Source organism: Podarcis erhardii (assembly GCF_964252035.2).
Source record: "Podarcis erhardii genome assembly, chromosome: 2".
In the NCBI taxonomy this organism is placed as follows: Eukaryota; Metazoa; Chordata; class Lepidosauria; order Squamata; family Lacertidae; genus Podarcis; species Podarcis erhardii.
This window is the reverse complement of record NC_138498.1, coordinates 52674946-52963303: the sequence shown is the minus strand read 5'-3', so window position 1 is coordinate 52963303 and position 288358 is coordinate 52674946. Positions and strand designations below refer to the sequence as shown.

General features: G+C 43.6%; 7 protein-coding genes and 4 long non-coding RNA genes across 15 annotated transcripts in view; 3 read left to right on the top strand and 8 right to left on the bottom strand.

The window, feature by feature from the left end:
* The window catches only part of LOC309336471, a 54936-nt gene extending 33726 nt beyond the window's left edge, over window positions 1–21210 (bottom strand). The window contains exons 1-2 of the long non-coding RNA XR_014154041.1: window positions 20933–21210; window positions 15497–15557 (exon numbers count right to left, since the gene is read on the bottom strand). This is a non-coding gene — a long non-coding RNA (uncharacterized lncRNA). The remainder of the gene's footprint in view (window positions 1–15496; window positions 15558–20932) is intronic.
* Window positions 21211–27405: 6195 nt separating this feature from the next.
* On the top strand, window positions 27406–44179 carry STC2 (stanniocalcin 2). The gene is made up of 4 exons (XM_081852178.1): window positions 27406–28671; window positions 31069–31211; window positions 34553–34764; window positions 39368–44179. Exons 1-4 carry the CDS (start codon window positions 28515–28517, stop codon window positions 39759–39761), a joined length of 906 nt encoding a protein of 301 aa, XP_081708304.1. The 5' UTR covers window positions 27406–28514; the 3' UTR covers window positions 39762–44179.
* On the bottom strand, window positions 30361–98683 carry LOC309336458. The gene is made up of 3 exons (XR_014154020.1): window positions 98280–98683; window positions 33609–33689; window positions 30361–31224 (listed from the first exon to the last, which is right to left on the bottom strand). It is a non-coding gene; the product is annotated as an uncharacterized lncRNA (long non-coding RNA).
* LOC309336457 lies at window positions 46110–59976 on the bottom strand. 4 transcript variants are annotated; one of them, XR_014154016.1, is made up of 7 exons: window positions 59884–59976; window positions 54482–54933; window positions 52431–52493; window positions 52266–52330; window positions 50470–50758; window positions 47626–47804; window positions 46110–46223 (listed from the first exon to the last, which is right to left on the bottom strand). It is a non-coding gene; the product is annotated as an uncharacterized lncRNA (long non-coding RNA). The 4 variants fall into 4 exon arrangements; XR_014154017.1 differs by having other exon boundaries at window positions 47626–47736; XR_014154018.1 differs by having other exon boundaries at window positions 54809–54933.
* LOC309336477 lies at window positions 46438–48735 on the top strand. Its single transcript, XR_014154047.1, has 2 exons — window positions 46438–46804; window positions 47965–48735. It is a non-coding gene; the product is annotated as an uncharacterized lncRNA (long non-coding RNA).
* A 1183-nt stretch (window positions 98684–99866) lies between the features above and the next one.
* NKX2-5 (NK2 homeobox 5) lies at window positions 99867–106918 on the top strand. The gene is made up of 2 exons (XM_081852179.1): window positions 99867–100237; window positions 105245–106918. Exons 1-2 carry the CDS (start codon window positions 99946–99948, stop codon window positions 105850–105852), a joined length of 900 nt encoding a protein of 299 aa, XP_081708305.1. The 5' UTR covers window positions 99867–99945; the 3' UTR covers window positions 105853–106918.
* A 25525-nt stretch (window positions 106919–132443) lies between these two features.
* On the bottom strand, window positions 132444–139891 carry BNIP1 (BCL2 interacting protein 1). The gene is made up of 6 exons (XM_081850530.1): window positions 139684–139891; window positions 138134–138226; window positions 137523–137614; window positions 136587–136688; window positions 135806–135924; window positions 132444–133029 (listed from the first exon to the last, which is right to left on the bottom strand). Exons 1-6 carry the CDS (start codon window positions 139765–139767, stop codon window positions 132833–132835), a joined length of 687 nt encoding a protein of 228 aa, XP_081706656.1. The 5' UTR covers window positions 139768–139891; the 3' UTR covers window positions 132444–132832.
* A 7498-nt stretch (window positions 139892–147389) lies between these two features.
* Window positions 147390–175637, bottom strand: CREBRF (CREB3 regulatory factor). The gene is made up of 9 exons (XM_081852116.1): window positions 175135–175637; window positions 157937–158126; window positions 156866–156991; window positions 153890–154964; window positions 153255–153449; window positions 152825–153014; window positions 151764–151837; window positions 150612–150734; window positions 147390–148097 (listed from the first exon to the last, which is right to left on the bottom strand). Exons 2-9 carry the CDS (start codon window positions 158048–158050, stop codon window positions 147982–147984), a joined length of 2013 nt encoding a protein of 670 aa, XP_081708242.1. The 5' UTR covers window positions 158051–158126; window positions 175135–175637; the 3' UTR covers window positions 147390–147981.
* Window positions 175638–177299: 1662 nt separating this feature from the next.
* Window positions 177300–191155, bottom strand: ATP6V0E1 (ATPase H+ transporting V0 subunit e1). 2 transcript variants are annotated; one of them, XM_081852203.1, is made up of 4 exons: window positions 190871–191155; window positions 188272–188319; window positions 179717–179844; window positions 177300–177709 (listed from the first exon to the last, which is right to left on the bottom strand). In XM_081852203.1, the coding sequence occupies exons 1-3, from the start codon at window positions 190972–190974 to the stop codon at window positions 179751–179753; spliced, it is 246 nt and encodes an 81-aa protein (XP_081708329.1). In that variant the 5' UTR covers window positions 190975–191155; the 3' UTR covers window positions 177300–177709; window positions 179717–179750. The 2 variants fall into 2 exon arrangements, with proteins under 2 accessions (XP_081708329.1, XP_081708330.1); XM_081852204.1 differs by having other exon boundaries at window positions 179767–179844; window positions 190871–191154.
* Window positions 191156–193164: 2009 nt separating this feature from the next.
* On the bottom strand, window positions 193165–200734 carry RPL26L1 (ribosomal protein L26 like 1). Its single transcript, XM_081852200.1, has 4 exons — window positions 200610–200734; window positions 199183–199355; window positions 197829–197969; window positions 193165–193338 (listed from the first exon to the last, which is right to left on the bottom strand). Exons 2-4 carry the CDS (start codon window positions 199348–199350, stop codon window positions 193210–193212), a joined length of 438 nt encoding a protein of 145 aa, XP_081708326.1. The 5' UTR covers window positions 199351–199355; window positions 200610–200734; the 3' UTR covers window positions 193165–193209.
* Window positions 200735–204380: 3646 nt separating this feature from the next.
* Window positions 204381–279016, bottom strand: ERGIC1 (endoplasmic reticulum-golgi intermediate compartment 1). Its single transcript, XM_081852182.1, has 10 exons — window positions 278741–279016; window positions 254263–254324; window positions 240147–240219; window positions 227953–228047; window positions 226725–226849; window positions 220454–220558; window positions 214554–214614; window positions 211282–211382; window positions 209456–209578; window positions 204381–204547 (listed from the first exon to the last, which is right to left on the bottom strand). Exons 1-10 carry the CDS (start codon window positions 278758–278760, stop codon window positions 204440–204442), a joined length of 873 nt encoding a protein of 290 aa, XP_081708308.1. The 5' UTR covers window positions 278761–279016; the 3' UTR covers window positions 204381–204439.
* Window positions 279017–288358: the final 9342 nt, after the last annotated feature.

Sequence of the window (288358 nt, the reverse complement as noted above, 5' to 3'; positions counted from 1 at the left end):
GAAGGACAGAGTCAAGTCAAAAAGTAATTCTTTGTGTTCATTAGCTTGCACATTGTTTCCTGTTACCAATACTAAAGGAGCAATCAAGGCATTTCACTTTGGGCCTCCTCTCCTTTCCTGCTGGTCAGCTGTTTGGGCTTCTTTTCGCACTGCTTGCCACAGCCTGCCAGGCGTCTTTTACTGGCACTGCCTTCATTTATGACACCCTGGAATCAATCAAAGGAACAGGCATGGGAGCAGACCCAACCATCCACCTTGTTCTCATATTCTGTCTCCAGCAGTGCCCAAGAAAGGATACCTTAAAGTGAGGTATTTGTTTCAAGTCTGATACATGCAGGAAGAATTGGGCAATCTTCACAATCATGCACCTGGCCAGTTGAGCAATGCCATACCGCAGTAATGTAGAAATTGTGCAACCATATAAGGGGAAAAAATGAGAATTAAATCTCTCTATATCGCATGAGCCACTGACGGGTTTCTGCCCTGAAGCACTGTGATTGGATAGGGCAACCCAAAATAAAATGTTTTCTTAGGAATCACCTGCTGCTTTTGGCAACTACCCCAGCTTCGTTAGGTGATTATTAGGTCTCGTTTGCCTTTAGTGCCTCTTGCCAAGCCAGTTAAAACACAGCTAGCCATAACCATCTCGCAAGCATGTCCAAACAACACCCACACTGTCTAGTGGAGTGAGGAAAAACTGCTACTACCAGAATGGCTGCTAAGGCATAGCCTCCAACATTTCTCAATGAAAATAGGGACATCCCATTCCATTATAATAATTTTACTATTTATGCCCCACACGTCTTACTAGGTTGCCCCAGCCACTCTGAGCACCTTCCAACATATATGAAAACATAATAAAATCTAAGAGATGGACATGGGCACTACAAATACCCATTTCACAGAAGAAAAAACTGATGTGCTCAGAATCACCACCCCAAACAACAGGCAAAATACCAGTATACACCCCAATACAAATAAAGGAAAGACCAAAAAAAGAAGAACACACACAAATCCCCCCCAAAAGACTACAGCCAACCCCCTCTAAACTCAACAACCCCCAAAAAGGCAAAAATAAGTTTAAAAGGCATTGTGGGCACTAAGGTGGTTATGTTGGGCACTTTGCTACCCATGGGTTTCACACTGGGGACCCCAGTCCTAAGTCAACCATGAAGCAAAACACTTGTTCAAGCCTAGAAGGAGGTGGCAAAAAAAAAATTAGTCTCTAGATTACAAGAGCAAAAATGCAGCCATTCTTTCCCTTTCAATAAAAACCTTTCGTTTTATTCTTTTTGGATCTGCTGTATACAAATCCGTTTCTAAGAAGCACTTAGCTGCTCACAGAATCCTATTTCTTCATTTTCTCATCGGGCAAACAGGTTTTTGTGCCTGTGAGGAAATAGCAATGTACCGTTCCAGATGCATGTGTTCCTTTGCAAAGACTGGGAAGGTGGGCTCAGCGTTTATGGGCAGTAGCCAGTTTTAGCCTGTTTGCTGGACATTTTTATCCTGCCTTTCCACCACTAGGGGCTTTATAGCACAGGTATCGATAGAGTGCCTGACTTACCAACACCAAACACAAATATGTTATATGCGTAAAGTGGACACAACCTGCAGAAGGATCTGGCCCCATTAAAAAGGCCACAAAAATAGGAAAAAGAATAAGTGTGTGTGCAGAACCACAGCTAACATATTGCCCCTTTCGCACAAAGATGAAAATCAGTTATAAGAAGGATTTGCTATGCTTTGTGCTCCGTTCAGACTTTTGCTCTAAGATGGCCGAAACCTGCATCCAGAAAAGTTGAATTCTGTGGTCCATATGCCTATACGATACAGCCTGCATTTGTACTGGAATTGCTTTAACATATTTTCAAGATGCTTTAATATTTGTTGTTTTCTGCCCTGGGCTGCTTTGGGAGGAAGGAGAGGATATAAATTTATATCTCACCTTTCCTCCAAGAAGCTCAAGGTTGCACACATGGCTCCCCTCCCCTCAATTTTATCCTCATAACAAATCTGTAATGTAAGTTGGGCTGACTTTTGAACCGCTACGCCACGGTGTCCCTTGAACATTTGCTTATTTCTGCCCCTGATAATAATGGGGAGCGGCAAAATAACTTTGGGGTCACAGCTACTCCACTGTATGACCACTGGAAATTCTGCTGCCTTTTTCTTGCGCTTCCACCTGGTATTGTGCACATACTTAAAATTCTAACGTCATCCTATGGGGATTATGGGGTAGTGAATACTGTGCCCAGTATCAATTTCTGTGCTTCATCGATGCAACTGAAGAATAGCTGGACCTCATTTATAGGGGTGGGCTGGGCTGGGGGGGAGCTGAATGCTGTATGTAGCCCACAGGGGAACTATCGCACCCATCCATTTGTGGTACAGAAATATGAAATGAGGAAAGATGCTCCAACAGTCTTTACCCTGCTTTGCCTCACCAGAACTGAAGTACAGTGGTACCTCGGGTTACATACGCTTCAGGTTACAGATGCTTCAGGTTACAGACGCTTCAGGTTACAGACTCCGCTAACCCAGAAATAGTGCTTCAGGTTAAGAACTTTGCTTCAGGATGAGAACAGAAATCATGTTCCAGCGGCACGGCAGCAGCAGGAGGCCCCATTAGCTAAAGTGGTGCTTCAGGTTAAGAACAGTTTCAGGTTAAGCACGGACCTCCGGAACGAATTAAGTACTTAACCCGAGGTACCACTGTACAAACGCTGCCCTATGGGCAGATGGCACTGGGGAGAGCCATGTTACGGTGTTAGTACCAACACACCGTAAGGAATCAGGGCAGACAAACTCTCTTGCTCACAGCTTGGTTGTGCTGCCAGACATTTTCAGTTGTATAACTCTGGACACAAAAAGAGAGAGAGCGAATGAATGGTGCGAAAGGAAAAATAGCTCTTTCATGGGTCCACAACCAAGTGCAAAACCCCTTGGCTCAGTTTCTCATCCTTCCTATGCCCTTTTGGGCCCTCTGCAGAAAGCAGTCTGTGTGCCCAAGAGGTGATGAAATCCCACATGGCACACAGAGAATTTGGAGGATTGCAAAACAGGATGTCTCCTGGAGGAAGCACGGTCCCGATGAGGAAGAGGCTCAAGTACAGTTCATCTCCCAGTGATGTAAGGGCTTGATTATGCATCTCATTGAAAAGCCTGGCTTCGGGTGTTCAGTTCGAGTAGAACTAATGGGCAACACCTGCTGCGATGAAAACAATTTCCGCCCCTCAAGTCCAACAGAAGTGTTTATCTTTTGAATTAGAAAATGTTCCACTGGATGTCTGAACAAGACTCCAGGGACACGAACATATGCCCAGAACTGACGTTTCCACGCATTAGATAGCTTATAAAAACGAGAACTGAGAGGGGTGGGGGGAATCTGGAATGGTCAAACAGATCCTCCGGTAAAAAGCCATTAAATACAGATTATAGCGATGTCCCACTAAAGCTCTCACTTCCCGTTCCTTATTGCCTATGGCTCATCTTCTTGGTCTTCCACCTTGTGAAGGAAGTCATTGTATGCCTTACTGGGCTGAGATTCCTAAAAACAAAAGAATGTAAGCCTCTGGGTCCCTGTTATCCTCTCCCCACACAGGCAAGAAAGCACTTACGATGACACCAGCTGAAACCTCGTCTGAGGAAAAAGGAAGAGCCTGAGGATGGTTGGAGCTTTCAATTTTACTCCCTAATATGTTTTGTCAAAAGATGAAATTGAGCTGTTGAACAAGCAGGCCATTTTCCTGTGCAAGCAGCAAAATGGAACGTGTTCCATATTCCAGATAAATTAATATTGCAATGTCACATAAAAATAGGGATTGCCATACTCAGCAGAATGAGCAGGAGACCCCACAACTGCAGCTGTAAGAGACAGCACATTGCGATGCTAGGCCGGTTAATCTCTCGCTCACCTCAGTTTACCTCACGGGATTAGAGCATCGGACTAGGACATGGGAGACAAGGGTTCAAATCCCCACTCAGCCGTGAACCTTACTGTGTGGCTGTAGGCCAGTCACTGTCTCTCAACCTATCCTACCTTACAGGGTTGTGGCAAGAGGAGATCCATGTACATCACCCTAAGCTCCTTGAGGGAAAGGTTGGATATAAATGCCACAATGAATACATGGATGATTAATGAGGAAACTAGCTTTCCGTTATAGTATAGTCAAGAGTGACTAACCATAGGCATATGCCTAGGGTGTGTTTTAATTGACATGAACAACTACCAAAGCTAATATAAAGAGTTAACTATTGATTTCTGCTGAGAGGTATACTTGGAGCTTTGCTAGGGGCACTCTCTGGTGACTCAAATATTTATTCTGGGTGTGGTAAAGTGAACACTCTGTGACTACACCACCTCATTTTCATATGGGACAATGTGAATCTGAAACACTCCCTTCTTGAAAATGTTCTCATAAAATAAAAATAAAAACTGCTGCTATTTTCTTTTGTTATAACTTTGAAGATATACATTTGGAACCTAACATAGGTCTAAAATCTCAGTCTATTTGAGTGTGGACTTTTCCACCTCAAGAATGAGCATGTGAATAGGTCCGTAAAATATATTTAAACCAATCAGTGCATTGTTCTTCCTTGCGAAATTCGTGCTTCTGTCTACTCAAGGATTTGGCAGTACTCCAAGGTACACAGATACTCTCCATTTTCTCCCTGAAAAATGCTTTCTAAGAATCCACAGTTCACCTGATTTATTCTTCCAGTGATGGCTCAGATATTTTAGCAATGAAATCATTTTTTCTCCAACGGTTGCAAAACTGATGCTTTTGTAACAGGGACTGGGAACATGTCCCTAAAGGCACTGGTGGAGGAAGGGGGCGCGGTGTGCCCCGGGTGTCATCCCTGAGGGGGGTGACACCACTGTCCCGCCCCGCTGGGATGCTTGCCGCTGCACCCCCGTGGGACGCTCGCCCCACCCCAGGGTGCACAGCATGTGCTCCGCTCCGGGTGCCGGAGCAGCTAGTTCCGCCTCTGCCTAAAGGTGTTGTTTGACCACAACTTCCACCATCCCTGACCATCGGCCATGCTGGCTGGGGCTGACGGGAGGTGGATGCCAACAAGTCTTAGGTTCCCCCTCCTTGCTTTATAAAAATGTGATTTTCAGCATTAGCTGCATTGTCTGTTATCTGTAAAGAAACAAAAAATCCAGTTCACTTAACTTTCGAGCTACTAGAGAACAAGCCTCCCTTGCTAAAATTTGTTCATTCGCCTCCTGCTGTAAAGGCACTGGACTGTTATTTCAGGCTGGACTCTTATAATTCTCTTCTTTCTTATGTGCCTATTTTTCATTCTCTCTCTCCCCTCCAGTCTCAATTCTGTGGCTCATTTCACTTTTTTCTCATTCTACCCACATTGCTTTCTAATACTCCCTTCGTTAGCTTCCATTTCTTTACTGAATTGAATAATAAAGTCACTGCTCCACTCTTTGGCATCCTCTTTTCTAAGTATTCTTTTTTTCTTTATTTGACCTCTCATCATCTTCACTCTTGTTCTTGTCTTAGCTTGCCCTTTGGATTACTCCTCCTGTTTCAGGTCTTTTCTCTTATTGGCAGCCCTTGCCCATTTTTGTGGCACTCACCATCTCTGAAAACTCACTTTTCTTCCTTCTTGCAGTGGTTAAAAACATGCATCTTCTTCTGGACTCTCCATCTCCTTCCTTTCCTTATGGTCTAGTCTTTTTTAGAAAGAGTTTCTCCTTCTTAACATAGATAATTTACAGTGCCTAGCTTTTGAGGTGCATTCGTCACTATTAGCATCATTGCAAATTCTTAAACCACATCAAAACTGGAAATTAACTAACTCCACTGATAGTAGCTCACAACAATCAGTTCACATTATTATTATTATTATTATTATTATTATTATTATTATTATTAATATACCACATTTGCTTCAAGGAGCTAAAGGTGGTATACATGGTTCTTATCCTGACAAGAGCTCTGTGAGGTACATGAAGCTGAAAGACAGCGAGTGCCCTTCATGACAAGAGTGGGGATTTTAACTGTGGTCTCCCAGGTCCTTGTCTGATGCTCTAGCCACAACACCACAGAACCACCAGCATATTAGTCTGGGTTCATACCAATTCTCTGCCTGCCTGCAGCTGGGTTGTTTCCTAAGTGGACTTTCCAGAGAGGGTCTTTGGAAAGGCAGCCGTGCTGACTAAAGGGCGGCCCTCAAGGTTCATTTCAAAGACTTGCAACGACAACAACAGAAAGCATTAAAGCATTTGTTGCCGGGAGAATTCCTGATCCGTATTCCTGGGGGGCTAATCATCACGTATCGTCTAAAATAAAACGCAATGGGGAGGCAGGCGTCCTCCCCGCACCCCGATGCACATCATCGTAGGCTCTGGAAATGGGTTAACTCTGCCCGCCTTATTTATCGCGGAGTTTGGGGTGGGGAGATGAATACTCCTTGCGCGGCCGATGAGCTATTATTGTCTGGCATTTGGCTAGCGTCGCCTGCCTTTGACTGCGATAGAGTCCCTCCCTGCAACCTTATTAAGCGAACGGCTACAGACACAGCGGCGAGCTGTGCGCATGGTCTTAAAAGAATCTGATGGTGGCCAAGTGAGTTCGACTTCCCCCAAGAAAAGTCTCTCTCTCTCGGCCGCTCGCGGAGAAGCGCGCAGGCAAAGCCTCCTCCCGCTGGGCCGCGCCTCCTCCGCAGCGCACGTGGCCGGTCCGGTCCGGCGCAGGACTCGCCCGTTCCCCAGCTCAGCCTCGGATGCTGCCCGAAGCGGCGTTGCGGCACTAAAGCGCGGGGAGGAGGCGGGGGAGGCGGGTGGGCGGAGAAGAGGCATCGTGCGGCCGGGCAGCGGCACGTCTCCGCCTCGCGATTGGCTAGAAGCGAGGGGTGTGTCGGCACAGGGGGCGGGGCCAGCAAAGAGAAAGGGGAAATGGGGAGGGAGGGAAGCCCCAGAGCGGGGCGCGCACGTGCTTGCGCCATTGTACGAGGTGCCTTTGACAGGCAAGAGAGAGGGAGAGAGACCCCGCCGGTTCCTGGCCCCCTTCCGCCTTGGCAGGCGCACGTGCGGTACGTGCTCTGCCAAGCCGGTCGGCTCCCATTTGCGCCTGGTAGGGGGGAAGGGATGGCTGGGTTGCAGACAGTCTCCTTTTACAGGGGAGGAGCTGCTGCCCCCCCCCCTCTCTACACTACACTACACACACACACACACGTACGTCGCTCTGTTGGGTGAACGAATGGCCTCCTTAAAAGAGGGGCGGGGCTGCAGTGTATGTCTGTGATGAAGGGTCTTACGATGAAAGGGGTGGGGGTTGGGAGCAACAGACGCCGCTGGGTGTGCAACTGCTGAAGCCTCAACGGCAAAGATTGCGGCATTTAAGGGGCGGGTTTTCTCCCCCAGGAACGGCTTTTTCTGCACATTAAAAGTCAAGACTACCAACCTCCAGATTCGGTACTGAAAATCACTACTAGCACTGATTCGCAGTCCACCAATAAGTATGCACTGAAAACGTGGAAAGGCGCAGTCTGCAACCTTCAAAGAGGCAGTAAATGTGTTAAAATCTGTACTGCGTGAAGGGAGCGTGAGCATCTGCCCTCCAATGCACAACATGATTCCCCATCCCCTACCCCACAATGTATATCATTTAGCCAGAGAGGGATCGTTATCCACCTTTCTGATGCGAGTACAAAGGTGTGGTGAAAACGTTAAAAAGAATGAATTGATCCCGGAAGTGAGCAAGTTATGTCTGTGTCAGTGTCAGCGTCTGTTAAGATGCTGTGCTGCTTCCTCCCTGCCTCCGCATCTGTCTTTTACAATTGTTCATTGTAAAGGGGAAAGAGTCCCTATTTGGGAGGTTCTTTTAATCTGCAGGGTAAAAAGATTAGATGGCTAATCAAATGAGGCAGAAGCATCTCAATTGAGAGGGGCTTATGTTCCAACAGCTATAAATAATAAACTCTACTGAAAACTGGTTGGCAATCATCAAAAAGTATACTAATACAAACACTGCATGCAAGAAATCAGCAAATGCAAACTAGCAGCACTGCAAAACCTTATTGCTTTTCATTCCAGGTGCTTCCCTGCTGGTTAAAATTACCCTGGTCCAGGTGCTGGATACAGTCAATAAATTTTTGAGACCCTCCTCCCAAGAATAAGAATAATTTCAAGAGATTGTTACTCTTTAGCATATTCACTGCTAACACAGATGCATACATCATGCCAGTTTCAAAGTTGTTTTAATGTTTGAATTGTAAAAGGTAAAGGTAAAGGGACCCCTGACTCTAGGGTTGCGGCGCTCATCTCATTTTATTGGCCAAGGGATCCGGCATACAGCCGGCATACAGCTTCCGGGTCCTGTGGCCAGCATGACTAAGCTGCTTCTGGCGAACCAGAGCAGCGCACGGAAACGCCATTTACCTTCCCGCTGGAGCAGTACCTATTTATCTACTTGCACTTTGACGTGCTTTCAAACTGCTAGGTTGGCAGGAGCAGGGACCAAGCAACGGGAGCTCACCCCGTCGCGGGGATTCAAACTGCCTACCTTCTGATCAGCAAGTCCTAGGCTCTGTGGTTTAACCCATAGCACCACCCGCGTCCCATGTTTGAATTGTACCTGCCTACAAAAGCCAGAAAGAGAACCTGGAGATGGTTAGGAAATCTTTGCAGCCAGCCACACACTGAAACACTGGTGATTGCAGACTGAGAACTGTGGTACTGGCTGCACTGGTCAAAGTGGGCAGGGGTGTGACAGATGCTCAATATTTATTAATTAGCATATTCCCCACCCCCTGCTTATCCTCAGTGATTTATGTGCACCTGCGAAAGGTGATCCTTACTTTTTTCTCCTCTCCTTTTTTCCAACATGGATGGATGTACACTCCAGGGAAGGAAATGGGTGAGAAAACATGGTCTGAAAATAGGAAGGGGGAAAGGTAGTTTATAGAATGAGTCTGGTATGGTGCACTTGTGTGGTTCCTCGCTGTGTGTGCATCACAAGGAATTTCCAGCAGGTGCCGCCATGACACATAACCGCATTCTACACAGCACTCTCTAGAGCAGGAGTTGTCAACCCGGTCCCTACTACCCACTAGTGGGCGTTTCAGGATTCTAGGTGGGCGGTAGGGGGTTCTAGGGCACAAGCGGAATCCTCCTTCCATCGAGCACTGGTGGGCAGTAAGGAAAAAATTCACATCAAGAAAAATGCATTAGTGGGTGGTAGGTATAAAAAGGTTGGCTACCCCTGCTCTAGAGGACCACAGCTCAGGGGTACAGCCCATGCTTTGCAGGTTTCCAGGTTCAATCCCGGCATCTTCAGATAGGGCATCGAAAGACTGCTGTCTAAAACCCTGAAAAGCTACTGCTCCTCATTGTAGACAGTACTGAACTGGATGGACCAAATGGTGTGACTCAGAAGTATATGGCAGCTTCCTTTGTTCTTAACAGGAGTTCCATGTTTTCCCAATGTCAAGATGCTGAGTCTGTATGCTGAGAAAATGTGGTGGCCCTACCACAGATGCACTACCTTCAGGAACGACGTCTGGAGTAAATAAGTGATCCTTACATGTTCATTGTGCTACATTTCATCTGGAAAAAGAGATGTCACATACCAAATATTTTAACTATTGCTCTGTCTTGCTTTTCCATTGATAAACTGTTAACAACTTGTCTGCAACTGATAAATCCGTCACTACTGGGTCATATGAATTTTTAATCTTTATCTGATTTCTGTAGCAAATGAAAGGGAAAAGTGTCCTGTAGAATTCCCATACCTACCCAGGGACCCATACAACCCAAGCACCACTGATTTCACTGGAAGAAGTTAAGCATGTACAGTACATATGTTTAAAGCTCCCACTAATATTACTTACATTTAAAAGGCTGGATTGTGATGTCTATTCTTTTCTATATAAAAATAATAAATGCAGAGTCCAACCGGATATATCTGACTCTGCTGCCTCCTAAAAATTACTATTACAACTTCCATACATTTTTGCTAATTTGAGTAGAAATCATTTTAAAATACCCTGTAAATCAATACAATTTTCCAGAGGTGTTCCAAGATTTAATCTCTCTCCTAGTGAGCTAGCATTTTATCCCAGAGAATCAAGTTGTGCTCTTTCAGCTACTATTGGATCAGATAATAATATAATAATATTCCTGTAGCCCACTGCAGGAATCCATGACAGCTGTGGAAGTTAGACTCCCTCCCTCCCTCCCTAAAGAGATGTTTGGCTCAAATGGAGGGGCCAACATTCTGCTCACTGTGAATAGGGTCAAATGCATGGGCGTAGCCAGGATTTTTGTTGGGGGGGCAGGACTTTTGTTAGGGGGGGCAGAACCAGTGTGATTAGTCAGTTACGTTAAATATTTCTATTGTTTTACTTGACCTGGGGGGGAAGCTGCTCCCTGCCGCCGCCCCCATGGTCAAATGGGAACTTTGGTAGGCAAAGCAATGGAAATGCTGAGCTTATCCACTCTTACCTTCTGCCCCACTCTTTCCAGGCACAGGTCCATAATTTAAAGCTCCATGTCTGAGCATTGCCCTGAGCTTACCCTGTGAAAACCCACTCTTTAGCACTCAGTCGGAGCAAAGGTCAAGTCAGGGTTTCCACAGATAGCTGTTTGCTCAGACTGAGCTTTAAACAGAGGGATTCCATGGAGCAAAAAAAGAAAAGGTGCTCAGACACAGAGCGTTAATGCATGGACTGTGTCTGGTAACAGCGGAGGAAAGGGGAATGTGGATAAGCTTCACTGATCTGCAAACCAGGCTGCAGGCTGGATGCTTGAGAAATATCCCCCTTTGCAGCCATCCTTTTGGTATATAGTAGGAGAGATCCAAGTAAGGAAAGAAAATTCTGCATGAAGGTCACCCATCCTTTCTCCTGGGGCTTTTTCCCTTGCGCGTAATGGATGCTGCATGCTGGTGATAAAAAATGATTGGGTCCGAGTCAAAAGCGGGCATTCTGGAAAAACCAAAAGAATGTTAACGGGGCATGATCTTTTCTCTCTCTCGCTGCCACCCTCTTTTCACTTTCTATCTTTGGGCTCATCCACATTCCCATTTGTACCATGATTTCTAGGCACAGATCCCAGAGGTTTATTTTTTGTCCCACCACTTTCCCCAGGAAAACCTGCTATTTACTGCTGAATTGGAACAAATGTCAGCTGGGTTTTCTGCAGATTGATGTTTGTTCCAATTCAGCAGTAAATGGTGGGTTTTCCTGGAGAAAGCTGTGGAACAAAAGAAAAACTTCTCAGACCTGTGCCTAGAAATCATGGAAATGGAAATAGAAATCTGGGAGACCAGGGTTCGAATCCCCACTTAGCCATGAAGTTCACTGGGTGACCCTGGGCCAGTCACCATCTCTTAGCCTGACCTACCTCACAGGGTTGTTGTGAGAATGAAATGGGAAGGAGGAGAACCATCTACACCACTCTGAGCTCCTTGTATATAAATGTAATAAATAAATAAATTATGGGACAAAGGGAAGTGTAAACTTCATGAGACTTTCTGGATCTGCACTTCAAAACTTTTTAAAGTCTTAGCTTATACAATGTGGCTGAACTGTGTCTGCTTGCAGACAATAATGCAGCTTTCTTTGTTCCCTTTTTCTCCTTGTATCATTGAACACTGTATTTAAACATTCACACACATGGATATAGTGTGTGAGTTATGTATGTGTGTATGTGTGTGTGTGTGTGTGTGTGTGTGTGCACACGCACACACACACACACTTATACAAGTATGTGACTCTATTTTAAAAGCACAAGGCCAATTGAAGTTATTTTCTCATTGACAGCAAAGGCATAAAACATATTTTTACAGGAAAATAAATAATGCCATAACTGTTCTTAGTTGTTGTCAAGGCCCACTGTAATTCAAGCCTCTGGTTTCAGCTGTCACCGACCAACTGAACTCTTGGGGTTTGTTGTTTCAGTGGTACCCTCAACAGAATTATAGCTTATTTGTCAGCCCTGAAGCATGTATGATATTCAACGCCAAACCAGTTCAAATGGTCCTTCGGTTCTGCCACAACATTCCACACACTGTCCAAGGATTACCTATCTGTACGCAGAATGTGTTTTCATTGACATTAAATCCTTCCAAAAGCTAGCGGGCAAATTTCTTCCCTCGTAGTGCTCTTGTCATACCAGGATGTTAGCCGTAACCCAGCACACCTTTTCAGAAACACTCGACAAGAAGAAATTGCAGAAAATAAGTAAACAGAACTGTGCAGCAAGGGAGACCCACATTTTGATATGAACATCTAATTCCCTTGCCTGTTGAGAGAGAGTGAGCATGAAGATAAACACAAGAAGAGCTCTGCTGGATCAGGCCAAATACTTGTCAAGTCCAGCCTCCTGTTCTCTAGCCAGTTGCCTGTGGAAAGTCGGCAAGCAAGCTGCGAGTGCAACAGCGCCCTACCCACTTGTGATTCCCAGCAACTGGCGTTTGGAGGCAAACAGCACCCAAAAAGTGGAGGTAGAGCATAGCCATTGTGGCAAGTAGCCATTAATAGCTTTATCCCCCATGGATTCGCCTCATCTTTTACAGCCATTCAAGTGGGAGCAAATCCTATACTATGTACTATGTGAAGGAGGGTTTTCTTTTGTTTTCTTCCAACATGCAGCATCGGTGGATGACCCCACATTCTGTTATTATGAGAGGAGGAAAACTCCCAATCCACTTTCTTTTTCTGCTGACTTTCCTGCCTTCGCCCCTCCCTATCACCTGCCATGATTTGGAAGAATAAGTAGAGAGTTATTTTGCAAGATATTTTAATAGAAGGATTCTAAAAACATATAGAGACCCTAAGCAAATAAAAAAGGCTTTCCATTGCAGAATTTCACACCTGAAATTCTGGAGGGCTCTGGGGAGGAAGTGTTCGTACCCAGAGTTACATCTTTGTATGCTGTTTACAAGGCAACAAAGTTATTTTGGTTGACATATAAGTATTCCCCCCCCCCCCGATAATCATTGATGACTAACATATCTGCTTTGGGCTTGGTCTTGGGTGCTTATCTGGGTTGGTAAGAAAATCCAGTAGAATTACTGGAGAATGGGCCCGATAGCAGCAAACTGCAATTAGGTTTCAAAGGGAAACTTTGATGAAGGGACATAATTTTGCAGGTTCCCCGTTTTTGTGCATATAATTGTTTTTCTCTGATTCCCCAGACTCACTTAGGTCTTGGGGATCTGCCAAGCGCAAGTAGAAACGAACCAACAGCAAAAAAAAGAAGAAGTTCCAATTAAAATAAGCCAACCATTAAAATGTTACGGCCTAGAGTGCTCCTGTTCACTGTTCCTTCCATCCAGGCACTTTTCAGGGATATTCCATTCTGTTCCATTCCTTCCACAAGTTTTCCATTTCTCTCTCCCCCTTCCAACAGGCAACAAGCATACTCTATTCTCATTGAACTGGTTTCAAAGTTAGGGGTGGGAACTTAGAAGAGGTTTTTCCTGAAGATTTTTTTTTGTAATCCTGTACAAATCTTCAGGTTCTCTCCCCTCCCCCAAGCCTGCTGACATCTCCCTCCTATGTGTGGGTAATACCATTTGGGCTGCATAAATAAGCCTTAGTAGTCATAGCCTGAACAGAGATTGGAAATAGAGAGAATGATGACGGGAAAACAGCCTAACAAAGGGAATGAAGTGATTTCTGGCTAGACTGGGAAAAGCCCATGGGAATGTTGTAGAGGGAGCATTATGCAACTAGTAAAGAGAAGGACCAGATGGGGCTTAGGAGTTCTTTACCATCTATGACCTCAATAATGTTTTAACTGGCTGTTTGCTAAGGATCGGTTCCAACAACCAGCATGGCTCCTGCCTAAGTCTCACCAAAATAAAGAAGGCCGCATTAAAATAAAATAGTTTGTGCCTGATGTCAGCAGTATAATGGTTTACATTGTTAGCAGCGCAGTGCACTGAGCAAACTGCATATCTTACAGGCCGATCCTATGAGCCACTGACACACAGTATGATCCGTTCCCATATTAACACTGGAACAAGTCTTTGGACAGAAGCAGAAACTACTACAGTACTTCGTGTCAATAGTGTCAGTTTATTTGTGGAAACTATGCTTTAATCTCTAACCACACAAAAGAAAAAGGTTTTACAAAATATATGGAAACCAATGGCAGAGGAACAGGGGTGCAGAGGAAGCGGACTGCCCCTGTCACCATTATTCCGGTAGGGTGTCATTGCGGCATGCACCCCCGGGCGCCCCGCCCCCACAGGCGGCGTGTCACACCCCCAGAACGCGCACCATACCCCTGTGGGCGGCACGCCACACCCTCGCGGGCAGCGTGCCATGCCCTAGGGATGCGCGCCACGCCCCCCGGCTCACATCATCCCCCTGGGGGGCACCAGCCATGCCCCCGCCTGCTCTCCGCCCCCCGCCACTGATGGAAACCATGTATTCAAATATATTGTTGTGAGTTTGGGAGTGGTATGTCTAAGTCCCATCTAATTCCTGGATCCAACAAGTATCCAATTGCTGGAACAGCCAGACAAGTTTCTTGATAATGGCTTTAGTGTGGCTCGTTAAAGTAACAAAGGAAGTGGCTCTGTGCCAGAGCGCAAATGGGTGGGCCCCCTTCCATCAACTGGCTGGTAGTTACAAAGACAGAGGCCAGAGTCGAGGGATGTGAGCTGGAAGCTGGAAGCAGACTGGGCAGCTGGGAGACAGCTGTGCCTGATTTCTGTTGGAATCCAAGGCTGTGGCTATGGGAGAAGCAAGACCGTCTTGGGGTGTTAATGCTGTGAGCCCCTCCACTAAAGGCTCAGGTTGTATATATGGTATGTGTAAATAAGCCATATATCCTAAAGACACCACAGTCTCTGCTGTTCTTCATTCTGAGGAAACCAAACTCTGAGTAAGCATCTTGAACCCCTGGAATCTTGCACTGCTCAGAGATTGGAGAGGTGTGAAACAATATTGATGCAGTGGCATATGCTATTTGCTAAACTGAGATCCCATTTCAGTGAGCAAAATTACAATTATATTTTGTGGGAGGCTTTGTGGGCAGGTGGTAAGGAATATACATAGAATAGCAACCAGAACTACAGTACAGTACAATTCAGTTTAGATGAATGGCCTTAGATAAGCAGAAATGGCATCATTCCGGTTCAAACAACCTGGAAAATATCTAGATAATCATACATTTGAATTTGCTGCGATGCTATTTGAATGCAAGCAGTTGCACAGATGTACAGGTAGATAGCTAGAATTTCTATTTTAAAACGGTCAGACAGTAAGACTCTCTTGTGTTAGCGAGTTCTATAACGTTAAATATAATTATGACACCCTGCGTGGAAATAGATAACCACTAACAAAATGGCATCTGCTTAAATACATATAGTATTGTGGATAGAACTGTATGGAGAGGCAATTAGCTGTAGCTTCTTGCTATACAATAAACTAAGCAGTGCCACACTCTGCAACTACTTGGAAACCCAGAAATGGGAAATGGGTGGGGAGATTAATGGAATATCAGAACAGATCTTACCATGAATTGTTCAGCAATAGTGCAAGCTCAGCTTCCTCCCAATTTCCTCTGTGCTTTGCAACTGAAATGACAGACATGCATAACAGCAATTTGACACTGAGCCATCAGTCTTGTCCTCCCCACATGCTTCAAGCATTCTGTCCAGCTCTGATATTTTTTTAAGCACTACACTACACCAACATTTAAGCACATCATTCTGCATTTTAGTAATGGGCTGCATATAATTCAGTCATAATTTAAAAACCTCTGCATCTACTAAAAAAAGATAATCTTTTTTTTTAAAAAAAAAGACAACCTTGAGTATCAGGTGTCATGTTAGAAAAAGCATTCTCTCTCATCCAGGGGGAATGTCTTTTCTAAGCCAATGCCGACTGTAACACATGTAGTCACTATTTACAGTGGTACCTTGGTTTAAGAACAGCCCTGTTTATGAACTACAGAATGAACTTAATTCATTCTGGAGGTCCGTTCTTAACCTGAAACTGTTCTTAACCTGAAGCACCACTTTAGCTAATGGGGCCTCCCACTGCCGCCACACCGCCAAAACAATTTCTGTTCTCATCCTGAAGCAAAGTTCTTAACCCGAGGTATTATTTCTGGGTTAGTGGAATCTGTAACCTGAAGCGTCTGTGACCTGAAGTGTCTGTAACCCGAGGTAACACTGTATTCGGTTTACGAACTCCACAAAACCAGAAGTAGTGTCCTGGTTTGTGAAGTTTACCTCAGTCCAAGACCGGAAGCCGAACGATGGAAAGGCACCAGCGGCAGGAGGCCTCATTAGGGAAAGCGTGCCTCAGTTTAAGAACAATTTCGGTTTGAGAACGGACTTCTAGAACGGATTAAGTTCATAAACCGAGGTACCACTGTATATAAAAGGAAGCAATTTCTTTCAATTCATTGTTTCTCATATCCAAACCATCGAGATTTAATCAAGCAATGAACAAGTTCATTATTTAAAACTCATGTAACTAGTAAACAAGTATTCATTTTATTTTTTTAAGTGTAAAACTGCTCCAGGAATTGGGAGGGGGAGATCATCACAAGAGCCTCATGCACAGCCGGCTTCTGCTTCGGAGCTTGACCTTGGAGAGAAAATATATGCTTGGACTGAATAAAACTGGGGTCCTCACTGCTCTAAAAATGCCACATTTGTCTTCATCCTTGATTTCTCATGTGACAGATTCTATAGGCCTCTCCAGATGGGTACGGCTGCCATGCAGCAGATGTTTCCATGGCTATCATCTTCATATGGTCAGCAGTCATCTGTTTCCCTACTCCGTTGTTCCAAGGTGAATTTTTGTTTCTCAGCATATGCCAGACTCAACAGCTCATAATTTGCTAAAATGGTACCTTACATAATAGGATTCCCATGAGCAACTTCTTCTTCTTTTTTGTCTATTGTGGATCTATTAGGGGTCTGTTTATGGTGTTGTCTTCCAGATGTTGTTGGACTCCAACTCCCATCAGATCCAGACAATATGGTCAATGGCCTGTGGTGATGGAAAGTGTAGTCTAGCAACATCTGTGGGACCACAGGTTCCACACCACTGATCAATTCATGCAAATACATTCTCCCCATGTCGTTACATCTAAGTCACCCTTCTCCAACCTGGTGCCCTTCAGATATTGTTAGACCACAACTCCTATCATGCCAGACCATTGGCCATGCTGGTTGGGCCTGATGGGAGCTGAGAGTTCAACAAAACCTGGAGGGCACTAACGTTGGGGAAGGCAGATCTAATTGCTATAGCCTGACCTCTAAAGGGCCAGCCTTTGTTGTCACTAAAAACTGGGACAAAAGTCTGCTGAATCTCCACATTGCTTCTGCATAGTTATGAATAATGAAATTGTTGGAAATGTCTTCATTTGGGCAGCCACATTTTGAAGACTCTTTTATGATAGACTATCCCCAGTTAGCAAAGAAAGCTGCAATTTTCCCCCAGCTAGGACAGCAGTTAGTGAAATCATGCCTGTTTATCATTATCTGTCTCATATTAGCTGTAATCGCATCACAGTTTTGTTTATATATACAAGTAATGCAAACCATGCATAGCCTAACTTTGACTCAAAAGATTAAAGTAGATACATAATTCTGGCAAATTGCTTGGAATTATGGTTTAACAGCATCTGGTTCAGATATTCTGCAGTAAATTGCTGGAACCAGTGCTGCCTGTGTCCGTACTTTTTCCCCTCCTCTCCTTTTATTTGAACCAAAAACACGTGTCTTCCATCCATTTTCCATGTAATCAGTTGTATAAAACTCACAAGCCTTTGAGAGAAGTAGGTGAAATCAAGATGCTATGGTGGAGCACCTTTAAAGCCTTCACAAAAACTAGGGTGTTCACAGCTAAGATTATCAAGAGATGGCTAATGATGCAGCAACTGGCATCATTTGGAAGACAACAAAATGTCATCTGCATCTATCCCCCATCATCCTACACAACTTTGGAAGCTGTCAACTACAAAGTTGGATCGCTGGCCTGCCTTGCTCAGATCAGCTCTGCACTGAGAGGTAGCACATCTCTGGCAATTTAGAAAGGGGTCTTTTCCAGCCCTGCCTGCAGAAGGCAGTGATTCAACCTCTGCATTCAAAATAGATGTTTTGCCACTGACCTGTGGCCCTTCCCTGCAAATGTGCCAACATCAGAGGTCAAGTATTATTTATTCATTTAATACCCACCAGAGGTGCCAACTTCCACCTCAGATTGAGGGGCCCTGGTGTGTGGTGCACATGTGTGATGTCATGTGCACAACACATGATGCGCATGCGTCATTACATCATTGGGAGGAGGCTGAGGGCAGAGCCCGAAGCAGTGAGGCTCAAAGGGCCAGCGGCTCCTCCTTCCTTGTACTCAGGAGGAGCCAGCCACTGAAGCTGTGCCATGCTCAGCTCCACGCTCAGCCTCCCCTGCCCCCTCAACATTGAGGGGGCTCAGTCCCCTCCCAACAGATATTGAGGGGGGTGAAAACACCTTGGTCCCATAGAGTTGGCATGCCTGCTATAACCCGCTCTGCATTCCAGGGTGGGTTATAGCATTAAAACAATATATTAAAAACAATTTAATATAGCTTACAACTGTAAAAATAAGGGGGCTCCTAAAAACATTCACTTCAAGTGTCAAAAGCCAGAACAACAAGATGCATCTTCCAAAAGCTGTATAATGAAGGTGAGAGGCACACCACTGTAAGGATGGAGTTCCATAGCTTAGGAGCCACCACAGAGAATGCCCTCTCCTGTGCCGCTACGCATCAAGCCTCTGAATGCAGAGGAACTACCAGGAGGGCTCCCTATGCCCAACTCAGCAAAAAGGTATAAATACTGTAACTGCAGAAAGTTCAAGCATGTGAACAAACTCAAGGCAAGGTATGGCATGTGCTATGGAGAGAGGCAGAAAACCCCCCAGCATAATAACTAGTCAGTTTGACCAGGAAAGTAGGAAAAGTAGTCCCAAAAAAGAAAAGCCAACTCTTGCCAAAGGAGAAAGCTCTGACACAGCTAGAATGGCTTCAAAATATTACAGAGATGGGGGGGGGGGAGGTAACTCCTTATGGTTTCTAGGCAAAGCCAAAACTCACAGATCATGCGCTGCCCCAGCAATATGCAGGATCTATACCTGCAGAAATTATGCATCATCGCAGGGTAGATGCGCAAGTTCCCACTTTAGACAATACACAGGAAGCGTACGAAGAGGAAGTGCTTCCTCCCATCTGCTTTCTGGGTAAGATCTAAAGTTTCCCTCACAAGTTCCCAGTTGACCAGCCTGGCAATAGCCTACTTCTCCTTCCTTTTCCAAGAGCAGCTGAGCAGTTGGCACAAGTCATAGCAGGAAACAGCTGGGGATAGTTGTGTGTGTGTGTGTGTGTGTGTGTGTGTGTGGTAAAAGAAGTAGCAGCAGCGCAATTCCATTGGAGCAGAGACGACAAAGCTGGAGGTAAATATATTTAAATTAGATACATGGATATTCAGGTCTTTGCACAGGGGCTACTTCTCTTTGACTTGCAGTTTTTGCGTTCACAGAGTGATGGTACCTGTGTGGAATTGATGGACACGAGATATGCTCCATTGCTACATGCAAAAAGCAAACCCTTTGTTGAGTTGACATCTTAGTGGAGCCACAGGATGAGAAAATTAGTCATCTGCCACAGAATCAGTACTTCCACAAGGTAAAGCCATAACAAGATCTCATCCTGTCAAAGTGACCAATGAGGGTTTAGGACCAATATTCTGTGTTTTCATTGCTTAGATCAGCAGCCCATCAGAATCTTCAAATCCAGGATATGATTCATCTGCAAAACACACTAGGGGCGTCTCTAGATGATCTATTTATTGAGCATTCCTCCTGATTTATTTGCGCAAAGCTAATGTGGTGGCAAGACTATGTGCGGTCTTTAATGAGTATTTGTTCTCATTTGTTTGTGGGGCGGTTATATGACAAGGAGCATTCATTCTTAAGTTTCTTTCTGGGTGTTTACATGTCTTCCTGATAATCACACTTTTCAACACATGTCTCCATCACTTTCAAAACTGTGAAAAGTCTATTTAAAAAAAAGTAGATGTCTTGCACTAGGGCAACTAGCAAAAGTTTTGAACTTTTATCTGTTTTCTGCCTTTAATGGCAAAGAGTTTGCAACTTCAACAACCTAAGCAGAAAATGGGCTAACTCATAACTATTACGCAGGCTATTGTCTAAGGTATAAAGGGGGTATCCTGTAAACACAGGTGATGGTTGCTTTGCTGTTGTCCTACAGGACTGCTGTTTTAAAAATGGTGCAATTTGAGCATTTTGTTCTGCCCATACCTCTCTTTGTATCAAGCGCAGTAGTCACATGCCCAGTTCATGTCCCACATAAAAAGCAAATGATTACATGAGTAAATACCAGTTTTTAAAATATCACAGTGCGGCTGTTCTAAATATAAAAAGTTAGGCAGGATTTCTGACACCTATAAATCTTTCAAACAGTTCATATTTTATCAACCAAATAGGCCTTTCTTATAAAATCAGAAAATAACTCCTCACCAAGACGATTTTTCAAATACTTGACCTTTTCATAAAACAACCAGAGGGGAAAAAAGGTGTTTGAGCCATTTAAAATATCATTCCTACTGCTATTTCTTCCATAGCATTAGTTTTATTTTCTTCATTTTATAGTCACCTAAAAATAAAGTTTTCCTCCCATTTATTGTAATGGTTTTGAATTTCAAATACTTAAAAAAAAAAATTAGGTCAAAGAGGGTTGCTGATTCAGTTTTTGTCCACCTGATTCAGTTTGTTGAAGTAACACACATTACCATCTAAAGACAAGCACCCTCCTCCCATTTTAATGGTCTAAAATTAACTGAGAGCACCACTGCTTGTATCATCCCCAGGGAGCCATTTATTCTACAAAGCTTCAAAGGGGAGTTTTGGAAATCTGCTATGCCTCACAGGTACTTACTGTCCTTCTTTTCCAAGTAGTGTCAAAATGTTCACAGTTCTATATGCATATTCCTGAAGATCTGCCCAAAATGACCCAGATTTAAACTATAAGGAGCTGAAATTCTGTAGGAGACCAATTTCACATAAGAAGAGCCCTGCTAGATCAGACCAAAGGCTTATTTATGCCCTTAATATAATTGTAGGCCTCCTTTCCTCCAAGGAGCTCAAGGCAACATACAAGAACCCTATGAGGTAGGTTAGGCTGAGAGATTGTGACAGGCCTAAGTTTGCCTGGTAAATTTTAGATCCTAGTCCAACGCTCTAACCAATATGCTACACTGGATCCAGCATCCCACAGTGGCCAATCGGATACCTCCAGGAAACTCAGAGGCAGATCAAAGGAGCAGTAGGCCTTGGCTTCTGTTGCTCCCCAGTGACTGGTATTCAGAAGCATAGTACCTGTGATCCTAGGTGAAATCTAGACGCATATAAAAAACGCTGCAAAAATGATTTTTAAAAAAAGTTTTGAAAAAGATATTGCATTTGCCATAACTCACTATTGCCATCTAGTGTTGCATTTGTATAATGCACTTTACAACACACTTAAAACGTTTTATTTGAGGCTGTATAGCTGAGTCCCTAGTAGTATGCAGCCATCATGACTGCAAACCATTGGTAGGTTTGTTCTCCATGAATTTGTCAAAGCTTCTTTAAAGTGATCTAAACTGGTGGCTGCCATCACATTTTGCAGTTTTTGTTGTGAAAGCTGTGGAAAAAGTAAACTATGGGGAAATCAGCATCTATAGCTGGGTTAGAATTCAGAAGTACTTGAGGCCTATCACAAGAGATGGAAGTTAAAGGGCCGGATTCAACAAACCCAGTGGGCTAGCAGAAGCTAGTGCAGTGGGGCTCCCCCCCCCCCGCGCGCGCCCGTTTTCCTTATGTACTCCTGTGCCTTCCCCCAAATCTGCTCTGGGGAGGGTAATGAGAACCCCGCAAAACGGGGCATGGGTAGGGTTGTCATATGTCTGGAATTTCCTGGACATACCTGGAATAGTGCAGTTGGAAGAAGTGTCTGGGAGGAAACCAGGAAAATCCAGATCATATTGCAAGTCATGCCGGCAGTATCATCTTTGCCGATTCCCCTTAAAAAAATAGCTGAAAAACAGCAATTTTTTTCCTCAGTAACTTTGCCTAAAAAAGCTCAACAACTACTCTTGGGGTGGGTCAGAACAGCGGTGCTGAATTCCTCCCAAAGAATTCTCTGAGGAATCAGAGCCCATGATGTGGTAGATTCACCACAGGAAGGCCCTAAGAACATATGAAGAGTCCAGCATCCTGTTCTCTCAGTGGCCAGCCAGATGCCTGTGGGAAGCATGCCAGCAAGCCATAGCATTCTTCTCACTTGAGATTCCCAGGTATTCATGAGTATACTGCCTCCAATACTGGAAGCAGATGGACAGCCTTATCCTCCGTGGAGTTTTCTAATCCCCTTCTGAAGCTACCCGAGGGGGTGTCTAAACCTGCAAAGCTTAAAAGAGAAAGCATTCCTACTTCCCTTTTAAAACAGGACTTACTCATGCTAAATTCATTTCTGGAGCTGACTGCCTTGGTTGCCATGGTGAATGCTGAGGAATGGACAGGGGAGGATGACCTTGCTGATTCTCCTGGATCTCTTTGTGCTGTTTTCGTGGTGCCTCTAGGCCTTCCTGAAAAGTATGTTCCCAAAGGTGGTGCTGGGGAATTTCCGTTCTACTCAGTGGCCTTTGGCTTGCAGGATGCTACAGGAGTCCGTCACCAGCATGTCCCCTGCTCTCTTTAACATCTCCATGAATCTGCTGGGGAAGGAAGGGTTTCTGGAGCTTGGAAGCACAGTGGCATCAATATGCAGGTGACGCCCAGTCATGCTCACAAAGATCAGAAGACCCAGCCTTGCATAAAATGGTAATAATGCTGCGGTTATTTTTTTAATACTTCCTGATAGCTCTAGCAATGCTATCAGCAGAGGTCAGACTGCCGCTTTTTCGGGTCATTTGTTTGGTTTGACCCACTCAAGCACAACTGCTAAATCCATTTCCTTGCCAGAGAAACACTCTTGACAAGCAATCACAGGCAGTCTGAAGTGAGACGGAAGAGGCGTCAGACACGCACCCTTCTAAATTAGACTTCGTCAACCTGCTGCCCTCCAGATGTTTCAGGTGGCGACACCTATCAGCCTCAGCCAGCATACCAGTGATGTGAGCTGCAGTCCCAAAACATCTGGAGGGCGGCAGGTTAGTGAAGGCTGCTCTAAATGGTATCCCTCACTAACCTCCAGGCTTGTGCATTTATGCATTAGTTCCGCGCACAATAATTCCTCAAGTAGCAATTAAACCTGGCTCCCTCCTGCTTCTTTCCAACAGCTCTGAACACTGGGAAACTAACCCAGATCCCCTAAAAGGCAAAAGACAGTCCAGACAAAAGGAAGGGGGCATAAAGTATGCTTTGGCTTTGATATCTGAACTATCTGGTCCCTACGGCTGGAACATCTACACTGGTGTCCAAGCACAAAAGCACCCTGGGGAACACAAACTAGCTAGAACATCATGCTCTACTGTGGAATATTTTCAGCACTTGTTTAGCACCAGACATGTAAAGTCTCTGAGACTAAAGGCATTTTGGGGGCTAAATACATCACTAAAAGCAGGTCAGAAGTGTGAGTCTGGAGTACTCTGATGGGTGCAAAGCATGTCTCCACCACAGATTTTCATGCTTCCCTTCTACTTTAGGCTGTATTCATTGGTTCACATATCTAGAAATACTTGCCTATTGCTTCCAGTGCCTCCAGAATAAGAAGTGCATCATGTCCTGGCCCCTGGAGAATTCTGTGGGAAGAGATTCTGAGCAGTTTTGGGCTCTCTTGAGATCCAATTCAAACATGCAAAAATAGCACATGGAGGAAGATATCCCTCCGGAAAGGCACTGCTTTAGAATGCAAAGGGGATTGTGTGTTTTAATGCACCAGTTATGTAAAACAAAAAATTCACTACATGTAGACAGGGAAAAACGCTAAACTTAAATTATTCTCTCTGCCATGTTAGCTTTCCACAAGCAGAGATGTTTGGTGGTGTTGTTTTTTTAACAGGGCTGGACCTTTAGAGGCCCTAAGCACTTGAAAGATTTGGGTGCCCCTATATATATATATATATATATATATACAATAATAAACTGTAAAATATAATTTTATTTTTCAAAAGGAAACAAAATCTACAGTAAGATGAAAAATAATGTTTATTTTCGTATACTTCCACTTTATTTATACTTGAAAATAATTCCCCTACTTTTTGTAATGCAAAGTCTTTAATCAAATCCTGAAAACTAACCTTACGTAACACATCTGCTTCTATGCTTAGTAGAGATACAGCATCCAGCCTGCCTTGTTGCATAGTTGTTCTCTTGGGATTTTAATATACTTCAGCTCAGAAAAGTAACGCTCAGCTAAGCAATTTCTGACCATGAATGTTAAGAATCTGGCAATGGAAAATTTCAGTGGTGCCCCCCTTCCCTTGATGCCCTAAGCACATGCTTATTTTGCTTAATGGTTCAGCCAACCCTGGGGTTTTTTAACATGGGGAAACCTGCAGCCTGTAGTGATTCAATCGTACGGGGATACCATCAATATGCTTGTTCTGCACATTTAAAATAGCCCAAAATCATCCACAGCTTCTTGACAGAAACTGTCAGTCAAGGCCTGTTTTACTAACAGAAAGCAAAGGAAGGTGGAATCTACTGTTCACTGGTCTAGACTAATACTATTTCTAATTTATTAAATGACAAAAAATGCAACCTGTACTTCACATTGTATGCACAGTAGTCCCAAATGACAAAGAAGCACCATGGGCTTCCCTAGCTCTAACCAGGTCTGCTACAGAGTGAGAATTTTGATTTTGTATGTTTTGTCCACTTTTTGCTTTCAGTGGCAGGAATCTGCCATAGCAGGCATTTCTGCTTGGCCCCCAGAACAATCTCCCCTCTCCTCCCTTGTGTGCTGTTGCGGCGCTCTTCCTGAGACACACACCTGAGCCATTTTGATGACAGAGATGGGGGGAGCCCTGTTGTGATAGCTGCTCTTCCTCCAGTGGGACCACTCAGTTGAATTTGGCCCTATAAGTTGTATCCTGAGCCTAGCGCTGGTCACTAAAAAATGCATCGCAGCACTTCTCCCGTCATTTCTGAAACCTTGCAGCCCTTCCAGAATCCTCAGGAGTGCTCAAAACTGCAACTGCAGTTGTAAAAGTGCCCTCAGCTGCTTCTCCCTCACTGTAGCAGCTCTTGCTTTGCCCCTTGCCTAACCTTCCCTGATGAGGGGCAAGGGAAGCTGGTGCCATTGGCACTCAACACCTCATGGTACCTGGAGTACCCTGAAGTACGAGAATATAGGTGGGTATATGTATGGGGGACGCAGGTGGTGCTGTGGGTTAAACCACAGAGCCTAGGGCTTGCCAATCAGAAGGTCGGCGGTTCGAATCCCCATGACAGGGTGAGCTCCTGTTCCTCGGTCCCTGCTCCTGCCAACCTAGCAGTTTGAAAGCACGTCAAAGTGCAAGTAGATAAATAGGTACCACTCCGGCGGGAAGATAAACGGCATTTCCGTGCGCTGCTCTGGTTCGCCAGAAGTGGCTTAGTCATGCCGGCTCCCTCAGCTAATAAAGCAAGATGAGCGCCACAACCCCAGAGTTGTCCGCAACTGGACCTAATGGTCAGGGGTCCCTTTACCTTTATGTATGTACATGTCTTCACCCTAAAGGAAAGCAATGCCCAGCCTGGTGATGACAAAATAAATGATGTAAGGAGGGAGCTGCTGCCCAATATAAGAAAGGAGGTGATAAGGGAACACCTAACTACTTTAAATGAATTCAGATCTCCAGGGCCTGATGAGGTGCACCCAAGGGTAAGAGTACCAAAGGAACTTGCAGGTGTGATCTCAGAGCCTAATCTTTGAGAATTCTTGGAGAAGGGAGGTCCCTAGAGACTGCAGGTGAGCAAATGTTGTCCCCATCTTCCAAAAGGGGGGGTGGAGAAGAACTAGGTAACGACTAATACCAGGAAAGGTCCTAGAACAGGTAATTCAATAGTGGGTCTGTGAGCACTTAGAAAAGGACGCTGTCCTGCTGGATGACCTTGGGCCAGTTGCCATCTCTCACAAGGTTGTTGTGAGGTTAAATGGGGGGAGTGTGTCTTGCCACCTTGAGCTCCTTGGAGAAAAGGTGGGGCATCCTAAGTCTTGACAAACAAATAAAGATCTACATTTGGAGAATTCGTTCGCTATAAGGTTTTTAATAAATACATTCCCTACACCTCCTTCGTGAATGTCCTTGGATTTTCCCCTACCCTTCTTATTCCTCCACCACTGTTTGGCCTCCAGAAACCTTAACAAAGACACTTCGACGACACCACCCGATGCTTTGTACGGAAAGGCAGCGAGGTTTGTGGAAGAGGAGCTGAAAGGCGCGCGCCGGGGCTGGGGGGGGGGCGGTGTGTGCGCCGGAGCGGAGATGAGGGAAGGGTCCTCCATGGCTGTGCTGTGGAGTGTCACGTCTTCCTCCCAGGGGCTCCCCTCCACTTCAGGAGGTGAGAGTGGATTTTCTCAAGTGCATTTTGACAGCTGGGAGCAAGGGGATCGCAGCAGCAGCAGCAACAGCTGGAGACATTCCTCGCCGCGCCCCTCCTCCGGCAAGCCGGCTGTCCCTGGCGAAGAGAGTCCGAAGGGCCCGCCCGCCCGCCCGCCCGCCCCCTCGGCTGCTGCTGCTGCTGCTGCCTGCATTACAGCAGCCAGGCAGGACCCGGGCACTCCGCGCCGCTCTCCTCCACTGGAAGACCGGAGGGCAGAAGTTGCAGGAGGTTGGCGGCGTCTGCCTGATGAAACCTCTGAAAGCGATTGCTGCAGCGGGGCGTGGGGGGGTGGGAAGGAGGAAGGAAGGAAGAGGAGCCACCCCGATCCCTGGCACACACACCCCATCGTCACCTGCTGAAGGCTTCCATCGCCTTCCTTAAGGAAAGCAGCTGCTGCCGGAAGGCTTTAGGTGGGAATCCCGAACGCGCCACCGGGGAGGGCGGGCCGCCTTGCCCCAGAATCCGCGCCTCTCAATGCGGATGGGAAGGAATGCGGGAGGATCGGGCTGTGGATGAGGGTTGAGGCACAGCAACCAGATGATGCAACGACTGCGGTGGGGTTACACAAGAAAAGGATCGCCGGTTCTCCCCCACCCCCCATAATATCCCCAAAAATCTGGGCGAAAGGGGAGGCGTGCGCTAAGGTTGAGGATGGAGACGGTTCCATGGGGGGCACAATAAAACCGAGCTTTCCATTTGAATCCCCCCTCCACTTTGCATTAGGGTCCAAATCTATGTATCAGGTGTTATTTTTTAATGGGGAGAGGGCAGTGCGGGTTCCCCACCCCAACATTATAAACTGCTCGCTGTGTGTGACATGTATGAAGAAAACGAGCCAAGATTAATAAAAGTACTGCTCTAAAATGCAAATATTAACCGCAGCGTGCAAAGGGGTTCTTCTATCCAAAAGGCGAAAGTGTCCTTTTGTTCGGGTTCAGGTGCTACACCGGATATCAGATAAGCTCCCTGCCGTGCCCGTCGCCCCCCACCCGCTTCCGAAGGAACACGTGTAGATTGGCGACGCCCTGGGCTCCCCTGGCTGCAAAAGCACATGGCTCCGTCTAGATCGCCTGCTCGAAATCCGATCTTCGCAGGCCACTCGCTGGCTTCGCTCGGTTGCCGCGTGTGCCATACATACCGTAGACGCGCTTGCATGGTGCCCGGCAGGCAGGCAGGCAGCGAGTCTTGCTGGTGCTTAGCAAAAGGTATCGCTAAATTCATCACGGAAACGACCTGGCCCCGTTTCCAAACTACTCATGCAACCACTCCCCACCCCCCAGTTAGCAGCGCGAGTCTTGCAAGCACCACCGTCCGCATCGCCTGCAAGACCTTCCCTTTTCCCGCCGCCGCCGCTGCTTGCAAGCGACCGCCCTTGCAGAGCCACGCTTTTGTTTCTTAGCGTCGCCTCCCCCCCTCCCCTTTAATCGACTTCCTAACGACCGAGCATATAAGCGCTCCGCATTGGGAATGTGAGGACGCTGCAAGGCGCAGGAAGGCGGAAGCGCGATCCACTCGCTGGACCACGCTCGCCGGTGCATGCTTTTGCAACCTGCTGCACTTTGCAGCGACTTTCCCGTCCCGAGATCTCCGGAGTTGCTCGCTGGAGTGTGTAGTAGTTGAGCGCAGGCCACGCCCCCCGAGCGTGGTGTCAGAGTGAAAGAGAGGCTCCGGTTGGTCGGCTGGGCGGACAACATCTGCTCGACTCCTTCATTCAAGTGACACCGGAGCTTTGAGGGATATTTGAGGCACCATCCGTTCCCTTTCCTGGCCACTTCTCGCACTTGTACCAGCGCCGATCGCACGCTCCGAGCGAGGCTTGGGAAAGATCCGGGATCTCTCGTCTTGATCACCCCACGCTGCGCGCACACTTTTTTCCTTGCAAAGAAGTGTGTGTGTGAGAGAGGGCGAGCTCTCCTCCGGTCAGTGCTGTTGGCGTAGAGATCGGGGCCATGCATGCTGCAGAGTGGTTAGGGAAATTCGTGACCCTGGCTTTGGTCTTTGCAAGCTTGGATCCGGTGGTGGGCACGGAAGCCACCAACCCTCCAGATGGTGCCCAAGATAACAGAGCGCCTCAGCAAAAAGGGCGCCTGTCTTTGCAAAACACAGGTATGTTGGGCTTCCTTTCCAATATCATCAAACCGTATCGGCATGTGAGTCTAAACTCGGAAGGGGAGCAAACCGGCATTTTAAGTTCGGGGAATTGGCTCTCTGCGTTCCTGTGCAGCGTGGAAGGCTCAAAAGAGGCACGGCATCGCAGGGAGGGAGCAGAAATCGGTTTTTTTAGAAAATAAAAATGCTTCCTGTAGTTTGGAAGCGCACGTGCTTGTTCCCCTGTTGGAACTGCAGACCGCCGAGCTGTGTTGCCATCTAAGTAAGGCAAAAGGAGCTCATCGCAGACAGAAGACGGGGAGGACCAGAGTGAAAGTTAGACCAGGTAATAATTATAAGCCGAGGAGAATACGTGCTTGCTCGCTCCCTCACTCTCGCTTGCTCACTCCTTTTTTTCCCCTTTTGCTATAAAAAGATTTTAATGACTAGTCCTTTGCGTGTCTTTGCACGTTCCATACTGGTCAGCTCTCTCCCATCCTTTAATTTTCAGCAAGATTCCGGAGGCAAAAGTCTTAAAGGGGAGGCGGGTAGGAAACACAGTAGAAAAAACCGCCTTGCTGGTACAAAGGATGCTTCCTGAGCGCAGGTTTAGGAGCCGATTGAGAAAGAAAAAGAGCACTTGGAACGTGCAGACCTAAGTAGAACTGCTGAGTCTTTCTCTCTATTTTTTTTTCTGCCAGGAGAGGCGTGCAGTGATGCAATTCACCACAGGGGGTTTCCTCTCCTTTTCCGTCTTCCCTCTTTTGTCGGGGGGGGGGGTTGCGCGTGATCTTTTTAATGCATACTGGTCGCATAAGTCACAATGCAGTGCAGTTTCCTTGGAGGAAACCTGCCAGGCCTGAATTGAAAGAAACAGGGAAGCAGCACACACACCCTCCAGTTCTCCCCAGGTTTAACTGTAGTGGAATTTGCTGCTGCAAAGCTTTGATTAAAACACACACACATGCAGGAGTGCCCAAGTGCCACATGTGAATCTTATAGTTCTGTGCAATTCTCTGCACACTGACTGAGGCCAGGACGTGTGATTGGAACCGCATTTGCACCCTACCCAACACAAGCACTACAGCTGGCCTCCTGGAACACCTACACAGAGAGAGAGACACACACACACCCAAGCTGCATACTTACACAATGTTGGACAAAGAGCCCCTTTTCCCCATCTGCTATGCACAGCTTCTCCTGTGTCTATAGAATTCAATACAGTGAGGCTTCCTTGAGAAGGGAATATAGGAGATGTAGCTGCAAAATCCTGCTCTGGGTCTTCTGGCCCTTTGTCCAATCAGTGTTTTAAAAAAGGAGGAATTCCTACCTGCTTGTTATTTATTTTGCTTAACTAGGATCCCTCTCTCTTAGCTTGGCTTCTGTGTGCCCTTTTAAGGAACGCCCATTTTCTTTCATGTATGTATTTTAATTATATTTTTTATAAACTGCTTCATCATTGGAGAAAACCTAGAAGTGGTGTATGCAATATAAAACGAAAATCAAAGGATCCGTGCCTTGAGCTGCCAGGGTTAGATGAGAAAGGCTGGAAATAGCTTGCAGAGAGTGATACATATATGTGTACTAGGGCAATGGCTATCTATCTGGCACTCAAAATGTTTCCCTTTTACTTAAAATGTCACAGTGCTATTTGACTTGAATTTTTTAGACTTCTCAGCAGCTGCATCAGTACACATTAACACACTATCAGTATTTGAAGTTTACTGGCAATGTTTAAAAAATCTGCACAAATCATGGAAGGAAAAGCTGGCTGGTTTTACTGTTGCATGCATGCGTGTGAACATTGTCCTGTGGTAGCTGAATTGGGTTTCAATGGAACATATACTTGCTCCATTTAACACTACAGTAGTACAGTATTTACTTCCAAGTAAACGTGTGCACAACTGAATTGCAAATGTGTAATGAATATCGGGGGATGGTAAATGGCAGTGCAGCAAAAGCTTGTAGCAAAAAGACTCTTTCTTCCTGTAGCTATACAGTATTAGGAGTTTTGTAATTGACTTCAATAATCTGGGGGAGATGGGCCCAACCGTAAACCAATCATCAAGGCACTTGTTCAGATTAGAAAATCTTGACAATTCACTTTCTCAGTATCTTCAGGTAGAAGAATCTTGGAAACCTTGTTGCGAATATTGCTTTAAGAGCTCTTTGGATCAGATTTGCCACATGAGACAATGGCTCTGAGTGGCATGGGAACACCAAACACTGACTTTGCATTTCTGTAACTAAATGCTTGTCTCTTAATTTCTGTGGAAGGCAAGGACAGTTAATGTGTGTCTCATGCACTTTCTCCCCTTTTTCTTGAAATGATGATGCTGTTAGCAAAGCAAAACCTCCACCTTCTAGTATATTTTCCAGTTTTAAACATGCATTGTGATGGATGTTCATTTTCAGCTGAAATCCAGCACTGTCTGGTCAATGCTGGTGATGTGGGGTGCAGTGTATTTGAGTGCTTTGAAAACAACTCCTGTGAGATCCGAGGCTTACATGAGATCTGCATGACGTTTCTCCACAATGCTGGAAAATTTGATGCTCAGGTAAGCATAAATGCTGCAGAAATAAACAGTGCAGAGTTTTGTTAGATTTTGTTTTGTTCTGTTTTCTCATCACATTTTCTGCTTTCAGCAAAAATGAACAAGTCTGTAACACCTTTGGAATAGGGGATGTTCATAACACAGAAGGTTCATTCATAAAGTCTCTTATTATACTTACATCTTGCCTTCACACACACACTTGTCACTCCTTCTTAGTAGCCCAATATATGTACTGCATGTCCACTTCAAGTCCCACCACCCAAAGAAAAACACCATATGGAGATTCCACAGCATGCTAGGTGAAAGAGTATGGGGGCACTTGTTTGAAAAGACAGCTTGTATTACAGACTGTGCAGTGGTTCAGAAGTCATCTTCATTTAATGAAATGGGTGTGTATCCCCAAACCCACTTGCTTAGGAGTAGACCTCATTGAACTCGGTGGCACTTCACTCAGACGTTAACTCGCTCTGTAATGTTCTTGACTTGAAGTTCTAGGACCTAGCATCCTTCAACATACTTCCATTACCAATTGCTTGCTGAGCCCAGGAACCAAAGACTGCACTGATACGCCCATATAGAATAACATTTCCCATTGACAAAAAGTTAAGCCACAGTGTGGTGTAGTGGTTAAAAGCGGTAGATTCGTAATCTGGTGAACCGGGTTCGCTTCCCTGCTCCTCCACATGCAGCTGCTGGGTGACCTTGGGCTAGTCACACTTCTCTGAAGTCTCTCAGTCCCACTCACCTCACAGAGTGTTTGTTGTGGGGGAAAAAATTCCTTCCAGTAGCACCTTAAAGACCAACTAAGTCAGTTCTTGGTATGAGCTTTCGTGTGCATGCACACTTCTTCAGATAGGTATCTGAAGAAGTGTGCATGCACACGAAAGCTCATACCAAGAACTGACTTAGTTGGTCTTTAAGGTGCTACTGGAAGGAATTTGTTTTGTTTTGACTATGGCAGACCAACACGGCTACCTATCTGTAACTGTTGTGGGGGAGGAAGGGAAAGGAGAATGTTAGCCGCTTTGAGACTCCTTAGGGTAGTGATAAAGCAGGATATCAAATCCAAACTCCTCTTCTTTTTAAAGGGGTTGTCCCTCAAATAGTGGGGATTGTTATGACACAGCATCTAAATATCCTTCTAGCTCCATGCATGGCTCTTCCTTACACACAGAATTTATTTTAATCGCAACCTGGATCTGCAGACCTCGCATTTCTAAGGATGGCTAGTGAACAGCCCTAGTTCAAAATAGTTTGGCACTTGAGGCAAGCAGAACCTCCTGCAGAGTCAATAATTAAGTAACTCCATTTGTCATTCTTTTAGTGTCTGGGTTCCCAACATGGCAACCATGGGCACCTTGTTTTTTAAACTGAGTGGGGAGTTGGCTTGTTCCATTGCCTTTTTTTTTTTCAGGGGGTGCCTGCTTTTTTGTCTTACGGTTTATTTGTTTGGGGATGTCTGCAGCTGCTTTGCCTGGGTTTGGGACCTTTTCTCTCCAAACCATTTGTACTTCGTTGAAGCATCCTGTTATTATGTCTTGTACAGCTGCTCTCCAATTTCAGTGAAAGAGGGAAGGAGCACATTACGATGGGTCAGTGGCATTTGGCTTGACTAGGCAGTTTACAGAACATACACACATATATTTATGTGTAAAGATTTCAACCCCTAGCTAGCGGCTCTTAGCGTGGATAGGGAGGAGAGCTGTCTTGCAGACAAAGGTGTTCTGTGCAGCTCAGCTACAAGGCTACTCCTCACTTTGGACTTGAAAACAAATCTTTCTAGAAATGTTTAAGCTGCTTCTTCAGACATGTAAGGATGACTGCTTCCTTTTAAATGAATAGGAATCTATCACCTATTTTCTAATATTGAGACACCTTTGAAAACCTTTCCCTTAGTTTTTTTTTTAAAAAAAAAAAGAACGGAAAACAAAATGCTCATTTTATATTACAATACTTCACACATTTTGTACCATAGGATTCCCATTATGGTCCATTGCCATAATTCTCCACATAATTCTCCACATTCTCCAGCCCCCTTGATGCCCATGCAGGTTGAATTAGATTCTGTTTAAGTATTGAAACTTCTTCTAGGTATAGCTTTAGCAATTACAAAATGAAAATAATATACGGAATATTGGTGCATTACTCAGCAAAGAGCATCCCCCCCCCCAATGCCCTCTCATCGTTTTAATGGGGGAGGATTGTTCTGTGATGAAAAAAATGCTAAACCAAAGGAACTTGCGTTCTCACGCTCAACTGCTATGATTGGTACTGTAAATTTTGAGTCAAATTTTTAAAAGAATGTTTGCCCTATATGGTGTACAGAACATGAAATGCTCATCAGCTCGGATGACCTGAAACGTTAAGGAATGGGAAGAATGTAGGAGGATTGCCAGCTGCCTGTCATTCACCAAGGAGAAGAATTGCTGACCAATTATCCAAAGAATTGTAACACCATTGAAGCATGACTGGACTTCAAACCTAATGGCAGAAAAAGAGGGCAGAATAAGGATAAGGGATCATATAATATGAGGCATTTTTTATCTCCGAAATCTAACCCTGCTTACTAGGCCTTTTTGGAAGTTTCAGAGTGGAAGGTGTGCCCTCCAACTTCTACTAATGCCATAATGCTATTGTGACATGCTGAATGCTGCATTTTTTCACGCTAACAGAAGGTCTCTTTTGACTGACACGGATAGGCAGGGTGAAGGATGAAGGGCCTTTTGTTAAAGTATATAATAGATAATGACAGGTAGTGACTGCAGTCCTACAGATACTTAACTGTGAATAAATCCCACTGGTTTCAAGGGACTTAGTTCTGAGTAGACATGCATAGGTGGCATTAATGGTGTGATTAATGATCTGTGATGGGACGCGGGTGGCGCTGTGGGTTAAACCACAGACCCTAGGACTCGCCGAAGAGAAGGTCGGCGGTTCAAATCCCCGTGACGGGTTGAGCTCCCGTTGCTCGGTCCCTGCTACTGCCAACCTAGCAGTTCGAAAGCACGCCAGTGTAAGTAGATAAATAGGTACCGCTCCGGCGGGAAGGTAAACGGCATTTCCGTGCGCTGCTCTGGTTCGCCAGAAGCGGCTTAGTCATGCTGGCCACATGACCCGGAAGCTGTACGCCGGCTCCCATGGCCAATAAAGCAAGATGAGCATCGCAACCCCAAAGTGGCCACGACTGGACCTAATGGTCAGGGGTCCCTTTACCTTTACTTTACTAATGATCTGTGACGTGTAACTCTCTGAAGGCTTCCCGGAGAAGAGGTGGCAACTCAGCTTCTAAGTCATGCTTCATGGAGATGAAGACTTGGTGTGCTTTTTTGTGTGTCTTTCTTCAGGGAAAATCCTTCATTAAAGATGCTCTGCGGTGCAAGGCTCACGCCTTACGGCACAAGTTCAGCTGCATTAGCCGCAAGTGCCCTGCCATCAAGGAAATGGTGTTACAGCTGCAGCGAGAATGCTACCAGAAGCACGACCTCTGCTCGGCAGCCAAGGAGAACGTCCAGGTCATTGTGGAGATGATTCACTTCAAAGACCTGCTGCAGCACGAGTAAGTCAGAGCTTGGATACTGCAGTGGGAGGTGGCAGGGGAGCTCAGATGGGGAGCCCGCTCTGTGTTATCACCAGTTGCTCCAGGGACGCTCCAGTCGTGATAAGCCTGCTATTGTGCGTCCTCACGGAATTGCACATACCCTAATTTTACTGATCTGGGAGTGTAGGGACAGCCAGCGGGAAATGAAATGCTGCTGAGCCTTGAGAAGAGAGGGCAATGAACAGGTACATTAGGATAGCACACTACTGGGTGCCTGAGGGCTTATCCACACTTAATTCCTCCACTGTTTCAACGCACAGACTGCTCTTTAAAGCTCTGTGTCTGAGCTTTTCCTGCAGAGTTTTCCCCATAAAAACCCGCTCTTTAAAGCTCAAACACAGCAAACAGCAATCCATGGGAAACCCGAATGGACGTTTGCTCCAGTTGAATGCTAAAGAGCAGGTTTTTGCTTGGGGGAAAGCCTGGGGCAGAAACGAAACAGTGCTCAGTCATGGAGCGTTAAAGGTTAATGTGGATAAGCCCCCAGTCAACAGAAAGAAATCAATGGCATTGCAAAAGGATTTCCTACTGTCTTGCTAGGCTGCCACTCCCAGATTTATCCCTTGTATCTTCTTGGATGTACTTGGGGACTGATTTATACATTGCATTTGAACTAGGTACACTAAATTTAGTGTGTTCTGGTTTTTTTCTTCAGCTGCCCTCCTGATAACAACTGTCATCAGCTCCAGCTGGCACAGCCAATGGTTGGGGATGATGGAAGTTGTCCCAAGCATCTGGAGGGGTTGGGTGTGGCTGTTCTGTTGTAATATATGGGCTGTGGTTCCATAACCATCTACAGAATGTCTGTGCAACCTCAGATGTATTTATTATTTCATAAAATGTATACACCACCTGATTTGGGGGAGGAGGAATCAAAGCAGTTTACAAAGGGAAGCTTCTTGACTCTGTTCAGTTGCTCTTAGGGGTTTTCCCTTAAGTGCCCAAGATCAGAAACATACCTCTTGAGAACTATCCCAAAATACATCCTGTGAATGCTTCTGTCACAGAATTTATTCTGCGGTATAGCATCTGTAGTGTAATTGTTGTTGTTTGTTTCTTTGTTTTTTGTAAACATGACACTGATTACTCTGGATCTCTCTACCGTATTTCTAAACACCTTCACACAGGTATAAAAGTGTGGAAAGATGGCTGGTGGTCCAATTACCTCACATGTACTGTGTGGACCACAGCCTGGAAAACCAGTTTGGAACAGGGAAGGAATGTGTGTATATTATTAATGGCATGCTTAGTCTTTTAATTGAAATCAAGGCTTGTATCTTCAAAAAATTATATACGGTGCTTCTTAAATTAAAAGATGAAAGGGAGTGGTGGTGCTGGCATGCAAAAAGAACCCTAATTAGATTTCTCCCAATACTTCTTGTTGGTGCATTGTATCCTCACATAACTGGCTTATATATTATAAGGGGAAATGTCAGGCTTCACAAACACACAAATCCCCAGAACATACTCTAACTTTACACACGCAGAATCCTAGTGAGGCCAATTTTTGTTGAATGGTTGGCAAAGACTGTACTGTTAATATCTAACTTGCCAAAATATAGATACAAACGCTCCACTTACTTCTCGTTTCTCTTAAAAGCTCATTTCCCCCGCTTCAAGAATGGCAACAAAGGGACTCTCCTAAAACCTGTCTTAGGTTGAATATATCAGTGTTAGTTCAACTTCTTATTCGGATCAGGATATGCTTTTAAAAAGAATGCAGCTTTGACAGCTGTTTGTCTCTAAAATGTGGAAGCATTTGTTACTCAGTGTAACAATCAACAGTTACTGTTTACAGCAGTTCACTATGAAGGAACAGCTCTCCCCAAAATCCTGCTTTTAATCCTTCTGGGATTCTGTACAGGATTGAGACCGTTGTAGTATTCAGGAATGGAGCTGTTGTGGAAGTAGTATAGTCCAGTGAAAATAAACTTGAACTTTTAGAAGTAAAGAGAAAAGAAATGAGTGTTTTTCAAACTATATTCTTTCTTTTTTTAAGAGAACCACCAGCGTAGTGGTTACGAGCGGTAGACTCATAATCTGGTGAACCGGGTTCGTGTCTCTGCTGCTCCACATGCAGCTACTGGGTGACCTTGGGCCACTCACGCTTCTCTGAAGTCTCTCAGCCCCACTCACCTCACAGAGTGTTAGTTGTGGGGGAGGAAGGGAAAGGAGAATGTTAGCCGCATTGAGACTCCTTCGGGTAGTGATAAAGCGGGATATCAAATCCAAACTCTTCTTCTTCAGCCTAGCATAAGACACAATATACTGAACACTGTGATGTACAGCTTGATGCAAAATGGGGGCCTTTTTCTCCCCAATTGTTATTGGAAATGGCTGAAAAGTATCAACTCCCTTAATATCTTCACTCCCGTGGAATCAAATGCCAACCTCCTCAAATTTTTTATTTTTGTGAATAAAAATTTCAAATGTTGAATAGTCAAGCATTTCATAGGTTCTTTTGTGTCAATTGTCAGCACCACAATCATGAGAAACACCTTTGATATTTCTAAACTAATCTTGTAAATTTTCTTTGCTGTGTAATCATTAGCACACCTTGATGATGTTAACAGTCACAATATTGTGGTCTACAGCCAGGTTGTTTGGGCACCAGATGAGATCATGCATGACACCCCATGCCAGTAATAGCCAAAGGTGGTACAAATGGATAAAGAATTGGGTGGCTGCACCCTGTGGCAAGGTTTGTAAGGAGGTAGCTAGTCAGTAAAAACTAGAACAACGTGACTGGTTGCCACAACTTAAAACAAAAACGAAAATTCCTTGTGATCCTCAAATTGAATATTACGGCTTGTCTGTATGACAGATGTGGAATGCAGCTAAGCTCATTAGAAACTAAAAGTCTTCTGCTATGAATAAATCAGTATGATATTATGTTACAGCAGTTAAAAAAATACTCTTGACAAAAATGCCAGTGGTGTTTAGATGATCAAGTAATACAGTATATCCAGTTTTGGTGGTGGTTATAATACTATTGGAGACAAGGGAGCAACCACAAACCTACATACACATTCTCATAACACAAATGGTAAAGGAAAAGCACTATTTGTTTGCCAACTGGGTTTAATACCAGCTGTCATACTTGAAAATAACAGCTAAGGGGAAACACTCTTACTTCTCTGCCCCGAAGGTATTTTGTCAAGACTATAGGCTTGCCTCTCAGAACTGATCTAAGCATATCCATAGGAAACATCTGCTGTGGTTTCTAACAACTTAACAGTCATTAGCTTTAATAGTCAAAGCACTATGTTCCACATTGAATTATTCCACTCCATAATGCATAGTACAGTTTATCCCAGCTTTAGCCACTCCTCTGATTGCCATTGGCAACTAAGAATTTTACCCAGACTAGTGAGGAGGCTGACGAAGAAGAGATTTAGTGTTCTGTCCATCCTTCAGTGGTCTCTTATGAGTAAAAAGTAGGTGTGTTCATTGAAAGGGGAGACAGTAGTCATGTTCATTAATTTCAGTGGGATAAACATTTCCCACAATCCCATATTCTGATATTGCAGTGGATATTTCCCTCTTCTACCAGAATCAGCCAATTATGTAGAATGGGAGTAGGCTGTGTTCCATCATTGTAATGACTCAGAGGAGATGGGTGTTGTCCCTCATCAATCTGTTTGAAGGAGTTTGAACCAGGCACCGGCCATTTTGTGGAAAAGTCACTTCACAAGAAGTCTCCAACTTCTCAGAGATGAAGTAATGTGTAACAGACACTGCAGCTGCCTGGCAGCAATACGATAAACGGATATGGTTCTCCTAACACAGGAGCCCTTTCTGAAGCCACACGTGCATGCCCCACTATTACACTATTACACCACCACTGCCTCAAGGGTAGGCCTGGATGCATGAAGCCTGTTGAATTTGTACCTCTATGGATTCCAGTTCATGGTGGCTGCCTACTCATATTTAGGTAGACTTACCACCACACATTCACACTTAACACCATCCCTCAACACATTGATGGTATTGGGACAGGGGCTGGCACAGGGTGAGCATCTCTCCCCACTCTGTCTCTCCATGTGATCTCAATTTCAGGGAGAGAAGCCTCTGAAGAGGGCTAATATGGCTCCAATAACTGGTGCAATTCTCATAATATTGGGGGGACTGGTTCCTGTATCATTTTCAACATCCAGAACCCACCCAAATTCCACTGGGAGCACTGCTCTGGCAATAGAAGATTTCCCTCCAGGAAGGCTCGCCTAATATTTTCCGAACCACTATCTTATCACCTCTCTGCGCCAAGGTGAATGCCTTTTGATCTGCCCAAGTCTTTTTCTTTGTGATTTACACTGAGGGTTTGTTGTTGCTGTACTTTTGTTTGTTTTAAACCTGACTTCTATTGTTAATGTTATTTTAAAAAACTTTTTAGAAACTGTTCTGAAAGTCCTAGAACTGAAGAACAGGGTTGCAGGAAACCGCAATTCAGTGTGGGGCTGCTGAGCTGCCTTTGGGGTCAGGCCTGAAGTATATTGAACTACTCAAGCTGCCGTTTCACCGTAACCTTCCGTTCTTCTGATTTATTTTTTTTCTCTCCTAGGCCGTATGTTGATTTAGTGAACACCTTGCTCACTTGTGGAGAGGAGGTTAGAGACGCCATCACTCGGAGCGTCCAGGCCCAGTGTGAACAGAGCTGGGGCAGCCTGTGTTCTATCCTGAGTTTCTGCACCTCCGTCCCACATGGAGATTTCACCCTTGAACCAGAGAAGAAGCCAAATGAAGTCCCCAGATCCTCTATTAGTCAAGGGGACATTATAGTCCACCCTGAACCTGACGCCAGAGAGAGCTCCCGAAACCCCAGAGGGGAGAGAGGTAGCCGGCTTCCTGGGAATGCCCAAACCCGCACTAAAGCTGGGAGCCACAGTCCCAAAGCGGCTCATGGGATTGTCGAACAGGCAGAGGAACTGTCTGACTTCTCTGACATCCGGAGGTGAAAGGAGGATGTATCTCTTCTTTCCCCCTGCACCAGAACCTCCCTCCATTGAGTTCATCTTCTTATCTAGGGGCATTCCAAAATATGTACAATATAGAGGGGTGGTGTCAGGCATAGGGCATTGTGGGATATGTGGCAGTGACAGTGTATGTATTATAAGTAACAGAGGAAAAGCAACAGCTATTGGTTATTGATTGTATCCAGCAAATTCAATGTGTAGGTGCAACAAAATGTATTCATGTAAATCCTTTCATCTCTTCAAGAAAAAGAGGGGAAACGGGAGATTTTAGATGCAGGTTTGGGGTGGTGGTTAAGGGATTTGCCCACATTTTAATTGGTCAACATGTAGACCAGGTTCAACATTGAGTCTCAAGGCAGAAAATAATCTATAGTCTCCACTCCGTTAGAGGCAATGAGGGCTCCAGATCAGCTGCAGAGAAACTCAGATACAGAGCTCTGCATAGGGGACCTTGGAATTGCAAACTAAATTGTCTGAGCCATTGATCCTGTCTAAGTGACACCACCTGCCTTAAGTATCCCTTGCATTGGTTTGGGTGGCTCTTAGCTGACCTCTTCTGCTTTTTGTTCCAGTTTCCTTAGGAAATAGGCTGATGAGGGAATCAGTTTCTGGACAAGGACATTTTTAACCAACTCAAAATCATGCCAATTTCTTTTTTCTTCCCCCCCCCCCAAAAAAAAAACATCATAAAAGAATCCACCTGGCTTCTGACTGCAGTGGGTTTCCCAAATACCGGTAACTCGCATCTTATGATTATTTCACTTGCACGATCCTGGCTGAGGGAAAATAAATAAAGAAATGGAGAGCAGGGGAAGCCTGTTCTCCTTTTATTTGTTTGTTTACGCACAAACACACTGAGCAAAGCTGAGATCACAGACTTGCCTGCCTTTGGGAAGCATCCCAGAGCCCTCGCTGCGCCTGCAAACTTCCTGAAGCTGGGTAGGGGAGGCAAGCAGGCACCTGGCTTTGGGAAGGAGGTGTGAGGCATAAGGGCTCTGGCAGGGTCCTAGAGCCCTCCATCTCACGTAAAGCTGGGCAAGTGCTTACTAGGCTTCGGGAAGGAGGAGTGAGGACTCTGTCAGAGCCCTCATGCCACCTTCGCAAAGGCAGGCAAGCCTTCAGAGAGCCTGAAGGAGGTGTGCTTTGAGAAGGTGGTGGAAGAGCTTTGGGACACTGCCAGAGTCCTCACACCTCCTCCCCAAAGCAGATATGTAACCCTCCACCCTGGGGGGGGGCTTCCAGGGGTTCACCCTACAACCACTGGAACCCAGCCCTTGTGTGAGATGCGAGTTTCCTGTACAGCGTATATATGGTGGGCTACAACTTGCTTAGACACGAAGCTCTTTTTTTCGGAGGCTGGATGAAAAGTTCTTCTCTCCCTGAAAGCAGGACCACAGTGTTTGCTGAGCTATAGAAATCCTGTGCTCTAAGGTTGACTGTATGTGTGTGTGTGTGTGTGTTGCCAAAGAAATGGTGATGTAGAATAAGCGCAACCCAGCACTGTGCAATGATTTAATCAGGTTAACTACAGGAAGCTTAACTCGTCTTGACACCTCAGCCCCAGCCACATTTTCTTGGAAGTAACTTCCCATATATTTCAGTGGAACTTGCTTCTCCTAAGTGCATTTTGGGCTACAATCTCTGTTATTATCCAGAGTTAATATGCTTTATTCCATCTTTACTTCTAAATAAATCTCTTTCTATCGTTAACTAAGATCACTCAGGACACTACATTGCATGGGAGGGGCTGCAGTAGTCCTTAAATCAATGAAGCAGGTTTTGGTCAGAGACAGTAATACTACATTAATAGCTCCTGTGGCTTCAGAACGCTTTGGCGACAGTTCCCTCAGCGGGAATGCAGTATCAGAACGAAATCCCAGTGTAGTGGCTTCTTCTGCACACCGACCTCCTAGGTGCAGGGACTTCCCCAGTCATGGCCATGTGCATTCATGCACATTGCATAAGCAAAGCTAGCCCTGGCTGTGGGACCTAGCCTCACCCGGACCAGGAACAACATAGTATAAGCCTTTCCTCCCTTGAGGAACAATAGAATTGTTCATGCAGCCAGGGAATTTTATTTACACTATTTCAAACAAGGGCAACTTTTGTGATTGTGTCAAGCAGTGAATCCAGGTCCCACTGAAGCAACGATATAGATGAGGTCCCCTTGTTGATGTAAAATTGTTTGAAATGATCACCATACCATCAGCTTACATAGGTACAACCAAAAAAAAATATCAAGCCCCTATATTTTCATGTCATTAATTGGATCTTATGGAAGTCAGATTTACTTATGGGAACCAAAACACAGAGACACCACTGAATGTCTGTCAACCGATCACCTCAGCATGCATATAATTTATCTTCATTCAGTAAATATATGTTCCCCTTATAGCTTACACAAAGGAAATTCAGGTGTTTTTTGAGGAGGTGGATATAATACCATTTTCCCCCTCTGTGTATGAAAATTGGATGTATGTGTTCACCTACTGATTCCACATTTTCTTTTATTGTAAATATTTAACGTTTCTATTTATTATAGTTTCTCCATTTAAAAATAATAATAAATCTGAGCACTGCTGGCTAAGGTAATTTAAATATATTTCAGGACCTGTGTTGTATATATTAATGCCACTAGTAGATTTTTGTTATTGTTTAAAGCAAGGGAAATATAATTTTATACACTCCATAATGTTATTGACAGCATAAATCACTTATTTATTGTTAACTTTCATTTCTAACAGATAACAAGTGCATTTAACCTGATAGTTTTGTCAAGACATCTGTATAGCCTTACTTCTTGAAAATAAACAAATTATCAGCTGTCCGCTCAAGGAGCCAATAATATTTTAACCCACATAACTTGTGACAACAAAAGAAAGTTCTTTTAAAATTATGGACACAGCGCAATTAATGTTAAGCAGTTCTGCTGTATACTTCTGTGCCTGTTTACTCAGAAGTAAACCACAGGGATTGGCCACACTTCTGCTTGTCCTAACACTTTCCCCCAGAAAAACCCACTTTTTGCTGAATTAGAGCAAATGTCAATGGGTTTTTTTTGTGGGTTGACATTTGCTCAGATTCAGCAGGAGCAGGTTTTCCCGGGGAAAGCAGCGGGGCAAATGTAAAAGCAGAAGGGTGGGTGAGTCCTCTGTGCATTCAACAAGACTTGCATCCAGGAAAATGGACATTGGATTGCAGCCTTTATAATCTTGCTGGGTTGTATCCAATGTTGGTCATATACAGCGAGGACTCATTGAAACTAATGGGCTTAACTAACTTGAATTCATTAATTTCAGTGTGTCTACTCTGAGTTGGGCTTAGTTGGCTACAACTCATGGAGCTCAGTCATTTCAGCCTTTGAAAGCAGAACTGAAAAGTGCTTAACTGGCTGAATCATGCCAGGCTGGTGGAAAACGTCCATTACTGCTGCTTTACAGTTTCCATTCATTTCAGTACAGAGCTACTATCCCTTCAAACAGGTTTCACGAATCCACTTAGCACAACACGGGGATCCCTCCCGCAAATCTGGAGAGCAGAATCAATGCGACCCTCCCATTAACTCCAGAGTAGATGCAAGGCTGCCTCATATGCTGGGCTCTGGAGCAAGCCAAAGCAATTTACACTTCTGTCTGCCTAAAGCTCCTGTATGATGAGAAACTGTTAAAAAGATGCATATCTGAACCCACATATGTGTCCACCACATGTATCGATCCATCACACACTTTTGAGAGGAATGGAACTTTTTGCGTGGAGTCAGGACATGCATCCATTTAAAATGTGTGTAAACCTTTAAACCTTATGCCTAATAAAGAACTTGCCACACCAGGACGTAGAAGATTGGTTTATTGCACAGAAAATAAAAGCAGAGCATATGTGTGCTGCTCTTAAGACAGCCAAGTTACAAATATGCAAGGAGCAAATAAACATTCAGTACAGACACCTTAGTCTGGAAGTGTGAAAGAACTAACCAAAAGTCTAGAGAAAATGAGCAGTGATGGGGTATACCTGAACTTGAAGCATGCAGAGTGCAAAGTTAGATTTGAGATCTGTATGCAAAAGTTAAGCTCATCCCTTTGAAATCCCATGTCAGCAAGGCAACAAATCTTTCAGTTCTTTTGGTCCAGTTCCAGTGAATATAGGGTTGATCATTGAGATTATTTAAGAAGAAAACAGGTGTCCCCATTAGAGCCTTGGCTAACTCTTTGAAACCTGGGGTTTATGAATATTTTAACTCTTGGCTAACTTCTATGGAAGCAAGCTAGCAATCCCAAAAGGCGCTGAGTCCAGCAAGCAAGCAAGCAATCCCAAAAGGGGCGGACTCCGTCAAAGAATCCTGATTAAATGGGGCCATGTGGAATGGTATTTTTGATGAGGACAATGTCATGTGGCTGCTGTGGGGGGGAAAATCCATTGAGTAGCACCAACTCCACAATAAAATTTTCTGCAAGCCTAGATCTAGCTAAAATGGAAAGAAAAAGGAATAATTCAATCCACAGAAGAGGAAGAGGAAGCTCCCTAAAAATTGCAGACATTTATAAAGTTGTACTTTCCCCATAAAAACAGGTGGGTGGATAGGGTGGGTATTCAAATGTGGACACATTTTGCCAGGAATGCGCATATCAAATCTTGAGGCTCTTGTCTTGATATTGCAATTGCAAAGGAGATACTGCATAACAAACCCAAGGTATTAAATGTAAGAGTTAAACTAGAGCCCCTACTTAACTTGGCCAGAAATTGCAGAGTCGTGGAGGGGCTCAAAGCTAACAATGGCAGCAGTGGTTTCCAGATCAGAACGTAACAAGAAAGGGAAGGAAGGAAGGAAGGAAGGAAGGAAGGAAGGAAGGAAGGAAGGAAAGGATAGGATAGGATAGGATTTAGGTGGTTTTATAACCTGGTGATTCTTAGGTGACTGAGTTGCATGCTACCTTCAACTTTTTAGAGTATTCATTCCAGTAACGATCTCTTTAAGGAGTTATGGGTAGGACTGAGGGTTGTTGGTTTCATATACATATATATATATATATATATATATATATATATATATATATATATATCCTGCTGAATTCTGGTAGAACAGCAGATCCTGGATTGTGAAACAAAACAAACCCCCACCCACAAGTGAAATCTGAATTCTCTAAAGCCAACAATCAGCAAAGGCAAGTAGAGTGCCTTGCTGTGCCTTGGCATATTATTTTCTGTCTCATCACTTGGGGTTATTTAAAGGGATAGGGAGAGGAATTATGAGCAGAGCAGCCCATGCCCTACGGCAGGAATTGCTTATGGCTGCTGGAAAAGCACATTTTAATGCCCCTTCTGTGAGGTTTAAAAATAACTAATCCAATTTAAACCCTCGGATGAGATGGGACTTTGCAAGCTTAAGTTTGATTTGCAGGAAACTATGACCTGTCATATTCATGCTTAAGGTGCATTGCCATCCGCAGTTTATATGAATAATCCTCCATGGATTAGTTTTAGCCATTGGATAAAGAGGAAAGGGAATGTTTCCTGCCAGATATATGGTGACAGACCTTAGTAGGAAATGGTCCCTAGCCAAGCTACAGGATTTCTGAAACAAGATGAGAAGCTGACTTACTTGCCACGTGTTGTTTGCTTCTGTGAGTGCTTTTTGCAAGCCTTGGTTTGGGGTTCTGAATGTAAGAGCCCTTGATCAGACCACAGGGTGATATATTTCAGCATCCTGTTCTCATAGCTGCTAATAATCAGGTCCTCCCCTCCAAGCAGGACATGAGTGCTATAGCATTCTCCCTGCTCATGTTCCCCAGCAATTCAGACATCCTTCCTCTGATACTGGACCCATTGAAGCCTTATCCTTCATGATTTAATCTAACCCCTTTTAAAGCCATCCAAGCTGATGGCAATCACTAAATCTTGTGGGAGCAAATGCCATCGTTTGACTGTGTGGTGGTTGAAGAAGCAGTTTCTTCTCCGGGGCCAACTGTATGTTGGCCATTGCACTGTGTGTCCCATTGTCTCTACCTGACATCAGCAGCTGGTAGGCTAGGGGAGACACACTGTGTGATGACAGCATAAGGTGCATTGCTTGCAGTAGATACCACAGAGAATAGCAGGAAAAGAGACCCAGATCTGCAGCTGTTCTTATATCACCCGTTCTGATTCTTGGCCCAAAACCAGTTTGTAGGTCAGATTCAGCCAACTCATTTTTTTAAAAAAATAATTATTATTTATTAGCCGTTTAAAGATTACAAAAGAAAAGAAAAAGAATTAAACAAGACAATACAATACAATACAATACAAAAACAAAACAAAAACACCACACAACCCAAACCATAAAATATTGAATCAACCAGATTCAGCCAACTCCAACTGTCCCTGGAAGACTGAAGGGAATTATTTCTGTACACGCTCTACCTTAGGAGTGGCTGAATTTTGGTGCCTTTCCTTTCCTTCAAGGGGACGAGTCTGTGAATTAATATAAAAATACATAAATAATGCAAAAATATCTGTGTTAGTAGTTATGCACAAAGAAGTCAAATGCACTGGCTTCCATTTAGTTTCTGAAAACATTTCAGTAATTTGTTTGGTTTTATATTTGTGCATTTAAAGCCTAAATAATGCAGGAACATGAAAAATATAGGAAAGTGAACACCCAAACCATAGCTATGTACAGTACTACCTAGGAGAGGTCCACAGCTACCTGTGTAGAGGCCACTTTGACATGTAAGCAGCATAATAAATAACAATAAAACATTGGATATGATTCTAAAGGAGTAAGGGCCCGGCTACATATCTCCATGACATTTGAACTGTTCGTTCCCACATGGCACCTCTGCCATAGCTGCTACCCAAGTTAGACATCTTCTTAACCATTATTACCCTTTGTTCCATATATAGTCAGCCACTTTGACAATGCCAGAGAGGAAAGAGATGGCTACAGTTGCTTAGCAACCATAAAAAACAGTCCCCAGACTTCCCCACTGAAGCCTTCACTAAGCAACTGAAGACAGAGGGAAAGAGTGGGTTGCCCCCAAACTAAAAAAAAGGTAGCGTTCTGGTTTTTGTCATATTTGTTTCACTAGTGTAAAAACTCCTATGTTAGCATAAGACATGATGTGTAAATCCAAACCTCACAACCAAGGATTGAAAACCATGACTCAGGAATTTGAAGATGAGGCATTATGCAGAAGCCACAAGGGACTTGAATCCCTACCTCCGTCAAAGCCTTACGGCTGTAGCCCTAAATTATGAGATTTTCTACAAATACCATGGTCTCTTACTAAAGAAGTTGTGGTTTGGAACTGAGCTGGAAATTCAATTAAAAACAGAGTCTGCCTTCCTTGCAAATAAAAAAAAAAAAATCTGTTTCATGGGTTTCCAGTGCAAAAACGGACCATGCCTTAGAACAGCAAAGACTAGGAAACCACAATGTTCTTGTACAATGAGGGAAAGTAGTATTTTAATCCACCTCAATGAGGAGGAGTCTGATGTTAATGTGTGATGGAAATGTGTGGAAGTATACAGTATTTTGATTATGAAGAGATAAGTGGTATCCAAAAATTATATCCCTGGTGCCTTATTGATGGCTTCCATAAGAGCCTGAATTTGCATAATAGACAATATTTTGGCTTGTTCGGTTGTGTTTATGTGGTAGGTGTTATATAATGGAAGATGAGCTTATTTTTTGACTATAGAGATAAGGCAGTGAGGTAACCTTACCTTACCAGGCCATGAGGTCACTTTGGGCTAATTGCCAGGATTGATGATTGATTCATGGGTTTACAGGATCAAAGCCATGAGAATGACAGGGACTAGTGCTTCTCGTGCTAATAATAGAAGAGGACAGCTTGCCAACTTTTTGACATACCTTAGAGTGGTACGTGATGATGCCATTGGTACTTCTCCTGGCTGACCACAGAGACAAGGGTGCCTGTCATATTCCAATGCTCAGATAGTATAAATTTGGGAGACTGGAGCACTATAGAGACCAAGGGGATCTGAGACCAGAATGTAAATCTCAACGCAGTCAGAGGTTCCAACCCAGACCTTGTGAACAGAGAGAGACAGAGAGAATCCTGCTCCAAGAGTGACCTTTCATAAGAATGGAATGCTCTGGCAAGGGTTATGCTATTATAGTGCTTAAATGCATAATATTTTGCCTTATTGATTGTGTATATCTATTTTATGTCTAATATTTGTTGTGTAGCTAATACAGTTGGTAAAACGTCACCCATATCGGAAGTGTTGGTTTTTGCAAATCAACAACAACTCAACAACTTTTGTGTCCGGATTTTCACTTTGTGAAATACGGCAACCCTATACCAAATGCAACCTATTATTGCATGGGGGCTGGAAAGGACCGTCATTTCCTAAGACAAGTACTTGATGAAGATATGGAACAGAGTCCTTGGGTGTGTTTTTAGCCTCCTATTTCCACTAATCCTTGGAATCCTACAAAAGATACACAGTTTCATTAACAGGGCCCCACATTGTTACCATCAGCTTTTGCTTGTTATATTTCTCCACTTGGCAGAACAACATTTTGAGGGCCTACCAATGACAATGAGCCCCCTATCCCAATGTAAGGGCCAAGTCCTCTATTACTATGTCCACATGTTGAATCTAACTGCATGGCAAATCTAACTCTAACTCAAAAGAAAGCCAAGAAGTCCTTCTGGGTGTAAGAAAACCTTTTAACCAAAAGGGAAATATACTTCAGGAAGTTGATTTTTTTTGCTCAACACCATCGTTTTGACCCTATTTCAAGTTCTATGCACATTGTTTTGCACCATGCTCTGCACTTGAAACATGTACATCTCACCCCTGCAAGTCTGTATGGCAATTATTTCAACTCTTCACCCTCCTGTTGACAAATCATTCATTTAAAGGCTTCGGTAATCTGAACTCACTAATTTGTTTAGTGATGTCACCAAAGTTCACGCTTATCAGGCTCATAATACAGTTTTGTTCCGTTAAATATGCTTGGCTGCATTGTTAAGTGAGCATCATGTCCCTGACAGTTCTTCAGATGAAAAATGAGCCAGAGAGTTTGTACCTTCTCCTTTTCCAGCATTCAACAATGGCACTATCCCAGGTGTTAGGTATTTTGGGAAATATAATTTTTCCAGGATGTTTGAGTCATGTAGCTGTGGGGGTAGAATAGAGGTCTCCTAACAATTCTCATCATCCTTAACAGTCCCTAGGATTCTTTGTGGGAAGCCATGACTATTTAAAGTGGTATGATACTGTTTTAAATGTATAGTGCAGATGGGCCACAGTCCAAAATTCTTTCAAACATGGGTTCTTTTTGGGTTGCAGCCACAGTTAATCCTACTCAGAGTAGATCTGTTAAAATTAGTGAATATGAGTAACTTAAGCACATTAATTTCAGTAGATCTACTTTATGCGGGTGATGCTGTGGTCTAAACCACAGAGCCTAGGGCTTGCCGATCAGAAGGTTGGCGGTTCAAATCCCCGCGACGGGGTGAGCGCCCATTGCTCGGTCCCTGCTCCTGCCAACCTAGCAGTTCTAAAGCATGTCAAAGTGCAAGTAGATAAGTAGGTACCACTCCGGCGGGAGGGTAAACGGCGTTTCCGTGTGCTGCTCTGGTTCACCAGAAGCAGCTTAGTCATGCTGGCCACATGACTCAGAAGCTGTATGCCAGCTCCCTCAGCCAGTAAAGCGAGATGAGCATCGCAACCCCAGAGTCGTCCGCGACTGGACCTAACAGTCAGGGATCCCTTTACCTTTACTTTAAGTAGGACTAAGTTGAACAGTACATCCCTTCATAAGAATGGAGGTATTCTGAGCTATAGGAGAACTGCACCTTTAGTAAAACTTTGAGCACTGGAAGAATTCATCCTTACTTAAGTGTGCAGGAGAGATTTAAGCAGACAGTTAATTTTCTATGAAGGGAATTAGGTTTCTTGGCTGTGTGTGGATGGGGCGGGGTGATACAAACATAGCCAAAGAGGTATGTGTTGATAGGATTAGGCACTCATGAGGTGGGCAGGCCCAGGTTCAGGCAATGTGCATCCTTGATTTCTAAAGGAAATGAGGGTATTTTTAGCTGTTCTCTGCTGACAGATCCAGTTCCTGGGGACAGGAAAGAGGTTGAATATAACACCATCCCTCAGGCTGCAGGGGCCTGGGAGATGTAGCCCAACTACTACAGCTGAGCTAGCATTAAGCATGAAGAAACATTAGAAAGGATTGAGTGAAGGAGGAGGGTGAGCTTGAAAGGCATATCTTACAAGTCGGTCAGTTAAAAGAGAGGGACTGCCCTTCCTTAGGCCCAGTTCCAGAAAGCAGACTCCTCTTTAGTAAAAATATTCATCTAACTTACTTTCCTCTCAGCAAAGAATTAGGTAAAAATAGCCTGCCCTACCCCCATCGACCCTCTCTCACACATACACAGTCCAGAGCTCTAATATGGCCCTTCTCTGTAGAGACTGAGCAAGTTTTCCTCACTTAGAAAGGTTTTTTGCTGCTTCACTTCTCTCAGGAGTGTCGGAGTCACACAGCACAAAGAAAGGGCAATGAATTATCATCCACCTCTTATATTAACGACTCTCTTAACAAAATTCCAGCTGCATTTCTTAATGGGTGTACACTTCCTTCAAGGAGTAAAACTGCAATGGCCTCTAGGTTTTTCAAACAGCACACTACACATTTATTTTATTAATTTTTAATTCCATGAATTACACTCACAATATTGTTTGCATTATTCTGCACAGCTCATGATAAGGAGAGGTTTACAGTGTCGTAGTCACTGCCTTCCAATAGTTTCACGTGCATGGAAGTCCTGTGGGTATTCATAAATATGGGAGAGGCAGAAGAATCACAGGGATTGAGTTCATAGGAGAGTGTGGAATTTAATTACAGTCTTTTATGGACGAAAATAGTGACCTTGACCAAGTGAATATGGTATCCTCCCTAACCTGCTTGGCATATATTATGGCTGTGTCCTACTTTATTTGAAGAGCTGTCTGATCCAAGCCTGATTTAAAGATAAATAACCATAAGAAGAGAAAGCAAGGTAGAGGTGGGAAAGAAATTACATTCACATTTTAAAGTGCACCTACTTAATTCACACTTCCCAAACCACTGTGCAAACTAACATGCATCTGTCCTTCAAAATCCTCACTTCTGTAGTGCAGTTTTCCAACAAACAAAAGATGCATACAAAAATGTGTATATTAGAGAAGAGTGCACACACTAATGCATATATTGGTGGAAAATAATTCAGGAAAATTCAGTACACTAGGGGGAATTGCTTGCAAACTATGTATATTAGGCAAAATTGCGTACAAAATGTATATTCAAAATGGGTCTGCTTTTTCATGCTGAGTTTTGGATTTTGTTTTTGTTTTTCTTAAAGCAAACTGTACAGAAATGGAGAGGGCTGAATTTAAGGTTTTAAAAAAATGAGAATCTGAGAAAAACTAGAATTCACAGATTTGTCCATCTCTAGAGAAGGGGTCTGAAAGTTGCACATCAACCTCCTTGGCAGTAGACTGAGCAGGTACACAGGTCACTTGGTCGCTGTCTTCCACACTATGATGAGATGCTTTTCTTTCTCAGTTACAGTAATTATTTCTAACTTTGCATCTATATGCATATAAATTAGCATATAGTATCTTATGCAAATGTGTTTTCTTTTGTCCTCTTTTTATTTTTATTTTTGAGTGACTGTCCAACGTTCCCCGGTATCAGCCCCCCATACCTCCCCACCCCACCCCCTGGAAACCAAAAGCAGCCGACATCACATCTGATAGCAGCACTGATGAAAATGAAAGAAATGAAATTTATAAAGCATGGGAGGCAGCAAATAAAGAATTTGACCAGTTGAATGCCAAAACCTTTGATATACTGTAAGACTGGTATTATCTTCATTTCCCAAGAACACCTAATGATAAGGTCCTCCATTCAGATGAAAGATAACAGTGGGGCTGCTAACTAGTTGGTCTTTAAGGTGCTACTGGAAGGAATTTTTTTATTTTGTTTTGACTATCGCTGAAGAGGCAGGCTCTTGTGGGAACCTAGTTATCTTCTTGGATTCCAGTTCCTAGAAGCTGTTATCAGTGCTCTGAGAATTTATCCTGTTCCAGGTGATACAAACATACTAACACTGCCTGGATAGCTCAGTTGGTTAGAGCATGGTGCTGATAACACCAAGGTTGCAGGTTCAATCCTTGTATGGGTCAGCTGCATATTCCTGCATTGCAGGGGGTTGGACTAGATGGTCCATTGGGTCCCTTCCAACTTTATGATTCTATTATATCTACCACCACCACAGGATTGTATTATTAGTACTATAGGCCTCCTAGCCTTGAGCCATGCAATATCTGGTTCTCAAGTAACTAATGGAGAACAGCAATTCATCCTTTAAAATATCAGGGTGTATGCATTCCAGCTTCGCTTTTAAAATAATATAAATAGAGCTAAACACTTTCAAAGCAAATGTTTGTGAGCCATTGCTACAGAAACACCTTGCATTCACTTGCCTTAAAAAACGGGTGGGGGGATAGGTTCGTTTTCATGCCAGGGTGGTAATTCATAAACAGTCAGTCTGTAAAAAATAAAATAAAATAAATTAACAGCTTTTAGAAACTTTTCATATGAATATGGTGTAGTGCAGGTTTTATTTTTAGGTGGGCTGCAATACTCACAATTGTTTATTTTCAAGGCAGTGTCCAGTAGGTGCTTGAAACACGCACATTGCCACATAGTGCCTGAAACAGCAATGGACATACAGTAGTTGTTGGGGCAAGAATCACAAACTGCCCCCACTTGCCCCAGGTACAAAATGTGCTTGTGGTGAACTGGGCGTGTGGGTGGCTCATCATGAATTTCAGATCCCAGTTTTTCAGTTATGCTCCTGCTGTGAGGGTTTAAGTGATATGGGAACTTTTAGTCTCAAAACAGAAGACAAGCCCAATTGGATCAGACACCCAGGATCCATCTGTTTTAGAACCTTGCTTCCAGAAGCCATCACTCAAATGCTTCTTGGAAGCCCATAAGTGGGGCGTGAAGGCATCAGTCTTCCCCATTGTTTGTCCTCTGGCACCTGGCCCTCAGCGGATTCCATTGGACGATCATAGCTAATAGTCTGTTGTTATTATTAAGAGCCATTCACAGAACTGGTTTATCATAAGCACTCTTTGCCCTCAGAATGAAAATGGGCAGGTTTGCCACAAGCCCAAGGGGCTGTGTAAACTGGTTCTAATTTCAAAAAGGCGCCTGCTATTAACCTTTTAAAAAAAAAACTGCAGGAGGTTGAGTGATCACATATCATATGTCATTTGACCCTTAGACTTGTGTAGTGCAGTAATTTCATTTGAGGCTCCCTGGGCAAGAGGCTTTGTTATAGGGCAGCTATAGCTCAGGCCCTTCTTTTTCCGACATGTATCCTCTGTTTCCTTATTCTCCATCGCCATCTTGCTGCCATTTAGAGATCAGCACCTATTGAACTAGAGTGCCAACCGGAAAGTGACATTATTGTAACATGCGCTTTATTTTTAAAGTCAAAGGCAAATACAAAGCAGTTTAACAAGACAACAGGGTGGCCGTGTGTCCTTCTTTGCAGAGGACACTCCTCTCTCTGAAGGGCCATCAGACATCAGCCCTGTTTGAGAATGCCCCCTGTCTGAAGCAGTCCAACTCTGATTGAAAGATGGAGAAGCCATGAAATTTACTATCAACAGTTTGTACCTGGACAGCAGACTGAGCAGGTGCACAGGTCACCTGACTACTATCTTCCCCACAATGCTGAGATGTATTGTATTTCTATTTAAATTACAGTAACTATTTCTACATTTGCATCTATGTATATAAATTAGCACATCCTAATTTTATGCAAATTTGTGTCCTCTTTCGTCCTCTTTTGTTTATGTGATTCTTCTTTTTTGGTGATGTGCAGGTAGCCACCCTGCCTGATGCTGAAGCTATCGTATACCCTTGATCGAAGAACGGTACACTCCTTCTATCTGGGATGGTCGTCCTCTTCCACCGAGCACGCAGCTTCAGGAGGGACGCACATGGAGCAGTGAGGGAGGAAGGGGACACCCGCCTAGCCAGCCAGATCAGCCGAATCAACCCTGGTGATCAATGGGGTGACAGATGTCGCAGCCAGTTCGCCCTCACATCCAACCTGATGCTGAAGCATCCGTATGACCAGATCACTGCAAGCACTTGGGCGCAAGTAGCCTGTTCTATCTGAACATGTCCATCCACAATTTAAATCTCACCGAGTTCAGCTGATTACTTCCTTAAGATTATGCTTAAGATGAAAACTTAAGGCTGACCTTCTTTTCAATATTTTAAACTTAGCTCTAGAAAGAAGAGGAATGGGGGAAGAGTCTGCATGCATTTGTTACAAATCTGTTAATCACCTTTGTATCCCACAATAGTAGCAAGGCCCAGTAAACAGGTGATGTGTATTGGGATCGCAGAAATGCAGCATAGAGCAGACAATCTCCATCTGGAAGCAACCAAGGAAGATAATTTATTAAGTTATTTAGGCATTTCACAAAATTTCCATATAGCTTGATGGTAAAAAAGACAGCCATCAAAGTGAGATTTCAAGGACTTTAACAACCCTTGTTTGAAGAAACTATTTGAAGGGGCTCTTTTCTCCAGATCTCAACACATGTGGAAATTACTTGGAGACTTTAATAAAAGTACATAAATATGGCCTCCCTCCACCCCCTGCACTCAATACCAATGTCTTGGCAAGACCTCTGTGACAGACTCCCTCACGGAAGATGGGAGCTGGATTTTCTGGGTGTTCAAAAGTTTCAACTCTCCTTGTTAGAAACTGTTTGTGGTATCATTTCTTTATTATACTGCAACCACTGTTTTACTTGTGTGAAGGATGCCCTGTGTCCACTTATTCCTCACACCAAGTGGTTTGAAATATGAGGAGGCACTTCTGAAAGAAACGTAGACTTTTTATTTAATTGCACTCAGTGAGGTTATGCATGAGAGGCACAATTCTTAGCTTCAGACAAACACACTTTACAGAAAACTATAAAACCTTATTCAGTACTCTTATTTAAAACTTGTCTCAGGATGGACTATTTCCACACTAGCTATAAATATTACTACACCGGCAATGCTCTCTGAGGCCCTTCTAGAATTCTTACTTTCTCTCGGGGAATTAAACCAGGTTGCCTTGTGTTATGTACTGAGTTGAATAGGATCCAAACTGCAGCAGTCTGATTGGTCCTAGAACAATAGGCTCCAAAAGGCAGCAGTCTGATTGGTCCTAGAACAATAGGATTCAGAATGCAGCAGTCTGATTGGTCCTAGAACAATGCAGCAGTATGATTGGTTAGCAGGAACCACCCAATCATGCTCCAGATAGAAGTGAATCCACAACCTGATTGGCCTACAGTAGAATCCTGGAATTAGCCAATCATGTGCAGCCCATTGTGTAAATAATGTATATAAAGCAGATACTTTGAGGGGACATTCATTCATTCCTCCTCACCACTATGAGCTGAATAAAGAGCATGAAATCACTTTGCGACTCTGAGCATATTTCACTGGCGACGAGGATGGGATCCCGCTGAGCTGACTGCCACACACAGCACCGCAGCACCGCCACCTGCCGCACCGCTGCCTCGCACCGTGTATCCAGGCTTCAGCTCCGGGACACAAGGAACTCAGAATGGCAACTGACAGCAGCTTCTCGCCATTCAACCCAGCATCTGGAGACTGGGAAGCGTACGCCTCCCGTTTCACCTTCCTCCTAGAAGCCAAAGGGGTCACCGATGAAGAAGACGCCAAGAAGAGGGCAATATTCTTCAGCGTCTGCGGAGAGGAGACATTTGAAATCGCCCGGGCTCTCCTTGCGCCTGAAGACGTCGCTACTGTTCCATACAAAACAATAATGGAACAGCTGAAGGGGCACTTTTCGCCACAGCCCTCAGTGGTGGCTTGTCGAAATGCCTTCTACGCAAAGCGGCAAGCCCCTGGGGAAACCATAACTGGGTTTGTGACCTCTCTCCGCCAAGCTGCCCGGTTCTGCAACTTCTCAGAGCTGGAGAACATGCTTCGTGACCGCCTCGTCGGTGGCCTGAAGGATGAGAAGCTGCAACGACGCCTCTACGCTAAGAAGAACCTAACGTTCCAGGTCGCTCTGGAGGAGGCCCTGGCAACGGAAGCTGCTGAGAGGTCGACGCAAGAGGCACGGCTGAGCCAGCCGTCCCAACCGAGGGTCCACCACGAAGACCTCACCAACGACTCGGGATCCGACAGGGAGGAGGTGCACCGAGTACAGCAGCGCACTCAAGCAGCCCACATACCACAGCTGCCTCGACGAGAAGGAGGGAACTGCGCAAGCTGTGGAGAAAGTCACGAGAGGAGGACCTGCCGTTTCCGCAACGCAGAGTGCAGGCAGTGCAGAAAATTGGGACACATCGCCCGGGTGTGTCGGGCTCGGCCCACCCGAAGCCAGGCATCAGATGACCAATCCAAGAGCCCCAGGTCCCGGGGCCCAACGCACCAAGGCAACTCGACGGAGCTCACAGACTTCCAGGTATACCAGTTGCCCCACCCCAACGTAGAGAAAATTTATGTAGAGGTACAGATAGAGGGGGCCCCATGCCGCATGGAGCTTGACACGGGTTCAACTCTATCCATAATCTCGGCAAGGACCTTAAGGAAACTGTGTCCTACTGGGGGTCCCAAACTCAGGCCGGCCCCATTCACCCTCCGGGACTTCCAGAAACGTAAGGTCCCCACAATGGGGGTAGGGACCTTCAGGGTGCAATACCGAGGGCGGACGCGGCAACTGGACTTGCTTGTGGTCAAGGGCCCCTACATTAGCTTACTGGGGTTGGCATGGTTTGGACCACTGGGACTAGCCATCACCGGGGTGAACCACATGAGCTTACAAGTGGACGTGGACGCCATATGCAAGGAGTTTCCGGGGGTTTTCGATGGGAAATTGGGACAGTATACGGGCCCCCCCCCATTGCTCTACAGCTTGACCCCGCAGTACGACCAGTCAGGCTCAAGGCCCGCCGGGTCCCATTCGCCCTGAAACCCCGTATAGACGAGGAATTGGACCGACTCGTGGAGCAAGGAGTGCTGGAGCCGGTGCCTAATGCCCCCTGGGAAACCCCAATCGTCACACCCGTCAAGCCTAATGGTTCGGTCCGCATCTGCGCAGACTACAAATGTACCATAAACAAGGCCCTCATGGCCCATGCATACCCAGTGCCAGTGGTCAGCCATGTCCTTGCCACCCTGGCTGGGTCGAAAATTTTTGGCAAGCTGGACTTGGCCCAAGCATATCAACAGCTGCCAGTAGATGAGGCCACAGCAGAGGCACAGACGATTGTGACGCACAGAGGAGTGTTCAGGGTAAAGCGGCTGCAATTCGGGGTCAGCGTGGCACCAGGCATATTCCAGAATCTAATGGACTCTCTCCTTAAAGGGATTCCTGGTGTCACCCCCTTCTTTGATGATGTGTTGATTGCCGGGCCCACACCAGAGGAGTTTGAGGACCGCCTCCGCACTGTTCTGCACCGTTTCCAGATGGCGGGTCTCAAGGTGAAGTGGGAAAAATGTCTACTAGGAGTGCCTCAAGTGGACTTTCTGGGATTTATGGTGGATGCAGAAGGGGTTCACCCGACTGGGGACAAGGTACGGGCCATTTGTGATGCCCCAGCGCCCAAGAACAAGACTGAACTTCAGGCCTTCTTGGGATTATTGAACTTTTACCATTCCTTCCTTCCCCACAAGGCGGCGGTAGCGGAGCCCCTACACAGACTCCTGGACAAGCGGGCCCCTTGGGTGTGGGGCCAGCGCCAGGAGGCCGCATTCCAGGCAGTCAAGGACTTGCTTGTCTCAAACTCGGTCTTGGCACACTTCGACGAGAGGCTGCCGGTGGTGCTAGCATGCGACGCCTCGCCCTATGGCATCGGCGCTGTCCTGGGACACCAACTCCCGGATGGAAGAGAGGTACCGGTAGCATACTTTTCCCAGACACTCAACGAAACCGAGCGGAACTACTCGCAAATTGACAAGGAGGGTCTGGCAATCGTGAAGGGAGTAAAAAAATTCCATGATTTCTTGTACGGGCGGCCCTTCACCGTGGTGACTGACCACAAGCCGTTGCTTGGCTTGTTTGCCCCCGAAAAGCAGAGCCCCCAAGTGCTGTCTCCTCGCGTCCTCAGGTGGTCAATTTTCCTTGCCAGCTACCAGTATGCACTGATTCACCGCCCTGGAAAGGCGATGGGCCATGCAGACGCCCTCAGCAGGCTACCACTACCGGAAACAGGCCCCGACCCAGCACCTGCACAAGAGGTTATGAGCCTGGAGCTGCTTCCTGACCGCCCCATTCAGGCACAAGAAGTTGCACACCATTCCAAGAAAGATAGGGTCATCTCCCGGGTCCTGGACTGGGTGTGGAGGGGATGGCCCAGCCGCAGCCCCGGGCCAGAATTCGCCGGCTACACAACCCGCAAACATGAACTGTCAGCCCACAAGGGGTGCCTGTTATGGGGAAGCAGGGTCGTTGTTCCCCAGCCCCTCCGCAAAAGGGTCCTCACAGCCCTACACGAGACACACCCAGGGGTAGTAAGAATGAAGGCCCTTGCCAGGAGTTATGTGTGGTGGCCGGGGATCGACGGAGAGATAGAGGCCTGGGTCAAACACTGCCAGGCCTGCCAGGAATCCCGCCCAGATCCCCCAAGGGCCCCAGTCCAGTCCTGGGAGTCCGCCCGAGCACCATGGTCACGCCTGCATGTGGACTTCGCTGGCCCCTTTCAGGGGAAAACATTCTTCATAGTGGTGGACTCCTACACCAAATGGCTGGAAGTCGCACTGGTACCGTCCACTTCTACGTCCACAGCCATCCGGGTACTACGCAGGCTGTTTGCAACCCACGGGCTCCCTGACACTCTCGTCTCAGACAACGGGACTGCATTTACATCAGGAGAATTTCAAACCTTCACAGTGCAGAACGCCATCCGCCACATCCGTTCGGCGCCATTCCACCCTGCCACCAATGGCCAAGCAGAACGCATGGTGCGGACCACCAAGGACACCCTTCGCCGCATGACGCAAGGGGATTGGGAGTACCGCCTTGCCACATTCCTTCTAGCACAGCACAGCACCCCCAGCTCAACGACTGGCCGGAGCCCCGCTGAACTACTAATGGGTCGGCGCCTGGCAATCAGATTGGACCGCCTTCACCCCGATAGAGCTCAGGATGAGGTAGTGGTGGGGGAAGGCAGGAACCCCCGGACCTTCGAGGCCCAGGACCCAGTGTACGCAAAGAATTTTGGGGCAGGCCCTGCATGGGTACCTGCCACAGTCACCAGGGTCACGGGCCCCGTGTCGTACGAGGTGCTAACAGATGGGGGGCAATGCTGGCGCCGCCACTGCGACCAGATACGGCGACGATTCCCGGGAGAAAACCAGGAGGAGGAGGACAGGTCAGAGGAGTCCCAAGGGAACAGTGGGGCAGTGAGGCCCATAGAGCAGCAGGGGCAAGCAGGAGAGGCAGAATCAGTAAATACAGAGAGGACCCGCGAGGCCGAAAGGACACCGGAACCAGAACCACGACTGAGCGAGCCGGTTGCGCCAGACCAAACAGCCCCATCCTTGGAACACGAGCCAGAACCTGAACCCCGGACCAGGGAACACCCCAGGCCGCAACGCACACGTAGGCCACCGGCGTACCTTGAGGACTATGAATGCGACCTTCCGGGCAGGACTGGAACTTAGAGGGGAGGGGTGTTATGTACTGAGTTGAATAGGATCCAAACTGCAGCAGTCTGATTGGTCCTAGAACAATAGGCTCCAAAAGGCAGCAGTCTGATTGGTCCTAGAACAATAGGATTCAGAATGCAGCAGTCTGATTGGTCCTAGAACAATGCAGCAGTATGATTGGTTAGCAGGAACCACCCAATCATGCTCCAGATAGAAGTGAATCCACAACCTGATTGGCCTACAGTAGAATCCTGGAATTAGCCAATCATGTGCAGCCCATTGTGTAAATAATGTATATAAAGCAGATACTTTGAGGGGACATTCATTCATTCCTCCTCACCACTATGAGCTGAATAAAGAGCATGAAATCACTTTGCGACTCTGAGCATATTTCACCTTGCATAGCCAACCCCAATCCCTATCTCTCCCAGGTCCCTAACTAGGCACTTTTCCAACCCCAATTGATTCCTGTCTGACAGTTTAACTGTAAAGTTCCAAATTTTTGACTCACCAGCCCCTTCTGATTGGCTGCATTCTAACCGGCTCTGCTTGGTTGCTGGGTCACTAGGAGGCTGACCCAGGGTGTGTCCATCACAACCTTTTTTTAATCAGAACTCCAGTGTTGTTAAATAAGAGTCTTGCATAATATATGTGTTCTGTTAGTACTATTAGTATTATTATTCAATTTAAAATGGATGTTGACTTCTCCCTGCAGACACACGCACCCAAAGCACAAGCCTCCATTGTGTTCATTGTAGAACATGATAACAAAAGGCTGGTAGCTTTTGCTCTTATGCTCTCTTCCTGTATGGAGTGGATTTAAAGGAGTGCACTCAGAGGAACAGAAATACCTGAATGCATGCCCACAACAGGAAAAGGTGGTGAAAGGCAGAGGAGTAGTTAATGAGGGAAGGGGCTAAAATACACCGCATGGACCACCCCTGGTGTGCATGGGAAACAGTGGAATACCTGTGAAAAGCATAAGACATACGCCTCACATGCCTATTTCACACACTGACAAATCAGATATGAATGAACCAATATGAATGAACCAATGAACCCATTCTGGAAACAGCCTTCATTTTCAAAAGTCACATTTTAGTCTGCAATTGTGATTCAAAATGGCAGCTGGCATCCAAATGTTGAAGAAGAGTGCTTTCCCCCACCTCAGGAACCCTCATGCCAAGCTTTCTGATGATATCTCAAGAGGCTTCCAAACACAGAGAGAACAAACCAACCAACAGACAAACCGCTTCCCACACTAAGTGGCAGATAACAAGCACATGATCCAGAAGTCAAGGTTCCATGACCAAAGCAAGAAATGCATAAGTGAATGGAAGCCTTAAAGATGTCCCAACAGTTGACATACCCCTCCTGCTAAGCTTTTAAATGTGAGGCAGGGAGAGCTCACTTGTGGGACTCTCTCACCCTATAAATCTGCTGCAGGCACTCATGTCTGCTACATCTGGGCAGTTGTGTTTGATCTCACACCCATCAAGGAAGTGCCTGACTTTCAGTGACAACACTGTCCTGCCCTTCTGCCTCCAGCTCCTCCACCACTACCATGAGCCCCTCTCTCTGGCTTGCTGAAGTCTTCTCTGCTCCCTGATGAGGCTCTGTACTCCACTGGAGGGGTAGAAGAGAAAGCCAGGAAATCTGCTTCTCTCTCTCTCTCTCTCTCTCTCTCTCCCTGTCATACAGAGTCACAAGCAGAGGACCTCTTTCCTACACCCTTGGGTGCCAGCCTTTCAGGCCTCCATCTGCTCCTTTGTCTTCCTCCTCTTGGTCCATCTGAAGCTGCCAAACCTGCCAGGTCCTGATGGAGCCAAGGCGTCCATCACAAGACCTCCTGACATGTGATATATAGGAACTTAATATACAATTCTCCTGATAACTAACTCCTTTGGAGTACATCTGACCCCCAATGGCAACAACCTTTGGTTGAGCGATGTGTGCCAGCAGGGCCTCAGGGACTGGTGGGTGGCAGGGTGTAGTCCTTCTCTGAAGGAGAGGATGTTCAGCTGTAGGTATCTTGGCGGTGAGACCCCAGTTGGGGTCTCAGGTAGCGGTTTTAGACCTTGGTTGGTAGTCTATACAGTTGGTTTAAGAACAGCTTAGTTTATGAACAACTTGGATTAAGAATGCTGCAAACCTGGAAGTAGGTGTTTTGGTTTGCGAACTTTGCCTTGGAATCAGAACATGTTTCGGTTCCTGTTGAGTATGTTCCGTTTGTAAATTGAGTCCCCCGCTGCTATGGGACAGCATGCCTTGGTTTAAGAATGCTTTGGTTTAAGAACGGACTTCCAGAACAGATTAAGTTCGTAAACCAAGGTACTACTGTAGTCTATCTGTGAGTCAGGGGCAGCATATTGATGCACCCCCATTCAGCAGCATTTGCAGGACCCATTAAAGGGTTGATTGTGGGAGTCACTGGCCCTATAGCGGTGGCATATAGGTCAGACTCCTGGCTTTGGTGAACTGGGAGGGCACGCTGTGTACGTTCATGCTTTACAGTCCCCTCCCAGAACACCTGACTGACCTGCGCATCCTCAGCCCCTGTTGAGTATGAGAGGGATACCTTCCAAGGCCTAAGCCAAGGTTCCTACACCTGAATTTAATAAAGTGGTGGCCTAATTTTAAACCCATACATTATTTCCATTTTATCATTTCTGGGTGGTGGGTGCCAGGGACAGGGTTTAGTGTGTGGGCTCGCAATTTCCAGCATGCTGAATGATATAATCCCAGATATGTTGTTGCCAAGGTGAATTAGTTATGGAGCTCGTATCTCATGAGAAAATTGCACATTATATATTTTTAAAGTTCTGTGCCTCTGCCTTAGTTCTTTCCCGCAGATTCTTTTATTGCATATCCCTCCAGTTTCCACATGAAGGCACCACCACACCACATAATACTCTACTGGAAGCAAACAAAAACTAGCAAGGCAAAGCTCTCTTATATTGGTTTTTTTCCCCAGCACATTGTCTGCGTTCGACCAATCAGCTGAGAAAGCTGCTAATCCCCATGTAATATCTCAAACTGAAGAGCTTGTGTGATCGTTTTTTATAAAAGTCTATCCATGAGTTCCAAGCATTATGCTGGAAACAGCCCTCACAGTTTCCCACAGAGGGGGAAAGCCAAAGGATTCTTAAAGGAAGCACACACCACCTCGCTGTGAGTATGCAAGCCCCCAATTCAGTGCCAGTGCTGAGAGCTGCTGGAAGACAAGCTTGTCTTCTACTGCTCTGGAGGGTAGGGCTCAAACCAATGGCTTCGAGTTACAAGAAAGGAGATTCTGGCTAAACATCAGGAAGAACCTTCTGACAGTAAGAGCTGTTCAACAGTGGAATGATCTCAGGAGGTTGTGGTTTCTCCTTCCTTTGAGGTTTTTAAGCAGAAGTTGGATGGCCATTTGACATGGATGCTTTAACTGATATTCCTGCAATTCAGGGGGTTGGACTAAATGATGCTTGGGGTACCTTTCAACTCTACGATTCTGTGATTCTAAGACTCCTATTCCCCTCACAGAGCTACAGTTTCCAGAGTGGTTTATTGGTCAAACCTTCTTCCCAGGGAACTCTGGAACTGGAGCTCTTTGTGGGGAATGAGGCCCTTTTCAACTGAAGAGGTGTACCAAAAATGTTATATGGTTCATATGGCTTTAAATACCTTTGGCGCAAGTTTATCATTTTCTCCTTTGTATTCTCACAATCTTTTAACCTCTTCATACATTACCTCCTGGCATCTTATCTAATTCTGCCATATCATCTTTTCACTCAAGAAGACCTGTGTAAACATTTTTAAAAACATTATTCTGATCTGTTCCAAATCACAATGGATACTTTTAAGACCAGGGCCAGCCTAAGCATGAAGCTGTCACTTTAGCTGCTATACCTCTGAGAGGGGGTTGTTTACTTCCTCCAACATCCATTTCTATCTGCTAATAAAAATTACAGAAGGTGGAGCAGGTACAAAAAGATCTAAGCTGGCATATGTACAAATTGTTTGTGAGAATTATACAAAAAGTATACAGAATACAGAAACAAATCCAAATGCAGAAGAACTAGTTTTTTGCCTGGCTTTAAGTCTGCAATGGGGCTGTGAAGGTATTGTTTATATAGTGCCCTAGCCCCCTTGTACCTAGTGTTGCTTGGGAATTCTAAGAAACCAAAATATTGCTGCAGTTTTGAAATCACTGGTTCAGGTCAGTGCAGTTTTTAAATGTTCAGTCTGTGATCTTGATTCAAAATGGCATCCAAACAAAACTACTCCTTGAACTCGGGAACCATCATGCAAAGTTTGGTTATTATATCTCGAGTGCTATCCAAATGCATAACAAGAAAATAAACAACTTTCCAAAATATATAGTAGATAACAGTGTACACACACAAGATTATTTTAGGCTGCAATCCTAACTATATCCAGGGAGTAAGCCCCATTGAATTCAATAGGACTTACTTCTGAGTAGGCATGGTTAGGATTGTGCTGTAAGCATTTGTGCCAAGGGTGGGGAAGCATTTGTGTCAGGGGTGGGGAAGATGTGGCTCTCCAGATGTTGCAGGACTTTAACTCCCATCAGTCCCAGTCAGCACAGCCAAAGGTCAGCAATGATGGGAGCTGTAGTTCAACAACATACAGAGGCCCAAAGGTTCCTCATTTCTGGTTTACACAGTGCTAAACTTACAAAAACCATGATGCAATGCAACTGTAAGTGAAAACTCCTGAATTACAGCATCTTGTTGCTACATTCAATCAGAGCTTTAGGAAAGGAGTGAGTCATGGGAACACACAAAGAACCTTGCAAATGAATCAGCCAGTGGAGTTCCTGTAGAAATTCATTCCTTGGTGCTGGGGCAAAGAACTGGCTGTGATTCCTTTTCAGCCATTGCTGCTCCTCTGTAATGTTAAGGGAACAGTGTGTTTCTTCTGATTGCTGTAGACCACCCTGAGATCCTAAAAGGATGAAGTGTGATTTAGATATACTATCAGCAACAATCTTTGGGGGCCTGAGGGTACATTTGGAAATCTAATAAACTGTCATAAGCACCACAAAATATCTATTCGGGGGGGGGGAGGGGCGGGACCTGGTAATGCTCAGAACCCCCGTCGCCCAAAACAGGCAACCTCCCAACCAGCTAACAACAAAATACAGTCCCAAACCCTTCAGTTTAAATAAATAAACAAAACTTAGGTGGAATAAGAGTCATTGGTGAGCATCAATAAGGAGTGATTTGATGCCCAAGGATGCCACATTAGGGATCCCAGTACGGTTATGTCAAAATTGGGATAAGAGCCAGATGAAATATAGCTCAGTTGGTTAGAGCATAGTGCTGATAACACCAAGGTTGCAGGTTCAGTCCCCAAACACGACAGCTGCATATTCCTGAATTGCAGGGGTTGGACTAGACAATCCTCAGGGTCCCTTCCAACTCTACAGTTCTATGATTCTATGAATAGAATAAGGCTCCAGCCTGCAAAGAAGCCACATAATTTCACCATAGGAAAGGCTACATTTGCCACCAGCCATGTTCTATCATGTAGTTAGCAAAATCTCTGATTCTTCTGCCTGCACCATGCGATTGTCCTGTTGCTCAGCTCATCAAAGGTCTTGCATCAGAAGCATGTGATTATAGTTGAGAAAGTATATCAAACCAATTGTCCCTGATGCGTAAAATCTGAACCTTTAAGCAGCCATTTTTCAATGCAGTCAACATGTCGCTTGATGCCACATGAGAGCAACAAGTGTTTCTCAAAACGATGCTGCAAACTGACCCCAAGCTATGGTGGCTTTTGCCAAAATACCTAGTGAGAATTTTTATAGCCAGCATTTCAATCTGACCTGCCCATAGTGCAAAGAAAATACAGAAGCAGCCTGCCTCACATGTACAGAAATGTGGGCTGACAGATGGAAGAGCCATGGATTCTAGACTGTTGAGCTGCAGAGGAGTAGAAAAAGCACAGGCATTGTATCTCCTGGCAAAGTCGCTTTTTTAGAAGCACTTCAGCGCTAAGTTTTGTGCCCCCAAGGTAAGTTTTGAGCTATTTTAAGTTATCGTTTTTTGCCACCCAGTTACAATACAGACTGTTTGCCCAACTCATGCCACTGTAGCATACTCAACCACCATTACCAGCTAAAAGCACAGCTGAGTCATTCTTTTTCTCAATTCAGATTGAAGTTGATTTGGGGAGGGGGGGATGCATCAAATGAAATGACAGGACATATACAAGATAGATATGGATTGTGGCCAATATCCGTTCCCAAACCAGCACTGGAGACACAATGGTTGCAGAGTTAGAGGGAGTGATTACACAGCCCTGGTCTTTTGAAGCTACTGACACTGATCTATGGGCTCCGAGAAGTAAGAAGATCGGTTAATGATCCAGGAAACAGAACCCTTAAAACAGTTTTGAGATCTGCACACAAAGAGCAGCAAAAGAGAGAAAGTTGGTGGGGGAAAGCAAATAAAATCAAAACAAACAACTGAAACAATGTAAAGTCTTGCAAAAACTAAATCATTTTAAAATTCTGCTACCAGGTGAAACCAGCAACCAAGTCTGCTAAGCCCAGAGGGGTCTCTAGGAGTGGGGCCATGGCAACAGGTGGCTGATCATCTGTTGCCTGTTTTTGTTTTTAAAGAATGATTTGTAATCAGACCGACTGAAATCAATGAAACTTCAGTTAGTTATTATTTCAGTTGGCATTATCTAACCATGAGCAAATCTGGATCCAACCCATTTTTTATTGTTTGGTATTTGAGTTTCTCTTACATCCTGGGAATCAGGGAGCAGCAGACCAGCAGCAGCAGATTATTATTACTATTAATTCATTTCATTTCTATACCACTTTATATTTTTAAAGGGGGGATCTCAAAGCGGATTACAACACATTAAAACATTAACTCAAACAATCGGAATGAAACATTACTTAAGAAATGTGGTGGTGGTGTTGCTCATTTGACAGTGAAAAACCAAGGCTGCATCAGTAGCTAGGAATTTTGATGGCGCCTCCATTTTGAGAAGCAGTCTACCTCTGATTACCAGATGATCAGTGTTGGATTTATGTATAAGGTCAACGCACTATAGCTTAGGGCCCTTGGGGGGACCCCAAAAAAATTAAAGGAAAAAAGTGTTTGCATTATTAAGTTTGTTATGAATAAAAGAATCATTTTAAGTTAGAGCTTAATAATTATTTCACTATTAATATACTTCTTCTTAATTGTATTTCCCTATTAATATCCTTCTTCGTAATTGTATTTCAATTCAACAATTACTTTGATAAAATACATATTTCGTTATGTGCAAATGACTTCAGATACCTATTAGGTCCATAAATTACCATATAGCATATATTCAACGCGAAAAACAGCGACAATTTGCTGTTGACAAAGGACAGCTGACATATAAAGGGCCCCATTACCTTCAGTAGCTTAGGGCCTCATCAAACCTAAATCTGGCCCTGCAGATGATGGGTACAAATGATGGGCGAGGGCTCATCCCATAGGAAGCAAGGAAGTTGCCTTATCCAGAATCAGACCAATGGTCCATCTAGTTCAGTGGTGTCTACACTGACTGGCAGAGGCTTTCCAGAGTTTCAGACAGGAAACTCTCCCAGCCCCACCTAGAGATGCTGGGGACAACATTTGGGACCTTATGCATGCATGGTTAGGTTTTTGAGTCACCCCTGTGCTGGAAAGCAATTCCTCTGCATCAGAAAGGAAGTTCAAGGCAAACAGCAATCCTTAGTCAACTGGTAGCTGAGATCAGTGGCAGGAAGCAGCAGATTAGTCATCACTCAAGGGCAGGTTGATTTGTTCCATTTCTTTTTCAGTGCGATTAAGGAAGAGCACTCTCCAGTCTGCGCAATGCATAGTGTTTGTGTGGATTTGTCAGAGGAGAGAGGGAGAGTATCTTCTACATACACATAGCCCAGGGTTGCCATATTTCCAAAAGTGGAAATCCAAACAAAAGTGTTGAGCTTCTTCTGTATCAGAAGAAGAAATTTGTAGAGTTTGTCTGCTTTTAAGCAACTTTTCAATACAACTAATCGATGTTACAGTATCTATGTATTTTAACCTCCCCCCCTTTCAGTAACAAAAAAAAAACAACCAGTTTTCCTGTGCGTTTTTGTGTGCACTGTTTGCGTGTGAATATTTGTGTACCCATACTGTGAATATTTTCTCTCTTTTTCTCTCCTTCTGAGCTCATAAGGGAAGATTAGTTCAGTCAGTAGAGCATGAGACTCTTAATCTCAGAGTTGTGTGTTTGAACCCCATGTTGGACAAGATTTCTGCATTGCAGAGGGCTGGACTAGATGATCCTTGTGGTACCTTCCTACTCTATGATTCTATGATCAGGGCTAGAAAATACCCAACTAAAAACAAACACTGAGTAATTTATAACTTTAGATGTTGGGGCTTTAAGAGAGAAAAGATAGATATTCTAAGACTTGGGATGAAATCATAAGTACACGCACACAAATTACCGTATTTTTCGCTCTATAACACGCACCAGACCATAACACGCACGTAGTTTTTAGAGGAGGAAAACAAGAAAAAAAAATATTCTAAACAAAATAGTGGATATATGATTTTTGTGGTTCATGCTGTGGACATGTGATCTGACAGTGAGTTTGGAGTAGCCCAATGCAAAAATCCTGAGGATCCATGTGGATCCGTGCTTTGTAACCACGGAGGAGGGAAGGAAGGGGAACCATGGATCCTCTGCTCACGACTGCAGCAGATCCCCCCCGCCACCCGCAGGCATTCGCTCCATAACACGCACAGACATTTCCCCTTACTTTCTAGGAGGAAAAAAGTGAGTGTTATGGTGCAAAAAATACGGTAACTTCTACTCAGACAGCAGGCACATTGCTGTAAGCTTTCTGACTCCTTCTGGAATGTTCAATGCTGCAGATTTCATTTCATTTTTATGTGACCATTAAAGAACTCATAAACTACGAAACAATATCAACATTAACCAAAAAACAAACTAAGCCCTGTTGAATTCACCCACACACTCTCCCCATCCCTGTAACTCATAATCTTCCAGTGCTGTTGTGGAGTATATAAATGCAGCTCCTGCCTCTGAATTTAACAGCAGCATGGTGGGGACTTTTTTTTGTTTTGTTTTGCCTTTGGCCTTCATCTCTGCCAGGCAGCTGTAATCTAATCGCACTGCTTTAGCAGCCATCACTTTTCCTCCCACACTGTCACATATGCCATCACATTGCATCACAGATTCCGAAAGTATGCCCAATAGGTGTAATATGCTAGGATCTTTCTCTGTGACACATCCACAGATTTCCAATGCTTGCCTTTGTTCTACGCATTCAGAGAGACCAAAATAACAAAAGCAGACAGACGGCAGGTTCCACAGGGGCAGCAGATCCCGGTGTCGATATTTACTCCCCCCGCCCTTGTTCTTGATGTAGATCTTCACTCACCCCTTCTTTCATGGCAGGGAGTGGGGTGCCATTTTGTGGTTCTCCTCAGGTGCCAAAATGTCTTGGGCCAGCCCCGGCTGTGTGGAATGAATTCATGCAGCTCCTCTTCCTCTGATGTTTACTGCCTGCTAACTAGCAAGTCAGACTGTGTGCCTCTCAGAGGTTGCCAGCCTTTGAGGTCCTGTGGCCACATTTGCAAATCTGGGGAATTGTTGTGGATGCACACACACAACCCACAACCAAGCACACAGCACAACCTATCGTACTGGCTACAGCAGCATGCTTCTTCCAAGCCAAACTTCAGTCGGAGGAGGGAGACCTCTGTGGGCACATGTGTACCTGCTGGCACCATGTTGGTGATCCCTGGCCTGGTAGAATGTGGTTTGCTCTGGAACAGTATCTTACATATTGCTGCTGCCATGTGCTTGCAGTTGCCATGACTCACTCTGGTACTGCATGTTTTTGTCATCTCTGTTGGCAGCTAAAATTGGCACAAACATGTCTCCATTGCTTTCAACATCTCTGTCTTGCCTAGTCCCTGAAGAATCACAAAAAAATCCTTTCAATGCTGGCTTGATTTTTTAATATATATTTTTAGTATTGTCTCTCTGTCACTTAAGTATGTTAGCATATTTATACATACAATTACTAAATCAAAGCAGATAAAAAGACATCCCCTTAACCCGGAGACTTTGAGAAGCACAAGAATAGCTCAAGAATATATTGCTGCCTCCATAAAATCAGCACAGTACAACAAACTGATCAGCTGATGTTTGTGCCCTGCCCAATAACCGATTTGTGTCCAGGTACAGACAACCAAGATGTTTGTTAAAAGATAGGAAGAGCAGTCGGATGGGATAAGGGAAAGTCTCAGCGAAAAGCAAAATATAAGCATGCTAGTTCTTCTAGTCTAGAGAAGGAGACATCTCAGCATGATGAACCTGTTTGACCAGTATATTGTGATAATGAATCTCCTAGATAGTCTTTATCCCAGGTCAGTGACCATGAGCTTATATATAGCTCTTCGTTTTATCCCTGAAATTCATAACCCCTCCCAAATGAGTCGACCAGGATAAATCCATGATCAAAACAGAACTAGTCAATGTGGAGACCCAAGGCTTGCAGTGAGATGATCCAAGGAGGGGGAGAAACCCATCTTTATCTATTCTGTGTTGCAGCCTTTTTGACCCAGACTAGTTAATGTATATGGTACAGAGCAAGACCAGATTGCCATAGAAAATAAACTTGCTAGCCAAGGCATCTCCTGAAGGCTGGTGTAGTGAGGACAAGGTAGAAACTGGGTGTTCCTGCTGCCATGAGTGCCAGCTTTTCACTGTGTGAATTTTAATAGGATTCATTTGTCAGCTGAGAAATGCAAGTGAATCCAAAGTCCCACATCCCCTCTTAAAAAAAAAAAAAAATAGCCACAAGCATCACTGTCAACCTTTAGCTGAACAGCTTCCAGAGTAGTCTGAGAGATGACAGATTCCCATCAGTCCCAGGCAGCAATGAATTATAAATACACCACCAGCTCTCTGCCACCTGACAGGGTAGTCCTTGAGTCCTACGACTTGTGAGGGAAGGAGCTGTCAACTCTAAATTTGTGCAGAGGCACATGTTATATAAAATGCATTAATCTTTGACCCCTTAATCGATCGCCACAAGTGTAGCGTGGCCAAGCCAAATCAACCTGAAGGAACTACATCAATGTGTGCTCAAAATGCTTATAGTGCAATCCAACCCCTTTATAATTAACTGGAGTTTTGCCATGGAATGCCATGAAGAGTGGGCTGTGAGTTAACCAACATTAGACTAGCTGCAGGAATCCCTCTCAAACAGGCTTACAGCTGAGACATCGGCACAGGGGCAGCCAGATAGCATAAATGGACAGGGAGGAAGTTGTGTTTCTTTCCGTGTGTGTGTGTGTGTGTGTGTGTGTGTGTGTGTGTGTGTTTCAAAGCAGCACGTGTTAGAAGATTCTTTTAAATATTTAAAATTCAAGTGACTTTTCAATATCACAGGCAAATTACCATATCTATAACCAAGTGTAATACCCGACACTAAATTAAACACAGATTTAAAAATGATGGGGGGGGACAACTTGGGGTGGGGGGTGTTGAAGACCTTTAAAAACATAATTTGCTACAGATGTGAAGGAAACACTGCTTCCCCATCTACATACTCCCTCTTACCTACAGCACAATTTTTAAAAATTGTTTTAGAATGTTTTTTTGTAAACCACCTTAAGGATTTTGGCTGAAAGGAAGTTATACATAAAGCAAAATAAGTGTATATAAATATGTGGTAAATACATACAGCCATGGCCACATTCACACCATATTTTTAAAGAGCTATGATACCACTTAAAACAGTCATTGCTTCCCCCAAAGAATTCTGGGAGCTGTAATTCGTTAAGGGTGCTGAGAGTTGTTAAGAGGCCCCTATTCCCCTCACAGTGCTGTGATAATGTGTTTCCCAAAGTTCCTGTGAAGAGGGATTGGTTGTTAAACCACTTTGGGAACTGTAGTTCTGGGAAGGGAATAGGGGTCTCAGCACCCTTAAGAAACTACAGTTCAAAGAATTCTTTTGAGGAAGCCATTACTTTTTAAAGCAGCATCATAGCACTTTACATCTGTGGTGTGAATGTGGCCACAGAATGAAAGGGGGGTTGGCTAGGATGTGAACAGGATAAGCTCCAAAGTTAGAAACTGAATGTAAATCCTATAATGAGGCATGCGGGCATAACCATACTCCCTCCCTTGCTTGCATTGTTGCTGACAGCAGTATGCTCAATGAATGGGCTGAGGGTGCAGGATGCTGCTCGTTGTTAAAGCTAAAGAGGTCTCATTCTGGTCAGTGCCAGGATGGTATACTCATATAGGCCACTCTTGAAGGAAGAGTAGGATATAAATGTATGAAGACAGAGTCTGACAAGATGAGAGCTCCCCCATTAATTCAAAAGACAGCTCTTCAATTAAATTTCCCTCATAATGAGAGAAGCTTCCAAACTGCTTATTTGTGGGCTTTTGTAACAATATGTATCTATCAAGGCACAAAATGCTTAACCCTTCTCAGATCTGACAGTCCCATATCTTCAGGATATGAGAGTCCTAGGTCTGCTAGTACCATGCTGAGAACTTAGTTCATGTTTTATTTTGGGATTTTGCAGCTCTACTGTTCTTTCTGGTGCAGCAAACTAGATTTGTCAGCATGGTCCGGTCTTTCTTTTTTTCCATAAATAGCCTCCTCAAGTAGAGAACGTTGGAATATTAGGCAATGGTAACTATCCACCCATAACCAAGGCTCTTTCTTATCACTGGTTGGATAACACTTTTGGTAGGGTTGCCAGATGCCTGAGACAGGCCAGAACAGCACAAGAAATTGCTACCTTATACAGTGTCCAGGCCAACTATAATGTTCCAGAATAAACTGGTACACATATTTTGAAACCATTTTGGAGCTGTCAGTCACAGGCTCTCCTGGCCTTCATCTGTGACTGCTCTGATTCTCTTCCCTGACTGCAAGGCTGAGGTTAGTTTCTCTTACTTTCCAGTGGTGCCAAAGCCTAAAATAAAGTACAGATATTTGCACACCTCTGATCCCCTCAAAAATATTTGGATCATGTCCAAATTATGTCTCCTTCAAGATATCCTAGTATTGTGTCCAGAGCAAACCATTTTCACAGTGTCCCAATTCCAATTATATTCCTTCACTTACTTATTATAAAACATTCTGCACCAGTCCCAGTGAGGTTTGCAACCTTGAAATAAAGATATTAATAAGAACATAATCTTTCTAACAGAAAGTTGAATAGTAATCCATAGGTGACTGTCCACTAGTTTTTCTACCAGCAACCTAACTTTCTACTGTGTTTGCTTCTGGCTGGGCCAACTGGCATTGGGCCCAGGAGGAACAAAACTAGCCGATTTTGCTAGGCTGCCCCAAAACATTTTGCTTTCCCAAATATTTTGATGTGTGCATCAGGATCTTTTGCAGAGACAGAGAAGGGATGCTAAAGTACAACTCTCTTGTTCCTTGCAATGCTGCAATGAATCCTGAGCCACACCTCACCATTTTGGCATTTCTAAATACGTTCCTGCCCCCCAAAGTAAATGTGCAGGATGGTCCTCCATTTCAGCTCTCTATTTTGCATCCCAGATCTCTTCCACAATACTGCAGCAGGTTGTGGATAATGCCATTATATTGTTTACTCAATAGGTGGTGCTGGACTTTGTTGTATTTGGGTGGCCTGAAATGTTCTCTAAGCCTCCTGCATTAGCACTGCACAGCCACAGAGCTGCCCTCCCAACACCAGTGTTGCTACATCTTACTTAGATGGTACTGGGGTGAGGTAAGGCAGCAGCAAGGTCAGAGATGTTTCAATGTGCTGGCACAAGCACTGCATTCTCTCCACCAGTGAATGCACACAGCCACTGCTCTGCCACACCTTAGTACTGTCCAGGTAAACTGTAACAATGCCAGTGTTTGGGAGGATGGCTCCGAAGCAGAGGCTGGTATGGACATCTGTCAGAGATGCTCTGGTTGTGATTCCTGCATTGCAGGGTGTTGAACTAAGTGATCCTCAGGGTTCATTCCAACTTTACAATTCTATGATTCAATGATTCTGCCCCACTATACAGACCACTAGTGGCCTTCTCTGGCACAGCTGATCTTACCAAATCTCACAACTGTTAAGTTTTTCCAGCAAATGAAATGTTATTTAAACTAGATATGCATTAAAAACATGGATGGGTGTACAACCGTAATATTAGAAATCCCCACTCGATCATGAATTTTTTTACTGGGTTACTGCCTCTCAGCCTAACCCAGCTCACAGGAGTTTTGTGGAGATTAAATGAGGATCAGGAGAACATTGTACTGTACTCCACCTTGAGCTCCCAGAGGAAAAAGGTGGGTGGGGTATTAATGCAACAAATGAAAATAAAGAAAGAAAGATGGGTTGTGGATGGGTAGATAGACAGATAGAGGAAATTCTGATTGTCTTAAGGTCAACAGCATGTGGTTGTATATAAAACTCCTAAATCTAGCTCACCTAATGAGATGCGGGAAATGACTATAAGGTGAGCCGATTTTAATATCTGTTTTTATTAGCAGCATACTTAGGAACTGTGCTAGTGGCCTCAATCCAGGTTCTAGCAGGCAGCTGTCTCCATCACAATAATGCATCACCCCAATTGACACCACTAAGTAGCCCTTGAGTGGCATTCCTGCAAACTACTTACATAGCTAATGCTGAACCAGCAGCTACATTAGGGTGTGTGTGTGTGTGTGTGTGTGTGTGTGTCCCCAGACATGGCAAGCCTCACTACCACCTGTGAAATATTTCGCTCTACTATCTAAGGCTACTTTGATGCAGGTCAGTTTTACAATATGAAAGCTGGTCGTCTCAAAAATAAATCAGAGCTGTTTGAATGCAAAATTTTCTCAGACTATCCAGAAGTTGTACTTGATCCAATTTTTTAAAGGGGCCGGGAAGAAAATATGCATCCTCTCATTATTACTTATTACGTTGTGAAAGCCAAGGGCTAGTGTGTAGCAAAAGAAAAAAATCAACTAAAAACCCAAATGAAGTATGATACGCCTCTTAGTAGTTTGCATGTCATTGATATAAGCCAGAGAATCCACCTTTTATAGCAAATGTATCGCTTATCCATTATTTTCTATGACCTTTATTTTGTTTTGTTTTTTGCTAATGAAATCAAACAACAAAGGAAGCTACTGCAAAAGTATAGTTCTTCCCACCTAACCTTCTAGCAAGTATCTTTCTGTGAGATGTGGTAAAGTATTCATGAGTTTCCAAAAAAAGGAAGCAGACTGGGCTTCCTAAAATAGAGAATAACAGATTATGTTATAGAGATGATTCCCTGTTGCATCCAACACCACTGTACTCTCCATACAGAGACACAGAGAGATTATATCTTCCCAGACATGTTATATTTAGAAACCTTTAAAAAACATAGGATGTAGTATGTCTTCCCTATTCTTTATTTTGAAGGAATTGTATCCGTGGAGAAAAATGAGATGCACTTATCGCTCTTAGCTCAGGCTAGGATTCAGTTCCCAGCCTTTTATTTTAAAAGACAGCAGCAGTGGGGCCTGGCTATAAAAATTCAGAAATGGCAAGTCTCCTAAGGCTGAAAATTCTATTTACGTTTGTCCTTCAGAGGATCCTCTTTATGGCAGAAATAATTAGTATACTCACTTCACATCTCCAAGCAGTGAAAAATTCTAGGGGCACAGGTTTGGTTTTCTTTGGAAAGAAGTCACTAGAGGCTTATTAACATTGTATAATATTTGCAGATATACACGTTGAGCATAGGTGAATGCACACAATTTAAGCACTTCTGCAGACAGACACAGCCCACTGCTCCCACTTCAGATCTGTAAGCAGAGGCGTATTTAGGGCAGTGCAACCAGTTCCGCTGCACTGATCCTAAGGGGCGCCACAGAGCATCAAAACTATGGTGTAGCAGTGAATTGAGCAGAACAGAAAGCAAGAAGCCGGGGGGGGGGCGAATTTTGGGCTCACACAGGGAGCCAGTGAAATTTGAAAGACCAAAGTCTTCCCCTGCTCTAGAGCCTCAGATGCTTACTAAACCCAAAATCAAATTTCTCTTTCTCCCTCCCCGCCTCCTGAAACTTCAATCTGCTCTTATTTTCCTTCGCAGACACCTATGGATGATGTCATCCTTAGCTAAAGTGGGGTGAAGTAGAATAAGCTTGCTCATTTACCAAAAAGACTCTCCACTTCCAGAGGAGTCTCCAACTGTTTCGCACTCATTGTAGGCAATTTACCTGTAATGGCCCTAACAAAGAATATATTTTCCTAACTTCCAAATGCCATGAAGACAGTCTTCCACACCAATGGGAAGAACATAAGAAGAGCCTGCTGGATCAGACCAATGGCCCATCTGGTCCAGCATCCTGTTTTCACCATGGCCAACCAGACGCCTATGGCAAACCCTCAAGCAAGACCTAAGCACAAGAGCCCTCTCCTCTGCCTCCCAGCAGCTGGTATTCAGTACTTCTGACTCCATCAACCCGCTTCCTGTCCAAACTCCTGAATGTTACAACATACAGCATAACCCAGAGAGGAATGTTCAGCAAAGAATTCAAGGCTGTGCATGGTGCCTATAAGTGAGTGCTAACCCACCTCCATCCATAACAGGGCTATAACGATGCCTGATAGAATATTAAGTGTGGTCTAATATTGGATGTGGAATTTTTGGCTCCTGGAACATCCTCAAGATGGTTTTAGTTAGCTGCAGCAGAGACACGGGGCACTAGCAATTAGAAATGTAGGAGTCTCTGGCCCTGCCAGGCAGCAGCTGTGCCAGCCCTACATGTGTTCCAAGCATGTCTTGGGCACAATCTAGCCACAATTAAGCACTTTTTAAGACCCAAGGATTCCAATGGGACAGTTACTCATGTGCAAAAGAAAATTTAAAAAAAAACTCCTATTACAAGCAATAGCAGTGGAAAGTGCTCAGCCTTAGCTGGATTATGTTCCAACAATGCAGTCCATCTACTTCATTATACTAACCAGAGCATCTGAATTTTCCCACCCTCCATAAAAAATAAAGAAGAGAATGGTTTAGAAATGTGGTCAGACACATTTCTCTCTCTCTCTCTCTCTCTCTCTCTCTCTCTCGGCACATAGTTTATTTGCCATTTACTTTGTTTATATCATGCGAACTAAAAATCTCGTTTTTAAAACTTGGCCTCTTCCCCATCTCCTAGCCTCACTACTCAAAAGAATCTTTTTAAAATATGGAAAAATCAATGATATTGAGAGACAAATGCAGCTGGAGCTACTCCAGTAGCAGCAGCTGAGCAGACTGCAAGAAAGGGCAGTGAAGTTTGGCCAACTCTTAGGAACATTCCACTTTATATTATATTTTCTGCTTTTAACTTCCACATCTGCAAATACAGTTGTGGTGAAAAGAAATGGTAAAAATGAGAGTTCGAATCTGGGCACCATATGCACTGAAATGCATGTTTAACCAAGTGAATACTATACTTAGTTGAGGTCGGCAACTGTTTGATCATGTGGGAGTGGTCCAGCCATAAAAACCAAGGAGACTACAACTCTATGCACACTTACCCGGAGTAATTCCCATTGAACTCTACAGACCTTACATCTGGGTAGACAAGTACAGAATTATGCTGTAACAGGTTAAACTTTGATTAATTGACTGAGACACGAGAGCCAGTGTGGTGTAGTGGTTAAGAGCGGTAGTCTCATAATCTGGTGAACTGGGTTCGCGTCTCCGCTCCTCCACATGCAGCTGCTGGGTGACCTTGGGCCAGTCACACTTCTCTGAAGTCTCTCAGCCCCACTCACCTCACAGAGTGTTTGTTGTGGGGGAGGAAGGGAAAGGAGAATGTTAGCCGCTTTGAGACTCCTTAAAGGGAGTGAAAGGCGGGATATCAAATCCAAACTCTTCTTCTTCTTCTTCTTCTTCAATGGAAGCTTCCCAATGTTGGGAACTCACACCACGGGGAAATATGTACAAAGACCACAGCCACATGGCCGGGGCCAATTGCAAAGGTCTTGCCAGCTCAGTCAGCACTCTCCTTCCCAGCAAGGAATAATGCAGCTGACCCTGTCCCTAACATAGTCTCAGAATGCTAGCTATATACCATGTCAGACCTTTGGTCTACCTGCTTCAGTATTGTCAGGACTGACTGGCAGAAACTCTCCAGGCTCTCAGGCTGGGTCTCTCCAGCCCTACCTAGAGACACCAGGGATTGAACCTGGGACCTTTTCCATGCAGAGCATGTCCTCTACCACTGAGCCATGGCCCTTCCCTGAAAGCAGCTCCCATGCAGGTGTGTGTATGGGCATGTTGAAGCTTCTGGTTTTTGTGTGGCTGTATTTGTGACCACCTGCATATATATAAGAATCACTTCCATCTCTCCACCCACTTTTGACTGTGACTCCGCCTACTGCTTGCATGTGGACCCTAGAACCCTGCCACACAAGGGAATGTGGCCCTTGGACTACAATAGGTTTCCCACCCCTTCTGTAAACAACACCGTAGCCATTCTACAAACTGCACAGTGGTTTGTAAACATATCATCTTTCAGAACGTTCTAGTTCTGCTTCAGAGATGCCTCAAGCTCATTAAAGCCTTTTGGAATAAATGCTTTCGAACTCCCAGATCGTTCAAAGATTGTCCAGCCTGTCTGCCTGTCGTCAAACACAGAAGCCGTGGCAAAATAAAGGAACAGTTTAAAAGCCTCTCCATATTTGAGGCAATTCATCCGTGCAATAGTGGCCCCAGTGTCCATCCTCGTGGGGCAGGCCTGACCCTTGGGAGGCTATTGCTGACAATGAAAGGAGAAATCAAATCTTCTCTGTCTTTTGGGAGTAACTGGGACAGAGGAGGTGGGGGAGGGAGACGACACAGAGAGATGGTGGGAGCAGGAGTCACAGCAGCAGAGCGAAGGGGAGTCTATGAAGCATGACATCTAAAGATTACTACAGATGTTTTCATCATTATGAGGGGGAGATTGTGGTGCCTCTTTGCCCAGAGAAGCAGTGGGAGAGGAAATATCCTCTTCAGTTCTAATTACAGCTGGACATTGACCATGAAAGACGATGACAATACTAAGGGCATTTGTACGAGAAGGCTAGCAAGCTGTTGTTCCCCTTTTCCAAATTAACTCCTGGCGTCCTTGCGACTCTTAGATTCCTGTCGGCAACGGCCACGCCGCACAGCAATATTTAGGGAAACATTCTCAAGGTCTTCATTCGCATTCGTTACCCGTTTCCATCCTTTAATCGCACACTTGTTTCCACTAATCAGTTAAAGGGTTGCATTTCCCCACTCTTTCAGAATGTGTTGCATGGATGGAATGGGAATTCCAGTCCCATGAAGAGCCTGTTATGCAGAGTGAGGCGGTCAAATATCTACTGCTAGGTGGACAGGCAGGGGTGTTGCTGGGTACTTCACAGGGCACAAGAGCCTGTGCATGACATTTGCATATGCTGATTTATATATACATACATATGCAGAATTAGGTCTCTGAGGAAATTAAGATGATGGGTGGGTGGATTTTCCAGGCCAGGGAATGTTTAATTGTGTGAAGCTTTTAAAAAGAGGGGGAAGGCAGATGAGTCAGCACCTGACACAGAAATCTGAGGGCTCCATCTCCCCAAACCACCCCTGGAAAGACGGGGCTATAATTTAGACTGCTTAAATTAGAAAAGACCTGGCACCAGGAGCAAAAAGGGTTAGATTAATGACTAGTTTAGCACACATGTAGAACTTTTTGCACTCACACACACACACACCATGAGAGTAGTCTAAAGTGGTACAGTCCATAATTCTGCCATCTCAGTCTACTAGCTAATTCTGAATAATCAGTATAGGTGTTACTTATATTAATTCATGCTGAATAGAGTGATATGAGGAGGCAGGGGCATAGCTCAGGGGTGAAGCACACACCTTGCATGCAGAAGGTCACAGGTTCAATCCATGGGGAAGTCTCCTTCCTAAAACCCTGGAGAACCACTGCCTGTCAGAGTAGATAATACTGCACTAGATGGACCAAATGTCTACCTTGGTATAAGGCCATTTCTTCTGTTCCTTATATGACACAACACTACAAAGCTGTGTTTCCTGTGCTAGGTTCACTCAGACTCACCCCATCCAAGGGGAGGGTGAGCAAAGGCAGCCAAATCAAGGAACACATTGATATTTTTCTTAACCCCCTCCCCCCCAAAAAAGGCTTTCAATCAACCTTTGCAAAATGAAAGATGGTTGATCTGGATTCCCTCAAACCTACAAAAGCCCTTGCCGGAGTAAAACCCAACATGACTGAAACCACCTCTGTACACAAGGCTTGCCGAGCTTGGCTTCCCTCTCCCACAGTGGAGGGCTGACCACCCTTCAGCATCCACAGAGGAGAGAGCCGGCTCTGATTGTTTCTGTTCCAAAAGCAGAGCTGCTGCCAGCCAGGGGCCATTGGATCCCCCTTATCGACCACCTCTAACCCCTAATTACCACAGGCCTGATAAGACAGGCAGACTGTGGATAGCCCTGACAGTCCCCAGGCCTAGACATCAGGGAGACTGGAAACCAAATTGGGCCAAGCAAAGAAGCCCTTTGCAACGCCACCTTAGAATGGATGTTTTCAAAATGATTGACCTTCAAGGAACTCTTTCCTAGTCAACTTGCTGAGGGACATCTGAACGTGGCAGCAGAGGATTTGTGGGGAATTTCTTTCTCAGTTCATGGAGAACTCTGAGTTGGTAATCTGAAGGAACCCAAAGACAACTCCTTCAAAATTGTAAGGCAAGATCCATAGCAGTGGCTGGCCCAACTGTTTTTTGTCTTCCTCCGATGAGGATGTTTTCACCGAAGAACACCCAGAAAACTTGAGGAAAGTGAAGGCCCCCTTGGAACACAAGTTGTGAATGTGTTTAGACAATAGGGAAGGGAACATAGGTGCCAACTCCCTGGGGCCCGGGGTGCCTGATCACCCACAAAATTCCCCATGAGAGGGCTGAGCACCCACAAATTTCAGTGCCGGGGCCATGCACACTGCATGGCACCCACGGCCCTGGGGCTAAGTTGGCATTCCTGACGGAGAATTGAAAGAGAGACAGAGCTTATACACATTTATTTGGAAAGAAGCCCCACGGAGTCAATTGGACTTCCCCTGTGCATATTTACTTAGGAGTAACTACCATGATAGGATCTCCTTGCCCTCTTCCTCTCCTTCCTCCTGTATTTTCTCTAAGCACATGTTCTTTTCAGCAAGCACTCATGGGTCTTTCGCCACCAAAACAGAAACCCCAAACTGTTGGAAGCTTGTAATGAAGACCTTTCACAATCTATTCCCAACCCCATTTCTCTTTTAAACTGTTTGTTTCTGTGAGAGCTTCTGTGCCTTTTACAGCAGGCAGAAATTCAGCAGGTGGAGATGCCCAGCTCTGCATCTCCATGCTAGGCAATGCTTTTGCTGTTAAATTTCTGCCTGCCATGCAACTGTTAGAAACATGCTAACATGTCAAGCTGGGGGAAGGGGTGGCTTAAGAAAATTTAAGAAGTACTTCTCCTGGAATTGCCTTCAGCACAGAGTTACTAAGATGTGAATCCCATGGAGGTTCCAGATTCAAGTGCAGCCTGCTCTTATGCAGGTGGTGTCAGAAGTAAATCATACTGAGTTCCATGAGACTTTCTCCAAAGCAAGGATGCATAGAAGCCTTTCACTCACAGCTATGCATGTTATGAATAGGGCCAACTGAATTTAGGAAGATGCTTGCTTAGGATGGATGGACAGACATAGGAAGCTACCTGTCTATGTAGCTGACTAGCAGCTGCTCAGCAGACTTTCTGACAAAGGATCTCTTCCAGACCCCCCTAGGGATGACATGGATTGGACTGGACCTTATTTTTTTCTGCTCTGAAGCTGCTCCTGTGCCTTCTTTAATTTGACACACAGAAAGTAATCGGGAGACTTTGGGGTTCTATTAAAGCCTGCTGCAAGATTTTGGACAGGAATGTGAGAATGAGCAAGGACCCCTTCCCCCCCCCCCACACACACTTTGTAGGTCATAGGTTTCTCTCCATGCATCCTTTCTGGAAAACTATGCTCACCCTTGGGCTGGGTGGAGGGGCTGGAAAACAGATACTGTGCTTCATTAATGCAAACATGGGCACAATTTTAAATTTTTCTCCAACAAGATTCAGGCTCCTATCTTTAAGACACAGAAGTGCAAATCCCAAATTTATCTCATGAGGAAATTCAGAAGTGAGGGCCTAATAACGCAAAATATTACTTAGAGGCATTATAATTGATTAAATGTGATGACGGTGGTGGTGGAAAGGAAGAGGCAGAGGTATGGACCAATAGATCTCAGCCAAAATTAGGCACTTTAAGGTCCTGTTGATTTCAGTAGCATTTCTGCTCCGAAGTCTCGCTGAATTCTCCCTGGGAAGTGTGCACAATGGTGGTCTTAGCTTTGTTCAGTTTGCCCCTTTATTTTGTAAATCTGCTACCATCTAGTTTAATTATCAAACATTTTTAGATTTATTTTTTTTAAAAGCACGACCTTCTTCTTTTAGGTCGCTGGCCTCCTCTCAACCTCCTCTACCTGCTCTATTATTTAGACCTCAAGGGATGGTTCGTTCAAAGAGATATATAAAGAAACGTGGAAGAGAAAGGGAAGAGAAGCCAGAAGTTTGGAGGCGTCTCTTCAGGCATTTCCTGAATGTCCATTGCAGTTTCCTTGAAATTATGAAAATCTCTTGCGAGATTTCTCAAAACAGATTCACCAAAATTATTATTATTATTATTATTATTCTGAAACATATAGCCGTGCACACGCACTTTCCTGCAGCAGCAAACAACGAGGATCATCACCATCAGGTTTCAGCAACCGGAACGCGGATCACGAGTGTGGTTATATAACATTCTACGACTGGAAGCGCTTTACAAATATGCCCCATTTCACTTCGCTCGCCGCAACTCCTTTTTCAGGCGATTTAGCAGAGTAAGTTTTGGTTCTCCCGCGTGGGGAGTTAGCGCCCTTATTCTCCCAACCCGTCAACCCCATATCGTCAAAGGGTGCTAATCACGTCAGTGCGAAATAATTTATTTTAACGGGTTTCCCATTTCCAGATGGGGAGCCGGTGTCAGCTGCCGCAAAAACAACAGCTATAACGAATTTGTTGGGGCATCAGTTTCTGCAGATTCCTGCCTGCCTGCATAAAGGAGCTGGTGTCATAATGCTGTTCTTAGTCCTCAGAGTGCTACACAAGACCCTCGGTGATTTTTCCTTTGACAGAGCTACTCTCCAGGAAACTACGCAAGTCCTGCTTTAGGTCAAGGGCAAAGGGGTGAGCTAAAACTCTTGTTAAAGGGTAGGTGATGGGCCAATCAATGGACAACTGGTGTGATCCTGGAGATCCATTCAAAGGGTGCTTTCGCATCGCACCCGAAACACCCGGTTCCGACGGATCCCGAATCTCCATTTGGTTCCTTGTGGCGCAAAGACACCGTGCTTTTGCCTGCGCCCGATTCACCTTCCTGACAACCATCAGTCTGATACGGCAGGATAGCCATTTCTCCCCTCCGAAAATAGTGTGTTGTCCATTTCTGGCACGAGTTCGGAAGGAAAGGCCCAAATCCAGAGCTTCGATGAAAGTGGGGAGAACAAGGCTTTTTACGCGGTCGCTTCCAAGGACTGGGCAGCGCTCTCCGGATCAGAGGTGTTTGCCTCCACGACAAACGTGTGTATTTCCAAACACGTTTCTCCCTCTGCGCGCGCGTCTGTCTCTGTCCCTCCCTCTGCCGTGCCTCGAGGTCAGCTCGCAGCCCTCGCTGTCATGGGGCTGTCACCCATCTTCTTCAGAAGAGGTTCTTCCTTCTGCGTCTCCTTTACCCGCCCCCCAGTAATCGCCCAGACCCTTGCAAGCCTACAGCACTTGAGCTCCAAAAATTCCGTCATGGGCAGGGGTAGGCAACCTAAGGCCCGTGGGCCGGATGCAGCCCAATCGCCTTCTCAATCTGGCCGGCGGACAGTCCGAGAATCAGCGTGGTTTTTACATGAATAGAATGTCTGCTTTTATTTAAAATGCATCTCTGGGTTATTTGTGGGGCATAGGAATTGGTTCATTCTCCCCCGCAAAAAAAAAAAAAAAAAAATGTAGTCCGGCCCACAACATGGTCTGAGCGACGGTAGACAAGCCCATGGCTGACAAAGGTTGCTGACCCCTGGTCTAGGTAAATCATAAAAGGTGGATGAAATGAGGCATACGCTGCAGCAACGGATGCCGAGCTCGGGGTGAACAGCGAATGGAAACGTCCGCAAGGCTTTCAAAAGTCACTCTCGGTTTTAAAAATAAAATAACGACAATCGCGATGTCAACCAACCTTTATAATGAAGCCTCTTAACCAGGACGGCACGCCGTCATTTTTTTTATATAAAATGGCTGGGAGAAATGATAAATTAAACTTTGCAATGCGAGTTCACCATTTCCTTGTCCCATTCCACGGCTAGCAAAAGCAGCCCTTCCTGGTGGCCACGCTCCCCCCCTCCCGGCTTATGCCTGCTTTGATCCGAATTCAGGGATGAGACGGATCAAAAAAACATTTATTTCTCACGGAGTTGCTAGCAGATAATTTTCTTTTAAGTCCTTTAAAGAGGATTGCAGGGCTGCTACGCGATTCTTTAATTAAGCGGGGCTATTTTTGATTCGAATTGGCTTCGCTTGCGGAGAAACCCGAACATACTTTATTTGTGTGCGGTGGTGGTCCACCTAACGTGTTCTCTGAGCAAAATGGTCCTCTGGTTAGTTTCAAACAGCCGATCATCCTACGAACTAAATCTTAACATCGTATGTTATACATACATGCAAGGCTTGGAAGTTGAGTCTCACGGAACTCGGTGAGTCTTACTTCCGAGTAAACACGCGTAAGGATGGGTGCCAGAAGGACCGTAGAAACGGAACTCACTGGAGGACATCACCCTTCCCTCCGGATGACGATCCACTCTCCCAAAATCTACGGGGCTACTTTATATCCACAAAACCGCAATCTGTGGACTCCAGTCAGCTTGGCTGACTTGACAAACAGATTTCTCCTGTCCCTCACACCTTCCTTGCGATCAGGGGTGCCAACTTGAATAAAATATTTGTGGGGAGGGGGAGTAGGTAAGCCCCGCCCCGTATCATCGATCACATGATATGGTGCACATACACTCTCTATTTGAATGGCAATGCCCATCAATTTGGGGGGGAGGCCCCCTCAAATATTTCAGGGGGGGGGCGAAAGGACCTCGGCCCCTAGGAGTTGGCTCCTATGCTTGCGATTCAGGATCTTATAAAGGCTGGGCAGGCTTTTCAAACTGCAATGTGCTCATTTTAAACAAGCCGCGGGATAGAATATTATGACCTAACTCCGCATCCCTTCCTGCCCCCCAAAGAGCGGAACATGCTGGAAACTGAATTTTTCATCCCGATCATTTGCATTCCATTCCTGTTTCTTTGATCCCAAGAGATTAAATCAGGATCAGATTATATTTCTGGTGCTGAAAGCATTTGTCGGTAGTATGTATCAGCAGACGCAATTATTTCACAAATCGAAGGCAGCCTTTAATTTTGTCACACACAAGCTATGGATGCGTTTTACCCGACCTTAGGCGAGCAGGGTGGGGAGATTTCACTGCTTTATATAAACGAATTAAATCAGAACTAGCGAAATTTAAATCCTGTCCTGTTCTACACGTTTCAAATCGCGTTCAGATCTGGTTGGCAGTATTTTTGGTATGGTTTTCCGCGGGAGGACGATTCATCAATAACCCGTTGTTAAATCTGTTTTCTTGGGAATTTAGTCCCATTGACTTTGATGGAAATGTCTTCAAAGTGACTGATCATGTGCTAAGAACCTTGTCGTTTTCGGTGTTTCTCTCACCTTCCGTAATAAATCTCTTTCCACAAGTTATGAAGATCCTAACCTCATCAGACGCTTTAAAAAGAATTAAGAGCCCCAAGCTACTCTGTCGACATTTAAAAATAAAAACAAAGGAATTAGGCATGACTAGTTGCACTGGAATGAAAATTAATATTGGTATTAGATGTGCACCTAATGCACATGGATTGCATTGCTGAAGACAACAGAAAGGGAGTAGATATAATACGAAATGCTTTCTACACTTCCAAAATTCCTATTCCAGCAAACGATACATTGGCAGAAGCCTCCTCTCTCCCTATATCTCTTTTTCGCCGGACTGAATATAGTGGCTCTCGATTTCAAAATCTTACTAGTGTCTTAATGGTTGCATCAAGGAGATTTCTCAATTTCTACTGAAGATCGAAGTAGTCAAAATCCAATGAATAATTAAGCCTACTGATATCAAGCACCTTATTCTGCGTCCTAGAATTCTCCGCTTTTTATTTTACATTTTAAGAATATCATGTAATTGTATACAGTCTGTAAATTTTATTCATGATATCCTCGGTACTGGAATACTTTTTAACATAAAGGTTTCCGAATGGCGAGTTGATAGTTTTAATAGGATGAAGCACCAAGCTTAGACACGCCACTTACACCTTGGGGAGAAGTTCTGTAGAAGAAAGTGGGATTATACATCCTGGTGTTGAAACATTTATTCAACCGTCATAGATTTCAGTTGATTTATTCCTCAACTACTGTTAAAGAAAAACTGGGGGACCCTATTGCAGCAACAACCACAAAGCAGAACACACAAAAAAATTCTCAGAGGTAAGTCCCGTTGCTTTATACAGTCTGCTGCCTTACTTCCATGTAAATATGCTTAAGACTGCAGCTTTGTATGTGTGTGTTTTAAATAAATAATTGTACTGGAATATACAAGGGATACCCACGCTAAATAACGTGCCTGTGGAACTGTAAGGAAGCCACCCTCGAAGCGTGTCCTCCGCTTGACTTTCTCCAAAGACCTGCACGAGTTTGGCTGAGGACAGACTGATCCCAGTTGACATTCCCACCTCCCACCGCTCCTATGGTCTCCTCCAAAGCTTGCTTTCCTAACTGGATCCAAACGAAGAGAGGTTAGAGAACGACGGTAGCACCAGAGATCAAGTCACCCACCATCTCCCCATCGCTCCTCTCTTCATCCCCTTTCAGCTCTGAGCTGGAGCCTGCCTAATACTCCTGGGAAAGAGGAGGTCTTGTCTTGGGAGCGGGGGCTGGTGAGTGACCGAGGACGGAAGGAGTCCAGTCTGGGTCCTAATGCGGGTGGCGTCTCCCCTGACAAGGCAGCGTTTGGGGACGGCAGCCAAGACCACAGATAGCATGACCTGGCCCTGCCCAGCGGCACTATCTCCCCCTGATAACGCCAGGAAAGGGGGAGAGGGGCGGCTATTTAAGAAACTCTATCGCCGTCTTTATCTTCCCCGGTGGGAAGTCATTTTTAGGTGGGGGGAGGGGAGAGAGAGAGAAGGAGAGAGGGGGCGGATCTAAACTAATGGCTCTTAGTCGCTGCCTGGCATTTTAGATAGAGAGATACCGCAGATTCCCCCCCACCCCGAGAGAGAGAGAGAGAGAGAGAGAGAGAGAGAGAGAGAGAGAGAGAGAGAGATCTCCTCTCCACTTGGACAATTTCACCCTCCTCCTCAATCTGTTCTGTACAGATCGAGTTTCTCCCGGGCATGTCAATTTCATTCCTTCCAGTTTTTACCGGTTTGGAAGTTCTCATGGGGTAAACAAAGCAAAACATTAAAAAAAAAAATGAACTGGTGTTTCTAAGAAGAGGTGGAAGGGGAGAGGGATGTTGGCCAAAGAGATTCGGTTTCTCAACGCCCATTACCAGAAAGCTTGCAAGACCAAAACCACCAGGCCCCCCTCGCAAAGCATCGTGTGCGGCAGACAGACCGCAGAGTCTCCATCGCTTTGCAGCTGAAACCTCGACGACTCTGTATTCTATATGTACCGCGTGGACGGCCTGTTTGGCAGAGAGAGAAGCATCTCGTAATACACCCACAGGAGAGCTGCCCTAATAGGGCTACACTTGTGGTAGATTCTTTCCTTCCCTTTTGCAACAAATGCCGCAGAAACAGCTGCCTCCCAGCAGTGGGTACTACAGTTTAAATAAATGCAACAATGCAAAGGGTCTCATTAAACGACGGCCCCATCACACTTGCTTCGAAGAATCTTATTTCCAAATTAATTGAGTGTGCTCAAGATAGGGACGCCGGACAGCTTACTTTTGCGCGTGCGTCTCTTTCTATGGTTCCAGAAGGAAACCGGGTGTTTCCCCCGCAACTTTGATAATAACTGTCGGTGTCCAGCCTCTGAACAGTTACCTAAGCACCAGTGAATGACAAATAGATATCCTTTGAAAGCCACTCTCACGCTGACCAGTTAATCAGAAGTACTTTCCTTTAAGTACATTCTCCCCGACCTCCCAAACAGGCCGCTGACTAACATACACGTCTATGAAGCTATTGACTTGGAAATAAGCCTCCTTTCATTCAGCGCATCTCCTTCCTGTTAGGAGGACGGCGTACAAAGTGCTTTCCCTACAAATACTTCGCAACTCTAATGTCTAGCTTTATGCGTGCTGGTTGCTGCTGGCGCTTTATAATGTCAGCTGTTAGTTTGAAGAATGGCGTTTCCGGCAATGCAAAATGGCTGATAAACCACTTGGTGTTTACTTGCTCGTTGGCCCTCCACCGTTTTTGAAATGCATTTTCTCTTGCTTTGTTATACCAATTTAATGTAAGCTGTCTTCTGCACTTTTTGTAAAAAAAAAATAAGTGAGGTATAAATCAATGTAGAATGACAACCATATCGAAAACCAGGATCAAATATCCAAGCCTCGGCCAAATTACTATTTTCAAATATTGCCAGACTCTGACCTTGAAACTGTGGGATCCCACCTTAGCAGGGTCTTTAGGGATGAGAGATTTGGGCTGTGATCCTGTAGCTGCTTACCTGTGCCTAAGTCCCACTGAAGTGGATGGGGCTTACTTCTGAGGAGACATGTATAGGATTGCAGTGTTAGCCATTTGTTTCTGACTTTGCAAGACCTTTAGGTTAGTGTTGATCTTCTTTTCAGTGCTTTCCAAGCACAGCAAAGTTCACCCAATGCACTGTTGGCTTTCTTACTTGACATTTGCCAGAGACCACCTGAGGATTGCCAATTTTCTTTTCCTAGTGGGGCTCCCAGTCTTTCTCAGCTATGACAAACATAAATTCAGCAAGAGGAGCTGTCCCCCATCACTGCCTCTCTGGGTGAATTTCTGCTTGCTGTGTAGAACTGGGTGGCTGCAGAAACCACACCTGAGGGGGAATAGCCGCCTCAAACTTTTGGTATTATGTATTATTTTTCATTGCGACCTGTAGATTAATGGTATTTGTACAAGCCCTGTTCTTCCCATTTTCTTATCAATAGGTGTATTGCCTATCTTGAAGGCAGATTCCCATTTAGCTGCATCTGTCTGATTTTCTGATGTTTAACAAAAGCTGTGAATAAAATTGGATTTATCTGAGGCAAGCTCTCCTACTGCTGTTTTTAGTTCTCCTTAGTCTTTATTTTCAATGGGAAACCTCCCTTAACATTTCTAAAATACTTCAGAGTTAAAAGACCATGTTAAGATAGATCCCCAGGATGAATGAGGGTATTGCCTTTTAGATTATTTTCCCAGCGGCAGAGAATTTGTTACGAGCTCACCTTTGTCCAGTATATGTAGAAGTTGTACATCATCCAAAATGTTTGTCAATGAATTTTGACAAGCATGTCAGAGCTATAAAGCTGTGTTTATAAAAAGGGAGCATGTACACTACAAGTGGAACACAGTGTATTTGAACTGGCGCCTAATGTCCCCATAAGTGTTAAGAAGCCAGAAGCAATGTCAACAAGACCATTTTCTCCAGTAGCTTCTGCAGTCAAGAAAATGGGGGAGGTGGAAAGCAGGAAGAAATCTACAAAGATTTACTCAAGGAACTGCTAATAGCCTGCTGCTGGAATCCTAGCTCTTAATACACCCACAACACACAGAAGTGCTGGCTCTCAATTAGGGCTAAGGAATCAGAAACTCAGAGTTTACAAACAGAGACCTCCAGCAGACTGCACACAGTTCAGAACCAGAGCCAGCAACAAACCACCCCCACAACCTTCTCTAGAAAATTAAATTGCCTAAAAACAAGGTGTGACTTTAAAGGTTTCTGGTGGTTTTTTTTAAAGAGAATACGCTTGAAATAAAATTTAAGTACTGTAACTAAAATTGCAACCCTGTGCAGACACTTTCATAAGCTCTGTTGAACTCAGTGGAACTTGCTTCTTAATAAACATGCCTAAGAATAGACTGTGGAAGTTGTCAACCTTTGTTGATAATTGAGCTGAAACTTACAAATTAATAATGAAAGTGTTTACATTTGTATGAGGGTAAAAACAATATTTCTGAAAGAAGAATTTCTGAAGGAAGCAGCACACTGTGTTTTCAGATAATGTATGAGTGTCCTAGCAACCATAATCTTAGAAGCGGCATTATCCCCTATGTGAAAGAAAAGGCAGAATATCTCTTTTAAGATAGTGCTTACCATAGTTAGACAGCTTGTATAAGTACTTGCATTTTTGTTTGTTTGAAAAATGCTGTTTGGTCAATGAATGTTGCCCTTTCATTAAATTATAAAGGTGACTTAGCTGAAATTAATTCATTTACTTGATATCTGAGCTGTAGGTTGTGAATTAATTTTCATCTTGGCAGGAGAACAGCTGGGTTTCAGCTTTTCGCTAGCCTATAGATGCATGCACATATCAATCAATGAGCAAATTTTGGAAACAAAATGAGTTTCAGCTAACTGATGTCATTTCCCCCTCACTGCTTCCTGGGAATAAAAATACTAAGTATGTTTGTGTAGTATTATCAAACCTTTATCTGGATCAGATAGACTTGATTTCCTAGATACCCCACTCCTACAACTGGTTGATGCTATAATTCTTTTCTTGCTGCACTGCCAACCAATCCGTAACTGGATATAAAATGTATGTGAGCCATAATGTAGATTCTATTATATAACAGCTTTTTATTCCACGTTAACAATATTGATTTATGGTAAATAATATGCAAGAGATTGCTTACAGGATTTCCTTCTTAGTAGCAAAAATAATAACTGGACAGATTTCTCCATCCATCAGTCTTGGATGTGCAACAGAATATACCCTTTTATCTAAAGAACCTGTGGTATTCATGAGCTCCTCCTACAAACAAATGGTTATCCCAAGGCAAAGCTAGTTCCACTGTTTGTGTCTCTAGCATCTTTCCCAAAGAGAGATGTAATATTTTATTTGGGCTCTAAACATTCCACCCCACTCTATCTTGGTCAACCTACAGGCAGTGCACGCCACCCTGCTTCTTTTTCACGCAGGCCTACACGAACAAACCCACTTCTTTCCAGGCCTACTTTCATTTTCCCTTCCAGTTAGAAACCATCCCACTTCCCTTTGCTTTCTTTTGCTCCTGTTACAGGTCCTGTCCCCATGCTCCGAAGATTTCTTCAGGAGAGCCCCTGGGACACACCAGCTTCCTGCTCTTGGGCTCCCTAAGGCCTTGTGGTGGCCCCCCAACAGTGAGCTTCACATGTCCTTTCTCCACTCTGCTTTTGGCATCGCAAAAGGAAACTGAATTAGGAGGAGCGGAAAGTGAAGATCCTCAAGTCCTTGCAGTTCTGTTAAGCAGCCCAGCAGCCTTGCACGTGGGGAAGGGTAGCAGCCTTTAGGACCTAAGTGTCGGAAGCAGATGCGTGTGCGGCAAAAGGCCCTCGTGACACCCCCGCATGCGGCCCCCTCCGATAAACGCAGGGTCGCCCCGTGGCTCCTGAGGCCTAGCGGCTGCCCATTTCCCCAGCGACCCCTGCGGGCCCCTCTCTCCCGGGTTTCGGAGGGGGGGCTCTAGGGGGGCCCTAGCGTCTTCCTCCCTCGGCTGCGTGTTTGGGCTGCGCTGCCAGGAGGCTGCCGGGCCCCGCAGCCTCCCGAGCCTCGGCCTGTCAGGCCCGGCTCATCCATCAGGCGGACACAGAGCAGACGCGCCCAATCTGGCCGGACGAGTGTTTGCTTTTCCCGCCATTATTGCGGCCCTGCAGCTCTTTTTGTTGATACAGTAGTGCGAAAAAGTGCTAATGTCCATTCATCAGGGGGGCGTCCGCCGAAGGGGGCTGTAAACAGGGCGAGGCGAGAGCGCCCATTTGGAGTATTAGCAGAGAGACCCCGCCGGGAGATAAAGCGCCGGATAACGCCTCTCTGGCTCCCGGCTGCATTAAGCGAGAGGCGGGCGAGGGAGGGAGCAGCCTCGCCTCCGCGGCCCATTAATCACGGGCGCCTCGGCCGCAGACCCAGCGGGGATTCCCGGAGCCGCCGCCCGCGGCCTATTAATAACGCTTTATGGGCGCGCGGCTCCGGGGGACTCCCCGCGGAACAGGGCTGGGCTTGGGCGCCCCCTCGCCCCGCAAAGCATTTGGGGTGCCCCGGCCTCGACTCTATATCTGTCGTGCTAATGTTATGTTTGATCTGTTTTGCTTTGACGGTCAAGACTGCTCCTGAGGCTGTTAGCTCATTGCCCTCTTGTCCTCTGCTCACATTAAACACGCTGTAATAGCTGGTTGATCGCAGTCCAGTGATCTGTTAGGAATCCCTAGGCACTGACTGAGGCTCTAATCTCATGGACGCATGGTTGGGATCAAGTGCCGTTGGAAACTGGCCTTTACTGGAGAGCAACTGACACCCGTAAGATTGGGATGCAAATACAGTAGATCTCTCTGTTGGGAGATCCTGTTATATGAGCAGCAACACGGAATCTCCCCATTGCACGGTAGCTGCCCAGGTTGCTTTTATTTTCCACGCTAAATATTTTGTGTTTGGGAGTTCTTATTGGTAGTAGCGATCCCTTAATTTAGGCAGCAATCCTACACACATTTACTATAGAACTCAGTGGGACTTGTGTTTTGAGTAGGCATGCATATGAATGTCCTGCCAGTTAGCTCAAGCTGTTCCTTAGCAATGAGAAAGAATAGGATGTAGGATCTTCTCCAGAAATGAAAAGTTGCCTGTTTTTCAGCTACTACTTTGACTAGCAAACAAAGCTAAAGAAAAACCTCCAAATCCATAGTCATGCAATGCTTTTATTAGGGCCAGGCAAAATACCTTCGTTAGCACTTACCAAAATGTCACAAAATAATGAGTTCTGAAAAACTGACTTGATGCAGTCTGTATTTGGTCACAGTCTCGGATCTAAGATGGAGCACCCCAAGTCCATGACATGGTGATCACGGGCTTGAAATACCCTTATTCAGGGAGGTGCCCCATTATTATGAATAGATTGTGCTCACTTACCTCACATAAGTGTTGTAAGAACAAAGCAGATTACCTTTTCTGCTGGTTAGAATGCCAAATAACGTATTTTTCGCTCTATAACACGCACCCGACCATAACACGCACATAGTTTTTAGAGGAGGAAAATCCGTAGGCATGCCACCCGTAGGCATTCCCTCCATAACACGCACAGACATTTCCCCTTACTTTCTAGGAGGAAAAAAGTGAGTGTTATGGTGCAAAAAATACGGTAAGTTGTTATTAACAATAATAATATCACACATGGTATCATAGTGGAGTCTCCTCCTTAGGCAGAGGCAAAAACCTTTTGCCAGCCTCTGGGCTCTATTGAACTAACAGATCCTGAACTTACCTGAGCACAATCACAAGTAAAGCCAACAGAACAGAATCAGCAAGGGTTGTATCAAGTATACCATCTTAAGAGTCCTTGCTTTTTGAGTTACATAAAAAGACCAAGAAGAGATTTTCAGCAGCAGCAGCAAAAGAGCCTTTTCTCTCGGTTTACATGTCCCACAAGAAATGCCAGATATGTCATGGGAAATATCCTTAAAATCCATATAATACAGAGGATTGAAATGAGAGGATTACATTAGGAAGAGTGGGGTAAATGGCATGATACATCAAATGGCTGTCTATCATAACCACAAAAGAAGTGTTTGACCAGGGGCAATGCTTGGGGCTGCTGTCCATGACACACATTTGCCTCTGAGCAAATGAAACTGGTAGGTGACAGGAGTCTCACCAGAAGTGCACCTTGTGGGGCAGTTAGCTCCCCTATAGGTCTAGGGTCCCCATTATGAGCACCATCACACCCTCAGGCACACCCTTGGTGCACACCAAGCTCCCTTAAACTTCCAATATCTTTTTTAAAAAACACTTTTTTGATGTTTGTTGAGGGGCTGCTTGTTTCTGCTTTTTCTGTCTGCATTTTAATCATTGGGGTGTAGGTGTTTTTGCCTGTTTTAGGGAGAGGGGTGCTGAGCAGTGCCCTTCTGTAAATAGATATTTTGTGGTACCCACAAAAGTTTATTAGATTTCCAAATGTGCCTCTGGTCCAAAAATGTAGGAGACCAGTGTGTGTGTGTGTGTGTGTGTGTGTGTGTGTGTGTGTGTGTGTGTGTGTTAGAGAGAGAGATACAGAGAGAGAGAGAAAGGGAGAGAGATTAAATTTGGGGCAGGGGCAGGAGATCTGGGGCCCAGTATGCAAAACACACAGGCCAGTGCCTATGCCATTTGCCTCTGATTTTTCTCTGAATATCATTAACTGAGAGAGAACATCTGTGGAGCTTGAATAGCTGCAGCTTGAAACAAGCTCCAGTAGGAGAGGGTCCAATCTCTCCCTTTTTAGGTCCATTTCCCTCAGCTAGTACCTTCATTCTTAAACACATTAGTGGAAACCCCTGGTGTTTGTGAGTGTGGACAAAGGTGAGCTTAATTAAATGTCATTGATTTCATTGATCTGTGGTTTACACTAATTATGTAAATCACTTTCAAACCTGTTTGAACTAGGATTAGACAAATCCATTAAGAAAAAGCTTATCAGATTTCTACTAGCCACGATGCTTGTGTACTAACTCCAGCAATGGAGGCGGCCTATGATTCTGACTACCAGTTGCTAGCAAGCACAAGGGGGGAGAGAGTAGTGTTGTACTTAGTGCTTTTGGTGTCGGCTTCTTCCTTCCCATAATAAGCATCTAGTTAGCCACTGAGAGAACAAGATGCTGAACTAGATGGGCCTTTGGCCTGATCCAGCTCTTCTTATGGGAGAGAGCGGGGAATACCCTTTTCAAGACTGTGCCTGCTATCTGCAGTTTTTATCAGTGCCTGAATTTTAATAAATAGATGCTATTCTTTAAATGTTAATTCGGTTAAAAGTTTTAAAATCCATTAGCTTAACGAATGGATTGAACACTGCCATCCCAACTCAAAATACAACCTGGTTTTATCTATTCTTCCTATGCTTTGTCCCAGTCAAGATACATGAACATAGCCTGAAATGTTTTGATAGAGATAAATTTGTTAATGCAAGGTCGATCCCCTCCAGAGAATACTTTCACGCTGGGATATTCTGTCCTAACTTCCTAGGCGTAACTCCCATTGAACTCAGCTTGGCTTCCTTCGCCATGGACTGCGCTGTTAATTTGTACCAAACGCACGAGAACGAAGTGAAGTGAGACATTTTAATCCTTTCCCCCCGCCCTTTAGTTTTGCTGGACAGAGTGAACACGAAAGAGAAGAGCTGCAACGGGGGGGGGGTGTTGGTGGCTTTGCCGCAGCCCCCCCCCCATCCCTCCAACATTTAAATAGACATTTTGGGCCTCTCTATACACCCTAATCTCTCAAACTGTCATCGCGACTTCGGATCCGATACGCCAGCCCCCAAAAACCCTCCCAGGGCAAGAATTTTAATTGACTCGGATGTTGCTGCTTCCATTTTCTTGCGAGATAAAGAGAATTCCACACTCTGGGAGAAGCCGAGAGAGGAGAGAGATTTGGGCAACCTTCTTCCACCGCGGGCGGGGGGCTAGCCCTGCTTTCCGCTCCAGGAAGGGCTTGCAAATGGTCGACCATTAAGCAGGGCGCGGAGGGAGGGCCGAGGACCAGAGATCGCGGTGGAGGCGGGCAGGGGCGCGTCCTAAGCCAGAGCCCTAGACGTGGCAATTAGTCGCAGATAAGTGCGAGTAGTCCGGTTTAAGAGCGCCTGAAGCTCCGCGCGCTGCCAGGTTCGGCGCTGCCTGCCCAAGGCAAGCGCCCCTCGGGCAGATAAGCCGGAGGGAATCGGCCTCTTTAGAAATGGAACAAGAAAAAAAACATACCAGAAGGTGGGAACATGAGCGTTGCCACGAGGGTGCAGCTGCCTCCCCCATCAAGTAAATAAATAAAAAAAATACTTAACTAGCAGACAAATTGCGTCGCAGATAACCCCCAATAAATCATGGGTATGCCCATGGGTGGGAATGAGCTCCGTAAAGCTCCCGAAAGAAAGATCGATTTCGTCGTACAAGGAGGTCGTGGATGTAAAATAGCAGGCACCCCTCCAGAAAAGCACGCTGTGCTATCAGGACACGAGAAACAACCATTATTATTATTGTTGATCTTTAAGCTCCTCCATTAAATTTAGCTGTTCTTCTACTTGTCCCCAAGTACGCTTTGTGCGCGCTGTTTTGTTTTGTTTTTTGAAAACAATACAACAAATGCCCTCTCTAATCATGCTGAATTCAGTCATCATGAGGACTAGAAACTAAACCTACTGCTTCCAGAAACCGCAGAGGGCAACTGAAAACCTCCTATTGTCCCAGCTAGGCCCAGATCAAGGCATGGCTTGGAGAGGCGTAAAACTGCGTCGCATGTGGGCCGGAGTGGCCGGGTCCCACCGAAGCCAAGTGGTAGCCCACTTAGAAATACGATCGAGGAGAGAAGAAGGGCGGGTACAGCGGGATGGGCTCGGCGAGACAGGACTGGGACCAAGGAGCGGCGTTTTCAAGGAAGGAGGCTTTCGTGAACCGTTAGGTATCCAACGTAGATATAGCCCTCCTTTCCTCGCCAAGGAGCTCAGGGCGGCGAATAACACTACGGGATGCTTCTTAACCTGTTTGGCAACTACATGGACTTTTATGGGGCAACAGGATGGGGGTGACGTGGCAAACGACGGGCCTTGTTCCCAGCGCCACGCTCAATCCCTATCTAGGGATAGGGCAATGCTGTCACATAATGCTGGTCTGTTATAATTGGGGAGAACTTTCCTTTGTATTATACTGCCTCGTTTTCTCTCTCTCCAAACACTATGACCCTTTTGGAGCAGGCTGCCTGGGGAGGTAGAGACCTCTTTTTTTGCAAGACTGTTTTGCCTTATCATGAATCGGGCTGTTGTCGAAATCCCTTCAGTAGCAGCCGGACGAAAAGGGAGCGTGCGCACGATTCTGTATGTCTGGACACACACGTCCAGTAAGAAAGGAAGTAGGAAGCTACTCGACAGTGCCTACACTTGCATCCCGAGCTTTGATGGGGGGTAATTCCTTCTCTCACGGAGACCATCATATTCCCTTTATAGCCTTTTGTATCCGGATAACATGCTCTGTCCAGCAAACCGAAAGGTACCCCCCTAAACAGTGTTGGCACAGGAAGCCGCCTAACTCAGACCCTTAGTCTATTATCCAGCTCAGTATTGCGCACATTAGCGGGCAGCAGTTCCTCGCCGTTTCATACAGGAGTCTTTTTTTCCTAGCCCTACCTGGAGATGCCGGGAATTGAATTTGTTGCCGCCTGCTTGCAAGGCAGGTGCCCCACAACCGACCTACGGCCCTTCCTTGACTTGGAAGTAGGGTGCGCTTTATCAGATCCACTTCCTAATAAGGATGCAACCCTAAACCCATTCCGAAGCAAACCCCACTAAACCCCACAGGGCTTGCTCCCAAGGAGGTGCATAGGAATACAGTGGTACCTCGGGTTACATACGCTTCAGGTTACGGACTCCGCTAACCCAGAAATAGTACCTCAGGTTAAGAACTTTGCTTCAGGATGAGAACAGAAATTGTGCTCTGGCGGCGCAGCGGCAGCGGGAGGCCCCATTAGCTAAAGTGGTGCTTCAGGTTAAGTACAGTTTCAGGTTAAGAACGGACCTCCGGAACGAATTAAGTACTTAACCCGAGGTACCACTGTACAGCCTTACTAGGAATTTTTTTTTTCATAGGATAGATTTGCAGTCTCTATGGAAAACCGCAACAATCCCCTTATTTCGAAATCATTCCGCTGATTTTTTGCTGCGCGCGCGCGCGCACACCCACACCCACACGAGATACTAGATTGTGGGCACCAAAATCGAAGCGGGGGAAAAAGCATCGGACCGTGGGCACGGAAGGAAGAAATATCCGGCACAGCAAGACGCAGATGCGCTTCCACGCGCCAGTGCGGGCGCTGCAGACACGCTCCTCAAGATGCAACATCTGTCTCTGCAGAGACGCCCGGAGCCCTAATGGCAGGTGGCAGTTGTTGTTAGAAGACACACACCCCGCTAGCTGGATCCTACCTAACACGGAGATAGTTTAACTGGTAATTTAGTTCAAGGGACTTGCTCCCTAATTGGTGTGTCTTAAATAGGATCCACAGAGGCACCACAATTAAAGAAAAGAGGGGGAGGGGTTAGGCGGGGGGGTTGTCATGGGAGGGAATGCGTACACGTCACGTGACTATTTCTCAGGAGGAGCGCTTATACTTCTTTGGTTGTGATTATTATATTTTATTTATTTTTTAGTAGCCACACTAAATCCTCTCAAGATAACAGTAGGTTCGAGGGGAAGATTTAATACAGTATAACCCAGAGGAAGCCTTTCACACTCTTGCCAAGACTTCCACACTCTCCTGAAATCCCCGCTATTGCTTTTCTGTCTTTTAGCACTCTGGTCCGTCCCTTATTTCTCAGCCTCCTTGGCTTAAGTTCTCCAGATCCCAACCGGACAGATCTACCAAAACCGCCCGTAAGCAGTGGAAGGGCCCAGGGCAACTCACCAGCCGCCGCCTCTCTTCCGCTCTCGGGTCCGGATTTCTCCGTGGTGAGGCTCTTATCGGTCTTTTCCGAAAGAAAAGCTCGCCGTGGGGATGATGTGCCTGCCTATAGTTCTTCGCTTCGAAAGAGTTTCCCAATGAACTGGCTCCAGACTTTCCCCGTCTTCCTTTTCCCCCCTTCCTTCCTTTCTTTCCCTTTCTCTGGAGCAGCCCACATTATTGCTCCCTTCTGCAAGCTGGGTCATCCCCCAGAGTGATTATTTGCCACTTCGGATTTGTTAAGCAATGCATCAATGTAAGTGCTTCTTAAGGGCCTGCTGCGGTCACCCGCATTTCACCGCCCACCACTAGAAGAGCCAAGGCTCGGGCTAGAAAGAGCCTGGAAGCCTGGAGGGAACCAGGGGGGTCACGCGTCGCCTCGGAAGAGCTTTGGCTCCGGGCCTGGCTTCTGAGAGAGGCCGGGCTGGGGTCTCCCCTGCTCTTGGTGGCCCTTCCGCGGCAGCCTTGCCTTCTGCTTCCCAACACCCGCCCCCAGCTCTCCATTTGTCGTTATTGTCAATAATAGCGCTTAGGAAAAGGTGGGGGGGGAGGCGGACTCCAACTCCCACCCACCCCAGCCAGTCAGCGGGACCCACGGGCAGAACTGATGAGGGGATGTGTAGTAGCCCGGCTGCATCTGGAGGGCCATACGACCCTTGCCCTTGTCACAGAAGCCATTGCCTGGCAGACGCCAGAAGCAGGGAGCAAGGACAGTGGAGGAGACCCAGAGCTTGCCGGGCCTCGGGTCAACCCGCCATTCCGGCACCCTGAGTGGTTAGGGAGCTTAGCGCTGTAAACCGTCTTTCGTGTGTTCTGTAAAGGCCACTGCTGTAGATCGAAGCCACCGCTAAGTTCATGGTGCTGTAAAAGAGGAGGCTAATTGCACTGCAAGCGCGAGGCTTTCCCCGCTGGATCCACAGGCCTGGTGGTGCGCCGCGTTTGATCCTGGCTGGTGGGTTGGATCTTGCTGCGAGCTGATCTTGGGGAGGGCGCCCCTTGCCGTAGCCAGAGGAAGTGGCCTAACTTCGTGGAACAATTAAAACGACGGTTTTTGTTTTGTTTGGTTGGGTTTCTTTGGAGTGGAAACTAAAAAACGTGCCTGTTGTTGCTGACCCCTCCCTCCTCCCAGTTTCCCACAGTCGGGCTGATTCCAGGTTTTTTTTTTTAAAAAAGGGTGTTTTTTCCTTAGGGAAACCTTTCCAAGAAGGGCGCTCCCCCCGCCGCCCCCACTTCCTCTCGCAGCCCTCCTCTTGACACGCCATTCAGGTCACCCTGCGCGCCCGACGGCGCTCTCCTTGCGGCTTGTTTATTCAACCTGACGCCAATGATCGATGGCATCCCGGAGCGCTTTTGCGCGCGCCACTGGCCGGGCCTCGGCGTCCCTTCCGCGGCGCTGCTCGGCGCTCCGTGACTATATTAGGTGGGCCCGGGACGCGGCCCGGCGCCGGCCAATGGGAGAGGGCTCCCTGCGCCTCGCTCCGCCTCCGTCCCTGCCTCCCGAGTGTCCAAGCTGCGGCTGGCCGCGCCGGCCCTGCTGTGCGCGCCTTGGAGACCAGGCTCAGCGCACGCCGGGGGCACCTGCTCTGCCCTCGCAGGACGCTGCGCTCGGGCACAGACGCCGGCGCCCGCGATGTTCCCGAGCCCGGTGACCACGACGCCTTTCTCCGTCAAGGATATCCTGAGCCTGGAGCAACATCCCAGCGGCTTGGCGCCCATGGAGCTCTCGGCTCTGGGCTCGCCCTCGTCGTGCATGCTGGCCACCTTCAAGCAGGAGGCGTATCCAGCCGACGAAGGCCCGATCGCGGACAGCCCCGTCGGCCTCGCCAAAAGCAACGGCGCCGCTTTCCCCAGCCCCTTTTACGCGGCCAAAAACTACGTAGAAATGGAGTCGACCAAGGCGCCCAAAGGGGACAACAAGAAAGGTAAAAGCAAGGGCCCGTCGGGGACACGGAGAGGGTCCCTTCCGCGGCGGCCGAAGCGCCATCTCTCTCTCTTGAGCAGGGCAGGCTGGGAAGGGGGCAATATTTGGGGGCGAGGGGGGGAGACCTCTGGCCGGGCTAGGGGGCTCCGAGGCAGCTGGAGCTGGAAGCGGCTGCTTGGTTCCTGGATCTCCCGCCGACTCGAGTTAAGCAAAACCACCGACGGCTCAGAGGAAGGAAGGAAGTCTCCGAGGGCCCAGGGAGTGCGCGGCCAGTCCCGCTCCACGTATGCACAGCCGCCCGGAGTCTTTTCTGAAGGAAACCAGCTGGATTGTCGCCTTCATGTCGACAGGCTTGCAGCTTGTCGGCTGGAAACGGCAGTAGCAGTGCGTCGTCTTATTTACGAACCAACCCTCTTTGTCATTTGCTGGAGGAGCGGGATGGTTCTCCATCCTCGCGCCTCCTAAAGGAGAGGGATTCAGGTAGAGTCGGCTGTGCTGACTGCTAGTTGGCATCCCTTTGCGGGCAGACGGGGTGTTGTGCTGGAGTCGGACCCTCCCTTGACTCCTCTTAGTCTAAGAGGGACATTTGCTGTACATTTTCCTGCAGATGTCTTCCTCTTGATGAACCATTTTTTCTTATTATTTACGAGGATGAGGATAAGCTTTTTACAGAGCGCTTTTGATTGTCCAAGGCGTATGACAACCATTATCTTCTTGTGAGGATCACAAGCCTTTAGTCCACTGCAGATAAGGAAAGAAAGAAAATATTTTGCCTAGGGTCATGGCAGGGATGAGCCTGGGCACTTCCTGGTTCTTAGCTCGTAGCCCGGTCACATCCACATCTACTCAAGTAACTTCAGAGGTACTTACACCAAGGCAGATGTGCAGAAAGTTGCAGTCGATGTTCTGCAGCTGGACTCCAGCTAAGAGTCCGAACTCTCTTTTCTCGCGCGCCGAATTTCGGTAACAAATGAGCGGAGAGGTAGCATTGAGAATAGGATTACTATCCATTACATTATTGCTGTTGTCAACAATCATTTTGTAAAATTTAAAATATGTATAAGATGTATAAAAACTACAATCCGTATTAAACATGCTCGTATTTAAATTTAGTATTTACATTTAAATTTATATAGTTCGAAATTATTATTAGCAGCAGCACACCCGTTGCTCAGCTGTCCCTTTGATGTAGGCTGAGAGGCCTCAGAACTCCTCAAAAGGCGCAATCCGCAAACTCACTCTAAGGAAACTTCCTCCTTGGAGGAATATAATGTATGTGTATGTACAGTATGTAACTAAAAATTTCAATAAAGATCATCGGGGGGGGGGGGAGAAACTTCCTCCAAAAGTGTCTGGCGTTGGTAAGACAATCTGAGATTCTTAAAATATTCCTTGATAAATCGAGGAGCACAATTCAACATTACGACCCTTCCCAGAAGGAATAGACTCCAACCATCTCGATTGGATTTATTTTCCAACAGAAGTAATAGTACTACTAGTAGTAATTTCACTTCTGCTCAGGAGTTTGATTAACACGCACAAGAGTTAAGTTCCATCGAATGCACTTTTTCTCTGGTCCTTTAGGAAGTCATGTTTACATTAATTGCAGCAATAATTTCTTAGTAAGCCTTCGGAGTATTAACGTTTCAAAAGTTGCCTTTGGAAGTCACGACTTTTTAATCCCCCCCCCCCATGAGGTTGCCATCCTATGCACACTTAATTGGCCTCAAGTTCCGCTGGACCTCTTGAGGCTCACCGGTTCTAAGTAAGCATGCATTGGATTGCTCTGTAAGATTTCCAATTCATTGTGTGGAAATTGACGGAAAGGATCAGCTCCCTGTGTGAATCGCACTTTAATCAACTCTCTAGTGGAGGATGTCCCTGCTTTTTTTGGAATCACGAGTTCATTTCCATTTCCTTAGGAATCTTCCCAGATAGAACATCCGACCGATTGAGCTTTGATGTGTTCATACTTTGAGCAGCTCATTTCCTGGGAATCTCCGGCTCGGATTTTGGGTTCCTAAACTAGTTAACATTAGTCCTAAGTAAATGGCGTAGAAATAAATAGCACTGACTTGGAAATGGCTTGTATAAATTGTAGATAGATAGAGAGATAGATAGAGAGAGAGAGAGAGAGAGAGAGAGAGAGAGAGATAGATAGATAGATATAGTAGATAGATAGATAGATAGATAGATAGATAGATAGATAGATAGATAGATAGATAGATAGATAGATATAGATGATAGATAGATTGTCTTTCTCTCTATCTATCTGTCTCTCTGTGTGTAGGTAAATGTGTGTGTAGTACTGAAGTGCAGATAAAATCCACATTAATTGTTCGAGAAAAGAGCTTGAATGGGACTCATCAGTGTCTGTGGTTTCTTCACTCGGGAGGCAAATGTGACGCTACCTGAGGTCGCTTCTAGATGACATATTTATTGAGCATTCGTCCTGCACAAAGTTTGCGGGGGAGGTTATGGCTTCTTTTACTTTTTGATAACCTATTATGATTTGTTTGAGGGGCTGCTATGCAACCTCGTGTGAACAATTGTTATCCCACACTTCCCAGTACATTTTCTGGCAATTTCCTTACCGCAAAAACTCCGATTATGCTTTTATTTTCGGGGAGCGATTTGTTGCGCAGCAGTTCCTAATTTACTTCAGTTGCTTAACCTGAGTTTACCTGTCTGCGGCTGATTCCCACCCGCAAATAGCGACAGTGTGGCTGCGTACGGACCATACCTTTAATCACATTCGAAGCACGTTGTTCCCTCAAAGAATTCTGGGCAATGGAGTTTAAGGGCTGCTGTGAATTGTATTCCGTGAGGGGCAAACGACAGTGCCCAGAATTCTTTGAGGCAATGAATGTACTTCAAAGGTACATTGTGTACGCAATGAGGTCTTGAGGTCTACCCAGCTGGGCGTGATTCAGCCACAATTAGGATTTCCGAAATCTGATAATATATATACGTCCTCAGAAGCCAGCCCTGTTGATTTCAATAAAGCTGTTTTCAATAAAGATAGTTTAGGATTCATCCTTTAAGTCCTATAGATTTGTAATGAGTAAAAAACCCAAAAAACCTATGGACAAATAATTAAATTTAAGTTTTTAACGTGTTCATTTAAAATTGGCAGTCCTGTTGCCAGGTCTTCCGCACGTTTACTTGGAAGCGCCCTACTGATTTCAAAAAGAGGTTGTCCCAAATAAAGTGTGCAAAAAATGAATAAAAGTAAAAATTCAACGTACTGAAACGTGGCCAGATTTTGCCCATTATCTGCAGTTCCACGATCCTGGGATCCCGCTGATTTCAGTGGGACAATTTTTGGGAGTGCCTAAGTCATATGCCTACATCCAGTCTTTAAATTTCCAAAAAGAAATAATTCCGATATAATTTTCATCGCTTTGAGCTGAGTTTGTGCCCTGAATATTAAAATTGAACTAAGATGAAGATGAACTAAGATTGAACTAAGATGAAGGGCAGTGCTGTATTTGAATAATTAAAAAATGTAAAAACAACAGGAGCAACCACCTAGTCCGCAGATTAAGGCCTTCAAGTCTAAATTTCTTTGGAGGAAACAAAGCACACCTAAGAATATAGCTCTGCTTGGAAAAAAGGCAAACGAAAACAGAGGCTTTGCTCCATTTCTGCAGAAGCAAATCATTGGAGTTCAGCAGTATTTCCAAGTAAGATGAGTTGACTTCTGAATAAACACGAGTGGGGTGACTTGTGAAATCTGTTTAGGATCGACTTCTACTCCCGCTGACCTAAAAGAGTGAACTTTTCAGCGGATACAATTCAGCCAATGTTCAGCACTTTTGTATCCCAGGGTTTAATTTTATCTGGATTTGAGCCCCCAAATGTAGGCTTGATCTGTTGCATTAATTTTAACTGGCCGCATTTCGTTTTAGAATTATATACTGCAGCTATCTGTAGAGAAAGAGAACTGGGACTTTAGCACCTCTGAACATGGCAATCGATATTGTGGTGTAAATGGATGTGTTTATCGGGCTACAGAATGTAGACACAGAACGTTATTTTAACAGCCAGAGCCTTTGGGGAGAAGGGTTGGTTCAATGGGATTTACTCCCTAGTGTATATAGGACTGCAGTTTTAGGGCGCAATGCTCTGAATATTTTTTTGGGTGGTGGAATAAATTGCACAGAGCGCTGCTGAACTTACTAATGAGTAAGCATCCAGAGGATTCAGTCATTTGCTTCGAAAGCTTGGGGGCGGGGACGGGATTCAGGTGGGCAGTAGCGTCAGTGAAAAGTGTTTTGAGACCTTAGCTTTGGAGGGTGGGATCCATTTTAGAAATGGAATTGAAAGCAAATCCTGTTGATTTCTATGGAGCGCAGTATTTAGCCTGACCTCCCAAACACAGATCACAATCCAACTCAGAGGGCCGATTCTCTGTGCAGGAGGCTGGTAGCCAATACTTTTTCCCACCCCAGAGGCACCGTCGTAAAATGGTTAGAGCGCAGGGCTAAGTTAGAAGAGGGCTCCACTGAGATCTCCACTCGGTCCTGCTCACTTGTGTCAGTCTCGCCTGCTTCACGGCATAGCTGTCAACGTTTCCCTTTTTTAAAGGGAAATTCCCTTATTCCGATAGGATTCCTCGCAAGAAAAGGGAAAAGTTGACAGCTGTGCTTCACGGGGTTTTTGCTTGGGAGGTCAAAATGGGTGGAAGATCAATGTGGAGGCTGAGCTCTTTGGAGAATGCAAAGGAAGGACTTATACAGGCAATCAAATGAATGAGACTTAATGTAAGCGATCAATATAAAGGGATCGGAGGTTCCGGTTGAAATCCTCAGTCCAACCAAAATAATAGAATCATAGAATTGTAAACTTGAGAAAGGACCCCGAGGGTCATCTAGTTTCACTCCCTGCTATGCGGGAATCTCAACCAAATCCAGAGGACTAGTGACTTGGAAATGTCCAATATATGACAAGCAAGCGCCAGGCTCTGACTGCCCCTCTGGGCTTCTTTCTCCTTGATTCTCCGCAGAGCTGTGCGCCCTCCAGAAATCCCTGGAGCAGGAGAAGCGGGACGCCGAGGATCCGGAGCGACCCCGGCAGAGGAAGCGGCGGAAACCCCGCGTGCTTTTCTCGCAGGCGCAAGTCTACGAGCTGGAGCGTCGCTTCAAGCAGCAGAAATACCTCTCTGCCCCGGAGAGAGACCACTTGGCCAACGTGCTGAAGCTCACCTCCACGCAGGTCAAGATCTGGTTCCAGAACCGGCGGTACAAATGCAAACGGCAGAGGCAGGACCAGAGCTTGGAGATGGTGGGCATCCCTCCTCCGCGGAGGATCGCCGTGCCCGTCCTGGTCCGGGACGGCAAGCCTTGCCTGGGGGACTCGTCGCCCTACAGCTCCCCCTACAACGTCAGCCTCAACCCCTACAGCTACAACTCCTACCCGGCCTACAGCAACTACAGCGGCGCCGCCTGCAGCGCCAGCTACAGCTGCAGCTACCCGGGCGTGCAAGGCGTGCAGCCCGCGGCGCCCGGCGGCAACTTCATGAACTTCAGCGTGGGGGACTTGAACCCCGTGCAGACGCCCATCCCGCAAGGGAACAGCGCCCTCTCCACGTTGCACGGCATCCGGGCCTGGTAGGCCTCCCAAGGCTCCCTCCCTCCTTGCGGCGGGGGCTGAGTGCTTGGGGGGAAGACTTTTCCTGGACGGACTCCAAAGCGGGCATTAAAAGCGGCCGGGCTGGACCTCCTGCTGGAGAGAGGCGGTCTGTCAGCAGGGATCACTCTGGGCTCAAGGACCCGGGGGCGCCAGGGGGCGCATCCCCCCACCCCAGGTTTGGGGTTCTTTCGAGGTGGGCGCACAGAAGCTCCCAAGGCGCCTCCCAGCACTCGCTCATTCGCCCAAGGAAGATCTTGTCTACACTGCTGGACACATTTTCTGCCCCCCACTGCCCCGCCAGCCAACTTCTGCTCCAGGCCAGGATTGCGCGCACTGCGCTAGCCTTTTTTATGGTTCAAACTACAGGGAGCAGCTTGCTCTGCAGATCGCAACCGTACAGCGGATTTAAGAGACGGGCGTGAATCCACTGGGCTCTCTTTTTGGATCCAACTAGAACATGAATTTCCAAGGGGAGTTGGCGTTTTCAAGGGGGGGCGGGTCTTGTTTACTAATAGACATACTCCCACTCGCGCGCTCTTGTCTGTTTCGTTTTATTCTCAACACGTCCAGAATCCTTTTCCTATACGGTATTTAAAAGCTCGATGTCAGGATCTTCAGGGGTTGCTCAAGTTGGCTGCGAGCTCAGGTTTTGAAACAAGATTTTTCTTGCTGGGTTGTTCCGGTGTAGCTGGGGTTATGTTGTTCTGTTTTTAACTTGGACACGTCTGGCCTTTCCTTCTCCAGACCTTGCGTGGGAATATGTGTGTGTGCGTGCGCGTGTTGGGCAAGGGGGTGGGGTGGAGTGAAGACTCTTTCGCACTGTAGCCGAGGCCCCACCAGAATGAAGGAAGTCAGACGCTGTTTTCGTTCCAGATCCCCATTTAGTTGTTATGCACTAAAACAAGTGATTGATTTTGATAGTATTAAATGCACTGTCTGTTCTTTGTCCAGCCGCTTGGTTTGATGTACGTGGTCTCCCCCATCCCCCCCTTTTTTGCTGTACAGTCCGATACAACTGAGTGTCTTGTCATTAAAGAGAGTGGCTTGAGTTTGTGGGTCGTATTTGCTTTCTTTCCTGCAACCGAGAATTTAATGACTTCCCTTAATAGGGGTCGCGCGGGGCTAGCGATTCTCTCTTGCCACGGTCAAAACGAAGCACTTCCTTTTAAATCTAAAAGTAGTCCGTGCCATTGAGCGGCGGGCGCAACCGAGCCAAAACCAGGCACTTTGAAAATTGGGAGAGATTCACAGGGCAATTCGATGCATGCTCATACATGTATACAGTACACACAATAGAAATGCCATCGAATCCAATGGGACTTACTCCCAGGGAACTGTGTCGAGGATTGCAACTTCAAGCTTGTTTTTTTTCTACGTGTAATTTGCCTATTTATCTGGATTTCGAAGTGGTCTACTGTGAAATAAAGTAAAAACAAAAATAGAAGCTTAATTTTTCCGACTCTGGTTGGATCTCATCCTTTATTCGAAACTCAGAGCCATAACCACGTTTACTTAGAAGTAAGTCTCGTTCGTGGTTAGTAAGTATGCTTACCATTCCAATCTTAGTATTATTTAGTATTATCCTAGTATTATTTACAACCTCCTACTCCACACGTCTCCACTAAGAACGAAGTAGCTTTATGCCGAGTTCAATGGGGTTTTACTTCTCAGCACCGTCATTTGGAATGCGCAGCCCCATCCTGCGTGCGTTCACCTGGAAGCCAGGCATCCTATGCTCAATCTGGATCCCTCCAGGTGTTGCCGAACTCCAACTCCCATCAGCCCCGCCCCCAGTCAGCACGGCCAATCGCTAAGGTGGATAGGCAGTCTAGTCCAGTGGATCCCTATTAGCTACGGACCCCCTGTTTTTCAAAAGCCAAGCCGCGGACCCCCTACTTTGAAAATGTGGTGGTTTTGTTGTGTGAATGGTGCCACAAACCCCGTGGGGTCCCACCAATTGGGAACCACTGGCCTAGTCCAACAACACCTGAAAGGTCTTAGATTCTCCGCCACCGTCCACGCCCCCGTCCAGTATGCGGGTGACTTGAATAAAATATTGGGGGAGGCCAGGTAAGCACCGCCCCGTATGATCGATCACATCATGCGGCACACGCACACCATTTGAATGGCAATGCCCATCAACTGGGGGGGGGGGCTCAAATATTTCATCGGAGGGGCAAAGGGACCTCGGCCCCTAGGAGTTGGCTCCTATGACCACCCAAATCGCATCCAGACCAACTGGGCTTCTGAGTGGACGTGTTTGGGAAATGGGAAGATGAACTTCAACGCCAGCGGGTGGGGAGGAGTCGCCTGGTTCAGTCAGGCCTAGCAGGGAAACTCCCAAGCACCCTTGGGAGCTCTGGGACGATTTTCTCCCTGTTGAACTCGCAGAGTCGGAAAATCCAAGGGACACCATTTCCTCTTGCCAAGCCTTAGGTCCTGCTTCCTGGCATTCCCAGACCATTTCCACACCTACACTTTGCTGCTTAGGCCAGGAAGCCCCATCCGAATGAAAACCGGAAAGCACGTCCAGTTAGACTTGCTGCGTACAAGGAGCGCCTGCGGGGAATAGCAGGTCCAGGTGTGTAGGAAGGGCCAGAACAATCTGCTGTGCGTTAGAAAAAGGCTCCTTGCCGAGACACACCAAATGCAGACAGGTGACACCATCCCATCCTAACAGAGGATACCACTATTCTAGCGGGCAGCGGGTATATTTTCCCAGGGCCTGTGGCACACTCAGCCAACTTCATTTTCTATGCGCGCAAAACGCCGAGCAGCTTCCTTTCGGATCTATGTTCTCTTTACACGGAAAAGAGCGCCCTTGTCACAGGTGCTTCTTAATGTGTTTCGTTTTACTAGGATCTGAGTGCAATTGCCTTTTAGTGTCCCATTAGGAGAGAATCAGTGATTTTGAAGTGCACTTGATGTTGCAGCAGCCTAAATAGCACGTCCACTCTCTGACAGTAAGAGCTGTTCGACCTTTCCTCGGAAAGCGGTGGACTCTCTCCTTCCTTGGGGGTTTTAAAGTAGAAGTTGGGTGGCCATCTGTCTTGGAGGCTTTAGTTGAGATTCCTGCATTGCAGCGGGCTGGGCTAGATGACCCTCGAGGTCCCTTCCAACTCGACAATTCTATGATTCTATGAGTACAACAGCGCCCCATCAACATTTGAGCTCACTGGATTTGAGGAGGCTCTTGCTTCAATGCGCTTAAGCCACAAACTGTTTGGGAGGGAGCTGGGCTAACCTATGGCCTTCCAGATGTGGTTGAGCTTCAGCTCCCATCTGTACAACTAGCGTGGCCAAACGATGGCCAGAGGTAATGAGAATTTAAGACGAGTAATGTCTGGCGAGCTATAGCCTCCCCATCCCTGGTTGAGAAGGCTAACGGCCTTTCCAAACGCCTCTCCCCCGGTTTTCTCCTCGGCAGGAAGAACGACCACTCCAAATTCACCGAAAGAGCGCTAGAAAACTTGGAAGGCGGTCTCAGCACCCCGCGTGGAGCTCTCTGCTCAAGATCAAGAGCCCCTTCCACCCAGTTTTGTGCGCGCACCATAGCCCGCTTCCCCCTAAACACACACACACACACGCTTATCAAAGCCCCCCGGGACGATTTCCTGTCTTCGCAACGAGGACTGTCTTCAGCAGGGAGAGTGCGATTGTGGAGGGGGAGGAAGAAGTGCTGCTGGTGGGTCTGAGTTTGGCGACCTGGCGCTGTGACTACTCAGCCCCTTATCGGATGTCCCTAATCGGAGCGAGGAACAACAAACAGGGGAATGAGGCACAGTCAAAACATCCTGGGGGCTGGGGGCAGAGGGGCATTGTGCCGCGGTGGAGAATGCCATTAGGGGAAGGAGGGGACCTCTCCGGAGTCCCCTATCGGACCCATCAGTAAACAAGGATGGAGACAAGAAGCAGCCAGGGAGGAGCAGAGCGAGGAGAGAGGGCGGCCAGCAGCCGAGGGCCATCGCTCAGAGAGGGCCACGCCTCCTCTCCCCTGCGCAGTTTGGGGCTGGAAGGTACACAAACACACACACCGAAAATGCAACTCACAGGAACCCTTGAGTCCAATGTGTCCCCCTTGGAATCAGTTTATATCCATGGTTGTAGGACTGTGTGTGATTTCAAGTACGAATAAATTTCTCAACATCTGTGTGCCTAATTCATCTCCCTCCCTTTTGTCCCGCACGCAAAAGAGATATTTTGGCTGCTTTCTTGGTGACTGGCGGAGGGATTGATTGCTGAAATCGCAAAACACTAGGTAGGGCGTTGTGATTCCACAGCTTGGGCGCAAATAAATAAAAATACTTAATTAACTGACCAATTGCGTGGAAGATAACTGCCCCCTAAAATAAATCCTGGTTACGCCCATATCCCGCATGTTGACGCGCGTCTGCCTGTACCTTTAATGGCTCGTCGCTTGATGGCTTACCGGCGGGAAAGGCGTGAGCTGTTTCCGTCGACTGGCGCTGCCATCGAGGCGGCCTTTAAAGTTCCTGTTTGTTGAGGATACAGCTCGGGAGTAATGAGCAGGCGTGCCTAAATCACAGAACTGGGGGTTTGGCGACGAGGTCAGGGACACGTGGTGAATTCTCCTGGTGCCCACCAGGGCCTCTGATTTCCCACCCCCCACTGCCCCTTTCAGGGCTGTGAAGGTGGATACCCGCCCCCCAAAAAAATTCATATAGAGGTGAAATAAGAACTAGGAGAGCAACACCTGACACCACACCTGATAACATGAAAGGCTTCAAGCAAGGGGCTGGTAGGAGTGGTTTGTGGGATATTTAAAGGTAAAGGTAAAGGGACCCCTGACCATTAGGTCCAGTCGTGGCCAACTCTGGGGTTGCAGCGCTCATCTTGCTTTATTGGCCGAGGGAGCCAGCGTACAGCTTCCGGGTCATGTGGCCAGCGTGACTAAGCCGCTTCTGGAGAAACCAGAGCAGCGCACGGAAACGCCGTTTACCTTCCCGCCGGAGAGATACCTATTTATCTACTTGCACTTTGACGTGCTTTCAAACTGCTAGGTTGGCAGGAGCTGGGACTGAGAAATGGGAGCTCACCTTGTTGCGGGGTTCGAACCGCCGACCTTCTAATCGGCAAGTCCTAGGCTCTGTGATTTAACCCACAGCGCCACCCGTGCAGTTAAACTAACAACTATTGTTTGCTAGAAAGGTACACACAGAGGAAGTTGGATCTCACAGGGTCTACAGGAAATCCCACCGGTGAGAGCCCTTCCCATTGTGTCCAGCCAGCCAGGTAAAAGGGCTGTATATATAAGCTGGTCACGTCAGGCCTGCTTTCTCTCTGCTTCCTGATATCCAGTCTCTCTCATCTCTTCTCTTCAGTGTCTCATCAGTGACTAGGGATATAAGCCCAGACTCCATGTTAATCTAAACTACAATATATGTCTGTAACTACCTTTTAAGCCTGCCTCAAGACTGCTACTGTGAAACGCGAGTGAGTAAATCAATCTTTACTTCTAAGAGGACTGTTTTGAATGTTTATTGTTTTAAGGGAGAAAAGTGGAAATTGCCAGGAAATCCAGTCTGCAGTAAAGCATCCTGGATTACTTAAATTGAAAGGCTGATCAACAGCTTCCTTATTTTTGCTGCAAAGGTAGATGTATTCCACTGAACTCACAAACCCAAGGAAGGATAACATATCCTCTGCTAGATTCTGTACACATCCCTACATGGTTTGCAAGGAATGGCCTGGTGGACCAGCAGTGGGCCATAGCTGGGCTTTAGCTCTGTGGTAAAGCATGTGTGTTGCCTGCACACAACAGCTCCCTGGTTTAGTCCCTGGTACTTTCAGGTAGGGATGTGAAAGACTCCTGACTAAGACTCTGCCTGTGAATGTCAGCATTTCTGACCTAGATGAACCCATGGGTCTGACACTGCAGCTTCCTATGTTCCTATGGATTTGCCCCAGCAAAGGTATATGTCTCACAATTCTGCCCCACAACTCCACATTCCTTTGGTAAGAGGTGGGAAGAGAAGGGGCAGAGGAATATGCTGGGTTCAATGTAGCTTTATGTCACTGAATATAGTGGGAATGTGTATCCACGCATTTCCATTAAGTCCAATAGAACCCCTGTTAATCTTGCTCCTGAGATGTGGGCTATGCATTCAGCCACAGCTCCATCAAAGTATTTCCTGAGTGGGAAATGGAAGCTATGAAGAGCGAAGTACATTTCAGCTGGTGCAGAGAATATGTCTGAGGTGCGCTCTGGACCAGCTGCAGGTGGAGAATTTGTGCTATGTTAAAGCTAGTCAGCAGAGGAAGAGAAAACGAGAAAACAGGGAGGAATGAAAATCCTAATAAATGGAAACTTAGTGAAGATGGGCAGCTTATTAATAATAAGAATAAGTCAGAACCCTTCTTAGTATTTCAAGTTGCAGTGTGCCTCTCTGGTAGGGTATATTGTTTTTATCTTATTTTATTATGCATATTTCAATCCAGAGGTTAAGTAGTTGTTTTTATCTCTTGACACTTATATTGTCTTGTTGTCATAAATTGTTTCAAGTGTTTTGCTGAGAATATGACCCATACTTTTTATAAATCTGTCAATTCAGGCATTGTATATGGAGAATATTTTATAAAAACTGTACAACTGAGTTTATCTAAAAACAACCATTGCTGATCCATTATTCTGGTTCTGACTGAAAACGGAAGGGAGTAGGACATTCTAGCTCATGTTCAGCTGATGCTCAGTAGTCTCAATGCATACAGGGTATACCAGGTATGAAAAACTAGCCACACAGTCTGTCAAACCACTCATGTGACTGTAGGTAGTAAGAAAAGCTTGCAATGCCCAATACATCCCAATGGCTGGGATGTATGTGTGCTGAGCAGGAAGTGTTTGCTCACCCTCACCTATTTTGCTATTAAAGTGTGGATGGTCAGGCTGAAGGGCATGCCCTTTAGGGAAAGACAAGCGATGCTAAGAATATTCCCAGCTGAGTTCCATGCTGTTTCTGGTGGATGCAATATCCCAGGACACTTGGAGTGGATGATGCTTCATCAGACGACAAAGGAAGAGACATCACAGTCTAGGCTTGGAAAGATCCCAGTAGTCATCTTCTTTAAGTTTGCTTTCTAATTTCTAGGGCTATTTCAACCTTAGCCTTGACCTCCACAGGTTGCCCATAGTGTAGCCTTCTCCAACCTGATGCCAGCCTAGTCAATGGCCAGGGAAGATAGGAGCTGTTGTCTGAAACGTCTGGAAGGCCCCAACTGGGTGCCTTGATGGTGAAATACAGGTTCTAAAGGGCTGTTTTGTTTGGGGCATGACACTGATATGGTGGGTGGAAAGAATAGGACTACTATTAGAGCTGAGATCTTGAACATACAAGTGAGGAAGCCCCACTGAAAACCTTGGGACATACCTCTGAGTAACAATGCATTTAATTGCACTGCATGGCTACAATCCATCCAATGCACAGTGACATGAAAGGAAATCCCATCGAACCTGCATAGGACTGGGGTATAAAAGAGGCAATTTGGTGACATCACCTACTTAGTCTGGATATGCTACAGTGCCCCACACCCTGCCAAGTGCGATAGCACTGGAGAATATCTGGATCAGCAGAAGTCTGAAATGAACACCGGAAGACCATGGAGGAAAACATTTATGCTTGGAAGAAATCACACTGAGACTTTTGGTATGGAAAATAAGAAGGTTTATTACAGAAAATACGTTTCATAGTAAAGAGTTCCCAGTTCTATCTAACTACAGTGGAGGTGCAAGGGACCATGCTTGGTCCTTTATCTCAGCAGAGACACATAAGAGTGGTGCACCCTGGCCTCTTTGCCCTGCTGCTGAACCCACACCTCTGCTTAACTCACCTTGACACTTTGTCAGCTGGGCCTTCCTGCAGCTCATGGAGCAGGCTGTCCTCATTAGGTTGCTCATGGTGTGACATATGCAGCATGAGCCTTACTGAACTATTGGACTACACAGGGTGAAGACATGACTGTGTTCAACAATGAGTAAAGATCAATGGTCTGGCTTCTGTTTGTTGAGTGTCCATAGGAAAATGTTGATCTATTCCCCAGCATAAATTTATAAAAGGTCTGATTGAGTGTTTTGCCCAAGACATCCAAAGACTCCACTTTTTGTTTAAAGATTGATCTATTTTGCATTACATTTTCCTTTATCTTATGGACAGACAAACCTTAACAGAAAAAAGTCTTACTGGTTGCAGGCTTTCTATCTGCTGTTCACCACAGCCCAGGCAGATTCTGTGAAAAAGGGGTGAAATTCAGCCTTAGGGTTTTCAAATTTGGCTTAGAGCCCTACAGTATTGTTCAATGGACAAACTGCAATTGTATGTCTTTCTAGCAGCTTACTCTGCTATATTAAGAAATGATAACTTATTACTTGTACCCCATCCAACTGATTGGGTTGCCCCTGCCACTCAGGGTGGCTTCCAACAGACTATAACAAAACACAGTGAAACATCAGACATTAAAAACTTTCCAGTACAGGGCTGCCTTCAGATGTATATGGAAAGGAGTTAATTTCTGCAACATGCTCAGCTCCCTGTATCACATTTAACTGATCGCTGTTAGTACAGTCCACCATTATTTCTTGTTGCATCTCTTCAGCAACAGGTAAAGGTGTGTAGCATTCAACTATAGAAAGACTGCAAATAGTCAAGTCAGCAAACTGTAATTACATGTCATAGACACTCCCACCCACCCCAAATTATTGCTGTGGACACCCATGGATACCACCCACAAGGGGCAGGTGTTAATACCTGCAACATGCTTAGCCCTCTATATCACATTTAATTGATTGTTAAGAGAAAAAAGAAGGATTAAAAAGCATCAAAATCCACCAGTAAGGGTCTATTGAGACCACTTTTTCATAGTGTGACCGGTTTAATCTGCACAAAACCCCTAGCATTGTATTATTATTATTATTATTATTTAAAAAAGACTCCAATGGAAGCCTCGTGCCTATTCCTAGAGACTTCAGAAAAAGTGCTTCGCTTGTTCCTGCTTGCTTGCCTCCCCTCCCTACACAAAGGCAAAAATATTTCACTCCCCCCCTCCCTGGGAATTCCATCACAAACAGATGCATAAGAGGAGAGACAGGGAGCGATTGGGCAAGGGAGTCAAGGCCCTGGAGCCTGCTCAGAAAGTGACTGAGAGAGAGAGGGCAGGATTGCAGCTGGCTTGGAGAACAGCTTCAGCCTGGCAGTGGATCAAGGGTCTGAAGAGTGAGGCACTGTTTGGGACTTCCATCTGCAAGTGCTGGGAGACAGAAGCAAGTGGAATGCATGCAGGGGCATTAATCTGGCTCCAGCCACAAGAGAGGCCTCTATCCCAACAGCTGCCCCCTTCGACTCGCTTTACCTATTCCCTTCTTTCAGTCAGCTGTTGGGTCCGGTAGGGAAGCATAGGGCTCATTCCTGGGTTGGTGGGGGAATTAACCTGCATGATAGGCCAGGAGGAAGCTGTACCCTCAGCTGGGAAAGGGAGAAAAGGCCATGGCAAGATGTGTGAGAGCAGCATTACAGCAGGGTCACTGAGGCAGGAGTGGGTGTTCCCTGAACTGTGGGGATGGCTGGGAAAGAGGGTGCCAGCCAGCTACTGTTTCTGAAAATCTTCTGAGGAAGGGCAAGCAATGATCTAAGGCATGCAGCTCATCCCAGAGGTGTATTTACTCAGAATAAATCTGAGAGATGGGCAGTTCTTGCTTCCTTTTACTAGAAAGTCCCAAATCTGCAATCATGCATATTTTATTGGTTCTATCAGCAAGTTGTTCTGGTGCTCTCTCATTACTGCTATTTCATTATTTTTATTTTATTACATTTTTATTTCTCTAGCATTCAACACGTACAACAGATTTTGTTACAAATCAAAACAAGCAAACATACCCATCTGGATTCTTGTTGTGGTTGTTAATTGGTCATTTTCCATGATCCAAGGTGATGTGCAAAATATAATTACACATAGTTATAAAACAGCACAAAAAAACAACAGAATGAGTTTTAAAACTCAATGAAGTTTAAAGGCCATAAAGAATATTCAGTACAAATTATTGCTGGATAATTCTGCTTTTCCTATTGACACCCAAGGGCATTCTCCTATAGAAGACTATATGTGGAAGGAAGCTGGCAGTTGTGCTTCTTAAGCCTTGCATTTGAAACAAAACACTTCCAAGTCTCATTAATAAAATGTGGCTTTGCAAATTATTCCTTCCTGCTCCAATGTGTTTAATCAGGTTTTCCATTAATGCAATGAATTGCAACTGGTGATATCAGTCAAGCATCAGGTCACCTGTCAGGGACCACCAATGCCTACTTGTCTCTACTGCTATTTGAAAGGGGTTTTTTATTTAAAAAAAGTGCTACTTTTTATTGCTTTACCCTTCCTGTGTTTTTAACATTTTTATTGTTTTCGTTTGTTACTCGTTATCAATCTTGGGCATTCTGAGCAGGAAGGTAGTGAAAAACGTTTGCAACAAAGTAAAAAGTACTGTAACAGAAAGTGGTCATAAGGATATTAACTCAGAATGAAATCCTGTTGCAGTTAGCATAGCATTAATGGCTAGAAGATTATAGCCTTAAGAATCAATGAAGTATGGAATCCAATAACCACACACACATACACACCCCTAGTTTCTTTTAGTATTTTGCTTTTGCTTATATTGCCAAAAAGGCACCGTGCAAGCACAGGACGGAGATAACAGGAGACTTGAACTGCATACACACCATATATTTAAAGCAGACCCACCCGGACACTAAACAGAAGCATGCTATTTTGCAACTTTTCATTGCAGGTCCCACTTTTTCTAATATCTGCTCTAGGAGCAGGCATTGGCTAAGCCCGCTATCTTGTGGAACAGAGAGGTTAAGGTTAGTTTTAGTGTCTTATTTTGCCTGTTCTTTCCCCTGAGAGTTCTATAACTCTCCAATGGCTATGCTTTAAGTGTAACTCTGTGGTCAGAGGCAGTATCTCTTTGAATACCATCAGGTTATGGGAATCCCAAGCAAGGGAACAGCAGTTGGGTTTATGTCCTAGCTGAGGGCTTCCTATGGGTATCTGCTTGACCTCTGTGAGAGCAGGATGCTGGACTAGGTGAGGTGCTGGTCTGATCCATAAGGACTTTCCCTACATTCTTTGCATTTGGACAGATAATGAGAAGCCCTTTCTTCATCAGGGGGCGATGGGAGCTAGGCATATCATGCACACAAAACATATGCTAAACATTATAGCACCCAAGAAACTGCATGGAGTTAAATGTTAATGGACTACAAGTTCAGAGAAGCAGGCATTACACCTCAAAGTTACTCAGACACCATGATGACCATTGTTAGAGCTTTTGAAATGTTGATAGAATTACATCCACATTACACTGGGTGACATCTAATGTCAGTCCTACTTAGAGCAGACCCATTAAACTCCGGTGACTTGATTTAAAGTGGTCTCCTCTGAATATGACCAATGTTGGCCATCAGCCGTGGTGTATAATCTCAGCTTCACTATGTCATGCTGTAATAATGGAGCCAAACCCTTGCTTATTTTTGACAAATGAAAGGCACTTTTCTCATCCAGTTTTGCACACTGATTAGCTTTGCATCCTCGTCTAAATATGCTGCATATTCATGTCTTGGCTAACTCTAACATTCACAAAAACTTTGCACCATCGGATCACTACATCTTCAGTTACTTGTGCTATTAAAGCTTTAGCTTCTCTGCAAAGTGTTAAATTTCCACGAGGAGCTGTGCCCAGCCCTTGGAGAGCACCTGGCAACATCTGTTGACACATCAAGGAACAGCTGAGCTTTTGAAAACTTTCTGTTTCATGACAGTCCTGCTTCTTTTTTAAATTTTATTTAAAGGCAATATTCTCCAACAAAATAGCCCCTTTGCCCTTGCGGCCAATTCTGGAGAAAGCAACCTATCATGTTCTCCAGAAGCCTGCTGTTCAAGGCTAAATGACTGTAGCCCACAGAAAGCTTCTTAATTACTGAATGTCTGTTTCTGTTGCATTCTTTGCTCTGGACTTTGAGATACCTGCCTTCTCAGCTTCCAGGAACCAGTTCTCTTGTACATCCACATTTATTTATATGGCCTTTTGAATAAGTATCTTGGAAGACAGGAAATTCATGCTTAGGTAGACCGTCGGAGCATATGTCTCCCTTCACACCAGAGACCTGTTCCTTTTATGTCCCTTACTTACAGCAGTTTCAAACAGTGCTGGAATCAAGCTGTTGGAGCTCAGCCATTCGAAAGCCAACTCTTGACAGGTAGAGATCAGGAGGTCAAGTTTAAACTGAGGGGCAGGTGTCGTGCAGAAAATTAGTTTCTACTTATACCACTGTGTCCCATTTCATATTCATCTAAAGCATTTATGAGAGACACGTTGCAGGCTTCAGTGTGTGTGCCACCTGAAGAACTTCACCCTCTTAAGAATGTGTTGTGCTGGCAGATCTTTTCAACCCAAGTCTCCTCTGAGAGAGTTTCCCCTTGAAGTTGAATCAACAAAAATACTAGGATACCATCTGGATAACAGGAGCAGGTTAATGCTAAAAATTCTGTCACTAACAGGAAGACTAACATACCAGGAGTTCCCATCTCCAGGCTCACCATTACTGATCTTCTTTAAAGTGTTGAAATACTAGGGAAACATACGTTCCCATAAAAAAATCATATATCATAACCTACTTGCCACCCCAATTAAAAATGCACTTCAGATCTATTTACTCAAAGCAGATGGTTGTTTTGTTGCATCACTCTGATTTGGCTATTTAGGTACCTTTGCACTGGCCACCAATTCCCTTGCCCTTCAAAGCAATCTTCCTAGTGATGGATCAGATGGGACTAAGGGTCAAGTTTATGTTGTACTGCAGGTGTCAGAAGTTTATTGATCTAACAATTGAAGCCTGTTGAAGGTCAGCATAGAGCCTCAGGGAGCTGCAAACACCCCAGTGCTTCCTATGTTACAGAATTAAGCAGATAAAATGAGCTTATTGTAAGAGAAAGTGAGAACCAACAGTGTTGCTTTGGTCTTGTGATTCTCCTTTGCTGGAGTGATGAGAAAATAATTTGTACAATCTACTCAAGGTCGATTCAGGGGGAAGCAATAAAACCCATTCATCTGGACACAGGATGCAACTTCAGAAGGCTCAATGAAGTTCCCACTCATATGGGAGTAAGACCCACTGAATTAAATAGGACTTACTTCTGAGTAGGCATGGACAGGGTGGCACCATTAAGATGCACAAGCCTGTGTGCCTTTCTATAGCATCTACTTAATGCACACATTAGTTCAAACACCACCATGTGAGAAGCTCAGTAGCAGAGGAAGGTTAAAAAAGAAAAAGACCACAACAGACTTTAAGGAAATGATGTGATTCCAAACCTTATTTAAATATGATCCCATTTTTTAAAAGGTAAGCAGCTATGCTGATGAACTAGATATGGGGTGTTCAACGTTATCCTCCATGATACTAATCTCCGCAGTGCATTCTGGGTGTAATCATCCTACTCCAATTAATGCTAGGAGAAAATAATTTTTTCAGCTTGCCATTATGGCACAATCGGAATTATATTCTCTAGGCTCTGTTAGGACAAAATGTTCCTTGACAAAAGGCATATAAAGACATGTTCATCCATTAGGGAAAAAAATCAATCCAAAACTCACAACTGGGCAGTAGGAGTTCAGATTGTTATAAATCACAGTCTTGGGGAGCAGCTACACAACTCCCAGCTTGCACTCTCTTTTGTTCAATGTCTTGTTGCCCATTATTTTGTGGCATTATGCTCAGGAATTATCACCAGCAATGGAATCCAATAGAAATACATTCCCACATCTCTTTTCATGTCCATTACATAAATGTTATATATATGTTCACTTGAGCGCTTCAATCTGTGGAACTGGCCCTATTACTAGGGCACATAATATCTGTTCTGCATTTGTAAGGAATTGATATTTTAGTGTGGGAGCACCTACACATTGGAATTCCCTGTCTATTGACATCAGGCAGACACCATCACTTTACCTTTTAAATGCCTGCTAAAAACAGTTTTGTTTAGAAAAGCCTACCCAGAAATGTAGACTGTCGACATGTGGATCAAGAGATAATAATAATAAATTTAATAACAATTTTATTATTAATATGCTGCTCAACTGACTGGGTTGGGTTTTGGTTGGGCAGCTCCCAACAAAATATTAAAAACACAATAAAACCTCAAACTTTAAAAACTTCCCTGTAATTCGTTCTGGAGGTCCGTTCTTAACCTGAAACTGTTCTTAACCTGAGACAGCACTTTAGCTAATGGGGCCTCCCGCTGCTGCCGTGCCGCCACCGCGCAATTTCTGTTCTCATCCTGAAGCGAAGTTCTTAACCCGAGGTACTAGTTCTGGGTTAGCGGAGTCCGTAACCTGAAGCGTCTGTAACCTAAAGCATATGTAACCCAAGGTACCACTGTACAGGACTAGACTTGTCACTGGCTCTGGAAATGGGAGAACTGACTATGTCTGGTACTTAAAGCTTTCAATAGCTGATGAAATTTCTGCACATTGCTCTTGTATTTTAGTTCCAAACTGAATAATCTCACTTAGCACATTATTAAGATAAATTCTGTTTTTGTGAATAATGTGCTGTATGTCCCATTGAGCTTCGTGTGACTCAGTCCTCAGCAAACATGCACAGAAAATCCCCCGCTGCCCAGTAAATATGGGAGCAGTTGCCTTTCTTACTAGTGCTTTTCTGCCTTTAACAACAGTAAGTCACAAGTAAAGCAGACAGAGGAAGTTTCCCCCAGTATTAAGACTAAATTATAAGGAAAAAGTGCACCTGCTTAGGGCCAGGCCAGACATAACAGTTGGCAACATGCCAGGTGTTTTTTTTAAAAAAATTAAATAGCACATTGAGGGGCAGAGAAGTGATTTTCCTATATTCCTCTTTGTCTCATTTTCTCGCCTCACTGCATGTATCAAATAACTTATTGATATATTACTGAGCTACAGTCATAGGTCATTTCAAATTAATGGAGACAAAGCAACAGAATTAAATTGCATGTTATACTTTTTGCTGTCTCTGTCATTGTTTGTGATCCTCAATCTATCAGGTAAGGAAGGAATCAAATTGAAATTGTGAGTTCCAGAACCGAAGTCACTAGGGGCGGTTAAATGCACTGTACATATTTCTTCTGACTTTCTTTTCTTTTCTTTTCTTTTCTTTTTTGGACCACTGCAGTCCGGCCACAACCTGCTCCTAAGCCTGTTTCCTCAGAAGTCAACAATGAACTAAGTTACATGGGCTTTGTACAAATGATTTGAACTAAGACACTTCTAAAGTTGCCCTGGACAAGTGCTTCAATGTTGGGAGGCTTGGTTTGAATTTTAGAGTGCCCTGTCACCTAGTGGCTGAAAAATACATAGCACATTTGGTAGGCACTAACTAAGCAAACAACGTCTTGACAAAACAGGGCAGGGTCTGAAGCTACCCGATGCAGCCATCTTGCTGAAACAAAGCAGGTCTAGGGTAGGGCAATATCTGCACCAGAAAAAAGGCCACACAAAATCCCATGCACACTGCTCCAAACCCCTCAACAAATTTGTTGTTGTTGTTGGTAGTGGTGGCATCCATCTGTCTTGAAAGACAATGGAGTATGCCACTAGGGGTGAAGCACCAAAGTGACCCATCCGGGGCACAAGCCTGGGCAGTGTGTATGGAGGTCCTAGGCTGCCCAGATGACAAGACCAGCCCACCTTGGCCTCAATGGTGTAATCCAAAGGAAAGCAGAGCAACACGCTTGGCACCAGCTTGGTTGCAGGGGTTGCGGGAAGGAGACGTACAAGACACCATCCAACCGTCTTAGAGACTCCATTCCAGATATGCGTAGGGTCTACTCCTGACCCTTTTCTTCTCCCAAAGGTATCCCACAAGGCAGTGAAGGTTTAGGATCAGTTTTCCTTCTCCTAGGTGGTCTACCTTCCTTAGCTGATGAGCTCCTTTTGCCCCTCACTTACCTCTACAGCACATGCAGAAACTGCCTTCTTGATCCTTGGACCCACTCATCTCATCTGCTCAACCTGCCAGAGCCTGTCTTCACATGCAGGGGAAGTCCCTAATCCCCTGAGGGTTTGCAAGCCATCGGCTACCCTCACCTGATTTAGGCAGGCAGTCAAAGACATTCCCAGGGTGTGGCCACCGTTATCACATGCTGACAGCTTCTAGGAGCCACAGGTGAGAGCTGAGTGCAGGATGGGGACCAAAGGTGGACAAACTACTGCAGAAGGAGCACAATGTGTACCAGGGCTACTCCTCCTCCCCTAACACCCCATAAACCCTGATGGAATGCAAATGTCAATGAAAAATAAGAATGCACGCAGCAAAGAAATGATATATGTAGTAAAGACATGGTTTTAGCCTTTTTCTAATAGAGCAATCCTATAATTGGATTGGATTGCAAAATCACCTTTGTTGAGGTGATCCATGCAACTAATTTGACATCTTTCTCATGATGCTGCTAGTATCCCTGTCTTGCAGAGGAAACCACAATGAAGTCCATGTTAAAATTATACAGTATAGGCAATATTGGAGTTGAGAGATTTCCAGGTGCTTGTCGCTAGCATCCTGTCAACATGATTTACTTACTACCTGTCCCGCAGCTCTCTGTTTTACTCTGGTTATTAAGAAAATCTTTTTGATTAAGAGGCTATACAACTGCACCCCTAAAGATAACTACTAGGGAGTCAGTTCCATTGATCTTGAGGTAAGTAAGTAAGTAAGTAAGTAAGTAAGTAAGTAAGTAAGTAAGTCTCTTGAGGTTTCGGGCTGCACACAGACTCAGATCTTTCTGCTCTGCAGATCTTCTGTTTCCACTTCAGATGTGACTGTTTATGAGTTGGTGGTCACCTAAGTATAACATTTTCTTTGCCTCTCCAAATTAAGGGGCACTCACTGCCACTTGGTGCCAACCACATCTGGAGTCCAGGCGAGCCGGCACATGGGACAAAACGCAGCAAGCCTGGAGGACTGCATGGGGCTCGTGCCAAATGAAATGCAGCTCTGTTTATTTAGAGGAACTTTCTTCCCCTTTTGAGTCCCAGACAAGGTATCTCCGAGGAGGAGCCGCGTTCCAATATTTCAATGAGCAATAAACATGTCTGGTTATTGTTACGGTGACACTTGGAAAAATAACCAATATGTCAGGAGGGAGGATTGTGGGCCGATGGAGAGGAGATTGTTAATGTCTGCTGGCTTTTGGCTGCAGAGAAGAAAAGAAAAACAGCTAAGCCACTTTCTCTGGCCTCAACAGTGACAGAAGTTGACTAAAAATTAATAATTATTTGGCTGGGAAGCTTTCTGCATTCGCTCTCCCTATTTATCTTTTTTAACGCTTCTGGAGATGTGATTTCTACCTGCATACGGGGATCTTTTAAAACAGGAATATAGGGGGCTGCCTTATACCCTTGTTCCACCGAGCTCAATATTTTCTGCATTGGCTGGCGGAGGCTGTCCAGGGTTTCAGAGAGTGGACATTTGCAGTCCTACCTGGAAATGCTGGGACTGAACCTGGCCCATCTGCAGCATGCAAAGGAGATGCTCTGCCACTGAGAAACAGTCCTTCCCCCAAACAAACCTGGTCAACCAAAAGTCACAAAGCAAGGTGTGCTCCATCACCAGCCTGTGGGTTCACCAGAACTCTTATACCGACTGAATATGAAGCAAAAATGTGGGACCCCCACAAAACAAGGGCAGGTTGAGAGAAAGAGAATTTGCTGGATGCAAAGGAAGCCCTAGCCTGCATATTCTAACAGTCTTAAAGCAGAACTGAGAAAAGCTTGCAGACTGCATTTGATGCACTTGGGAATCTATAATAGCAAATCTTTCAACTCACACGACATTTGATCATTGTTATCCCATTGGCTTCATGCAAAAAACTCTGTGGCCAAGCCTGTATACAAATGACACTATGTCATTTCATTCTCGGGAATCGGATGTAATAACTCTCCTACCACCTGGGAGTGTTGTACAAAGGGCAACAGAGGGAGGCTTGCTTCCTTACAGCAAGTGACACTCAGGGGGTGCTAAGGGAGCCTCCTCCCTGCCCCCATCTCTGAGTAGCAGGTCTTCGTTGAGCAAAGAGGCTGAAATGTCACCTCCTCTGCCTCCCATCAAGTATCCAAAGCAGCTGTGAGATTGCTTGCTGCTTGAGATGATTGACAGACCTGAGAGCCAATGATAGCCCCGTTTTGTTTTTCATGGGCTTTCCCCACCCTCCAAACCCTACCACTGAAGGAAGTTAAATCACATGCTGAGCCTACATGGCTTTTCTGCTTTGATCTTCCTTCCAATGGCTCCAGGGTGAGAGGGAGCACTGTCATCTTAGCTATCTCCTTTTTATCTTGTTTATGCTTAGAGAGGCCCAAGTTTATTTTTCTTCGGCTCTGGAAGGTATTTATAAGTAGAACACACTTCAAAAAAGGCAATCCTCCCAGCCTTTACTTTACGCATATCCACTGTGTTCTTCTGGTGATTTAGTTGCTGTTGTGCATTACAATGAACACTAATATTACCTGTGTATCTTTATAGCATGGCATTGTGGTCCATGCTGTTTGGCCTAGAAGGAGCCAGCACACTATGAATATCTACAGGAGGAGAAAGTGTCGCCACCAGGGAGCTGCAGTCTTGCACTAACAGAGGGGAACAGATCAGGCTTCAGTGTCTAGAACTAGTCAATCTGACTATGATTGCCTGCCTAAATGTTTTTGGCAGCCAATCCCAGTCACCAGCACAGTATTGCCAAATGCGTGAGAATTCTTGAACCCACAACAACTTTTGCATCCAATTCGAAACCATACAAAAAAAGATCATAGCAAAGTGGTAGGGCATCTGTTTTGCATGCAGAAGGTCCCAAGTTCAATCCCCAGCATCTCCAGGTAGGGCTAGGAGAGACCTCTCTTTGAAATCCTGGAGAACTGCTGCCAGTCAGTGTTGACAATACTGAATTAAATGGACCATTGGTGTGACTCCAGATAAGGCAGTTTCTTTGGTTCCTAAGAATGTAGAGCGGCAGGAGTAATTTGGATGGCCTAGGAGCAGTTCGTGGAAGACAGGAGTGCCTGGCGTGCTCTGATCCATGGGGTCACGAAGAGTCGGACACGACTAAATGACCAAACAACAACAACAAAGGAGCAGTTCCTTGTACGGCCTGCAATTTTCATACATGATCAGAAGAGCACACCAAAGGAGTCTGGAGAGAAAGGATCCGTTTTTTGTTGTTGCTGCTGCTGTGCATCTGGCAGTGGATCGTCTCTTCCACAGCAGCGTTGGCATATGGGAGGGAGGAGAAGGAGGACATGACGACACAGGCAAATTGAGAAAGAAAGAGGGCACACCCTCCAATATTTCTCCAATGAAAATAGGGACATCCTAAGGAAAAGCGGGACATTCTGGGATCAAATCAGAAATCAGGATGGCTTTTCTAAATCAGGGACATCTGTGGAAAATAGGAACACTTGGAGGGTCAGAGAGGATGTGCCGCCTCTTTCTCTCCCTCAGTTTGCCTCAGTGAGTTGCCTGTGTCATTGTGTCTTCTGGCAATGCGTATCAGGAAGTGGAATGAAAAAGGCTGAAGATGGCTTTCTTTCTTTTTTGTGAGAGTGGCACAAGTACAAAAACTAGGCCTGAGCCTAGCACCTTTGGAGAACTGACTGCTCCTCAATCCTGACTCCAGTCTTTCAGAACCAATTTTATTATACATGAAAGAGTTACTCCCAGATCTCCCAGATGTTGCTTCCTGACGTTTCCAATTGAACAAGCGGGAATCAGAAACACTTTGCCTGTCTACTGCAAATGTTCCAGCAAGTGGTATTTCATTGGGTACCAACCATTGGGTACCATCTTCTAGGAATGCAGTACTGAAGTTGCTTGGGGACTGGGACTGCCCATGGGTGTGTTTGCCTTCCACCTGCTCAACCTTCATGCTTGGAAATGAACGGTTGATTACCGCCATAAGTCTAACCAGCACTTCCTTCTCAGGAGAAGACTCATCCTGTAAAAGGGTGCCCAGGAACTTCTTACTGTGAAGGGAAATGAGGAACAGGGGCGTAATTTTTTACCTGTTGCTATTTCAGGCTTTGTTCTCTAGTTGTTGAGGCCATTTAAAAAGTCAACATTGTAAAGTAATCCCAGTTATCATATGTGTCAGTTCCATTTTTCAGGGTTCTCTTCTCTCAGTTTGGATTAGAACGTGAAGCTGAACACAAAAAGCCAGACCCTGCAAAGGATCAAGATAAAGCATCCCTGTATGCGATACGGTTAAAAAGAAGAAAGTGAAACACTTTCATCTTGTTCTATAGATATATCCCACGTGGGCCTGTCTATGGAGCCTGGTGTGCTCTGATCCTTCCGGAGGCCATCTCCCTGCCTGCCCTCTCTGCACTTATCACAGGGATAGAGGGACACAAGCAGCATTATCGCCTTGAAAGGCTCAGAACGGCATTTTCTTTTCATGCAGAAAGTGACACTGAACACAGAGCAAAACATGCTCACTCACAGTGCGACAAGGTGGCCTGCCATCTGGGCCCGGCAGGGTTTAAAAGGTGGAGATAACTGGGCTTTTGGTGTGCCATTAGAAAAGCTGACAACACAGTCGGATTTGATCAGTATCACTTTCTGTATCTAAAAATAAAAATATGGGACGGGGGGGGGGGGGCTGGCATAAGCAGCGCCAGGAAATGTCTCACCTGCATTACCAAGGCACTGCGCTTCACTGAGGGAACTCTCATTGCCTTTCTCATGACATATCCTGCTAACATGCTATTCCTAAAATAGGCAAAAGAGGATGTCTTTTGTTGAAGCGAGTTGCTGGAAGATGCAGCCTTGCAAGCCCATACAGGGCCCTTTGTTCTATCACAAGTATTCAGAGCAAAAATGCAGTCAAATGGAATGTGGCATCAATACTGAAGTTTGGCCTTTTGTGGCCTGCTTGCCAAGGTCATTGTTGAGCAGGAGGGTATGCAGTCCTGCCTATCGTGTGATATGTAGGTGTTGAAGTCCTTTCCAGTTCTTTGCTATGAGTAGTTGTGCCACCACCAGAAGAAAAGTGGAGAGTTCCTTATAAAGTAAATTGAGCTGATTTTCTTTAAACATTGTTCCTTGGATTACATTGTACACAATGATTTGCAATATTGCTTATTTCCACATATACACTTTCCCAGAATGGTTGCACATCAACACGTGTGGAATGTCATACCAACTGCCTTACATCCTCTCCAACACAGTGGTGAAGATGTTTTGTCTATGTAACTGTATCTTAAAGGTGTTAAATGCCATCTATAACTTAACAGAATTATCTCTTATGCGGGTTGACACTGATCTTAAAAGGTTTTTTTTGCCCTTAAGATGTTCCAATCAGCCTCTTCAATTTTGGTACCCATAATAGTTTGGTTGCTGAGCATTGTCCATTGAGTATTTTGTACAATATCCGACTGATAAATTTTGAAGCTGCTTTCGCATGGGGTGAGCATTATATTTTGTTACTGCAGAAGTTCCTGATGCTAATTCTGTCCTTTCAACAGAACAATTTTACCATGGAATACTCCATAACCTGACCCTGTAGGACACTGCCATATCTGATCTCATTCAGTCATATGACTTCCTTGGCTTTCCTGTTCATTTGGACTAATGCCTTTGTACTGTGCTAGTGTGTTTCTTTTTCCCCACACACAACGCTCACGAAATAGCCATGAAAATTTTGAGTTCAGCACATGTCAAAGCCAGACAGTATTTGCCTTTATTTGATCTTTAATTAAATGGGTCATCTAAAATAAACGACCAGGAACTCAAACTAAAGTTGCTTTCAACAACTACTTGAACATTCAGTTTCCACAAATATTAAAGACAGCTTAAGCGCTGAAATGTTTATGGAAAATTTGAATGAAAACGGCAGATCTGAATTAGGTCCCCACCCCAGTTCACACAAGTGTGTGTGTATGTTTTAACACTGGCCTTACACTAATTCCATAAGTATTGACAGAAGGTAAGGAAAGGATGGTGTAAAGCCAGCAAATAATAACATTTCCAATAAATTTGCCCATCAGTTGTTGAACAAACACAGCAGACAGTTTTGAAGCAATAAAAAATATTTAAATATAACCTGAGCCTTGGAGTCAAATGAGAACTACAGCTTGTTTTTCATTCTTAAAAACTGGATGTGTTTCACAATGAATACAAAGTTTCCACTTCCGATAATACTTTACAGCAGATTGCCAAATTTAAAACTGTTGACTTACAGGAGTAGAAGGTCAACTGAATTATCAAAAGGCTGAATGACTTAAGACAAGGCAAGAGAGCTTTTCACTGATGGCAGAACAATACCTTTTACCCTGCAAATTGAATGTTAAATCTAGGCGTCCAGGACAGCCAGAGTCTGTTTCTACTCAGCTGGGCTGCCTAAACTTTTAAATATAGTTTGGAGGGTTTTCTCACTGAGCTTTCACTGAGCTCTCAGTGAGCTACTTTGCGATCATTTTGAAATGCCAGTTTTGTCCAAAAAATCTGGAGCAAAGTGAGCATAGACACATTTATACCAGTCCACTGAGAATGCAGTTCTCAGTGGACTGGTATAAAGCTGTTTTCCATGTGTGGATTGCTCTCCATATATGACCCTTCAGGCCTGGGACCAAATTCAGCTTTCTGGCCCTCTCTGTCTGCCCTCAGGTGCCACCTCCTCCTCAACCATGGCCTCTCCCCAGACCACACCCCTCAGCTGCACAAATTTGCACTTCCCTTGAGTGCTTTTGCCTGACTGGCCATGCCCTTGAACTCTGATAAATGCCTCTTGCTTGATGGGATGGTAGATAGATAGGCATGTGTGAGCTTCTGTAACAGTAGCCTACTGCATTAAGGTAAAATTTACATTTGTTGCTGGCCTCCTTTTGCATCTGGTCCGGCCCTCCACTGGAATAATAATAATATGCAACCCATCTGACTTGGTTGCCCCAGCCACTCTGGGTGGCTCCCAATAAAATAATAAAAACTCATTAAAACATCAAACATTAAAATCTTCCCTATACAGGACTGCCTTCAAACATCTTCTATTTTGTCAAATAGTTGTTTGTTTCCTTGACATCTGACGGGAGGGCATTCCATAGGGCAGGCACGACTATGAAGAAGGCCCTTTTCCTGGTTCCCTGTAACCTCACTTCTCGCAGTGGGGAAACTGCCAGAAGGCCCTCAGAGCTGGATCTCTGAAAGATGCTTGGGTTTTGGAAAGTCTCCAGGGGATCTTCCTCTCTGTGTACTTAAGCCTTTGGATGTGGTGGTGACGATAGCTAACGAAAATAGCAGCAGCAACAGGGTGTGGCCCACCTGGCTTCCTCCCTCTGTTTTCGAGAGGAGCTGTGCATACCTACAGGCAGGCTTGAATTTGCAGCTTGTCTATTCTCAGCCTCGCTGGATTGCAGCCAGCCAGCCATTCCCAGCCCTCTCCCAGCTGGCATGCGCGCCTGAGCCACTTGGCAGGCGACAGCCACCACATGCATCTGACGGTGGCATTTTTAGAAACACCACAGCGATGAACTCACCCTCCCGTTTGGAGGAAGCATCTTAATGCGGAAAGCATCTCTCTCCAATAAGCACATTCCCCATCCCACATCAATTCATTGAAATGTTATTTATGTTCTCTACACACAAGTCATTCTATTGTCTTTAGGACAGTCTAATTTGAGACGGATACTGCTTTGGGTGCAGGGTGACTGCCCCCTCACCCCCATGTGCAACATGTTAAGCGGTGCAAACATACGTACTCTGCAACTGAAAAAGGAGGTGGGTGATCTAAGCAACAGCTTTCGCCACAGCCATTTATGGCAAGTGGTTGCCAGCCTTGGTTCAGTATAAGCAACTGCCTATGGGCAAGCCCGTATTTCCTGCATGATAGTTGTACGATGATCAGACCTCCACAACAGTGGCTACATGCCACCCTGGGTAGGTTTGGTATAACAGCTAATTGTTAGACAAATTGTTTTAAGTGATTGTTTAACTAAGTTGCTAAAAAATAAATGAATCATATACTCTCTTTTTTTTTTTTTTTTTGCAAAATTGTGCAGAGATTTTTTGTTTTGCTTTTACTTCCATTGAAAAATTAGCACAACAAAATTACATTGAAACTTATTACAGACTGCAGGGGTCCACGTTGCCTCTAATGACAACAGTTGCATTGTATTATGTGAAGACAGCATACAAATCAGCAGCTAAATTGCAAGTTAGCGTAAAATGACAAATAGGAACCATGCCTCCCTAAAGTCTCCTTCTTGTATTTTCCCACTCCCTAGCCTACCTTGTTTACTTTTCAACATGGGCTGGATGCCAAACACAAACGACCCCCTTCAAATAGGGTTAAGTTTCCACAGCCTTCCAATTCTGCTGTATTTTCATGCATACTACAAGCAGCATACACTGCAATGAGCCTTTCAACCTTAAACAATAGCTACCCCTTTTGGACATCTACAATATGGGTTCCATCTGAGGTTAAGCATCAGATGCTATGGTGGACAGAGAATACTTGTGCAAAGGTCAGAACTTACAGGATTTGGGGTACCAAATGTCCCATGAGAATGAAGAGAAAAGGTTCTGAGATGGACCACACAGCCAAGACACTGAAACAGGCTGGGCAGGCATTTCAGCCATTGATTTCTTGGGCATCTCTTCATCAGAGGCATTTACACTAGCACAAGATGAAATAGCGCTGGAAGTTTTATGAAAGGAAGGAAGGAAAGAAGGAAGTTATTCAGCTACAAATAGATAAAGAAAAATATTTGAAAATACACTCAAAGCTAAACCACAGAGCCTCGGACTTGCCGATCAGAAGGTCGGTGGTTCAAATCCCTGCGATGGGGTGAGCTCCCATTGCTCAGTCCATGCTCCTGCCAACCTAGCAGTTTGAAAGCACGTCAAAGTGCAAATAGATAAATAGGTACTGCTCTGCCGGAAGGTAAACGACGTTTTCGTGCGCTGCTCTAGTTCGCCAGAAGCAGCTTAGTCATGCTGGCCACATGACCCAGAAACTTTACGCCGGCTCCCTCGGCCAATAAAGTGAGATGAGCACCGCAACCCCAGAGTCATGCACGACTGGACCTAATGGTCAGGGGTCCCTTTACCTTTACGATACTAGAAAAAAGAGAAAAGGAGAGGGGGTTTGCTTTTATAATTTGTGATTTTAATAAATACATTACACTACCATGCAGTAGTGCTGATAATGAAGATATGCATGTCTGCTTTCATCTTTTGATCAAATCCATATTCGAAAACCCCCCAAAGAATGGCATTCATAAAGAAAAATTATCCACATTGTTTGCTGAGCAACAACACAATGTTGGAATTGCATCAGCAGTGTCAAACACTTTTGGACAAAAACTATTAATGGTTGAAAACTTTTTTCTAGGTTGCTTCCACGTTGCCAACCTAAATTATGCAGTGCAATGCAGAGTCTTTTAAAAATGTTTAAAACATTTTAAATTTAATTTTATTTGTACTTAGTATTAACTTTTTGGTGCTTGCTGCCCCAGTCTCCTTCGAGAGGAAGGGCAGGCTAATAATAATATAATAAGAAACAAATAAATCTATCATGGGTGCAGAGCTGTGCATATGTGCAGAACAGTTAACAGCTGAGATCCTTCTCTACTCAGCAACTTAGCTGGATGCACATTGTTTGGGGTGCATGGCAACATGTTCAGCCATTACCTGAAAGACGCTGCTCGTAGCAGCCAGTGGCCCAGCGTAGACCAGATCCCAGGAAGCAAGCAACTCATGCCGTGCTAACATAGCCTGCATCCATAGCTTTGGGCTCAGCTAATGACTATCTGTGTGTCATGGCTGTGGACAGTATCTGACGCTGCACAGTATCTTCCACTGGCACAGCAGACTTCCATGGAGCAAACGTCTTCCTCTCTTCTTCCCTCCAGCCGCTCACCACAAGACCAAGTCTGGAGGGTTGGGGGACCATCCAGAACAAATTTAGAGGCTGCGCAGGGGGAGGAGAGAACATGGAAGTTCTGTCGCATCAGTGGAATGCTGCTGGCCTGACACTGAATACAACCCCATGTGCTTAGGCCAGTATGCACCCTGTTGAGAGACGACAGGGAAGGAGGAGGGGCTCTATAGTGTCTTACAGGGATTTCCTTCCATGCTCACAGGCCTGCAATGGTGCAGCTGTGGCCACAAAAAGGGATGGATGATGCCACCAACTTGTAATCCTGCAAGATATCTCAATGCCTTTTAAACTGACGAGGAAACAGGAAAAGGACAGGGAAGTTTCAGGAGCTGATATGCCAAGCAATTTACATCTCTATCCAAAGCAAATCTTGGAATGAATCAAATGGACTGACCTGAGCTGCACCCTTAAGATAAACAGATGGACAAAGGAAGATACAGTACATTTACAATAATGCCAGTTATGGAGAGATTTTAGAAATAGCCTCGTTGCTTCTTTCATCTGTGGAAACAACTGAAGTAAAAGTCATTTTTGTAACTTAAAGGGTGAAGTTTTCTCCTCCAGTTCATAAGGCATTTTTTATTTAAAAAATCAGGACTCCCTGCTCTATCTGTATTCAAATACACTTTATTAAAGGAATGTATCTAAATGTATTTTCAGTAATACCGTCCCCCTCCTCTCAGGAACAGATCTCTGGAGGAAGGAAGTGGAATACACATTCCAAGCCAAAGACAAGAGAGAGGCTTAATATGTCTTCCACCATCCAGTTCAGAACTGACACCTGCCATTCTCAGAGAAACAGGTCATATTCTTATTGTTCCTTGCCCTAACCTGCAGCTCATTTAGCTTACATAAGCAAGTCTAAATCTTCACAGACTGCTAATATGTTCTGTTTATGAACATTTGTGAATGTTCTCTTGATTAGAAGAGTGTCAGGTCTTTGTGAGAAAGCCTTCATTCATCCTTCCTCAGTCATGCTTCCTCTCCTCATCTGAGAATTTTACAAAAAGGGGAACAGTCTCTTCTTCAGGATGTAAAGCACGGTGGCCAAAAACAAGGCAAGGGCGAGAAAGATGAGCAGTTTATCTGTCAGCTCCCTGCGGTTGTACTTGGTAATGAGCTTCCGTCCCAGCTGTATTGTCCCGGACATGGATTTGAATTCCTCATTGGCATCCAGAATGGTTCGTGAAGAACTGACTGAAAAGAGAAAATGCAACATTTCAGCCCAGTGTTTCAAAGGCACTATCAAAAGCACACATACTATGCAAGTCCACTTTGGGTCCTGTAGCACAGAGTACAACACACAATGCAATAGGTACATTGGCTCAAAGCCCCATGGAAACAGGCTGTAGAACTTTTCCATTTGAGAAAAGCTGAGGACAAGTCTGGTGAAGACAACACAGCACAAAGGAGATTGTTCCATTAGTGCAAGCATATCTGCTTGCCTGATGGAATGATGTCCCCTCTTCTTCCCCAACCCACCAGAGCATATTTGGGGAAAGACATGCAGCAGGAGGGGAGAAATCCTGTTGTGTCAGAAGTCTAGCTTCCATTAGCAAAATGGGTTAGCTGAATACAGCCCAACATTTGCCTTCATCCAAGGGCCACCACAGTCCAAATGGCCTTGCATTTTTCTGTGGAGCCCCATTCTTAGAAGACAAAAATCAGAGCCAGCCCATACCCATAAATGAAATTGATCGTGATAAGCAAGTCTCCCTGTTGCAATTAGAAAAATCTAATCAGTCCAAAATATCATAATGAAGCCAGATGGAATGATACCAACTTGCTAAGTAGAAAATACATAATTGGCAATGGGAGTAAATGTAGATTTAGTGTCAATGGTGTGCTATCCGCTGCAAAAAAAATGACAGATACTGCAATGTTGATGTTACTTGATAACAGGCTTTGTGAGATTTCCAATGTGGCAGTTTAAAAGCCAGAATGTCCGTTTTCACCAGCTGCTAATTTAGAATGGAGTGGAAAATTTTGAAACTGAAAAGAAAAGAGTTAAGATGATACTGTTTTGATACATTTCCAAACGAGGTTAGAATGTGGATCAGGAGCTGTTTAAAATCAATCATGATAATACCTTGGGGAGAAATTTAATACAGCACTAAGGAGATCACTTTATCAGTGCAAACATTTTTGCTTGCCTGATGGAACTATCTCCTCCTCACTCCCCTTGTGGGTTGTTCATCGGTTCTCCCAATCCTCAAGGAAGGCACAGGGGGAACACTGGGGTTAGGGGAAGCCCTGTTGCACTAGCAGCAGTCCTTGCACAGGCTTCCACTAGCAGGACTAGTGCTACATATTCCACTAGTTGAATATGACCTACGGACTTCCTAATACATACAAGTTGCTCTGATGTCCAGCACCTTTTCTCTGAAGTGAGCAAAAGGTCATTTTTTAGTCTTTCTCTCTTGCAGAAATGTCAAGTAAACTAAAAACATGTGTGCTGATCATAATAAATTACACAGCTTTGCAACCAAGTACAAAATATATTGCAAGAAGTGGCCCTAAAATGAACCACTGTGCAGGGCTTCAGTTTCCATTATGGGAGGTAAATTAAAACACACACTAATGGCAAAATGTTTAGAAGCAAGCAGCTAAGGAACCAGTATATTCCTACATAGGTGGCCCCCAAAAGGGCATTTCAGTTTGCAAATACATTTTGCTTGAGAATGAAACTTTATCAGAACCAAATATGTTTCTTTGCCACTTTATTTTCCAACCAAAGAGAAAAGTTTTGTCCTTCTCATGGTACATGAAAGATTGAGGTTGTTTATCATGGGAAGTGACAACTGTGGGCTTCCTGACTCCAGATTATTTATTGCTTGCTGCTGTAAGGACTTCTTTATTTTTCCATCGTGGCAACATTTTAATGGTAGATTAAGTACAGCTGGCTTTTTCAAGACGAGTGACCTTTGCTAGCTATACCTCAACCAAACAGGATGGACTCTTTAACAGAGGACAGTCTCACTGCCAAGACTGTCACTTAGTGAGAGAGGAAGCATACACTGAGGAGCTGCAGACAACCATCAGCCCTGGAGGGAGAAGGAAGAGAAGAGGCGGACACTGCGTTTATTGAATCCATCCCTTCTGTTTCTCCCAGCAAAGAAAAGGCAGAAGGTCCAGCTGGTCCACTTTCCAAATGACCCACAAATTTTAACAGATTTGATATACAGTTTTGAGGGCTGAAAACTGTCAGGCCAAACTCTGTCTTTCTAACGCAAAGCCCAAAACTCTTTTAGAAATGCTTTAAGACATTGCTTGAGCTGAGTGAAAGAAGTTAATGTGGGTGGGAGTTAACTATTGGTGCACTTTAAAAAGAAAAGCCCCATTTGAAACACATGCATGTTCTTCAGAGTCCATGCTGTAGAGGTCTGGATTTGATACATGGTACCCTGATGTATTATATGATATGATGATATGATATGACATGATATGACATATTATACTATAATATCAACATGCTGGTTAGGGAGAAAGGAGCGTTTCTTTTTCCATAGCTAGTGAAGTAGCCAAGAGAGCTACTGGAGGAGGGAATCAATCATGTTGTTCCTCCTTTGCCATTTCACTGCAATTCTGTGCTTCCCGGCATAGGATTAAATATTTAGCTGTAGGAGGCAGCAAGCGAGAGAAAATGAAGTGGGGGAGCGGGAGAGAGGGAAGGTATGCAATTTTGTGTTTTTATATTGTAAACCATCCTGTGATCTTCAGATGAAGGGCAGTATAGAAATTTAATAACTAAAGGGAGTTTAACATGAGAACAGGCCTTTTCAGTAATATATTCCTGTATGTGGAAGGTTTCTAAATTTTTATTGGTTGGCTTGCTGTAAATGTAAGTGTTTATGCTGTGTTGTAAGTTGCTTTGATGAGTCAATCAACTATTATTATTATTATTATTATTATTATTATTATTATTATTATTAACAACAACGACCAAAACTGCACACTGTGGTCATTTACTTACCTAAGGTCTGCATCGTCTCCTCACTTTGCCGTACCTGCTGAGACATCATCCTGCTAATACCCATCAGGTTCTCTGTGATGTTACTGGCCCCCTCTGCCAAACTTTCCTTTGTAGTTTTTCTAAAAGAAAAGAAGGGGGTGGGAACCAAACTTAATATAAAAACAAAATTATATTCCCGATTACTCAAAATGCTTCAAAAGTGATGGGAACCATAGAGCTGGAAGATATCAGCCAAGCATTCAGATACACATACAAATGCAAGCATACGTCTTTAACGTTCTGTTTCAAAATGAGTCTTAAATTAGAAATCAGGCAAATTATTCATACAAGGTTTAGGTTAATCTTTAAACATTTCGTCCAAAATAGCCATCTGGCAGAAGTACAGGGGTAAAATTAAAATGTAATCAAAGATCAATACATCTAACTTGGCACAATGGCAAGCAACCATTTTAATGATCTGAGATTCTGTTTGCTCCTTACTGTGCAATCCTATTCAGAAGCCAGTAAGTTAAACGGGGCCTGGTCAGTCAGCAGAGCATGACACAGGGTCACAGATTCAAGCTGCGTGTTGGGTGGAAAATTCCTGCCTTTGCAGGGGGTTGAACTAGATGATCCTCGTGGTTCTTTCCAACTCTACAAGTCTATGATTCTACTCCTAGGAAGGTGGGCACAAGACTGCAAATAGTGACCTCCTAAAGCAGAGCTTGACACAAAAGGCTTAGGAAGTCCCACCACATAACACCTGGCAGCCGAATTCCACAGTTATAAAAAGACTGTGTACCTTTGTCGTAAAGGATCTCCACCTCGAAGCAGTTCATCTTTCTCTGCATTGTCAATGGCAATTTTACAAGCTAGATTTGCCTTCCTCCAGGCTGTCTGATTGCTGAAATTATTAATATAGTGAGATTTAGCACAATGGTGATAGAAACACCCCTGTCTGTATCAAGAGCAAAGCAACAAAGATAACTGCATACATTAAAAATGTAACACTCCATTATTATTTGACATAATTAACAACGATCCTTAACGGGCATGCAATATCAACACTATTAACAGCTGCATCTTGCATTTTCCTCACCTTTTTATGTTCCACTCTTTATCTGAACACTATGAGAATGCTGTTCCTGGCTCTACTGTCTGTTCAACAATGAAAAGGTCTGGATGTCCAAAGAAATTAATAACAGTCCATCCTATTCTCTGGAAGGTTGCTAAGGACACTCACAGTATTGGATGGATGCCCTCAATTATGCAGCTATCATTGAACTCAATGGGACTTACTTCTGAGTAGACGTATAGCCAGTACAGTGCTGGGAGTCTAACCTAGACACCCTCCATGCTGTCACTGTTGCACACAAGTGTTATCTATACCAAACGTGTCGGAGCTCTAGGTTTGTCAATGTTGACACCAATTGAGTGTTGGGAGGAAGGGGCTACAAGATCTCAGCCTAAGCACTTATTGGGAAGAACCCTATGTTGCACAATCAGACTCCTGCTCACACAACAGGACTTTACCCTCCTTGTCTCCTCCCCTGCAGGCCCCCACATGCCCCCAAAATCTGCTCCAGGGGTCCCCCAACTCTCAGGAGTAGATTATGAGGGCTGCAGGAAGGAGGAAAGGAAGGTGGTCTTGTTGTGCAAGTGAAAGTCCATTTTGCTTGCACATGGACACAGCATTGGATACAGCCCAGTGGTAAACAATATTTAGGGTTCTACTGACCTGAGCATTTGCTTCTTATGGTTCTCTACTTCTTGGAGCAATGCTTGCTTTTCTGATTCTCTATCTTGCTCCTTCGCCATCTGCTCAAGCTCCTAAAGCCGTGAACAGCAAGTGCATATTATCATTTTTAATATTATTTTTATTCAATTTTAATACAAGCAACAACATAATTCATTACAATGTTGTTCCTACTTGGTAATAAAGTCTAGCTGTTCTTTTGGGTATTTCTTTCCTAATCGAATTATACACAATTATTCTTTTAGCACATCCTTTTCAGCAAAAAGATAGCTGGGTCTTTGGGGCTGCTAAGGTCACATTTTGCTTATGAGTGACAGAAATGGGAATCAGGTTTCTAAAAAGCTGTTATGCTTAGTGACATGCTATTTTCAACAATCAGTTTTGCTGTAACAGAAAAGGGAGCTTATTTGTGGCTCAGTCAGCAGAACATGAGACTCTTAATTTCTAGGTTATGGGTCCGAGCCCCACATTAGGCAAGAGATTCCTACATTGCAGGGGGTTGGACTAGATGATCCTCGTGGTCCCTTCCAACTGTACGATTCTAGGATTTAGCAACTCTCCACCCCCCACCCTAAAATCTATTTAGTCCTCACCTGTATTCTCAGCCGTAAATGCTGAAACTTTTCCTTTACTTTGGCATTCAGTTCTGTAAGTGTACTTACAGGTCCCATACAATCCCGAATGTCCTAAAGGAAATAACAAGCAGTGTATAGAATAAACCACATTGTTACACTGATGTTCTCTCTGGCTGTTTGTTCAATTGCCAGCTTGATTGTTTTAAATATAAAGTGTAACCTTTTTAAGAAAACAAAATGTTTATTTTAAATGTTGAAATTGCAACCACCAATAGGCTGCAAATTGACACAGAAATATCATCCATATTATCTGCAAGCAATGTGAATTTAGTCCTAAAGGCTGCCCCAACTGCTACAAAAAGTTACACAGTAGCTGATGTGCTTCATGCAAAGATAGTTACATGACAATCCTACATATAAATCAATTATTTACAAGGATGCACACTCACTGTGCAGGTACACCTATCCATGGCTTCGCCATGTGTGAGCACACAACAGTAAATGCATGCAACGGTTAACATTTACAGCTCTAAATCCTACTTGGATGTGCCTTCTCTTTATAAATTTACTAGCATATAAAGTGGCCCCCTCTGAGCCTATTTTTGGAAGCTAGGGAAGCCTGGCATTGTGAGAACTGAACTGAAGGGGAAGGGAAGGAAGGAGCAGAGGGCATGTTTGTTTCATCACATTACTGTATAGAGAACCTAATCAAACTGCTTGCATGCAAAACTGATGCCCAAGTTGCCCGCATGAAGTTGTAACCATGCCAGTGGGTACCCCCTGATGGGTACTAAATATGTTTTTCAGATCATTAAGAAGCTGGTTGCCCTGGAAATCTACGGCAACATCATTGCGTTGTTGCCTGCCAACCGTGGGAAAGAGCAGGAGGCAAAGAAGAATTAGTTATCTACAGTGTGATGAAATTCTCAAAGGTCTTATCCCTACCAAAGGTTTCTCACATAGCAACATTGCACGAGGCCCTCCCACCATCAGACACCCCAGCTCCCAGTGCCGCCTCCAAACATGGCACATAAGAGAGAATATCACACTGTGAGCAGATTTTTTTCCAACACAGAGCTGAAGCTGGGAGAAGTTGCAGGAACTTTCCCTATCCTGGAAACTTTCAAAGGCTGAGGAGGCACCTCTCCAGGGTCTGAGCCTGACACCTCTGCAGCCAAAAAGCTGTGAGGAAGAACTGCCATCGCACCACCAACAACACAATCATGCGGCGCCTTAAAGACTTAACTGCATCTACTGTGGCACGTGGAAATTTGTGTGGATCATCAATTGCGTGGAATGTCACCCTGAACTGGCATTTGTGTGCATCCTGAGAAGTGCACGCCAGCGCCCCACAGCGGGCATCGTTGCAACTGCGTTGGCCTTCAGGTGCCACGTGACTACGCTAGGACGCAGGCGGAGAGGGCGGCGCTAAGGGAACCTGGCTGCCCAGAGGGGGCGTGACCACGAAGCCCCACCCACCCCGGCGTAACAAAAGACGGAAGTGCGTCTCTGAAGATAAGCGCGTAGCTACCCGTCGCCCGCGATGTATTGACCGAGGCCTGCTGTACCTGCACCGCCGCCTTAATCTCCAGGTCGAATTTCACGATCTCTTGGTTGCAAACTCGAACCGGCACGTCACCGGCGGCCGCCATCTTGGGAGGAACTACGGCGAGCGCAAAGGGGACAAGAGCAGAATTTCGAAACGCGGCCTCTCCGCCCCGCCCCGGTAGGCGGTGCCAACAAGCAGGAAGAAAACAAACCGGCGGCAGAAGGAAGGCGGCGGAGGAGGCTCCTCCCTTTGAGGAGAGCAACCCCCCCCCCTCACTCCGGGCGGCCACCCCCAGTCTGCATTCGTTAGTCTTTTAGGCGCTGCAAGACTCGTCTTGCTCTTTGCTGCCCGGTTGCATTTGCTGCCACAGGGGGAGAGCCGTACATCTCCCCAGCAGAGCCATTCTTAGAGCAGACTGGCTGTGGAAAAACAAATGGGGTTTTGAATTAGCCACAATTAAATTAACTCACATGGGTTTCAAAGGGTCTGCTCAGTGCACGACTAACTCTGGATTCAACCCTATATTGCTATGGCACATGCCCTTGGAATGATCTCCCCAGGGAGCCTTAATTTGGCACAGAATCTGGTGACTTTTTAGCGGGACTTGTTTTTACTTAGTACGGGCTTTTTAGCGGGAAACCGTTTTACTTAGTACGGGCTTTTATGTGTGTTCACGTTCTCCCCCGCCCCCGATCATTTTTATTGTACTTTACAGATTGACTATTCCTAAATTGTATGTAACCTGCTTTGGGTGTGTTCACATATCTTCGTTTAAAAGGCATAGTTAACCATGAATGCCCAGATAACTGCAGCTTCCCTCCTCACCCCTAAACCATGATTCTTGCCTTAAGAAATTCCTTCCAGTAGCACCTTAAAGACCAACTAAGTCAGTTCTTGGTATGAGCTTTCGTGTACATGCACACTTCTTCAGATACACAGTGTATCCTTCTTCAGTGTATCTGAAGAAGTGTGCATGCACACGAAAGCTCATACCAAGAACTGACTTAGTTGGTCTTTAAGGTGCTACTGGAAGGAATTTGTTTTGTTTTGACTATGGCAGACCAACACGGCTACCTATCTGTAACTGGAATCTTGCCTTAAGAGTTATGTTCAGTCCAGGGATTGTGGTTTGTTGTGATGCAAGCCATGAACCGAGGCCAATGATAGTATCCAACAGAGTCCAGGTGTGGGTAGCACAGACTTCAGTCTCGGGCAAGATAACTGCACCTTCCCTCTCTCTGCTCCTGCAGTCCTTCAGAGCAGATTTGGGAGTCATTTGGGGGGGGGGGAGAGGAAGGTGAGGTTATTTTGTGAATCTCTTGTCTTCCTTCTGCATTAGCGGGAAGGTCACATCTCCCATTCTACACATTAAAGGGAGATGGAGATTTCTCCGGCTTGCAAAAGGTGTCCTCCGTCAGCCAGTCAGACGTGAACGGCTGGTCCCAGCCACCGGTCCGGTTAACGACCTATGTGAGCCAGAAACTCTTTAAAAGGTGACTGTTGCTGAAGAGTCCTTTGTCCCTCAGCTGACTATCTATATGCTGACACATGAGCTCAGAAACTTGTTTCTAAGTAGCTGCATTAGGGTAGACTTGAATGAAAAGGTTAGCTTTGTTATTTTCTTGAAGCAACATTCTTCCTCTTCCGTTTGTCCTCTTGCTTCATTTTCTATTCTGTAATAAACACCATCAAATTTGGCTGCTGGGGCGTTGGGTGAATTTGTGTCAAAACTCTAGGGTTATTTCAACCTTTCTCCATGCCTAGTCACTTGGTTCATGTTATGTGTGAGTGGGGTTTGGTATAGAAAAGCAGGCTACTTTGGACTCTGGGTGCTATCTTTGCTTCCCTTTGTATTTGCCTCTGTTCACTGCAAAACATACTCATTGGGGATTAAAGGGAGCATATGGGTATAAGTGGCAGCCTACTTTATAACCTCCAGCATGACTGGCCTACCCTCACAGACAGTTGCAGAAGGTGCCGAGGTGTAAAAGTTTATGATCTTTTCATTTTTGCCGCCACCTTGGATGACTTTTTAAAGGGTTTGGACAAATTAATGGAGCTAAGGCTATCAAAAGGACGCGGGTGGCGCTGTGGGTTAAACCACAGAGCCTAGGACTTGCCAATCAGAAGGTCGGCGGTTCGAATCCCCATGACGGGGTGAGCTCCCGTTGCTCGGTCCCTGGTTCTGCCAACCTAGCAGTTCGAAAGCACGTCAGAGTGCAAGTAGATAAGTAGGTACCACTCTGGCGGGAAGGTAAACGGCATTTCCGTGCACTGCTCTGGTTCACCAGAAGCGGCTTAGTCATGCTGGCCACATGACCCGGAAGCTGTACGCCGGCTCCCTCGGCCAATAAAGCGAGATGAGCGCCACAACCCCAGAGTCGGCCATGACTGGACGTAATGGTGAGTTAATTTAATTGTGGCTAATTCAAAACCCCATATGTTTTTCCACAGCCAGTCTGCTCTAAGAATGGCTCTGCTGGGGAGATGTACGGCTCTCCCCCTGTGGCAGCAAATGCAACTGGGCAGCAAAGAGCAGCTATATGGATCTAAAGCTTTGAGGCTGGGAAGGATGAAACAGCAGTTCTTGAGCAGATAATGGCAAATAGGCTAGACTATATTTAATTTTATCTTCTTGTTAAGTCATAATTCCAAAGGGCTTTTTCTTGATGTAGTGATTAGAACTCCTAACTGAGGGGGTTCTGTTGGAACCTACAGTTGCTGACTGAAATAATAAAACATTTTCATTACTAGTATGGATATTTCTGTTACTTCAAACGAGTAAAAAAGCTTATGTGGTAGCTGTAGTTAATGTTACTTAGCGGTCTATGAGCAAAGTGCCTCAGACAGAAAACACAGAAGCCAGCATACTGTCAGAACTTCTCTTCACAATTTATTTTCAGTTACAAAGGATGTTGCATACATTGATGAGTTTGTATCTGAATAGAAGTGCTCGGGCCCCAGGGTGACAGGAGTAAACAAAATCAATGTTTTAATTGTGCCTCTTTTTTTTTTTTTTAAAAAAAAGAAAAATTACACAACATTAAACATTATAAAAATTGCAAACAGATCATGCTTTTAACAGGATAAAATTTTCTGAACAGAGACAAGACCTTCAATACATTTGTCTGAGCTCCACTTGGAAATGGACTACAGAACATTATAAACAGCATTACAAACATGATCCCAAGCATAAGATCACCAAGGTTGTTAATATGCTTTTTTTGTTTTTGTTTTCAGAAAGCTTTGCTGTGTTTGCATATGCTGTCAGCCTTGTGCCCCAACCTAAACCCATTCATTTGGAAGCAAGTCCCATTGATTGCAATGAGAGTTGGCCCTGCTAGCAGTTAAGTTAGGTTAGAATTGCAGACTTTGTTCATTCTTAAGCATATATATGGGCCAAAGGGTGTTGCGAATGTTTAAGGCAGGAGAAGAGAGAGTGAAAATTATTCATGCATTATACTTCTGTAAAAGTGAATTGTTTCATTATTCCCTAGTTCATGGAAAGCTGTTGGGAAATGAGGCATCTTGTTAGCCTCTGAAGATAACGATGGGTTAGAAGAAGCTTTGGCCTGGTCTCACAAGACAATTATTTTCTTCTTCTCGTTTCTTAGCTAGGCCTAGCTTTGGCTTAAACTTGCTTTCCAGAAAGATTAAGTCTGCAATCCTAAACTGAAGTTTCACCAGAACAAATAGGGCTTACTTCCAATAAAGTGTGTTTCGGTTTATGGAGAAAAAAATGCATGACCAATATGCTCTTGTGGAAGTTCATTAACATCTTAAAAGGCTGAGCATCACATTGCACAAACACCTTTCTACTGCACTAAACCAATTGGGGGAAATTAAATAGACTGAAAATACGTATCCATGAGACCCAATCAAGCTTAGAATGCTGTGAAGGAAGTATATGCTAAAGTGCCATTTCTGCAATGTTGACAAAGCATTCCATTTACACTGGAAAGTATCACTAAGCGTTGTACTCTCAATGTGGTAATGCCCTTAAACATTATTTTTTTTCAAAGGAAAGGATCAGCTTTTGGATTAGGAACTGATTGAAATGTACTTTGTATAATCCCTCAGGTAAAACAAAATAAACTGCACTTTTGTGCAGCATTTCAGCTAGCGAAAATATAGGCTCCCATCTGATAGCAGACTAAACTAGACAATTTGACAGCTAAACCTTACCCTAAAAAAGAAAAATAAGAAAGCATGATTAGATGTATGAAATTCAGGTCGGAAGGCTGAATTTCAATGTTATGTATTTTGACTGTGCCTCAACAGAATTCCAGGAAGACTGCTAAATAAGTCAAGGAACAGACTGGCTATGCTATTTCTGCTGAAGGCAACTTGTAAGTAAACCCATCAAACACAGATAGGAGGTGATTACCATTTCAAAACTAGCTGTATTAAAAAGACTTACATAAGAGAAACAATACATCATTATTGACATTTGTGAATAAACAAGCAGATTTATTAATGAAGGCAAACATCAGAAAAATGGTATAGACTTATGTGAAACCCACACTGACAGTACGGTATTTGAGAAATGTCTGTTGCTTTAAGATTATTCAAGAGACCTTTAATCTGCGTTAGAAATCATTTTTGCTCTTTTCCACTGCACTTCAGTCTACATTTAAAAATAAATTACTGACCAAACTAGTGGACTTAGTATATCTCTGTGCCCAATTCCTACAACAGTGTCACTGTTTGCATTGATGCCAGAGCTGAGTGGAAAGAGCCAGTCCTTGACTAGCCAGAAGACTAGTACTTATGAGCCCCAGAAAGTTAAATATCAAGGTGTGCTTGATAAATTCAAGAAAAGGCAGAGAAGCTTTTGTAAAGAGATGTAGTGGAATTACTATAAAAAATCCTATCTTCCAAGACCACTGAAAAATTGGTCACCCTATGCCAGTACAAACTAATCAATACAACTAAGCAAATCTGTTTGAAGTTCCTTCATGATGCTTTTATTGTAGTTTGCTTCCAAAAGGGTTCAAGGGTTTAAGGAGTCCTGGGGAATGAAAAATAAACTTGGTTCTAATATACAAGTAAGGCACAATATAAAGCCACATCATAATCTGTCAATGGAGAAAATGGGTAAAGGACAAGAACCATACATGGTACAGAGTAAGTAGTTCATATCCATTCAAAAATAGAAGTGTGGCACTCAGTTTCAGACTGACAATTTTTTAGCAAGAGCATGTTTTAATATGGAAACAAACTCTAAAGTATCCAGTGTATGAAAGAGAGTTCGGAACTCCTTTTAAAAAATAAAGTGTATAATTGCTTTTGGATGACATGAGAATATTCACAATGCCTACACTTGTAAAGTGACCAAAGACTTCAATAAGATCCACATACTGTGTATGAACACTGAAAACCTTTAGAGAGCTCCTCTAAAGATAATCATCCAAAAATGCATGCCACAATTTCCCAAAACAAAACATGAACATTTGGTTTTTTTAAAATCTTTGTGATAAGTATACACTAAACGTATATTAAATGACACTAGAGGAAGCAGATTGTTACTGGCATTAAAAGTACAACCATTTTCTAGACTGTTTTAAATGCCACAGAGTCCCCTGGTTAAAATGTAAAGCTGCACAGCTTGCCTATGTCATCTTTACAATAAAGGTTAAACCAGCAAAGGTCTTAACTTTACTCTACATTTTACTGCCAGGTTTTATTTAGATCAAGTATCGCTGCAGCATTCTGACCAGCCCAGAGTTAGCAGCAAATGGCAGGAATCATATAAAATGCAATATCTTTTTTTTTCTTTTTTAAACAAAGTGCTTGTCTAAGATATACATACATATATAAATAGATACAAAATAAAGTGTCACCATTAAAAAGCTCAACTATTTCAAAGCTTTTAGACTATAACTTAATACATAGAAAACACTGAAATGCAAGGGTGTGGAATCCACTAAAAAGATTCAAAGTCTCTTTTCAATGCTAGACCAAAATCATATTCTGGTTTTCAGACATGCACAAAAAAGGCTGCAAACGCAGTATTAGCTCAGAGAAGCCTGAATTACTACAAAGGGGTATTGTATCTTACTGTCAGTTTGTCTTGCTGCACAAGTCCTGATTGCAAAAACAGATGTATCCCACTGTAACTATCCTATCCACGCTCTTCTGATCCAGTGTTAGAATCTTAGCATGAATCATATTTAAACGCCATTCTTCAATGAAGCTCAACACTATTTCAGTATATCAGAATAGGCTGATGTAAAATACTTGGACACAGCTCTATAACCAGCGTTAAATGGGATACATTTCTGATATGCCAGCACTATTGCAGGCTTGACACTTAAAAAAAAAAAAGGAGCAGCTCCATCATGACATGCAAATTTCTGCTGAAATTATGCAAATACTTTAGATCAATTTTTGAAAAGGTAGATAGCAATAAGCAGCAGTGCAGACAGAAAGAGCAAAAAAAGGCTTTGGGGCAGTACAACTCTACAGTGGGAGCTACAGCTTCCTCAATCTTTCTTTTTTTAAAAGAATGCATTGCTTGCCTATTACAGGAATGTAGCAATTCCCAATGTTCATTTAGATATAAGGAATCGCACTGTAAGGTGCATGTAAAGAATTGGAGGGGGGATAATGAGATTTTTGTATTTACTTGGAGCTGCATCTGAATTATTTGGTATCCTTCATAAATAGTGTTATGTAGTCACCTGTCTATCAAACAATTGGGAGGAAAGGCATCCATGAAACCAGATAATGATCCTGTCTTGACATAAGCAACTTTCTCGTCAAGAGATAAAGCTTTTCATTGGTACTTTAACACTGACTAAAAGCAGACTCTCGTGAGCCAAACTGCACACGCATTTGTATTCCCCCCAATCGTAGAAACTACAAGTTAACAATAAGTCACATAGAAGTTTGAAGAAGCTAGTTGAAATATCTGTACAAAAATATAAATTCTATAAATTCTTTTCTTTTTTTTTAAGCCTGTGTTGATCCTTGGAAACATCACATGCACAATAATACAACAACTGGAAAAGTGGCAACTAAGGAATTAGATATTTTAGCTCTTTTCTTTACATATATACACATTACAATAAAAATAATTTTATTTTGGTTGTTTGGTGGAAGTATCCTACAAGCTAAATTTTTAATTTCCAAAGTCAAAATCTACTTTACCAATAGCTTACTAAAATCCAAATATATTAAAATTTCTACTATGTGCAGAAAAAAAGGATTTACAGACTTCTAGATGGCCAACTTATCTACTATGAAGTGAACTAGAAGAACAGCAAAATAATAGTTATGTATGAATGCTCCTTCCGTAGACAATTGGACCCAAAGAGAAAAAAATTCACAGTTCAGTAAGATCCCTAACCCTGACCTTTTAAGTTTTTTTCTTTTTATACATTCAGTACAGTATCATGTAAGCTGTGCAAAACTTTACTTAAACTGGCAATCTGCCATATCAGTTGCATTTGTCTTTGGTACAAAAATAAACAATCGCATTAATGTGCAAGTATTTGTTTTCTTCCGGCCAAGTACCGAAAATGAGTTTTCTAGAGCCATCTTTTATACAATACATAGACTCTGTGGCATATCTACATTTTCAACATATTCCTATATACATTCAAAAATTTGTAAGAGCTGGAACAAATACATTAAAACCCATGAGACCATCTATACATCTTCTCTCCCACAAGGGTTTCTTACCATTTTATAGTTACACTTCTCCCCACCCACCCTCCCCCTCAATACAAGGCACAAAGAGTATACATTTTCTTACTTGCACAGACATTTAAATACCGTATCAAGCTCAGAAAACTATATTTTTTTATATGGCACACTAGCGTTATTGCCAGGTGTGCTATGTACAAGTTATGGTTGCAAAGAAAACTTATTGTTTAGTTTAGAACAAAAGAGCAATTATTCTTGAAAAAAACCTTCTTAATCTGAATTCTAAGTTTTTATTTTTCTTGGAGCATAAACCTGCCATAACGTTTGGCATTTTGCAAGATTTTTACTTGCAAAAAACTTGTTTTGCTCCTGCATGTTATATTATCTGGTCCTAGGTAAACTTAATTTAAAAATGAATATGTAGTCACCACATTTATGACAGAAGCAGATTTAAAACTACAAGATTTATGCTCCAAAATGCCAGTAAGCATTTTATACCATGCTTTCACTTATCTTACTACATTGTTATAAAAAGGAAAAAAATGATGGAACTGAAAACTGTGTTTTATAGAACGCTAAATTCACATGCAGACCAGAAATAATTTTACAATGTAGTACATGACACAGGCAGAGCTCTGACCAATGTGAATGGATCAAGTGATGTCTACTAAACTTTTGATGTTGGTATTCGTAGCCCTACAAGGCCTCCTGTAGGATCTCCTTCTGCTGTTTTTTCTAAAACTTGGTTCACAAATTCTGATGTCTGCCCAGATACAGGTGGCCCTGGAAAAATGAATGAAGACATATATTCAGATGTGTGTTTTCTGCCTTCTACTCATTGTTAATTCAAGATTTGTTAGTGCCTACACATATAAATGTGTATAAATGCCCCTCAGGTCATTCTTGGTCCACCAAGCCCAACTATTTGGCCCATGAGGCTGTTTTGGGCAGGCCATGCCTGTCTACTCTACATTTGTATGACATTAGATAATGGCAGAGCTTGGACAAAGCCCCCTTGTGCAACTTCCCAAGTACAACAGCTGTTTTACTGAAACAAAGGAAATAAACTTGCTTTTAGCAGCACTTTGCTGCCTAGATGCTTTGAAGTTCCAGTTTCACAACTTCAGAGCACCAAATCTCCTGATGTTGTTTGTAACATCAGGTGATTGACAGGTGGGGGGCCTCACCCACTTGTCGCATTTGGCCTGTGAGGCAGATCCTGATACATATCTGGTGTGTGCAGCCAAGACAGGTTCTGCTTCCCTGGAAAGGATCTTTGTCAGAATTAGTAACAGGTTTGGAAGTCAAAAATTAGGAAGATGGGCCAATAATGAAGAAAAAGAGTAAAATGCACAAACATAAAACCAGAGACCCTGAGTTAGACAGCAGCATTTCCTAGAATATTAAGGAAAACATTCTTCCTGGAATAACAGGTTTGGAATTGCCCAAGAAAGATGTTAAATTACTTTTGTATGCCACGACCAGAGCTAGAATTTTGTTAGCGAAAAACTGGAAAACACAAGAAGTACCAACAGTGGAAGATTGGCAGATGAAGATGATGGACTTTTCGGAGCTGGCCGACCTGACTGGAAGAGTCCGCGACCAGAAGGAGGAGGAGTATCAGGAGGAATGGAGGAAATTTAAAGACTATTTAGTTAAATATGTTAAGTTAAATTAACTGGAAAAGCTTGCAAGGACCAGATAGGCCTAGGATTTAAACATGCAATGTGATGAATTAATATGTTTAATGTTGAATTGTAAAGAAAGAAAGATGTTAAGTTATGAAGTTAGTTTTATAAGAATACTGGTTTTGGAAAACCGTTAAAATGATATATAATGAAATCCAACCAGGGGGATATGAGGAAGTCACTTAACAATGTTATTAAGTTTGGTTTAAATATGGTTGAGATTTTTGTTTGTTTATTTGTTTGTCTAAAAAACTTTTTTTGAAAATTAATTTAAAAAATTAATTGAATATTAAGGAAAACAAACAAGGCAAACAGTGGTTTGTTCAAGACCTACTCAGACCATTTAATGTCTGCTAAAGTCCTAGTAGCTCCTTGGTGCTGAGTTTGATCCACCACCTAAAATACAGCTTGTCATTGCAACATAATAGGGAGTATGTGAAGTGTACAACCAATGACCACAATCCTGAAGATGTGGGGGGTGGGTTGGTGTGGGGGTAGTTTGTGCACTATAGCACTGGAGTAATGAATTAAGAGAAAGTGTGAGAGGGAGAAGTGAAAGGGTGTCTAGATCAGGGTACCAAACATTTTTTGGGCACATCTTAAGTTGGAAATAAAGAGCACCTCTCTTTATTCAGGTGTCATTCAGGAGGAATGAAGATTATGGTGGGTTGGAGCACTGGCCAGCACTTCACTTGCAATGAATCAGCAGAAATGTGTTATAAAACATATCAGATGGGGGAGGGGCCTCACGGGCACTGTGGGTGTTGTACTGGAAAAGGTATCACTAGATCAGGGGTTGTTAACCTGGTCCCTACCGCCCACTAGTGGGCATTTCAGGATTCTAGGTGGGTGGTAGGGGGTTCTAGGGCACAAGCGGAATCCTCCTTCCATCGAGCACTGGTGGGCGGTAAGGAAATTTTACCATCAAGAAAGATGCATTAGTAGACAGTAGGTATAAAAAGGTTGACTACCCCTGGAGTAGATGATGGGGCAGCCCACAAAGGGAGTGGATAGTTTGTTGGTGTTTCACCATCCTTTTTTCTTTATACAAACAAGGTCAGGGGGAAAGTGGAAGAACAATTTGAAGACAAATGTGAAACCGATTAGAGGTGTTACAGGCAGGGCTTTTTCTCAGCTAGAACAAGCCGGAACTCAGTTCCAGCACCTCTCCGGTGGGTGTCACTGCCATTATAAGATAACAAGATTTGTTCTGGCACCTCTTCTTATAGAAAATTGGCACTGATCACAGGGCAATAGGTGATCACAACACCTAAGCAAAACATTCCACACGAAGTTGATTTGCGTGATTAGAGCAAACCTCTTATTTCCTCAGCAGTTGTTATGGGAAACTCAGTGCAATGGAGATGCTTGCTTTAAAAAAGTTGTTTGGAACAGTATTTTCCCTGCCTGAAACATCTGAATGTGGCCTCTGCTGTTGTGATGTTAGGTTGCATTAGTTAAAAGCAAGATCTCAGTGATTTTAAAAGTCAAGTCAATGGTAGTGTAGTAGGTGAACATACTCTAAAGTCATGGTATTTGTGCAAGAATTGTTTCCAACATTTAGAAAAACTAATGATTTTTAGTACCATCACACTAGATGTTTACTTACCAAGAGTATCTTTAATAAGTACATCAAGCTTCTGACCCATATTGGCTACTCTGTCATCTTTGGGACTCTGCACTCTGTTCACAATTTCTTGTTTGATAGAGTTGATCACAAACAGCAAGTTATCTGCAAGAAGAGACCAGGCAACAATGTAAGTCTACTGGAATGCACCCTTTGGGGAAGGAAGAATACACCTCCCTATTTATTCATTTAACATCTGCCATAATGCCCCTTTAATTCAAAATTTTCAAGTCCATTTGAAATAACTGATACAAACACAACAATAAAAAGTGGTGCTTAACACAGAACAGACGGAGAAAATAAAAAATGCACTTAAAAGGTATTAATGTAAGCCACAGCTAAACCTCCCCGGGAAAATTACACAAGCAAGGTGCTATGGCTAAAAAGGCCTTATCTTCCAGAGGTGCTTGCCAATAGCTATAACAAACATCTGGTGATCATCCAGTCCTACTTCTTTCTCTTTTTGTAAGTCGCTTTGAGTTGCCATGACAAAAAAGTAGCTAATCAATTTAATAATAATAAAAAACAGATGATACTCTTTTCTGTGGAGACAATAACCTGTACATTATATATTTGGACCCAGCGGCGTAGCGTGGGTTGTCAGCACCCGGGGCAAGGCAAGTAATTTGCACCCCTAACCCCTAACCTGCCGCCGCTGCCAGCTTCTTCTTGCTGCTGCCTGGGCTGGTCGGGTGTGGTTCTCTCCCGCGCTCAGCGCTGCGCTGGGCGGCCGCTGCACTGTCCCTCCCCCAGATAGTCCCACCCTCGCTCTCTCTCCGCTCCGCACCGCACCGCACGCCTGGCACCCTCCCCCTCCACAGTGGGCGGCGACCCGGCAGCTCGGATCGGATTCGCACAGCCAGCACTGCAGTGAGAGAGAGTGAGTGAGCCAGGTAGGGGCAGAGAGCTGCGAGTGCGAGCGCGCCCCCCCCAATGTTGCGCCTGGTGCAGATGGCCCCCCCTGCACCCCCCACGCTACGCCACTGTTTGGACCATCAGATTTCAAGCCTCATGAGCTGAGGCTGCAAGTAGACCCTGATGGCCTCCTATGTCCAGACAGCATGCTCACACAAAGCTACAAAGGAAGTTATTTCAAGTTTGCTAATTAAGCCTTTTTCTGTTTTAAAGGCTTACCATATTCAGTGTTGAGACCCCACAGTTTCACCTTGTTGGCTTCATACTGGGCTTTCTTTTTAAGTCGGCAAGCTCTGTGATAATGGAAGGCAAAAAAGAAGCTTAGAATATCCATCTAGTTGTCTTAGAGCATACCTGATGTTACTGTAATGGCAGTCATCAATGCTATACAGGTGCCCCTATCCCCACCCCACCTACATGCACCCCATTCACATGGGTCACCGCTAAATAAATAAATAGCCATTCTCTCACTCAGGTTTGCTGCCTAGAAGTCACCTGGGGCTGCTGCCTGAACGAGAGAAGGTGGCCTCTGATTGACCAGCAGCGCAGGGCAGGAGACACCTTCTCCCTGCCCCCATCCTGACACCAGTTCTCCTGGGCACCTTTATTGGCCATCGCCCTCTGTGGCCAGTTGCTGCAACCACATGCACTGGCTCTCCTCAGGGAAACAGGCAGGCAGGCTGGCTTGGGGCAAGCCGGGCAGCAGTCTCCAGCTATTTCCATTTCCCACATGTTCTCCCTATTAAACTGGGGTGCCCCCCACTTTACGCAATTTCCCTTATGCACATGGGGGCACGAAGCATAAGCTGTTGGGGGGGGGAAGGACACCTATAATAGCTTAGATGTTATAATCTAATAGTCAAGATACTGAACGATAATTCCCAACACTAATTAAGCCTTGACTGATAACACTACCATAGCCTTATGCAGATGTTCATTGCAAAATATGACAACTTTCAGACTTAAATAGCATAGCTTAGTGTGAAGCCATTTGTGTAGGCTGGACATGTTACACCATCATAATCAGATATGCCTCAAACATACAACAAAAGCAGGAATGGGGAGAGAAAAACAACCATGTGCTTCAGCACAACCTACTTTTTGCAATACAATACTAGCCTGCAAATGCTTGTCAAAACAGAAGAATCCACTCACCTTGGCATGTAGTAATCTTAACTACTAGTGGTATTATTATTATTATTATTATTATTATTATTATTATTATTATTATTATTATTATTATTATTACAGTGATGATGATGATGATGATGCCGCCTTACCTGGAAGCTAGCTTGTTTTTTTCTTTTCTTGACCTTGGTCTAGCTGTTAAAGGAAGTTCGCTGACTGGAGTCAAATCACTGATCACTTTATTCAGCTTTCTCAATTCATTCCCAATCTGTAGCAGTTTTTTAGGATTAGGTGTCAGATCTTCTACATCTGTCCTCCGTGACTTCTTAACAGCATATTTCCCTATGCAATTATATACAAAAGCAGGTTATCTGATGGGTTGCTAGAATACTGTGAATTACATTCAAATTTTAGAAATAGTTTTTATCCTACAACCTCCCATGGTACTGTTATGATTATTACCCGGTACAATATATAATCAATTATACAACTGGAAGACAATAAATAAATAAATATGACAAGCTTCTTGAAAGCTGCATATGCACCTGAAAGCAACAACATTTGTTAAGGGACTGCTCTTACCATGATGTAATCCATTCTTCTGATACATGTTACTTGGTAGTGTATCTCGATTCCATTCTGAAGGCCTTAACATTCTCTCCTGCTGTGATGGTGTTAGTTGCTCACTGTATTCCCAGAAGTATCTTCGCTTTCCTCTTTTTCGACAAGATATTGCAGTCATTTCTTTCAAGTCTTCCACAGAATCATTCTCATACCCTAAGAAAGGCATAAAAAGTTGCACTTAAAGCAGCTTCCCCCTTCACCACAGCAATTGGGGCAGAAAAAAGGTTGCCCAAACCTGCATTAAATGGCTCTAAAGCATTCCATTTAAACTCACCAGATGAGACCATCCTAGTTATTTCTAAACAAGATTCTGAAGCTTGAAAAGAGGGCTAGGAAGACAACCATGCAGCATTCTAAACTCTGCACCCTTCTGCCACATTAGTCAAAGGCATACTCAGCTGAAAAACAGATTCTCTACATGGACATGGGAACTGCCTCTAGAGTTATGACTGAAAAATAATTCACAACTCTTCCACTAACAAAAGTGTTATGTGGGTCATCAGCCTTGCCAACATACCCATTCAAAATTTTTCCTCCCCCCCCCCCCCAATACCTGCAGCAGACCTAGCTCTAGATTACAAGCTTAAAATTACCTGGTTCAGAGAAAGTATCACTGATGTCATCATCTTTGTCGTCCTCGTAATCTTCCTCCTCATCCTCGTTTTCAGAGAGTTCATGCTCACTTCCAAAACCTTCATCGTGATCTTCATCCTCCACCTCTTCCTCTTCTTCCTCCTCCTCCTCCTCCTCTGGATCAGCTTTGCCAGCACCGGCCTGCTCACCCAAACTGTCCGTGACAAAGAGGGAATAGTTGTGTTCTTCCTTTTTCTGCGAAGGATCTGAAACAGAGGTGCTGGCAGAGAGGCTGTTCTCCTCAGCAACTATTCCTGGAGTTTCTTGAGGTGGAGTGAGGAGCAGAGCCTGAGTCTCTTTAAAAGGCAACACTGGACTGTGACTCTGAAGGGAGTCATTCCCTTTCCGCTCTTGTTTCTTTGCTACAGCTCCACAGTAGCAGGTGTTTTCTTTTGCAGCATCAGCGTTTGCCTGGCTCATGGAAGACCTGCCCTGCGGTACTGGATTTATCTTTACTTTTGCCTTTTTAACATAATCTTTGCATTCAACATGAATGTTCACTTTCTCATTATTGTACACGTTGGTCTTCACCATGATTTGTGTGCTTGAATTGGGTTTGCCTCCTTTCAGGGCAGATTCTGATAAAGGTGCCTCAGCCTGGCCCGTCTTGGATGAACAAACGGGGGCTGTTGCTCTGGTTGCAATCTTCTTCGTTGGCAAAGAGGTTAACTGGGTTTGCTTTACACTGAACAGCAATTCTGGGTAGCACAGTGGATCTGAGACAGGCTGGGAGTCCTCACTGTTGAGCTGAGCCAGAGTTGGAGTTTTACTTATCACCTCTTCATCCTGGTACGGGCTTGAAAAGTCATCAAGGCCCAAATAGTCCACCTCTTTTGTTCCCCAGATGTCACAGCTGGTTAGTTTGGTGTACTTTGTCAAATCTTCACAGTAAGTGTCCCACTGCTCCCAATTTGCGGGGAAAGAGGTTTCAGTATCCAGAATGTCTGTAAAGGACTCCAGGTTCTCAAGATCTTTACAGTCTTCTACAGAAAGGAGGTTATCCCTGGAACTCTGCTGGTAATCCATTTCTCTGTCCTACAGAGGCAGATGTAAAAATGTCAGTAAATAATGGTAAATTACTTTTCTCTCTGGATTCACCCTCAAGCCACACCACAAAAAGCACTACTTTGCTGGTGATATGCACCATACATACCTACAAAAGCTATTCATACCTCAAGGGAGAAATACTTCAACAGTTGTGATCCTAAAACATACTTACCAGGAAGTAAGCCTCACTGAACACAGTGGGAATTTCAAGAAAACATGCATAGGATTGTGCTCTGTCTGTCTGTCAGCTTTGAATCAAAGGGTTTTAAGAGGTCAGCAGTTCCCATGCCCAGTTCAATGAAAAGCCCATCAATTATAATTGCCTAGAAATAAGTGACTCATCTAGTTTAAGAGCAGAGTTAGTTGTCAGTGACACTGCTAAAATTAGGACAAGAGAGAAAGGGATCACTGATCTCACATTTCTAAAGCACAAAGCTGTATTAACTAGTCTGAAGAATTTTATTTAAGTGCAAGAATAAAATACAAAATATCTTATTTGCTTTCTAAGCACCTTCATTTGTATTTAACTAATAGTCTTTGGCAAGTTCTGTTCAGAAATATTGAAACAAAACAAATTCCTTCCAGTAGCACCTTAAAGACCAACTAAGTCAGTTCTTGGTATGAGCTTTCGTGTGCATGCACACTTCTTCAGATACCAGGTATCTGAAGAAGTGTGCATGCACACAAAAGCTCATACCAAGAACTGACTTAGTTGGTCTTTAAGGTGCTACTGGAAGGAATTTGTTTTGTTTTGACTATGGCAGACCAACACGGCTACCTATCTGTAACCAGAAATATTGAAGGAATCAAGCACAATTAGCTTAAGGGAAAGATTTGAGCAGAGGCAGTAACCAGATACTTGTAAGTGCACCTACACTATGGACTCCCTGCCTAGTGATAACAAGCAGGCACCTTCACCATACCCTGTTTAGGCAAGTTCACCCAGATAGCTAGCACACTGATGTGTGTTTTAATCTGCTTTTAGTTCACTGCCGATTTTAATTTTCTGAATGTTTTAAATTCTTGTTTTTACTGATAATACTATCCTGCAACCATGTGTTTGGCCTTAAATAATTGTAAATAGTACTAATAAAGCTCAAATGGCAATAGTTTTAACTACTGAGTGTGGACTTTGGTTAAAGGCAAAGAAAAACAGCCTGAATGGGAAAAAACCAGGTTGGCAACAAGTTGCCAAGGGAGCTTGTGGCACTTTCTCACTTGGGGGATTTTTCCAGGAAGAAGAAGAAGAAGAAGAAGAAGAAGAAGAAGAAGAAGAAGAAGAAGAAGAAGAAGAAGAAGAAATTATTTATACCCCGCCCTCCCCGGCCAGGACCGGGCTCAGGGAGGCTAACATCAAAGTATGATACATTAAAAACATAAATCAAACAATTGATACAAATACAGCTTAAAATCAAATTTGGAGCAGAATAAAATCAGATGGCAACCCACAGATTATAACTATAGGAGATGGGAACCCTGAGTCCTCACCAGGCCCAACAAGAGATTCTACATGGGGCAGGACCAAAAGATCCGCTGGTTGTCTTCCAACTCTTTCTCTATTTCCCTCACTTTTAAAACGTCTTTTCTAACATCCAACCACTTCTGACTCCTCTTGGATGTAGCGATGTCAGCAATGCCTTGACGTCTGCTCAAGCACAGTTCTTTTTTTACTTCTTTCTTGGCCAGCTTTGTCAGCCTTTCATTGGCAAGAAGCCACTGTTGCTGGGCTCAGGAACTGAGGATTCCTCAATTAGCGATTAAATTTAATAGAGAAGCAAAGCACAGCAAACTGGCCTTCAGTGCACAGGTTGCTGCAAGCCACACCCCTTCTCGTTTGAGAGAGGCTAAGGGTGCTTTATGCAGTTCAGAGAAAAATACAAGCAACTTACCACTTCATACATGAAATCTGGATCAGAACTGTTAGCCAACAGATCTGTGCTCATCAGAGTCTGTTCTGAAAACATGTGGTTTCGAAAGGCATCCCCAAAAGGAGGGTCCATTCCACTCACACTAGGCTGCAACAGAATGTTAATAATTTGTAACACAAACAACCAGTTTGTAACAAAGAAACATTAAATCCTACTGGGCGATTGCTAGCATGTTCCTTTAATGTGGTACATATTCCATCTCTTCTTTAAATGGTAGCACCTTATTACAACAGTCACTCAGGAGCCACAGCTTGGGTTTAGCCAGTTTTAAAACATGTTCTGCATATTTGCTAAGCTAAACAAAAGAAAACTGGCTGGTGAACTATCCCTTTTCTCACTGCCTATACAGTGGTACCTCTGGTTGCGAACGGGATCCGTTCCGGAGGTCTGTTCACAACCTGAAAAGCCCGCAACCTGAAGTGCTGTACCTGCGCATGTGCGTGGCGCGATTTGGTCTTGTGCACATGCACGAAGCGCGATTTAGCGCTACTGTGTATGCGCGAGCAGTGAAACCCGGAAGTAACCCTTTCCGATACTTCCGGGTCGCAGCGGGACGCAACCTGAAAAAATGTAACATGAAGCAAACATAACAAGAGGTATGACTGTATATTAAGCAATTATCTGGAAATGTATATGTACAAAGGAAGGCCAATGCCTATGTTTCCCATACCTCTGTTCCCATTATATTGTCTTTGGCATCCTGAATCAGATAATTGCTACATGCTAGATTCACATGTCATGGAAAAGCAGAAGCAAAAAGTTCCTAAAGCACTCAACGTTGGCTGTATCCAGTGGTGTGGCTCAGTGGTGGCAAGGCTCCATCAGCGGAACAAGGAGGCAGGAATTTCCAGCAATTCTCTTTCCTCTTGCTGCCGCCCCCCCCCCCCATCAACTCTCTGAAATAGAAATTTGTTTCCTTCCCTATTCTGCTTAGATAAGCTCTACTGCCACCTCAAAACACCTAAAAACAAAACCTAAGTAAAATTTATTGACTTCTTATATCAGGTAAGCGAATATAATACTGGGTATTACCTGAGGCATTTCCAGGCCCAGATCCCCCAAGCCTAAGTCCAAACTTGTTCTTTTCTTTGCTTGCAAATTCTGTTCCAGCTTTTCTTCAGGGTCAATAGGCAACATATAACTCATGCAATGGAGATTCACAGATTTATTTTCCTAGAAAAAGCTTCGTGTTGACTACATGGAACTTTTCTCTGGGGACTTTCTGCATGAAATAAAACCAAAACCAAATATTCAGTTTGCATTGAAATGAAGATTGCTTGATAATTTCTGAACAAAGAAAGTTTCCACAACCTAATACCCATGAATCCTAATGTCAGAACTGAGCAAGTACACCAATTTCAGTTTGAACACTGTTTGTGAGATTTTTTACACAGCGTGATCTGAGTTCATGATTTTATGAAGTCCAAGAGAACAAGTCCCTGCCTTGAGGAACTTGGGCAGGGACCTGCTCTCTTGGACTTCATAATTTCATCACAGGGGAGAAAGTAGATAAAACAGAGAAGGAAGATGTGTTCAGAGCAATGAGAGAAGTGAATGATTTTGGCAGCAGAGCAAGGGCTAGAGCTGAGGGGACCACAGACTACCAGAGAGGAGAGGGCCTGAAAATCAGGAAGAGCTGTTGAAGAGGCACAGTGCAATGACTATATTTATGAAATGTTGAAATGGAGAATGACATGATTTGACAATGGACTGAATCTATGGACATATGAGGCAGTGGTGAAGGGGTTCCTGAGAATGATCTTAATAACTGGTGTTCCATTAAGCATCCATGTTTCAAGCTTTTCGGAACTTTAAAGGTCAGTACTAGCACTGAGAATTGTGTTTGGAAACAAATCAGGTGGCAGTGCTGCTGTTTTAAGACCGGCCAGAAAGGTTCTATTCGCTTAGTCACGTTCTGTAATCTAGTTGATGTATTCTGAACCAACTGCAGTTTCCAAACAGAATTGAAAAGCAGCTCTACGTAGAACGCATTGCAGTAATCCAAACAGGATGTTACCGGGACATGGTTAACTGAGACTAGGCTGTTCAGAGAGCTACAAGCCTCATTTTAATATTACAAGGCATATTCTAGCATATCATCTGTTTGTGCTCGCCCACACAAGATTTTAATATGTAATATTATTTTATAATGTGTGTTTATAAGACTGCTGTTATAGCTGGAAAAATTGTAGGTTAACATGTTTTAACCCCTCGTATTATTGGAATGGTTAAGGTATATTTTCTACTGCATGTAAACTACTTTTTAATATTCAGTGGTAGTTAAATTCTATTATTTGTTTTTTTTTTAATTGCCAGTGTGCCAGAAGAAGGATATTAAAATGTTCATATAAATCCCAAAGTGTCCACTCACAGGAGACACTGATCAGGGTGTCTCTGCATGATCGACTACTCAGGATTTCTCTTCTTCCAAGCAGCCTCTGCTGGTGACTATGTATTTGGCCCTACTCTGCATCAGGTGTGACCAAATTATCTCATAACTCCTGATACAGAAAGGCAGCAGACTGCCCTCAGAGGTGGAACACCTAGAACAGTAACTCATACAGAACCATGAGGTAAGAATGGATAGTTTTTATTCTAACACCTTTTAAAGCCAAAAGCTTTTCGTATGAGGGTGAAGCATGCCTCAAAATTCAATTAAAAGGAAAGGAGACATGACTCAGGTATGGTAAGTGGTGTCCTAAGATGCATATGGAAGATAACTGACCAGCTTTGTGCTGCAGCAGGAATAATTGTCATTAATATGAGCTCAGTAAAACACTCAAAAAGCCACAATGCACCATAATCATGCTTGAACAAGACAGAGTCCCAATAATGTCTTGCTTCCAATAAATCTACTTTTTTGACAACTATGCAATGGATCACCCATTTAAAGTTGAATAATAATACTTGTCCTAGAATTTCTAGCTACTCCAGCTTCCCTGCCACCCCTGAAACCTGATGTTTAAGCTTTTTGGCAGATCGCCTCAAGGCACCAACTGTGCAACCCTTCAGCATACCACAAACAGCAAGATTATGCAAAGGAACATCTATAGAATAACCCACTCAGCACCATGGCGCTTCACAATGGGTTGCTGTAATGAATTTGCTTGTTAGCTCAGAAGCAAAAGTCCCCAATTAAAATCAAATCACTGAAAAAAGTCCTCCAAGTTTCTTCTTTTTTATCCAGGAAGCTGGAGGTAAAGCAAATGTCTGCCATAAAACAACAAAAATCTTCTGCTTGTTTAAAGATTGTATGTTCATAAATTAAAATTGACATACCTATCATTCCAATATCCTGCCTCCATTCTACATGCCTCATTATGCCTCTTTTCCTGAAAAAGCTAAATTTAGTACAGTATAAAAGATGCTGCAGATCAGCTCGTGAATACAGTATAGTGGTACCTCGGGTTAAGAACTTAATTCATTCTGGAGGTCTGTTCTTAACCTGAGGTACCACTTTAGCTAATGGGGCCACCCGCTGCCGCTGTGCAATTTCTGTTCTCAACCTGAAGCAAAGTTCTTAACCCGAGGTACTACTTCTGGATTAGCGAAGTCTGTAACCTGAAACGTCTGTAACCCGAGGTACCACTGTACAAGAATTAAGTTTGGATTCAAACTGGACCATGAGTCACACAGCAGCAGGCAGGCAAACAAACAGAGTTGCACAAGGACAGGCCTGGTTCTGACCACCACTTAAACTAGTTCCTTTAGTTGCAAAGTGGAGAACATTAGAAGAATGCTTTATCTACATTTACTGGTTAAGAAAATAAAAGTCATTTATCTCTTACACCCAATTTATGTGAAAGAAAACTCCCCTGAAGCATTTTAATCCATGTGCCACCAGTATGATCATAGACCACAAGACTATGAAACAAACAAGAGCTCTAAAACTTGAAGCTATCTCCTCACACACAGCTTTAATTTTACAAACCTGCAGTCATTTCAAAAGCTTCTCTGGATCAATTAACTTCCACTGTACAATTTAAATACTGCCTAAGGATCACAACTTGAGAGCACTGAGCACTCTATGCAATACTTTGAAACATAAGGAACAGGATTAAAGGAATGATTTCTAATGTGATACCTGTGATAAATCTAATGTGATTTATAATCTAGAACCACAAGAGCAGAACTGTTTTACTGATATTTTAGAGAACCTTCTTCAATTTAAGCTTCTGCTAACGACAAAGCTCCACACTTTATGCAACAATCAAATTTGCCACCTGGCCACAGGGCTCATCACCTCCTGGCAAATAGAAGGGGAAGAAATGGAGGCAGTGAGAGATTTTACTTTTTTGGGCTCCATGATCACTGCAGATGGTGACAGCAGTCACAAAATTAAAAGACGCCTGCTTCTTGGGAGAAAAGCAATGACAAACCTAGACAGCATCTTAAAAAGTAGAGACATCACCTTGCCGACAAAGGTCCGTATAGTTAAAGCTATGGTTTTCCCAGTAGTGATGTATGGAAGTGAGAGCTGGACCATAAAGAAGGCTGATCGCTGAAGAATTGATGCTTTTGAATTATGGTGTTGGAGGAGACTCTTGAGAGTCCCATGGACTGCAAGAAGATCAAACGCATCCATTCTTAAGGAAATCAGCCCTGAGTGCTCACTGGAAGGACAGATCGTGAAGCTGAGACTCCAATACTTTGGCCACCTCACGAGAAGACTCCCTGGAAAAGACCCTGATGTTGGGAAAGATGGAGGGCACAAGGAGAAGGGGACGACAGAGGACGAGATGGTTGGACAGTGTTCTCAAAGCTACCAGAATGAGTTTGACCAAACTGCGGGAGGCAGTGGAAGACAGGAGTGCCTGGCGTGCTCTGGTCCATGGGGTCATGAAGAGTCGGACACGACTAAACGACTAAACAACAACAAAATAGTCAGCACCTGTTTTGAACCCATGGATCAGGGGTTGGGACCATCAGGTTGAAGGGCCAAATGTGCTCCTCCACCCCTCACTGTCTGGTCATTCTCTCCAGGCCACACCCCTCATTAGCTCTACTTCATACCTTGAAGCTTTTGCCTGGCTGAATTGTGTCCTTGAATTCTTATAATGTCTCTTGCTTCTCTGAGTGGATACAGAGAGGTATGTGAGTTTATGTAGATGCTAACCTATGGTATGAAAGTAAAATTTGCATCTAACGCTCTCACTGCGTTTGTCTCTGGCCCTGCCTACCACTGGCACATGGCCTCTGGAAGGTTGCCTAGAATGGAATTCAGCTCTTGGGTTGAAAACAATTCCCCATCCCTGCCATCTAACTTACCTGTAGCAAACATGGGCAATGGAAGCGACAAGTGTGTATTCTGAAAACACCCAGGTGCAACTCAGTCAAGCCATGGTATTCTCAACCTTCATGCAAAGTATGAGGCCACCTTTGGAAGCCATAAGCATTTCAGTTACAAAAGGGAAGAGACTTATTGGCTTATCACATCTAGCAGTTGTACCTAGAATACAGATTCTGTCCTTATTACTCATCTAACTTGTCAATGAGTTCTAAACTTTTTCCTGCACAAAACACTTTAACGTGGACAATTCTGTCAAAGAAATTTGTGCAAAACATGAAACTAGTTTTTTAAAAAAAGTTTTAGCATTATTTTCATCACCTGGTTTTAGAGATTTTGGAGGACCAAAATGCTAGTTAACAACATAAGGTATACATGCCCATATTTTCCCAATATTTTCCTTCTCATAAGATACCATCAGCAGTGGCGTAGCGTGGGTTATCAGCACCCGGGGCAAGGCAAGTAATTTGCGCCCCCTAACCCATGGATTTGCGCCCCCTAACCCGTGGATTTCCCTAACCCCCAGATGTTGCGCCCGGTGCGGCCGGCCCCCCCTGCACCCCCCACGCTACGCCACTGACCATCAGGGCTAAATTAGATATGATGTTAAATGTTTGAAAGCAATTAACTTGCACACTTTGGGTTATGTAAATAGCAGTCATAGCAAAGCCTGAGTAGCCAAAGGCATCATGGGGGAGGGGAGAGTTTCACACTTTCCCCCTGCCAGGTCTGACAAAAATCACATATCTGAAGCTGTTGTTCACATTTCTAGAGAAGCTTCAACTTGGAGATAAAAAATGTGCACATTAATTGCATTCACACAATTAACACTATGTCTAGTTCAACCCTCAAAGAAGTCCCAAACAATGACAAATTGTATCCAGATGTTTTACTCTTAGAAAACTTGCTTTTTCTTCTTCTTGATGATGTAGGGGACCATGAGGATTATTTTCCTCAAAATTACAAACTTTCTGGAAGCAAGTTCCCTCCTCTCTCATTTGTATCTGTGAGTTCTTGCTCCTACCATTTTTTTTACTGTCTTACAGAAGGTGGCCTTTCAAGCAGAGAGTGGTATTTATAGAAAAATCTTTTTTTCTGTCTGCTGCCTGGTGTACAGAACACTTTAGAGTCAAGACTTGAAATGCACAAAAGAATCATCTGCTCTATTAATAGCTTTCAAAAACAACTTTAGCATTCAAGACCGTGGTGCCAGATTACGAAAACTGTTTCATGTTATGAATGTGTCCTTATGAAAGAATTCATGTCCAGTAGCTAACTGGTTACACAGTGATACTTTGCTTCCGCACATTACATAAGCGTGTTGGCAAATACTAGTCCATATCACTGCCAGCTAGCTTGTCAGTCTATTTTAAGACAGAGTTACCTATCCCCAATCCTGTAGCCAACAGTCAAAATTTCATCTTTGTGGCCACTGTGAAGTGTGAGGTCTTCTGCGTTCATTACAAAGTTTTCTTCCCCTCAGTACTGTGAACAAACTCTCAAAGGTAAATTGATTATGGAGTTATAATTCTGTAGAAGACACGCCATATTGCACTGAACCCTAAACCATGAATTCAATGCTGTCCATTTTGAGGATGGCCATATGCCAAGCAGAGTCATTTTGTGGTAGTGCCCATGGTGCTACCTTAAAATTTCAGAAATGCTCATGGGCCCCAGAAGGTTGAGGACCCTATTAGGGCCTACATATTTTATTTATGCATGTCCGGGCAGGGGGCGGTGGTAAGGGATGATGTATTAAAACTACTTTCAGTGATGAGCCATTAACTCCCCACCAGTATTTACAAGAGTTGAAAAGAAATACTTCCCTCAGAAACGTCGTTTGCTGAAAACACCAAATTTGCTCAGCTGCAGTAAAAAAACACCACTATATAGTACTTTGAACGTTAGATGTACTTTAGAAATGAACTATGGAAACAGGCGAATTTGATTTTCATTTTATCATGGCTATGAATGAAAACACTTTCTGTTTCTCCTAAAAACTTGAAATCCAAACAGAACAGAAAGTGAAATAGCTAAACAATTATGCAACTGATACATGTTCCAAAAAAACCACACAAAAAAACCAAAACCCTGGAGGTCAATCTAGTACAAACTTTTAGTAGGGGAATAGTTTAGAAGCAAGGATTGGGAAATCTTCAATGATCAAATTATTTTCAATTTGTGCTCTAATTCTGAAGCTAACAATTGGTAGAGTGATATTTTAAATCTTGCATTCTTAGCTGTCTGCTGTTGGTACTGCCTCTATTCTGGCTTGATCATGAGGTAACTAGGAAATTTAGCATCCAGCAATTTGAGGAGGGAAGGTGGAGGATGCCTCCATTCCAGTTAATGCAGGTAAGGGGAGAATACAGGAATTACAGGAGTGACAGGAATTGCTGGTGCCAGTGAAAAGGTCAGCTAAACATTTGCCTAGCCCTTCTTCTAAGTCCTTTTCCCAGCCATGGCTCAAGATGCCTTGCTAACTTGTTCTTGGACTCACAAGGTATTGCTGCTTGATAATTAAGAAAATTTGATTTGATTATGGATGATGAAGCTATCCTGACTTGTATCACCAAGACATGGATCGATAAGCTGAGAGCAGATCCCTCTCAGTTGTGTACATCTGAGCAGTCTGTGCAGAACTACCACAGATTGGGCATTGCCATGGGCTATAAAGATCCCATCTGCCTCTGCACGCTTCTGAATGGATTCCAGTTCTGAGCATTTGTACCTGTGTTCATAATTCCAGTAGTGCTCCAACAACTCAGTCTAACAGTCTCCTTGTCTAAACTTAGGTGGTCTTAGATTGGTGCTCAGAACTCCCCTGCACATGGACCTCAACCTGCTGAGGCTGCTATGACAATCATGGGGGCTGTACAGATCAAATATTTTACTTGGGTTTTCTCATTTGGTCTAGGATGGTGGTTTAATTTGATTTCCTAGTCAAAGCCACTACTTCCTGTTGAGGTTCAGGCTGATAACAGCCATCCCTCTCTGAAGGGTGGTGTACCAATGTGAACAGCCTGACCCTGAAGATCACTCAAGAAACCTCCTGAGGAGGTTTTCATTGGCAAAGCTGGTTCCACACAGAGATGAGTCTGGGACTGGACATGGTTGCTCCTAAACATCTCTTCTACTACTCACAGCTCAATGATTTTTCAGTGAGCTGGAAGTAATGAAACAAAAGGGTGATGAAACCGAGAAAAGGATAGCGACATAGATGGTGGAAAACTCAGTTTGATGACATATGGCTAAAACACACAATCAAGCCTACTCTGTGAGAGATGGTAGTGAAGAAACAATGCTTCAGCCATTATTGCACCTGTCCAGTGTCATTCAATAGAACTTTCCTGACTAATTTAGGATCCACTGCAATCTGGCCACCAGGAAGACATTAAGGAACCATCAAAAGCCACCTATGACATGCTTACTAAGCACTTAAAGCAGGGGTGTATAATCTTTTTTTTTTTAATATATTTTTATTAAGTTTTGCACAAATATATTTCATAGACATACAAAAGAAAGAAAGAAATAAAACAAACATAAAAAAGAAAAAAAGAAAGAAAAAAACATACAATGCATACAACATAAACAACACAACTTAACATTAATTTTACAACAACATTGATCGACTTCCCTTTATCTCGATTTTGGATAATGTTATCTTAGTTATCTATCTGCTATATCTATTCCAAAATGAAATTTATAACGTAGTAAGCGTTATCTCATGCCTACTGTGATTTTTTTTTTTTTGGATAGATATATATTTCTGATTAACATTTTGATTTTCCCCTTGTCTCTATTTCCATGTATGTTCTAAATTTATCCCATTCATTACTAAATTTTTTACGTTTTTGATTTCTTATTTTCTGTGTCAATTTTGCCAATTCTAAATAGTCCAATAATTTAAATTGCCACTCCTTTAATGTTGGGATTTTTGGTGTTTTCCAGTACTGTGCTATGAGGGTTCTAGCGGCCGCTGTTGCATATTGAAGAAAGGTCCTATCTTCTTCTTTAATATCCTTGCCAATTATCCCCAGCAGGAAAGCTTCAGGCTTTTTGACGAACGTATATTTAAGAATTTTTTTTAATTCATTATAAATAGATTCCCAGAATTTCTTGAGAATCTTGCACGTCCACCACATGTGGAAGAATTCGCCCTCCTTGTTCTTACATTTCCAACACAATTTATCACCTGTTCTATAAATTTTATGCAATTTTATCGGCGTTATGTACCATCTGTACATCATCTTGTATATCTTTTCCTTGAGTGTCGTGCATGCTGAATAATTCATATCTTTACACCATAAAGCCTTCCATTTATCAAACTCTATATTGTACCCTAGATCTACCGCCCACTTCACCATCACCTCCTTTACTTCCTCGTCCTTGGTGTCCCACTCAAGCAACTGGTTGTACATTTTTGATAGTAATTTTGTTTTACTTTCTATTATTTCAATCTGGAATCTGGATTTTTTCTCACTTATTCCAATCTTTTTATCTTCCGTCCACATTGAATTTATTTGATGATATTGAATCCAACCAGTCAACTTATTTTTTATTTCTTCATATGGTCTAATCCTCCACCCGGATTCTGTTTTAGTTAGTAGGTCCTCATATGTCCATCGTTCCCCCTCAAGGTTTGATTTTTTAATTGTTAAAATATGAATTGGTGATAGCCACCAGGGTGTTTTCTGCTCCAACAATTTTTTATTCCTTTCCCAGACTTCCAGTAGTGGCCCTCTAAAGATATGGTTGGAAAAGCCTTTATGGACCCTTCCCTTGTCTCGCCATAGATAGGCGTGCCAACCAAATCTTGAGTTAAACCCCTCTAGGTCTAACATCTCTTTATTTTTAATGACGATCCAATCTTTTACCCAACAAAGGCATGCGGCCTCATAATATAGCCTCAGATTTGGAACCGCAAGACCCCCCCTATCTCTTTGGTCTGTAAGCAATTTAAATTTGATTCTGGGTCTTTTTCCCCGCCAAATAAATTTGGAAAGTAATCTCTGCCATTCTTTAAATATTGCAATTCCCCTAATTATTGGAATGTTCTGGAATAAGAAGAGTAATTTGGGTAATAAACTCATTTTAATCGCCGCCATTCTACCCATCCACGAGAGATGTAATCTGTTCCATGTATCCAAGTCCTTCATTATTTCTTTCCATGTTTTCTTATAATTATTTTCCATCAAATTTATATTTTTCATAGTTATCCAAATTCCAAGGTATTTTACTTTTTTAGCTATTTTAATTCCAGTTTGTCTTTCAAGCTCATTTTTGGTATCTTCTTTCATATTTTTAGTCATTATTTTTGTTTTTTCCTTGTTCAATTTAAATCCCGATAGTTTTCCAAATTCTTCCAATAATTTTATAGCTTTGCCGATGCTCTCCTTTGGTTCTTCCAATGACAACATAAGGTCATCTGCATATGTTTTCAATTTGTATTCTTGCACGCCGATTTTTATGCCACGGATCTCTGGGGTTTTCCTTATCTTATTTGTAATTGTCTCTAAAACCGTGATAAACAACAGCGGTGATAGAGGGCACCCCTGTCGAGTACCTTTTGCTATTTCAAACTGTTCTGTCAGGTTGTTATTTATTATTAATCTGGCTCTTTGTTGTGTGTATATTGCTCTAACTCCTTCTAGGAATGTGCCCTCTATCCCTGTTTTTTCCAGACATTTTATTAGGAAACCCCAAGAAACATTATCGAACGCCTTCTCGGCATCAACGAACAGTATTGATTTCAGTAAGGCGGCAGGAATTTCATTATGACATTCTAGGTATTCAATAATGTCTATTGTGTGTCTAATGTTGTCTTTTATTTGTCTATTAGGAAGAAAGCCGGCCTGATCACTGTGAATAAGGTTAATTAAACACTTTTTAAGTCTATGGGCCATTATGTCTGCAAAAATTTTATAATCATTATTCAGTAGAGAAATCGGTCTGTAATTCTTAATGTTAAGTTTATCTGAATCTGGTTTTGGGATCAGCGTGATGTAGGCTTCTTTCCAGGATGTTGGCATTTTTCCTCCTCTTAATATCTCATTCATAACATCACATAGTACTGGTGTTATGTATTCCTCTAGGACCTTGTAATATTTAGCTGATAACCCATCTGGTCCTGGGGCTTTTCCTAGTTTCATCCTCTTGATCGCTTCTCGAATTTCCTCTATTTTTATGGGTCTGTTTAAGGCGGTTCTTTCTTCTTCTGTTATTTTTTGGGGACTATTTTCTTCTAGGTATTTTATAATGTTCGTTAAATCTTCTTCTTCTCTTTTGTATAGGTTCTCATAAAATTTAAGGAAGTTCTTTTTTATTACATTAGGGTCTTCCAGAACTTGCTCTTCTACTTTTATTTTGTTTATGATGCTACATTTTCTTCTTTTTCTCAGTTGCCACGCCAAAAGTTTTCCAATTTTATTTGCCGATTCAAAAAACTTTTGTTTCACTAATTTTATTCCCCATTCAACCTCTTGGCTTATTAATGTTGAATATTGTGTTTGGAGCATTTTATATTGTTGCTTATGGCCGTCATCTTTTGGATTTTTTATCATATTTTTTTCACATTCTTTCAGTTGAAGGATTAATTCTTCTTTCTTCCTTTCCTTAGCCTTTTTTCTTTGAGAGTTTTGTTGTATCAGAAGACCTCTTAACACAGCCTTACTAGCATCCCATACTGTATCTATTCCAATCTCTTTAGTGATATTTAAGGCAAAATAATCTTTTATAGTGGCTTTTGCTTTTTCGATCACTTCTTCTTTTTCAAATAAGTAGTCATTCATTCTCCATCTGTATAGACCTTGGGTCTTCCATTTTAATTGTAATGTTACTGGGCTGTGATCCGATAAGGTTCTGGGTAAAATTTCACATCTCTCCATTCTTATTATTAATTCTCTCGAGATCCATATTTGATCCAGTCTGCTCCAACTCTGGTGTGGTTCAGAGAAATGAGTAAATTGTTTCGTTGTGGGGTTTCTGTATCTCCATATATCTATTAAGTCCAGGTTTTCTTCCAGATCATTGAACGATTTTGGTAATTTCCCTTGGTTTAGATTTTTTTCCCTTGTATTTCTATCTAGTTCTGGTGTCGGTACCGCGTTTAAATCTCCAAGTAGGACTAGTTTATTGTTATCTAGATCTAATAGAAGTTGTTCCAATTTTTTAAAAAATTCCATTCTATTTGAATTTGGGGCATAAACTGTTACCACATTTATTCTCTCTCCCTGGTAATTAATTTGGATACCTAGGATTCTTCCTTCCTCATCCTTGCATATTTGTTTGGGTTCTAATTTCTCTTTCGCATAGATTACTAGATTACTAAAGCAGGGGTGTATAATCTGCGCTCCTCCAGATGTTGTTGGACTACAAATCACATCAGCCACAGCCAGCACAGCCAGTGGTCAAGGAGGACAGATGCTGTAGTTCAACAACATCTGGAGGGCCTCAGGTTAGCCACCTTTTAAACGATAAAATTACTTGTAATCACTGTGACTTATGTCTCTGTTAACACAGTTCAGTCATCATGTGCCCAGGTGCTGAGTAAAGAGTGACTTGCCATATGTGACAGGAGTTGCCCTGTCCTCCTGGCCACTGCTCCTGGATGAGATTTTTTTAAAGATACTGACTGCTATGCCATTTAATATTCAGAATTTCTATGTGGTGCACATAAAATGTTTTAAAGGCCTTACAAAGAATAAAAACAATTAAAATTTATCACAGGAACGGAAATTGGGGGAAGAGTACTTCCAGAAGGCAAGTCAACCAGTCAGCCAGCTGCTGCTTTTCTAGACAGCCAGAATCTGCTTAGACACAACAATATAACTGTGCTATAGGAACTATGACTTTAAAATTTGTGCTTGCTTTCCCATCCTCCCACTTATTCTTTTTTTCTCATGTGTCATCTCTTTTTAAATTGTGACTCTGAGGGCAGGAGCCAATTCAGTACTGATTTTTGAAAGCTGCTCCGAGAGCCTTTTTGGCTAAATTGTGGGGTATAACTGTCTTAAATAAGTAAATAATTGTTCCTCCATCGCCTCTCACTGCTCATTAGCCTCAAGTAGGGCTTTAACCCTCAGGGCCCAAGAGGTAATAAGGGCCTCTTCATGATAAGTGGCAATCATGAGGCTGCTCCTGAAAAACAAAAATACTAAATTCTTTACAGTATTAGGAAAAAACCTCTTTAAGGAACAGAATATGTTTTCTTCTTGAATGATGCACTTAAAGTTCCCATCAAACCACTAAAAAGTGCTAAAGAACAATGGTATAAGTTGGTTTTCCAGTGCACTGGTTGTCTCCAGTTGCCTCAAACATGATTGAGATTCTATGCCCAAACAAGGAATATGATACCTTGCTATGGCAGGCATAAAAGCTGCCAAAGAAAGAAAAGGATTATTTTGTAAATTGAAATAATGTGGAAGTGGAACTGCAATTCATATAGAGAAATCCCTCCTCACTACTACCCCACTATGCACTGCTAACAAGTACTGTAACAGGAAAGCAGAATTGCCTGCACTTACAGCATCACCCGGCTTCTTTTCAGTGTTGGCATATGATTACGGTATTTACATGTAAATACCCAGTGTTACATGTAATGAAAGCACCTCACTTCCATGCAACTAGGACAATGTACCAGGAGGCGTACAGACTAAATCCTGCACCCTGTAATTAGACAAAGAAGGAAAAGGTTTGGGAGTCTTTTGATTCTACCATAATACAGTATTTAATATTATCCCATCGAGCCCTTAAAAAGTTTTAACTTGACATTACAGTGGTGCCTCAGTTCAAGAACAGTCCTGTTTACAAACGATTCGGTTTACGAACTCCGCAAAACCGGAAGTAGTGTCTTGGTTTGCAAACTTTACCTCGGTCTAAGAATGGAATCTGAACGGTGGAAGGGCACCAGCGGTGGCAGGCCTCATTAGGGAAAGCGTGCCTTGGTTTAAGAATGGTTTCAGTTTTAGAATGGACTACCGGAACAGATTAAGTTCGTAAACCAAGGTACCACTATACTTGTATTGCTTTTGCAAGTGAGCAAGCCTTCAATACAGGTTAGCATTCTAACTTTACAGAAAGAAAACCAAACAAAATAAAGAGCACATGGCATACTACTGTGCTCCACCAATACTCAATTACAAATGTTAAGCTTAAAAACAAGTTAAGAAAGGAACCTAGCATTGAGGGAATCCACAGTACAAAGCAAATCTGCAACACAGAACAGCAGAACTTGCCTTATATGGAATCAAACAACTGGTATATCTAGCTTGTATTGTCAATACCAACCAGCAGCTGTTCTCCAAGGTTTCATACAATAGTCATAGGAACATAGGAAGACCACTGGTCCATCTTACAATGGCTGTAGGTCTCCAGGGCTTCAGGCAGAAGTGTTTCCCAGTCCTACATAAAGATGCTGAAGACTGAAGCTGGGACCTTCTGTGGAGATGCTCTACCACCAAGCTACAGCTCTTTGTCAAACTCTTGTTTGTTTAGGAACTGCAGCATCACATGCAACAATGACTGTATATGTGGCAAAGAGTAAGGTACCAGAGCCAAAGCAGCAGCTTTAAACTCAAGCAGCAACTCCTTGGACTCAGCCATAGTAAATTCCACACAAGATACTGGCTGGACATACTTCATTTGGAAGTATTGCACCATATGCAGGATAGGAGACTGAGAGATAAATAGGACAAAAAGGAATCTTACAAGAAGCTTGCACAAAAAATTGAGGTTGCTTCAGTGACCTCTGCAGAGATAATACCGTCTGTCCAGTACTGGTTGCAGAAGAGAAGGTAGCCCTTCTACATCATCACAAAATACAGGCATTTAAAATAAAAACACATTAACCTCTCTGGTTTATACCTTAAGATAGTGGTTCCCATACCCCTTCTCATCACTTGAAAATTCCTGAGGGTCTTGGCAGACCACTTTATGATTTTTCTGCCTGTGGTACTGGTAGCAATACACTGTGCTAGATGCTGTATAATTTTTAATTGCATTTTTATTGGGGGGTTTTTATTTCTTATATTCTTTTCTTATATTGCACCTTATTGGATTACATTCTGAATTCAAATTGCAATAAAATACAATATAATAAAAATACAATTAAAAATCAATGCAAATATTTAACGCATACTACGAACCACCGAAATGAAGCTCACTGACCACTGGTGGGCCACAGACCAGTTTAGGAACTCCTGCTTTGAATGCATTGATCCTGAACAGCAATATAGAAGCCACTTAAATAAATAAAATCACTGAACTATAACAAGATATACAGACCTTGTCTCTTTAACTGTATTCATTTTATTCCATCCCTGGACTTGGTTATGTGTCTCGATAATGATTTATAATGGTGCACATTTTTCCTGCATAGTGTTTCTTTTTAAAGCAACAAAATATATTTAGCTTTATAATGACTTGCTGCAGGTATAGACATTCCTGTGCTTCTGCAAGGACATAAATAAACTGGAGTTCCAAATATTAAATAATAATACGAAAAATTACATGGAGCATGATTATTGCAACTCGTGTGAATACTAAAACCGTTCACGTGAAAAGGAACTGCCCCCTTTTCCAGAGAGAAAGGTGACGGGTAGATAGGAAACCGGCCCTATAATGGAAATGTGCTTCTCTAAAAACTCATGGCAACTGTGACCTGACTCTCGCCTACTTTTTGCTGCATGCCCACATGCCTGCCCCAAAATACTTTGGCGGCGGCACAGCAGAGTTGGCATGACTTTTTTTCAGTGCAGGAAAAGGAGCACTAAATTCAAGTCGTCCCTCCAGCCTACAGAAACTTGCTCTGCCCAGGGGTCGCCTGCTCTACGGGGTGGGGACGGGGCCTTCAGCAACCTCTTAAACTCCTGCCCCGTTTTTATTTTATCTCCCCGATGCCACAGCCCCCTCGGCTAGGCTGACCCACTAACACACCTCCCATCCAACATGGCCGCCCCACCAAACGCACCGAAACACAGCCGACCGAGTTGTCACTTGGCCCCACCCCCTCCCTGGTCGCATTGGCCCGCCTAATTCCAAGCCCCGCTGCCATTGGGCTGGTTCCCCGTCAGTCTCTCTGCCCAGTGGCCTCCCCAAGCTAGCATGAGGCGACATGTAAACAAATCACTTTCTGGATGTTCCGAAGCGAGCGGGACTCCGCCGGCCCACGCCCTCCGTCCTCCCCAAGCCAAGGGCGGGGAAGGGATCCAGGGGGAGGAGGGGGAGGAAGCCCCCCAAACACCTGACTCGCGAGGGCAGCGACATTCTTTAGCCACAAGATCACTTACGAAAGTCATAAGGAGTGAGTGGAAGAGAAGGCAGCTGTGACCTGCCTTTGGGGGTGGGGTGGGAAAGAGGAGCAGCGGAGAGCAAGAACGAGAGGGGGATCCGAATAGACTGCATGTCCCCCTGAATGAAAGGGGTGCCGGCAAGCCTCGGGTTCCGCCCCCTCCCCTTGTGGGGCCAAACTCACTTGTCACTTTCCCAAAGTCCTATCATTGCAACGAAACCGAGGATTTCTCTCGCACCTCACAGAGACAGAGTATCACGAGACTGAACTGACCGATTTTCATCCTTTTCTGCCAACGCCTCTTTTGCATAAGACAACAAATACAACATTTCTTTCTGGGACTCCGCACCGTTTACTTGGTTTCCACGTTCTACTCTCTTGGCTGGACCGTGGCAAAGACAAGAGGACTCAGGCAATGTCCCGAGAGGTTTCACTTCCCCACCCCTCATGCAGTCTAAGCAGGCAATAAAATGGGAACACGTGTAGTCTTTAGGTGTAACACGATTTGAAGCAGAAGGATTCTGGAAGTTTTTTGTCTCCAAATCTTGACGGCTATTTAGTAATAGTCCATCATTGACGATTTTTCCTTCGTTCCTTTTGCAACAACGACTTCTGGCAACACATTCATCCTTAAAGGATTCAGCTTTTCTGGGAGACAAAAGATGTGAACCGACACAACTGCACAACTCAAGATCTTAGCTCCTTTCGTTTTAGATACCTACCCCAGGCTGAGAGGAAACGTGTGGACGACTGCGAAAACGAGGCAAACAGCTCCTTATCATCCTCCACCTTGTCAGAAACATATCAAGCCACCTTTTGAAACAACCAAGTTGAACTACGTCTCTCAAGATGGAAATAGGACAGAAGGTAAGCACTGGATTATTCTAACTACCATTACAGAAGTCCACAGTATCACCACACCTACCATCAGCTACCTCCCACATCTTACAAGGAAAAGGAAACTTACAAAATCAAAAGCTTCCCCAAACTCCCCCTTCCCCACGCCTCTCCCTCCCATGCTCCTCTGCAGTCCTAGGAGAAGGCAAAGCCTCCCAGCGAGACAACCAAGCAAGTACAGTACACGCCCCTTTCTTCCATATCCTTTCCCATGTAGGGGCGAGAGGCCAAAAGAAACCAGAACTGCTTTCGCTGCAGGAATCCTGCACGATCGCTGCTAGGATTAAGGGGGCGCTCCGGGGGCGCGCAGCCCCTTGCCCTCCTTCCTTGAGTAAAGACCACACACACCAAGCCTAATCCTCCAGCCAGCAGTTGCTCCCGCAGCTGCCTCCACGCCCCCTTTCCGAAGCAAAAGCTGCGGCAGAAGAAACAGCAACTTTAGATCTCTCCTCCCGACACGATCGCTCTTTTCCCCCCGCAGCCTCCCCAGCAGAGGACTCTCGCCTCCCGGGGGCAACAGCAAGACAAACCCCGCACCCCCCCAAAAAAGGGGGTGCACGGCAACCCCGCCTCTCTCCTCCTGCCTCCCACCAGCCCGGGCCTTTCCGGGGAACTGCTGGGACTTTCAGCGCCGCTTCTCTGCCCTCCTTCCGCGCTGGGGCATTACGGCCACCGCTACACCCCCTTCGAGCTCCTGCCCCCCACCCTCCGCCTCGGGGGCTCCAGCCTTTTCCGCCTCACCCTTCGGCCCCTTACCTGGCGCCCCGTCCCAGCGGGGTAATGGGGGGTGTCTCAGTGGGGGCCCCCACTTCTGCTGAGGCTCCAGCCCTGGCCCGGCCCCTCCATGCCGCTCTGGGGTTTGTTTTGTTTATGTCCCTTCCTGACGGGTTCCCGGAAATCGCGTGACTCGCCCCCATCACGTGGGCTTTTTATTTAAAAAAAAAAAAAAAAACCGGGGGAAGGGAAAGAGAAAAGCAAAGCCAGGAGAAGGCAGAAAGTGAGGAAGCCAAGGCCACCAATCAGACAGCGAGGAGCCGAGAGCCAATCAGCGGCCGCAGAAACTGTTTTCCCTTCTCACGTGACCGCTTCAAGTGAGAAGGGCGGGGGAGGATAGAAGGAAGAGAACGTTCTGTTCTCAGCTCGGAGTGACGGCGGCGAGCCCGAGAGGCACGGCGGTGGCAGCTGCTAGTTTCGAGCCGCAGGGCGAGCTCGCAGGAGAAAAGAGGAAGAGGGATCAAACTCTGCATTCGGCCGAGCATTTGCTATGGCAGGGATAGGTTACCTGTGGTCCTCCAGGTATTTATGGACTACAGTTCCCATCATCACTGGCTGACTGGGACTGGTGGAAACCATCGTCTGCAGGCCACAATATACAGTGACAATTTATAGAAAATAGATTCAAGGGATTTTTTTGTTCTAAAAGGTACACAACTGAAGATACTGCAGAGCAAAAATGAGAATTCCTCCCCAGTGCTTAACTTTGCAAGTGCTTCTAGTGTCATGATGATGCTCCTCACAGGAAGGCATTAAGAGCTGTGCTTCTGTGGAAATCGCCACCAGGCTTTGGGTTTGGTGCTTCTTTCTCATTGCTTGATCTTTTGCAAACATAACTCTGTAAGGTGAGTTGTAACATTGTGCCAGTGGATGCAACACGACTTTCCCTTCCTCCACTGCCTCCTGGCCCCTGCGGTTCCCTATACCCTCCACAACAGATTTATGGGGGCTGTAGGGAAGGGAGGTCCACAGTTCAAATCCCTGCAATGGGGTGAGCTCCCATTGCTCGGTCCCTGCTCCTGCCAACCTAGCTGTTCGAAAGCACGTTAAAGTGCAAGTAGATAAATAGGTACTGCTCTGGCAGAAAGATAAAGGGCGTTTCCGTGCGCTGCTCTGGTTCGCCAGAAAGCAGCTTAGTCATGCTGGCCACATGACCCAGAAGGTGTACGCCGGCTCCCTCAGACAGTAAAGCGAGATGAGCGCTGCAACCCCAGAGTCGTCTGCGACTGGACCTAACCATCAGGGGCCCCTTTACCTTTAGGGAAAGAAAAATGCCCCTTTGTGCACATGGTAGTCTGTTGCACAAGCAGGATGCCACAACTGGATGTCACTCAAAGCAGCAAAGGTTTATTAGCTCCCTTTCCCTGTTTTCCAGAGCTAACTGTGGCTATGTGTCTACTGCCAGGATTTGAGCTTGTTACCAAACCATACCTCACCACTTAGTAATCTCACATTCAGTCATCCGTATAACTTTCCTACAGTGCTATTTTTGAAGAGGACCTTACAGCAGTCTAATAACTTGTTTACATATGGATTACTTGCTGACTTGTGCACAAACAAGCCTTCCTAATTCCAAACACCCCCAGCTAGGACTTTCCCATCATTGTCAGCTCAAGCAACGTTCTGCAATGAGTCTCTTTAAACATTCAGCTGCCAGCCATGAGCATGCATGTGTTCAGAATTCCGTTCACAAGCACATTCAAAAGCACAGCCCAAGTATTATTCCCACAATACGACATTTGCATGATCACTTTAGAAGTTTGCCATGCACAAAACGTCACAAAAGGTGCTTTGTAACCATATATGCTTCTAAGCAAACCAGCTGATGAAGCAAATTATATGCGGGTTACCCAGTCACTTCATTATTTCATAAACATTTGTAAATTCTATCCTGAACTTAAGGAACAATTACACTATTTGTACTACAGTTCCATTCAAACACTATGAAAGTATCCAAGTTCCCACAGTGAGTATTTCTCACAGCATACACACTTCATGAAGGGTGGGGCAAAACTTCAGTGAAGCAACTGAACTGTTCCACACAGGCATGCAACCAATCATTAAGTCCCTAACTTTTCAGATGTTATAAAAGTGCTGAATATGCTTATGCAAGAACAACGTGTTCTAAAGAAAGCCAGAAGACCACATTAAGAAGAAAAGAATTTTATTTCAGATTTGAGGAACACAATCATATTTCTTAAAGTTATCAGACACAGCATTCAGACTGTGCTTGTAAACTGGATCAGTAGACAGTCTAGTATAAAAATTGGTAGGGCAAATAAATGCTCAGAGGCAATTATCAATTCCATCTAGCCACTGTCAGTGCAGAGAAGAGGGATGGAATATTATTTATAATACTTGAAATTCAAGCACAACATTGTACTGAGTAGAAACATAGGTATCAGGCACTTGCATAGGTGAAAAAACAAGAAGATTAGGCAAACATTTCTTGTAATAGAACAAACAGTAAGGCATTGAGCAGACGTGGTCGGATTCAAAGTACGTTAGAAGGCATCTGGATCAACAGGGCTTTACATAAAGAAAATCTCTTCATATCCTGCAAAGCAAAAAAGCAGTTTAGTTTCTTTCAGTGGCATTTTTAATTCAGCTATTAGTTAAATTCTTGCAGGGAGGTGTTAATATACTAAGCATCACCGTTGCTGCAAAGAAATTTTTACACTAATAATTGAAGATCCATTTGGATCTTGAAAGGCTTACTTTCCAGACTCTACTCACTAAAACGTGAACAAATTGTGCTAAATGCAGTAATAAGTTAATATAAACTGTCGGCTAGAGTCCACTGGTATTAGCAGTATAAGAAAAAATTAAGAGCAGAAACCAAGTACCTAGTGCCAGAATATCATCTGTGAGCAACAAGGCTAAATTTTGCCCCCACCTCCAAGTTAATTCCAATTCCTTAGTTACTGATATACCACCAATTTAATTTTCAAGTCAAGTTGTTACTTGGCAGGATGCACTGCACTATAACAAGCAGATACAGCCAGGTTCACTGCTGTGTTGCACGAGGCCTTTCTTTGTAAAATACAAGACTACTGCCAGCTTGTATGAGTTGCTAAAAAAAGGGAAACCAGGCTCCCTATGCTCACTGCGGCCTGTCACTATCCCAATTCATTACAACCCTGATCTGAAAACACTAGAGCTTTGTTTCAAGGAAGCCTAACTGCAGACAATTAAAGCATAACATCAGCCACCAGTTGTCCTCTGCTATTCAGCTTTTTCAAACAGAGGAAATTATAGTTATTAAGGTGAATCAGAGCTGCAAGATAAAACAGCAGGTAGAACCCTTTTGAACTATTGAGGTTCACCATTACAGAATCCACATTCCTGAAGTTGCTTCCTGCTGTAATTGTTCGCATGGCAAACTTCTTGGTGCATTGAGAGACGAAGACTTACTAAAACAACCCACAGCCCTGTCAGGCCTTAGCCAACATTGCAACAGCAATGTTCAACCACTGAACTAAAGCAGAGAGAATAGTATACCCCCCCCCCCTTATATAACACATTCCTCATACAGGAGGTTTGGGGGGCACAGCTATTTTGTTCAATATTAAATAAATAGACAGAATAAACACTGGATAATTGATTAGTGCCCCTCAGAGCAAAAGCTCTTTTTGACTCTAGGAAAAGTAAGGCAATAGGCAGGAAGAAAAGCGAGCCAGTGCCGTTTGTTTGCTTGCATAGGAACAATTGCTTCTCACTCCCATGCAAGCAGACAATTCTTTTATTTTTGAACAAAAACTGAAGGGCACCACGTTGGCTATTCCACCTTAAAGACCATCATATTTGTTGAGGCATAAGTTCTTATGGACCACTGTCCACTTCATCAGATTCAGAAGTCCACCATACTTTATGCCATAACGAAATGCTATAAGCCTTTCCCTTCTTTTGCTGCAAGAGACTAACACAGCTCTCTTTCTAGAAACCCATAAACAGAAACTGGAATTTGCATTTCTGTAGCTCTGCAACAGACACGGAATATGGCATGGAGGAAAAACTTGCAGCATGGGCCAAAACCATGGGAGTCCAAGTTTTTATTAAAGAGAAAATGGCAATAGAGAAAGAATGGAAATTGTGCTGGGAGTTGAAGTACCAATTCCACTGGTTATATAAACATTTGTACTAAATAATCCAGTACACTGCAATCATTGAGATAGGGGTCAAGGGGGCACTAGCATTTATAACAATCACACATGAAATTATGACAAGATCAACAAGTTCTATTGCTGCAATCTCTGCAACAAAGCAAGTCGGTTTCTTCTTGGGAGATAACTATCCTCAACTCAATAAAATGCCATGGCTTTTTCTGCATGTTGTGCGATATAATAATAATAATAATAATAATAATAATAATAATAATAATTATTATTTATTATTTGTACCCTGCCCATCTGGATGGGTTTAAAAGAAAATACTCATTGTAACCCTTACAGGGTTGTTGTGAAGATAAAATGGGAGAAGGTGAACCATGTCTACCAACTTTAACTCCTTGGAGGAAAAGTGGGATGTAAATGTAATAAATAATTTAAAAAGTGACAATATTTACCCAGTTCACAAACTGCAGTAGAAGAGCACATCGGTTAAGGCCAGTGGTACATTAGATATGTAATTACTTCACTTTTTAACTGTGGTCCAAAGAGAGGGTTCAGCTGAGCCAGGATTGCAATCAGCCAGCTGCAAGACAAGAGCAGACTATTAACAGAATGACTAAAATTTATCAGGATACCCAAGGAAGAGATAGAATGGTAACAGTTACTTAAAACTAGTGTCCAAACAAAACGTTACCAAAATTAAACTTTGAAAATAAGAGATAGCCATAAAAGTTTGAGCAACTGCCCATAAATCAAAGTGTACTGCCCTACTTCATTTCAAGTAATTCTCATGTTTTAACTAGGCAGCTTCTCTTCCATTTTCACTGTTTAAAGAAGTGCTCTAACTCATGCCATCACCCAGGAAGTTCAATATGTATCAGCATCATTTCTATCAGCCTCCCCCAACCTAGGGCTCCTCCATATGTTTTGCAACTCCCCTCAGCCCCAGCCAGCATGGCCAATGGTCAGGAACGATGAGAACTGTAATAAAGAAAACAAATGGAGGAAGCCTGATCTACATACGAATTATGATTTCAAGTCTGGTAGTGCTCACACTTATGCAACCAGAACCACACTACCCATGTATAAGTGGGAGGTGTCAGCAAATTAGAGGTACCCCAGAAGATTATTTCTATACTACCCCTTCATAAAATACTGTGGTAGTGTACAGTGACCACCTCTTTGTCTAAATAGGCAATTTCCAGGATCACTCTGAGAAGTTATTTTTTAAAATTTCCCCAGTGATGGAACAGAAAGCTACTCATAGAAATCAAAGGAGACATCCAAGTTTTCTATGTAGCTGGGGCTGTGCACCAGAGTGTTGATTACACCTTGAGGAAGAAAAAACAGTCCAATGAGGAGAGCTTTGTGGGCAAAGAATGCTGACTGACTGTTGGGGGAGACAAGACAGAAAGCCAGGGGGAGGGACGGGATGGAATGGAAAGACTTGAACCTTAAACAAGCTCTCTACATTTTGATGCCGGGACCTACTGGTTCCCTCTAGTTCTCATGTTCAGAGGTGAGTGCTGTTGTTTATGTAGCCAAAGGCACCTTCCACACATAAAAATGGCATATGAGCAGGCCTGGAGAAACCAGAAGGTTTGCAACCTGGTAAAACAACCTAATAAGAACAGAGCATGCTGAACACAGAATGCTGAATGACAAGAGGCAATTGGAAAACTGGATGTGAGGAGTAATGGAATTAAGTATGGAGAAGGGCACGACTGACTGAACATGAACACTCCAAAGGGTAACATTTTGTTGCAGGTCTGACTGGTTTCTTCCAATATTAAAGGGCAACCTAAAAATACAGTCACTCGGCAGCCCTATTTGTCAGACCCATCATTTCTCTTGCTCTAATTGTAGTTTCACAGGGTTGGTGTGTCTTGTTTAGACATTGACATTGCTAGTGGACATACATTAGGTGCAGGAGACAAGCGTCAGGGGATTTTTGCATCAATGGTATACTTAAAAAAGCTTAAGTCTTCTACCCATGTATCTTTTATGACAAGCTAACACAGAATGTCTTTTAAGAGTTTGTGAAGCTACTAGCAATGGCTATAGAACAAAACGCATGCTTCTCAGAGCAGTGACCATATTAGCGAAGCAGGAGGACTCAATGCCCCAGTAGGACACAATACATTTTGTAGCACGGAAAACACTTAGAAAACTGCAACACATTTATTTATGGGTTACATATTTGGTATGTTAACAACGGCAAATAAGAAAGGGCTTAAGAATCTCTTTAATTTGTACAACGTTACTGTGTAGCTAAATGTTCAGTGCACAAAACATTTTGTGAACACACAGGCACATCTAACTGCTAATTCTAGAATGCTATAGAAGGAGGAGGAAGAGCAAAGCGGCTTTGTAATGTGAGCTGCTACAGATGCAGAGTGCTTAGGCAGTCATGGAAAATTCCACACAAACCTGGATGCTTCGACCAGAGAATGAAATGCAGGTCAGCTGGGAGATGGAAGGAAAAGCCATAGCAGACAGAGACAAGCAATACAGGATTAATCCTATTCAGAGTTCATTGGTCAAATTTCAGTACTGCTCTTAATTTTACAGATTAAACAGCCACAGCAAAATGAATGCACACTTTCAACACTGATTACTAACAGGACTCCTGGCAAAATCTAGCATTTTCATCATGAATTGCTATAGATATAGGATGACATCCTCTTTGATCCCAGTAGTTTCCCTTGAAATCATGTAATCATATAATTGTAGCATTGGAAGGGATCCTGAGGACTATCTAGTCTAACCCTCTGCAATGCAGGAATAATGCAGCTGTCCTGCAACCTTGGCATAATGAGCACCACACTCTAACCAACTGAGCTATCCGACCATTATTCTACAGATATGATTACTCATGTTTGGAGTCCCAACTGACATATTTGTGACCAGAATGAAGCTTAACCCATATCAAATAGTCACGTAGCAGTGTGTATATCATACACTGTCTCTTTCTCTTTATATAACCAGCATACATCTTTGCTTGTTTGCTTACTGTTTGCTCTGCTTAGAGCGTGCTATAGGTCAGCACTTTTCATACTGTGTCCCAGAGAACCCATGGGGTTCTTCAGAAGCAATCAACAAAGGGCAGAAGATTTTCTGAAAGGCAGCTTCTCTGCTGTTACCAATCTTCCTTCACAATGTACAGCCACAAACAGTTATGAAGGCATTCTATGGCACGTGCTCAGTTCTCAAGGGGTAACAGCAAAGACCAAAAAGCACGGCCAGTTAATTTCCTGCTCCAATGGAGTGTGGAACGTATTCTCAGTTATACACGAGGTTCTGTGACAGGCATGTCAATGTGAAAAGGGTTCTCTGAACGTAGACATTTTGAAAACAGAAAGAACACATATGCTCCTATAGGTTTATCAGGATGCCATAGGTTGAAATAAACTCCCTTTGTGGTGCCTGTTATTTGGCCTTTTCAAATGATAATCAGATTTATTTTTGATAAGTTATTACAAAGGGTTGTATCCAATGCTAGTCTTACTCACGAGTGGACCAACTGAAGTTAATAGGCATGGCTAACTTAGGTTCATTAATTTGAATGAGTCCACTCTGAGTACGACTTAGTTCGACACAACCCAAATTGCCCCAAATTTTGAAAATCAGAAAATAAAGTACTATAACAGTAGAAAACAAACACATAACAGGGCAATCTGTACAGCTACTATATGTAATCTATCATGTTACCAAGAGGCAAGCTATCCTGTTTCCAGATTAATCATGGAGCTCCCACAAACCTTAGCCACAGCTTCTTTCCTGGTGGAGGTTAAGACACTCCCCAGCATGCAAGTTAGTCGTGCCTAAACCAAAAATGGATGCTTTGTGCAGCAAGCATAGGGCAGTTTCAGGCCACAGTAGTACTGATTCCTGCAGATTTCAGGTAAGCCCATTACAATATTTTTCCACTGGTATCCTCACCATTATCTAGTACAGTGGTAGTTAACATATGGCTCTCCAGATGTTGCTGGACTCCAGCTCTCATCAGCCCCAACAAGCTGTCAGAGACAATGGGAGTTGTAGTCCAACCACATCCAAAGGGGATACAGATTTCGCATCCCATTTCTAGTACAGTGGTACCTCAGGTTAAGTACTTAATTCTTTCTGGAGGTCCGTTCTTAACCTGAAACTGTTCTTAACCTGAAGCACCACTTTAGCTAATGGGGCCTCTTGCTGCTGCCGTAGCACAATTTCTGTTCTCATCCTGAAGCAAAGTTCTTAACCCGATGTACTATTTCTGGGTTAGCGGAGTCTGTAATCTGAAGCGTCTGTAACCTGAAGTGTATGTAACCTGAGGTACTACTGTATACATGATGAAAGCAAACAAGTTACAAGTGCACTCTGAATACAGAATTCACCTACCCAGAGCTGTGCTACTAGGTACAAGGTGAATGCCGTTTCATTTTCAAAAGCAACCTTGCCGGAAAATTACTCAAGACAGAAATTACAAGGCAGCCTTAATGATCAGCACCCAGATTCAGACTTTGTTTTATCTTTGATGGGCGGAGGTCCCAAGAACTGACGAATGAGAGAACCACAAAGTTGTGCTCTTTGCCAAGACTGCCATAAAACATTTTGCCCATCAATACATATGAAGGAAATGTAATGAAAAAAACTATTACAACAGTAGCAACGAAGACATATGCAAAATGCATATGCTACATTAGTAACATCTCAGTGTTGCCAAAAGCAGTGCCATTCACAATTACCATTGATTTTGGATGCCACGCTTCCCACCTGTTCCAAAATAGTAGAAATATTTAAATATGGGGGAAGTGAAGATTTTATTATGAAATAGTAGCCACACATAATTATTTGGGGGAGAAAATCAGTTAACATAATTGCATTCTAAATCTCCCTTGAAAATAAGGATTAGCATTTGGTGTTAACCTACAGAATAGATGTGCAGAAAGTGAGCTGAAATACATAGCTAAAGTGGTGAAGTAGAAGATGTACTGCTCTTGCTTGGGAAGCAGAGGAAGAACTACTGAACTTCCACTGTTAGGCGGGGCCAGCTTATCTGGCTCTACAACTTAGGAATTCTGCACCATACTAATGTCACCTTCACCAATTCTGATTGTTCACAAGGACAAGGGGAGACCCAAGTCAAAAGGAAGCCTAGATCAGTGTTTCCCAACCTTGGGTCTCCAGCTGCTGTTGGACTACAATTCCCAACATCCCTGACCATTGGTCTTGCTAGCAAGGGATGATGGGAGTTGTAGTCCAAAAACAGCTGGAGACCCAAGGTTGGGAAACACTGGCCTAGATATCAACAGAAGCTTTATATATGGAGCTTCCCTTCTACTCTATTGAGAAGACACCTTCCTGCATCATTGCATGCTATAATTTTTAGATTTACAGAAGATAATTAAAACGGTTGACCAGGGCCCATTTATGTCCTCGCCCTACACTCCTTATTGAATCAAAACATATATTGACTGATACAGGGTTTGTTTGAGCAGTGTAGTACTATTTTTAAAACAAGAATAAGTTATGTTTGGAATGTCAGATGACAAGATCCATTTGGTGTACTGCTATTCACATATGTAGCCCATGGTGGCTATTGAAGGCGGTTATAATAGCATTTAATCTAGTTTAGGTTCCAAGGAGGAGGAAGATAGAGCTAGTCATTGTTTCCTTGAAAGTGTAAAAAAACTCTGTGGACTCGGCGGTCAACTGAATAAGCTACATTTTAGTATGTTATGTCACGATTTTGATTTTGACATTATGAGAAGCTGTATCTAATTTTGAGAAGTAGTTAAATTAACTTTACAATTGTTATACAGCCTATTACGTTTATGTGTTTTTTCAATTAGATTCGCACAATATAGGCATTCTAGTGGTTTTTATTTTTATTCCTTGAAAGTGTATGCAACATGGTCACCTCTTAGCAAGCAGTAGTGCTTACTCATAAGTGGGGCTCTGTGAAAATACAAACTAAGCCCAAAGCCACTCCCATGGAAGTCCAGTTGTAATCATGTCCCACATTGCAAGATGCTATTTTCTCACTTGGTGTTGTGAATGCAGACACTGTTTATCAAAGCCTATGATAAATTTGTACCAAGCCATAGAAGTGCAACTGGACTGCAATGGGCAGCCCTCGGATGTTTTCACAACTGTGGAAAATTACCCTGAAGCTATATATGAGCACCAAGCTGTTCCCACCACATACATAGTGGTATTGATTTAGCTGGTATCAGATTCATAAAGAAAACACATGGATGGGTGGGGGAGAAACAGATTTTAAAAAGGAGATCGCTCAAAAGGATCTCAGTGTTCCTCCCTTGACTCCTTATCTCCATCCCATCTCGTTTTTTCCTCAAACATCTTACTTTTCACCTTAATCCTATAAACAGTTTTTAAAAAGAAAAGAAATAACTAGTGCCACAGAGCTACAGGTACTATATTGTAGCTTTGTAGACCTGGATTCTTTTTTTTGTTGTTTGTAAAGATGACCCTATTTACACAAAGGGAATATTGCAAAAAGCCCTGTGCCCCATGACACTTAGGCCCCGCCTGCACTTCTAAAGCACTGTACAGAGGTACATTGGTTTACGAACTTAATCCGTTCAGTCGTAAACTGAAACCGGTTGTAAACCGAATCGCACTTTCCCCAATGAGGCCTCCCGCCGCTGGTGCCCTTCCACCGTTCGGATTCTGGTCATAGACGGAGGTAAAGTTCGCAAACCAGGACACTCTTTCCAGGTTTGCGGAGTTCGTAAACCAAAAAATTCATAAACTGGACTGGTCATAAACCGAGGTACCACTGTATTGGAAACTAGTTTGTTAAGGGCGCAGGGAGCTGTTAGTAGACCTCTAGTCACCTCAGAGCTACATTCCTCAGAGTGGTACAACACTACCTTCTCGGCAGTGGCACCCGCCCTGTGGAATGTCCTCCCATCAGATGTGAAGGAAATAAACAACTATCTGACTTTTAGAAGACATCTGAAGGCAGCCCTGTTTAGGGAAGTTTTTAATGTTTGATGTTTTATCACGTTTTTAATATTCTGTTGGAAGCCAACCGGAGTGGCTGTGGAAACCCAGCCAGATGGGTGGGGTATGTATGTATGTATGTATGTATGTATGTATGTATGTATAAATATTATTCTTCCCTCTTCCCAGGGATCTAGGAACTGTATAGCTTCTGTACTGCAAGGTCAACACTCAGCCCTTGATCCCAACAACACAGGAAAGCTCTCATGTGGGTTAAGATGTTGGAAGTCTCATGATACTATCTGAGTCAGGTGTTCTGAAATGTTATTTTATTTTCTAAAGCAAATTTTACAAAGACATGAATGGGTTAGTATCACTTACACAGTTGTACCCCATAGCTAGTTCTGACTGCTATATTTGCTATGTACTGAATCCTAGCTCCACTTTTTTGGGCAGGTGGGGGGGTCTTAGGGAGGCTTACGTGCTGTCACTTGGGACCCCAGGTGGCAGAAGTGCTGCAGCTGCCAGCTTACACTCACCTGGAACTGCCAGGCAAGTTTCCTTGAGAGCACAAGGTTAAGGGGCAGCCACCAGCTCTTCTCCATGAGCAATACTATTCACTCCCATGGCAATAACACTGGCTCTGTAATAGGCCAGGAGGCAAGCTCTACTACAGTTCTACAAGCTCTACTGCAATCTACTATAGTGTCATGGCTGCTGCCAAAGCACCCGGCAAACCAGATCACAACAAGTTAACAAGCAGAAGGAGAGGTTCTCCTGTGTGGAATCACTGCTGCCCGAGGCCCAGGTGATAGGAGGAGCTGAGGGGGGGGGGGCAAAGCAAAGCAACAGCCTTGCTGTGGTGGCTTAGGCCCCAGCAAATACTTCACGATATTGAGTGCTGACACCAGGTCTATGTGTTTACCCACCTTTTTCCTGGTTTAGTAGCAACCCCTTCTTCCTTCTTTCCCAGACAACATACCACCACAACAACTGCTTTCTAGAACTCTTTATGGCTGGATGTCCATGCAGAAAGTACTGTCAAAGTCATGTATTTGGCAGGATGTTTAATGATAGCAAAGAATTTTGGGATAAAACAGCTTTTTGATCTACCCGCTTAGCAAAAAAGAGAAAACGTCCATGCCTGTAAGTGACTAACCTTAAGTTGTCAGAACTTTTTACTGCCTACATGCATCTATATTTATTTGTGCTTTGAATAAAAGCAAAGGAAAAACAAACACATCCTGGTGTGATGCATTTTTAAGTTAGTCAGGTCACAGCTTCACATCCATGAGTCTTTGGGTTTGTTGAACCATAAACAAGCAGGATGTACTTGCACAAAACTTGCTTGCCCTAGCACTAAACCAAACACAAACAGGCCTATACCCCAGGGTAGTCTAGCTAAAGCAAGGCAGTTCTTGATGGAAGCATGCTGACTGTAAACTCTGCAAGATGATCAATCTAGACTTTGTGTAAGCAAAAGCAGAGGCAAATTCTTCAGATTAAACTAGCACTACACAATGGTATTCTAGCTGACTAGCTTCCTGTTAGTACAGAAGATCAGTTTACTCCCATTGCTGAACTAGGAGCCTGTTAGCTGGTAAAACTAGGCTGAAAATTTTGTTATGGTTTACTGTTTTAGCAATACTCTGAAAAGTCATTTTAAAGCAGAAATACAGGAAGCAAAAATGGTTTAAACACATTTCCTAGAAAAGGAGGAAGCACAACTATTAAGTATTAAAGAGCACAGAAATCAGAAGGGTGATAAGACTTCAATTTCTGCATCTCAAAAGACTCATGTACAGTCAACTCTATTATAGAAAAACTTAATGTTCCCATCATTTATGATACCCTGGTTAAGAACTAACAATTGATTTACATCAGAGAACTACCGGTATATAAAGTTCTTTATCCTACATAGTATGTTCATATTTTTGCAAATCAGCCAATCACATCAGACACCCAGCCAGGTTACTAAAATAAAAAAGGCATTGTAGTTTTGTGCTATCAAAGATTTGGCTACATCTGGACTGAAAGGAGAAAAATGGATACTTACAAGAGGTAGCAGCAGACAGCACATGTCACCAACATTGTGTTAATAACACTGTAGAAAGAGGGGGAAGAAAGAAATGGTTGACAAAATGGAAGCAATATTTACAGACTTTCTTTGGACAAAAGAAAAGCAATAGCTGAATAGTTTCTCAATTTTTTACACATGCAGACAGAGGATGATTCAATGTAAATCTATTGCAATAACAATAATAATACTTGAACATTCTAAGGTGCTTCATACATACCAAGATTATTTTCATATCAGGAATCCTCACAACCACCATGTCAGGTAGGTCAGGACTCTCCCTACATTGAGGATGGGGGAGTGGGGGGACTGAGAGACAGTAGATTGCTAGGTGCCATCTAATAAGTTCAAGGTAATACCTGAACTAGTGATTTCTAGGTTCACAACTCAAGTCTCTTGGTCATTACAGTACTCGCAGTAAATTAAAGCTACCCCACAGCTGTAGTTTCAGATAACACATATAATTGTTTAGAATCAATTCTCAAGGTTCTGCTTACTCCATGATCCCAGTTGTGAAATTCAGTATCATGTAAGATTAATGAGCACCATAAGAAACTCGGGTTTAATTTTTCCCTCTCTCCTATTTTAAGCAACATATTTTGGACCTATATAACTGAATGATTGTTTTAAATGCATTGTGTATCCTGCCCTGAGATCAATGCATATAAGGCAGGCCATAAATATTTTAATAAATATGATCCTAAAGCACCATCTGTCGAAAGATTTGCACCCAAGTCTGTTGTCCTGTCCTCAACCCACCAGTACTAGATTCTGACCCACCAAGGATTTAGAGCACCCTGTTTGCAAAGTAAGAGGCTGTTAGTACCAATGCTAAAAACAATATAGACCACCAAGTGAAGTAGGTCTTCAAATCAGGACAGGAGATGAAACCTTTGCATGAATAAATATAAATTCAAAATAGATATCACAAGTTGGATGCTTGGATACTACTGCCTAGGCCTCTTGCCTAGGTAGCGAACATAGGATGTGTATTAAAAGGGATCACTTTTTACTCTGGTGTATCTAACCAACACCTTAAAAGCATAAAATGCAGCGCTGAGCTGCACTTAGTTCTGCTCACATTTCATTATATGGTTGAATCGCTAATTCAAGAAAAAGAGAATGCAGTGAAGAAAATAATATGTCAGGAGTGCTCCGAGGGTGTTTCCTGCTTGGCAGGGGGTTGGACTCGATGGCCCTTGTGGTCTCTTCCAACTCTATGATTCTAAGCTTGTTAAGTATTGGGGGGGGAGAATCCCCCTGCCTAATTAAATGTCGTAAAGCTGGGAACATTGAGTGGGAAAGTGTTTTCAGAAATGCAGGCCACAAAATTGATTTTTCCTGTTTAGAAAGGAAAATGTGACAATCTCTAGCTTTGGAAGCTAATTTCAATCTTAGCATCAATCATGGCATATGCTGGAAACACAAACACTGTTCAGGCCCACTTAAACCCGACTCATAATGCAACTTAGATGTCAAGACACCTACTGCTAATTGTGTGTTATTGTGCTGCTCTCTCTTATGTCTAACTGCCTCCCCGCCCCATATGTTATCATTCACTGCTTTGTAGGTTTTTGCTGAAAAACTATACATTTCAGAGAAATAAACTAGTACTGTTGCTGGTAATCCTAGCTGGACATTTAGCACCAGTAATGGAAAAGTAGAAAGAAAGAAAATCCTCAATGGCACTGGAAGAGGAAGTTATCAGAGAGGAAAATGTGGTTCAATTGGAAAATCTTATTTCACATCACAAAGAAAACCTCTAGAATGAACAACCAGAATGCAGTTAGGAATTCAGCAGTTTGCCTAATGGATTAATTACAAACGGAACTAACTTATCCACCTCATAGTCCTCGAATTAGGGGAAAGACTTACACACAGCAGACGGAAAAGATAAATTGTCACAAGACTGCGACATGGTTGTTAAATGACTGTGACATCAGACCCCTCTTTTACAAAGCAGCTATTCCCAGAATATCTCGAACAATATTTCGTTTCAAGAGATAACGCAAAACAGTGCATTTGACTCGGGGGCTCCTCAATTTGAAACAGGTTGGGTACTAAAACAAAAGGGGGTGGACGCTGGGAAATCCCAAGGGAACTCCAGCCGCTTCGCAGGTGTAGCTACTTCTGAACTGACACCTGCCACTCACAAAGTGCCAGTGCCGCACAGAAGCTCCCAGAAAGGCTGGCAGGGCCGGCGCTGCTACGGGAAGCGGGGTGGAGGTGGGAGAGAAAAGAAAAACAGAAAGGAACAGGAAGAGGAGGCACAAGGGAGAAAGAAAGGAAGGCCGCAACTGGGGTTGCGCGACGGCAGTTGCTCACTGCGCCGCATCCTCCGAGAACGTTAAACATCAGGCCGTGGAAAAATGCGAACTGCGAAAAAACCGCTTTAGTTCCCCTCCCAGGCCAGGAAAACGGCTATTAGGCAGACAGAGGCGGAGGTGTAGCCAGAGCACTGCAAGCTCCCGCGGCCGGCCGGTTGGGGCAGCCAGGCCTCCTGGAAAAGGGCCGCCCGCCACCGGTCTCCCTTGCCGAGAACGTCCCGTCCCCCCCCCCGAAGCCTCCGGGCACTTACCCCCGGTTAGGCCCCTTAGGCACAAACCACGGCACGACGCCGCCGACCACCGCCCAGAACACGCTCATGACGGTGATGGGCACCGCGAGGCCGCCGTACGCCATGGCCGAGTTCTTGCTCGCTCCCTCCCTCCGCCGACTACGGAGCTCCGGCCGCCGCCGCCGCCGCCTCCACTATGGCCGATTTCTACGCCACCTCGCAAGTCACGCCCTCTCCCCGGAGCACCAGCCAATCAGGGGCTCCCGCAGCGTGAGGGGACGGCGCACGCGAGGAGGCTCTCCCTCCTTTTCCCCGCCCACTTTGAGCAGCGAGCGAATCCGGATGCGAGCGGCGGTTGCGCATGCGCTCTCTCGGCGGCCTGCTGTGCCCGTGGAAGCTCCCCCCACCCTACGCTCGCTCTCTATACGAACCACGTTCCCTTCGGAGCTGCGCCCGCCCGTGTCCTTATCCTGCGTCGCCTCCCACACGCGGGCGGGGGCCTGCACAGCCTCAGCAAAGCGCTTTGCCTCCCTCTCTCCCCAGTGCTGTGCCTTGTTATCACCCATGCCTAGCGCCACTTCGTTCGTTGCAAGGTCGCTCAAGTTTAACACTACCACTTAAACAAATCTGCTTCGAAGACTTACTGCTTTTAAAGGAATCTCAGAATTGAGTCGAAAGGGATCCCAAGAGTAATCTACTCAAACCCCCTGCAGTGCAGGAATCACAACCAAAGAATCCCTGACAGATGGCCATCCAACCTGTTTATAAAGAGGAATCCACCACCTTCCGAGTCCCTTCCACGGTCAAACAGCTCGTCCTAATTCTTAGTCAGAATCTCCTTTCTTGTAATTTGAATCCATTCAAACTTGTGACAGCCCCATAGATATTTGAATATGGCTATCATCATAGCATCTCTAAGTCTCTTCTCCAGGCTAAACATGACTCCCAAGAAGTTGATTTTCATTCTTAGGGTTTGTCTTAATTTGCAATTTACCGTATTTCATTGGATCACTGCCGATTTTAGTTAGTAGGACAGTTTATCTATTTTTGCCATGCTATGTCCAATTTACAAAATGATGCAATCCTCACCCCTCAAATTAAAAACCCAAGTATTTAGCTTTCTTGTCCAGGTGCATCATTTTGGTTTCACTTTCCCCAGTTTTAGAATATATTTAGGCAGTGCAAATAATGGTAATAGAATCCCCAAAGTCTGGTTACCAGAGGTATTTGCTGGCTCAAAGGCTCTTCTGTGAACACAAGGCACCAATTCGATTGCATGCGTGGAATTCTCCTGACACCCCCTTAACCTTCTATCATGTGTGTTGCTACAAGGTTTTCACTGAGCTGTCCACCAAGACTTAAGATAATTCTCTAGCTAACTGCAGCCAGTAGAGCCTTCAACATGTAAGTGAAGGGGTTGTGGTTTTGCTGTTGTTGTTCCAGTATGTGTCAGTTTATGCTTGCTTATACTGAATTTCATCTGCCATTTTGCTGCCCATTCACTCCGCCTGAAAAGTTGTTTGGTATCCTGAATCACTTGGTATTCTCCCAAAACGTACAGCTCAACACCAACTCCAATCATATATGAATAATTTATAAAGTGGGGGATCACACTGCTTCTCATTGTTATGAAAACTATCATTTTATTCCTCCCCATTGTTTCCTGCTGTTTAACCAAGAGGTTCCATGCAACCGTTGTTTTTACTTGAGGACCTTTGTTATAAGCCTTCTTTACACCCTCCAGGGCCAGGCCTACTGACAAATGATTTTTAAAGGTAACAATATAACTGAATACCTATTATAACCTGCTCAAGCATGCAAATCCCTTCCTCAATAAGACCAGTTTTTCTATATGCTTAATAACTCTAATAGACACCATTTAATTCAGAATTGCTGCTAGGCCAAAAAGCCTGTAATTTATTAGCTTCTCCCTAAACTGAACCATTTGACTTTGCATGAGTGTCCCTGCTTTTTTTATTGTAGTGGTCAGCTGTATTCTTTTTAAAATAATCCATTTTTTGCATTTAATTGGACTTAGAGCTTGCATGTGACCACAGCTATTTGACTGTTTCAGATGTTCTTAATGAGAAATATGATTCAGGCATGACTATCCATTCAACATTTTCTGCACTGAATAAATCTATTTTTAGAGGAGAGATCAAAACAGATGCTGAGTAAAATTTGAATTCCCTGCCAAGGAAAATCTGCTAGATATCTTGCTCCGTAATTCCTGCTGGCAGAGGAAGGCCAATTCTTACCTAATGCTGTTGCTGTCTCTGTCTTATGTTAAGATACAAAATGAGAACACTTGCAGGTTAGGTTTTATTGAAACTTTAATGGGTTTCACAAAAGAGTCCATTTTACTCTTGCATCTTCTCTATTGTTTCCTCCTTGTACTTTCCTTTCTCTTTGCCAACTTGGCGAGACTTTGCTTTACGTTCCAATATTTTCTTACGATCCTTGTCCAGCTTTAGTTTTGTAATCACCACCTAGGGAGTCAAAATAAACATTTTGTCAATACAACTCAGAGAACAAAAACAAAGCAAGTATGAAAAATAAAACTTTCCCCCCAAATCTATCAAGTCTACAGTAGAACTCAAGAACAAAAATAAATAACCAGCCAGTGTCTTCAGAGAGGGAATTTCATAAACAGGACACCAGCACAGCAAAGGCTCTCTTCTGAGTGCTTTGATTTGTAACTAACTAGAAAACAGGGACTGTTAACTGAAAATTGCTGAATGGCATTAACTACCTAGCTGCCATACATTAATTCCACTCCCAAGTGACAAGTGTGATCCTTAAAGGAAATGCAATCTATTCCAAAGAGCCCAAACACCACTTCTCTTGTTCATGGAACCACCCTATACGACTAATTGTTTGGATTGACCCTGAATTTATTAGTCCTTATCCAGACCATTACTGACACCAGACACTTGGGCAGAATGTTCACTGTCACTCCTGAATTTGATGGAAAGGAGAAAAGGGTTGAATAATTTCAGTATTATGACAACTCATGCAAAGTTATGACAGTCACATTGCGCATCTGAAACTCAATTAATGTCACTTGGGAGTTTGAAAGTGGACTGGGGAAACCCATAAGCACTTCCAAAGTTACAATTTGGAACAGTCACTCCAGCTCCAAACTCAAGCAAAGGACTGGGGCTTTTGTTTGTCATGTCATGCTTGAAACATCTAAAGAACCACAACAAAACTCAGGGTGATATCCCACCCTACCCATTCCCTAATTCCAATGTCAAGAACAAAGCTAGGGCTCATCACTACTGTTACAGCAAGTACGGTGAGCAGAATTATGCACTATGGTTATTGTAAAACAAGGAACATGGCTTAAAAATGAAATCTCCTGAGAACTGAAGCAAAGCAACAACATTAAGAAGAAATGTTGGTTTTTAAAGGCAATTGTACTAAATAGGGAGAAAGCCAATTATCTGGTGATATCAGCATTAGGCTCCCAGGAATATCTGACCAAAAAGGCAGTCAGTAGACAGTATGTGACCAGACAACCAGCGTAACAATGTACAATCAGCAAAACTGTCAGGGATTAATAAAGGTTAATTTAGCAGAGGCCCAAACAATCCCTGAAAAATGAACCACCTTCTGTCTGAGAGCACATCCATCACAAGCATCCCATTCTCAAGCTGCAGAAGCCGGAATTTATCCAAGCAACAGTAACATAATGGCCTCAGGTAACATTTGGTTATTATGCACAAATACCCTAATTGGTGCTTGGGATTAGCTTCATCCCACCACTCAGATGCAGATGATATTTTTCCATCTAATTTGATTAGAGTAATAACACTGCAGTACTGATACCTAAGCAGTAAAAACAGTAGCGAGCATTGCTTCTGGTCTAATGACTCAGTATAAAAGTTCTAATAGTTCATCATCAAGTATCTACAAATTAGAAGTATGCAAGCACTGCTTATCCTTACTTGGTATGGCAATTTTAATAGTATTTTTGAGGAATTCTCAGAAAAAATACAGGCTTCTTCCAATAATTCTCCAACTTGGTGGTAGTTCCTCCACCACTTCCAGCTCTCTTGTATGCCAGTATCATTGGCTAGGCTCATCAAGCAGCATGGTGGAGGGAGACGGAAGAGAAGAGGGAAAATGGCAGCCAAGAGGATTTGCTTCTGGGTATGTTTGAACTCTCTAGTTCCTAAAAATTATAGGAACCCTAACAATTATTCATTTTTATTCCTTCTACTAGATGAGTCACAGAGGAAACAGTTTTGGGCTTTAATCTCAACGGGTTTTTTCCTTCTCTCCCCCACACTGTCTAACCTTGCAACTTGGTAAATTTGCAAATGTGGAAAGAGGGAAGTGGAGGGAAACTGGAAAATGGGAGGGCTGAATTGAGCAGAGGCCAAATTTCAGAACTAGGAGCGCTCATTTAAGAACTTCTCTGTTACTGGGTAGAAGGCAATATTCATGTGAGAAAACATCTGGAAGACTTGCCTACTTCACTTTACAGCATGAAAGAATACCAGCACACAGTAACAGGGCACTAATGTCAGCTTTTTGCTATGTGTTATTCTCAGTTTATATTTTCTCAAAATAAATCCTACTCTTACTGGCATAACATACATAGAGCTAATCTTGTTACTGAGCAAGAAAAAGCTTCAGCCAAGATACAATATATGGTGGCTACTTTGAGTAAGGCCTGCAAAGGATAACATAACAAATTTGGAACCCACCTAAAGGTAAAGGGAAAGGTACCCCTGACCATTAGGTCCAGTCGCAGACGACTCTGGGGTTGCGGCGCTCATCTCGCTCTATAGGCCGAGGGAGCCGGCGTTTGTCCGCAGACAGTTTCCGGGTCATGTGGCCAGCATGACTAAGCTGCTTCTAGCGAACCAGAGCAGTGCACGGAAACGCCGTTTACCTTCCCGCCGGAGCAGTACCTATTTATCTAGTTGCACTTGATGTGCTTTCGAACTTGGAACCCACCTAAGTTAGGCCTAATGTCACCCAATTTAGCTTCAGGGTTAAGTGGGATCCTGTTTCCCAGTCCCTAGCACACTGGCTCACTATACCACAACAACTTGTATGTAGATTGTAGCGAGGCCTTAAAACTTCATTCAACGTGATGTAAAGTGTCTTATTGCCAAAGGAACAATGCACATATGTCTCACTTTTTTTCCTTATTAATTTCCCCCCAAAGTATTTCACCAAGGCATGATAAACATGCCAGCTTTTCTTGGAAGAAAATTAATTTCATGCCTGACAAGCATAATGATACATCCCACAACCCTTGATCACCACCATATTTCTGACAACAAAACTGATTTCACATTCCAAAAGTGGAATGCAGGCAATAAGCATGACAATGTCCTCATTGTCTGTATTTTTCCCATGTATTTGGGGGAACGAAAGCAGCTCTTCACTAACTCTCCATCAAGCAAAGGAAGAAAGATTTCCAAGGTACACACTGCCCATGTAACAAAGTGTTTTAGATGTCAAAATCAGCACTTCAAATTATGGCAACAGGAAACCAGTAAAATCCCTGCACCACTGATATAAATGTGTAGATGATAGCTACTTATTTTATCAAAGCAGCATGGCCAAGGCCATATGGCTTGCCAACCATAACCCTCTCAAATCTTGTCTGAATTCAATGCTATAACAGACCCAACAGCATCCAGTCTCTCATCATGGAATCTGAATGTGCACATCTTTGATACCATTGCTATAGAAGAACAAACATTGGCACAATGATGGCACAATTTGCACTGTACTTCAAATCTTAGGGAAAATGGATGTATCAGTTAAAATATTCCAGGAATAGCGTATCTGGAGTGAGTTCATGCAGTCCCTGTCCACACAAGAACCAGGAGGTATTCTGTCATGCAGAGATAGAGCAGACTAAACTGGATTGTGTTACTGCTATGGAAGTTCTGCTTCTGCCCCAGATGCACCTCATCATCAGCACTACTCTTTGGAGCAATCAACAATCCCAACCAGTAAATATTGAGAAAGCACAGCAATTACCCTGAGTTTCAAAAGGAACAGTTAACATGCTTTTATTTGTTCTAAACATGTTCAACATATTAACAAAAGCAAACTTGAAGAGCCAGAAAGTCTTAAGATCCAAAACTTCCACACAACCCTCAATCAGCACTGCTAGAAGTTCAAAACCAGTCTGCTGAAGCTGATTTTCATCCTACACTACTTGTGTCTTTCCTGGTTTAGCATATACTAGACAATCCTTGATATATGCCTGCTTTATATTATGCCTCTGGATATGCTCTAATAAGCTTCATTAATCTTTGACTGAAATTTATATTTTCTATAATTAGTTATCAAAATTCTAATATCCCAGTAACTTTGTGAAGTTTGTAACTTAGGCTAGGTCAGATGCCTTATTCTCTCAATTATGATTCTCTATTTTTTCATAACGCTATAGACTTCAACATTATAATCACTAAATGAAGTACAGTTGTACCTTGGAAGTCGAACAGAATCTGTTCCGGAAGTCCATTCGACTTCCAAAACCAAAACACAGCTTCTGATTGACTGCAGGAACCTCCTGCGGCCAATTGGAAGCCGCAGAAACCCTGACGGACGTTCAGCTTTCAAAAATAGTTCGCAAACCGGAACCGTCACTTCTGGGTTTGCGACATTCAGGAGCCGAAACATTCGGGAACTAAGCTGTTCAACTTCCAAGGTACGACTGTATATATTAAGTGCTGTAAAGTGACAGCTACTTTTCTATGGATTATATTCTTTAACCACCACATATGAAAGTTTTAGTTTTCTGAAAAAGATCCTTGGATTGTTCCAAGTTTTGGTCTCCTGATGTGCCTCTTTTTCTTGATGATCATGCATGTTTAACAACGGCTTTTGGGGAAACAAGAGAGTTTTGATTGCAGAACTACAGCTACCAGGATTGCACTCTATTTAACAGAAGAATTCAAGAAACATGAGCATTTCCCTTGCATACCATCTCAGCCAAGATTACCTTGCTAGGGTGAATGCCGACGTGTACAGTTGTGCCATTGGCTTTCTCACGCTGTACACGTTCAATGTAGATGACATACTTCTTTCTGTATACCTGGACTACCTTGCCGATCTGCTGCCCTTTGTAATGACCCCGGACGACCTACAAATACAAAAAATATTTAACATTCTCAGGTATCATTGTTATACACAGTATCGCAATCACCTTTCTACAGCAGAGAACTTCACGTACTAAGCATTGCATTAAATAAAATGCCACAGGAAAGACTTTCTCTTACATAGGCCAGGCAGGAAACTAGATTCAGGGACAATAAGACTGATACAATATTAAATATTTACTATATTTAAAAGCTTTTATTGCAAGCACCCACAGTACATCGCTAATCTGAAAACTGAATGTTTTTTCACTCCAACAGAAATAAATCTGCACATCAAAAAAGCACACTTTCCAGCTACGGTATTTGCTGGAAGGCAATCTTAAAACCTTCATTGACTTGCTTGTGCATTACTCCCAGTGTTCCAGCGATTCCTCTCATTCCTATGAGGATAAAGTTGACATAACTGACCTTCATCCCAAAGACAAGGAGACAGCTCAGACGATTAAGATGTCTTTCATGCTCTGCTCTTTTTCCATAGCACAATGCTACTATGGTAGCTTTCTTCTCCTGAGGGTTCACTTCAGACCACAGTTCCAGATTGTAAAAACCAGACATTGGGATTGTACCATGGGAACACAGCCACCTTCCTCTTCCTGATTTTGGCTAATTTCCCTCTTCCTGGTTGTAAGTAACAAGTCCACCATGACATCCAAATCTGGCAAACTATGGCTGGCACAAACAATGAATGCTAACAAATTCTGGTTTGAAGTTTGTTTGCGTACCAGTTTCCAATTCTGGTTTTCACCAAGCACTGTTTGACCTATTTGGACATCACTACAAACCGGTAAAGAAGCGGTAGGAAGAGTGCAAAAAATTGTTTGCATGACATGACTCTTACCCAATTTTAATTGATTGAAATTAAAGGGCTTTGATAGTATGACAATCAGCCAAACCACACTTGATCTGAAATGCCACAGACACACTTGCTGTTTTTGCTTCCACACACTGGCATAAAACAGCTTCTTATGTGGGACAGCACAAAGGTGACCACCAAAAATTGCTGCTTGAGTGAACTGGGCCTGATCTCCATGCAGTTGAGAAATAATTTGGTATTTGATGCATAAGGAAACCCACAAAATGTTGCTTAGAAATTGTTTTCAAAACTAACCATTTACCTCGCTGACGTCTATTGCCTTTATTAGTTGAAAACAAAACCATTACTCTTCGCAGAAGAAATCAATAACTCAAAACACATACTTGGACTTCGTCATCCTTTCGGATGGGCATAGAACGGACATTGTATTTCTGCCTCAACTCCTTGGAAAGGGGAGAAGACATGATCTTCCTGCGAATGTGAGATGGCGCATTGAAGTGCCGTTTGCGGTTCTTGCTGCGGTCTGAGGTCACAAATGGATTGAACTTCATTTTGACTAGAGAAGGAAAAAAATATGCACACCAAATTATTCACACTGAAGTCTAGCAAGGAAAAACAATGACTACCAATCATTCCCCAATAAAACAGTATTTATAAAAAAAAAAAACTTAATAACTGGAAAATAGCGCCCGCAAACTCAAAAACATGTCAGCAGCCAAGGTCTCAAAGACACTTTTGCACTTTGGATATATCCTGAGAAAGTTAAGACAAGCAAGTCTGAGACATTTGGAGCTGTGAGGATGCAGTGTTGTGAGCCTGACACTGGAATGTCAGGCTTACAAGACATATATAAAGCTCTATTAATGTCCTGTAAAATGTTTCTTTCACAGCGCTGGAGTTAAAAGCTTTCAGCGCAATATTTCTTAAGGCCCAGATAATAATTCATTTGGTATAGGTGCATTCCGGCTTAGTCATTATTGACTATATTCTGGCTATGATAAATCAATGTCTGCTCAACTATTATATTCATGCTCATGCAATAAAAGTTCAAGTTGCTCAGCTGAACTGAAACCAGCAGCAATGTGTATCAGGAGAAATAATTCTTGCCATGTTCAGTGTGCATTATGCCCAAAAAAGTGTGCATAGGATTTTTAACAGTGGCAGCTACAACACTAAAATAATTGGGACAAGCAGCACTCCCAAGAGACGGGGATGGAGTAAAATTAAACATCTCAATACCCCAGTAAAACGCTGAGAGAACATAAGCAGTAAAATGGAAAGTGAGGCTCAAAGACACACGGAACAGCTTTATCAGGTTAGATCAGCATTTAGGTAAATCGTGATCCTACAGACGTTGGATTCCAACTCCCATCAACCTGACGCTGGGAGATGTGGCTCCGTATTATGTGGAAAGGGAAAGCATCCAGACACTCCAACTCGTATTACTGGATATAGGAAGCCGCGCAACAGATGAAAAGAAAGCACTCCAGCCGTCTCAGTCCTCATAACCTGGGAATGCGTTCCAACGTCAGGCCTTCTATCCACTTTCTCCCTTCCACCCCCTCCTCAGACAGCACTTCCACCGGAGAGCATTATGGGGCGAAGCGCACCACTGTCAGGCATTCCCAGGCCCCAAACCGGCCACGGAAAGAGGTGAGCAGATCCGACGGAGAAACCGGTTCCTCCCGCCTCAAATATAGGAACCACCGCGACGCCCCCTCCACCCCGCATGTTCCCCGGTAAACTGCAACGGGGTCTCGGCCGTCAGTGGGCAGATGATAACAGATTACAATCCTCCTTCCATTCTTACCCGCTGCTGCCTCGGCTATGGCCGCCCGGAAAGAGAGGTTGATTCTACTTCCGCCGGTGCTGGTGAGACCTCAGCTCTCGCGAGAACGCCACCCGCTTCCGAGAAACGTCGACGGGACGGAAGCGCAGGAGGAACGGACAGCGCCCCCGCGCGCCCTTCGGGAGAAACTGCAGCAGGAGCCGATGCAGAGAGCTGGGCGCTGCTTGCTTTGACTACCGCGCCTCGAGCGAGCGGAGCTTTGCAGTCCGAAGCAGCGAGGCGCGCGGAGGGAGAGCCTCAAGTCCGCTGCTATAGGGAATGCGAGGGCTGTCCCGCTCCTGGGCTGAGCCCACTTTCCGCCAGGATATAGAAAACTAGTGAGACCAGCGGATAAATGCCCCGCCAGCAGCGCGGCGTATTCGTATGCGCTCTGCGCTCGCTTTGATTTCTAAACATTTTGTTCTCCTTCCATCTTTGCACACTTGAAGCAGCCGCCGTCCCATACACTTTTAAAGGACTCCCACACCTCGCCCGTGCTAGCTGTCCTCGCAGCTACGAGATGGCCAGATGCAAAAAGAGAACAAAAGCTCCTTTCCATTTAAATAAGTCTGCAGGGAAGGGGAGATTTCAGCCTCCGCAGCTTGCAATGAGAAACTACACCCACCAGTAGTATTGCCTCTTCTGCACAACTATTGGAGGGGCAGGCAGGAGCCCTTGCCCTCTTCCTGCATCTGGACAGCCTGTGATGAATTTGGTTCCAGCAGGTCCTCACACAGGTCCAGGGCACTTCTGGTCTTGAGATCCATAGCCACAATTTAAAAAGGATTGCTGTGGTTTTATACAGTTTCTCCATAACTGTATTTACACTAGTCCAACATCCTCCACAGTTGGAGGCAGCAATCCTCAAAATACCAGTTGCTAGAAAGCCCAGGAAGGGAAAGGGCTCTTGTGCTCATGTTTGGCCCAGTCGTTTCCCCACTGGCATGGTCACTGAGAAGACAGGATGCTGGACTAGATGTGTCATTGGCCTGATCCAGCAGGCTCTTCTTATGTCCTGATCATTGCATTGTAAACATTGGCTGGTTCAACATGCATGGACAGGAAGGACAATGGGGCAGGAAGGAGGGGGCTCATGTCTGTAATAAATGACATGGGGCAGGCAGGGGGTGGGGGGAAGGCTCTTTCCATGCATGGCAATTTTAGGCCTCTGGTGAGAGCAGAAGAGACTTGAAGGGGCTAGTGGAATGGGGGGGGGTTTAAAAGTGGCATTTGGATGAAAAGTGGTACAGTACACTTTCCTCCTCAGAAAAACCCAACCTCATATCCATGTAAGAAAGGCACAGGGAGACAGAAATGAACACTCATGTATTATTTTCAATTTGATTTTTGCAAATGGAAAAAAATGTATAAAATCCATCCAAATATTAAACAAGATACAGGAAGTTACAAGATCCAGTTTTACACCAATATAACAAATCATTTCGTAAGAAAGATAGGGGGAATTCTAAAGATGTTTTATCAACATTGTAAAAGCATGAAGGATTCAAAATCAGTGAAGAAAGGGCTGTTGAGGAGGGGGGGAATCAGTGAGAATTTCAATCAGAGAAAAGTTGCTATCTTTCCAACACCATAGCAGAGTGAAATTTTCACACAGACATACTGGGCAGATGAAGGCTGTAATCCCAGGGGTGGGGGGATATAACCTGTGGCCCTCCAGATGGACTTTTGTCAGCTCCAGCCAGGTGAACCCACTATAGGGGCGTGTGGGACCTGCGACAAATCACGATGTGGGGCCCCTCGTTGCCCTCACCTTGCCCCTTTTCCTCTTCCTGGTGATGGTGGTCATGGCTGCCTCTCTCCTGGCTTACTTTTTGTTGTGGTGGTGGTGCCACCACACTGAAAGCAACAGCAGCAGCAGCGGTAAGGCTCTCCCAGCTCCTTGCCTCCCCTCTAGGAAGGGAGGATGTGAAGAGCCTTGGCAGGTTGACAGGAGGGCTGGTCAGCTGGCAGTGCTCCTAGCCATGGCTGCCAATACCAGATGAAACCCCCCACCAAATAGCAAGACCTGGGTCAGGCTCCCCACCACCACCACCACCACCAAAGAGATGGCTAGTGGTCAGGGATGATGTGAGTTGTAGCCAAATAACACCTAGAGGGTCAAAGATTCACCATCCCTGCTGTAATTCTGTATCCTTTTACCTAAAAGTAAACTCCATAGAATTCAATTAGACTTACTTCCAAGTAAATATGTACAGATTTGTGTCATTTAGTCACAGTGTCTTGATATGACACTTCCACATTTTTCAAAGGTCACCCTTAAAAGATCACACATTATTCCAGCAACAAAATACCCTCCCCCAAACTGTAACATGGAAATTCTTAGTGTTTATTTTAAGAAGTGCAGCAAAACCTAGAGAACACACAGCCAATGTGCATTCATATCTAGGTGATATAAAATGTACAAAGCATGCAACTAATTATCACTTGATTCATATATCAAAGGACTATTTGAGGTCTAATGAAATTATAGATCTTGCTGTAGTTCTCAATGTCAACAGCATATTAAAAACTACTACTAGCAGTATTTCTGCCTTTCCCCCAATCATTGCAGGCACACACAAACAATTGTTTTATACTTAAGATTGAAATGCACCTGTAGAAAACATCTGTGCTGCAACCTTGTCTCGTTTTTTACAGGGCTGTACCAATCCTCCTTGGCAAATGTTGGCAATCTAAAATAATTTTAAATATAAGCAAACAATTGAAAAATATGTACAAGGACTTAGATTCCACATACTGGGGGCCAAGTCCTATGTTCTTGGCATTTGTGTCTTTCAAAATTATGCTCATCCATCCAAGTTACTGGAGTGCCTCATTCTCTCCTCTTTCAATCCAGACATTCTAACCTGGGCAGGTGGGGTAGTAAATGCTTCAAAAGGCAGAAGGAAGTAACAAAAAAATGCAGCAATAGATAGCGATAATCATCTTCTGCTGCATATTGCAGTTCGCAATTCATTCGTTCTGCTTTTGTCCTGCTGCCTTATGCCATCTATAAATGCTAAAACTGTTCAGTTTCTGAAAAGAAGAGAAACCATTTTAACATCCCAGAAGATTAATAGAAATAGATCGTTCTATTTTACTGTTGTTCAGAATGATCTCAATAGGGGTTTTCATGCACAATTTTTGTCAAAGACAACATTGATTGTCCATTTTGATTGAAAAGAAAAATCTACTTTGCATAATTAGTTTTCGCCTTGACCAGCACCTGTGAGAATTTAAAAATAATTATACTAGTCAGATCCATAGGATTTGGTTTTACAACAAAAATCATTTTCAGAGGATGTAGTGTAGGAAACCCCACCCACCTGTCAATGCTGCCATCTTTCAAGACACACAGAGTGCAATCTGAACCTTACATTTTGATGGCTGGCAGAGTAGTGGGAGAGGGCTAGAATGCTGCATAGATTCCTCACCAGTGGCTTTTGCCAGCAAAGAGGAGTGTTGCTGGGGGGGGGGGGGCCTCTGCCATAGCTGAGTTCCAAGCTATGCCAGGCAGATGGTCATCTCCCACTGACAGTACTTTCGATTGCAGTAGGGCATAGAAAGCCCCAAAGGTGTGTTTCAGGGCTGGTAGACCTTTGGATGTAACACCGGGTGGGTCCTCTGCTCCATACCTCCCCAGCTCCTTGTTAGGATTGCTCTACTAGATTTGTTTGCTCTTTTACAAAGTCTTCAATTAACTAATTAAAGTGGCATGTACCAATGGAAAATGATACAAAGGAGGAAAATGAATAGCAGTGACGTTTTTATTCTTTGCTTCTTCTCACAGGACCTGGAGGAGAGTTGCTTTGTTACTGCATCTTCCCTAGCTGGATCTTCTTCCAGGCTTCAGAGGCAGTGAAAATACAGGAATCAAGAATCCCAGCCACTGTGAAGGTTCCTCCAACGATGGCACAAATCTGACATGTTGAAAGAAACAAAAAAACGGGTTGGTGTAAGGAAGATCAAGTTGGTCCTCAAGCGTACAGAGGTCCTCCTTGGTTTCCATTTAGCTATTTTCAGGCAGCCTATAGAATCACAGAGCTGTAGAGTTGGAAGGCACCACGAGGGTCATCTAGTCCAACTGCCTGCAATGCAGGAGCCTTTTGCCCAACGTGGGTCTCAAACCCACAACCCTGAGATTAACAGTCTCATGCTCTACTGACTGAGCTAGGAAGCTAAGTGTAAGATCATTCAGAGAGCTGGGCAATAAGTAGAACCCCGTTTCCCACATTCAGATCCACAGCCTATTCATAAATACCATGACCAAAAAAAGGTGACCTTGTTATTAGTTATCACACCCCTAAACAAATCCTCACTACTCTTGGCTCAATCCTCTGTTTTCTACCCTTTAACTTTTGTCATAAGAACGTAAGGTGAACCTGCTGGATCAGACAAAATGGCCCACCTAGTCCAGCATGGGGTGTTAGGGGAGGGGTAGTACCTCTGGTGGGGGGCACTTTGTGCTCCTTCTGGGGCACTTTTGGCTCCTAGAAGCTGCCCTAGGAACAGCATTTGGAGAATGAATTCACTATTAGTATATTGGATGTGTTTTCGACGGGTGTGCTGATTCTATGATGAATTTCTTTCCTAGTTCTCGCCCAGGGTCTAACAAACTCTCACTAACATCTCACAATGAGAAGAGTTCATGGAAACAGCGGACATCACCCTAGTCTCTCCCTTTCAAGACTTGCTTTCTATGGGCAGGCCCAAGGTGGATGGTACTTCCTCAGGCCACCCACAGCTGTGTCCCATTCAGCTGCACTCTCCACACACAGTTTCAGGTACAGCAAGTTTGTTGAGTTTCCCAGGGGATGGGGAAAGTGCACCCCACCCCCACTCACAGCTGGGGAGAGCCAGTGTGGTGTAGTGGTTAAGAGCGGTAGTCTCGTAATCTGGGGATCCGGGTTCGCGTCTCCGCTCCTCCACATGCAGCTGCTGGGTGACCTTGGGCCAGTCACACTTCTTTGAAGTCTCTCAGCCCCACTCACCTCACAGAGTGTTTGTTGTGGGGGAGGAAGGGAAAGGAGAATGTTAGCCGCTTTGAGACTCCTTAAAGGGAGTGAAAGGCGGGATATCAAATCCAAACTCTTCTTCTTCTTCTTCTTCTTTCTTCACCCTCTGCCCTCTCCTCCTCCAGCTTGTGAGCTTAATCACCACTCTGTGGCTTCTTCTGCACACTGAACCCCCATATCTTCTTAACTTCCTTATCAGTTATCTGTTTCTAGTGTGCACAGCACCATACAGTCCTTATCTCAAGCACCTTCATAGCAGATTGATGTTGGGAATTTTTTCAGATTTCCCAAATGGGGAAATGATTATGTTTCAAGGCAAATCCAACACTTTAGCCACTATATTTAACAGAGGGCGAAGGTGAGTCTCCCTGTGGACCTCAGCAACTCTTACCATCCCTTGGCCATGTTGGCTATGGCCGATGGGAGATACCCACAGTTCCCCGCCCCAGACAAGTGAGATTTAAAATGGATAAGTAGCAAAAAATAAGCAGAGTTAATCCAGGTGAGAAAAAAGTTCAAGAAATTCTCAAAATAAAGAAACAGGAGGTCAAGGATCATGTTCTAGGAACAGTAAAACTCAAGAAGAATAGACTTTGGACAGATGGGAAACAAGACATTCAGGAAGGAATGACTCCTTTGAGACTGCAATCCTGTGCACATTACCTGAAAGTAAGTCCCAATGAACTTAATAGGAGGAGATAGTATAGGACTGGGCTGTAAAGCAGATAAATAAAATGAGCTGTAAACCTTTCACAGAGGGGAAGCCAAGCCCCCTTGTCACCACATAGATCTATTAGCATGTGACACAGGGGACAGCAGCCAAAGAGAACAGTGGCCAAGTTTGAAACGGAATTAGGAAGCATGAGTAAACAGGACTTTAATAGCAAGCAGCAGCAAGGGAGGAATTGCTCCTTTCTTTGTGTATTTTTAACTTAGGCATATGTGTCCAACGAGCCCAGCAAAATGGGAAGATGTTTCAGTTACAAAAAGTCTCGGTAAATTTATTTTCCGCAGCACAGCTGACATTCTCAGAACTGAAAACCACAAAAAAGGCAGAGGAAATAAACCCCTGTACAACTGAATTTCTTTTTTAAAAAAGAAATGGGCATGGCTTCCACCATCACTCCTCTGTTTCTGCTATTTCCCTTGCCCCCACCCTGTTCTCCTCTTACAGTGATGCAAACTTACTTTTCAGGGAGAATGACACCAGAAGGAGTTGGGTAATTTCAATCCATGCGGATCAGCTGACACAAGACGTTTTATACCGCAAGTAGGGAGGAGGGAATGTACTTTTTGCATTGAGGGCAGGAAAATATGACTTCAGAGCAGCAAATACAAGAAGAAAAACACACACAGAGAAAAACATATTCATCTGTGCGGCTCTGTACCACTGATTACTTATGACTCACACATACCTGGCATCTGCTTAGTCTCTGCCTTCCCTGCATGCACTTATAAAAAAATCAAAGGTAGACGCATTCAGCAATTGAGAGAGGGGAAGGCAGAATCCTCCTCCTCCTCCTTCTTTAAGAGAAATAAAAACTCTCATCAAAGACGCTAGGAATGAGGTTTTGTGGATGCACCCCCTTGGTCTAGACAGCTGTGCCTTGTTGGTTCCAGAAAATAAGGCAAACAAGTGATGCATCTTTTAGTGCTTGGTGCTGAGTGCTCACTACTCAAAAGCACAACAGATAGTCTCATCTTACCCATTTTGTACTTAGCTACACATATTTTGGTGGAATTTCCGGCCAGTTGGCAAGACTCGTCCCTGCCATCTTTTAGATGTCTCCTTAAAAAACTTGTGTTATTCAAGCAGGCCTTTGCAATGTGAATTTACTTTTACCAACCAGTGTTTATTGATGTATTTACAGTGGTGCCTCACAAGACAAAATTAATTCGTTCTGCGAGTCTCTTCGTCTTGCGGTTTTTTCGTCTTGCGAAGCACAGCTATTAGCGGCTTAGCGGCTATTAGCGGCTTAGAAAAAGGGGGGGGAGGGAAAAAACTCGCAAGAACTCGCAAGACGTTTTCGTCTTGCGAAGCAACCCCATAGGGAAATTCATCTTGCAAAGCACCTCGAAAAACGGAAAACCCTTTCGTCTAGCGAGCTTTTCGTCTTGCGAGGCATTCGTCTTGCAGGGTACCACTGTACTGACGTTTTTATTTATCCAATTGTAATTTTGTATGCTGTATATCATCTTGCTGTGTTTTTATAAAAGCGTGGTCTATAAATGTTTTAATAAATAAAAATAAAATAAATCCACAAGTAGTAGACAGCGGATAGGTGCTCTCTCATTCCTCTTATATATAGCCAGCAAATATGTGGGCACAACAACACTTTTGTTTAGTGGCGCTGTTCCTTCCCCAACTATTTTACTAACAGCTTTTGTGTGCGCCAAGACAAACCCTTTGTGTGCCTTAAGAACAATCATGGAAATTGTATCCAAAACAGCCAGTCCGCACATTTATGTCACTCCTACTATAAACAAATACACACAAAATGCCACGGAGCCGGACCCAGATGACCAGGCATACATGCACATCAACACTATTCCTCCTGACAGCCCTGCTTAAAGTTCCCACAGAGAGAGACACTAAAAAGGTCCATTCCCTTCTGAGGTAACAATAGGAAGTTTTACATTTCCAAACCTGGATAAATTCTCTCACGGCCTAGTAGGGTCTTTTCCCACCTATGCTCATGAGAACACATTTAAAAACACTTCAGTGTTTCTGTGACAGTTGTATGGGTGCAGCCTGGTAAACAAGCTACCCAACAAAAGGAACAGCAGGTGCTCCTTCCATGGGCCTCCTTTGTAGCTTTTAACTAAGCATCTGCTGCTTAACAAGATTCAGGGTGCTTCTGAGGCCTGCCCCTCTTGACAATAACTCCAGCTGCCACAAGTGGATAATCTCTGGCTGGGCCAGAAGGCTGCAGCCTCTCCACAGCAATGACGGCTAGCCAGTCTCCAAGGCAACCATGATGCAGAAGGGCAAGCGGGCAGCGTTAGCAAAGACTGGGACGGCAGGAGTGACGGCGGTCCAGAGAGCCATTGAGCTGGGCTGGATAACTACATCTTAATATATAACAGCCCCGCCTGCCCCACTCCAGTGTCCATTCTTAAAAAGATGGCTGGCGTCTCAAAATGGTGGAAGTGCGGAGCTTATGTATACAAGGCATGAATATATCATGATGGGCAATTTCTAGTAGCAATAGAAAAGGGCTGGTACCATTAAAACAAGGCAATTAATACCAGAGCCCAGACTGTGCAAGAGACAAGAGCTATTCAACTGGATAAAGAACTTTGGTCGTCGAGTTCGGTATTAGGGTTCTTTTCTTTTTCTTTTTTATAATAATATTTATTAAAGTTTCAAAAGAATTACAAAAATGAAAAAAGAGAAAAAGAAAACAAAAAGAAATACAAAGTACAAAAAAGAAATAAAGAAGCAATTAAAAACATTTCAATCTTTCCATGTCTTGTCTTTCGTTTACTTATTTCCCTGACCTCCTCACACCTCCCTCTTTTGTATTCTAGTTCAATAGTTGTTTCAGCAAGTCCTTACCCTTTTTGCATTTATCTTGATACTTTATCGTAATAAATTATAACTTTACATTTTTACATGTTAACAATCCATTTTTACGTACCCCTTAACAACATTATTGCTAAAACCACTTAACTTCATTCCAACCTCCCTCTAACATTCCTCGGTATTAGGGTTCTTTTCTGACGCTGTCACATGAGCTGCACTTGCATGCACACATATATAAGACATGTCAGCTACGGAGAAATAGAGAACATGATGTAATGGAAACTTACTGTTGTGATGAACCTGTACAAGGGCTGTCGCCTTTCTGTGTATTTCACTGTGATAGGACTCAGGTCATAGCGAAACCAGATGGCTGGAATGATGCGGCCTGTATGGCTGTATGCTACGTACTCCTGAAAAAGATTTATATAAGGTAGAACTGAGTTATAATCTCCATTTGGAGATGGTCTGAGAACCAGTGGCTTGCCTAAGATTACCTAAGGCAGGGATGTGGAACCTTTTTCCAGTTGAAGGTTGTATTCCTTATGTATTCTTGAGGGCAGAGCAGGATCTGGTGTTGGCCAGAGTAAAAAGAGGCTGGGGCATCTCATTTTTTATCTGCCACCCCTTTTCCCTCTCGGATTTTCCCTCAATGCCACTCACATGAAATTAGTCAAAGAGTCATATGTGGCCCTCAGGCCGCAAGTTGTCCACCCCTGACCTAAGGAGCTCATAGCAGAAATGAAATCTGAACTAGGGACTTTGTAGTCTACAGGTCAGTCTCTTACCCACTATGTTACATGAGCTCATAATGGATTAGTGGTGGGACAAATGACCAGCTCATTGCACATTCTAAAATGTCTGCTCAAAATGGCCATTAATAAAAGGTAAAGGACAACATAATAAAGTTACTATCTTATACTAGAAGTAGAGAGAATCATGCCTGCCCCTCAAAAAGAACCCTCTGGTAAACATGAGACTACCTCGAGACTGGGAAGAAACAGTTTCATTTTTTCCCCTGAATCCCATCCAATTGGGATAGATTCAAGCAACCTTTCTGCTCCTTCCTGAGCTTATATTTAGCAGCCGCCCCACTTGGATATTCATGCACACCCAGCCCACATTTGGAGACCTTGATGTATTTAAAAAAAACAGCATGAAAAATTATGAGCAGCTCAATATTCTGAAAACATGTCACATCAAAAGAAACACCACGTATGGGTATCTATCCCAAGTTATTCAGGCTGGAATGAAAAGAGTAAGCACACTAAAAAGGTGTTAACCTCCTCCACTCGAAAACAAGCCATTTTGCTCCAGACCCTCAATCTTATATTGCCTTACTGCTTGAAAAGTTGGGAGCTGAGGGGTAAGTAATGGGAATAGAATATATACATCTCCCCTAAAATTCATGAACCCAACCATGCTTTAGGCATACGTCAGGGGTGGGGAACCTCTGCCTCCGCAGACAGCTGAACTACAATTTCCATCAGCCCTGGCAACCATGGCATGACCAGGAATGGCGGGAGTTGTAGTTCAGCAGCATCTGGAGAGCCCAAGGTTCCCTACACTGGCTATACAGAATTACCAATAGCAAACCAAGAAGTAGGAAATAGGTGAATCAGTCTGTTTCCAGTCTGTGTCTCTTTCACGGGTATCCACCTGTCAGTCCATTCTGTCCCATTCTGCATTAATCACCTATGAAATAGCTACATGAAAATGCACATTCAAAGTGTAATTTTGAAACCTACTTTCTCTCCAAACATGCACTTCTAAAATATTTTCTTTCCAAACAGGAAATCTATTTAGATACAGTGTATGTATTTTGATAAGCTTTTTGATCAGAGAACTGCATCTGGTGGATTACGAAGTTTCAACCTAGGAGTTGTGGATCAGATCAGATCAAATTCCTCAAGCATCCTTAGTATACAATGGCACCTCCGTTTCATTATCAGTTCTTCGCTTTTCCAGCAGGGGCTGCTATTGCACTCACTTCAAGCACAAGGAAGCACAACAAGTAAGAGCGACAGTGGAAATGGGACCTACAACAGAAGGCTCATCCAGTAGGGTGTGCTGCATCAAGCACTTTCTACCAAAGGATATACTACTGCATGCTTACCTTACTGGCTACAGTATACTGGTATGAGTACCGTTGCTTGCCACTCATGTCTTCATACACCGTGGGAACAATTTTCAATATATAATCATAGGATGCAAGGGCTGCGTGAACAAGAGAGAAAGCTGAAACCCCCCCAAAGTCACAGCACAAGACTATGCTCAGAAATGCATCCCTGAAATGGGCAGCTTTAAAAGTACAGCTTTTTCTTTTTTAAATCAAAATTGGCTTAACCCAGTCAATTCATTCCTTGCAGGGAAGAATACACTTTTGTCCTTCTGCATTTTCCTCAACACAGAAGTCGTACCTGACCAACACACAGAAGAACATATCCAGTCCACAGATACGAAGGTACACAAACAAGACTTTGGGAATGTGCCACAACCCTTTTTTTTTAATTAGCAGATGTTTCAAGACACTCACTGCACCTTTTTGATGTACTGTAAAAAGCTGGTACAGTGGTGCCTCGCAAGACGAAATTAATCCGTTCCGTGAGGCTCTTCGTATAGCAGTTTTTTCGTCTTGCGAAGCAGGCCTATTGACAGCTTAGCGGATTAGCGCTATTAGCGGTTTAGCGGCTTATCAGCGGATCAGCTGATAAGCGGCTTAGGGCTTAGGAAAAGGGGGGGGAGGGGAAAAACCCCGCAGGAACTCGCAATACATTTTCGTCTTACGAAGCAAGCCCATAGGGAAATTCGTTTTGCGAAGCGCTTCCAAAATGGAAAACCCTTTCGTCTAGCGGGTTTTCCGTCTTGCGAGGCGTTCGTCTTGCGGGGCACCACTGTATGGGCAAACATTGGCAAGGACTATTCTGAGTTGGCACTTACAACCCTACTATAGTTTACCAGAAGCAGTGGCACCCACCCCCAACTTGGACAGTCACTCCAGAATGAATGGGGCACAGTTGTGGGCAGTCTGAGAAGTACCACCCACCTTGGGCCTGCCCAGAAAAAGCAAATCTACAGTGAGAGACTAGGGTGATGTCTGCTGTTGCCAGGAACTCTTCTGGTATTCCTGCATTGCAGGGGGTTGGACTAGATGACCCTTGGGTACCTTCCAACTCTAAGATTCTATGATTGTTAGATTTTTGTGGGTGAGCTGAGTTTGTTTGGACAATGGGTGAGAACCCAAAGGCTGAGCGGGAGGGTGTGTCAGAAGGAAAATGAATTGATATTGACTGATATATATTAATAACTTTGTATTAACATTTTCATATGTAACTGTGTATTTTTGTAACATTTTGTTTTAAGTTGTCTATTGCTGCTTCAGTTTCTTTGTATGCTGCTTAGAGATATTTTTAATATATTAAACAGTATAGAAATTAAATATACAATCGATCAGTCAATCAGAAAGATACTATGGTCAATGGTATCAAAAGCCACTGAGAGATCAAGGAGAATTAACAGGGGCACATTTTCCCCCTGTCCCTCTCCCAACAGAGGGCATCCTACAGGGCGACCAAAGCAGTTTCTGTGCCAAAACTGGACCTAAGCGCCAACTGAAATGGATCTAGAAAATTAGTTTCCTCTGAGGGCTGGCTGATAGGATGAGCACAATACTCCAGGTTGGAGAGAGGACTGGCACACTATATAGTTTATTTCCCTACACTCAGTCCTGCCCATTGGGATTAAAACATTCAAGCACTATTTTTATTTCATATATTGTATCCTTGGCAATGGTTGCTTTCATGGATAATCAAGCCAAAAGTAGGAAAGCAACCACTCAGTCTCAACAGCACCTGACAGCACAGAGAAAGAATGTCCTGGGATAAAGCTTTTAAATATATCTTCATGGGGCAGAGAGGCAATAGGGGGCAAGAGTTTCCCTCTGCTGTGTGTTCCATGGAGTAGGAAATACACTGCAAGTAATGCTAAGATGTAGAGCAGCAAATACAGACTGCAGAAGTGTTCTACATGCCCAATTTAGACTAAGTCATGACAGCCGATAAGTAAACACTGAGGAAGGAAATACCAAAAATTAAGATGTTGGTTAGGATCAGGCTCATTTCCTGGCTATGACACAGACGCTCTTAAAAACCTTGCAAGTCTGTCTCTCTTTGCCCTGCCTCCTTTCTGTATCTAGGTATTTATATCAAATATTTTCAAGTTACTTTTCCACTGAAAGTCACCAGAATGATTATATACAGCCAAAATTAAACTGCTAAGAAAGAATACATTAAAAAAAATGGAGGGTAAAGAACATCCACAGCAGGGTCTCTGAAGCTGAACTTAAAAGAGCAGTCAGCTTCACAGAGACCACTCAGTACCCAAATTCTCTAGGATGTTTAGGAATCATATATCCATGGTGGAGGAGCACACCAACACTTCAGAAGACCAACTGTTCCCTGTAACTTTTGTTATAAGCAAGCAAACTATGTTTTTTTTTAAATCTGAGCATCTCTGTTCTATAGCCAGGAAAAAGGGGAAATCAAATTAATTTATCCCTATAGCCAGTGTAATATTATTTGGTAACAACCCAGCTATATAAAGAACATAAATAAAAACTGTAACAATTTTCAGAGGGGTGGCAGTGCTAGTCTGCTGTGACACGGTAAAAAGACTAAGAAGATTTGACGTATGTTTTTGTGGACTAGAGTCCACTTCGTCAGATGTATGCAGCGTAATCCTCAGTTGCAGACTACATCGGTCTATCTATACACACACGCACCCCAAACACGCACACAAAGGGTGGGTCTGAAAAGAGACAACGGTTGCCTTTCCCACTACAGATGTCAATTACCTCATCATTACCAAGCTGATTGTTTTATCGCCTATGACTACCGCTGTAAAAGGGTCACCGTCCTTATCTTGCATACATATATGCTAGCTCTAACTGGATTGTCACTGTCTGCCCTTTTTTGCATTCACTTCTCTATGACCTCACTGCCTACTATTCTCTCCCCACCCCTCCCACTTATCACCATGTATGCCTTTCATTACAGCCTCTAGTTCACAAAAAAGTTTATAAAAGTTGTTAGTCTCTAAAGAGCCATGCACTCATTGGCTGTGTATATACACCATACATTTAAAGCACATGACTCCCCTCCCCCTCCCCCCCCACAGAGGCTTGGGAACTGTAGTTTACTACTCACATGGCACCTTGACAAACTACAGTTCCCAGGGTTATTTGGGGAAAGTCATACCTTTTAAATATATGGTGTGTACAGTTTTCATGTCCCTGTAATTAAATAAAATTTGGCTAGCTCCTACCAGTCTTGCCAATCAAGGCATCTTTACTAACCCCAAATAAGACCCTGCAAAACACAGTGTACGTACGGTTTGAGCTGAGCTTGTCTGCTCCCTCCAATGCATTGAATGCTCCATGAATGTTCTGGACCTGGAGAGGGAAAGAGCACAGAATTAACTTTTGTATTACGTTTGTTCTTTTATACTTCCAGAGACAACCTAGCTTATAACAGTAGAAGCTTCAACACTGCAGGTAGAAGGAGAGGCAAGGAGCTTAAAGTCATTTTGTGCAATTTAATTTTATGTTATCTCTCATCCTCTCTGGGCAATAGGTTTTTCACATTTGCACTGACCTTGCATGTGAAATATACTACAGTGCAGCCTATTAACACAAGTAAAGAATTTTGCAAATAGCAGAGCTCTTTCTCACTCTTTTCCAATAGCCCTGAGCCTACAAACCATCCAATATAAGAAAGAACTTCACAGACCAGCAATGGGACCTGAAGACAGAAGCCTTTCTCCACCTAAAGAGATGAGGCAAGTGGCCACTAGGGAAAGGGTCTTTCAAAAGTAGTGCCTCAGTTATGAAATGCCCTCCCCAATGAGGCTCACCTAGTACATACACTAAAGCTATGTACACATTAGCAGCTTAAAATGCAGCAAGGTCACCACACCGTCCGCCCCCATGTTCTAAGTCATATTTTTACATTACTCTCTACACACACAGAGATAGTGGGGGTGGGAACGTCTTCATCCTTTTTTGTTTTCGCATACCAGCAACCTTCCCCCCTCTCCCCGGCAAACTTCTATTCAATGAAGCTGTCGTCTACACATGTGCTGACATCTGCGCATGCACAACAGCTGTCTCAAATGTACCCACCGCAGCTTATCTGCAGCCGACAAATTCAAATTAGGTGGAAGCTGATTTGAGGGGAAACGCATCAAACAACAGGATTTCTCTAGAAACTGCAAGATACATTCGGATTGCAGCTAACTTCATGTGCGCTTGGCCTCAAACACCAGAAGTAGGGGTGCACTGAAGCCTGAGTAAATGGTAACTCTCCCGCTTATTATGTATCCAGTGCACTCTGATTGCAGGTCTGTACACAGCATTAGCCACAATATACATCTATCCTGTCGTCTCTTGACAAACACTGCACTTGGAAGTGCTTCCCCCCAAACCAGCTTCAATCCAATCTGAAAATGTAAGCCAAATGAATACACACACCCCTCTCCACTCACTGATGTGGACAGACAGTGGGCAAATTAGAAACACAATCAACAATTTTGATGTGTACAATGACAGACAAATAAAATTTGAAATGCAGCTTAAAAAAATAACCTCATTGTTGTTTTAAAACAGTAATGTATACAGGACCCAAGATGTTTTCAATAAAGATTGAAATGCCAAATGAAGATTTTTTTTTTTATTTATTTTTTTAATATCCATGCTTTATTCCCTCATACAAACCTGCCCAGGTTTTGAGATCTTTGGGGGAAGCCTTTCGCTTGGTCCTACCACCCTCATAGACATGCTTGGTGGGATGCAAGAGAGGACCTTCTCAGTGGCTGTTCCCAAACTTTGGAACTTCTCCACTAGAGAAGCTATCTCCTTATTCTTCTTCCACCAGCAGGTGAAGACTTTTTCCCCCAACAGGCTTTCAGGAACTAACTGCTTTTAATGAAAGGGCTTGTGCTGTGCTGTTTTGATTGTAATTATTGATATGTTTTAAACAGACTTTATATATGTGTATAGTTTTAATTCTATCAATGTTTAATTGTTTTTCTACAATCAATTTATGTCTTTAGAGGTTGTTGTTTTTATCTTTAAGCTGCTTTGAGTCCTGTCAGGATAAAAGGTGGCGTACAAGTAAATAAATAAATAAACAATAATGACAAAGCTCTAGTGTATTCTTGTCTTTGGAGCAAAATATTTTTAGCAGGGAGCTTAAATGCTGTTTTAGAATGATTTTATGTTGTGTGTGCTTTTACATAGGCATTCTTATTAATCTAACATGACAAATTTAATAAATTAGAATATTTTATTGTTTTAAACTTTGTGTGACTACCTTATGTTTAATGGGTGGTCAATAAAAATCAAAACATATAAACAATATAAAATTAATGGAAACCCACAAAACACCTCCTCCGTTATTAGTACTCACATCACCCCCAGTTCAGCTTCCTTGTAATTACACACAAGCCTCATGCAATTACAACAAAAGGGGCAAGTGACACAAGGGTGACAAATGTAACTGGATGGCACATCTGGGTCTTCTATGGTGCTACTCAAATTATTAGCATTGAGAGGCTTTACCCTGTACCAAGCGACACAGTGACAACTGAAGGATTATACAGAAAGATGACCGCAACTCTTTCTCACAGGACCTCATTCACAGATGTGCTATCAGAACAGCTTAATAAGAAGCAGTATTTCTGAACAGAGCTGATCTCAGCTTTACGGGTCAGGAGAGTTCATCTTCCCCCAGGAGGGCAGAATTATATGCACGATCTTGTCTGAAATATGTAGCATTCATCAAAGATAGTGTGCTAGTATTAATTCAAGGCCATTATTTGATTCAGGTCTCATGACTTCAAGTCTTGAGGACAGAAAACCAAAAAGGGTTCTTTTGGTACAACTTTAAGGTAGCTTTCTTTCTCGAATACTTACTTTCTTACTTATTAAATACATTTATATCCTGCCCTTCCTCCCAAAGAAGCCCGGGGCAGATACAATTTATTTATTATTTTTTTAAAAGAAGCACAATTAAGAGCATCTAAAACATTTAAACAACACAGACAACGTAAAACATTTTTAAAAAAATTAAGAACAGATGTGGCCAAATAATATACTGTATCTGACTAGACCCACTGGAACAGAAAAGTTTACAGTAGGTAGAGCGAAGGCACCTACCTATTGTCAATTACGCCCTTACAACATTCAAATGATCAATTCTCCCCCACACTTCAGAAAAGTCAGCTAATGAGCTTTCATCTAACACTCATGATGCACAGTCAGAATAGGTAAGAGTAGGCTAGATGGACGAACAGTCTGACCTCTTGTAAGGCAGGTTTCTGTGTTCAATGAAGTAAAAAACTTCAGCATGGCAGTAACTGCTTTTTCCCTATGCCATAATATTCTACAGGTGAAACGAGCAAGGCAACCGGCAGGGTGAAGGGCAGGTGTGGGAGGGTGGCCACGCACATGGAAACACCAGCTTGGTTCAGGAACAAAATGTACACAGAGGCAGCGGGTATTTTCTGAAACCAATTTGGAAGGGATGGGTTCAGGTAAATACCCATTGCAGAGGTGTGTCTGAGCATTACATAATGGAATCACTCCCAAGGTGCTTTAAGGAATGTGAAGGCAAAATCCCATTGAATCTTAAAAGCTGCTGAATAATGCTGCTGGTTCTGTGATGGCGTTTTGAGGATGTTTCCACATTTTTAGCTTACTGATATTGTTTTTAATGGTTGGTGGTGTTGTACATCGCTGTTGTAAGGCAAGCTGCCTTGAGTGCCCACAGATGGGCCAAATAAGCTGATATTTTAATGGTTCTCACGGAAGCTAAGGGCAAGAACCAGACGAGTATTAGAAAGGTTTTTGAGGAATAGGTGTGTACGAAGCAAGTGTAATGAAATGCCTGTGTTGATTAGCCAAAATTGCAATGAGAGTATGGTTTTAAAAGCATGGCTGGTACGTGTGGTGAGTAGGTGGTGGTGGCAAATACTACTGCAACTCTTGCGAAGTGAAGTCTTTGAAAAGTAGGTGAAGAGGGTGGTGTACAGTGAGACATCCCCATTGTGAAACTGAGAGTTATGTAACAACATTACAGAGGATACCGGCCACGGGGCAAGTATGTGCTTTTCCTCAACCAAGGCCGATTAGAAAGAGAGAGATGGTAAAATAAATCTCTCTTTCCAGCCTCTGTTCTCCGTAAGAGCATAGGAATAGAGGAAGGATTGTAGCAGCCATCCTAAAACTGAAGTCCCCATTTTGCTAGACTACAACTCCAATCCTCCCAGGACACTGGCCATGTGACCATTCGGATGATAGGGGTTGCAGGCATCAACATATGGGGACTCGAGTCTGGGGAAGGGGCACTAATGAGTGACATGGTAACGTTCACAACAGTTGAATCCAAACCTCAGTGGTATAGCAATCCCAGCCAGCACCTGGGGTGGAGCACTTTTTAAGAGATCGCCCAAAGTTGTTCAGCTTTTTGGGGAAACGTTGTCTTGGGGAACATTGCCTAAACTTAACTGGCTTCTTGAAGGACAGGCAGTGGCTGCACTCATGCCACCTAGCTACCCCTGCGACGCCCTGCATCCCAACTGCTGCTCTCCGTGATGGTTGGTGCACCCTGCCCCCCCTTTCTCCACTACTGCCAAAACATCTAGATTTGGGAAAGGGCATGGAAGGAGACTGTCTGTGCTGACGACTCCTACTTTTGACTGAAATACTTCTCTCCGGCAGAGACAAAGCAGAGTCTGGTGGTTTCTCTGAAAGTCCCTATTCCCAAGGATATCACTCCCACATGTGTCACCAAGGCACAACCACACAAATATAGTAGTGTGAATGTCACCTACTATTCCTAAGATATAGGAATAAATGCAAAACAGAAAATAAACCAGGCAGCGAGCATCCCCTGGCAAATGTGAATGAGCAGAGAGCCCACTGAACAATTTATAGAATAAGGAAGCTACAGCCTGAACCCTTTACGCTAGCAAACGATTTGAAGCATTCCAGCACGCTCCTCCCACCAAAAAATGCAGCCCACTGGCTTGTTTTACTTGTAATTTTTATTGGGTTTTCAAAATAAAAGTACAGAGCCTAGAAAAGAATAAAAAAACAAGAAACACAGAATATGACTGTCAAGAAAAGGAGGGAATGGATGGTATGCAATCCAACATCATAAGGCTGTTGCTGCAACTGGTGCTTATTAATGTAGTTGTACCTCATAAGTCGAACAGAATGTGTTCCGGAGGTCCGTTCACTTCCAAAACATTTGGAAACCAAGGCATGGCTTCCGATTAACAAATATTGTGTACTGTGTCCAGTTCTGGGCACCACAGTTCAAGAAGGACACTGACAAACTGGAACGTGTCCAGAGGAGGGCAACCAAAATGGTCAAAGGCCTGGAAACGATGCCTTATGAGGAACGGCTAAGGGAGCTGGGCATGTTTAGCCTGGAGAAGAGGAGGTTAAGGGGGGATATGATAGCCATGTTCAAATATATAAAAGGATGTCACATAGAGGAGGGAGAAAGGCTGTTTTCTGCTGCTCCAGAGAAGCGGACATGGAGCAATGGATCCAAACTACAAGAAAGAAGATTCCACCTAAACATTAGGAAGAACTTCCTAACAGTAAGAGCTGTTCGACAGTGGAATTTGCTGCCAAGGAGTGTGGTGGAGTCTCCTTCTTTGGAGGTCTTTAAGCAGAGGCTTGACAACCATATGTCAGGAGTGCTCTGATGGTGTTTCCTGCTTGGCAGGGGGTTGGACTCGATGGCCCTTGTGGTCTCTTCCAACTCTATGATTCTATGATTGGCTGCAGGAAGCTCCTGCAGTCAATCGGAAGCTGTGTCAGCTGCGTCAGATGTTTGGGTTCCAATGAACATTTGCAAACCTGAACACTCACTTCCCGGTTTATGGTGTTCGGGAAACAAAATGTCTGACTTGCGAGGCGTTCGGGATTCAAGGTACAACTGTATATTGTATCATGAAAGTGGATTTCATCTTATAATACGTATGTGCTTATAAGCACCAATCAGGTATACTGTTTTATTTTGGGGGAGTAAAGAAGCAGCCCTTTCCCAAATACTTTTACCTATCACAGTAGATTACTTAAATATGTCAGACTGAAAATGTAACCTCTTCACCCTCTGGAACCTTTTATGCCACATACGACAACATACATGAAAGTTTAACAGTTAGCAAATGTAGCGTCTATTGCATCCTCTTAAGAGATGTCTTAATTCAAGACTCACCTGTAACTTGTCACCAAAGGTTAGTTTGTGGATGACGTGTGTCATGTCAGGATTCTGAGGCTGTGCAGTGGCACTGTGTGTCGATACGTGAAAATTACCTGGAACCTAAAAGCAGGCAAGAGTTCAGCATTTGTTAAGCTTTTAAGTTCTCAACACAGACTAAGCTGAATGATAGGGAACACAAGGCTAAGGCTGGTGACTTACATCATTTGGCTCCAACATCTATTACAGAGAAAAAGGTTTTAAAACCTTACAATGCTTTCATCAAGGAAAGGGGTTAGTCACAGACCAGATTCAATAATCGTCACAATAATCTACTCTCAGTCTAGAAGACTGCTATAATTGACCACTCACTCATCAAAGGCTCAGAGATCTGGAGCACTCTTGCCTCCTCCCCTAAATCAAATGAAATATTTGTTAAGCTCCACCTGGGGATCCACGGAGCTCCCACATGATGGCTGCAATTTTGCATGAGTTGCTGCACTACAGGAGTAATACTGATTCAAGATTATCACCCACCACATAAGGCCTGAGTTCCTGGTTCTGCACTCTAGTGCTAAGCTAGAAGGATGGTAAGCTCCACCCCCACCCACCCCAAGAAAGGAAATGGCTGTGGGAAATATATCCTGTGCTAACATTACTTCTGATATAGAGCAGACTGCACTTCTTGCATTGGCCCTGTGAATCATTCCCATCTACACATCCCATCACCAAGAGAAGTGCCATGAAGCTGCACCCATTTCACCTTCAAACAAGCACCTTTGTTAACAAGGGGGTGAAATACTGCCACCACCCAGTTCTTTGTGCTGCAGTTCTTAGACGTTTTGAATTCCTAAGACTCTCATCTAGGACAAAGACCTTTGGCTCTCCTTAAACTATGATTTATGCTCTTCGTTACATTCCTCATTTCAAGATGTTTTGTCTCTGATCTTCATGACCACCTCAGTCTATGACAGCTGTAGGGAAAGTCTTCTGGCCCACCGCCTCCAAGACCATGTGCCAAAACATGCAAGTACAGCCACAGCTTAAATCCAAACAACCAGCCTGGCACGCGCTGAAGCAGCTGGAACTTCACACAACCTCTCCTTTTGCTCCAGCTGCCATAGGCTGGATTTGAAGACAAAATAGTTATGTCAGGGACAGAGAGATCTGTAATGGCCATTATCACCGGACGCCCTGGCAAGTGCCAAGAGGGCTCTTCAGCTGAAGTAGATTTTAAATGAATTCTTTTTTTTTTTTTTTAATGACAATCAGGCTCCAGCTTTTACAGTGGCCCCTTCCCAAACATGCTTTTTCTTTACAAAATTATAGTACACATAGTTCCTGAATGCACAGATTTCAGCTAAGAACTCTGGTTACCATGACAATTGTTAATTGTGATTAGATCACTCTGGGATCAGCAGCCTTTCAGGGTTTGTTACAAATGGAACTGCATCACAAAGCATTTTAAACAGAATCCCGTTCAAGCACTACTACAATAAGGAAGCAAGTAGAAGGGGGGACTGTGTGTGTTGGAGGGGGGCGGGCGTTCATTGTTTTTGGCTTCTCTGCATCATGGAAACTGATAGTTCACTGTCCTGCAAAGGGGGGTTCAAAAACTACATTGGAGATGGTCACAGTGAGTACCGACCAATTAAGCTTTGAAATAAATCTGATTTCATATAGTTAGTTGCACTTTTATAGATCATATGATATCGTTTTTTGGTACACTGTCCTTAGTAGAAGAGAAGAAATATTCATTCATTCATTCATTGCTGCTGCTAAGCCCAATGACTCATTGGGTGATAAGAGCAAGTACCGGTAGCTCTGCATAGGACTCGTCCTCCTTAGCTCCATCTGGTCAAGGAACATAAGTGAACCTTGTGGAGAAGGGGAGATGCTTAGTAGAGTGTCTCACACCCCATCCTTGCGCAACAGCTGCCCAACAGCCCTACAGCCGTAGCAACTAGGTCTTACTATCTGACACTTGCTTCCACCACCATCCTTCTCGGTCGCCTACAGCCCCAGAAACAAAGGCGGAAACAGTATACTCAATTAAGTGTTCAAGCCCTGGTTCCTGGACCCACATGTTTCATGCCTCCAGCCAATCCCTTGCAATTTACACAGGAGTATAAAGCCAGCTCTCTGCTTCTCCCAGAGAGAACTGGGCAAATTCCTGGCTTTACGCACTCTGGTCTTACGACTTCCATTAGCATGAAACCCAAAGTGGTCTAGGCACATTGAGATTTCTGAATCCCAAGGGTGGCAATCACACTCTGCTTTCACTCATCCAATTGTGAAACTTTATTAAGATTAAATAAGGAAGAGGGCAACAAGGTCCCACAGAATTATTAAAAACAGAAAGAGCCCAATGACTCCAAAAGCTGACTACTTCTGTCCTACTTACTAATAGCACAGTGATCTCAGTCTGCTTATGAGGAGGTAGCAAAGACAGTCAGCTTCCTCTCTGGACTCTGATCGTAGAAGGGTCCAAGCTGCAATGGCAGATCTGCCTTTAAAGGCTCTCTCCCCTGCCCTTGGAGGGAAGACCTCAGGCTCTTTCTGACCAATAACAGCCAGGGTCAGTTTGTCAGGTACTTCACACCTCTGTCAGGTATATTTTGTCAGGTACATCACATACCCTTTTTGCATTTGAATAAAGCTGGGGAGAACTCCAAACAGCTTGACACTTGAAAGAGAAAGAGGGATGCCTACCTGTGACCATATACTCATAAACACTCCGCTATAGTATTTGCATCAACCAGCTTGCTAGGGTCTACATGTCACCCAAAGCCTGTCCATTCAATCACTGGGAATGCCAGCTCACTGTGCAGTCAAATTACCCACAGAGGGGCTTACATCATTTAAAGTATCCAAATCCAAAACATTAATACATCATTAATAACAACAAAGTCAGATCCAGCAACAATGTCATCATAAAACCACACACGTACACACAGAAATAAGGAGCTACTCTTTATGACAGGAGTGGCTAACATTTGGGGGGCCAAGGGCCTCAATGACGCATTGTCAATGCTCCAGGGGCCGCATTTCAAAGTGGGCATGGCCAAAGTGTAAAAGTGGGTTTCAGCTTTTCTTTTCTAGAACACAGTTTCGAGGTCTTGTGGATGGTCGCAAAAACCTTGTGGCATCATAGAATCACATCAGGGGACCATGAGAGTGGTAAAAAAAAATCTTTTGGCATCACAGTGGGTTGCCTATGGGAGCTGTCAGGATTTTTTTATATATATATAAAATCATTTATAAGTTTTTTCTTAGAATCACTAATGCGGGGAGGGAGCCTGAAGACTACAAAAAGCTTTTGAGAGAGTGCTATGCAGCCCACAGGTTAGCCACAAAAATCGGTGGGATACATTCTTACCTCCTCACCATATTTTGAATCTTTTTATTTTGTACCTACAATGTGGGGTAAGCAAGCAAATAGCTCCTTAACACCAGCGAATTACTCACAAGCATAATGGGAAAGAACACATCTAATTGTATTGTCATTAAACAAAAGCAGCTGAAATCTAAGGTACTTCTCCTAACAAAATTCCACACGAACCACCCAAAATAATACACAGCTGGAGGGGGTGAGCGATAAACCGCACTAAGGACACTTTTTCTTAGAAGTACAAAGAAAGCCTTAGACAGCAAATATACAATCCAACGCAGGAGCTCTTTATGTACTTTGTTATTATTTTAAGTATAAAGATTAAAAACTGCACAATCTACATAGACTCGCAAGTTGTTTTGCAGTTTGCTATGGTGGCTGATGACTGACACAAAAAAACAGCTGACAGAGGGGAAAGCAATCAAATAAAAACATTCACATATATTTTTGTACTGCAGCATAAGCAAGGGTAGGGCCTGCTTGTTATTTTTAGGTGTGCTCCAACATGAATTAGGAGGAAGAGGAAGCAGCAGGATTTTGTAGCCTGTGGTATAAAAATGAGGTGTGAATTAGGGTTACATCCTTATTATGCTAGCAGTCACACACTCCCTCTCCCCCACCCAAGTGAAGTCATGGACTGCCTTACATGGTCAGATTACCTAATGCTAGACACACCCGCCCAACAAAATGCGTACACCCCTTGCTGCTGGAAGAGAAACTTGGTCTCCACTGAGATGAGAGAAGAAACACATCTCCCAAACCATCCATCTCTCTCTCTCTCTCTCTCTCTCTCTCTCTCTCTCTCTCTCTGGCATTCCTCAACGGCTGAGCATCTCTTGGAACAGAAGGGACTTTGTGCAGAGTTGGGCCACAGCCCTTTGCACTGCAGTGACTCACATGCTGGCTGTACAATGCTTTGGGAGGAGAAAAGAAAACACGCTGACACTCTGAGCTCATCAACAAACCACAAAGAACTCAGAAGTGTTCTCAGCTCCCATGTTTACCCATGCTCCACCCCATGGCAACATGGTCAGTGCAGCATGACTTCCTCTTTCTAGAGTGGTTTTTGCCCCCACAAATACGCACCTCTCTTTGCTGCTTTCCGTTCTAACTAGGGCTGCTGGTTTAGTCAGCTAAATAGCTAGATTAACTGATCTAAAATGTACCCTTGACTAAATCAGGCAACACATTTTCTAAGATGTGTCATTTTTTAAAAAAACAAAAATGTAAATATTGATGAAAACTATAGTATCAGTTGGCATCTTAGAAAAGACTATTTCACACAAAAGCGGGTACACTTCTATAGTAGTGCTTGCTGTAATTGGCCACTGTTAGAATGGGGCACTTAGTATGATCCAGCAGCGATCTTTTTACCGTATTTTTCACTCCATAAGACACACTTTTTTCCACCTAAAAAGTAAGGGGAAATGTCTATGTGTCTTATGGAGCGAATGCACTGGGCAGCAGGGGGATCCCTCGGCTACCGCTGCAGTCGCGAGCTGAGGGATGCCTCCGCAGCTGGAGCCATGGCTCCCACCTGTCGCTCTCGCTCTGCTGGCTTCTCAGTGAAGTAGGATAAGGGACGGAAGGGGCTCCGTGTAAGGGCTCCCTTCGGTCCCTCCTCCCGCTTCTCTGGGAAGCCAGAAGAGAAGCCAGACGCGCTGCGCTGCTGACAGCAGAGAAAAAACGAGAGCCATGCAGGACCTCTTGCTCTGCTGGCTTCACAGCAAAGTGAGAGGAGGGACGGAAGGGAGCAAGCAAAGCGAGAGCCGCTTACATGGCTTTTGTCCCGCTTTGCGCAGCTCTCACTTTGCTTGCCCATCTCTCCTCCCGCCTAGTTGTAAAGCAAGCAAAGCACCTGTCCCAGTGTCTCCTCCTCCTCTTTTACAGGGAGGCGGGAGGAGGGATGGGCAAGCAAAGTGAGAGCTGCACAAAGCAGGACAAGAGCCATGTAAGCGGCTCTCGCTTTGCTTGCTTTAAAGCAAAAAAAGCGAGAACCGCTTACATGCTCTGCACAGAAATTTGTTTTTCTTGCTTTCCCCCTCTAAAAACTAGGTGTGCCTTATTGTCAGGAGCGTCTTATGGAGAGAGAAATATGGTATGTTCTTTTCACACATACTTACACTAGCCTTTGCCAAGCTAGTGCCCTCCAGATATTCTGAACTACAGCCACGCTGGCTGGGGCTGAAGAGGGTTGGAGTCCAGAACATCTGGCGGGCATCAGGTTGGCACAGGCTCAGCTACCCCAATACACACATTTTTCTCTTCAATGTAATTGTTTATGCATATGGTAATTCATGCAGATTTAAAAATCAATCAAATAAAACTCAACTCTTATTCAACTAAAATTTCTTTACTTTGGTAGCAGTAGTTCTTTGTTACTGCTTTTTGAACTACATCCCACAATTTACGTACACAAAGATTAGCACAAGAACAATGGCATTTGCTAGCAGGTAGACACACCAGCCAGTCATTTCCAAATAGCAGAATGGTGCATTTTTTGCCAATAGGTGCTCTGGTTCTCCATTTCATGACTGGGCTGCTGTGTTTATTCATAATTAGATTTACTTCCAGAAAAAACATTCTAATTTGCTGCCAGAAATAGTAATCTGGAAGATCTACTGACACACACAATTCCCCTTACCATGACTGCATTAACATTCTGGTTCCTTGAAACAAAACATAAATATAGGACCCTTGTTTATCCTGGAACAGTGCAGGCTGCCTCAGTTGTTTCCATAATGTCCTGCAGTGTATTCTTGGGGGGGGGGGCACCCGTACCTTTAGACTGGCTATGTAACCCTCCCAGCTCTCATAGCAGTGCAGCACCCAGAGACTTCACAACAATTTATTGTCAAATTTGCCAACATTTCCCCAGAATGGATTATTCCAACTTGCCTTGTTAATGCTAAAATGGCCCTCGAATCTGCACCCATCCCCATTATTCAGAGGAATTTTCATCGATTTGTCAATGTGGCCAACTTCATGTCTTCCCATTTCATCTTGGATATCCAGACCAATCACTATGCGTTTAGGAATCAGGGGAAAAGCGGGAAAATAATGGGAGTGTTAAAAATAACATACTGCAGAGAAGGATACATGAATCATTCTTAAGAAACCTTTCTGATATTTTAAAAATTAGAATACAAATAAAATTATTTAATTAAGTCAGCAGTTAGGCTAATCAGAAAGCATAATCATCAGCAAGTTTCTCTTATCTCCCAAGTACTCCTTTACTCATATATGGGCTCTATTATCAGATGATTTGCAGATCTCCTTGTCTGAACTCAATAAGTACTCTAGGTGAATTGCATTATTAAGTATTTAGTGATTTGTTCCTAGGACATGGGTATCAATCCTTCTCTCCTGCTGCCTCTCATAGCCAGGTACGGGCCTTTTCTGTGGTGGCTCCTCATTTGTGGAGTGTTCTCCCCAGGGAGCCTCACCTGGCGCCTTCATTACATATCTTTAGGTGCCAGGCAAAAGTGCTTCTCCTCAACCAGGCCCTTGGCTGATTAACATCCTATGTCCTTTTACATTTGGGTGTGTGTGTGTTGTTGGTTTATTTTTACTTTTGTTCTTATTTGTGTTATGTATTCTGCGTTCTCATTTTATGGTTTTTGTTGTGAACCACCCTGTGATCTTTGGATGAAGGGTGGTGTACAAATTTAATAAATAATAACAATAATAACAAACAGCAAAAACAAAACAGCAGCAACGGGATAAAACACAGGAGCATAATAGGGACAGGTTAAAACAGTTCAGCTGATGTTTTGTAAGGCCTGGGAAAAGAAAGTTTAAAGAAGGATTTCTGCCTGGTGCCGGAAGACAGGTCCTAGGTGAGTCCCCCTGGGGAGGAATGTTCCAAAAATGCTTTTCTTTTACCTTAGGGACTATGTCACTTTAATACAGTGCCTTATACGCCATTGCCCAAATAAGTGTTTAGTAATAGCGGAAAGCAGCCATTCATAAAAGCAAGAATGCACTCTAAAGAGGACATTTTCTTCTTTTTTCCTAGAAAAAGAATGGAAATGATTCATAGCAATCTGAACGTGAATTATGAAGCCAACATGGTGGTTACTCAACCACTACTGGCAAACACAGATGCAAAAAAAGATGTACTCACATTCACAGTGCAGATTCGGCAAACTGATGTTCAAATTTACTTCTATTTTACCACCACTCGTTTTGTCTGGATCATCCACGTAGAGCTCGTTAACGCTGTAGGGGAGAGGAAGATAGGTGGTTTCATTTTAGACGGAATAGTACAAAAACCATTATTTGCGAGACACAGGAAGAGGAAATCTCCACAGAAAGAGAACAAAGAGGGCTTTGCTGTAACATTGGTCATACAAGCTTCAAAGCCACATCATTCTTAAACAAAAAACAAACCACAAACAAACAAATCCTCCAAAAAGAGATATACAGTGGTACCTCGGGTTACATACGCTTCAGATTACATTTGCTTCAGGTTACAGACTCCGCTAACCCAGAAATAGTACCTCGGGTTAAGAACTTTGCTTCAGGATGAGAACAGAAATCGTGCAGTAGCGGCACAGCAGCAGCGGGAGGCCCCATTAGCTAAAGTGGTGCTTCAGGTTAAGAACAGTTTCAGGTTAAGAACGGACCTCCAGAACGAATTAAGTTCTTAACTTGAGGTACCACTGTACAATGAAGAACTGCAGATCCAAAAGTAATTTTAAGGTATCCTGCTCTCATTTAAGTCAGGGAGAGGGGTATGGGTTTGAATATACAATGGTGTTAAACATAAAAAATGTTACCACAAAGCCCTCCTTACCAGCCCAAGTAAAATTAAATGCTTTATAAATGAAATAATAATGTCAAGTGTAATATTGCCTCAATCAAAAGTCAGAACATACAGTAACAGAAGTGAGGCCCAAGATGATGACATTTTAGCCACTGAACTAGAAGGTCAGAGTGACACTCTTCCTTTGGCTCTCTGTGAAAAACTGTACCTGAAATTACTGTTTTCACATTACTTAATTGCAAGTCCAGCCTTGCATGACCTCTTCCATTTCAGTTTTGGAATTATTAATTGAGCTAAGAGATCCTTGTGGAACATTTCTGGCCTGCCAGCTTATAAATGGAAGAGGGACAATCTTATATATGGTCCTCAAACTAAAAAGGTGCAGAGTGCACACTTCGTTCCCCCAAAGTAGCCATACACACTTGACATATCTAAACAGGGAGGAGGAGGAACTGCATCCACAGACCCACCCACCCAAGAATCAGAAGAGCCAGTGTGGTGTAGTGGTTTAGAGTGCTGGACAAGGACCTGGGAGACCAGGGTTCAATTCCCCATTCAGTCATGAAGCTCTCTGGGTGACCTTGGGCCAGTCACGCTCTCTCAGTCTAACCTACCCCACAGGGTTGTTGTGAGGATAAAAGTGCAGAAGAGAAGAAGTGCTTGCATCGCCTTAAGGCAGGCACCCCCAACCTTCGGCCCTCCAGATGTTTTGGACTACAATTCCCATCATCCCTGACCACTGGTCCTGTTAGCTAGGGATCATGGGAGCTGTAGGCCAAAACATCTAGAGGGCCGCAGTTTGGAGATGCCTGCCTTAAGGTCTCTGGAGGAAAGGTAGGATATAATGTAATAATAAATAATAAATAAATAAGCTGGAACAGATCCAACTCGTAGAGGGGATGCAACCAGGAGACACAATCCTGCTCAGCCCACCAAGACCTCCATATTCTCGGAAATGAAGAGGCTTGATGTGCATTCATGGAATTCCAATGCTTAATTCTGTCCAAATATTTCCTCTTAAGACAAAAAATAGACTTTAAGTATGACAGGCCATAACTCCTATTGGTAAATATCTATATTTAATTTTAAAATGAAAATATGCATAGGAACTATAACAGTAACATGAATGAATTAAACCTATAAACACCTAACAAACTAACAGTAACAAATACATGGTGCATTAACATAGAGAGCTACAATTACAATATATAAAGGATTCGATTGGTATAGCATGAAGTACCCAGAAAACGAGAAATGATAACCAATTAACATAGGAGTGAAGATCTGAGTGATGCACCTGTTCCCATCACAGTCATCCTGGGTCACACCTTCTTTCCAGCAGGTCTTTCTCCATTTCACTTCTGCCTGTTGCTACCACTCCCTTCATTCACTCATGGCAATTATGTCTTTTTCAATTTATCTGACTTTGACCTTTTCCTTGCTGCATCTTTCACATTCATTCCTGACAACAGCTTCTGCTTTGAACAGGGGTTTCCAAATCTTGTCACAGAGAACCCTTTGTAAGTTGAGGAAATAAATACCCATGCCTTCTTATGCGTAACCAACACCAATGAAATGTATCATGTCTTAAAATTAATTCTATTTCTCCAGACACCCATGTGAAAGCAGCTATGGGAAATGAAATCAGGGGAAACAAAAGCTTTGTAAAAACAAAACAAGACAAGACAAGACAAGACAAGACAAGACAAGACAAGACAAGACAAGACAAGACAAGACAAGACAATGGTCATATTCTTTTCCAACACTTACTCTGACTAGAGCAGGTAGCTAAAAATCTCCATCTCCTGACCTAATGAATACATACTGAGAAAACCAGGAAGGGCCTCATACTTGTCCGGCCATTTTTCGTACCTTCTAAGGTGGCCCACCTCACACTTCAAGAAGTTGAACCAAGTGCAGAAAATGGACCGCAATGCTTAATGAATAATGGAAGCAAGCTTGCAGTGGAATAGTTGACAGAAGCTGGGGGTGTTTGGCTAAAGTGTTTTCCCTGTTCATGGAGGGCACATTCCTCTTACTTTAGATATAGGGTCAGAATTTATGATTGAATAACTGGTCACACCACAAGTTTGGTGAGGAAGATCATTAGTGTCAGGTGAACAAGTTCAGGAGCGTGCTACGTTTCTTCAGCTGGCTGCCTCACCTTCGCACAAGCAAACATATAACCAATCCCTCTTAAATTTAGCCCGAAGAGCTATTGGTAAGCATTGCTCAACTTATTTTTTGAGTGATTAATAAGCATGACACGGGGTGGGGGTGTGGAACATGTCTGCTCACGGATGACCTAGTTTGCTGTTCCTTCACTACAGCTGTATGTTCTGATACAAAGAATTAAGCCTTCAAAATAATTTCTCATCGGCTGATTATGTAGTCCTTCGGATTAAGTAACACTGTCCTTCCAGATCCCAGGAGTGATGTCAACCAGGACAAGCATTAATCCTCATTAGCAATGTACCTATCTGCACTCAAGTAGTGCTTCCTGTGGGATGCCCGTTTGCCAGACAGCCTGTTTCATAACAAAGCCTTGCTGCTTCCTTCCCATCTCTTCCTAGATCTACGAAATCAAAGCCACACCCATCCTGTCAGTTACATTTTGTTTATTAAAAAACAAAACAAAAAACAGCCTCTCAAAACTCACTCCAAGGCAGTCCAGCATTGCAGGTTTGACATTTATATTACTAGTGAATACAGGTAGCCAAGTCAACCTTAAGTGGGAAGCTTGTGTCAATCTGTAGTGTTCTTCAGGAACCTGTTTTGTGATTTGGTCTTTCTTTCTTTCTTTCTTTCTTTCTTTCCCACAAACATCTATAAAACTTCAAGTGAGGTAACAATACAGCTCTAGTGCAGTTTAGTGCTTTGCTGCAGAGACTATTAACTCTTTCCTTTTTTAAATTTTTTGACAGTTCCTCAGCTGGTAACACGTATCCTCCCTCTCCTACAAGATTTTCTTTTCACCTGGAAGGGTGTCCCTTGGGACCTCAAATTCCTCTTAAATCTCAGTGCTGGGTCCCCATTTGTCCTAAATCCCATGTACCCTAGTTAGTGCCCCAGAAGCTCTCTTTGGGTGCCCAGATTGTATGAGAAGAGATTTATTGGGGGGGGGGCAGGGAGTGATTAGTGGTTTTGGAAGATATCCTGCAAGTTTTGGAATTCTCCAGCACTGTACAGAAATTCAGAATTTATTTATTTTTAAACACCTTTGATGTTACCCATTCAAAACAACCAAGAAAGCTGAAATGTGCAACACTCTTTTGGAGGGGTCACCTTCTGTCAGCTTGTCTATGCTGAGCCACCACAGGAACTGCAAAGGAAGAAAAAAGTTGTAGGCACCAGGGGGAGGCAAGCATCACTTTTCTCCAGGACTTGCAGCCAGTACTTCAGATAAATGGAAAAAAGCATTTCCCCCATGTGGCAGAAGCGTTAAAAACTTAACATTTGTTGGGGCCAACTCAAACAAGACTGGGGCTTGATGCTCAGTGAACTTGCACTGTACAAAGAGCTTTCAGGGACAGTCTGGCCAGACCTACAAATTACATAAGCAGCAGCTGCAGAGAGGGGTTTAGGTGAGAGAGGAGTTTGCCCCAAGAAGGAGAGGCTGGTTCCTGAAATGAGGCCTCTGTGAGAGATATTTTGGGATAGCAGTCAACTCAAGAGAATTTGCACATATTTTTCTTCTTCAGTCACATTAAAGGATTTCAACACATCTAAATCTCATCATCTTTCAAAAACAGAGGAAAAAAAGAAAGTCAGACTAACGCCTTGTTGTTTTAATGTTTTCAAACAGATTTGCAGCACAGTCTAGTTCTTCTATTTTCTAATCACTACCTATCAAATTCCTCCTAATCCTTTCCCTTACTGATGTTAAGAATAACACTTTTAGTAAGAATGTTCTCTAAAGCTTCTTCACTGACCCCCACCTTCCAATCCCACCATTAAATCTGAGTAAAAATTGCCATCCAACACCACTTAATCTCAGGCTACCCAAGTGTCTCAAATACATTTTCTATTGTTCCTTCCCACCCTTCATAATTCTTGCAATTGTAGTTTCCTGCATCTCCATTCCTCATTCACTAAGAGAGGGGTATGCCTGACACAGAGGCCTTAGTTTCCAGGCCTAGGTTTGGAACAAGAGGCAAGTTCTTTTTTTAACAGCAGTGTTGCTTTGCTACTTAAAAATGCATGCTGTCTCAAACATATTTACTACTTCCTCATTTTAAAAAGTCATTGCTCATTGCTCAAATCAAGAATGTAAAAAACAGACTGGACAACTAAGAAAGGAAGTATAGTTCTCAGACCGGTACAAAAGAAAATGGAGGTCAGATGTCAACATTCATCTGAGTCAGTCATCATAATTGGCACCATAGCACACAGACTTCCACTTCCTGTTAACCCACACAAACACACACAGAAGAGGATGAATGGCATAACCCAACCACTTCACAATCTTGCAACACCTTTCATTATAGTATCTCAAAAGTGTTAAGTGAGCATTAATTAAGCTGATGAAGCAGCCAGACCAATACGGTTATCCTTACTTTAAAAGTTTGGCATAAGAAGCAAAAGCCAAGTTATTTGCCCAAGGTCTGCCAGTCATACCATTAGGAAAGCAATACAGGAGACAAATGCCATCATTTCTTTCAAGCCATTAAATCACACTCCCTCAACCAGAACAATTGAGACTCACTTTAAACCAGCAATTTTCAAACAGTGTTGAAGGAATTCTTTAGTGTTGCAGAAGCGTCTTAGGGGTTCTTGACCCCAGAAATTAGTGGTGCTGGATAAGCCACCCTAAAAGTTAGCTTGCCTACTATTACTGATTCCCACCCCCTGCAACGCGCAGCAGCATGAGACAGTAGTGTATGTTCTAGGGCATATTCTCCATTTACACAGGTGACACCAGGGAGCAATGTGGCCTAGAATCCTCCAAGAGAGACATGTAATGGTTCTTTGGTTGACAAGCCATCATGGAAAGTTTGCAAACTACTACCACAAGATACCAGGCTGCATTCACAGGAACCAAAACGGAGATTCATGCAAGAAGAAAAGGCGGCCATGATCTAAAATCATTCTGCCTCATACCCTGTGTTTATTGTGCAAAAGCACAAGCCCATTGGAGGAGATGGTCTAGGAAGAAGTCTGGCACTGGCCTCCTTCGTGAACACTGCACCATACCTGCAATCTCTTCCCCAATACTTTTATTTATAACACATAACAGTGATTTTATAGCAATGCATCAGTACAGTTATCTTGCCTAATAACTTCTTTGTGCAAAAGCCAAACCTAGTTACTTCATGATTAGTGTCAGTTGCTACCTAATCCCATATTTTCTGCACACATTCTCCCCTCCCCCTTTGCACAAATTGCTGCATTTTTAAAAATATGCGCAGCAGAGGCGTACCAAGGCTCATTGCACCCTTAGCTAGGAGCTGTATTGGTGCCCCCCCCCCATCCCCTGCACTCTTGGCAAGTAGACGTATTGGTGTCCGCCCACCCCATCCCTTGTGCCCTTGCCAGAGGAGTCTGTGCATCTCACACAGCTGTCCAGAGCAGCAGAGGAGAGGCCCAGGCAGTGTGTGGTTGGCCAGGCAGGCTCCAAGCCATTCCTAGTCAGAGTGGAGAGGTGCAATTTTTGTACCCCCCTGGGCCTGGCTCCTTGGCAAGGGCCAACCCAGCCAACCTCAAAAATCTTAACTGTTTTAAGTTTGCAGACCTAGATGTTCATTTATTCCATCTCACACAAAAACGAAGTTGCTGCAGAAGAACCTACTATCACCATGCATCCTCAACTGTAACCTAATAACAAACACACCGAAGGAACTAATTATTTAAAAGATGTGCATGGAATAAACACTAGATTTTTAAACAGCTATGCAAGGACCTGTTGTGCTCTTTATTCTCTTTGCTATGACAATTCTTGACTGAGTTATTCACTTGCAGCCGCAAATTTGCACACAATCTGCACCAACTAAACTACTTTGCAATGGACCATTGGCTTTCTCTTTTTAAAAATACAATGGCTGCTAGGTCACTCACAATTATGTAACTAGCAGCAACAAGGTGCTCCTAATACCAAAAAGAGCTGTGGTGCTATCTCATCTTATGCCATTCTCACAGCAACTCTGCAAATTTTGCTACCACCCCATTGTGTAGCTATCAATTAGTTGCGGCATACACTCGGCTAATTACTTCATTCCTCCTTAATTGACAAATGTATGGAAAGACTCTTTAAGTCACTTCTGCAGAGTATTAATTAGGTCAAAAACTACGTGGCTATTTTCTCACCAGTTATACTATTACAATAACAACAGCCAGCAGTTAGGCTACAGAACTGGGTTAACTATGAAATAGGTTATTTGATTTATGGTGCATCAGCAAGATGACGCAGGGTAGGCCGTTAAAAATTACAAGGAGTGCCTACTGATGGCTCTGAACCTGCCACCAATCCTGCCCAGGAAATGCCAAAGGCATTTTACACTTACAGCTGTATTTCCCTAACCACGTGAGTCACTCACTTAGTGGGACAGGGTACCTGTTTGTGACTGTCAACTTCGCAAAAATCCAAATGTGGAACATTGACCTCATTTCCTTTATCCGTCCCTTGGAGTCAGAGTGCTCATCATCATCCTTGTGGGTGTTTTTTTTTACATCTCAATGGAAAATAATAGCTCTGAAGGAAAAAGTTTCCTTTGGAACATGCTCACAAATACGTTTTTAGAAACCTTCAATCAAAACCTTTCACTTTGATCCTTTCAAAATTTGGGTATTTAATCTCAGCTCTGGGGCAATTAGAAAAAACAGGAATATTTAATAGGAGAGTTTTCTTTCTACTAGGGATGGGGGGCGGCGGTATTCCAAAGTGGGTTCACTAGTCGAAACTTGTAAGGGAAAAAAAGGATAGCTGACCCTCATGGGATCCCTGAGACCCCAGCAGTTGCATTTCTAACTATTTGAAGTTATTATCTGTTGCTGTTGTTGTTATTTTTAAATAAAACAAATGAATAGTTTTTGTTTTTAAAAAACAGCCCTTAGAGCACTTTGTAAAATTGCAGGTAGTTTGATAGTAGGATTGTGTGCAGATTTAGAAAAGGAAAAACAAATTAATATGGAAATGGGACAGAACAGACACACAAAAGCAAGGCATACTGAACTCTGACTGATCCGGTCATCCTACTTTCTACCCTCAGAGAACCAGGATTTAGGTTTGGTCAATGTCTGGATAAGAGATTACTTGGGAACCTTATGCACACCACTCTGCGTTTCCTGGAAGAAAAGTTAGATTTAAGTGTAACAACAAAAGAATAAATTCTTTTAACAAAGCCCTACTGAAATATCTGTCAATTTCTACCTCCCTTTAGTAAGGCATACAGGCTACCATTTCAGAGATTTATCAGTGGATACCACTTCTGGCAAGGATGCATTAATGCCCCCCAATGTATGTTCACTCCAGAGAGGACTGATCCTTTAAACACACTCCACGCAATCACACATAAAATGGGTATGTGAAGTGCCTGCTGCTGCTACACAGCTTCCTTCACCCCGCAAGCACCAAAATTTATCTGGGTAGAAGAAGGTGGAGGCACCAAGGGTCAGGGGGTTCACTGAAGAGGCAGAGGCCAAGTGATGGTCACCATCACTTACTTTCTCCTGTCCCATATAAATTTGTTGGCTTTGGGTGAGTAGGACACAGAAAGGGGAGCACAACCAATACCTACCAGCAAATAGCCTACTTTTAACAGCTCTACTCTTTTAAAGGAGTTCACATACTGGACACTTAATCCCCATTCTGAAAGCTGGATAAATGCTAGTCAACCAGAATAGTATTGCAGCAGAGCCAGGGGTTGAACAACTGGAGCCCTAGTGCATCTCTCTACCATATCCTTTCAGATACAAACTACTAGGTGCTTATAGAAATAATGTTATCTTAAAAGTTACTAATGGAGTTGAAACCCATTCAAGGACATGCACAATGGAGAGAAGGGAAATCATGCCATAAGTAAACTTTAATTTTTACTGCAATAAGAAAATGGGGCAAACATAATAATTCTGCAGGGGCTCAGGTTCAAAAGCATACTATCTCAATATTGTTGGTAGAGTTATGCCCCATGCTTCCTACAGTGGATGCAGATAATATGTGGTTGTTAAAATCAGTTCCAGTGAAGTGAGCAAAAGCAGACTCCAGATCAAATAGCATGGGTTCTAGCAGATCTCAATCCTACTCCAAAAATTCTGTGGGCCATACCAAAATCTGCCAGGTTTTATTTAGTTATATTTAGAATATTTCTTATCCCATTTTTCAGCTCAAAGGCTCTCAGTGTTGTTAACAAAGAAGCTTTGTTTTGAGAAGTGGTATCCTAGCATCCTTCTTCAAGACTTTTGGCATCCCTGCTGCACATTCACCTGGGGCTGAAACATTTTTCATGCTTGTTCTGCTTGCACTAAGAAGCCTTATACATCTTCACTCTACTTTTGACCTTTCTGCACAAAGCCTGCTGCACTTGTACATTATGTTTTAACCCTTGTGGGCCAATCCACATTCACAAGAATATCTGAGCACCAGATAACATTAAATGATTGGGGGAGGGCAGGCATCACACCAGGTAAAATTGAGATTCAGCCAATATAATTTCCAAGGAAATCCATTGCTTGGGGCCAGGAAAACAGAATTTCATGTGTGGAGTTTACAAATGACTAGCATTCAACAATCAGTGGCCTATACATGCCTCTGGCTTAAACCTCTGGATCTCGCAATAGCGTAGCTATTCCCACATTACCACACTTCACAACAGTGTTGCTTTGGGGGAATGTCTTCTTTGATTGCACAATAACAAACACACCAAAGGAGTCGCAATATAATAGCCAGTACCGGGAAAGCAGGTTGAGTTTCCTCAGTGCACAACTGCATAATAATTTGAACTATGAACAAGCCTAACTTTTTGATTAGCGATATGAAAGAAAAAATTGCCTGGGGAAGATTACACAGTTGCGAAAGGCAGAGCAGAAAGCCTGCAGGGTAACAATACTAGGCCAAGTAACAATCTATCCTTACAGTTTTCTATAAGTGCCTTACTATTAGCCAAGCTTCACAATACTTTCGTGATATCGGTCACTGAGCTTTCTCCTTTCTTCCTACAGATGTGAGACACAGAATGATTTGGGGGATTGGCATGTGTTGCTCCCAAGGCTGATATTCCAAACTACAATATACTCGTTAGTCTTTCCAATTTTCATTCCAGTTGCAAAAAGATCATATGTACCAATAAAATGCCAAGGTTTCCTAGAGGGACATTCAGTAAAATGTGCCCAGCGACAACTACAATAGATTTGCCAAATTCCTAGACTCTGCCTTTTTGTCTCGGAGCCGAATTACCAGATGCCAAGCTCAGCCTCACACTTACTTTCAACTGCCTTCAAAACATATCCAATGCAGTTTGTTACATTATATGCTGGAACTTCATTAAACTGGGACTAAGAATAGGGTGGGACGCGGGTGGCGCTGTGGATTAAACCACAGAGCCTAAGACGTGCCAATCAGAAAGTCGGTGGTTCAAATCCCCACGACAGGGTGAGCTCCAGTTGCTCGGTCCCTGCTCTTGCCAACCTAGCAGTTCGAAAGCACGTCAAAGTACAAGTAGATAAGTAGGTACCACTCCGGCAGGAAAGTAAGCGGCGTTTCTGTGCGCTGCTCTGGTTCGCCAGAAGTGGCTTAGTCATGCTGGCCATGTGACCCGGAAGCTGTACGCCGGCTCCCCCAGCCAATAAAGCGAGATGAGCTCTGCAACCCCAGAGTCAGCCACGACTGGACCTAATGGTCAGGGGTCCCTTTACTTTTACTTAAAACCCAAAAAGGAGTATCGCCTCTGAAACACACTATTATACAAATACAAAATAAAAATAAAATGCAGTATTTATTTGGAAATCAGAAAAACATACAGTACAGCACCTTCTTCCTGTATTTATTTCAGCCACAATCAAGCCCCAAATGAGTAGGATCTCTCAGAGGCTTGACATCACAGTTTATCCCTTCAAGTGCTCTTTTCTAGGAAAATTCATCAATGCCTAATAGCCAAAGAATTATGTGTCACGGGAAACAAAGTGAACTCATCATGATAAGGAGAGGATGCCAGTGAGTAACGCGTTACCCATGATGGATTCATTTATGTTAAATGTCACTGATGGAACCTGATTTTGGTTTTGTAGGAAGAGAACTTGAAGGTGGAAGTCAACAAATTAAAGTCTAAAGAACTAACATGATTTAGGGTTTAGTTTTTGTTTGGGTTTAAAAAAATACATATTTCAAATAATTTATTACAATATGTATGTTACTGCAGAACAGCCACATTTGGCAGTATTCTATAACCCATGCCCCCAGAAATATTGAAGAAGGACCTAATAGGACAGAAGTGCTCTTCTGTTTTCAGCCTATCTATCCTTGTCAACCAGAATATATTATTTTGTACTCCAGTGTTTCTCTCGGTTTTTCAACATGATTGATTGATAATTCAGTTTCAATAAGCCTGTACTGTCCCCAGATATGTTGACCCTCAAAATATATCCAACAAGACTAAGGTCATCTGTTAAGTAAAATAATCTACATTGAATTAACTGTCAAACCCTGCTTCAGAATACCAAACTCCAGCACTTCTGATTCAACTTCAGGTCTGATGTTTTCCTCCCTCCTTCTGAATTTCAGAAAATATCACACACCCCTCCAGATAGACAACAAGTTTGTGTCAGCAACACACATCTTTATCAGACAATGGGTTTGCCTAATCCAGGAGTTAGCAACCGTTTTGAACCAGTAGGCACCTGTTGAATTTTGAGAAAGTAATGTGGGCAGCAGTCACAAAATGGCTGCCATGGGGGCATGGCATAAGATAAAATTAGGGAGTACAGTGGTACCTTGGTTTAAGAACAGCTTAGCTTATGAACAACTTGGATTAAGAACGATGCAAAACCGGAAGTAGGTGTTTTGGTTTGTGAACTTTGCCTTGGAAGCAGAACATGTTCCGCTTCCTGTTGAGTGTGTTCCATTTGTAAATTGAGTCCCCCGTTGCTATAGGAAAGCACGTCTTGGTTTAAGAATGCTTTGGTTTAAGAATGGACTTCTGGAACGGATTAAATTCGTAAACCAAGGTACCACTGTACATAAGAAAAGCCTACTAGATAAGGTCAATGGCCCATCTAGTCCAGCATCCTGCTCTCACAGTGACTGAACAGATGCCTGTGGGAAACCAGCAACTGGGATTCAAGCACAAGAGCACTCTCCTCTTCTGTGGTTTCCAGCAACTGATACCATCATCGGAGCTTATCCATTCCCTGGATAACCTCAGGCTTACCATGTCAGGTAAGTACTGCTTGTCCCCCGTCAGCAAAAATCTACCTCGACATCATTTTTGCAGCCCGATTCTTGGATGTATGGCAGCCCTACCTTAACACAGTTTTAGATATAACATAACTGCAAACTGAATTATTATTTAACCGATCACTTTTTAACATGAGGGAAATTGCCAACAGCAATAGTTTGTACTTACATTTCAGTGGCTATGAATCCAGTAAGCTCAGACAGGAAGAGAAACAATATGAAGAAACAGCAGCAGACAGAAACTAGAAAAGACATATGGAGACAAGTTAGTTAATTGTATTGCATTGCATTGTATTGTAGTGTAGTGTTTTGTATTGTACAGTGGTGCCCCACAAGACGAATGCCTCGCAAGACGGAAAACCCGCTAGACGAAAGGGTTTTCCGTTTTGGAGGCGCTTCGCAAAACGAATTTCCCTATGGGCTTGCTTCGCAAGACGAAAATGTCTTGCGAATTCCTGCGGGTTTTTTTCCCCTTTCCCCCCCTTTTTCTAAGCCGCTAAGCCGCTTATCAGCTGATCCGCTAAGCCGCTAAAAGCCGCTAAAAGCCGCTAAACCGCTAATAGCGCTAGTCCGCTAAGCCGTCAATGGGCTTGCTTCGCAAGACGAAAAAACCGCTAGACGAAGAGAATTGCGGAACGGATTCTTTTCGTCTTGCGAGGCACCACTGTACTGTACTGTACTGTACTGTACTATACTATACTATACTATACTATACTATACTATACTATACTATACTATACTATACTATACTATTATATAGTGGTACCACGGGTTAAGCACTTAATTCGTTCCGGAGGTCCATTCTCAACCTGAAACTATTCTTAACCTGAAGCAGCACTTTAGCTAATGGGGCCTCCTGCTGCCGCCGTGCCGCCGGAGCACAATTTCTGTTCTCATTCTGAAGCAAAGTTCTTTACCCGAGGTACTATTTCTGGGTTAGCGGAGTCTGTAACCTGAAGCATATATAACCCGAGGTACCACTGTATTAGTTGTACCCTGCCCATCTGACTGGGTTGACCCAGCCACTCTGGAAGGCTAATTTAATTTAACACCCCAGACAGTATTTGACAGTATTTCTACACACACATGTGTATGCACACCTGAACTCCAAAATGACCTACCTACCTACCTACCTACCTACCTAATTTATATCACACCTTTCCTCCAAAACTTGAGGTGGTATACATGGGTTCCCTTCTTCCCCATTTTAAATTATCACAACAACCCTGTGAGTTAGGCTAGGCTGAAAGATAGCAATTTAGACCAAAACGTCATGGTGAGAATTATGGCTGAACAGGATATCCTGCCTTACAGATCATCCACTATACTCACTGTGTGTTATCCAATTAAGTCATACTCAGGCCACTGATTTCAACAGGTCTGCTGTGAGGATGGCTAACACTGGATATCATCCGCTGGCTTCATTATTATTTCTTTTGCCTTCATTTCTCTCTCTAATGCTTCAACTCAGAAAAAAGGGGCAACTTACCAAATTCTTACTGGTGGTGTTTCTGCATTAACATAGGATAAACCACAGATTTTGCCTACATGTTCTCTTCAGGGAAGGCAAGTCTACATGCATTATTGTTCTCATTAGGTCTTCCTAACGATAAGAACAAAACAAAAACTTTTCATCGTTGTTGGAGCTCTGGTACCCTAGTTTACGGTATCTTTTTGTTGCTGCTGCTGTCTAGAACCACCTGCTGTTACTACCTGCTGGAGTCTTTAGAAGAGCAGCAGAGAAACACTGAAAATGGCACTAAATGAGAGAGAAACAGTTTATCTCTCCCTCCCCCCCCCCCGCCTGCAGCCCCACACAGGGAAGGGGCAATGTGATTTTAAAGAGGAAAGGAGTCCTTTCCACTTTCTCTCTCACAACTCAAGACACGCCTACTGCCCACATAGTCAGTCTGCCAGGCACCCTCCCTGATTAACAATAGTTTACTGGCGGGCTGTTGAGCTGCCAGGCACCCAAAGGGAGGAAGGTTGTGGCTGCTCTGGCAGTGAAGGAATGCCCAGGGAAGAAAAGGACAATGAAAATAACTAGTTGCCTTGTCCCTGGCTGGGGAAAAGATGGGTCAAGCAGCCCTCCTCAACCAAGAAGCTTTATTTCACCCATTGTCTCTGCCAGCAACTGCTGTTCCATTAGGCGAATTTATCTCTTCATATTTTTTTAGATGAGAATCTGTACATCACGCCTTCATCAAAACCATTTCAGGATGGCTTGCAATCCCATGTTTCTCAATTTGATCCTTTTACATGGTTTTGGAGTATTTTATGGATTGTGACTTGCCAATATTTTTATTGATTATAATTTGGTAATTCTTTATTGTAACTGTTAAGTGTAAACTGTTTAATTATTGTTCGCTGATATTTAATTTTACTCTTTACTATTATATTCTAATGCATTATTGACTACTGCTTTATTTGATATGTTGTTTATTTGAAAGTTATTTGAAAGTTGCTATTAGATGTGAAATCTTTGCTGTCTGTTTGGTTGTTTCTTCAACTTGTAAACAGCCTTGTGTATGATAATATAGAAAGGCGGCAAACAAATTAAAAGTGAAATGAAAATGAAATAATAAAAACAAACATACTAGAATCCAAAATTAAAGCATGTAAAAAACATTAGGGCTTATTACAGGAACCATCATGCATTTAAAATACTGTATTTTTTGCTCTATAAGACTCACTTTTCCCCTCCTAAAAAGTAAGGGGAAATGTGTGTGCGTCTTATGGAGCGAATGCAGGCTGCGCAGCTATCCCATAAGCCAGAACAGCAAGAGGGATTTCTGCTTTCGCTGCGCAGCGATCCCTCTTGCTGTTCTGGCTTCTTGGATTCAGAATATTTTTTTTCTTGTTTTCCTCCTCCAAAAACAGTCTTATGGTCTGGTGCGTCTTATAGAGCGAAAAATACGGTACATCAAACACCAATGTACTGCAGTTGTTAAATGGCCAGGGAAAATAAAATGGGGTTTGCCTGGCACCTAGATGGTAACAGATAAGGTATCAAGTGATCTGCTTTGGAGGAGTTCTAGAAACAGGGCACCCCAGTCAAGAATGTCCTCCCCCTTGTCACCAGTCACCTCACCATCAGTGGCAGAGGCATTCAAGGGGCAGAGAGCCTCAGAAGATTGCTTGTATCACTAACAAGTTGATATGGAAGTAGGTGTCTCATTAGGTACTAGAGTCCCAAGACATATAAGTTAATATCAGCACCTTGAAACCAGTAGTCTAGTAGTCAAGTCACCAGCCTCTGCTCTGTAGGAGAGACAATTGCACTAGTAGGAGGAGAGACAATTGCCACTGCAGCGGTGGTGGGTTTCTTTCTGTGACAGATTTTTTATATTTTTTTTACAAGTGTGATAAACCAGCACAGAAAGGAGAACACAGGAATGCAGCAGTTTGTGAGGAGCTGTCTAGTTCCTCTGTGGCACGAATGGTATCAATAGCAGGCAAAAAAGTATACAGTGGTACCTCGGGTTAAGAACTTAATTCGTTCTGGAGGTCCGTTCTCAACCTGAACCTGAAACTGTTCTTAACCTGAAGTACCACTTTAGCTAATGGAGCCTCCTGCTGCTGCCATGCCGCTGCTGCACAGTTTCTGTTCTCATCCTGAAGCAAAGTTCTTAACCCGAGGTACTATTTCTGGGTTAGCGGAGTCTGTAACCTGAAACGTCTGTAACCTGAAACGTCTGTAACCCGAGGTACCACTGTAGTGTGAAAGCACATTTATACTAATCAATAGTTTATTTTCTTATGAAGTTGGCTTGCTTAGAGCACCTTTGCACTTCCCTTGGCAACTCATCGTGCCTCATATGTGCTATTTTTGCCATAAAATGGAGTGCTGTACACCCGTGGTGATTTCTGGGACTCTTGCATATACCACAGTTCACCACAAACTAGACATCACGCAGGTCACCACAACTCTGATTAAATCGTATCACTTTAAAATTTTAATTTAATAAAATCTCTGCTGAGGAAGAAACCACAATTCTCTGGTTTTCGGATAGGTTTTGAAATATTATTGGATATCCCTGCCAGAAAGTACTTCACGTTCTTCAAAAGCAGTCTCTAAAAAGCAATAACCTGCCCTGAGGGAGAGAAGCCACAAGTGTTAAGGGTGTAACTAAAAGGGGCAAGGTTGGTATTTACTGATGAATTAAAGCAAACATTCTCTACATTCTGACTCCATGCTGAATCACCACGGAAAAAGCAGGCAAGAAATGCCACAAAACGATAGACTAATAGTATTGGGAGGAGGGCTTAAGGAGAGGGTGACCCTATTTGTTTGTGCTTCAGTCACGATGACAGGGCATTCCACCATTCAGCCAATCCCCATAGGCGGGGCCTCTTTCTCTAAACTTTGCTCTGTGTATCATCACAGTGCTGTTAGCTTGGCAATGACAGGACAAATCTGGAAAATAATAATGGATACAGCCATTTGTCCAAATGAACTATGCCAGGTTTACTTCTAATGATGCCTGCCAAGAAGAAATCTCTCTTACAGAGCTAAAGGACAATACAGAAACTTTCTCCTGCAATATATAGATGTTTACTATGATACATAGTTCAATTTCTATATTTATCTTAAGTTATTGACAGTTTTAACTGAATTTGGATTATTTATAAATGATGTTATAGAAACCACAGCAAATGGGTAATGTCTTATAATTAGGTCCTATTTGTAGACTTTTAAAATTGTGCAGATGACATATATGTGATTTTGTAATTTACACTTAAATTAAAAATATTTAAAAACATCTTTTATTAGATGTATATATGGCAAATATTTAAATATGTATTGAAACCACATACACAATGATACCAGCCAAGAGAAGGGGATTAAAGCACCCCTAAAGATACAGGTGATTAAAGTCACCTCCTGTCCATTTGTCACCTGTGCGCAGTTCAGGAATTAAAGATCTGCGCCTAAAGCAAATTCTGATCTTGGACTCTCAAGACCCACAAAGGGAGCTGAATGGTTAAAGCAGTGTCTCTAAGCACTATGTCCAACTCTGTCCTGCTGCCATTTGACTTTCCCACAGCAGGGCTCATGCTGGTCACCTCTGCTTGGAAGACTGAAGGAGGACAGAGAGGGAGATGGTTGCAGAAAAAGTAAGCACTTTGGCTAACTGTTCTCCCCTCCACCCTTTGTGTTGTCACTCAGTTCATGTTCATTCTGCTTGGCCTGCAGTCAGAGAAAGAGAAAGCATACCAGCACAACCCCTGGGTGAGTCATGTGTCAGTGGAGGAAGGTGGCTTAGAGGGGGAAACACTTTCTAAATCAATCTACCACCCCATCCAGTCTTTCCTCCAGGGTTGGTTTCAGGTTAGAAGAACATGGTCATCAAAGAGCCATCTAGCCAAGTAATCTGCTTTGCGTCAGCAACCAACCCGATGGCTCTGGAAAATTTACAAGGACATGAAGGTGGCAGGCTTCTTCTGTTGTTTATTCCCAGCACCTAGCATTCAGAGATAGAAAAATGGAAACTCCAATCTGTCACAGTTAGTAGCCATGCTGAATAGACCAACTCCCTATGAATTCAATAGGCCTTCCTGGATGCCTGCGGTGTCTCCTCTCTTTCCTTCCCCCACTGAAATTAGGCTTGAAGTAAGTATTCTGTTGTAGTCAATAGAAAAGGTTGAGATATGTGCTTGTTGTGGTACATGCAGCCCCCAGGAAAGTTTCTCCAAATGTAACCAGAGACTCAAAAAGGCTGGCAATTCCTATTTTGGGATTACTTCCATGACTATACAAGCCTAAAAACCAGGGTTACTTCTGGCAGTTTCAAATAAATATGCATTGGAAGTTAAATTTCTTTTCTTTTTTCTTTTTAAATCTTCAGTATTTACAAACTGTCCAATAACAAAGGTTCTCAGGGTGGTTTTACATGGGAAGAAAAATGAAGCCATAAAATATGAAAATGCAATAAGGAAAAATAATCTAACATACAATAAAACTAGCAACAGAGTATGATCTTTACACAACAGATCCAAAGAGCACTAAAAATATTTAAGAACAAAAATCCTGGGGGAAAGAAAAAGGCCACAATGTACGACAGGCCATGAAATTGTGTTGCTTGGCACCTGTTTTGTTGCTGTTTCTTAACCATACATATCAAGGATTAGGGGCATGATCCAAATCTCCCCTTCTCAGATATACCAAAAGGGCACAGAGAGCACATCTGTGGGGGTTGGGAAAAGTAGCTGGGGTGGAGGCCGGGGGGGGGGGATCCTGCCCAGGAAGGTTCCTTCCCCTCAACTCCAATTCATCCCAGAGTTTACAGTAATACACAACTCCCTGTAAGGCTGATCAACACAGCTGGTCTCAGACAAGAAAAAGGGGCAAATGTCCTGCATTGACCATTCCCTTTCATTTTCTGCATTCCATCATGGCTTTTGCCTGCTCTTTGGAGGTAAAGTCATTGAATCTTGATTACGTCCGTAGTTTATGGTTGATGTGCTTTAGTAGTGTTTAAAAATAATAATTTAAAGTATTTCATTAAAAGATTCCAGGGCAGTGTACAAAAGTATAAATAAAAACTAATTCGGTCATAATATATAATTACTTTTTAAATAAATAAAAAAATCAGCAAAAGATGACGGCAAATAAAATGCTTCAAAACAAAAGGGCAAAAATAATCTAAAAACAACAGTCTTTTTACATTACTCCTGACATTGTTCATCTGCTTTTAGTTTATTGCATTACTTTCACTTGATTTCTTTCTGAGGCTGGATCTGTAGGCATACATCAGAATGCATATCCAACTGGGGCGGAGGTGGTGGGGAAAGCAGCCACCATCTCAAGCCAATGGCCATGCTGCGCGGGGCTCATGGAAGTTGTAGCCCAAATCTGGAGGGCCCCAGGTTGAAGAAGACTGCCTGGGAGGATGCTTGCTTCCATAAACTGAATCCAGAGTTCTGGCAGCTCTTATTTTCTGCTTTCTGTGACCTGTCAATTCTCTGTTCACTGCCTAGAGCTCTAGGGCAAGTTTTCAAGCAATGGCCAAACAACGCCCCTCTATCAGATTTTGCCCCTTTCCCCATTCCTGTAATGTAACCTTTTTGATCATCACCCTTGTCTCTCACTTTTTTATGCCAAAACACACCACAAAACTCCAAAGAAACAAGAATTAAGAAAGGATGTTGTCAATAATTATTTCAAGTCACAAAGCAAATACATTTAGAGTCACCTTCCCAGAATCGGGAATTACACAGAAGACAAATGCGTAGCCTCAGGAATTGAGTGTCTGGGGGGGAAATCTCTCATTGCTCCTCAAATTATTGCAAGGGAAAGAATTTACTATCAAGGGCCTTTAAAAGGAGCCTACTGATGTGTGATCAATGTACAATAATTATTACAGCCGGAGAAAAGCCATGTCCATAACTTTAGAACTTGTAGTAGTAGGTAAAAAGAGAAAGGAGGACACAATGAGAATGGGAGATACAAATTAAGGGGCCCTCAAAATAGAGAGATTTAAGAGGAAGAAAAAAAAATCCAGTTTTATAGTGGCCAACCCACAGTAAAGACACACAAAGGAGGAACAAAAAGGCACAGGGTGACATTCTCCTAAGACTTCATTTGTATACTGAACTGAATAAAGGGGTTTGTTTTAGGCTGGTTAAAAGTGGAAAAAGCTGTGTTCAAAGCAGCCCAAACTGGTTCATCAGGCTCCTTCTAATTGCCAAAGACCAGAAAGTTCAGATCTCCGATAGTGATGCAAGCCCTCAGGCACAGCAAAGCATGACATGATATACCGTATTTTTCATCCCATAGGACGCTCAGTCCCATAGGACGCACCTACTTTTTTGGGGGGGGGGAAATAAAGGAAATTTTTTTTTCTTTATTCCCCCCCCCCCCAAAACCAGGTCGGGGAACAGTGGGATGGCGGCGCTGCGCCTCCCCGCTGTCCTCCGAGCTTGTGGGGCTGGCCGATGTCTGTCCGGTGCGTGGGGCGCTCTGCTTCAGGGCGCCGCACCCGCCGGGCGGCAGGCTGCTATCCGCAGGGTGGGGAGCCCTGCGGGGAACTCCTGCAGGGCTCCCCACACTGCGGATGTCTGTCTGGCACGCGGGGCGCTCTGCTTCAGGGCGCTCCGCCCGCCGGGCGGCAGGCTGCTATCCGCAGCGTGGGGAGCCCTGCGGGGAACTCCTGCAGGGCTCCCCACTCTGCGGATGTCTGTCCGGCGTGCGGGGCACTCTGCTTCAGGGCGCCCCGCCCGCTGGGCGGCAGGCTGAGGACACCTGCGCAAAGCACGGGGCGTCCTCCAAAGGGCGCCCCGTGTTCCGCGCTGCCGGCTGCCGCCCACAAGCCCTGCGCGCCCGGGGAGAGTTCCTCCCGGGCGCGCAAGGCTTGCGGACACCTGCGCGAAGCACAGGGCGTCCTCCAAAGGGTGCCCCGTGCTCCGCGCTGCCAGCTGCCACCCGCAAGCCGTGCGCGCCGGGGGGAGTTCCCCCAGGCGTGCAAGGCTTGCGGACACCTGCGCGAAGCACGGGGCATCCTCCAAAGGGCGCCCCATGCTCTGCGCTGCCGGCTGCCGCCCGCAAGCCCTGCACGCCAGGGGGAGTTCCCCCAGGCACGCAAGGCTTGCGGATAGCTTCCTGGAGCCTGGAGAGTGAGAGGTGTCGGTGTGCACCGACGCCTCTCGCTCTCCAGGCTTCAGCGAAAGCCTGCATTCGCCCCATAGGACGCACACAGATTTCCCCTTCATTTTTGGAGGGGGAAAAGTGCGTCCTATAGGGCGAAAAATACGGTAAATGACACAGTCTCTCAAATAAAAGCTAAGCTAGCACCAAAGGACAGAATCTGTTGAAAGCCATACTATTCTCCCCCATTAATGAATGCCCTTCTTGCACATCTATCTATTATCCCTCTTCTATATTCAATTCCATCTAAGTCTCTTCCTCCGCACAGTGTAACACCAACGTGTATCACAGTGCCTGCCCCGCCCAATTTTCACTTCCCAAAGCCATCTTACGGCTTTTTCCACCTTCATCTTCACACTATCTCATATTCGGTGGAGGTGGGTGGGAAGAAACTTTTATAATTTTTCTTTTGGCTAGAAGTCATGTTTCCCTTTAAGGAATTAAATGTATCAATGTACTTGACCCATTCACAGTGTAGTGGGGCTTCATCTGTACAGTAAAATGAATACATGGGGAAAAGGGATGCAGGGCAAAAATCTCTTTAAAACAATGGAGCACAGCAAAGGGAAGGGAAGGGAAGGGAGGAAACAGGGTTTTGCTTCCCCTTCCCGGTGTGCCCTTCTTCATGCAAAGACCATACTTCATGTTGGACCATACAACTCTAATCATCCCTGACCACTGGCCTTGATGGCTTGGGCTGATGGGAACTGTAGTCTAAAATGTCTGGAGGGAATCAGGTTGATGAAGGCTGATGTAAAGAATAAATTCACCTCCCACACTTTACATGGGGCAGACATGTGGATAAAATTCTAAATAAAATAAATAACGTATTCCATCACTAATACCAGAGCAAAATTATACTGACTTAAAAAACCTTTTTAAATGACTTAGTTGCATTAAACCTAACTTGGAGATAGATGATAGATATTGCTGAATGTCAGTTCTACAATAAATCAGCTTTATTAGCTGCCACAAGCCCAAAAGGGACAGAGGAGGAAAATCCCATGTTCTTAAAGGGCCATAATTATTGCAAATTTATTTGGGTAATTGATAGTTGAGGGCATTTCCACTTTTTAAGAACACAGACCATTTAAGAGGCAGCATACCTGCACTTTGTGAAGACAAATCCTCCAAAAGGGGAGAAAAACTCCTCGTATACATGAACATTTGTTCCTTCTAGTACAGAACAATAGCTCTAGGAATGGGACATGAGTTCAGATACAGCAGGCAAATAAAACACATACAAAATGAGAGAACGACTGCACAGCTCCCTTTAGTTGGCTGTTTTGCAGGTACAAGTGTTATCTACTTGTGACTGAACGTGCAGTTCCCCCAGCTACACAACTGCACCATGCTCAAGCACAGGGGCTTAAAAAGCTAGAGGCAGATTATATGCAGATAACCACTTCATTGCAACACTTCATTCTACTGCAGGAAGAGGCATGCTACTGTACTCCTACAAGGATTGCAAGGACCAATTCAGGCTGGCTGGACTGAAATCTGCCTACACAACACTTTATCACAATGTATCACAGCCCAGAGATTAGTACACATCATCATCACTGGTGATCCTAAAGGCATTAATGCTTGTTTAGCAGCTTTTCGTACACAAGAAATGGTTTTGTAACGTGGAAAAGTGGCTTTAAAACCACTAAACTTCAAGTGCCTCTAGGCCCAAAGGACAAAAGGCAGTTATTCTTCCTACATACAATTCAGAAGAATCAAGAAGGAATTCTGAGCTACTGCTGGACTCAGCATAAAGGGGAACGTTTTCAATGAGAGAGACATGCTCATCCCATAAAAAGTGGGAAAACTTAAGGGCTGTGAGTAGGCTATTTGTCTGGGCAACCGAGTCTGCAAGAGGTGGTGGCTTAGAACATGAATCCAGAGAGATTCTATACGAGTAAATGTTCACTATTGTGGATTAAGAAGCACTGCTGTTTTTTAAGCAGTCACTCTTACTTCCCAGAGAGCTTTTTAGTCTCTGACAAAAAAAAAAAAAAAAAAAGCAAGAGACACAACAGGGCAGTTTATGTATGATGCACCTGGACTAGGGCCAGTTACAGATGGGTAGCCGTGTTGGTCTGCCATAGTCAAAACAAAATAAAAAAATTCCTTCCAGTAGCACCTTAAAGACCAACTAAGTTAGTTCTAGATATGAGCTTTCGTGTGCATGCACACTTCTTCAGATACACACTGGACTAGGGCGTGAGTGTTAGGGGAATTTCTGAGCTGTGTGCACCACTACACTGCTTGTTCACATTAAATTATAATTTGTTTTAGCTACATAAAAGCCATGCTTTATGAACGCTCACTGTGCCAAAATTCACCTACCTGAATGCAACAAATTAGTACCCAACCCTTGCTATATGCACTGGAGATTCCATGAGTAGGAACGCATTAGAAATTTCCCCATAGAAACCAATGGAAATCGTCAATTCATTATGCGAACAAAAATTGTTGACTCGCCATGCAAACGCTCACCTAGTGAATGATTTCCAGGGATTGCACTGTGTTCGTAAAGTGGAACCTGTGTGTATAGTTCATTATGATGCTCAAACCAGTGCACTATATTGATTAATCTCTGGTATTAAACTGTGAGATTGACAGAGCCACTTTCTGAACTGCTTGCTTCTGACAGTATGTCATATCGCTCATGCCAGTGGGATACTAACTGTCACATGCCAGGGCCCATGTCACTGTATGCTTCATTTCCAAACATGGGCACCTTGGCAGAGTTACACACTGCATTGATCTTGAAGGCATTCGGCAGCTGATACATGCAAGTTACTCTACAACAGAAATGGGCTGTTGGTGCAAATGATTCCCTGCTTTGAAAAAATATTTTAGGAATAGGCTCCCCCACCAAAACCCCTTAAAGTGGTACCTTAACTACTCGGTATCAGTTGTGAAACCTCAAGTATATTTAGGGCTCTCCAGCAATGCTGATTTATGCCACCTTCTTACTGGACAGTTATACAGTTCCTTCAGAACAGGAAGGGAACGTGACTGTAGCTCAGTGGTAGAACACATGCTCTGCATGCAAAAGATCTCATATTCAACCCGCAGCGCCTGCAGGTAGGGTGAGAAAGACCCCTGCCTGAAATCCTAGAGAAATCTGATGGCAATGTAGGCGGTGTTTCTCAAGCTTGTGTCCCCGGCTGTTGTTGTACGACAGCTCCCATCATCCCTGATCACTGGTCCTGCTAGCTAGGGCTGATGGATGTTGTAGTCCAACAGCAGCTGGAGACCCAACCTTGAGAAACACTGATCTAGACAATATTGACCGAGATGAGCCAATGTTATGAATAAGCAGAAGGCAGCTTCCCATGTACTGAAGGCTGAGCTTTTGTGCAAAAAAGGTTTAGCACAAGAAAGTGGCTTTGCCATCTCTGCAGAGCAGAACTCCTACTGCAGAGCTAATGAGAAAGGAACATTTAAGTACTTGACTGGTCAGCTAACTTCTTACGTACATAGCAGATATGCTGGTCTTGTGAACATTGTAAAGGATGAAGAGGACAGGCGTGTGTTTGTAAACATGTAAGGGGACAATCTGTACACTGCTGAGATGCTATACATCTCCCCTTCACAGACTATGGTGTTACATTTGATGGAAGCATCTGCTGTCTAGAGTGATCACACTCTAAAAGGTTTAGATCCTCAAGGATAGTCCCAGCTTTCCCAGAATTATGTCTCAAGCTCAGCTTTGCCTGCCAAGAGCACATAGTTTAAAGGATGGCAGAGCTGGGAGGGATTTGTGGACCATCTACTCTAATCAAGTCTCCACTCCAATCTTTCCAATGAAACAAATATTCTGCATTATCCCTATGTATCCTGCTCCTTTGCTGAATTGCTCTGCCATTTAGGACACCCTTCTGAACAACACCATTCTCCTCAGAGAGTGAAGAACTGCTACCTCTCTTCTTTCAGATACCCTTTTTCATATATGGTCATGAGCATAGGTCACACCTTTCCTCAATGGATTAGTCTTTTAGACCCTTAATCATCTTGGTGGCTGTCCTCAGAAGAATCATTTTCCATTTGTCTTTATTTGCCATGACCTGTGCTCCCAAGATTGGATAGAGTACTCCATAAGTGCTCTCATCTGTGCAGAAGGGAACAGTGAAATTACTTTGCATGAAATAAAAAGGGTTGTCATGTTATCAACCCAAGGTTGAATTAACCACTGCTGACCAATAGTGACTATGGGGCACTGATTTAGAGTCCTGCAGCCCAGGGGCTCTTAAATGGCAGCACTACATGAGCAACAGCCTCTCCTTTCCCCCCTTTTCCTTTTAAACATTTCACAAAACAGTTGCACTCTCGAGGAGTAAAATTCCAGGCAATCATGTTCACTAGTGCTATCTGGCACTCTGGAAAATAAAGGTGGTCAGCGCAACTGTCTTGAACTTTGCACCTGCTCTGTAAAAAAAATGAGAGGAAAACAAAACAGCCAAGATGTTGCAGCAACTATTGTGGCTGCCATCACAGCACCACTGCTGCCAACACGTCCCTTGTGGGGGTTGGTTTGGTTTGTTGGGGGGGCTGGGTGCAGAAGTAAAATAGGGATCTGTATGCTCCCTTCCTGTCACCTTAATCAGTTTGGAGGGTCTCACTACAACTAGCACTTATCACGGATAACAGTTCTGGAATTTGTCTTCCTAACCACAGCATAGACACGTTATGTGAAGCAGTAACTCAAGTAATGTTCTTCTCCTAAACCATATGATACATATGAACAGTTGCAGTATGGTGAAAGCAGCAATCTAAATTTTAGAGGAAAGGGAGGAAAGGGAGCAGACAGTGACATTCTAACGTAAAATGGCCTGTCACCACTAAATATTTGGTAGAGCATCTCATCTTCTGTCAAGTGACTCTTCTATGCTATTTCATATTGCTTCCTTAATGATTCAGCATTACTAAGTTCTAGGGATGTGATTCTGTCTGCATCAGCAAGGATATACAGGGCTAATGAACCCAACTAGGGGAGTAAGTAAACTTGGGGTTCACCTACACAGTTAAAGGAAACAGGTGTGTAACAGGAAAGCAATAATAGGCATCTAATTACAGGCTTGGCAGGATCAGCTCAGTGTGTATACTGATACATGCAACATGCTTACTAGCAATGATGGTGTGAAATTGCATTACTCAGCCAATAATATTTAACCTTGCAAAGAAGGAAGGAGATGAGGTCCCAAGAGAAGAGGGTGTCAGTCCCAAACCATGCAATCTGCTGACAAAGGCTGGGGACAAAAAAGGGACTCTGACTGTCACTTTCTAGCTATAAAGAGCAATATGGCTTTTGTTACACAGCCTTGTACCTTGAGTTTAATTTTCTGGGTGGGAGGAACTTAGTTGCTTTCACCCCAGCATCCAAAATACTTTCCAAAGGCCGCCCAACATGGCACGATTCAGAAGGGTCTCCCAGGTCTGAGACCAATATACTGCCTGGGCATCCATGCTGGCTCTTCCAGTTATCTTATTACCCATTCAGTACAAAATCACAGCAAGCTTTTCTGTTACAAATCTGCTGAATTATGGTAATGACCTCTAGAGGGGAAATCATACTGTTTAAATCAAGGAGCAAAAAGGAACCGAGCAGAGATTTGCAAAGGCAAATGCACACACGGATACTTACTAATTGCTCCTGTAAAGGTTGGCTGCGTAAGGTCTTTTGGCACCTTCCTGTAGATGTCAAGCCTGGAAAAACACACATACAAAAATGCTATAAAACAGGTGGAGCATTTCACTATACACAGTCAACAGAGCTGAATGATGCTTAGAATTTTTCCATTAAGTTTTCCAACAACATTATTTCTCATTTTACACCAGAGTGCAAAAAACATCTTTTCACTCAGTTATGTAAGTGAACTAGTTTGCAATTACTACTAGCTAAAGTTTGACGGGAAGGAAACTGAGGGAGGGAGAAGGAGAATTCCTATTCTTTTCCCTGTGTCTCACTCTCAACCCTGACTAAACGGAGGATACCTGACAATCAATCCCTCTGGTCTATAGGCTGTGTAATAATCTACCACCACCTACCCAGGAAACCCCTATGGTTGCTTCTAGGAAGAATTTCAAGCTGAAATGGTAGTCAGTGGATGCTATTATCCTCTACTGTTCTAAATGGGTCTTGTATATTTTCTTGTTCTGCTATTTTTAGCAGTATTTTATCCATTGCAAGCCACAGAAATTGATCTATAAACATTGTAACAGTATGGAAGTAGAATGGACAGCTGGAGATAGCTTACTCAATTCATGTTGGTTCCAAACACAAGACCCCATTTTTAGGTGTCAAAAGAGAGCCCTGCATCTGAAAGCACTTCGGTGTGAAGAGTTTAATCAGACTGGAAAAAAGAATCCCTTTCAGCCTTCTAGCATGACACAATTGTATGCGTGTGTGGTTCCTTACAAACAGATCACACACACACCACAGAGACACGAGGACTTTACCACCTCAACAAAGCCTGTAGCATCTGACATTTTCAGAGCTATACATATTTTACAGCCTGATTCATCTTTCCCCTCATTTATAATATTCCTGAACAAAATGGCCCATTTATGGACCCGCAGCTTCCCTGGGAACATCTGGAAAGCACTGTTTACATTCTTTCCACACAGACCACAGCAACAGCAGCATATGATAAAGAGCCCCATAGCAGCTCATGACATCATGGCCTCACAGGCAGAGGAAATAGCTAAACTTCCTGCTCACAGCCCATTAAAACCTCAGCACTGGCGTCGTCTCACTGAAATGACAATAATGCCTTGGCAAACTTGGCAAGGAAGCCAGGAGGAGAAAGAGAGGGGCTTTGGCGTGTAACTAAATAATTGGAAACAGGAAATAGCTCCAGGCTGAAGGCTGTAAAAATAACACTATGTGGATACTATAAAAGGAAGTGTGTTCTTGGAGGGAGAGACAGCCCACTGCAAGATTTTAAAATGTGTTGTCAACATTTCGGGGTTGGGGTGGTTTAATGAGAAGGATGATGTCTTCTCTGGAAATAAGGAAGTTTCTTCTCAGAACTTTTTATTTAAATTGTCTTAAATGACTATCATCTGTAGAATGTCACTGGCAGGGCAGTGGAGGGGAAAACAGATTTAAGGGGGTAAAGACATTATGTTACATGTATTAAGAGAATTCATATATTTATAAAGGATTTTTTTTTAAAAAAAGTAATTAAGTTGACCAGTGGTCTATCTACTTATCTCCACAAATGTGGCAAGCTAGAAACACCTGCCAGCTATATAGCAATATATTTCTCCTTTTCTTTCACCCTTTTCAGTACAACTGCATTATAAACAGCAGTGTTACCATGTGACATTATTTGTCCTGGGGAAAGTGCTCTTCAGTTTCCTCTGCACATGACCCCAGGGAGCACCTAAAACCCATTAGAGCAGGAGTATCTAACCTGTGGCCCTCCAGGTGCTGTTGAACTCCAAATCCCATAGTCCTGCTAGTCAGCCATGCTGTTTGTGCTGGAAGCTCACCACTTGGGAAGAAAACCAGCATTGATATTGAGAAAGAACTGACACCTTGCGGAGGGGCGAATCTGTGACCATCATGGTCAGAGCTGAGAATCAAACTTTTTAAGACTAATACCCTCATCACTATTCTAACCTAGTGCAACTCTCAAACTTTGCACCAAGGAATACTCATCTGCCACAAAGAAATAAATTTGTGAAATAATTTTGCTGGATGCTATGAACTCAAAGCAGCCATTCACAGCGGACAGTGTCTGCTGGGAGCCTGCATGACTCATTGCTCTGGCCTTGCCTCCTTCTAATTAGCCGCCACAGAGACCAGGCAACTCTACTGAGTCCCACTATCTGCCTGATCACATCAGATCGTGACAGAACTCCCCAACGGAGGCTGCTTTATGCAATGCTGCATGCGTTACTGCTCTGGCTCTGCCACCTCCCAATCAGAAAAAAAATGCCCAGGACAGTGGCTCAGGCAGAAACAAAGGCAATTGATTCCTCTGAAATCAAGTATATCTTAATCTTAAAATCTACCCTTGGCAAGTGCAACAAAAGGTGGCATTGTTGAAAGCTTCTATTCATGGTTCCAGCCAGCCAGATATGCCCTTTTTCCAGGATACGCCATTCCCTTCTGCTTTGACCAGTTTTTAGTTCCCTCACCCCTCCCAACAGTCATCCTACTGGGTCCACTGTTTTTATCTTTTATGGGTCCTCCCCCCCCCCCATCTACAGATTCTTTTTGTACTTCTGCAAACCTTGGGGTCAGGTCTGTGCTTGGGCTGCTTGAGCAAACACCTCAGCTTGCTAAATCTGGTAGAATGCTGCAGTGCGATCAGCAACATGCCTCTCAAAGATGTACATGGCCACCACCTCTTAAGAAAAGTGATGCACAACCCGCTCACTAGGGCATACCTCCACCACAGAGGTAGGAGAGCAACAGAGGCAAGGGTAGCAGCTTTCAGAAATGAAAGGGGCGCGGGTTTGTGCGTATGCCACACAGTCGAAGCATTCTGAGCACAGCCTGCCACTTAATTGCCTCTCAGGGTCGTTTTTCTCTCCATACACAAGTGAATCATTCCAGTGGTGAGTCACTGAAGAGAAATGAAATTCCTTAGCCACCTACACTCCACAAGTTCTCAAACAAAGCTGAGGTGTGTGTTCAGGGGGGTGGACAGGGATGGAGATGGGAAAAAATTTAACAGATAAATTTACAAAAATGTGCAGTTGTTAGCGGAACTACGGGAGAGGAAAAGTTTTCACTGCGGTATATTCAGTCTATTAGTTTGAACCACAGGTTTCCTCTACCCACAACCTCAATCACACTGTGTTATATTGTACAAAGCACTCTAGAACTGAGAGGCACTTCAGGTATAGGCAAAATATTGTTAAACACAGAAACCAAACAGATGAAAAAAGTGAACAAAGAACAAGTTGAATCCACAGCTATTATTTTTTTAAACAATCAGGGATAAGAACTGGATGTTTGGATTTGTTCTGTTGTTATTCTTTTTGCATGGAGTGGACGGGCATTGGAAGAAAGCCCCAATTTGTAACAAAGGAAGCCTTTCTTCCAGTGCAGATAGCAGGTGTAGAGGCCCAGATCCAGATCAGAATCACAGCAGGAAGCAAAGGGTTAACATCCCCCTACTCCCCAGAGTCCTGATATGGTTCATGAGCCTGTCAAGTCTGCTATGTACCGTATTTTTCGCTCTATAAGACGCACCAGACCACAAGACTTTGGAGGAGAAAAACAAGAAAAAAAATATTCTGAATCTCAGAAGCCAGAACAGCAAGAGGGATCGCTGCGCAGTGAAAGCAGCAATCCCTCTTGCTGTTCTGGCTTCTGTGATAGCTGCACAGCCTGCATTCACTCCATAAGACGCACACACATTTCCCCTAACTTTTTAGGAGGGAAAAAGTGAGTCTTATAGAGCAAAAAATACGGTACTTTTTAAAGCTATTTAAACAATTGTGTGAATGGCATCTCATCTAGTTTGGCCCTTACAGTATGTGAGAGATGGAATATACAGTCAGAGCAAGGCACATTTCCTCTTCCACAACTGTCCAAGCTAAGGATAAAAATTTCAGGTGTAAATTAGCTGACACCCATTTACAACATGCCCACTTAGGGCTAGTTCTCACATGCAACGGATGAGGAGACAAGCACTATGTTTGGGCAGTAGGAGGTGGGAGAAACAATCAGTCCAATTCTCCTCGCAGGATTACATGATGCTCCCCCACAGAAAAAATGAACAGCAACAAATGACCCATTGAGTTTTCATGCAGTTGCTTTAAGGGGGGGGGCACAGGCGGGTTGGGAGGGAGTTAAGTACCTACAAACTTTGGGGTTTTCCCAAATCTGCTGACACCTCTGTTGTTTATAGGTGGTGGGAGGCATATAAGCATGGGAAGGCAGGAGGCTACAATTATGTGTAACAGTCTTGAAAATAGTTGCACACGCCATCACTTCGGAGACTGACTCTGCAAGTTAAGTCAATAAATCAGTTATGCAGCAGCATAGTCCATACATCAGTACAATCGCCAATCGGTTCCAAGATGAAAACACCAGGAATATTCAACCTACCTAAGCCAAATTAGACAATGAATATATTTTTATATCTGGGTATACAGACCACATCCTAACAAAACAAAAAAAAAGCCCTGTTACGAGAGCATGGTTGCCTGGCACCAGCAGAAGTAAAAGGCACTTGAGAGGCAGCCTTATCCATTTTCCCCAGTAGATCGCTGCAGTCTGCAGGAGAATTTCTCCTGCAACTTCCAAAGGTCTCAAAAGCCTCTTCTGCAGTACCTCACAGCAGGGCTTTTTAGTGTGGCTGCCCCTGTTCTGTGAAACAGATATGATGGAAGCTCACTATCTGCCATTTCCAGAAATGGCTGAAGGTATTTTTGTTCAGAAAGGCTTTGCCAGCTGGATAAATGGATCTTTACCTCATGCCCACTTGTTAGGGTTGTAGACTTGTTTTAAATGTGTCTGTGTTTTTAACTGTTTTTAATCACTTTATATGTAGCTAACATTCAGACAGTGGTTTAGGAAGTAAAGAATAAAATTGATAATAATAATGATGATGATGATGATGATGATGATGATGATGATGATGGGCAAGCATGACACTATGAGAGAACGAAGCAGAACTTAATATAAGTGAACATCATCAAGTCTGAAACTAATTCAAAACATTCTGTTCAGGAAATCTATTCAAATTTGGGGGCAAATACACCGAACCCGTTCTTTACAGGAACCACTGAATGGAACCAGAAGAGAAATACCAATGCTTATGCATTTGAAGGTCATTGCAATCTGATCTAACAAAAAATTTTCAATCCTAGCCTCCAGCCTCAAATATACAGTGGTACCTTGGTTTGCATACATTTTGGTTTACAAACACATCAAACCAGGAAGTACGTGTCCCGGTTTGGAACTTTTTTTTTTATTACAACTCATTATTTTTTTTTGGATTATGAACAAAAAAATTTTGGAGGCCCCATTGGTGAAAGTGCGTCTTGGGTTACAACCTGTTTTGGTTTACAAACAGACCTCCGGAACAGATTATGGTTGTAAACCAAGGTACCACTGTACTGGCTAAAAGAAGGATTGCCCCGCCCTCGCCTTCTGGAAATTTCTATTACTTAAAGATATTTCATTCACAGGGAGATGAAGTAGAGAAATAGGACTGCTACATTTTCTGAAAAGGCTCACAAAAAGACTACATTTTTTCCACACTGCAAATCCAGTTATGTACCTAGAAAGCAAAATACTGGTGCCCAACATTCCAGGTGTTAATGCATAGTTTAAACTACATACTCCAGAATGCCCAGTAAAGCCACACTAGGAGACTGTTTCGGCCAAAGGATGCATTTACTGCCAGCACTGGGGTGGGGTGTGTGGGGAGGAGGGAGAATATGCACAAACAAGGGGCATACTTTGGTCAATAAGACATCTGAACTGGTTCAGTTTAGGCCCATGTCCGCATGACAAATGGCGCTATGTTAACCATAACTGGGTTAAAAAAACTGGGTTAAAAAAACAGCTGCCTGGGACAACATTAAATGTGTGTGTAATCTCATCTCACAGAAGATTACACTACATGATGCCTGAAAGAAGACTGATTTTTAATTTAAAGATGCTTAATTAAAATATACCACACACAATTAAAGATATTCAATTGAATGAGCAGGAGTCAACGAGACCCCCACTCTCTGCAGCAGATTTTGGGGATATGCAGGGGGCTGCAAGGGGAGGAAAAGAAGGAGAAGTCTGCTTCTACAAGCAGACCAACATGGTTGAATGTCACTCTGAAAATTGTTTTTTGTTTAAAAATCTGACAAGTGTTGACAAATGAAATAATTTGCGTTTAACACTGCTTGGTGAATAGTCAATACAACTATTATACATCGTTATTATACATACATTTATCCTTTAACATAATCACAACTACCTGAATTTATTGCATTTCACTTTGCCTCTGACCTCACAGCTAACATATTTATTTCCCAGCACCAGGGACAGGAAAGCTGTGACTCTCCAGACTATTAGTGCCATCATCCTGGACCGTGGGCCATGCTGGCTGGGGCTGATGGGAGTTGGGAGCCCCAGAGATTCTCCACCCCATCCATCTGATAACATTCCACATATCTGATGAAGTGGCTCTAATCCACAAAAAGGTCACAAGACTTTTATGATGCACTGTTATTAATGCTAAATTCTCTCATCCTTCAGCAACTGATATGGCGCTCTCTCTCTCTCTCTCTCGCTCTCTCTCTCTCACACACACACACTCTCTCTCACACACACACACACAACACACATTACAGAAGAAAATACGACTTTGCCAGCTCCTGAATAAAAAATAGGAACTGAGTCACTCAGTTTGCTCTGCGGATACCTTTCTGCAGTGCACCTGCTCTCAACATAATGTAGTGTGGGTTGATATGGAGGAGGTTTGATATGGGTGAATGGGTGAATGGCCCTGCATTGTGCCATATGTTGGGGGGGCTGCCTATTGAACATTGTCAATTTGGAGCCTCTGGTTCTATTAAAAGATCCTTTCAAACACAGTAAATTATGCCCTTCAGTGATTTTTAGCTTATTAAACAAGCTAAAACTGAAGCCAAGCATTCATTTTTCACACTATATAAGGCCAACCAGTTGAAGACACTGGAAAATGAAGTTAAAATAGCAAGATGCATAAAAAGGGCATTCTCTGTAGCCGTATGACGGTATAGGAATAGGAAGGACTGGATATAGAGAGCTTCTTGTTGCTATTTTTTAAATAGCAGTTCCTAAAAGGCTATTCTACTACAGGCCAAAATAAATAAATAAACTTTTGACCTTTCAGCTTCATTATCTATACTAGCTCACCATGTAACAATGCTTTTGGAAAGGATATTGGGAGGTACCTGCAAACTTCCTTCCTCCAATGTCAATATCTTTAGTTATGAAAACTAATAAAAGTTCTCATGATATATCTGAGATTATACGCAGGAAAGGCCAATGCTTTTACAAATTCAATCTCACAGCTATTTTCTTTACCCAACACACAAATCCAGGGGTGGAAATGAAGGGAAGTAGGAGAGAATCCATACAGGGAAGTCAAGACTGTAGTACATGGTGCATGCACAAATCCATATGCTTAGTTCACAAAATAAGGGATTCTGATCTGGGAATTTGCACCATTTGACCTGCAGATCTATCCCCCACCCCAAAATCCCAACTATAGGACTCTAGTTACTCCATAGTTAGTCCAGTTATAGGACTCTGCACATATTCAAGGGCATTCACTGTTTTCCAATTTATTCTGATGAAATGGGTATAGAACTGGATCCAGAAACAGGATTGTCAATCACACAATGATACAACAATGCCAGGTGACTCCTTTTCCTTTAGCTACACAGTTTGAAATCAAACTGTTGTGGTCAAAGGCACAACTCTTTGCAAGCACCAATGATAAGATCATTATCTATACTTGCAAAGTAAGGGAGCACCCAAAAGGCACCATCAACAAAGAAGGCCTGCTTGCACAGGAACAATCTGGAACTCATTTTAAGCTCCTAGTTGTTCCTTTGGAGCCATACCCTTACCTGCCTTGCACCTGACACCACATATGTCAGGTGCAGGGCAAGTTGGCAAAGGGGAGGTGGTTTTTTTTTGGGGGGGGGGGCTTATATTGGAACTAGTTAGGCCAATGGAACAGGAGGTTCCTCACCCCTGAGCTAAGGCACAGCACTGAAAACAGGTTCCGAGGCTAAGCAAATTAAACCCACCCAACCCTTCAATACCTTTTAGGAAAGGACAACATTTAATCACACCCATCAAGCATGTTGACTAGCGTATTATTTAATAACGAGCGAGTTCCAACTTTTCCTTGGGTCACTGCTCTGAAACAATGACCACAGGATAATTTATCTTTGCTTCTTTAGTAATGCTAGGTCACAGGCACTCAAATCCTAAACAGTTAGAACAGCCAAAAACAATACCATGGGCCTGGCAAGAGCACCACGTTCTCTCAGAGAGATGGCTAGATTACTCAAGCTTAAAATAAAACCATAAAAGGTTCCTCTCCTATGCACTCTACAGAAGGTAACATCAATCAACCTTTTACCCCATGGTGGTTGCTAGCACTCCTACTGGATGGATTTGCAAGGTAACATGGTCATACTTAAATTTGCCCTGCCGAGCAGCTAGATGCACCAAACAGCTCTGTATGTAGTTGCATGCATGATCTGTACCTGTAGCCTTAGTGGAAGCTACCAAGATTGGAACTTCCCTTTGGATGACTTGGATCAGAGACGTGTTTTTTTCTAGAGGCTGCAGGTGCCAATCCCAGGTGAGAAAAGACTGACTAGATGTGCAACATCTATGCACCTCTCTAGTAGACGTGCTGCTGTCAACTCTACTCACGTTGCTGTTCAAGGACTCTATCATTCTGTGCGGCCACTCAAGAGTCTGTGCTGTCACTTGGTCCTATCATTTGCCAGAGCTTCCCACTCACTGGATATCAAAGTATCTTAAATTATGTTTACAAAGGAATCTTTTCATCCATCTTGGATCTTATGCCCCTTTCCAAGCTAGTGTGCGCTCTCTGTTGAGAAGAGCCAGGAAGCTTGGTTGGCTGGACTTAGCATAAGTAATGTCTACCTGGTGACCCTGTAGTGCCAGGAAATGCCAAGAATGCAGAATGAAAAGTGATGGTAATGAGTATTGGCAATTACCAACTAAAAGCTGCTTGTTAATACCACAATATAGCAGGGACAGGAGAGCAGACCCTTGGAAGAGCAACACCTTTGTCTTAACTCACTGATAATCCAACATTATTGCAAGAACTGAATGGTCCTCCCTGAGCTGCCTTCAGATATCTTTTTCTGGCTCCCATTAGACAGCCTACTGAATAGCCTCTTAAAAGTCCAATACCTTATAATGTTTGCTTCTGAGGTTGCATTTGACCTCACTGCAGACACAGGAATGGTCACTTGGCTCATGAGGTCATTCTGACATTAAAAGCATATATTGGTCATAGGCCAGTGAGGTTATTTTCTTCCCACCATCACTGAACTCTTCTTATGGGCAGGGGGACAGAGCACAGCCAAGTCCATCAATCCTCTATAGGAAGTGAGATGAGTTACAGGCAAGACCAACTAACCTGTGTTGTGCTGGTCTAGCTTCCTCCAGAGTTCCAATATGGATGTTCAGTTTGTGTAACTGATTCCCCAATACTTCAATCACTTGAAGGCCTTGACATTCTAGCTTCCAAATTTAAAACTTTTGCAGGTTTGAAATAGTTTTCCGAGGAGCCACCAGATGATAATTACTCATCTCCTCCCAAATAGAGCAGTGGGGAGCCCTCCTTAATTTTAACTCCCCGTCCCCAGCACACACTAAAAGTGCAACATTTGTTATTCAGATTACACAGAACACACAAAGTTATTTATTATCTTAAAATATTCCCTTTATTTTTTCACACATCCCCACGATGACTTTCTAAAGTGAGTCATACAGGAGAAATCAAACTGTGGCATCAGCTACAGCAAAAAAACCCATTTACAAGCAGAAGCCTACTTGGATAGCTTCTGTCTTATGACTTAGCACTTAATTATTGTTACAAACAATGTGCAACAGCACAATGACCAATATTAAGAAAGAAGTTGCTGTTCTAGGTTTAAAGGAGCAAGATAATTTCACAGTTTTACAGAATCCACTGCCACTTTTTCTATTTCAGACCTTCACACAAAAGCCAACAAAATTGGATAACAAATCCTGCTTAGTGTGTCTGTAGTTGTGCTTTTATGTGCTTGATTAATTGATTGACTGATTGTTCTTCTTGTTGTTTAGAATCAAACAGAAGCAGGCCACATAATTCAGGCAACCCCTTCCACATCCTAGTCCAAAGGAATGAAGGAAAAGGGGAGGAGTGGGTTAAAAAGTCACAGTTCATTTTTAAAATCATGTGCTGAGTACAGAAGAAAAAAGGACAAAAACAACAGGGAGCGTTGCTACTTTAAAAACTTAACAAATTTTATTTATGCCACCTGGTGCCGTCTAGTCCATGGAAGATTATGCCATAATAAGCATGTTAGCCTTTTAAGCTGCCACAAGACACTTCGTGATTTTTGCCACCCAAGACTAACACTTCTGGAATAAGGTGCAGAAAGATCATTTCAAGATTTTTTGAAGGTTTAAAAGGACTTACGGCATCACATAGGTCGAGAGGAGGGGGGGGGAGAATATTTTATTCCAAATTGCCCTGTCACACTTTTTTATATAATGCTGCTCTGCCAGTTTTTTTGTGTGTAGACAATGATGGGTCAGAATTTGCAGAAGATGCCAACATCTTTCACACTGCTGTTTCATTTCCTTTTAAAAGTGTGACATTTAAAACATATTTTTCTTCAACTGAAGGGAAGAGTTTTTTCGGAGTTCTAAAAACTGTCCAATTCCATTGGCCAGTTATATCTAATCCAATACACCTAAGGAAAAAGATGGAGAAGGGCCACAGTTCAGTGGTAAACTGTATGTTTTGTATACAGAAGACCCCAGGTTCAACCCACATCATCTTAGGGAAGTTTTCAATGTGTGATGTTTTATTCCGTTTTTCATCTGTTGGCAGTCGCCCAGAGTGGCTGGAGAAACCCAGTCAGATGGGTGGGGTAGAAATAAATTACCATCATTATCATCATCATCTTCAGAGACAGTTGAGAAAAATGCCTGAAGTCCTGAGAGCCACAGCCAGTTTGTGTAGACAGGATGGCACAAGGGTCTGAGCACGATGGACCACTGATTCGACAGTATAAAGAGTTTCCAATGAGATAGACATTTTGGATTTTCAAGCTGTCAGGGAACTGCCATCGGAAAGGCAGGCGGTGGAAGGGCTCTCGGACGCTAAGAGAGACTCGGCAGCAGAGGAAGGTACCAGCAGGGGGAGGGAAGGAGCTCAGAGAGAAAGTGAGTCGGAGGGAGGGCTCCGAGAGACTTCTAGTGAAAACAGTGGAGAAGTCTCAGGACCCCCCCACTCCTCGCCGGAAACTGTCGCGCCGAGAATCCCGAAGACGCGTTTCCGTTAAGGAACTTTTATGTTGGAGCAGATTCCGCAAACGCCCACTGTCGGATTCTGCCAGCAATTAAGGGAGTCATGTTTAAGGGGCTCCGCTTAAGACAGAGTTTTGAGAACCATGCCCAAGCTCTGAGGGACTAAGCTTTTACGCACAAGCAGCTCATCATCCCATCACACTAGCTTTATTGCATTTATATCCCACCTGTACGCCAAGGAGCTCTGTGTGGTGTACATAGTTCTCTTCTCCCCATTTTATGCTCACAAAAACTCTTTGTGTGTTAAGTTAGGCTGAGAGCGAGTAATTGTCCCAGTGAGCTTCATGGCTGAGTGGGGATTTGAACCCTGGTCTCCCAGGTCCTAATTCAGCACTCTAACCACTACACCACACTGTCACATAGAGCTACAACTCAAAAAGCCAGAACATAAGGGCCAAAGTACTCTTTCATGGTGCTCTGCATTGTGAAGCACATTCCAATGTTGCTTATCACACGGGTAATTACAGGCACAGTTGTAGGCCCCTCTCCTCCTCACCTTGCCAGTACTATGCAAAAACACCAGAATCATTTATATTTTTTATACAAATAATTGTATTTATACACTATAATAATACTGCTTGAAATAAAAAAATGTAACCAAAAACAAAGTAAATGAGGCAGCTTTAATGAAATACTTCATTATGCAGCAGGACTCCATTACTTTGTAGAGTGAAGGGAAAGAGCCACAGGGGACACAAATACTCTCCCTGTTCTCTTTACCGCATCTTGCTCACTTAGTTCATTTTGTGTGGGTGGGAGCATAGAGCACAACGCTGCAGAACTCCACCACAGAATTGTGACGACTTGTGGACAATGCAGCACAGCAACAGGAATACTCTCCCAAAACAGCAAGCCGAAAGTTCCCGTCAGTTACCACAAATACCAGGGCCAGCCCAAGACATTTTGCTGCCTGAGGCAGAAGACAAGATGGTGCCCTGAGGCCCACCCCTCCATTTCATGTACAGAAGCTGAATGGACTGGCAGTTGAATCTTACGTCAACACTGGCAACGGTATGGCATCCTCCAGTGCGCCTGAGGGAAGTAGGCTCGTTCAGGCCTGTGGCACTGATCTCTGACAGAGAGGAATTGCCAGGAGCTCAAGAGGCGAGGGAAAGGGGCTGTGGCTGCTGCCACTCCCAACATCTACTTCCTGAGAATAATTGCTTCTAGTGGAATGGCCAGTCCTGCCCATTGGTAAGCACCAATGAACCTTCATAGTTTTGTTATACATTTTGAAGCCAGCTAAACCTTCATAACTGCATCATGAACTGTGTGAGGAAAGTACAAGTTACGCAATTTTTTTCCTTTGCAGAAGCAATAACAATACATACTTAACACCTGTATAGCAATTTCAAATGTTCAAAGCACTTCGCACACATTATCTAGTTGTAGTCTTTGTGGCACCCCTGTAATGTAAGCCAGTATCATTCTTGTCCATACTGCAGATGGCAGGGGGCTGTGGCTGAGACCAGAGTGATTTACCTAAGGTTAACCAGGGAGTTCATAGCAGAGGCACAATTCAAACCAAGGCCTTCCCAGTTAATAGCTCAGTCTCTTAGCCCTATGCTACACTGCAGGAAAGGTGTGTAAATATTACTGTCCCATAATGCAATCTTTCTCCATAGGTATGACTCATGTAAGAATGGAAAAAAACAAAAACAAAGGAAGTTATTCTCCAAAACTTGAACATGAATCTTTATGAAGCTGACCAAACACCTATTCTAAGCAGGATGAATAAAGTGTTTGTTTTAAATGCCTACTGATTATTAAGTGACTAAGCAATTAACATCTGTCAAACAGATAAAATGAAGATAAGCACACTCTTCCAGTGTCCTTTACTCCTCTGGCTTTTAACTTACTGGTTGGCCACACTCGGAACTGAGGAACAGGAACACCAATCAGAACCAGTCTGCTCCTCCCTTTTAATTCCAGTTTCAAAAGCTAATTGAAATTAAGCAGAGGAAGTTTCTCAAGAGAGGAGGAGAGCAGGCGACCAGCAAACAAGGATGTAGCACTATTTGGGACGGGCATATTAATCTCATTAAGTAGAACAGAACACCAATGAGGTACTCACTCAGGAAGAGTACGGGAGGCTAAAACGCTGGGGTTACTGAGTTGCCTAGCGGAAAAACAGAAGGTTATATTCAAATGCAAACCCTTGAGTCATCTCCCTAGCTAAACAAAATGCAATCTATGTGCCAATCAGGAGCCCATTTATTGTTATCACAGGAGAGGCACATCTATGGAGGAGTCTCCTGTGGTCCCAGAAATTAGGAAAGCAGTCCCCTGCCACACACCAAAAAAGGCACAAAAGTTACTGGGGTTTCCGGTGTCCATTCTTGGTGTGAACTAACCTGTGCAACTCCAGACCTTCGATCTTACTGGCTTCCTATGCAAACTGGTGACCTCTGTAAGCTGCAAAGAAGTGCCATGCTACTTGAAAAAGACTACATGTGTGCTGAAAAGGTCCAGGGAACATTTTCTAAGAAAATGCTTGAAAAGGATTGCATCCTAAATAGATGCAACCTGCAAAGCACTAGCTGGCTTTTTTTAGCAGGACGAAATGCAGACCATTGTGGTTGAAGACTGTGCTCTGCATAAGTTTGTGGAACTATATCCAAAATCATTTTATAACAGAAAAAAATATTCCTCACTCTGCTACAGGTCATGGGAATTCTTGTTTTGAAACACACATGCCAACTATTATTACACTTTATCTACTGTGTTCGTTCAGTTTCACTAATTTGGAGGTTTGGCTAGAATAGTATTTGGGAATGCATGTATGTGTGTGCATGCACTGAACATGTACACTGAAGATTTGCTCTGAACCTTTTGCAGGCATGGCCGATAAGCCTCTCTGATGGCTTTATCAGAATATTTCCCAGGCTTACTACAGAGTTAAAGTGGTTGGACAATGTGTGAAAAACCACATTAGACAAATCTGACTTTCGAAGCTAAGTTTGTAGATTCAGCTTGCGCTTAATGCCGAAAGTCTGTCCTTTCTATTGGGCAGCAAGAGTGTAAAAGCAAAAAAATAATATAAGCATGATGTTGAATTCCCCTCCTCTTTAAGCCAGCCAGCGACTTGGTTACATCATCAGAGAGGAAAATATATTCAAGTAACAGGAGAAATATGTTCAAGTAATAGAAGTGGTATTCAAGGAGACCAACCCATTTTTGGACTGAAACCTAAAAAAGTCACTGCAAGAGAAGCAATGAATGAATACAATGCACAATCATATTTCCCTCTTGGCTCTTTAAAATGCAGATTGCAGAGCAAGAGGCACCACTGCTCACCTACATCCTGTGCAATCTTGACATCACCTGATTCTCACTATACTAACTGAAGGTAGCTGCGCAACTCAAGTCCACACCATGCTGAAATAGAAACAAAGGCACCTATTTTGATATATTATTTTGATATATTAATTTGATATATATTAATAACAAATAATAGTGGGGGGGAAAGGAGGCAGAGAAAGGAACGATGAAGGACGTAAGAAAAATTCTTTCTAGCACAGCTTGTGAGGGCAGCAAGCATCACAGGTATGTGGAAAAGCTCCTTTACACCAGATAGCGGTCAGGACTTTGCATAAGGAAGCACTGGTGGTTTACTAATCAAAGAAGTATTTCTCTGAGAGATAGAAGTAAATTTCCTAGGCTGCCTTGTTGGTACAATTGTAAACATCCAGAATTTGCCATAGTAATTTCTACAATGACTTGGATCCTAAGATCCTACATATGGGAAGAGGCAATTTTCATTGGTAGTTCCTTCTCCCTTGCAGCTCCCTTTGTTTCTGTACAATGTGTTTTGGAGGGTTGGGGAACCCTCTGAGACAGAATAGGGAGCTGTGCTGAGACTGGCAGCGGGGTATGGAATCGGGAAATTTCCCTCTCTTCTGCCAGCCAGGCCTGTGCAGGAGTGGGGTACAATTGCCCCAGGCCTCAGATGGCTAAGCTGGCGCGGTGGGGGGGGGGGGCTACCAGGGGCCTGCCAGACTTACTGTCATGTCAAGAAAGCCCAGCCTCCACAGGCCTGCTGTCAGCACAAGTCTCTGCCAATTAGGGCCCCTTCCTTTACTGGAAAGAGCCCGTCTGGCAGAAGCAGGGGAACTCACAATCAAGGTCAACACATTATCTTTGTGTCATAATTATGATATATGACCAGTCAGATATTTCCCACCATGGTATGAGGTTGTTTGTTTGTTTGTTTGTTTGTAAGAGAAAAGTAGGATTTTAATTCAGTGTGTTTTGATAAGAGTGACACTGATTCAGTTTTGAATTAAACTGTAAATTAAACTTCTAACGGTTTGCATTAAAATCAGATTTTTTAAATTTAAAATTTAAAATCCAATTTTAAAAAATTTAAGGTTTTTTTATTAGAAACGAGGCAATTTTTAATCCAAATTCACAATTGTTTATCTAGTTTCCATACCTTTAACACTGTGTGAGCCACTGTCCCTCAATTCACACTTATATTAGCAAATTCACTTTGTGTTCTGTGAGCTGCCATTTATGACTGCCACTAGAAATCCTTCCCAATCAAATACCTGGTATTGGCTGAAAAGGACAAAGGGACCCTTCAGCAGTACAATCTGCCCCATGTGCTATAGCATGCTCTGCAATAGAATACTGGCTTCTCATACAGGTACAGTGGTACCTTGGTTTACGAACTTAATCCGTTGCGGAAGTCCGTTCTTAAACCAAAGTGTTCTTAAAGCAAGGCGTGCTTTTCCATAGCAGCGCAGGACTCAATTTACAAATGGAACACACTCAACAGGAAGCGGAACATGTTCTTATTCCAAGGCAAAGTTCACAAACCAAAACACCTACTTACAGGTCTGCAGCATTCTTAATCCAAGTTGTTCATAAACTAAGCTGTTCTTAAATCAAGGTACCACTGTACATGTGAAGATGTCCTGAAGCTCATGATCTACACTTTGCAACTAAGAAAGATTTCTTGAATTGTGCTTATGTCAAATTTCTAACTAATGGAGAAAGACCTCAATAATTTTGATATTCTCACGAGGTAGTTACAAACATTTCATATTAAACCTACCTGCTGCCTTCTCAGTCAATTACTTCCTTCCTCTGACAAAACAGAACCAGAGCCTACAAAAGCTCATGGCATAATATTCTAGTCAATCTAATTTCAGGAAATTGTTTAATAAATAATATTGTGGTGAAACATCATTCTTTTCAAGGTTTAAGTGGCAAGTCATTTGCAAAGATATGTTAATATATATTTTTATTTATTAGATTTATATTCTGCCCTTCATCTTAGGGTGCTCCACAAGAAAAAAAAACACAAGATAAAAGCACAAATAAGTAGTTAAAACAGAAACAACAGAACAATAACCCCCTCTCCCAAGACATTTAAAAGGCTGTAGAATAGTAATCATCCCAATGCTTGGTTGAAGAGCAATGTTTTGCCAGGAGCCTAAAATATATATAACGAAGGCGCCAGACAAACCTCACTGGGGAGAGCATTCCACAAATGGAGGGCCACTGCAGAAAGGGCCCATTACGTAACCTTTTCTCTCAGCAGTCCCTTAGCAACTTACCCAAGTACTGCTTATTTCTGGTAAAGATAGGATATTGAGGAGATGCTGAGTTATACAGCAACATTCTGGGATGTACTATATGAGAAGAAAGCGCTACAAAAATATTTCTAAGTATCTCCTTAATAAGGACAGATGACATCACAAACCCTATTTAAATCATACTGCGCACAGTGCAGTCTGGGCACTAAAATACCACATGTGGAATAGAACAATATTTTATGTTTATACGGCATTACCTCAAGTCAACCACAACACCTGGCTTTCAGACATATTTATAACCTACCGTATTTTTTGCACCATAACACTCACTTTTTTCCTCCTAGAAAGTAAGGTGAAATGTCTGTGCGTGTTATGGAGCGAATGCCTACGGATGGCGGGGGGATCTGCTGAAGTCGTAAGCAGAGGATCCATGGTTCCCATTCCTTCCCTCCTCTGTGGCTCGCTTTGAAACAGCAAAGCGGGAGAAGAGCCGCTGAGTGGGATTTTTGCATTGGGCTACCTCAAACTCACTGTCAGATCACATGTCTGTGGCCATAGCATGAACCACAAAAATCATACATCCACTGTTTCGTTTAGAATTTTTTTTTCTTGTTTTCCTCCTCTAAAAACTATGTGCGTGTTATGGTCGGGTGCGTGTTATAGAGCGAAAAATACGGTAATTTTCCAGCCAGAGTCACCCACATTTTGCAGCTAAGAAGAGAGAAAGACAGTTGCTCTTGTTAAGTTCTTACTAACCAGCCACAAAAAAATTACTAGAGACTTCCTAACTAAGTCCAGATTTCTATTTTATTATATAGAGGCTTTTGCCAAATTAACATCAACCTGAGATTAGAATTGGGTCACATAAGTTTATATAATACATTTTATAAGGGCTCTCAAATTTTAATTTCAGAGTAACTGCTTTAGGTCCAATAGTAAGGAAAACAAGTCAAAAGTCCAAAAATCCTTTTCACTTAAGAGCTAAAATACGAGGTTTTATGTGCAGTGAATCACAGTAATTCCATTAGGTTTATGCAAATGTAGAGACCTTTATATAACCCACTGATAGTGTAAAATGGTTTCTCATCCTCTGCTTCCACTACACACAAATGTTACTAGCTACAAAACTAAATTTTTAAATTTAATCCAAAAAGTTAGCATGTACTGTATTTCATGTATTTTGACTTTCTTGTACACTTGAGCAAGCAAATTAATAGATTCTTCTCTTCATCATTAAAACTGGCACCTTTGTAATGAATTTCTGTTACTTTACCAACAAGCTATCTCAGGTCACCAGTTTGCTCGCCAAACTCAGAGTGCTGGTCACTAATCAAAGCAACTGTTTAGAAAACAGTTTTAGAAGCAAAGTAAAATTAGCAACACAGTCATTGTGAAATTATTCTTACACACTGCCGTTCAATGGATAAGATCATCATTAATACACATTTTGCTATTTTCCATGAGCAAACACAGATGCCTATATATAATCTGCTCATCATTCACACTCACCTTCACCCACAGCCTCCACCGCTCATAACTACGTTCAGGAGAAGCTACCATAAGCAGGTTGCCCTTGAAACAATGATATCACAGACGTGGTACAGTGGTACCACAGGTTACATACGCTTCAGGTTACACACTCTGCTAACCCAGAAATAGTGCTTCAGGTTAAGAACTTTGCTTCAGGATAAGAACAGAAATTGGGCTCCGGCGGCGCAGTAGCAGCAGGAGGCCCCATTAGCTAAAGTGGTGCTTCAGGTTAAGAACAGTTTCAGGTTAAGAACAGATCTCTGGAACGAATTAAGTACTTAACCTGAGGTACCACTGTAATGTCAAAAGTGAGAATTACAGCTTTACAGTCCCTCACGCCACCCCATCTCTCTTTTCTGTGTTATATTCCTACATTGCAGGGGGCTGGACTAGATGACTTTCGGGGTCCCTTCCAACTCTACAATTCTATATTTAGTAGAAAATATGGTCAGTTAGCACCAAATGAGTAGGATGTACCTCCCAGCATAGGGACATCCAATAAGGGGGTGGGGGGAATAGATGGAGCTCTAGCCATCTTTTTCCAGATCTAAAACGCCTCAGGTGCTTTAGCCTCAGGTGCTTTTGTAGGTTAGACGCTTCAACCCCATGATAGTTTTGGCTGTCCTTTTCCACACCCTTTCCAGCTCTATAAGATCCTTTTTGACTTTGGGTACCCATACAAAGAGCTGCCGTAGCATCATAAGCCCTTGCAGAGGTAAGGAACTTGAGGCCTAGATGCCTAATGAAGCCCCTCTATCTGGCACTTGGGACTCTCTCCATGCCACATTCCCCCACCAGCCTTCCTCCATGCCCTCAGGTGCTTTTTACCTGGCTGGAATGTGTCCTTGAACTGTGTCAGTGCATCTTACTCGCCCAAATAGAGGATGGAGAGACTTCTTGGAATGAAGTCTACTGGAAAAGGTTAAAGGGTCATATCTGTGGTCACACCCACTTTTGCCTCTAAACCCATCCATCACTAGCTTGTAGCCCTTGGGCTAGAAAAGGTTTCCCCCCATCCCTGTTGCATGATGTAAATGGTCAGAAATTGCTCTGACTGAAGTTACATTTATAAGTGACCACCAGGTACTTACCATTGTCACTAGGTGCTACAAAATGTCAGAGCATTAATATCAGTTGGTCTGCTAAACAAGAAGTTTACACAGGCTGTATCTCTTATCTCTTGTTTATTATAAAAAAATACACCTACTGCCGCATAGCCTCAGGACTAACATTATGTTCCACATGGGAAGACTATACAAACATCTTTACAGAACCAATTTAGTACATAATTTTGCTCATAAACTGCCCTGCTTTATCACGGCCTATGTAAGGATTATGGGAAGAACAAGCAGTACAAGTTATCAAATCAGTAGACGAACACAGTTCTCCAGAAAAGCCATTTCTTATACAGTTCAATACTTAACATACTTCCATGAATATAGGTCCCACTGGACACAAATGAGGATTGATTCTGAATAGACATGTATAAGATTGCACTGTCAAATACTTATTTTCCCCAATAGCCAATTATATGAGATCTATATACACTAGCAAATGATTAAGTGTCAAGGTCCTTCGGGGGGGGGGGGGCTCAGAGGAAAAAATCAAGAAAGAAGCAGTGGAAGAAGCACTGAGTCAGCTACCAGATAACTAACACAGAGCAGCAAACCAATATTTCAAAGGCAGGCCATCATGGAATCTGCTATCAGAAAGTAATAGTAATTGGCAGGAAAGGGAATCTTATCTGTCCATGTACGCCACCTTCTCTAACCTGGTGCCTTCCAGAAATTCTGGACTTAAAACTCTCATCAATCACCCCAGACCAGCACTGGCTCAGGCAGTTGACAACTATAGTCCAAAACATCTGGCAGGTAGCAGGTTGGAGAAGGCTACATTGGAGGAAGAAGCAAACTGCACACCCTAGTACATCAATACATAATTTAAAATTCACATCTTAGTGTTGCCTGTGTAGAGACTCCACTCTTAAGGCTTGCAGCTCTGGTTCTTTACTTGGCGCATTTGTAGACGGGCTATTCCTTTAATGAGGGATATTTATGGAGTGTGGGGGCGTATTTCTACTGCATTTTCACTGTTTGTCTAGTTGCTGGGAACAGAACTGGACTATTTAGGCACACAGATATTACATTCCAGGCCACATATCGTTCTGGGCAACTTATGAAAGAAATGAGGTAGCAATAAGGTTCTTGCGGCAGCTTAAAACACCTGACTTCCAAGTAACCAAGCATGGAAGAAACAAGATATTTGCCATCTCTAAAGGTAAACTAAAGTAGCAATGTTGCACACAATTTCACAACAATAAACCCCATTGAATACAGCAGAACTTACTTCCATGTACAGGTTTGTGCAGCTAAGCACTAAATAGGAAGCTCTATCTAACAGATTAAAAGAAAATTGGTGGCAGGAGGGACAAGTCTGGAACCAGGAGGGGGAGGAAGAATCATGCAATAATGACTGCCCTTTGGTGCAGTGCAAGAGGTTATGACTAAAAGGGGCTTGGTTGCCTCTGTGATCAGCCAGGTAGGCCTGACTAATACAATGCACTCCAATGGTAGCCCCTGAAGGCTGTTCAGAAATTTCATCCTGTCTACTGGCAGGAGTTGGGTGACGTGAGATATTTATGTGCTGCAGCTCTGTGGAAGCACACATGAGCTACAGGCAGAAAGCCTCAGGTTCCATCCCCAGGATTTACAGGTAGAGATTCCTGTCTATTCTGGGAAACTGCTGCCAGTCAGTGTGCAGTAGCCAAGACTGAGCAAGAGAGAACAATAGTTTGATTCAGTTTAAGGGAGCTTTCTGTACCATATGGATTACCTATTCACTTCTGGTTCCAATTTGGAAGAGTTCTATGTAGGAGTTATACTGGTGAATTTGGGGAAAATTGAATCCTTCCATGCTTGCTGCTCTAGGCTACTGAGATAAAAGGGAAAAATACAAATGCAACTGAAAGATTTGTTTATTTTTTAAAGAATTTGAGATTGGGAAATTAAGTCACAAATTAAAGAAAAGCACTATCTGAAACCTTAGCCAAGCATCCGTTTCAAACTAATCCAGCATATTTTAAGTGCATAAAGGGAACATAAAACAATGTTCCTTATCATTCAAGTATTCATGTTTGTCAACAGGAGCAGAACAAATTCCGGCTCACTCAAAGACAAACACTCTTAATATAATGCTTCCTATTCAAAATACTTTGCATAATAATTCCTGCTGAGCATGACAAGCAGCATTAGTACCTGGACAGCTTCCCAAATAAATTTTAATATATGTTAGTCAAACAAGTGCAGAGATTAGGCACCTCTACTGACAAGAAAAGCACAATATATGCCATTGTCCCATGTTTCCTGGTCATTGTTTGTGTTGTGGAGAACAAGTGTTTTTCCATTGCCAGTTTAAGGAGGCATGAATTATTCAACTGTACCCTGAGATTTCCTTCCCCAACACACCCAGGTGCCTTGAAGTATCTGATGGAGAAAGAGTAACATGTTATATAATAATAATAATATGTTTGGAAAATCCTTAACCTTCTACACACCTACATGTTCCTCCAAAACTACACCTTGCATGCAACCACCCTATGTCCAGTCGTCAGGCCACCACACCCTCCCTTTATGCCTGCTGCTTGTGTGTTAACTTATGTCATAAGGCCTTGGGGCAGGGACCTCACAAAATACTAGGTGCATCTGAAGTGTTATATAATAATAGCATGTTTCCATTTATAAGGATAACATCCTTACCTGTGTTTCCCCACCCCTCAGGGAAAGATGTAAGCACACCTAGTAAATGTATGCAGAGGTGGTACCCTCTCAAGACGCAGGTGGAAGGAAGTACACAGGGAACTGCCCCGTGTTATGAGGGCAAATGAGGTTTTCAAGCTTGGCTGTGGAATCTTTGGCATCAAGCACCTTGAGACAAGCAAACAGAAACTGCTCTCTCAGGCATGCCTACCAACAGAAGAGCCAGAGAACAAGATTCACTTGTCTCACTCGGTTGCAGAAAAAGAACTTTTTAAGGGCACTACAAACTATCTACCCCCCAAAATAAAGGAAGAACTGTTTCAGTGAAGAAGCATTTTTAAAGTGAAATTTAAAAGCCTGCAATCCTGTAAAATGGGGTGTGGGGTGAGGAGGACCTGTAGCCCTCCAGATGTTATCAGACTCCAACTTCCATCAGCCCCAACCAGCATGCCGCTGGTCAAGAGGTGATGGGAGTGGTAGTCCAGTAAAATCTATAGGGGACCACAGGTTCCCTCCCACTGCTGCATATTAACACAGCTTGCTATTAACACAGAACAAATTTCAACCGATCCATTTGAGGATCTTATAATACAATGGGATAAAGGCTGAAAATAGTAAGGATTAAGGGAAATGCCATTTTGCAACAATATAGTCTTTTTCAGACTGCAATGCAAAATAAAAATGTTACATTAGCTGGAATGAACAGGGGCAGAAGGAATACAAGGTATGGCAGCAAACTATTGTTTTAAAAAAAGGGTCCACAAGTCTCATATAGCACTATGGAAACAGGCAGAAAGGCTGATATAAAGAAGGGCTAAATGACGGAACGTCATTTGTTGGGGATGGGAACGAAAGACTTATGCCAGAAATGTGTGGCACCTCGCTGGCATCATAAGCAGTTTGATGACGGAACCAATGCATCTGATATAACAGCCAAGACTACTTTGGCAGACAGTTGAAAGGGAAATCAGCATGCTATTTGTGAGTGTGTGATTGAAATAAATCTCAGCTTTCCTATGTACCTACTCTCCTTAACTCTTATTGTTCTATCCAGCTGTGTCCAGGACACACACCTTATTACTATTCTCCTTTGAGTCACGATGCTTTTATCTTGGGGACTAAAAGAGCTCATCTCAAACCAGCTACTGGGCATTTCCACTTCTATTCCTTTCAATTCACTCTGACTTCTACATACCTACTGAACTCATTAAGACTTCTGAGTAGACATGCATAGGATTGTGCTGTCAGTCACTCATCTCAGTGCACCCTTTATGACCTTAAGAAGCACCCAGTTTTGCTTGAGAGCCAATTTTAAGAAGGGGGAAGGAATAAGTGGGTCAACTCTATCGGCCTACAGCATCCTGCTCATCAAACTCAGTTTTTACCACTGCCTCCCACCATCACCTTCTTTTGCCTCGGGGTTGGCAAAGTGAATCCACTTCGTAACCTTCTCCAAGCCATATCTGTCCCAGTGACTGCTACCTCATATTCATGCTCCAAGTACAGAAATCACTATTCATAGGGCAGAAGGGACTTGAGGGAAACATGGGCATTTGGCAGATGTTTTCAGGAGTGGGGGTGGGACAAAGCAAAACACTGAATGGGGGGAGCAGACTATTACACCCAAAAAGAGAAGAAGAGTACATTTGGCCTCATATCTGAGAGCTATACATTTTACCTCATATCTCAGGTCTCACAAGTGCTAGAAACTCAGCTTCCCCTACCTTTTTTTAAGGAAATCTAGGGATCAGGGGGTTATGGCTGGGGCGGGGGCCTGCTCTGCCTGGCACCCATGTAGAGAAGGATCTTTATTACCCTTCGATTAAAGATCAGAATAATTTTAAAAGAAGTGAGATGCGGGCTTTGTTCTACAACCCGAGGCTAAGCCTTTTTCATGGATTTTTATAGTAGAACGACTGCCCAAATGGGCCCATAAATTGGATGACCCCCACCCGCTTTCCTTTCCCCGTCCACCGAGCACCGCAGAGGGGCGCTCCGCACCGGAGGGACCGTGGCGCCCCACTTCCGGATGGGAAAGATGACAGCTGCACCAGCTTAATATTGGGGGGTGCGGGGTGGGACGGGTCGCCGTGTGCACTGCGCCCCCCGCCCCCCAATCGCTCGCTGCAACGGCTCTCCCTGCTCATGCATGCATCCATTCATTCTCTCACACACCCCTTTTCTGGGGACGCCGCCCGCACTCACCTCCTGAAATCAAAGGGCATGTTGGTGGCGAACGCAGCTCAACCTCCCTGCTCCCCGCCCCCCTCCTCCTCCTCTTCCTCCTCCGCCTCCACGGCCGCCACCTCCACCTCCTCTTCCCTGGGGTTTCAGGCTCGGTCGTGCCGGCTACAGGGGCCAGGAAGTGACGGGCCCAGCCCGGCCAGGCCAGAGGACGCGCAGCAAGAACTCATTGGGCGCCGGAGAGCGGCCGACGCGCCGCTTCCGCCGCGGAGGGAAAGGGGGCGGGCAGGTGGGCGCTGGGGGCAGAGCGAAGCGAAAGGCGGCGGAGGCGATCCTAGAATGTAGGCACGAGCCGGTGGGAACCCTCCGTCCGCATGCACGCGTCAAACTTTTAAGGGCTGGGAACTTAACGGGTTAAAGGGCGCAGGCGGACGTGTCTGCACAGAGCGGAGGGCAATTTGCACGTGATTTAAGAATGCGCTCCTAATATGCTCGCTTACCTGTCTATAACGGTTCCAATTACAGATAGGTAGCCGTGTTGGTCTGCCATAGTCAAAACAAAACAAATTCCTTCCAGTAGCACCTTAAAGACCAACTAAGTCAGTTCTTGGTATGAGCTTTCGTGTATCTGAAGAAGTGTGCATGCACACGAAAGCTCATACCAAGAACTGACTTAGTTGGTCTTTAAGGTGCTACTGGAAGGAATTTGTTTTGTTCTGTCTATAACGAACTCTCATCGAACTGAGTAGACCTATAAGATTGTACAGTAAGGCCACGATCCTACTACGTACGTGCCTTAGGAATAAGTGTCGTTGAACACATTCTGCGTAAACACGCGTTGGTATAATAATGATTTTATGTTTTAAATAAGCTGTCAGGCGCCTTGGGAGGGCTAGCCCCGAGAGGTGGCATACAAGTACTGTGCTGGCAGTAAATGAATGAATAATAGGCGCTAGATGCATGCATTAAATGACACCGGTGTGCTATGTGACCCCAGTCTTACTGAAATTTTCAGTTAACCTAGAATGAGTGCCACAGCACTTTCACACATACTGAAATACAAGCAGTGAAAGAGTGGACAACATCTTCCTGTAGCCCAGTAAGATTGTCTTCCAATAAACATGGTTTTAACAATGAGTCCGTAAGCGACTATGGAGGCCAATTCTAGACCCACACGTCCTTCCACGGTGGGGACATTGGTTTCCAGGTAGGAGTTGATCACAGTGTGGATTTGCCAAGCATGCCTTCCTCTTAGCACATTTTCCCCTTCCGTCCTGAGTTCGAGTGTCTTCAAAGCCCATGACACCTTTGATAAAGGCTGTTCTCCAACTGGAGCGCTCGCAGGCCCATGTTTCCCAGTTGTCAGTGTTTATACTACATTTTTTAAGATTTGCCTTGAGACAGTCTTTAAACCTCTTGTTTATTACTCAGGTTGTGACCCGAGACATGCTTACCTGGGAGTTAATCCAATTTAAATCAGTGGGTACAACTTCTGAAAAGATAATGCATAAATTCTATAGCAGAATGTTGATACAGTGGTACCTCGGGTTACATACGCTTCAGGTTACATATGCTTCAGATTACATACGCTTCAGGTTACAGACTCCGCTAACCCAGAAATAGTGCTTCAGGTTGAGAATTTTGCTTCAGGATGAGAACAGAAATCGTGCTCTGGCGGCGCGGCAGCAGCAGGAGGCCCCATTAGCTAAAGTGGTGCTTCAGGTTAAGAACAGTTTCAGGTTAAGTACAGACCTCCGGAACGAATTAAGTACTTAACCTGAGGTACCACTGTACGTATTTCATTGCTATGGAGGTTTTCTTTGTGGTGTTAATGGGTACAGAGGCCTACATGGTAGTCTGGGGCGGCGGGGGGGGGGGGGGCAAGGGCTGCAGAAGGAAGGGGGAATAATAGAAAATTGCCTTCCAGCGCCCCTTCATGGAAGCCTCCACTGGAACAAAGAGGGACTTAATCTCAAATAACTTTTCATAAGATCGCAACTTTAGCTACTATACTACATTTCTTAATGTAACTGACTTGTGAACAATTATTCAAAAATTGAACACCTTCAGAACAGTTTACAAAAATTCAGGCAATGAATCCTGTACCGTCCACGTTTTCTGCCTGTTTCAGATACTCTTCAGGTTTAAGTGCAGGAAGAATCACATCAATTTAATCATACTATACCACAATCCTGCACAGAGAGGAAATGATAACAGATTACAGATCCTGGGAAGTAATCAATGCAAAGAACACAATGTAATGTAAATTTTCAAATCCATTGCTTTTGTCTATGCTATTTATGTGCTCAGAACCTGTGTGTTCCCACTTCAAAACCCAACCCAACACTATAGCCATTATACCACACTGGATCAAAATATTATGTCACCCATCAGGGGCCCTAATTAACCCCTAATGACTGGAAGAAATACATTGTCCACATTTCACCTTGTAATAAGGTTAGACAGATAATTATTTATTTGTTCTTACTTTCAGTCATCATAAATAATATTGCACAAGCACATCAAGAACAGATGTGTATAAAAAGGAGTCATTCATCATAATACCAATTAACCCTCAAAGACAGTTAAGTTTATTTTAAAGCCATAAATGTAAAAGAAGCCTTTTCAACAGTGCAGGCCGATTGAAATGTTGATACATATATTTTAAAGCTGTCAATTTCCTGAAGTTTGCTCCCCTGTAATGCTGCTCCAGTAATGTAGGGATGTTTGTATCACATGGGCAGGTCTGATCATGTGGGTCCTACCCATGTCAATGCCTCCCCTCTTCAAGGGCCACTCATCTAGCTACACTAGGGCTGCCATATTTAAAACAGTGAAAATCCAGACAGAAATGCCGTTTTTGAGCTATTTTTTAATGGAAAATCAGCAAAAACGACATGGATTTTCACAGACATTTTTACTGATTTCTGCCCGGACACTGCTAGAGACAGCAGTATTACGGATATGTCTCGGAAATTCTGGACGTATGACAACCCTAAGCTATACCATGTACAGTGGAACCTTGGGTTACATACACTTCAGGTTACAGACTCCAGTAACCCAGAAATAGTTCTTCAGGTTAAGAACTTTGCTTCAGGATGAGAACAGAAATCATGCTCCAGCGGCGCAGCGGCAGCGAGAGGCCCCATTAGCTAAAGTGGTGCTTCAGGTTAAGAACAGTTTCAGGTTAAGTACAGACCTCCGGAACGAATTAAGTACTTAACCCGAGGTACCACTGTAATAGCAAAGGAGAAAAGGGAAAAGCATGCTTTTTTTTGCACTTCCCCACTTCCTCAAGTGGCGAAAATTTCCAGGGAAAGCACTATCCAGGTTTGCCAGGCATGAAACGGTATCTTTGTCATATTTGTCTTATTTACAAATAAAAGCAGCAGAACGTACTGTAAGTGGAAGCAAGAAGCAGGCATTCCTACAATGAGGCAGATCTGTTCACTAACAGATTCATAGCTGTCAACCTTTCCCTTTTCTTGTGAGGAATCTCCTATTCAGAATAAGAGAATTACCTTTTTAAAAAGGGAAACATTGACAGCTATGCACAGATTTCAGAGAAAAACTAGCTCTCAGCACACACTTTCAGCCTCTCTACCTCAAACTGAAAACTGCTGCCCTTCACACACAGACATACATGCATCACATCTGCCCCTGCTCCTTAGCTGGAGTCAGGAGGCCACCTTCTCTACCCTCTGTTGGGTATAGCATTCAAACATAGAAATTCCCATCCTATCAGGAAACCATTGTCCATGCTGACTGGCAATGGCTTTCCAGGATTTCAGGCAGAGATTTTTCCCAGTCCCACCAGGAGATGTTGGGAACTAGACCTTCTGCATGCAAAGCAGGTGGTTCTACCACTGAGCTACAGCCCTTCCCCAACTAATATTTTTTTCTGCCTAGAATCCTAATAGGTACTTCACCTCAGGACTCTAGACTTGATCTGCTAAGCCTACACTTAAAGCACATTTCTCCTCTCCCCAAAGAATGCTGGGCATTGGAGCCACCACAGAGATATAATTCCCAGCTCCCTTAACAAATTAAAATTCCCAGCATTTGGGAGGGCTGCTTTAAATGTATAGTGCATATTCAGCCTCAGTGGTTCTTAACCTTGGCTGGGCACTCTTCTAAATGAGTTACATAAACCTGGTTTACTTGTAAGATTAATGTTACTCATCTACATATATTAATAAAGTCAAGTTTGGGAAGCCCATGGTGAGTTTTCTGGCAGACATTTCACAATGTATGAGGGGGGGGACTATATTTTAAAAGGTCACATTCTTTTAAAAACAACAACCCCCCCCCCAAAAGACTGCCAGAACATTGACAATGCTCCATGTTTTATCCTGTCTAAGGCATTAAGACATTATTGCCCTGAGATAAGACCCCTGTCATCACATTGTTTAATAACATGAATCTTCTAGAAAGTATGAGATAAGAAACAGGAATTTGACTGTGTTCCAGCTGGGTGCAGTTCCTTAGATCATTCCAGAGCGTGCCAAAATAGGCTTGCAAAGCAAGAGTTTAAATGAGGTGAGGATAACATGATCAGTACATAGGAAGCTAGTTGTCGTTGATGATCTCAGCTGAAATAAACATTATATTTTACTTGCAGTTAAGAAAATACAGCAAGCGGTAATGTTAATAACTGTAGAAACCATTCAACATATGTTACCAAATGATCCTCATACTATTACTCAGAAGATGCCATTTTACAGATGAAGAATCTGAGGCAGTGAGTCAAGCAACCAAAGGGGCTGAATCTGAGAATTACAATTAGTAATGTATAACTTGTTTTCCTGCACTTTGTTCATTCCCCCTGCAATGAAAAGCAACACATTTCAGTTTCCTGATCACTTTCTAAATTTAAATAGATTATATGTGACTGTATCTGAATTCTGAACCCATGCCTCATGTTTGAGAGACTCAGAAACACTGAAGGCCAGTATGTATGACTAAGACCCAATGACTAGGTACTTTAATCTGAAGTCAGAGCGTTTTCAAGGAATTTGCTTTGATTTATGGCCTGTGTAAAGTTACCTTCCTCTTGCTCAATCAAGCATTCCAAATTTTAGAGCCAATCTACAAGAACCATGACTGAATTATCGACTGTATTGCTTTAGATTGCAGATGGTTTTGTGTTTGTGGGGTCTTGGTTGTTGCTGTTGCTGCTGCTGCATTTTAAAATGTTTGTTTGTTTGAGGAATTCTATATGCCACCTTTCAGGACAAAACTGTCCCAAGGCAGGTTACAAAAAATAATTAGTTTCATATACATAACGGTATATAATTTAGCATTATATACATAGCAGGGGGTGTCAGCTGAGGGGTCATAGAATCATAGAGTTGGAAGAGATCACAAGGGCCATCGAGTCCAACCCCCTGCCAAGCAGGAAACACCATCAGAGCACTCCTGACATATGGTTGTCAAGCCTCTGCTTAAAGACCTCCAAAGAAGGAGACTCCACCACACTCCTTGGCAGCAAATTCCACTGTCGAACAGCTCTTACTGTCAGGAAGTTCTTCCTAATGTTTAGGTGGAATCTTCTTTCTTGTAGTTTGGATCCATTGCTCCGTGTCCGCTTCTCTGGAGCAGCAGAAAACAACCTTTCTCCCTCCTCTATGTGACATCCTTTTATATATTTGAACATGGCTATCATATCACCCCTTAACCTCCTCTTCTCCAGGCTAAACATGCCCAGCTCCCTTAGCCGTTCCTCATAAGGCATCGTTTCCAGGCCTTTGACCATTTTGGTTGCCCTCCTCTGGACACGTTCCAGTTTGTCAGTGTCCTTCTTGAACTGTGGTGCCCAGAACTGGACACAGTACTCCAGGTGAGGTCTGACCAGAGCAGAATACAGTGGCACTATTACTTCCCTTGATCTAGATGCTATACTCCTATTGATGCAGCCCAGAATTGCATTGGCTTTTTTAGCTGCCGCATCACACTGTTGGCTCATGTCAAGTTTGCGGTCAACCAAGACTCCTAGATCCTTTTCACATGTACTGCTCTCAAGCCAGGTTTCACCCATCTTGTATTTGTGCCTCTCATTTTTTTTGCCCAAGTGCAATACTTTACATTTCTCCCTGTTAAAATTCATCTTGCTTGTTTTGGCCCAGTTCTCTAGTCTGTCAAGGTCGTTTTGAAGTGTGATCCTGTCCTCTGGGGTGTTAGCCACCCCTCCCAGTTTGGTGTCATCTGCAAATTTGATCAGGATGCCCTTGAGTCCATCATCCAAGTCGTTGATAAAGATGTTGAATAAGACCGGGCCCAAGACAGAACCCTGTGGCACCCCACTAGTCACTCTTCTCCAGGATGAAGAGGAACCATTGATGAGCACCCTTTGAGGGTGTTTGAGTGTGTGTTTTCTCACTCATGAAATGATCACTTGTGTCAAGGTTTCCCTACATGTAACAGACTTAACACATTAGAATGAAAGATTTAGTGGTGCTCTGTCTTTAGTGTGCAGGGTTTTTTATTTGGTTTTAAAAAATTTTTTAATGTTCTCCTTACAAAATTGTACACACATAAATCATAAAACCTGACATGACTAACAAAAAATGGGTCACTAGGGGGTAAAGTACTAAATATATTATTTTACAGTACATAAAAATGAGGTGATTACAGGGAGCCAGTAAATGATTCAAGCAAGGAGCAACCATCCTGATCCATCACAGTAGCAGAGATGCTAGAGACCATCCCAGGCCCCTGGATCATAACCAGGCCTGAGCCAGAGTCTGTCAGATCAGGAGGCCTTGAGAGAGGAGTCCATACCTTCAGAGAACCTCCATCCCTGCTATTCCCCACTGCTACAAGGCCCTTTTCAGCCCACCGTATGCTTCATTAATTTACCTTGCAATAGCCTCCCTTGTTGTAGTTTCTAATGGAGGGTGTGTTAGTAAAACGACTCTGAAAATTTAACATCTTTTTAAAAGGTAATAATAGTGGGGCTGGTTGTCCATGCTGCAGAATAGCTGTGATGTAAACACATCCAACAACATTTACTATCTGAAAAAAATGATCAGGTGGAGGAGTGGAAGGCAGCTGTCCTCTTGCTTTTCATATCCACAGGCGTACAATTACATCAAAGGGGTTCTAGGGTCAAGATGCACCTCTAGGAGTCAGAACTTTGTTCTACAAAATTTTTTAAGGCATCCCCAACATTTCCTCAACTTGTAAAAATAGGGTAACAACCCTCTTTTTTCTGCACAGGTAGAAGACAGCAGGGACTGTTCCCAGTAAACAGGAGCTATTGAGCATATCGGCCAGCTCTTCACAGTGAAGGTTGCCCCGGTAATTGCTCTTCGTGTTAGGAAAGCTTTCGCCTGCTTAGGTTCTGTGTGTCTTGCCAAAGCAGAGCCAGAAAAGAAAGGCAAGCCTACAATGTACATCCGATTTTGTTCAGAAGTTGCATAGGTGCTAGTGCCTGAGTGAGAAGCGCCACCTGCTATAAGAGTGGGTGTATGCTTATTTGACATTGTGCTCCTCCTACTCCAGATGAACTTAAGCACACATTGAATCATCTACCAGATAAGAACCACTTGATCTACTTTTCCCTTTTGACTTGAGACTCAGCACACATCAGGGAATATTGTGTATTTCAAGTGACCATACTGCCTTGCAGGGTGTGTTTGTATGCATATTACATGATATTCTATGGAGAGTGTGACTGAACATTGCATTTGGTAAATTACCGGTACATTTGGGAAAGGGGGGGACACCTGTGATGAAAACATAAGAGTCAGACATACCTAAGCTTGCAAACTGATGAATTCTGTGAGTCAGTAATCCTTAAGGGACTGAATTCCCTTTCAAATATTCTCCCTCCGGTGAAAATGGGGTTACTAGAACACAGATGTAGTCAACACTATCTTATCTCTAATGATCTTAAAAGGCTTCTTTGCACAATTAAAAATCTTTGTGTTTGTGTGTTTTTCCATAGAGCAATGTTAATTCAGAGTTGTTTTCCAAATAATTTATGGTCAGCTTTATTTATAAAACTAGGGTTCTCTCATGATTGAATGGTAACAACCTTGGACAAAATCCAGCATAGAAGGCTCACACAGGCCTGTGTATATTATTCTTTATACTATTATAAGAACTTTTGAACCTTCCTCAAGCTGCTGATTAGTTTATATATATTCAAGAACTGACTCAAAAGTTGCGGTGATCTGAGCAAAATTCAACAATTAACACAAGGTCAATGGCCCTTTCATATCTTTCTTCTATCAGTGATGGTGTAAACAACAGCTGAGTTGTCCTCGGTGGTAGATGGAACTCATGGTTCCTTGGCACAAACAAGGAAGCTTTGCACCTTATGTGGAGGATCAAAACAGGGTGCATGAGTAAAGTCATGCTTCAAGGGTAACATGAAAAGGTTGGAATAAAAATTATTTCCCATTGGGTGAGCTGCAAAACACCTCTGCTGTGGATTTCTCTCACATCAAATGTTACCCCAGAAATGAATAAAGTATTCCAGAAGTACCTCACTTGGTACTTTCACTTACTGTAGTATAAAGGTAAAGGTACCCCTGACCGTTAGGTCCAGTCATGGACGTCTCTGGGGTTGCACGCTCATCTTGCTCTATAGGCCAAGGGAGCTGGCGTTTGTCCGCAGGTCATGTGGCCAGCATGACTAAGCCGCTTCTGGCGAACCAGAGCAGCGCATGGAAATGTCATTTACCTTCCCGTCGGAGTGGTACCTATTTATCTACTTGCACTTTGATGTGCTTTTGAACTGCTAGGTGGGCAGGTGTACAATACCACAATGATGTTTGACTGATCCAAAATAATCAGAAAGAATTGGTGGCTAGAAGACCCATTCGTAGACAACTTTCAGATAAATCTTGAGGCCTGAATGTGCAAAATAAACCCTGAGAGGAAGAGAATGCTCTTGATTTTCTCAGCTAGCAAAAAGGCAATGCATTATCTGAGGTGCATGAACCTCAACTTTTGACCATACCACTGATGGTAGGCTTCTTTTTTTCTAGCTATCCCAGAAATAATCCATATCTGCCACAGCCCCAACAAGTACTGAATGAACTGCTTGAAAAAAACCAAATACGGTATGCACCTCAGGACATATATTAGGTGCCAGCCTGTATCAATTTGATTTGGGCCGCTGCAGTTCCCTGACAGTATTATTGAGCAATTATCTCAAGACACTGAAGCAAGAAGGAAGACTTTTAATTATTTGCTTTATAATGTTTACGTTATTTCAGCACCAAAGTCAAAGGATGTATCCTTTGTTCAAGTAGATAAAGCTAACATTGAATCAAATGAAGTCAGTGGTATATTCAGATACATTATCACTCTCTCAAAAAAAACATGTACACTGACAATATATAGTGTACAATATAAAAATAATGAATGACACCACTTTCACAAGTAATATATAAATTATTTCTTGCATTTTCTGCTTCTGCAAATCAAATGAATCAGCTACCATGACAAAAACATACACTAGGTTTTTAAAGAGTGCATTTACACTTTCTGTACGGCAATTAACAGCATTCATAAATGACACATTTCAGACTAAAATGCAACATCATTTATGAAACCAGCCTCACTGAAACCATTGGGATCCATCCCTTGCCTGTTTCTGTGAAGGCCATTGATATTTGTGCTGCTTTC

Excerpts from the sequence above, each read along its gene's own strand:
- STC2 (XM_081852178.1), top strand. The coding sequence starts at position 28,515 with ATGCATGCTGCAGAGTGGTTAGGGAAATTCGTGACCCTGGCTTTGGTC. Across the intron at positions 28,672-31,068 it reads CCTGTCTTTGCAAAACACAG|CTGAAATCCAGCACTGTCTG; the intron begins GTATGTTGGGCT and ends GTTCATTTTCAG. Across the intron at positions 31,212-34,552 it reads CTGGAAAATTTGATGCTCAG|GGAAAATCCTTCATTAAAGA; the intron begins GTAAGCATAAAT and ends GTCTTTCTTCAG.
- NKX2-5 (XM_081852179.1), top strand. The coding sequence starts at position 99,946 with ATGTTCCCGAGCCCGGTGACCACGACGCCTTTCTCCGTCAAGGATATC. Across the intron at positions 100,238-105,244 it reads CAAAGGGGACAACAAGAAAG|AGCTGTGCGCCCTCCAGAAA; the intron begins GTAAAAGCAAGG and ends GATTCTCCGCAG.
- BNIP1 (XM_081850530.1), bottom strand. The coding sequence starts at position 139,767 with ATGGCGGCCGCCGGTGACGTGCCGGTTCGAGTTTGCAACCAAGAGATC. Across the intron at positions 135,925-136,586 it reads GGAGATCCTTTACGACAAAG|AAAAACTACAAAGGAAAGTT; the intron begins GTACACAGTCTT and ends CTTTTCTTTTAG. Across the intron at positions 133,030-135,805 it reads GGAGACGATGCAGACCTTAG|TCAGTTCTTCACGAACCATT; the intron begins GTAAGTAAATGA and ends TTCTCTTTTCAG.
- CREBRF (XM_081852116.1), bottom strand. The coding sequence starts at position 158,050 with ATGAGTTATATGTTGCCTATTGACCCTGAAGAAAAGCTGGAACAGAAT. Across the intron at positions 150,735-151,763 it reads GGGTCTCAACACTGAATATG|ATAACTTGCTGTTTGTGATC; the intron begins GTAAGCCTTTAA and ends CTCTTCTTGCAG. Across the intron at positions 148,098-150,611 it reads ACTTATTAAAGATACTCTTG|GGCCACCTGTATCTGGGCAG; the intron begins GTAAGTAAACAT and ends TCATTTTTCCAG.
- ATP6V0E1 (XM_081852203.1), bottom strand. The coding sequence starts at position 190,974 with ATGGCGTACGGCGGCCTCGCGGTGCCCATCACCGTCATGAGCGTGTTC. Across the intron at positions 188,320-190,870 it reads CCTAAGGGGCCTAACCGGGG|TGTTATTAACACAATGTTGG; the intron begins GTAAGTGCCCGG and ends CTCTTTCTACAG. Across the intron at positions 179,845-188,271 it reads GCTGTCTGCTGCTACCTCTT|CTGGCTGATTGCAATCCTGG; the intron begins GTAAGTATCCAT and ends CTTGTCTTGCAG.
- RPL26L1 (XM_081852200.1), bottom strand. The coding sequence starts at position 199,350 with ATGAAGTTCAATCCATTTGTGACCTCAGACCGCAGCAAGAACCGCAAA. Across the intron at positions 197,970-199,182 it reads GAAAGGATGACGAAGTCCAA|GTCGTCCGGGGTCATTACAA; the intron begins GTATGTGTTTTG and ends TTGTATTTGTAG. Across the intron at positions 193,339-197,828 it reads TCGGCATTCACCCTAGCAAG|GTGGTGATTACAAAACTAAA; the intron begins GTAATCTTGGCT and ends TTGACTCCCTAG.
- ERGIC1 (XM_081852182.1), bottom strand. The coding sequence starts at position 278,760 with ATGCCCTTTGATTTCAGGAG. Across the intron at positions 228,048-240,146 it reads GGATTCATAGCCACTGAAAT|CGTTAACGAGCTCTACGTGG; the intron begins GTAAGTACAAAC and ends TCTCCCCTACAG. Across the intron at positions 204,548-209,455 it reads TGTACAGGTTCATCACAACA|ATTTGTGCCATCGTTGGAGG; the intron begins GTAAGTTTCCAT and ends TCAACATGTCAG.